The sequence below is a fragment of the Loxodonta africana genome, chromosome 10 (assembly GCF_030014295.1).
Source record: "Loxodonta africana isolate mLoxAfr1 chromosome 10, mLoxAfr1.hap2, whole genome shotgun sequence".
NCBI lineage: Eukaryota > Metazoa > Chordata > Mammalia > Proboscidea > Elephantidae > Loxodonta > Loxodonta africana.
The window spans coordinates 75,335,492-75,623,849 of NC_087351.1; the positions used below are offsets into that span (position 1 = coordinate 75,335,492).

At 38.7% G+C, this 288,358-nt stretch overlaps 3 protein-coding genes across 7 annotated transcripts in view; all 3 read right to left on the reverse strand.

Annotated features, from left to right (window-relative positions):
• Positions 1–3,300: 3,300 nt before the first annotated feature.
• PPP2R5E (protein phosphatase 2 regulatory subunit B'epsilon) lies at positions 3,301–170,026 on the reverse strand. Of its 3 annotated transcripts, none has more exons than XM_010588683.3 (14): positions 169,918–170,026; positions 167,533–167,696; positions 78,715–78,911; positions 48,380–48,481; positions 42,322–42,414; positions 24,001–24,131; positions 23,820–23,879; positions 22,700–22,808; positions 21,180–21,233; positions 21,027–21,077; positions 19,171–19,290; positions 14,689–14,816; positions 12,594–12,680; positions 3,301–7,962 (listed from the first exon to the last, which is right to left on the reverse strand). In XM_010588683.3, exons 2-14 carry the CDS (start codon positions 167,687–167,689, stop codon positions 7,863–7,865), a joined length of 1,389 nt encoding a protein of 462 aa, XP_010586985.1. In that variant the 5' UTR covers positions 167,690–167,696; positions 169,918–170,026; the 3' UTR covers positions 3,301–7,862. The 3 variants fall into 3 exon arrangements, with proteins under 3 accessions (XP_010586985.1, XP_010586984.1, XP_003408746.1); XM_010588682.3 differs by having other exon boundaries at positions 12,579–12,680; XM_003408698.4 differs by having other exon boundaries at positions 12,579–12,680; positions 167,533–167,693; positions 169,918–170,025.
• Positions 170,027–200,165: 30,139 nt separating this feature from the next.
• On the reverse strand, positions 200,166–245,131 carry WDR89 (WD repeat domain 89). Of its 3 annotated transcripts, XM_023546238.2 has the most exons (3): positions 242,007–245,131; positions 231,409–231,562; positions 200,166–212,443 (listed from the first exon to the last, which is right to left on the reverse strand). In XM_023546238.2, exon 3 carries the CDS (start codon positions 212,410–212,412, stop codon positions 211,252–211,254), a length of 1,161 nt encoding a protein of 386 aa, XP_023402006.1. In that variant the 5' UTR covers positions 212,413–212,443; positions 231,409–231,562; positions 242,007–245,131; the 3' UTR covers positions 200,166–211,251. The 3 variants fall into 3 exon arrangements, with proteins under 3 accessions (XP_023402006.1, XP_023402004.1, XP_003408747.1); XM_023546236.2 differs by lacking the exon at positions 231,409–231,562 and having other exon boundaries at positions 242,007–245,129; XM_003408699.4 differs by lacking the exon at positions 242,007–245,131 and having other exon boundaries at positions 231,409–237,785.
• Positions 245,132–285,037: 39,906 nt separating this feature from the next.
• Positions 285,038–288,358, reverse strand: part of SGPP1 (sphingosine-1-phosphate phosphatase 1) — a 42,398-nt gene continuing 39,077 nt past the window's right edge. Inside the window, exon 3 of the mRNA XM_003408702.4 lies at positions 285,038–288,358. This exon is cut by the window's right edge and continues 10,230 nt beyond it. The gene's annotated coding sequence lies outside the window, so the exon portion shown is untranslated.

Consider the following 288,358-nt stretch of genomic DNA (forward strand, 5'->3'; position numbering starts at 1 on the left):
TACTTCTAGATATACACACTAAAGGAACTGCCTCTCAGGACATAAAAGAAAGAAAAAAAAACAAAAAACCCCATTGCCGTCGAGTCAATTCTGACTCTATACATAAGATATATACGAATACGTAGCAACGGGTAAACGTTCATCTAAGGCACAACTTAAAAAAAAAAAAAAGCTATTTGACAATAAAAAGAAATGAAGTACTGATAGAGGCTACAACATGGATGAATCTTGAAAATGTTATGCTAACTCAAAGACGCCAGTCAAAAAAGGATCAGAGTATGTTCCATTTATATGAAAAATCCAGAATAAGCAAATCTATAGAGAAAGACTAACAGTTGCCTAGGACTGGTTGTGGCGCAGAAATGAGAAGTGACTGCTAATGTGTTTGGGTTTTTTTTACGGTGATGAAAAGTATTCTAAAATTAGATAGTGCTGATGGTTTCAAGTAAAGTTGTTTAAAACAAAATTTTAGTAGTGGCTATCCCAGGGGAGAGGCTAATAATTTAAAGAGTAGGTATACTTTTATTTTGTGCCTTTCAATATGTTTATTTTCCATCCCTACAGGACAGAGTAGAACTGCCCTATACAATTTCCAAGGAGGGCCTGGTGGATTCAAACTGCCATAGCAGCCATAGCTCTTAACCGTACCACCGGGGTTTCCACATGATGATATATTTTGTTTTTAAAAACATAGTTTTAAAACAATTGATAGTGTACCAGAGTAGGATGCAAGGCCCTGTGTGGACATGTTGGTTGGGATTCAACGGGATCTCTTCCCAGGGTATTCTAGAGAGAAGCCTGTGAAGTCAGGTGCTAAAACAGACCATTTATAACAGAATAGGAAATGGAAGTTTGAGGCTGATAATTTACTCAAGTTAAAGTGAGATGGGGACGGGAGAGAGGATTTGAACAGTGATAAAAGTGTGAGGTAGAAATAGGGTTCTCTCTTGCATGCAGGGAGTGAGTTTGGGTCCCTTTTTTTTTTTTTTTTAAATCAGGCATAAAATTTGAAGTATGTGCTCAGGGCTGTCATCCCAATGTACACTGATCATTGTTCAGAGAAGTTTGGAGTCCATTTTTGGTAGTGTGTGACTTAGGCAGATTATTTAACATCTCTGAGCCTCAACTGTCTCAGCCTTATTCACAAAATGGGGACAATAGCACCTATTCCAGAACTGTTGTGATGGATGTAAAATTCTTAGCACAAGGCACATAGCATTTGATATGTGAATAGCTATAATTATTCACTCATACTAAATTCTCTGCTGTAAACAGTAGTAAATAAAAATAAGAAGTATTTATTGTAGGTAATTAGAAAGATGTGGCAGTCTACTTCCATAGAGATTTACAGCTTTGAAAACTCTACGGGGTCGCGAAGAGTTGGAATCGGCTCCATCGCAGGGGGTTTGGAGTTTTGTAGGTAATTAATATTTATTGCAGGTTACTTTGTGCTAATTATTTTACATAATCTGCTGTAATAGAACAATACTGTAAAGTACTATTACTACCTGCGTTTTACAAATGGGGAAACCAAGAATTAGATCAAGAAACTTTCCCAAAGTCACACATCTAATAAATAACAGAAGCCAAACGAAGCCAAGTGCCTGTTATTCACAGTCCACATGCTTCACCTTGGTTGTTGACTGCCAGAGATCTTGCCTGAAGAGCTCTGGTGAGGAGGAGGACCGTAGCTGATATCCTTTCTGGTTCTGAGGCCTCCTGTCATTCAGTTGAAGCAAAGTTTGACCCAAAGTTGTATGATGAATTCTGAATATAATTTCAAAAGGGATAAACTAAATTAAATGAGAGATTAAAGAGAGGAAATTTGAGCATCAGAGAAAGGCTAAGAGCACGGACAAGAGCCACTCAATACACACTGGTCCAATCAATCAATGAATGCACAAACCTTGTAGAAGGAATTTTAGGTATGGGAAACAGTGGTTATCCAACTTTTTTTTTTTAATTCTGCCTTTTCAAGATAAATGTGTATTATATAATGAACATGTATCATAATCAGAAAAAAAATCCAATTTTAATTCCCTTTAACTATCCTGTAGTTCAGGGTCAGTTAAAAAAAAAAAAAACTAATGTGAAATTGCTTGGTAGACGGTCAATGAAAAAGAGGACCCTCAACAAGATGGATTGACACAGTGGCTGCAAAAATGGGCTCAAACTTAGCAACGATTGTGAGGATACCACAAGACTGGCCTACACTTTGTTCTGTTGTACTTAGTGTTGCTGTGAGTCAAACCAACTCAACAGAACCTAACAAGAATGTGAACTTAATCTTATAGAAACCCATATTATATAAAAACCCTGGAAATAGGAATTGGACCATACATCTACTTGGCCGCCATTGTTGTAAATATTTATTCACAGGCAGGAAGCAATTTATGCCAAGGAAATCTCTCTTAAATCTCTTTGGACCCTACAATTCTAAGTTTCTTCTCCATGTAATTTACCAAATGGTCTTTAGATGTTACAAATGGTTTTGAAATACAAAATTACTGAATTTACAATTGCTGACTTCCCCCCGATCTAGATTTTCACTGAATATGAAACATTAACTAGTAAACTCTACATGTACCCAATTTTGATGGGATTCAATTGGTCAAGAGAATAGATCACACTTAATCCAGTGCTTTGAAAGAAACTATCCCATGGTAAAGATGACTGCAAATTATTTGACACTCTTCCCATCATGTAGTGAGGTTATGCCCCCTCCGCTTGAATTTGAACAGATTCTGAGACTGTTTGACCAAAAGAGTATGACAGAAGTAATGCCGTACTGGTTTCTGGGCCCCGGTTCTCAAATACTGGCGGTTCCCACTTCCTGTCTCTTGAAATAATCATTCTTACAATCCATCTGCCATGCTGTGAGGAAGCCAAAGTCCTGCGAAGAGGACACGGTCAACAGGAACCAAGGCCCTGGCTGTGCTCCCAGCCAACAGCCAATACCATGTTGGAAGTAAATTCTTCTGTCCCACTTGAAACACCCCAGCTGATGACTGAGGAACAAAGACAAGCCATCTTGCCAAGTCCTACCCAAATTGCAGATTGGTTAACAAAATAAATGACTATTGTTGTTTTAAGGCACTAAATGTTGGGTTACTTTGTTACACAGCAACAGATACAGGAATGATGCCCAACACTACATATCATTAATCATAAGCTGATTTTCTCAAAACGAAAGCTAGAATATACCAACCCCACTGCCACAAAGTTAATCAACTCTATCATTTGTGTAGCTGAAAAAGACCACAGAGGTCAGAAAAACAAACAAAAACAGCCAGGCACCTGAAAACTCTTCACTGCTTCTTTATTATGATGCACCCACAGTACAGCACCTCTCACACATCTGCGAAAGGGGGAGGTTACATTTCTCTTTGGGAGCACCTTCATTTTTTGTTTCTGTTACCACTTTGAAGAAAGTAAATCAATTCCAAAGAAGGACATTTTAAACTCCAAGTGATTAAGACTCAGCTTGCATTTTTGTTGTGTTTAAAAAGGACGTGGCATATTTTAGCCAGAGCTAGGAGATTGTTTTGAGGCATTTTAACTTTGATGTGGATCAGAAGTCTTCACTCATTGTCTAGTTAAGCCAGTCTATAATTTTCATATGCAACTTTTCATATCAAAAATGTTTCATTTTTACCTCTACCAACAGATGCTGTTTTAAGAAACAAAAACAAATACATACACACACCTAAATTTAAAACCAATCATGGATCACATCATTTCTAAAGGGGAAAATGAACTTTTGCTGCCCTCTCCTGCTAGAACAATGAAATACTAAAATACCAAAAGACTTAGGAAGCTAGAGCAAAATCCTCAAACCAAAAGCAATGGACATGTCATTCTCTTTATACTTCAGTCAAAAATTAGACAATCAGAAAGTGTATTGGTAATATTTATATTTGAAAGTTCCCCATTGATACGTGAGGTCTGGATTACAACTTATTTACAATGAGTGATTTCAAAAAAGGAGTGAGGGAAAGGGAAGAAAAGGAAACCTATATTCACAGACATCATAATATGGCATGTTTATTTCCAAGAGAGATACTACCACTGCTCTTGTGCACAAGCAGCAACACAAATTAACATATTGCTAGATCAAAATTTACTCAACTTTCTCTCAAGATGCACAATCCTTCTTTTAGATTCCCAAAATTAAACACTTGGGAATAGAAAATGCATTGCCAATATACTTACTAGAAAAATCCTTTGAGGCTCATTCCTTCACTCTACTCAGAGAAGCAGCTGAGCCAAAATACAGAAATAAAAATACTGATGTACAAATAAAACATCACTGATCGTGTCTGGTGCCACGTTTTTTGCTATAGGTGGCTGTCACTTTGTGTAACATTGGTAAGAACAACCAAAGAGACAATCTCTTCATTTCCTGGGTCAGGTCAGTGCATCTGATTAAAGAGAAAATGCAAAACAGAAAAACAGGAGGAAAAAAAAAGATTCTAAACACTTAAAAATGCCAGTAACATCCATACATCTTCCCTTCCCCACCCCCACCCCCACAAAAAAATAAAAAAGCTTTTAAAGCTCTAAATATATATTTTTTTCTTTTTCTCTCTCTCTCTTTCCATAGTGTGACTGAGCCTAGGGCCATACTTTTAAGTACAACAGGTGCAATTACAAGCAATTCCTGGCTCTGCACTTCAGACTCTCCCACGCATAGGAGGTACAAAATAAATTAAACCCTTCCACTTAGGCGAGCGGGCCCAAGATGAAGGAGTGTGACCCTGCTTGTGAGTGTCCAGCAGCGGCATCGAGAGTATTATTTCTTTCTTTACTTTTTTATTATCTTATAAAAAACACTCAGATGTTGGTGAGAGCAAAATATAATAAAATTAAGGACAATACCTAAACACCGAGAGAAAACAACCAGGGACGCTTACACAATGAGAAAAGGAATGCATGCTCCATCCGAAGTATGAGATGGGTCAATTCACTCACACACCTGTTCTAGGCCCACTGCCTAAGGCCTCGACATCATTCTAAACCACAGGGTTTTTGCTTTTCTTTTTTCTTCCAAAGACACTCTTAATCGTATCCCTAAAACCAATATGGTAGGGACAAGGTTGGAGTGGTCATCACTCACTAACTACGAATTTGCTATTTTAAAAATATATTTATATATATATAGTTCTGGGGAATTATGAAGCAAACAAAATATAACACAGAGATGCATTTGTCACAATTAACTCGAGTTGCAGCAACAGCAGAATTGTGGGAAGGGACAAGGAGAGAGGGTTGCTACAAACGCAGCAAGTATGTCCTTAAATATGTCACATAGTGCAACAGTCAGATTACCCCAGTTACTCTGTGTCCCTGAACACAACATGACAAATGTCACATTGTCACTTTCAGTTAAAATAGAAAAGACAGTGTTGCTTCTCAGAAGTCGCCCTGTGAATTTTAGACATATGCCTATAATTGCTTCTTTAAATATGTCTAAAATGTGGCTTTATTCTTCTCAGTTTGGAATGATCAACATGAAATTGACATGAAAGATTTCTGTGTATGTAGTTCTCACCTTGAGGACAGGATCCTAGCCTTTCTCATTTCAAACGACTGCATTTCATGCCAACGGGCAGAGATACTTCAGAAACCTATGATCTTAATGTTCTCTATTTAAAAAGATCAATTAACAGCAAACAAAAGTTTAGACTATCAAAAATAAATGGGATGCATAGTCGAAACCAAAGGGCTAAAATCAAAAGAGCTAAAGAAGATGATTTGTTACAAATTTATTTTTTAACTTTAGTATTCAAACTTGCACCTTTGCTCCAGCACGTTTAAAATTGTTTCATCTTTGGCAGCCTGTGCCAACTTTACACAGAATCCCCACTTTCTTTAAAAAAAAAAAAAAAAAACTATTAATACCATTAAACCATGTTGTGTTTGGCGTTGCGTATGATTCTTTTACTGCTGTTTCTTTTCCAGAATTAACAGTACCAAGTTTTTTGTTTTTACAAAGTTACTCAGATGACAATATCCATGATTAGCTGACTTTTACACATAATCTGTGACCTGATAATCCTGAAACACTTAAGAGGGGAGAAAGGTTCAAGGATTTTTTTCCCCCCTTCTTCTTCCCCTTTTTCTTGGAAACAATAAAACTGCATATTCTACTTTCTATTTAAATGGAAGGAAGAAAATTTACAAGCCCATAATTATATTGTATTTCTATTAAGAGCAACAGTTCATATGTTCATGTTTGCTACTATCACAATTCAACACATGAACACAGAATCAGCTCTATACCGTGAATACTGTTGGAAGTGACGTCAGGATTATCAACTCACTGCTGCAGTGTTCAGGACAAGCAAACAGCATCCTGGCAATCAACCCCAAAACATACTTTTTAGTACACAATAATGCAACTGCAGTCGGTACGTACATCCTGTACACAAGTGTCATCAGCGTACCAGCTACCCAAGATGTAAGCTTCCTCTTTTAAATACAAAGCAGAGAGCCAGGAAGATATATCTATAATACAGCCCTAGATTTTGTTTGTTTTTCTTAAACAATTTGGTCAGAATGCACCTTTGATATAAAAGCATTTTTAAACTTTATTATTAATACTCAGGACATTAGGAATTTCCAGATTTTTCAGTAGCATTTGTAGAACCACTTTTGGTAACAAATACAGTAGTTAGGAATATGCATCCAATTCAGAATGCAGTATAATGTGTATCCTGAATCCTTTCCGGCTAAAAACAGGGCTGGCGCTGTGATGAGATATAGAGCAAAAATCTACAAAAAACACTGTAACATGTTTTTGTGTTTTTTTTCCCCCAGAGGTTACATCCTCTTTTGCTGGAATACTTTATAAATACATATTAAAAAGTAAGGCAACAACTCCAAACAGTCCAAGCTGTTTGCTCAACTCTTTTCCCAATTAGATTCACAATCCTTGGCAATCAATTTCATGGTTGTACTGTTTAGTGTTTGTCTTTTTCATTTCAAAATGGTCCAAAAGGATGTTTTACTGACATTTCTAAAACATCTCTCTGGTATGTGTGTTCAATGATGTATGCAACTAATACTGGTCAGGTACTGAAGCCTGTGATGTCCCAGTGCCTGTTTTCAAAGGATTCAAGACACTGATTCAGATTCACCATAAACTGATGCAATGAATCCAAAATTCCCTTTCCTACTATGTTTATCACCTCTTCTCTTTTACTCCTAATTTTAAGACTAAAGGAGTACCGGGACTACCTGGTTACTGGAAAGATGTTCACCCCAGTAAACAAAACTTTTATCAGGGACCTTTATAATCCATGGCCCTGTTCCATGTGGACATTCAGCTCATGAAGATGTGCACAAGGGACAGATGTCAAATTACAGTCAAGTTATCCAGAGGAGGGTGTTATACGAACTTATAAGGAAATGACGGTCTTTTTTTCTTCCATTTACTATAAATACATTTAACAGCTTAGCAGAAAGACAAGCTAAATTTAAGATTGTTCACATTTGAAAATTGTATCATACTCTCTGCTAATGATAAATAAGGAACTCCTGACAATGGAATTTTAACACAGCAATTTCATCAACAGATCTCTGAAGACTGCTTTTTTTTTTTTTTTCCTTTCAAGAGGGTTAGAACAATGATTATGTTTGCAAAGTTCTGAGAAGTCCATCTACTGTCCAAACTTTGGATTGAAGTCCTTATTTTGTTTTTCCTTTACTTAGAGACAGGTAGGTATATACAGTGCTGTTGTAATAATGAAACAAATGTGAAATCTACTGTAAAGTTGCACAATACAGAAAACTGTTGCTCCATCTTCTACTACATAAATGTGTGACTCCACAGGTTAGTAATGTTGTTGTCATTATTTTTGTTAAGTTGGAATTATCCCATCACGTCTAAGACCTCTCTTTAACTCCAGATCCTCCAATTTTTTCCACAATTCTTCACGCTCCTTTTCTTTCTTTTTCTCACTGGGGAAGGAAATAGAATACAATGTAAACAACCAAGAAAGTTTAAAGAGACCATCCAACAATAACTGCTTCTTTAACATACTTTTCCCCATGTATGTTTTAAAAATTCTTCGAAAAGTTTCACATTAATCTTGTGGGTGTTTTTTCTTCTTTTCTCTCTTGCTCTTTTTATTTCTGACACTTAGGCATAAAAGTAGTATTAACGAACAGAGTAGGAGATGATAAGAATATTTTAAGATTTCCTATCAATACTCCTTTTGACTTAGCTTAATACAAAAAATTAACCTCAAAATTCCTGAGGAAAAAATGGGAATTGTTTGTATGTATCAGTTACCCTGAAACCAAGGACACATTAGTGACTTATAGTTGGGTCTTAGTTATAATCTAATTTTTCTCACTGTCTCCAAATACAGTTTCTCAAATGGAATGCTGGAGATGACACTCATTCAGGAAATGCTATATGTCAAGAAAATATATCGTTCCTTTATTTATGTCTATATTTTATATACCATGTATATTTAAACTCTATAGCAGAATCTTACCTCTAACAAGTATTAACGGATCACAAAATCCAAATTATTAACTTATTTTTGCACCAATATATACAATTAAACTAAACATACTTCCTTTGGGGTTTCAGTTTTAATGATCTGGACAGAACTTTGTTAATATTATTATGTATTAAATTTTTAATGTACCAACCTTTCAAATTTGGCAATTCGACTAGTGAGTTTTAGACTTTCAGATTTCATTGTTTGGTAAAATTAACCAAAAAAAGTGGACATCCAAAATAGGGTAGAAATCCAAAAAACTCACTGCCATTGAGTTGATTCTGACTCATAGTGACCCTACAGGACAGAGTGGAAGTGCCCCATAGGGTTCCCAAGGACTGGCTGATGGGTTCGAACTGCCAACCTTTTGGTTAGCTGCCAAGGTCTTAACCAATGTACCACCAGGGCTCCAAAGCAGGGTCAACAAGTTTTATTTTGCCAAGGATGTTTTAAAATCAACATATTTTTAAAAAAGAAAGGGTGTTTTAACAGCAAGCAAGGAGAAAGTACATAATATATAACTATATTGTAAAATAAATAAATTCACCTTTGTTAAGAGAATTCACTATTTTGTCCCTAGTTTTCTCATGTTATGGCAAGCCAGTAAAAAGCAGACCCAGATGACACCTGTGAATCCATGAATTCAGATACTTCCTGAAAATGGAGGCTCTGCCATCTCAGGCATGGAATGTGGACCTTGGCTATCTCACCTAGTAAGGATTTAACTTCAGTCACATGACAATATTTGGGCAGGGAAATCATCGTGGGTTAAGTAAAATTTGTATTTAAATTCTTTTCAGCTAAATTCCAATATCTCATATTTATGTCATCATCAATTTTTTAAAAGTTATTTCAATAGTATCTATAGCAAAAGAAATTAATCTTTGCCCTCCCCCCGCCAAAAAAACCCTCTAGAAATATTCAAGTAATTTTATATTCTCCTTTCCCTAAAGTTTTGAGGGAATATTTAATTATATAATATGGTAATTAATATTTGATAGTTAAATTGGTAATTTAGGCCTTGTTTACTATAATTAATTTCAGCTACCTTAAATACAATCTGCACAATATGAATTTCAGTGGACATACTACTTTTTCAACCAATTACCTATCTGTTAATTTTTAAAAACATATTTACAGGGCAGTAACAGTCACAAGTAGATCATCTCTAATCACTAAGAATTCTAGATAGACTAGAACAACTATAAAGTGAGCTATGTGGCAAAATAACACTTCTGGTTTCTCAGTATAGTTTTGGAGATAATATTAGGTCTAAATAAATCTTACAGAAAACACTGACTTGAGTACATATAAATCAATCCTATAAATACTGTGGAGTTTCAAAGCATAGGACTTTTATTTAAGAAGAGAAAGGAGTGTTATGCAAGGGCTTGGGAATTTTTCTCAAGTGAAAAACAGCTCAAAAGAAATCAGGTTCCTATTGCCCTGATTTGCTATTTAAATTAAGTGCTGACATCATTAAAACACTCATCATCTGCTACTGAAGCATTTCATTCATGTTCTTGATCAAGAGTTTCATGGCATTAGATGCCATTTGTCCAGGGGGTCTTTTCCTCTCATAAATTTTTCACACTGACAAGTTTATATTCAAAAATTCTAAATATTTCTGATACGGTTACTGTCACCCCCATTCTTTCCCACATTTCTTCCTCTCTGTAGGCGGAAATTTTAAAAACTCAACCACAATGTCATGCTAGGGATGTTGTCAAATTCTCTTCCAATTTCAATTTTACACAGCACTAATGCTGGCATATGCATCTAACAGTGTTACTTATTCCACCCACCATTTTCAGGTTTGTAATGCCTAAAAATTGATTTGATCTTAAATGAAACTATTAATGTCTTGCCGTCCTGAAGTGAAAGTCTTCATTCAGTTCTTCTCTGATGATACTACATAAATCTCATTAATCTCTATTCTTGTATCTATGGAGAAACCAATGTTTCCCATGAATCTAGGAAACCCTTCTATTGTTTATTTGACAAAGTATTACTCTTGCTTAAAAAAAAAAAAAAACTTTGTTTCATTAAGAAAGCCCAATCACTATACCAAAAAAAAAAAAAAAAAAAAAAAACACAACAAACCCAGTGCTGTCGAGTCGATTCCGACCCATAGCGACCCACTCACTACAAGTCATTTCAGTGCCAGTGATTAGAATCGACATCACAGTATTGTCTATTCCTGGTCTATGACATGCTAGTAATTTTTCCTTCCCTTAGTTAATTTTTATCTTTTTCCAAGGGTTTGGTTTATCTAATTTAGACATCAAATGATCATAAAACGATTTTATCCTAACCCATTACTGAAGTTCAATAAATATGCACCAATGAATTTGACTCTTTTAGAAATTAGGTCTTTAATAGTCTTGTTCAAATATAATAATGGGCTTTCTGTTGCTATAAAAGAGATGACATTATGCACAAACACTATTTAATGGTACATCACCTTATTAAAATGTGCCCTTGTCTCCATTTTTAAAATTATATTTTTTAAAGATTTTAAGTTTGGGGCAAGGAGGATTATTAGAAAGTTAATAATTTGTAAACACTGCAAACACAGCAAATTAAAAGTTGTTGAAATTCCAAGTACGACACCATCAAAAAAAGAAAAAAAGCATTGCCGGCCAGTCAATTCCAACTCCTAGAAAACCCACAGGATAGAGGAGAACTGCCCCATAGGGTTTCCAAGGCTGTAAACTTACACGGAAGCAGACGACCACATCTTTCTCCTACACAGCGGTTGATGGGTTCAAATTGCTGACCTTTCAGTTAACAGCCAAGTACTTAATCACTGCACTCCCAGAACTCCACATATCCAAAAATTGGTATTTATCCCAACATCGTGGTAAAGATCTCAACCCCTCTGTCTATAGCTAAAAACTTGCTATATTCCCTAATTGAACTGTCTTTCAATAAACCACATCCCAGTAACTAAAAAAGAAAAAAAAATCACCGAAATGGTCCTTTACCCTCTGCCGCCACACCTTTCTCCTTTTTGTTCTTTTTATCAGTAAAATAAAAGTAACATTCAAATTCAGGCTAAGCAAAGAAGCAAGGGAACCACATGTAGCTTTGTTCAGGAGATTCAGCGAGGTCATGGGTATGAACACTTGCACAAACCTTTGGAATTCCCTAAGATCCAAAATTTTATAATACACAAAACCTGACATTTGCTTCCAGGTGGTCAAAGCCAAACCAGAACCCCAACTATTAAGAGCTCTCTAGACTTTCCTTAACCAATTCAAGTACATCTTCCGGGAAGTTTGACATAAAACCCAGTGCCGCCAAGTCGATTCCTAATTCATAGCGATCCTATAAGACAGAGTAGAACTGCCCCATAGAGTTTCCGAGGAGAGCCTGGAGGATTCGAACTGCAGACCCTTTGGTTACCAGCCGTAGCACTTAACCACATGCCACCAGGGTTTCCTAAAGTTTGACACATTGCACAAGAAATAACAAAAATGAAGAATTAAGTGAACGAAATCAAGAAAGGCTTTACTAGGCCACAAGCATTCACTGTTGAGTTCCACTGGGTTTTGTTCCCTTATGGTCTCTTAAACATTTCCAGACTTCTAGAACATCTCATTGTTCACTCCATGTTCTTCTTGCTGCCCTTTGAATTGTAATGAATTTTTTGGGCTCTAGAGAAGAAAGTAAGTTCTGGGCCTCGTACCTCATGCTGCTCGAGTGAAGAACAAGACCAATCCAAATCTAGATCAGATTAAGTTCAGAATGGGGGTGAATCCAGATTGCAAACTACCTTATAGTTCTCCTAAGTGGGCCTGAAATACCAGTTATGTGTCAGCTCTTAGCCCTAAAGCAGAACTAAAATATTATTGTAGAGAAGGAGAAATGCAGGCTTTATCAAAATGACACTGTTACAAGCTTTGTTACCCAGTGGCACGCTTACAAGGACACAGCTAATGAGCATGCAAAAATGAATACATAAATAAATAAAATTGTGCTGCTTATGATTTCAGGCACAACTACGCAAGGAAAGAACAGATAGCTTTGTGCACAGCTGACAAAAAAGCTTTAAAAAGTTACCGCTGACGATCTGACTTGTATGTGGCTGTCAGCTCATCAAACATGGTGCTGTTCATTTCCATAAATGCCTTCAACACATTGTACACTAACGCCACGATAGCCCTGTGAAGCACAAAGAAAAGGGAACATTTCAGTTATCCTTAATCCAAAAAACCAATAGGATGCTGAACAAAGAAAGGGTAGGCACAACTTTTGTTCAAGTGAGCCTCTCGTTTTGCATAGTCTGTGCCATTCCTTTTTGGTTGAACAACTAGAAATGACCTCCATTTCATTTACACATTCAGAGTTTCACATTCTTTATTCAAGGCAAGAGATCTTCCTGCAGGGTTGACAGGATTAAAAAAATGTCTAATTCGGTCCTTCATATTATTGGTACCCAGAATAGTCTTACTGTGGGCACTACATAATTAAAAGGCAAGTATAAAAATAAAGCAACTTCACCCTAAAAAATGAGCACCTGTGGTAGGACTAACCTTAGAGACCTGTATTTGCATAGAGTTTTATTTTTAAAGGAATAACATTCATAATTTATCAAAATCAAAAGCTGTTACACAGAAATACATATTCTATATGTATATATATACACACACACAAATATATACACAAATATATGTATTAATTGCTTATATTCAAGGATATGATACCAAACCCCTGTAAGCTGGGCAGTAACATGAAGTTATTTTTCTAACTATGATTTGCATTGATCCATACACTCCTGCTTGGTCCCCTGCTGACCCAACCCACATGCTGGTAAAATAACCAGCAAGTTGGTGATATCTGCTAGTGGCTGTGGAACATCGAACAGCTAAGTGGCCAAAATGGCAGCCCTTGCTTATCAAGTAAAAGAATAAGCTGTTGGGCAACGTGAGAACTGTGCCACGATGGGCTTGATATTTCACAGGCTGGGTCTAAATAGCATTGACTGTTGTAAAAACATACTTCGCTTCCATTTTGAAACAAATATATTCCTACCACCACAGAAAAAGGTATTGGTAACGATTAAGGCGTATGTTACATAAATGAGTTTGATGTTTGCAAAAACACTTACATGAAAGTGTACTTGTTGTGGAGCTTCTGCCCTGTGCCCACTAAAAGGAAAATTGAAGCTAGCTTTCTTTTGTTGCAAAAGCTGACCTTCAAATGCAATGGGAAGTGTTGGAAAAAGGCATTAAAGACATTCACTAGAACCACTCCAGTTCCTCAAGAGACCAGCTGAATACTGGGACTTAACTGTTTACCAGCTATTTATTTCTACAAGTTTTATTAATAAAATTTGGCAAATTTGAAAAAGAAGAAATAGGACATTTTACAACTAAGTGCAAAACTTTTAAAGACAAACATACTACCAATATACCAAACTGTGACTAATTTTTTTAATGTCACATTAAATTTGTTTTCAATTCCACAGAGGACTAGGTAACACCATAAAAAAATGCAGAATGTGTTACCTTTCGTAGGCCTAGATGTTAACTTACCCTTGAGGATTTTAAACTATTGTTCCTCTAGAAAATATGTATAATGACTGAGTTTGTTGTTAAGAAATGGATCCTGCTAAAATGCAAATCTACTCAGATCATTTCCCTTATCACTCCCTTAGTGAAGGCTCATGTGGACCCCACCCATCTTCCAGCACCCTCTCCCAAAGGCCTTGTGCTTTAGCCCTCCCAAGCTCACAGGTCTCTGAACTCCACAGGTGCTTCTTGCAGGTGTGTGCCTTTTTATGTGGTAGATGGAGCCACTGTCCTTCCCCCATCGTATCCACTGACAAAGTCCTTTAAGATTCATTTCAAGCTCCATCTTCTAATCAATATCCACGAGCCTCCCCTCTCAGCTCCAGAGTGTTCCCAAAATATCCCTGCTATATTCACAGGTCATGGAGCCCCTCAAGTAAACAGGTATTTTAATAAAGTAGCACTTATAATCCTGTTTTATAAAATATCTGTTTACATGTGGGTCTTCTTAAATAGTCAGTGAATTCCTAAAAGGTAGGGTTTTATCTTTTCACATTTCTGTCTCCAACAACAAGCACAGTATCTGGCACATAGCAAGCATTCAAACCATTTTATTAAACAAAAGGAAAGGAGGGAGGAAGGGAGCTGTGAAAACCTACGGATTCCAATGTTCCTTCGAAATCCTATAAAGGCTGGAAAACATGATGGGAAGGATGACATTAGAGTTTTCTTCTATCAAACTCATGATATATTCATTATTCCAATAATAGAGTGCTCTTTCTGCCACCTTTGGAAAAAGAAAAATATATATATTAAGAGAGAAAAATACAAAGATAAAATTATAACCTTTCCAAATAAAAGTATTTTAAGAGAGGCTATTTTTTAATCATTCAATCAAATGTAAAATTAAATATTAATCACATTTTACATCCTTGTGAATTTAAAGTCTCTCAGAAAGTTGCAAAGTGGTTCATCGATTTGGGGAATGAAAAGAAATAAATTTTCCTACCTGCTTATTTATATTTTTCTCTAATGCTGCTCCTCTTATCTGATCCCACATGTTCCCTGCAGAGCTCTCAAGCCCCAGACATCTTTGATACACCATAGTGTTTTCCCCATCGGTTTCACCCATTTTATAGATTTCCCTTACATATCACCTCTTTCATCCCACACACTTCAGATGAGCCATAGGGTGATTCAGTAAACAGCTGCTGAGGGAAAGCCACTTGCCTATCCCTACACAACATCTGCCTTTACTATCTCCTTTGGGCCAAACATGATGCCAGTGTTGCAGGTAAACTGTACCATCCTTACTGCCACCCTAGGAGTAGGCATTATTTTCTTTTTACAGATGAGAACACTAAGGTTCAGAAAAATTGGGTAACATGTCCAAGGTCACCCTGTTAGTAAACGGGAAAAGTCGAGGGACTTGAATCTAGTGTCCAAGCTCTTTCTGGTGTTCATTTCTGATCCTTTCCTTTGAACGGGGTAAGCTAGAAGAAAGCCGTTCAGTTTCTGGACTCAGGGTCACCGAATGGACATACACCCGCTTGCATTCTCAAATCCCTTTTCTCTGCCCACCATGCACTGACTGACACTAATAGTATTTGGTCTGCTGAGCCTGTGCTGCTCATTTTGGATTTTAAGAATTCCTGGAACACCTCAGAAACAAAACTTCACATCTCTAAAAGAGTAGTTACATGGACAATAAACAGCAATTTCCTTTATTCACACAAGTTAAGAAAAGCGTTTTTTGAAGGGAATAAAATGGTACAAAATGCACCCACCAAGAATCTCTGAGAAATTAGAACCTTTCCATTTATATTATTCAAATCAGATCAACAAAGCCCGAGGACTCATTAGGCACTAATCTCAAGAATACAAGGAAAACACTCATGATTGAATGTTTGCTATGTGCCAGGCACTCTGCTAAGTGTTCCACATATGTTATCTCATTTAATCCTCACAACCAACAAACAGAGGATTTGTTGTTGTTGTTGTGAGGTGCCATTGGGTCGATTCCAACTCACAGCAACCCTATGCACAACAGAACAAAACACTGCTCGGTCCTGTGCCATCCTCACAATTGTTGCTATGCTTGACCCATTGCTACAGCTACTGAATCAATCCATCTCGTTGAGGATCTTCCTCTCTTTTGCTGACCCTCTACTTCACCAAGCATGATCGCCTTCTCCAGGGACTGGTCCCCCTGATAACATGTCCAAAGTACATGAGACCAAGTCTCGCCATTCTTGCTTCCAAGGAGCATTCTGGCTATACTTCTTCCAAGACGGATTTGTTCGTTCTTCTGGCAGTCCATGGTACATTCAATATTCTTTACCAACACCATAATCCAAAAGCATCAATTCTTCTTCAGTCTTCCGAATTCACTGTTCAGCTTTTGCAGGCACATGAGGTGACTGAAAATGCCACGGCTTAGAACAGATGCACCTTAGACCTCAAAGTTATACCTCTGACTTTTAACGCTTTAAATAGGTCTTTTGCAGCAGATTTTGCCCAATGCAATAAGTCACTGAATTTCTTGACTGCTGCTTCCATGGGTGTTCATTATGGATCCAAGTAAAATGAAATCCTTGACAGCTTCAATCTTTTCTCCATTTATCATGATGTTGTTTACTGGTCCAGTTGTGAGGATTTCTGTTTTCTTTATTTTGACGTGTAATCCGTACTGAAGGCTATAGTCTTTGATCTTCATCAGTAAGGACTTCAATTCCTCTTTACTTTCAGCAATGGTATCTCTTGTTCCACATCCTCTTCGGAATCAGGCTTGAATTTCTGGCAGTTCCTGACATGTCTTGCTGCAACTGCTTTTGAATTATCTCCAGCAAAATTTTACTTGCATGTGATATTACTGATATTGTTTGATAATTTCCACATTCTGTTGGATCAACTTTCTTTGGAACGGGCACAAATCTGAATCTCTTCCAATTGCTTGGCCAGGTAGCATTATTTCTATTTTAGAAATGAGGAAGCAGAGGCTCAGAGAAGTTATGCCATTGGTTCAAGGTCACATGGCCAGCAAGTGGCAGACTCCAAAGTCTCTGCTCCCAATCTCTTTACTATTACCCCTATGGAGCTGACATTCTGGTGGAGAAAGGGGGTATCTATAAGGCTACTCAGTGTATGCTGTGACAAATGCTGTATCAAATATATAAATAAAGTACCAGAGGAAAGAGTAGAACAGACAATCCAGAAGACCTGGGGAGCAGAGGGGTAGCAGGAATGTATGTAATAGACAAAGTGGTATTTAAGCTCGGTCTTGAAGGATGAAGGAAAGAGGAGAAAAAAGGCATTCCGGACACGGGGAATTACAGAGAAGAGGGTAGTGGCAACCATATGGGTAATGTGTTTGGAAACCATTGAACTGAACAATGTAGCTAAGGAGACAGAGCATGAAAGAAAGAGAGGAAAGAGAGGGGAGAAAAGAAAGAATGGGGGTCAGGTTCTGAAACATGTAATTGGAAGAGGAAATTTTTTAAAGAAATCACAGGAGGGTGTGCAAAGGAGGAGGAACCTAAGACTTTCTTTGCCCAATTATGAGTCAAATATTTACCTGTTACTTAACTTTAACAAGTATCTCAACCTCTTTATTTTTTAATATATAAAATCACTTCCATAATAAAAGTCAGCAACTAGTAAAGCCGCTTAAAGAAGAAAGGTGGTGGTGTTTATACAAAGTAAAAATTACCATATCTGACGTTAGGATGTGGAACCAATATCTTCCTGGGACTTGCTGTCCTGTATACATAGTGGCAGTGTCTCTAACTTGGAGACCTCTGGCCCCAGTGCCACACCTGGGGCAAGGAGTGGTAGGTGTCTGGCTACAGAGCTGGCACTTAATAAATATTTGCTGGATGAACTAATGAACACTTAAACAAGTAAACAAGAATCTCTTTACCCTCCTTCTTTCCTTTTTTCTCAGTTTTACTTCTGTCGAATACTTAAAATTCTTTCTCCCCTTCTCCTTTCTAAGCTTCTGAGCATCGTTTAAGTCTCCCTAGTGATGGTCATTTTAAGAGATGGCTGATCTTTGCCCTCCATAATGCCAAACATCCTGATGAACACTGAAAAATAAGGTAATCAAGCCAGGTGTCTGAGCTCCAAGAGCCTTGTGTAATATGCAAAATATCTACATATCGTCTTGTAATTTTTCTGTTTTACCTAGATACGTATCATCTGAACACTTAATGCAATGGTTTCCACTTTTGTGTGTGTGTCATGATTCTTCAGATCAAAAATTAAAACCACAACAACCATAAAAGGGCCATGTTAGAGGTGTGGTGCTGTGCTATGAACTATAATCTGAACAATCTCTTCAAACTGCTGGCAGTATATAAAGTCTCCAGGTTTGTGAGTTGGGCCTTTGGTGAAACAGCTACAGAATAAAACCTACCGTGTTTTCAGCTCAGATCACCCTTCTTCCATCATGTGCTGGCTCTGTAGCACTGCAGCAGCTGCTCCAGTCAAAGAAAAGCATTGCCCAGGCTCTCCTTCTGGCTCTCCCTGAGTGGCCACAAGGAGGCAGAGTGGTGCCACAAGAAGGTCAGGGGCTTGAGCAAGAAGTTACATCTAAATTCAAAAGTGGACTCAATTCCCTACTAAGTATGACACCTTTTGTATATCATTCTGAGCTTCATTTTTCTGCTTTGAAAAATGGAAAAAGGGCCTCACAGAATAATTTGAGGTCTGGAAATACTGTATGTGAAGCATCTAACACAAAACACTGAGTTCTCTTTTTCTCTTAGACATTGTTTAGCATTCTCTCTTGCATTCTACAGGAGCTCCTCCAGTCTACTCTCATTCAGCGATTTAACCAGAGACCAGCTGCTTATGGCTTTCAGCCTCAGTGTTCATACCTACAAAAGATCTTATGCCATCCCTTTCAGGCTGGTTGTGAGAATTAGAGCTAACAAACAGAAAGCACCCTTACAGTGGCTTCTATGTAGCAGGTGCTCAAGAAAAAGGTGATTACTGTTAACAATTACTGTTAGCATGTGAGAAAAGAGCAAATAAAAGCAACAGCTATCTCATGTTCAACACGTTTCTCCCAATATAAATTAACCAAAATAATTCACCTTGTCTAGGCCACTCTGGCTCATCATGTTCCTTTTATTACTAACCTGAAAATGGGGGCTAGACACACACTTGGCAATTTGTTTAAACAAAGGCTCTTGAATTTTAACAAACTGTGAAGGTTCAATCACATCCAATATTTCCTCCAGCTCCCCAAGGAACATTACCTGCGAACACATGCAAAATACAAAATGTCAGGTGCTTCACTGGAAATCTATTTGAACAATGTGGATTAATGAGAAATTTCCATTGTTTTAAGAAAAGTTTACATATGAAACTAAACAAATAAAAGCAAGGTACTACTTCACATTCGAAGATATTCATTTCACAAAGAATTCACAACAGGGTACTTCTTAGAGGTAAGTTCCCCATAGCACTAAAAATATAGTTCTATTTACTTTTAATAAACACTTTCGGTGCCACCTCTATTACACAGAGGAAGGGATGCTTGCAAGGTGCAGCAGGGTCCCTGGAAAACAGAATTGGCCCTGTGGGGCTCTCCACCTACTGCTGTCACTCCAGTTCTCTCCCTGCCCTTTTTTTTTTTTTTTTTTAAAACGACGGGAGGGTGGCCCTCCAGCATGGATGTGCAAAAGTCCACAGAGGCACACAGTCATTCGTCCAATACTTACTGCCCCTGCTATGTGTGGTGTTCCTCTAGGATATGCCAGTTAACACAACAAACAGGATCCAAGAGACACAAATGAGCAAACTCACCCACACGCAAGCACTACCTTAAATCCATTTGCACAGGCTGACCCACTCTCTACACCTACGCACATGTACACACACACACTCACTATAAAGGACAATGAATCACATGGCCTCAGTGCTAAATACCTTGAGAAACAGAGCTATCAGATCATAAAATAGAGCCAAATCAACAGTATAGTCAACTATTTTGAATATAATGGAAAACACAGAGAAATAAAAGCCAGTTATCTATTTAGCCATGAAAAAATAAGTACCTTAGAAAAATTTAAGTGTACAATATGAAAAATAACCATGTTTTTACATCCTAGGATCATCTGGGTAGCAATGCAGAGTTTAATTTTATCTAGCAGGTATTAAGGAATGGGATGACTTCCTGAAATTGTGTCAGCTAGGGCTTTGAAAAACTGAGCTGATGTAAGAGGTAGAGTGTTTGTTACAAGCAAAATATAGTAGGTAGATCTCACCATGTGTCAAGATGCATACAGAAGTTCTCCCAAAATGTAAAGCTGACAGCTAACCTTTCTTTTCTAGGTCACTGTCCACAAAGAACCATGGTTTCTAACCTTTCAGAAGAGTGGCTGCTGAGCTGGTGCCCAGCTAGGCTTACTGCCAAGCTAAGAGACTCACTCACCCAAAACAACCTCGCACAGCACATGTCTGGTTAGGTCTCGGCAACAGTACCAATGACTGTATGTCACAGACCTCCGGAGTCACTTGCGAACTGCTGAGACGAAAGGCCTGTTCCATATTTTAAGATTACGCACAGGAAGATCCCGTCTACATCACGTGGCTGTTGAAGAAGCATGCTCTAGCTTCTGTTTACGATGACAGCAAAACCTCCAGACCACAAAGGCAGTCACTGGGAAGGTGACATGAACAGAGATAGACAACACGATTGGGCCTGGGCTGTGCTTACCGGGGGCTGAGCACCATAGTGGTTAAAAGCCCAGGGGTTCCAGGAGTCAGAAGGTGGGTTCTGGCCTAGTCACCTATACCTAGTGGACTTGGACAGGTTCAATTTCAAAGGCTCAAGGTCTTCATTAGTGAAAAAGAGTATTTAAAGTCCTGCATTACAGAGCCAGATGAGGACTAGATGAGATAAAGCATTTTCACATGTGCTTAGCCCGGTGCCTGGCACTCAGTAAAGCCCTCAATAAGCTATTTACACACCCTAACATGAATCACTTACCTCTTTTTGACTACATGTTTTGGGCCAAAATTTCATTAATCCCCTAATAACCTAAAATGAGAAAGAGAAAAACAAATGGCGTTTCATTTCATATACACTTCCAAGAAAAGTGGTCTTTCTGAGATTTTATGAAATTATGGAGATAATACTTACTGGTTCTGTGAGTGAAGGATCTTTCTCCAGAAACTGTACTATGCAATATGCCAGCTGAAGAAGCAAACAAAAAAAGAAAGACAAAATTATAAATTCCATATAATAGGAGTTCAAACGATATATTAAAATTTCCTAAAAAGCTGCCAGACTCTGGTTTCAATAACCTCACATTCATTTCAACTACCATAGAAATAAAACACATATAAAGCAAAATAAAAAGCTACATTTTCAAGCCAAAGATTGACGCTAATAAAGCTCCAGGGGAATTTTAAAAAGCAGAGAAAAAGACTGTACTGCAATATGAAGTATCCAGCTAATGAAAAGCAGACGTGAAATATCACAGTCAGTATACTTTAAAAGTATCTCATGGTTTGAGCTACATCTCTGAGTGAAGAATCCAAACAGTTTGTCTTCCCCTTATCCCCATTCCCCCACCATAAGCTTCCTTTCTCTCTTTGCTAACACTGACAGTATTGGGTCTTATTGTAGCTCCAGAAGAGTTTGAGACATGGGTAGGCACTTCTCAAAACCTTGCTGAATGCCTGAATGGCACATGCGAACTAAAGTGCAGTTTCATCAAGAGATAAAAGGTTGTGTCTACTGCAGTTAGAACCTGGAAAAATGTAAAAAGAGTTATACATCGGATGCTAACTCATCTAGGTAAGAATTCTTTTAAAAGATGACTAAATGTGATATCTCGTTTCAAAGACAAAATGCAAGATTTGTAAAAAGGCTCATAAAAATTCTTGGACCAGAAATCCACCCTTGTGAAACAGCATTTTGATGGTGCTCTGTATTAGAAACATACGGGCTACTTTTCCTCGAAACACAGCATTTCACATTTAAACAGGAACACTGCTTAGGAAAGTGTGTTACACTTTTAGGCAAACTCAAAACATTCCTAGTGAGGGGAGGAGGGAGTCAGAGGTTGGAAATACTAAAATTAAAAATGCGAACGGATCATTTATCTGCCCACTAGTGACATGCTTACCATGCAAGGCAGTGTTAGCAAGGAAATTAGAGCGGGGACAAGAGCAGGATATGCTTTTTGAAATAACGAAGACTGAAAAAACAATGGACAAATATTGACTCCTTTACTTTTCAGAGTGTTTAACTGTGTGTATAACATGAATGAACTAGAAGGGGGGGAGGGCAAATAACAGATGAATGCAGAGTGAGGATGGGACTAAAATATTCAAAAACATTATAAACTGGTTACATGTGCCCAAAGATCTAAATCTAAAATGCCCACATTTTATTATGGATAAACTTGCTCAATATACAATTGTGTGATCTTGGGCAAGTCATCAAAGTTCTCTATAAAATGAGATGGATGACCAAAGATATCCTCTCACTTTAAAAATATTCCCATAATTCTACTGCACAATTTTTATTTCCCTCATGAAGTATTTTAACCCTTACCAAGTCTTTTTTAAATAGAAAACTTTTCCAATATCAAAGAAATCCTTGCATTTGCAAACGTTTTATTTTGCTCCAAAAACAGTTGTATAAAATTCTACCTGAGCATGGAAGAGTGATAAGCTCCTGACAGTGTGTAAAGGGATCAACACTTTCACCAGAAACTGTTTGTGTTCTGCCTTAAGAGGTAAAGCAAAGCCATTGATAATACTAGGAAAAAGAAGAGAGACATGAATTAGCAATGTTACCACAACAGGGTAAACTGAGACAAACTGTCAGTGTGAGATTGGTTAAATCTTAATCAGTTTATATTGGTCAATAACAACCCAAAACCCACCCCGGTGGCATTCAAGATTTCTTCAAGTCACCTCGAAGGAAGGAAATTTAAGAGAAGAAAATTTGCTTATCATCACTCAGCAAAGGCTCTGCGCTTTTCTTAAACTGAGATGGTTCCCAAAAGCTTTGGTATCAAAAGCCCTTTATTTTTCCTTCCTTTTTTTTCTCCCACAAGTATACCTTTTTCTCCCACAAGTAACTGCCTGCCTTGCTCACTTCCTCTTTAAATATGACTCCTTCCATTTCCAGACAGCATTCTCTTCCCCTTCCTGAAATCTATGCCCAGACCAAAAATACCCATGGTTGGGAAGTTGCTGAGAGAAACTCGCAAGCCTTCACCCTTCTTCTTCGCCTCAAGTTAGGAAGAAAGAGAAAGTAATCACACCGTCCAGCTATATTAGCCTCCCTTGTGTGTAGAAAGCTACACAACAGCTATATCTTTCGAATTCATTCCACTATTCCAGGCAGCAGCTGTTTAAGAACTACACCAGGGCACACAGTTCCTTTGAAAATGGCAATCTTTTCAAATGTATTATAAACTTGACTTTCAACAGATACGACAAAGAACAGGTAGTCTAGAAATTAATGAGAATAAGCTGTTTGGTAAGAATTGGGCTGACCACTATTAGATATATTGGCTCTGCCGTAACGAATGGACTGAGAGCTCTTTCAGTCACTCCAGTGGAATTAGCAATGTATCCCTGTTGAATAAGGGGAACAGGGACACGTCTCATAAAGTCAGTTGGGAAACACGGTAGGCACAAAGGAGAAAATCAAACGTATATACAGCAAGAATTCTAGGTCAGCAGCTCCATTGTGCCATATGAACCTAATTTTCAGAATGATATTCACCTGAAATTAGCAATTAGATTAAAATGTGCTTACCTTCCTAATATTTCCAGCAGTTCAGCTACACCATTGAAATGTTCCGTTTCATAAACAAACCTGTAAAAAAAAAAAAAAAAAAGAGTAGAGTCAGTACATTAAGTTCAAATATTTGTGTTTACCTAATACTTCTATAAAAACACCAATTTTTCTTCTCTCTCTCTCCCCACCCTCCACTTACCTTAGAAAAATATTGTTAATCTGTTTTCGGATAAATGCTCTAAGACCAAGAAACTTGCCATAAATTCTGTGTAAGACTGTTTTTAAATAGTCCCGTTCCCGGGGGTCTTCGCTGTCAAATAGCTCCAAAAGCTGTTGTAAATAAAAGACAGTATAGCTGTCAAAGGTGGTTTCAGGAAAGGATTTAGGAATTCTGTCACTCATTATTTAAAATCCCTCCCTTTCTTCCTGGAAAATTTATTCAATATCTATCATGTACCAGGCACAATTTTCTTAGTCTCCGGGAATACAGTGATAAATAACTCTGACAAGGTCTTCCTTCAAGGGGTTTATATTTCAGTGAAGAGATACACAACAATAACAATAACCATAACAACAACAAGTTAACACATATAGAGTACTTACTGGGATTGTCAGGCACTAGTGAAAGCAATTTACATTAATCCTCTCTATAAGCTAGTTTTATCCTTATTTTACAGGTGAGGACACAGTCACAGAGAAGTTAGGGCAGGTCACTTGCCCACAGTCTCACGGCTAATAAATGGTAGAGCTGGGATTTATACCCAGGCAGCCTAGGCTCTAGAATCCATGATTCCAACCACTAGACAATGCTATGTCTCTGAGCTGACATTCCAAATACACAGCCAAGACAAGCCCTTGGCTCTACGAGAATATACAGATAAATGAATCAATCTAAACCAAAGTAAACTCAAAAGTCCCTGATGATATAAGCAACGTTCTGTCTCTGAATCTGGGTTCTTGTTACACAGGCGTACTCACTTTGTAAATATTCATCAAGGTGAATACTTATGATTTCTGTATGTATGTTATGCTGCAATAACATTTTCCCTAAATTCCCAGTCATCTGTGATCTAAAGTCAATAACAAATCCCAATAAGATCCCATCTACATATTTTATAAGGAGCCCATGCAACCAGCCCAAAAGAGCTAAGCCAAAGTCTCAGGCCAAATGACAATAAACACTATATATAGACTCAATGCAATCACTATTCAGAATTCCAGCTGCCTTTTTTTTTTTGCCTTGCAGAAATTGACAAGCTGATCCTAAAATTCATACAGAAATGCAAGGGACCCAGGACAGCCAAGACAATCTTGAAAAAAGAAGAACTTCCTGATTTCAAAGCTTACTATAAAGCTACAATAACCAAGACAGTGTAATACTGGCATAAGGATAGATATATAGATCAATGGAATGCAATTCAGAGTCAAAAAAAAAAAAAAAAGCTCTCACATTTATGGACAACTGATTTTTTACAAGAGTGCAAAGACAATTCAATGGGGAAAGAATAATCTTTTTCAACTGGATATCCACAAGCAAAAGATGGAAGGTGGAGCTTTAATTCATAGCATATAAAAAACGAACTCAAAATGGATCATTGGCCTAAACTCCTATAAAATAGGAGTAAATTTTCTTGACCCGGGATTAAATGACCAGCATAAACAGCAAAAGAAAATAGGTAAACTGAATTTCATAAAAATTTAAAAACGCTTCAAAGACACACCATCAAGAAACTCAAAATATATCACACAGAATGGGAAAAAGTATTTGCAACCACTCATAAGGAACTTGGATCAAGAATACTTAAGCAACTTTTATAACTCAATAATAAAAATAGAAAATAAACCAATTTAAAAATGCATACACGATATGAATAGATATGTCTTCAAAGAAAACATACAAATGGACAATAAATACATCAAAAAATGTGCAACAGCACTAATCACTAGAGAAATATAAACCAAAATCACAATGAGAGACCACTTCGCATCCACTAGGATGGCTATATCAAAAAGTAGAAGAATAACAAGCGTTGTCAGGGATGTGGAAAAATTAGAACGCTTACACATTGCTGGTAGTAATGTAGAACAGCGCAGCCCTTTAGAAAACAGTCTGGCAGTTTAATGTGGCTGCTAATGAATATTCCTCAACAATAAACACAGAGTTACCATATTACCCTGCAATTCTACTAAGTGGAATTTCAATTTCCAAGAGAATTAAAAATGTGTCTATGCAAGCATTTGTACACAAATATTCAAATAGTAACATTATTCATAGTAGCCAAAAAGTAGGAACAATCCAAATATCCATCAATTGATCGATGGATAAACAGGTTATGATAGACATACAATGAAATATTATTTGGTCATAAAAAAGAATGAAATACTGATACTTGCTAGAACGCAAATAAACCTTTCAAACATTATGATAAGTGAAAGAAGCCTGACATAAATAGCCACATATTATGATTCTATTTAAATGAAATGTCCAGAATTCAAATGTCCAAATCAGAGAAATCCATAGAGACAGAAGCAGAATAGGTAGTGACTGCTAATGGATATTTGGATTTCTTTTGGGATGGTGAAAATGTGCTGAAATTACATAGTGGTGATAGCTGCACAACTGTATGAATATACTATAAAACACTGAATTGTAAACTTTAATAGGATGAATTTTATGGCATTTGAATAGTATCCCAATAAAGTAGTTACTTTTTAAAACTGACAATGGACAAGTTCTTCTGGCTGAAGAAAAATAGCTGAAGATTGGTCTGAATTTAACTATGTTCCTAATAATCGAAATAAAGCAAAACTCATAGTTCTAATGTCTTTATAGAAAAGCATTTCAGGAACATACAGACAACATATGAATGAAAAGAGGCTGCCCTAATTACAAAAAACAGTTATCAAGGCATACGTCAGCACGACTTCAGGTGACTGAGGTATGCAACTGAAGCTGGGAGAAAAGAATAACTCAGCAGCAATACCAAATCTGCTTCTGTCTAGTGGTTTTGTTTCAACAAAAGCCAGAATTATGGACAAAAAATGGCTCCTTGATAACAGTATGAAGCACAAACTGACGAACTGTCTTCAAAAACAGGCAGAGAGACAAAACAATTTTTGGCTACATAATGCCATTCATTCCTTCATTCATTCAACAAATGAGTATTTCACGCAAATATTTACTAAATACCTATCAAGGGCTGTGAGGAGCCCTGGTGGCCCAGTGATTTGGGCGTTCTGCTGCCAACTGAAAGGTGAGCAATTCAAAGTCACCAGCCACTCCATGGGAGAAAGATGCGGCAATCTGCTTCTGTAAAGATTACAGCCTTGGAAAACGCAATGGGGCAGTTCCACTCTGTCCTATAGGGTCACTATGAGTTGAATCAAAATCAATAGCAGTGGGTTTAGTTTTACTAAGGACCAAGCACTGGGCAAGGTGCCAGGGATACAACGATGAGTAAGACAGACACAATTTGTGCTTTCACAGAGCCTATTCTAACAGGCGATACAGGGAAGTAAGTGGTATGTTAAGTGCTTCAGGATGCAGGCTTATCTACCCTGTTTGGAAGAAGTGGGGTGATCAGGGAAGGCTTCCAGAGGAAGTGACAACCAGGCTGACCCTTGCAGAAATAAGGAGTCAGCCAGGTACAGAGGTGAGGGAAGAGTGTTCATGGGTGATTCAAGAGCATTTGCCCTCACCATCAGCCTAGAAAAGAAGATGCTATTAAAGCATCTGCCATCTCTCTGCCCATTTAGCCATCCAATAAATAAACATGCACTGAGGTTCTTCCGTTTGCCAGGGATTGTCCTTGTTGCTGGACATACACTGTGGTGAACCAACTTCCCGCCCAGTAGGATAGGCAATGGGCAAGTCAGCAATGCATTCCATGAGAAAACATTCTCCCTAGGCAAAAAAGGCAAGTGGCCCCAACAGGCCCATGGAGTCAGTATCTCCTATCTCTTACGTGCTCAAACTGATGTAAAATCTCTAATCCACCCATCCCATTCCTTGTTAATGCAACAGTCAACCTTTTGAGTTCTATTTTTAAATTTGGTTTCTACTTTTAATTGTTTCAAAAGGGCTTAATGAGTAATTTACAATGAACTTATGAAAAGATCTGAGGGGGTGAAATGTTAGCAAAACTTGAATCAATCGTGCTTACGTATTGTTAATCTTAGGAGAGCTTAATAAAAACATAATAATTAAACAAAAATTACTTAACTAATATTTTTATTAGTCCCTCAATGCATTGCCAGGCACTTAACTTGAGTCATTTACAAAGCCATAGTTATTAAACATACCATGTTCTATGAGGGAAAAAAAAAAAGATGAATCACAGTATATAAACTACTTTTCTGATGCGCTATAGGACACATCTTTGGCTATTTTATGACCCATGAGACAAAAAAAAGGAAGCATGATAATACATGGGCAAAAAAAGGGGAGGGAAAGAAAGACGAGCTCTGATTTCCAAAACAAAATAATATGTGAGTGTTTAGTCACATACACACCTCACAAAAAAAGCAACAGGAAACACAGCTCAGCATCTACAAATGCCTACGTGGACTGTGCCCGCTACCATGTAACAGGCAGCTTGTTGTCAAGGAAAAGAAGCTGGAGACTTTCCAAGGTGATTACAGAGCAAAGACAGACCTGTCAACATGCTGACTTCAAGTTTACAAAAACCAGTCTTCCTGAAGCTACAAACGGGGATGAACTGCTTTGTGATTTAGCCAAAGAACCCTTCTTTGAACCTTGTAATAAATCTGCAGTGAAAGGAGAACACCAAAAGGAAAAAGGCAATAAGGGACTTCCAGCTAGACATGGAGGACTAAACCTCCCTCCTCTAGAAACCTCCCTGAAATGAGTGAAGAAATTAAAAAAAAAAAAAAAAGGGAAAGGTGGAGCCCCCAGGGCAGAGAGAATTGGAGAGGAGATCAGAAATATTTGCACACTTTTCAAAGATGGAAAGTAGATGGCAAGGGGGATGTATCTTAGGTTTCCTCTTTCTCCACTCTGCTAAGTGTTTTTCCATTCTGCCAGCAGGGAAAAAAGCCAACAAAAAATAAGCCAATTCATACCAGAGAACCCTTAGAAGGCTTAAGAATTGATGGTGCTAGGTATCTCTGATTGCAAGGGTGTGGGAAGAGATTAACATCAGGAGGATTGGTTGAAAGTCTGCAGAAGGAGTAACAAAACCTCCCAGCTCCCCCCAGATCCCCGTCCTAGGCAAGTATACTCAAATGTGCAGTCTAGGTCTGAAACACTAACTGAAAATAACAGGATTAAAGTAAAAGTCTGCATGCTGAAGAGTGGGACCCTGGCCAGGCCCTTTCCCTGAGCTCCCAATCCAGGACAAGGCAGAAGATGAGAAGATCCCTCTTTGGGGAAACTGACAGCCTCAAGAGGAAAGACTTACATAGATAAACTAATAGCTGAGGGTTTCCAAATAAACAGCAAGGACCCCACTCAATGATCCTATAGTAAGGCCCCAGTTGCCAAATGTCCCTCACACAAGTGCACATGTGCACCCACCGGTTCTAAGTGGTTTTTTGGTGACTCATGTAACTATGAATATAAAGTCAAGGATCATCATTCTAATATAAAAGACAGAGGCCAAAAAAAGAAACAGGAAGAACACAGAGGAAAACAGGAGTAATGCAAAGAGTAAAAAAAAAAAAAAACACCAAAAAAGCCTCTAACATCCTCAAAGATAAATATACTGAACTGTGAAACAAAATCAGAATGCTATTACAGATGAATATCCAGAAAACAAAAAAAGGAGCTTTTTGAAATTCAAAATTTAAGAAATAAAAATTTCAGTACAAGGACTGGATTATTAAAACGAGCAAATCTCCCCAGTAAGTATGAAGATGGTATACAGAAAATAAGAAAACTAGAGGCTCAATCAGAAGGTCCAACTCCTGACAAACAGGCATTCCAGAGAGACACAGAGAAAATGAGGAGGAAGTTAATTAAGAAATAATTCAATACAATTTTCCAGAAATAAGGACATGAGTTTCCATACAGATATGGCCCACTAGGTGTGCTACACAATAAAAGAACAAAGACCCACATCAAGGCATATCAATGACTTTGAAGTTTCTAGACACTGGGAAGATCTCAAAAGTTCAGAGAGAAAAAAAGTTACTAAAAAGGATAAAGAGTTCGGCTGGCACCAGCCTTCTCAACACCAACACTGGAAACCAGATGACAGTGGAATAATTCCTTAAAATATCTGAGGGAGTATGGGTTTCAACCTGTATATCTATACCTAGCCAAAATGTCAATCAAGTATATGGGTAAAATAAAGATGCTTGCAGATAAGCAAGTCTCAAAAAATTTACATCCCATTCATGCTTTCTCAGGAAGTATCTTGAGGATGTGTTCCACCAAAGTGAGAAAGGGAAGCTAAGCAAGCAAAGACACGGTCCAGAAGAGTAGCAAAGGGAACTCCCAGGATGATCACTGCAAATGAAGCCTAGAAAAACCCCAATGCCCTCAAGTTGATTCCGACCCACAGCAACCCTATAGGACAGAGTAGAACTGCCCCAGAGAGTTTCCAAGGGCGTCTCGTGGATCTGAACTGCTGACCTCTTGGTTAGCAGCCAAACCCTTAACTACTACACCACCAGGATTTCCATGAGGCCTAAAGAGGGTACAAACGCCAATTAGAGCAAGATGACTGGGCTCCAGAAAGGAGGACTTGAAGGAAGGGAAAAAATAAAGGAACTGATACTCTTGTGTAAGCCACACTGAGAAGAAGTGTATGGTGCTCTCAGAGAACTAAAGAATGAACTTCGGACTGACAGGGAGGAAGCCAAACAAAGGAAAAATAAGGCAACCAATTACTCCCAAGGCTTAAAAAAACACTCTACGAGAAAAGAAATGTAATTATAGTATTGGTATAATACATGCCTTGGCTATGAAGAACATGAATATAGTCCAAAGCCAAAGAGCCAAACCCGTTGCCATCGAGTCAATTCCAACTCATAGCGATCCTATAGGGCACCGCAGAACTGCCCCATAGAGTTTCCAAGGAGCTCCTGGTGGATTCGAACTGCTGACCTTTTGGTTAGCAGCCATAGCTCTTAACCACTATGACACCAGGGTTTCCTGAATAGTCATACTAATGTAAACACTACAAATTGATTTCATTGAAATCTGACATAACTGCATTGGAAAGATGTGGAGGGAGGGAGACATAGGAGGAGATATATGATGTTTTATAGTAGAAAACCAACAGACAAAATCTAAAAAGAAAAAAATCCAGAACTAGCAGTAGAAGAGGGGTTCCTGGGTGGCACAAATGGTTAAGTGCTCAACTACTAACGAAAAGGTTGGCAGTTTGAGCCCACCCAGAGATGCCTCGGACAAAAGGCCTAGCAATCTGCTTCCAAAAGGTCTAAGCCTTATACACCCTTCAGAGAGCAGTTCTACTCTACAACACATGGGTCATCATGAGTCAAAACAGACGCAATGGCAACTGGTTTTGTTTTTTTGTTTTAGAAATATGAAGATAAATATAAGGAAACAGAAGACTTGAATGTAGTTACCCCAAGAGAATGGAATTCTGAGTTGGGGAAGGATGAGGCAGGGGATTGCTATTTTTCATTATCCAGAAACCAGCTGCCGTCAAGTTGATTCCAATTCATGGTCAACCTCATGTATGTCAAACTAGAACTGTGCATCATGGGGTTTTCAATGGATGACTTTTCATTATACACCATATACATATATTTGAATTTTTTAAGTAGAAAACTACTTTGTTTACAATTAAAATTACTATTTTTTCAAATCATTAAGAACAAAAAAAATTCAAGCAAAAACCCAACTGCCCTCTACTACAAACAATGAAGTAACTGCCCTGCGCTACTGCATGCAAAGTAAGATTTTAGAGAATATCAGAAATCCTCCAACAGATAATTAATGAAATGGGTATTATACTCTTTTTTTTTTTTTATCCCAACTGTCACAGGACACTCAAATCAAATTCCCCCATTTCCGGCTTTGTTTAACTTCTTTAATTGTATTAAGGAAAAAATTATATCCTCGTTAATACCTTCATCTTGATCAACTAACGCACACTGAGAGCAGAGTCCAGGACCAAGAAACAGGAGCCAATGGCAGCATGACTGATGAATCAGAACGTCTCAAGGCAACCATTACACTATATAAGCCAAACTATAGACAACCACTGGGAAATCACAGTGGGGACTAAGGACCAAAAGATGGCACATCATATGCTTCTAGCAATTTTGACTTCAAGACCCCTATGGAAATTCAGTATAAAATTTCAAAGGTATAAGTTCTACAAATATGAACAAATCTGCCAAGTCACACGCGTTTATTTTCCTTCTAATTTCAGGCATTCCCTCCCACAAACTAGAGAAGTCCTTCCCCGCCCCCAAGCATTCTGATTCAAGAAAACCTTGTGATTAAAATTTTTAAGAACCAATTTGGTCAGCTCTTCAAGAAAGGCAAAGAAAGTGCTATTGTGCTAAATAATGATGCACTAATGGGATGCAGGCAGGAACTGGCTACATAATTTGCAGGGCCCAGTGCAAAATGAAAATGCAGTGCTTCTTTTTCAAGGACTGTTAAGTATTTCAAGGCAACAAACAACAGAGCATTACACCAAGCACTGGGCCCTTCTACAAGTGGGGCCCCATACAACTGCACAGGTCGCTCCCTCTTGAAACAGGTCATGGATGCAGGAGTCGCTGGTCACTGAGAGTTAGCTAGCTAGCTATTTATTTACTTATGGGGGGTGGGGGAGCTGTATTTGAGTTACAGATTAGATAGGATGGACTAAGGTGATTTATGGTTAAGTGGTAAAAACTATAATAAAATTCCTGGTGGAAATAAATTCTCCGAAGTTTTATTTGCTATAGAAAAAAGAAAGGGCTCTGAGAGAGAAATGTAAACATTTTGACATATTCAAGGAACTTGTTTGGAAAATAGTACCTTATATTAAAACTGAGATTCGAAGCCTCTTGGAATTTATTTCAATTTAGAACTTTAAATTTTTTACTATGTTGGTTTGTGTCCTGTCCAATTTGTCTTGAGTTTTTAAAAGCACAATAACAAAAGGTCACTTTTAAGGACTGGATGAATGATCTGCATCACTGGCATGATAATTCCGCTACCTTTCAGCTAAATGTAACTGCAAACGTGAAGTACAAATTACTAAACAGCAATCTCCAGCAGTACATATGTTTATGGGGATACTTGAATAGTATGTCTCTTAGCAACCACTGGCTGCTTTTCAGATTTGCAGTGGTTAAAAGCAGTCTTTAGAAATATGCTGCTAAACTCTTGCCACAATAATCCACCCAATGAAATAATTCAAGGTTTGGCATTCATTTTTGCTCAAAAGCGGGAGGAGGTCATAAAGAAACTATTTTCCCAACAGTCCTAACAGATGAAAATTGTCTTTTGGGGGGAATACAAAAAGCTGTTCCATAAGCATAGGTAAGTCTACACATTTACAGCTATAGGTGGCAGTTGACAAGTTACTTAAACCTAAAATCAACATTACCACAGACCCAAGTGCACCGTGTAATGAATTAACTATCTTTGATAAATCTCTGACAGCTTTCTTGTATACAGACTTAGATAAGCTCATAAAAAAGGTTATATAAATCTACATTTACTGAAATTCACACAAGCCATAGTCACACCATTCTTGAATTAAAAAATGGCAAACCCTTCAAAGGTACAACTTACAGACTATCTTGTCTGGCCCATATAAAAATCTGGATTTTCAGCTTCTCTTGAAAAATTTGAAGATCTAGAAACACTTGGTCCACTTACCTAGAGGCCAACAGTTAATGGGAGTGGACTGACAGCAGGGCACAAGCTTTTTAAGTCACCAGTTTCCCTCATTCCCATCTGTCACATACAAATCACTTCATTATGTACCACTTCTCTGGCTTCCATAAAGATTTGAATGTGCTATCCCTTTTTTTCACATACTAAAAATTACACGCTCCTGGTGCTGATAAATATTCCCTTCCAGCACTGATTGGAAGACATCAGTTGGTGAAGTGAAATTAATGGGAATCCCAGGGGCAAAAGAAACCATGTGTAACATCTTAAGAGATCTTGAGCGCCAGAGAAGAACCATGCAAGTGGAGTCCAAAGGGTACCACTGACTTTTAGAAAGTCAGATTTCAAAAAATTCTTAACACATTAAATAAGACGTGGTACTAACACTATCTGACTTCACAGTCTGGGGTTATAAAAGAAAATATGGCTAAAGAAGGCTCTCAAAACAAGAAATAATCCTAATAAGAACAGTAGTGACAGCAGCAGCTTAACATTTTCTGATTGCTTACTATGTGCCAGGAATTGTTCTAAATGCTTGTACACGTATATTCGCCTAGTTAAATCTCCACAGTGACCTTCTGATGTAATTACTATTATAGTATGGGTATTTTACATCTATTTTCAAGATGCAAAAACAAGGAAACTGAGGCATAGTGGTTATGTAACTTACCCAAGGTTACACAACTAATAAATGGCAGAGCCTGAATTTAAACCACTGTATATACTAAACCACCAATCTATCTGCTTCCTGAAGAAGAAAATGGGAGGTATTGAAAGGGGCTCTTGAAGCAACACAGGAAGCTTCAAGATTTTAAAAGGACATGTACAAAGGATGAAAGGAAGGAAACACTACAAATGTTGGGTGTAAAAGAATGGTGCACCTCTGCAAAAATTGTCTCAGGAGGGCATTAGCACAGAATCAGCTGAGATTCATGAAAAACGCAGGACAATACAATGAGAATGTACTTGCAAATGACTGTTTTTGCTGATTATAACATATAGGCTCATTATTGTTGAAATGCAAAAAATAGAGAAATACAGAAATAAGAAAGAGTGATGGTTATCACATATAATTACATTTTCCAGGCAATCAACAACACTTTGGTTTATCTCCTTCCAAACTTTTTTTTTTAACTTTTATTGAGCTTCAAGTGAACGTTTACAAATCAAGTCAGTTTGTCACATATAAGTTTACTTACATCTTACTCCGTACTCCCACTTGCTCTCCCCCTAATGAGTCAGCCCTTCCAGTCTCTCCTTTCGTGACAATTTTGCCAGCTTCCCACTCTCTCTATCCTCCCATCCCCCCTCCAGACAGGAGATGCCAACACAATCTCAAGTGTCCACCTGATATAACTGGCTCACTCTTCATCAGCATCTCTCTCCCACCCACTGTCCAGTGCCTTTCATGTCTGATGAGTTGTCTTCGGGGATGGTTCCTGTCCTGTGCCAACAGAAGGTCTGGGGACCATGGCCGCCGGGATTCCTCTAGTCTCAGTCAGACCATTAAGTATGGTCTTTTTATGAGAATTTGGGGTCTGCATCCCACTGATCTCCTGCTCCCTCAGGGGTTCTCTGTTGTGCTCCCTGTCAGGGCAGTCATCGGTTGTGGCCGGGCACCAACTAGTTCTTCTGGTCTCAGGATGATGTAGGTCTCTGGTTCATGTGGCCCTTTCTGTCTCTTGGGCTCTTAGTTGTCGTGTGACCTTGGTGTTCATCGTTCTCCTTTGCTCCAGGTGGGTTGAGACCAATTGATGCATCTTAGATGGCCGCTTGTTAGCATTTAAGACCCCAGATGCCACATTTCAAAGTGGGATACAGAATGTTTTCATAACAGAATTATTTTGCCAATTGACTTAGAAGTCCCCTTAAACCATGGTCCCCAAACCCCTGCCCTTGCTCCGCTGACCTTTGAGGCATTCATTTTATCCCGGAAACTTCTTTGCTTCTTCCAAACTTTTTGATGTATAATACATATGAGCTTAAAAAATTATACTGTCCTATATGTTTCACTTAAAAATAGATCATGTGTGGCTCCACCTCTTTCTTTTTATTAGTTTACGAATATTCCACTAATGGATGTACACAGTTTATTTAACCAACCCCCAAATGAAAAACTGTATATTGTTTCTAATTTTTTAATCATGACTAACAATGATGCAGTCAATATTCTTGTACACATATCTTTGTATACATATTTGTCTATTTTCAGTGGAAATGCTAGGTCAAAATTTAAGTCAATAGAATACTATCAGATTTCCTCTCCAGAACAGTTACACCAATTCAAACTTCCACTAAGTATTTAAGACTGTGTATTTCTCTTTTCCTTCACCAATGCTGTCCACTATAAATTGTTTTGCTACTTGCAATTAAGTATTATTTTATTTCAATTCATTTTGGATTATTAAGGATGAACACATTTACGTGTGTTTACATCCCATTTATACAGGGAAGTACCCATTAGCGATCTGTATGCACTGGGATAACTGTCCTTTTCTATTTGATTTTAAAAAGCATTTTATGTATTAAATATATTCACTCTTTTTCTCTAATACATATTGTACATACTTTTCCAAGTTTGACGTTTTTCTTTTATCTTAGTTAATGGAGGGGCTGTGTGTATTTACACTGTTTTTGTTTTTCATTCATTCATTCATTTGGTACCATCTTCTCAAGGGTCACGCAAAGGACAGTCTTCTCCACTCAAGTCTCCATTATGTTCCAGTCTTCTGTACCAATATCATACTATTTTAGTTAATGTGCCTTTATAGTACGTTTTGATATCTAGCAGGGAAAGCACCATCTCATTAGTCTTTTTTTTTTTTAATTTCCTGTATTTCACCAACTCGGAAAATTTCAAGTTACTCCTGGGCTTTTAGCTATAATTGCATAAGGGTACAAATTAATTTGGAGATTGTATGGATATCTTTATGATGGCAAGTCTTCCCATCTGAGAATATGATACACTTCTACATATACTTAAGCCTTCTTTACATATCAATTTTTCAAATTTGTCTTGGAAGGTGATGATTTTAAAATTAATATTGGAATCAAGAAAAATAAGATTATTCAACTAATGTGGGCAGATAATGTGAGGGTGTGATAATAGGAACTAATATTTAACAAGCAACTACTACGCGCCATGCCGATACCTCATATCTTTACAAGTCATCTCATTTTATCCTCATAACAAGCCTACAAAGTGACTATCACCCCATTTTACAGGAGAAGACACTGGGGCTCAAAGTAGTTCGGTAATCTGCCCAAGGTTTTCAATATTTATTTAAAATTGAAGGTAGGAATACTGTCTTTGTATCCCTGGTGCCAACTGAACTGAGCAGATTTAACAAATGTCAATCTTGGGGTGTCTCTTACTTGGAGTCCCTGAGTGGTGTTAATGGTTAATATGTTCAGCTGCTAAACCAAAAGGCTGGAGGTTCAAATTTAGCCAGAAGTGCCTGGGAGAAAGGCCTGGCAATCTGCCTCTGAAAAATCAGCCACTGAAGACCCCATGAAGCACAGTTCTGCTCTGACACACATTGGGCTGCCATAAGTTAGAATCAACTCAATGGCAGCTGATCCTACTCCTTTAGCAAAATATCTTTTATAAAGTTATCCCCACTAATGCAGCATCTCAGGCTTGGGCAGCAAGTGAATAAACTTGCTGAAAGTCATAATGGAAGCAGCTAGAAAAGTCAAGATTCGAAATCAGTTTCTTCTCACCCCAGAGTCCATGTGCTCAGCTCCTACAATGTGCTTACACTACATAGTGGAGTCAGGATTCAAATCCAGAGCTTTGTAAGTTTCTTTTTACTCTATCATGTTAAGACAATTCAATTCTTATCTAACTTGTGTCTTCACTGATCGGGGAATGAGATTGAGGAAAGATCATAAAGAATACATTTAGCTGCTATAGACAATAAGCTTAAATTTCCTCACTAAATATAAAAATAATTATATCCAATTGAATAAAAAGAACTTGTAAATTGAGATCACCAAAACTGTTTTTGAGATCTTTGAGAATCCACATAGAATAAGAAGTCTGCCCAAAGAAAGAGGACAAAGTATGTGTTATCTTGATTTGCAAAAAGAAAAAGTATGAGGTTTCCGATGTCATGAGATAATCAGGCTTAGGTTAAAACATATTAAGACACGTGACACCATGGGACTTTGAGAAATAAAGAAACTAGCAAGGAAAAACAAAGGTGTGAAAAATGACCTGACTATAGGATACAGGAGCATGAAGTACCTGCCAGCTAAAAGGCAGTCAGTGGGGAAGGAAGGGGTCATGAAACGGAATATCGCCAATGTCTTAAGATCCAAGGGACCCACCCATTCCCAGCAGGGCTTAATTCAGGACCAAATCACCCAGGAAGCGGGCTTGGGAAAACTAGGCAGGGCGTTAAGGCCCCGTTCCTGGAAGGTGTTAGAATCCCTAGGAAGTCATCCATAGACTAGGGTGGGGAAAGGGGCAGGAAGCCAATCTTATAGGCTACCAACGTGAAAGAACAAGGAGTTCTGGAAAATGGCTGCTAACAGGCACCCAAGGCTCATTCCCAATATGACAGCTAGTACACTGGTGGGTCAATTGATTTCATTCAAGTACTACTCAGTGGTAGTGCTAAATCTGCCAATATTCTGTCCATCCCTTTTATGACTGACTCAGGAACTGGAGTGGGCCTGGTTTGAAGGTTGAGTTCATCAACAGATCCAGCATAGGGGATATAAACAAAACAAAGGTTGGAAAAATAAGGCAGGGGCTGAAAATATGACGTATAAATAGATAGCTTCACTATTAATACTTTATTTCATGTCTCTGGTGAAACTCTACGACAGATGATCAACCCCATGATCTGCAGGCACTGTGAACAGCATCACCAACAAATAGTAGTAGCCAGCATAAGTTCACTAATGCCACACAGTAGACCAACGACATTTATTTTTATAATAAAATTACAAGGCCAAAAAATGAGTGGAATGCTATAAGCCCAGAGCCCTGGCTTTTACCATAGCATCTGACAAAGTCTGTACGCTCTTCCTATGAGCAAAATAAAGAACTTGGGAAAGGATGACATCCTGGAGCGAATTTCTAACTGGATCAAGGACAGAATTCAAAGATTGTTGATGAATGAATCTGTGCTAAAATGAAGTTTCTAAAGCCATGAAACAGGCCTCTCTCCTTTAAAAACACAAAAACATTGCCATTGAGTCAATTCCAACTCATAGTGACCTTATAGGACAGAAGAGAACTGCTCTGGACAGGGAACGGGTATGGAACACAGTTTCTATGGCTGTAATCTTTACGGAAGCAGACTGCCACATCTTTCTCCCACAGAACGGGGGAAGAGTTCGAACCACCAATCTTTTGGTTAGCAGCCAAGCTCTTACCCGTAGCACCATCAGAGTCCTTCTCTGTCCTTAGCCCTGGCTAATTTAACAATTTAAATCAATGACTTTAATGAGGCCAATAGCTAGCATATTCAAGAAGGCTACAGATGTCATAAAAATAGAAGACAGTGAATAACATACATAATAGAATAAAAATTCAAAAAGACTTCAAAAGACTAGAGAGAAATGATACCCCATACGAATATATGCCAAGTACTACACTTAGATTTTGGAAGGCGCCCTGGTGGCACAATGGTTAAGTGCTCAGCTGCTAACCAAAAAGCAATCTGCTCCCGTAAAGATTACAGCCTAGAAAACCCTATGGGGCAGTTCTACTCGGCTACAGAGGGTCCCTATGAGTCAAAACTCAACTGGATGACACCTAACGACACTTACATTTTTTTTAAAAAAAGCAAACTGCATGAGAAACAGGAACAAAGGAAAACACGGCTTTACAGCAACAGTGTAAATCTAAATTACGAGTCCATTAAGACCAGAATCTCAATATAAATTGGCAATGTCATCTGACAGCAAGAGCTAATGAGACCATCTCTTTAAAAAGCCTAGTGTCCAGATAAGGGAATGAAAAACCAACTCTAAAATGTACTGGACTGACAGGCTCGAGGTATTGAAGACAAATGGACACATCCAGAAGATGCTGATAGCTTCAGAAACAAATGAGAAACAGTTCTGTTGACAGAACTGAGGACTCAGTCTAGAGCAGCGGACATACACTGACAAGTGGTAGGCTAGATTCAGAAGGCGCCCGGGTTTAGTTAGTCTGGCAATAACTGAATGAAGGTGAAGACAAAGCCTCCCTCAATAGGAGCCATTCTACCTTATATTGGCTGACATCTGGCTATCACACTTATTCTGAATGTGCCTATCAGCATTTGAGTTGCAACCACTGTTCTAGAGAAAAAGCCAAGGTGTGAACACAAAAGCTATGTTCTAAGACCTGAAAGGTTATGTTTGGGCTGGTGATATACTAATGGATTAATCTGAAGAGAATAATGCCAAAATATACAAGGTATAGGGAGCTTCAACATAAGAACTCTGTAACAAAAATTAAGCAAGCTGCCTGTGGACGTGGCCCTTCCTCACTGAAACAGGGTAAGCAGGGACCACCTCTTATCAAAGTCTCAGAGGAGACAGATTCACTGGTAAAGAACTAGACTCAAATTGTCCCTTCCATGTCTGAGTGTCCCTGATGCTTTAATATTATGGATTTTATCGTCTACAGTGCCCCTCTACAACAGAGGGCACACTGGGCTGGGCCTTGCATGCTTTTTTCCACTGGCTTCATGGTAAAATTATAGGATTTACTGTTACCATGTAAACTAAACACAGGCTTTACAATAGAATTGTCATCTGATCCTCTCAGGCACTTTAATTCATCATAAATATAAGAGAACATTGTTATTTCATTAGTATTGAAACACAGGCTACTCCTGCCTTGACGTTATTCCAAGTTATAGCGAGAAGATCAAAAGGAGGCATCATGGCATAATGAACAGAAAGCTGGACTAGGAAGTATACTTGGGAAACTTGATAATCTCTCTAGACCTCAGTTTATCCATGTATAAAAATGGACACAAAAATACAGCCTATATTCTATAAGGTTTCTGCACAAATCAAACAATGCATGTAAGGTCCTCTGAAAGCTATACATAAAAACATGTTACCGTTGAGGTGATTCCAACCCACAGTGACCCTAGAGGACAGAAGAGAACTGCCCCACAAGGTTTCCAAGCAGCAGCTGGTGGATTTGAATTGCTTACCTTTTGGTTAGCAGCCTGAGCTCTTAACCTCTATACCACCAGGACTCCTGAAATCTATACAGTGCTGTAAAAATGCAAGGTCCTCTCCACCACAAAATGTGAGCCTATATATAACATATTGTTTTTATTTTATCTGATAGGCATTTTGCCTCTTTAGTGTAAGGATCTGGATCAATCTACCTGAAAATATAACCAATCTACCTACTTACCCATTAATCCATGTACCTACCCACATCTCTATCTAGGTCTCAAATCTCATTCTTCCAAAGCCTCCCATGTTAAGGTCTAAGACATGGTTTATTAGTGTGGCACCAATATACCCTAAATGTGAAATATAGCTCAGTGATCTGCCCCCACGTACCTAATGGGATAATGGTATATGGGTGCTAACAAGCCCCACAGGCAAGGCAGCAAAGCTCCCTTTCAGCTCTGAGCAGACAGGTGAACTTGGGATTTGATTCCTCTCAGCCACATTACCCAGGGCACATCAAGGCCCTCCAAGGCACTCAGCTTTCTGGAGCTAGCCTGCCCTTAGCATTCTATTAGACTTAACCATATGGAACTACTATTTTTAAAGTGTCAAAAACAGTCAAAATATTGGTTATCATTCAACCTAATATATCCACAATTCTGAATTTATAAATTTAATTAGGAAGGGGGGATGAAGTCAACATGAAGGTTATCAGCCTTCAGCCAGGTAAGACACAGGAGGTCAATTTCCTTCCAAATTAATGTTTAAATGTGAAATTCTGCTCATTGGCTCACTAGGAGAAAGAAAGCTATTCTTTACTAGATGAGGTGGAGGTGTCCCATTCTACAACATTCTATACACTTGGATGGCTCAAGTACCCATTTTTATAGATATATGACAACAACATGAACAAGGATATGTTACCTAAAAATTCAGTGCCACGAAGGTTCTCAAGTCCCTGATAAAAAGGATGATGTGATATATGGTTCTAAAATGTGAAATGAGAAATCAGGAAAAATACACACCCTGAGACCTCCCAAAGGGGTAAATGGGAGTTAAGCCCTTTAGGGAAATGTGAAAGTATTAAGCTATGCTATTTCTTAAGCAGTGAAAGCTCATCAGTACCATGACTGAATATTTGTTAAAGGTTATCTATGTACTACAGTCTGAGTTTGCCTGCTAGGCTTTAATAGGCTATGCAAGAGCTCCTTAAAAATCCTTAGACAAATATAAGTTTTCAAGATATGTAAAGATCCACACATTTATATAAATGAAATTCTCTTATAATTAACTTTAAGAAAGAAAACCACAAGGATTTAGGCATTAGCATTCCTTGCTATTTAAAATGTAATTAATTTCCACCACAGTAAATTAAAGAGGTACCTCTCATCTTTAGCGGGAAGTAATAGAAACTCACTTATGTATACATAATATTTATTTACTAAGGTGATATAACTGTCATTGCATGATGTTTTAACATTTTGTTTCAAGAGAAAGAGAGGTAACAACTGAGTAACAAACACACACAACTACAAGAAATTTTCTTACCTGTAATACAAATTTCTGATCTATGTATTTTTTGGCAATGCTGGGCTGGAATTCTTGGCTTTCCAAAAATCGTATGAAAAATTCATATACAAGCTGTAACAAACAGATTACAGTTAATTTCAACACATGATTCATTGAGAATAGTATTAATAATCATGAAAAGCCTAAACACTATAACTATCATTAGGGCTTCAGAAAACTAGATTTTAATATCAACCTACAAACCATGCTAGCCTTTCTTATGGTTCACATTTGCTGTTATGTTTTTTAACCTTCTAAACTGAAAACTAGAAAATATAGCCAAACAAAACAAATAAAAATCCTCCATCTTCTCACCATTCTAAGATAAACACTGTTAACATTTTAATGTATGTACTTCCACATTTTTCTCTGTATTTCTGTATGTAGTATGTAGTACAACATACCAGTGTACTACAAATATATTTTACATAGTTTTGCAAACTACTTTTATCATTTAAATAATATATTGTAAATGTTTTATGTCAACAATATCTAAACCATCATTCTTAGTAGCTATGAGTAGCCTACTATACATACTTCACAATGAACAATTCTATTATTCACAATTAATTTAACCAATCTCTTATGCTTTTAAGTTGTTTCTAAATTACTTCTGTATCATATTATTTTGCAATGTGCATCATACAGTGCATCAGTGTGCACTTGTTCAATTATCTCATGAGAAAATATTTCTAAAGGTAGAACTGCCTGATCAAAAGACATCTAACCAATTCAGGTTTTTGATACTCAACTTTCCTCACAGAAAATTTATGGTAATTTATACTCCTCCTAGCAATATATGATGGTTGGCACAATGTTCTCACTTGCGAAAGTAAGAAAACGGGCAACTTCAAATAACTTCTGATAAACAGAGAGGGATCACTGCTTATGCTCCCCACATAATAAATCTATGTTATTTGCTACATTAGATCCTGGTATAGTATACAATAGGGGTCGAGACCAGAACTTCTAAGAAACAGACTGATGTTGGGTCAGAAGCCTACCTCTACCCCTCAACAACTGTGTAACCCCTGGCAAGATCTCTTAGTAACTGTATAAACCCTGACTAAATTACTTAACTTCTCTGAACCTCTGTTCCTTCATCTATATAATGGGGATGACAATGCCTAGGATTAAATGCGATAACACGTGTAAAGCCCTCTGCACAGCGACTAGAACATATTGCCACTGTGGTCACTGCTTATAACTGCATTTTCAAACTCTTTGGTCTCATACCTCTACACTTAAAAATTACTGAGGACTTAGAGTTTTTGTTTAGATAGATTTCAAAAATATGCACTTTATTATTTTAAAACAATAAAATATACAACATAAATGATACATTTTTGTGAAAAATCCCTTTATTTTCCAAAAACATACTGAGAAGAGAGGTACTATGGCATTTTTGTAAATTCCTTTAATATTAGTCTCACTTAATAGAGGACAGCTAGATTCTCATCTGCTTCTGTACTCCATTTGTTGTGATATATTGTTTTAGGTGAAGTATATGAAGAAAATTCAGCCTCACACAGATCTAATAATTGGAAAAGGGGACAGTATTTAATAGTCTTTCCAAATAACTGTGGACATTCTTATTCAATGCTACACTAAAACTCAACAAACAGCAGCTTCTTAAAGGTAGCTGCAATGTGGAATCTGAAACCACAGTCATAGGCTTTTCATCCTCTTACAATAAAATCCAATCATCTGCCTTGCATTGTGAATGGATCTTTTTACCTGTACACAGTTTTCTAAATACCATTCACTGGCCAATTGGAAAATACTGGTTCACTGAGTTATGCAGATCTTTTTAGACACTGACACATTTAATTATACAGCATTTAAAAAAAAAAAAAACACATTCTTTAAAATCATCTATAACTTTATCCAAAAAGTCTAAGCTTGTGGGAAGTGTCAAGCTCAAGCTGACAGATAAGTTTTCCAAGATTCTAATTCTAAATTCTGCTTGAAATCTCTAATTTTATCAGGAAAACAAAAGTACATCAATTGTTTTCCTTGTTCATTTTATAGAAAATATCCTTCAAATACCCAATTAGAAAAGCCATAGTTTGTCTGTCAGTTGTTGTTTCAAGTAAAAATAGTATTTTATGAAAAAGCAGCTAGTTTAGCTTGCAACTCAAAACAACCACACAAATGCTTTTCCACAAGACAACCATCACACTTTATTTGGTATGCAACATATATAATTTATACGTAATTCCCATTTTGTAATACAGAATACTAAAAAGAAATGTGTACTCAAAGGTCAAGATTTAATAAAATTAATAATCCTTACCTCTTCTTCAAAGACATTCTTAAGTGACATTGGCTTTTTTTTTTTTTTTTTTTTAAGTGCATGGCAGTGAAGAATGCAATGACTAACTAGACTAAATTGGTACAACTGCCTTGATGTGTGCAGTTTTTTACCCACAACAGTTTTTTACCCACCATTGCTTTTACAACTGTTAGGGCAAATGTCAACAAAGTGAAAAGAGCAGATAATGTGGTATTATTATAAAAGTAGTTTTGATATCACAAGCTAGTGAAAATCAAGTCTCAGGACCCCCCAGTGGTCCGCACATCCCACTGGTCTAAATGCTTCCTATAATACTCCTGTGACTTCAAGCTCTAAGTTAATACTTAAATTAGATATTCACCTCACGGTGTTTTACTACTTTATGAAACTACATTTTTCTCTTTGAAACTATCTGAATTCAGAAAGACTTCTTTCCCAGTGGTCTGAATGTTGTCAAGTTTTACATGTTGTTCTTCCAGTCCAAAAAAAAAAAAAAAAACCCAGAGTTCAAACACCTTGTAGAAGAGCTTTTTCTTCAATATATTAATCTTTCCACTTTTTGCTTTACGAACAGAATGTCAGCTTTATTCAAATGATCCTATAAAAGAAGGTTTCGTCCCTGCTTAATTCCCACAAAGTGGAGAGATTCTCATCTTCCAAGTCTGACTTGTGGGCTGGCAGGGCTTTCCAGCGGGATTGGCAAAGTGCTCTCTCTTCCCTTTCTGGTCACTTGAAAGCAGTTATATTAAAATGGCTTGGTGGAAACACTTCAGACATGTTTATTAATAAGTGTAAACGTTCTCTGCACTTAAGGGATAGAGTTTACCTCAGAATCAAAAATCTCCCCTGAGTTTCTGTACAGAAAGACTGGGGATTGGAGAAAAATTACTTTTCAAGGTCACATAAGTGAATTTTCCCAAGGAACATGAATAAAGAGATTTCAGCATTCCTGTGTTTCATTCTCAAGTGCAAAGTATTAAAAAAAACAATCCTTTAATTGTAAATGAAAAAAAGGCCTAAAAAATCCTATTATACCTGAAAGATAAATCCAATTTCAAGAAATACACAAACAATAACCATGTTGATTGTGTGACACCAGTTTAAAAGGTACCAGTACAGATAACAGAAAAGATCAAATAATACACATATAGTAGACCCTTTGACATATTTTGAATTAAAATTCTGTGGACTTAAAAAGCACTTTTTTCTTTATTTCAAACATTCTCTAAAGATTCATGACTTGTTAGGGTAAGTGCCAGGACTTGTTATAACAGCAACTTTGTGTATGCCGCAAATTTAAATCAAACAAAAGATGCACAGGAACAGTCAATTAGCTGGGCAATAAACCTAGCGAACCACCCAATGACTAAATCTCAATGCAACTTTGTTATTCTCCATATTGTCAGATATTTGGTAATAAACGCTTTATTTCCTTGGGATATATGGTCCAAGAAAGCAAGCAAATTGCTAATGGTGGAGTTAAGAAATAGTTTTAAAAAAAAAAAGTCTAAGAAAGTGCTGTGCTGGGTCAGAAAAATAGATGATTGGATCAATTAAAAAGTAAAATGTTGAATTTACTGAATGATTCATCACGAACAGAAAAAGATTTCTTACATGTTTAAAGAATGATGTAGTCAGTATAAAAACTATCAATGAAAATGCAAAGGTGACTCATTTGTGGAATGAGAATATACAAAGGAAACATAAGATGGTTGAGAAAGTCAGGAAACTGTACAGACTTCCATAAAGCAACAGATGGTGAAGGTACCAGTGCACCTATTACCTAAGTTTTACCATGAGTAAACGCTGATTTTTGTATTTCAAGAGTGGATTTCCTTCACCTGATCCAGTACTAATTAGCTTATTGTATTTTCCCCAAAGCTGAAGAAGGAATGAGAGGGTTATAGGCTGGAACACACTATCAGCACAGATGAAACCAGCCCATTTTGGAATACAGTTTGTGACTTCATATCCAAAAGGGTACAGGTCTCATTATCATTACGCACTGTTGCTTTGGCTTTAGAGTTTCAGATGAGCAAATGATTAATGTTACTGCAGCGATGACAGTATAACCTAGAGTATTTTTGGTGGCAGAATTTAGAATTTAATAGGTTCAGAAATTAATTTAGTCCTATATTTTATAGTCATTAACTATAGGAAGGGTTAACTGAAATACCGCGTTCAACTTTACTGTACTTCAGTGGAAATTTATATGCTTCAGTGATCATGATTTGGAGCATTCAAAAGCTCTTGAAAACTGCGAGAATGGTCTACTGTCTCTTCTCTGGGATTCAGAGAAAACAAGTCAAAACTTTCAAGACCTTTCTCTCCCTGTTTTCTCAACAATATGTGGGCTTTCCTGAGCTTATCTTTTTTTTTTAAGTTTCTCCCAGGCTAAACTCCAGTTCTTTGAACTGGTACCAAGCAATAATAGTAAGACATTACAAGAATTCACCTAATCCAAAAGAGTAATGGGGGGGAAGGGGGAGTTTCTGTCACAATCTAGGATGTACCTATAAAAAGCACAGTTTTCCAAATTTCTTAGATTGCAAATAGTACATCTAGCACCTAAAAAAAAAAAATCTAGATAGTAAATCAACTATAGTGTTTTAATGAATTTACCCTAACTTGGCATTGTTAGCAAGAAATACATATGTACAACATGCCTGGCTAAGGAGATGAGAAAACAGAGCCCTCCCCTACAGCTCTCTCCATAACTAGGGAAATGGCATACTTATGTATCTGCAGCAACCTTGAGTTGCCAAAATGGTACAAGCAAAGTTGTAAATTTATGTCAAAAATTCTGAAGTGAGGAAAAAAATAAATTCTTAGAATATCTCTAGGCCTCAACTCCTTGCTGCAGTTTTCTGCCATTCAAAAGGCCAACTAGTAACCGCAAGTACACTTCTACTAAGATACACTGGCTTCTGCCTGGGAGTGAGGATGTACAAGGTTATTTGTTATCCTGCCTCCAAGGACATTCTGACTCAATGGAAAGATGCCTTTGGGGTTTGTTACATTCAACTTTCCATGTTTTACTCCTTTGAGAAATGCCACTCTTGAGAGCAGACAGCCAGGAAAGAAAGAGGTTGGAAATGACCAGTATGTATAAGTAAATACAATACGGATGGGCCTAGTGCTGGGAAAGGAGACACAGGGATGCCCCTGATCGTTCCTGGCACATGAGTATGACTGAAAACATGCCTTCTCAGTGCAGGAGAGCAAAATTGGCCTTCCCACAAGCTTTCCCTCAGCTATTGCTCTTCTTTGCTACATTGTCAAAGAAATAGCTATTGCAATTTGCTTTTGCCCTTCCAGGCTCAAGGAAACACATTTGTGGTTATCACGAAGACAAGCATAAAAAGTCCCCAGGGTAGCTGCTAAAAATGAGATATGTACTCTGTGACCTAATCACATCCAACTAACAATAATGTGAAACAGTCCTGTTCTTGTTTGAGGCTCTAGTAGGCAAGATCACACAGAAGCTACAGTACAAGAATGAGCAAGGCTGGCTGGGCCTCCAACATGGGAAAAGCCACACTAAAGCATTACATTCAAACTTACTATTTCATTCTTTTGGCATCCTAATTATCAAGAGTAAGAAACAGGAAAAACAAGCTCCAGCCTTCCATTAATATACTTTAATTTGATTTATTGGTGAAGGCCTTAAAGAAATTCCCATGCTAATCATCTAATGAGTTAACAGACTTCTCTTTTATAACAAATGGTAGTTCAAAGTACCTGTAAGTGTGGCCACGATGCCTCAAGGGTAGGTTCATCTTCTTCTGGATCAAATTCATTGCTGTCACTAGGAGGGAGAGTTCTGAATATATTGCAAGATACCTAAAAATAAACAAGCAGCAGCGTTAGCTGGAACCACCTTCTAGCTGGCCTTACATAAGGTCCTTACAGCCAACTAAAGGGAACCCAGATGACAGTGCACAGGAAGTACCACCGAACTGGAATCAGAACCTCTTTCTATAGGGTCTGGGGCCAGGACCACCTCTGGGCAAAGCTGGAAATGGTTAAGTAGCTCCTTTCTACCTTCTCCACTAGTACTCCTCCCTACCTGGCCAACCCTATTCCAGGTCCCAGTGACATTATACTCTCCACCAAAGCCTGCTCTGGTTGCTTACCAGTCAAGCAAGCTTCTAATTAACCAATTTACATTAAGATATAAATAACTGCTAATGGGCTTCACATACTTGTCTCAAGTTTATGTGCAATTTGCGAATTACCTGTTAAACTAATGGTGAAATTTCAGGCATTCACAAAAAGTAAATCAGAAAAGATATTTCAGAACCTTTCTAACTTCCTTCTAACCAGTTCAACCATCTGTTGAGAATATGCATTTCCACCCGATATACTAAATCAGAACCTACGTTTTAACAAGACCCTCAAGTAATTCTTACATATACGTAAATATCACTTGGGACTCTTGTTAAAATATTGATTCTGATTCAGTATATCTGGGGTGGAAATACAAATTCTCAACAGGGATTCAAACTGGGCTGAACCAGTTCAAAGCCCTGCCTTAAAATGATACCTAGTCTGTCCTCCTTTGGTTTACAAAATAGTAACAATGCTCAGCATAAGACAGATCCGTGGTACAAATTTCCATAAACGAGACCATCCATTCTCATAGACAATTTCCAACTTAAATGCTGACTGTTCAAAGAAAGGTCATAACTGATAACTGTTGAAACAGCACAATGAAAACCTGAGGATTCATTTTACTATTCCATATATTCTGTGTTTTCTATAGTAAAAAGTTTTTAACGCTCTTGTTACTATTCTCAGGGTGCCTTTTCAATTTTCTACTTCTTGTCCTATTTACTCAGCTATCATCTCCTAATGACCCAAATATATCTGCAGATTCAAATAAAGCAGGACAGAAGGGAAATACATGTAGAAGGCAAGAAGAGAGAGGGAAAAAAAAGGAGGGATTGCACCAGAAGCCTTTGCTAGACTTTCTATATAATGCAGAAAATATTGAGCTAGAATAAGCTGCTCCAAAAGGGGAACGAGAAAAGGCTTTTGCAGGCCCATATATTTTGAGTGTGTTTATTCATTCAGTAAAATATTTAAGTCCCTATTATTTGCACACATTGTTCTGAGCACTGGGAAAACAGTAGTGAAACCAAGCAGATAAAAATCCCTGCCCTCATGGAGCTTATATTCTAGTTAAAGTCACTATTATCCCCATTTCATAACTATAAAAACTGAACCCAGAGTCGTACCATTGATAAGCAGAAGAGTCTGTATGAACCCAGGCAGTCTGATTCCCAGTCACTGTGCCAAACAAGCAGAGACCTCAGAAACACTCTACTCTGAACAACTACAAAAGTCTTCCGTTGGGCTTCCCAAGGCTCTAGTCCTATCCCCTTCCTACCCATCCTCTACATGCCCTCAGCCAGAATGGTCTCTAAAAAGTAAATCTGAGCATGTTAACACACCTGGGTATATACCACAAGAGTTCTCTGCCTTGAGTAGCATCACAAATACCGCGGGTGCTTGTTAAGAGCAGTACCCCAAGACTCAAGGCAGACAGTCTGATCCTGTGTCTGCTCAGTGGTGCCCCTGGTAATCTCCTTTTGTAGCAAGTACCTCAGAGAACAGATGTCCTTGGTCCTCAACCACACTTAGAGAAACACTGGCCACAGTATCATGTCCATCTTCCTTAAACATGGCCCATATGGTCTGCCCAAGCCTATCTCTTCAGTCTTTTCTCCTGTCCCACCCTCTCCTCTTCAAATTAGGGCTTCACAAACTGATACATTCCATTTTGAACCCCTGCTGAGAATTTGCATTGCCATTCCCAGATACACTGAATTAGAATCTACATTTTTACAAGACCCTAGGAATCTGTAAGAATCACCTAGGTATTTTGTTAAAACGTACATTCTGATTCAGTATATTTGAGGTAGAAATGTGAATTCTCAACAGGGGTCAAACCAAAACTAACCAGTTCAAAGCTCTGCTTCAAACTCCCCAGCTCTCCCTGTCACAGTGTTCCTCCTTCCCAGAACTTGCCATGGTTCCCCCGTCCGGTGTAGACTCTGCTCCTTCAGCTGGAATTTGCTTCCACATCTCCCCCGTAATCCACTTAACTTCCCAAGCTTTGCTCAAATGTCATCTCCTTTATGGAATCCTACCAATTGATTAAGTACTATGGCTGCTAACCAAAAGGTCAGCAGTTCGAATCTACCTGGCGCTCTCTGGAAACTCTAAAGGGCAGTTCTACTGCCTATAGGGTCGCTATGAGTCAGAACCAACTTGATGGCAATGGGTTTGGTTTTTTTTTTTAATTATTATTACTGCTTTATGCTCCCATTATACCCAGAAGTCTTTTTTGTCATAGCATGTATGCTCTTCGAAGGCCATAACCTTTGTTTTTTAATTGTATCCTCAGTACCCACCCAGTTGGTTTATTCATTCATTCAACATTTACTAGGCATTTCAACACACCAGGCACTGAAGATAAATTGGTTAAAAAAAAAAAAAAAAAAAATCAGGCCAGGGCCTACTCTCATGAAGCTCACATTCTAATATGGAAAAAGAAATAATAAACAGGCAAATAAACAAAATTATTTCACACTGGGACATACGCTATAAAGAAATAAACTGGAAGATGTGTCAAGGGTGACTTGGTGGTAGAGGAAAGGATAACTAGACACAGTAGACAGAACATCCTCCCTAAGAAGATGATGTGAGCTGAAAACTGAGGCATGATAAAGAACTAGTCATTGAAAGTGTCAAAATCCCAGGCAGGGGCAGGTATAATTGTAAAGGCACCAAGACAAGAACCATCCTGGTGAATAAAATGGATAGCAGAGTGGCTAAAGAAGCAGGGAGAGGGGAGGGTGGTGATGTGTAAGTTGTGGAAAGGAGATTCAGTTTTAAGTGCAATGGGAAGCCATTAGAGAATCTTAAACAGGGAAGTGACATGATCTGATTTTTGTTTAAGAAAGAAATCACTCTGGTAGCTATGTACAGAATAGGGAAGGGGACTACTTAGAAGGCTGTAAATGGCAAGAGATAAGGTTGGCTTGCACTAGGATGGCGGCAGAGAAGACAAAATAGATTGATTCAAAATACATTTAAGAAGCAGTACTTGCTGCTAGATGGATGGGGTAAAGGAAAGAAAAAAACTAAGGGTAAGCGATAGGTTTCGGGACGTTTACCCAAGATAGAGATGACTAGTAAAAAGGATTCTTTGTTTTCTTGTTTTGGGGATTCAGAGATCCAGTTTGACATATGTTATAGGGGCAATATTAAAAAGGTAATTGAACATATGAATCTGGACCTTAGGCCAGGTCAAGACTGGAGCTATATAGAGAGTCATCAGCAAAGAGATGATACTTACAGCCTTGCGGGGAATGGATCATCTCGGAAGAGAGTGTGTAAAGAGAAGTGAAGGGGCCCTTGGGCACCCAACATATAGAAATCAGATAGAAGAAGAAGAATCAAGGGCCAATAAAGGAAAGCGAAAAAGAGCAGGAGATAGGAAGAAAAGCACTCGAGTTTGAGGGTTCCAGGAGCTAAAGGCAGAGAATGTTTTAAGAAGGAAGAAAACAGCTGCAAATGCTGCTCAAAGATTGACTAAGATGAGCACAGAACAGTCCCTACCAGACTTGGCAACAGGAAGGTCTTTTGAGATCTAATAAGAAGAGGAGAGGTAGAGACAAAAGTCAGATGGACTGTGAGATAAAGAGTAAATGACAAATTACAGAGTGTGAGCAAGTATAGACATCTCGGAGAGAATGGCAAAGCATATGAAGCATCATTCAACTAGCCAAGCCTCTGACCCAGCCTGGCACATGGTAGGTGCTTAATAAAAATGTCATGAATGAGCGAACAGACCATTGCTCCCATCCTTGAGAATCTACCCTTAGAAACTAATGCAAGCCAAAACTAAAAAAGCTACTTAAAGCTGATACTTGGAAAATTATCCAAAAAGTGTAAAATTGGAAATAACATTCATGCCCAACCATCAACTCAGTGGAATATTACACAGCATTAAAGATGATGACTATGTGGAAGCATAAAAATGTTTATAAATAAAGATTTAAGTGAAAAAGGTGACTGAAAATTGTGTGACTATATAAAGGTAAGAATGTACATGAATAACTAAATGGAAATAAGAAAAGATGTATTAAAGTGAGAGAAATATGGATGACGATTTTTTAGGGTGATAAAGAATTAAACTAAACTAGTGTTTGTTGTTTGTAGGTAGTTAAAGCTATCCGCCTTGGAACACACCAAATAAATCCTAACTTTGCAAAAAGTATAAGTAAGAGGCATGAAGTATGTGTGCTATAACTTTAATTTCAAGATGAAAATGGGCTTTTGAAGTTGGTTTTGAACAAGACTTTGTCAGGAGAGAATTAAAAATCAGTGCCTCACATAACGCCTTAGAGCCCAGCTCATGACTGAATGATGGAAGGACTGAATGAACGGACCATAGTTTAAGTGTACAAAGCTTAGCTCCAAAATCATGGGTTTAAAACTAGGTCACCCATGGATAAATCCACCGATTTATCTGCAACATTTTGTATGTGTAAGTGTAATTTGGATCACTGTCTTCATCAGCTTCTCAAGACTTCCAAGATCTAAAAATGGTTAAAAACGACTGTCCTAAATGGTAAATTTGCTTCCATTAAATCTTCCTTTATCACTGGCAGCCACTTCTGATTTACAGTCCAGGGTTAAATGGACTACTAAATAGGTAACAGCAGTTGCATACTTATTATAAACATGAGTAACCGCCAGCATCATGCCTCACCATACAGCAGTTTTGTAGAGACTATGTGCCCCAGATTAAAATGCATCCAGTCTATGAAGCCAGCATAACCCTGATACCAAAACCAGGTAAGGCCACCACAAAAAAAGAAAATTACAGACCAATATCTCTCATGAACATAGACCCAGAAATCCTCAAAGAAATTATAGGCAATAGAATTCAACAACATATCAAAAAAACAATTCACCATGACCAAGTGGGATTCATACCAGCTATGCAGGGATGGTTCAACATTAGAAAAACAATGTAATCCATCATATGAATAAAACAAGAGACAAGAACCACATGATCTTATCAACTGACACAGAAAAGGCATTTGACAAAGTTCAACACCCATTCATGATTAAAAAAAAAAAAAAACCTCTCAGCAAAATAGGAATAGAAATTCTTCAGCATAATAAAGGGCATTTATATAAAGCCAACAGCCAACATCATCCTAAATGGAGAGAGTCTGAAAACACTCCCCTTGAGTAAACGGGAACCAGACAAGGACGCCCTTTATCACCACTCTTATTCAACAATGTGCTGGAGGTCCTAGCCAGAGCAATTAGGCTAGAAAAAGATATAAAGTGTATCCCAATTGGTAAGGAAGAGGCAAAACTATCTCTACTTGCAAATGATATGATCTTAAACAGAGAGAACCCCCAAAGAATCCACAAGAAAACTACTCAAACTAAAGATTTCAGCAAAGTATCAGGATACAAGATAAACAGACAAAAACCAGTTGGATTCCTCTACACCAACAAAGAGAAGGTCGAAGAGGAAATCACCAAATCAATACCGTTTACAATAGCCCCCAAGGAGATAAAATACTTTGGAATAAATCTAACCAGAGACGTAAAAGACCTATACAAAGAAAACTACAAGACACCACTGTAAGAAACCAAGAGTAGTACGTAAGTGGAAAAACATGCTTTGTTCACGGATAGGAAGACTCAACATTATGAAAATGTCTATTCTATCCAAGTGATCTACAGATACAATGAAATCCTGGTCCAAATTTCAATGGCATTTTTTAATGAGATGAAGAAACAAATCACCAACTTCATATGGAAAGGGAAGAGGCCCTGGATAAGTAAAGCATTACTAAAGAAAAAGAACCAAGCGGGAGGCCTCGTACTACCTGATTTAAAACCTACTATACCACCACGGAGGAAACCCTGGTGGTGTAGTGGTTAAGTGCTAAGGCTGCCAACCAAAGGGTTGGCAGTTCAAATCCGCCAGGAGCTCCTTGGAAACTCTATGGCGCAGTTCTACTCTGTCCTATAGGGTCACTATGAGTCGGCATCGACTTGACAGCACTGGGTTTGGTTTTTTGTTTGTCTGTTTCTTTGTTTGTTTGTTTATACCATCACGGTAGTAAAAACAGCCTGGTACTGTTTGACTACCGTACAACAACAGATACACTGAGCAGTGAAGCAGAAGTCAAAATCCAGATGTAAATTCATCCACCCATGAGCAGGTGATATTTGACGAAGGCCCAAAGTCCATTAATTGGGGAAAAGACCGTCTCTTTAAGAAATGGTGCTGGCATAACTAGATATCCACTGGCAAAAAAATGAAACAAGACCCGTACCTCACACTATGCACAAAACCTAACTCAAAATGGATCAAAGACCTAAATATAAAATCTAAAATAATAAAGATCATGGCAGAAAAAATAGGGACAATGCTAGGAGCCCTAATACGTGGCATAAACAGAATACAAAAATGACTAACAATGCACAAACACCAGAAGAGAAACTAGACAACTGGGAACTCCTAAAAATCAAACACTTATGCTCATCAAAGAGTAAAAAGACAACCTACGGACTGGAAAAAATTTTTTGGTTACAACAAATCCAATCAGTGTCTAATCTCCAAAATCTACAAGATACTGCAAAACCTCAACAACAACAAAAAAACAAGTAACTCTATTAAAAATGGGCAAAGGATATGAACAGGAATTTCACCAAAGAAGACATTCAGGTAGCTAACAGATACATGAGGAAATGCTCACCATCTTTAACCATTAGAGAAATGCAAATCAAAACTACAATGAGATACCATCTCACCCCAACAAGGCTAGCATTAATCTAAAAAACACAAAATAATAAATGTTGGAGAGGTTGTGGAGAGACTGGAACAATTACACACTGCTGGTGGGAATGTAAAATGGTACAACCACTTTGGAAATCGATTTGATGCTTCCTTAAAAAGCTAGAAGTACCATAACCGAGTACCCGCATACGATCCGGCAATCCCACGCCTTGGAATATATCCTAGAGAAATAAGAGCCATCACACAAATAGATATATGTGCACCCATGTTCACTGCAGCACTGTTCACAATAGCAAAAAGATGGGAACAACCTAGGTGCCCATCAATGGATGAATGGATAAACAAATTACGGTATATTCACACAATGGAATACTACTCAACGAAAAAGAACAACAATGAATCTGCAAAACATCTCATAACATGAATGAATCTGGAAGGCATTATGCTGGGTGAAATCAGTCAGTCACAAAAGGACAAATATGTATGAGACCACTATGATAAGAACTCAAGAAAAGGTTTAAACACAGAAGAAAACATTCTTTGATGATTACGAGGGGTGGGTGGGAGGGAGGGAGGTTTGAAAGAGAGGCAGGGAGGGAGAGAGGGAGGAGGGTATTCACTAACTAGATAGTAGACAAGAATTATCTTAGGTGAAAAGAAGGACAACACCCAATACAGGGGAATTCAGCACAACTAGACTAAACCCAAAGTTAAGAAGTTTTCTGGATTCAACCACTTTGAGGGACAGAGTAGCAGGGGCAGGAGTCTGGCGACTATGGTTTCAGGGGACCTCCAGGTCAACTGGCATAACAAATTTATTAAGAAATGTTCTACATCCCACTTTGGTGAGTGACATCTGGGGTCTTAAAAGCTAGCATTCGGCCATCTAAGATGCATGAATTGCTCTCAACCCACCTGGAGGAAAGGAGAATGAAGAACACCAAAGACACAAGGAAAATATAAGCCCAAGAGACAAAAAGGGTCACATAAACCAGAGATGACACCAGAAGAACTAGATGGTGCCCAGCTACCACCAATGACCACCCTGACAGGGAACACAACAGAGAGTCCTTGATGGAGCAGGAGAGAAGTGGGGTGCACAATTCAAACTCTAGTAAAAAGACCAGACTTAATGGTCTGACTGAGACTGGAGGGTCCCCGGAAGACATGGCCCCTGGACTCTCTGTTAGCTCAGAACTAAAACCATTCACAAGGCCAACTCTTCAGACAAAGATTAGATTGGACTATAAGACATAAAATGATACTTGTGAAGACTGTGCTTCTTAGCTCAAGTAGATACGTGAGACTAAATGTGCAGCTCCCATCCGGAGCTGAGATGAGAAGGCAAAAAGGGACAGGAGCTGTTTGAACAGACACGGGAAATCTGGGGTGGAAAGGAGGAGTGTGCTGTCATATTACAGGGAGAGCATCTAGGTTCACATGACAATTTGTGTATAAATTTTTGTATGAGAGACTAACTTGAACTTTAAACTTTCACTTAAAGCACAATTAAATAAATAAGTAAAAATAAAATGCATCCAGGTACTTCTGAAGTCACCAACTGTCTCTATATTTAAATATCTAAGACTCTAGCCCTAAACCTTAAAGTTTAAAAGTATATTGCAAGGATTTACTTTTCAACCTTTTTTTTTTTTTAAATCTATACTGGTGTCAGTGCAAAGAAAAAAAGCTTACAAAATAAATTTCTTAAGAGGTAGCCTAATTAATTTTCATTCTAAGGACATTTTAATAAACACTGAATGTTGGAATCAAACTAAAGACTTACAGGATTGACCTGGCCTCTAAAAGGTGGCTATAAGGACAGAGAGCAAGGCTGAAAAGATGGAAGGAAAAAGTGTTTAAACTTGCATAGGCCCTCCTCACAGATAGAAAACCTATGATTAGGGGTTCTGCTGAGTAGTTGCTAGAATCAGATCATGTTAGAATCCATTACACCCAGTACCTTCATCTTACAAATAAGGACACTGAGGATCAAAGAGCTTGTGAGTTAGTTAAGGTAACACAGCACTAAAACAAGAGCCGAGGGTTCTCATGGTTCTTTCCCTGATAAACTACTACTTCCAGCAACTCCACCCCCTGACCTGACTGAGACCATGTATGCACTTGACTTCCTTATTTCTCTCTGTTTTTCCTCTGATTCTCCCCGTCCCGTGTCTTTTTATCATTTTTATTACTGTTTTGTTTTCCCATTGCTCCTCTCCAACCATCTCCTTCTTAGGTTTTTGGCCTGCCAGTAGCACACAATGGCACCTACAGGCACTGTGTATCTACCTGTGGACATTCAGGTCTAAGTAAGCTGTGAGTCTTGCTCAGCTTTAACAAGAAAATATAACCACCTCTTTATCTCCATTGCCTGGTTCATACCCCCGTTATTAAACATCTTGATTATTGCAATGGTTTCCTTTCTGGTGTTCTTGCTTCTAAATCTCTTCCTTGCCTCCCCTTTTCTCATCTTCCCCCAATTAGATTTTGAGTCCTTCAATGATTTGCTACTCAGCTCTGAATGCCTGGCACCTAATATACGATAAATGGAAATAACTAGGGTTGCCAGATAAAACACAGGACCCCCAGTTAAATTTGAATTTCAGATAAACAATGAATAATTTTTAGCAAGTATATATATATACAGCATAGTAAAAAAAAAAAAAAAATTTTTTTATATACACTATGCCAAATATACAAAAAAAATTTTGTTTATCTGAAATTCAAATTTAATTGGGTGCCCTGTATTTTTAATTGCTAAATCTAACAACCCTAAAAAAAGATTAAACTAATATTAATTAAGAACCCGTACTGATTACATGGATCCCTGTGGCATAGTGGTTAAGAGATACGGCTGCTAACTAAAAGCTCAGCAGCTCAAATCCACCAGTGGCTTCTTGGAAGCCCTATGGGGCAGCTCTACTCTGTCCTAAAGAGTCACTATGAGTCGGAATCAACTTGATGGCAACGGGTTTTGGTTTTGGTACTGCTCACAACTCAGCTGTTATTCAGAACTACCACTGTAGGATACTGGGGGGAGAGGAGAAGGGCATGTGACAGTGCTGCAGGGAAGGTCTAGGACCTAATGGAACTATGATGCAAAAAAAAAAAAAAAAAAAAAAGTTGAAATTCTTGGCCAAAAGAGGCAAATTACTGCAGAAAAAAATAACTCACCATTCCCAGTCTCTTTATATCCATAGAAACTACTAATTTTACAGCTTGGCTTTTGTAGACATTTTAATAGCACATTAAAAAAGAACAGTGTGCAGCTAGCACCTAATAGGCACTTATTAAACATCTGCCAAGAAAATTAACACTGAACAAAACAGAAGGTAAGGGCAATGCAGTTGAGAGTTATTTAAAAGAAACAAACAAAAACACCTAATGAATGCTTTCAATTTCCTTTAAGTGTGTATTTGTTATCATTATTAATATTTATTCAAAAATTTTAAAACCCTATCAATAATAAATTCTCTAAGAACAGCACTAGCCATTAGTAAAATCAGAAAAGTCAACTTCTATGTATAAAAGGCTCCAGTAAACCAGACACGTAATGTGATCTGGGGCCACTGGCACTATAGGGGTACAAGTCAACTTAAGTCCTCTTCTCTTTGCTTTATAATATACATTCCAGAAGGATTTGGGTATCATCTTTCTCGGATAAAAGCAGGTGAGCTAGTTGGTCTCAAGAATGCTTTTCCTCCTTTTATCTGTGAAACTATAATTTCATACAATTACATAATACTTCGAGCAGATCAACTGTGAATACTAAAATAGTAACCTCATAAATATAAAATGAATTTTCTTAAGGTAATATCTAAAATGTAAATTTCCAACAAAGAGCTATATGACTGGCATTAAATACAGAACATCTTGCAAATTGAAAGGTGCCATTATTCCTTTAGTACTATTCATATTAATACCTCATACAAGTAATAATTTCAGTGATATCCCTGAATTTTCATTCAGTTTATTCATTCATTCAGTAATCCATCATGTAATTGGAAAAAAATACCAAAATGATTTAATAAAACACTTAGGACCATAAAAGGACCACTAAACGCAATGCTGATGCTAGGTGATCAAGCATTATTCTCATACATTTTGTGTTAACACAAAAGATGAATCTAAATAGATACAGTAAAACTGGATCTTGCAAGAAAATAGGAAAATCTCATAGCAGTAGTTCACAACATCTACCATAGATGCAATGTTTAAAACTATCAGATATGAAACCAAAAATGTAAACATAAACAATACTTATTTAAAACCTCTAAAATAGACTTATGAACACAGAAGACTATTTCCAAACTTACTAGAAATTCGCACTAAATATTCAAACTCTAAGAATAAGGACTAAAATTCTTACAAAATTTGCCTACTTTGCTTACACAGAAATAAAAATAATAATAGGATGGTAATAGATCATAAAACACATACATATGACATAACACCAAATTAAAAAATTCTTAATAGTCCTGATGATAAAGAACCTCTCAAACAAATTTAATGACCTTACCCTCAGTCCCTCTGAGAACTAATTATAGATAAACAACTATTAATAAATTTTAAAAAGGAAAAAGATCCCAAAGCATTTATTATTATACTCAAGGGACTTAGAATCAAACTTTGACTTTGATTCTAAGTCCCTTGAGCCAATAAATATCTTTTAATCTGATGCTTAATTAGGAAACAAATAGCAAAATTTTTAAACTTTCAGTTAACACTTAATTCACTGGCAATTTGTTCAATCAATAATTCATCTCTAAAGCCAAACTATGTCCTTTAATTACCACAATAAACCCACTGTAGTTTCCAGCTCAGTCTAAATATAAAGTCTGTTTTCAAGTCTCACCATCTATGTGACTAAACATGACTGTTTACAAGTTATCTGGACTTATGTGAACATTATAATCCCTTATTCTAGTGCAAAGGCAATACCTTAGCACTTAACTTCTTAAAAGCAAAAATTTAAATCAGTACAACATCTTAGATTATGGGCCATACAATACAGGTCTAAATTTATCCTCTAATATATTAAATATGTAACTATCACTGCTACATAATATTATCAATAAAATTATAATTTTCAGATAAGAATTTTCAGTAGTTATTATTCCAAACATATTCACTTAAGTTAAATATGATCCCTTGACCCAAACAATATCCACAATGTCCTTGATTATCACAAGGGGAGGTCTCAGGGGCACAATGGGAACTATTTGAAAAAGCTATCAAATGTCGGTGAGGTCAAGCCACTCCAGCAAGGATATCTACATTTTAATCATAAAACCAAATTTGTGGACAAAGGTCTATACCTTTGAGAAAACATTCACTGAACCAAAAACAAAGCGTGTTGTTTACACAGGCATAAGAAGCATGCACTTGTGAGAGTGTGAGATTTGTAACAACCAGGGCTTTGAACCAGTTGGTTCTGGTTCGAACCCCTGCTGAGAATTTGCATTTCCACCCCAGATATACTGAATCAGAATCTACATGTTTAACAAGCTTCCCAGGTGATTCTTATGTACAATAAATTTTGAGAACCACTGCTCTACTAGTGGAGCCTGGTTGCATAGTGGTTGAGAGCTATGGCTGCTAACCAAAAGGCTGGCAGTTTGAATCTACCAGCTGCTCCTTGGAAACCCTATGGGGCAGTTCTACGCTGACCTATAGGGTCGCTATGAGTCGGGACAGGCTCTACTAGTGGTCCGCAGAACTGGTCCCAGAGCATTAACATCGGCTGGGAATTTGTTAGAAAAGAACATTCTCGGCAGGGGTTCAAACCTGAACTAACCAAAGCCCTGGTTACAACTGAAATTCTAAAAGAGGACTTAAAAGGAGATTTCTGAAGTCAGTGATTACAACACTGTTACACATTCACTGTCATACTTTAAATCTGGGCTTTACTTTAAAGCAGGGCTTTCTATAGCAGCTATTCTGTTCAAATGAGGCAGAAAGAACATCTTAAAATGATAAAAGGAGCTTAATAGGCAGGTGAAGAAAGAAGGACTAAAAAAACAAATGAAGCAACGTTTAGAAAATTGTATGGCTCAATCATAACTTTTAAATATGTAAAAAGACAAGATTTAAGTAATAGAAATTTTGGGCATGTGCAAACAGTTAAGCCAAAAGGCTGGCAGTATGAACCTACTCAGAGGCACCTCAGAAGATAGGCCTGGCAATCTGCTTTCTAAAGGTCAGTCCTGAAAACCCTTTGAAGCAGTTCTACTTTACATACATGAGGTCACCATGAGCTGGAACTGACTCGATGGCAACTAACAACAACAACGACGATGACGATTTTCCTAACTCACATTTCCTTTAAGAGGTATTTCTTTTTTAATCTACTAGGTACCTACAACGTACAGATTTATACAGACTGAGGAAAAAATCTGTTTTTATTATTGCTATTGCTGCTGCTGCTGTTGGTAGTTGTGTTTAGTTGATATCTGTTTTGATGAAATGGTATAATTGGAGTTATAATATACTGATTATTCCTACAACTTTAGATACTGAGTTTCTGGAAGGATCAGAATGTTGCCCACTGTAAGGAAGAAAGGAATCTGTCACAAGAGATCACGAACAGAGAATCAACACAATTTGAATACAGATCAAATATAAATACAAGGTACAATTTTGATGAATACATCAATAATTATGAGGGGGAAACAGGAGGAAATGGGGGAGGAAAAATATGGGAGAAATATCTTTTGTTCCACTCCCTTTGACCTGTGTCACATGATCATCAAATGAGAGAGATGTCACAAAGACAAGAAAAAAGATTAAGAAAAAAAGAAGCAAAAAAAGGGAAAACATTTGGGCTGGGAACTCTCCATGTACAGTGATCATCAAGGTCAAACTAGTATAAGAAAGTTTACAGAGGTTGTATTTGTTAATAGCCCAAACTGGAAAGAACCTAAATGTTCTCCAACAGAATAGATAAACAAATTATAATATATGCATACAATGGGATACTAAATAGTCATGAAAATGAATAAACAACTATTCATAACAACATGGATGCACCTCTCACAGTTAATATTGAGTGAAAGAAGATCCAAAAGAAAACATACTGTATGATTCCATTTATATAAAGTTCAAAACCCGGCAAAATTAACCAATGGTATTAATGTCAGTATAGTGGCAGGAGAGAGAATGCAAATCTAGAAAGCCTGTGCTCTTAACACCTACATCATGCGATCTTTAGCTGCCCAGTCATATCTAAAATGGGAGCTCTGTATGAGAAAGTGGCACTAATTGACTAGTGGGATTGTCTGAAGTGAGACTGGGTGGCCTATTTCTTTACCACCATCACCCTTTCGCCCTCCTAATGCCTCCCCTTCAATTCATGTATTTAGGCCTCTTCTCTTGAGCTTATCTGATTCTCCCGAGAAGAATCATCTATCCCTTGACAAGAGAACGTAAGTGATCTGGAAGTTCAGTAGGAAAGAAGGTTGAGGATCTTCCCATTGTATGTGGTCCCCTACTTTCAGAAAGGTACCACTGCTCTCAGCTGCGCTTAATGTCCCCAAGATCAGATTTCCTCCATTTTAGCCTCTCCAGGGCGTACACCTTCAGTCTTTTGCTGGGATTTGGGACAGTCAAGTAGCTGCCTGGTTTTGGAGGGACAGGGTAGAATCAGTAGTTCCAACTTCTTTTTATACAGATATTCCAACAAATCTCTTTTTGCCTTCATATACTCTTGCTTAGAGAGGTATCCTTCTGGTTCTTCCTGGAGGTAATGTGATGTGAGCTGCCTACTTCCAGACTTCCCTTGCTGCTGCTTAGGGTTCAGCTTTCTCTGATCGGCCAAGGTAGTGACCACCATTGCTTTCTAGCTTCCAAAATGTTGATTCTAAGATCTCTTTTCCATTTGGCATTGTTCTTGTAGGTTTTACTTCTTTTCAGTAATTTTAGTGACATTTCAAGAGATAAAGGAAATAAACATATACGTGTTTAATCCATCATATTGTAAGAACGTGGAATCGGGACTGGAGGAAGACTAATTAATAACCTGCAATATGCACATAACACAACTTTGCTTGTTGGAAGTGAAGAGGACTTGAAGCACTTACTAATGAAGATCAAAGACTACACCCTTCAGTATGGATTGCACCACAACATAAAGAAAACAAAGATTCTCGCAACTGGACCGGTAAGCAACATCACGATAAACAGAGAAAAGAGTGATACTGTCAAGGATTTCATTTTACTTGCATCCACAAGCAACACCCATGGAAGCAGCAGTCAAAAAATCAAATGACATACTGCACTGGACCAATCTGCTATAAAATGCCTCTTTGAAGTGTTGAAAAGCAAAGATTTCACTTTGAGAACTAAGGTGCACCTGTCCCAAGCCATGGTATTTTCAATTGTTTCATTTGAATGCAAAAACTGGACAGCGAATAAGGAAGACCGAAGAAGAATTGATGCCTTTGAATTACGGTACTGGTGAAGAACACTGAATATACCATGGATTGCCAGAAGAACAAACAAGTCTGTCTTGGTAGAAATACAGCCAGAGTGCTCTTTGGAAGTGAGGATGGAGAGCCTTCGCCTCATGTACTTTGGACATGTTATCAGGAGGGACCAGTCCCTGAAGAAGGACATCATGCTTGGTAAAGTGGAGGGTCAGTGAAAAAGAGGAAGACGTTGATGAGATGGACTGAGACAGTGGCTGCAACAATGAGCTCTAACATGGCAATGATTATTAAGATGGCACAGGACCAGGCAGTGTTTCGTTCTGTCATACACAGAGTCGCTACAAGTCAGAACCAACTGGACGGCACCTAACAACGACAACAATCCACCATATTTACTCAAAAGTTAGCAGTACTTCCTATTAAATTGTTCCTTCATTCTCCAGTACCTTCTGCTAATTCCAGGAATTTAACTTTCTTCTGCAAATATGTCAATCCCTTTTTGGTTGGAAAGAGTCCAGTAGAGCAGTAAGAAAGCCAAATGGCAGCTGCTCCGACTTTATATACCCATTGCCGTCAAGTCGATTCGGACTCATTGACATCCCTATAGGACAGAGTAGAACTGCCTCACAGGGTTTTCCAAGGCTGTATGTAATCTTTATGGAAGTGGACCGCCACATCTTTCTCCCACGGAGCAGCTGGTGGGTTCAAACCGCAGACCTTTTGGTTAACAGTTGAACACTTAACCACTGCACCACCAAACTTCAGCCAAAGTAAAATGAAAGATCTCCAAATCAATTTTCTTTCTCAGAATTAGCACCAATCACTTAGTAGGTCTTAGTGTGAAGCAAAATAAAAAAGTAAAACACATTCTGTTTATGAAGAAACTGAATACAGAATTCAAATGAATATCTCAAAGTCATCATTTCATCCAATGAACAACTACATGAACCTCAAAAGAAAAAAAATCAGGACTAGAACTGAAGACAGAGAAAAAGCATGCTGCTCTTCTCTCAACACTCAGTTTTCTATCACTTTTTCCACTATGAGATCTGTCACTGGTGTCCTTCATTCCTTTTTCCAGTTATAGACAGAGTAGCTCAGACATCTCACTACCAACTCAAATTCAGTCCAGTCAAAACCAATCGATGAATACTGGTCCTCCCTTCCCCTTAAAGGCAAATTCCTTTCCCACCTTATTCATTCTGTCATTCTTCTTCTAACACTTTGGGTTTTTTTTTTTTTTTAACTCTTCCTCTCTGTTACACGCTATTTGTAAACAAGTCCGTTTATTCTTCTAAAATGTCTCTTTGATATTCATGGGGGTATTACTTTTAACAGTGGAAATTTGGAAACAATTCAAATGTTCCAAGATGAAATGACAATTAAGTAAACAATGGTACATACACATAATGGAAGATTAGAGAGCCATTAAAATGATGTTTAAAAAAGATAGTTACATGAAAGCAAGTTTATATCATGGTGCTACAGAAATAAAAAAAGCAGAATCCAAAATTATGTATATACTAAAGTTAAAATTATGTTTTTGTTTGTTTGTTTTTTAAAGGAAAAACAGGAAAGGAGCACAAGAAAATTTTCTGCCGTAACAGCAATGTTTTAGATCTTGTTTAGAGTGATGGTTACAAAGTACATATCATTGTTAAATTCACTGAACATTCAATGCCTAAGACTTGTTCGTAAAATTTTACTGCATGTGAAGTATATCTAATTTTTTTTTAAGGGAAAAAGCTCATTAAAAAAAAAAAAAAACTAGCAGTCACAAAAGGACAAATATTATATGATTCCACTTACATGAAATATCTAGAAGTAGAACAGGCAAATGTATACAGACCTAAGGTTATTAGTGGTTACCAGTGGGGGAATGGGGACTCAATGCTTAGAAGACACTGAGCTTCCGTTGAGAGTGATCAAAAAAGTTGGAAAAGGATAATGGTGATGACTGTACAACATGATAAATACAACTAGTGTCACTAAATTGTGTATGTAAAGGATGTTGAAATGACAAATGTTTTGTTACATACATATTTACCCCAACAACAACAAAAACATAGGCTAGGAGGAAATTGGCCAAAAGATTGAATTTAAATAATGAAACGATGCATAATTTTTTTTTTTTCTATTTTCAAATTTTCTTTTAAGAACATGGGAGAAAAATACAGGAGACAGGGAGTTCCTTTACATGTTCTTCTTAATTTCCTCTCCCTTTGCCACTATCTGACAAGATTGGGACACCAGCCCTCTGGCTAGACTCCAAGAGTTCATTTTTCCTCCCCCCCTCAGGCCATCCTGGGTTAAGTCTGGTAGCCTAATTTTCAAAAGAGCTGGCAGAGCGCACAGGCTTTCTTTGTAGGCGCTGGAGGAAGAAAAATCAGAGTATCATTTATATTTCACCTCCCTGTTCAAAAATCCTTAGCAACTCTGCTGTCTACGAGTTTAGGTTAAACCTTCTCTGTTTACCCTGCCAAATCCTCCATAATCTAGACCTATCCCCGCCTCCCCACCTTATTACCCACAAACTCCACCCATAAACCCTCTACTCCCGTTCGATTTCTACTTCAAGATTAAGCTTTGCTCAAAATAAGAGGCAATTTTTGGTCTGCAAAATGGTGAAAGTAATGTTAAATTATCTCTAGACTGTTATCCCTACACAAAACCATCACAGGGAAATTATATTTCATACACAGAGACAACTGTATCGTGTACTCTCTCCAAAATTGGAATTGCAGCAGTGAATCCGAAAGTGAAGATTGTTGATATTAAATCTTGGAATCCAAAAATAGAGGTGTAAACACTGCAATAGTCATAGTGCTTACGGTGTATAAATACAGCACAGGCCCTCGTATTGCTGGCATTCGAAGTCAAGTACTCATGCCCCACACACGGGCTAGCCACGTGATACCAGGTCTTTGCTACATTTCATTCATTGTCTGTGGACTGTGGGTCCTAAATCCCAGAAAGTTACTAAAACCAGTGAATTAGGTGACTTTTGTAAGAGCCAAAGTTCACAGTTTGATAAAATAGTATCAACACAGGGCTTTTCAGAGAGGACATATTCTAACATCTGGCTTAAGCACTTTTATGGTTCAAAATCAGCTAATGCTAAAAAGAAAAGTGAAACCTCTTGGATTTTGAATTGAAAAAACAAAATACAAAACACTTCCGGCTCCAGATGCAAGTTTCTGGTTATTGGTGGGTATGCATTCTTATTTGAAATCCCTAAAAATAAACAGGAAACTAAATGGCCAAAGCTAATGATCTCTCTTCTCCTCTCCCTCTTCCTCTCCGTCTCTCTCTCTCGTGTGTGTGTGTGTGTGTGTGTGTGTGTGTGTGTGTGTGTATGTGTTCTGTCTGTCTGTCTGTCTGTCTGTCTGTCTGTCTCTGTGACATTTCATTAGTAAAACAAAGCCATGAGCTAGCTGGTAACCAATTAAAACAAAAACACACCCGAACTACATTGGAACTGAGTTCTTTCCATAGCGTAAAAGTACTCCTCACGAATTGGGTAAGATATATCACACAAAGGGAAGACAGGGAAACCTCCCTCATGGGCCTCACTGAGGTGTGCTGGCCTTGTCTTGGGAAGAGGCAGAAGGGTGGATGTAAGTTCCTCTGAAGGAAACTGCATGTGAGGGCTCTAGGTGCAAGAACTGATCACTGACCCTGTTAGCTTACATTTTAAACAAGCATTCAAAGTGTACTGCCTTCCACAACTTGACTAAACCAGATGCTAAGAAGTTTCCTGAAAAAAGTGAACGCTTCCAAGGCCAGCGTAGTAGTGGCAGGGGTTTGGGGACGACGGTTTCGGGGGACATCTAAGTCGATTGGGATAATAAAATCTATTAAGAAAACATTCTGCAACCCACTTTGGAGAGTGGCATCTGGGGTCTTAAACGCTGGCAAGCAGCCATCTAAGATGCATCAATTGGTCTCAACCCACCTGGACCAAAGGAGAATGAAGAACACCAAAGACACAAAGTAATTATGAGCCCAGGAGACAGAGAGGGCCACATAAACCAGAGACTACATCAGCCTGAGGCTAGAAGAACTAGATGGTGCCCAGCTACAACCGATGACTGCCCTGACGGGAAACACAACAGAGAACCCCTGAGCGAGCAAGAGAGCAGTGGGATGTAGACCTCAAATTCTCATAAAAAGACCAGACTTAATGGTCTGACTGAGACTAGAAAGAACCCGGAGGTCATGGTCCCCAGACCTTCTGTTACCCCAAGACTGGAACCATTCCCAGAGCCAACTCTTCAGACAGGGATTGGACTGGACTATGGGAAAGAAAATCACACCGGTGAGGAGTGAGCTTCTTGGCTCAAGTAGACACATGAGACTATGTGAGCAGCTCCTGTCTGGAGGCAAGGGGCAAGAGCTGGTTGAATGGACATGGGGAATACAGGGTGTAGACAAGGAGTGTACTGTCTCACTAGGGGGAGAGCTACTAGGAGTACATAGCAAGGTGTATATAAGTTTTTGTATGAGAGACTGACTTGATTTGTAAACTTCCACTTAAAGCACAATTAAGATTAAAAAAAAAAACAAAGTGTACTGCTTTCTCATTATTTTTACCCCTCAAATAACTATTCTTACTTTCCAGAGTAAGATTTAAGAGACTCCCTACTCCATTACTCAGGGCAACACAAATGCAAATTTAATTTTTCAGCATCTACTCTATTTTTTTTTTCACTCTATAGTCTAAGATTAAAAAATCTAACTTTTCTAAGAGAAAAATCCCCCAGAAGGAAGGGGTCTGCATTATCCCAGAGTGTCCTGCCCTATTCTCATAAAGGACTTAACTACTTTAGTAAAGGAAATTCCACAGTATTTCAAAGAAGCCCATTAATTACCTATGTGCCCAGCCACCGCCTACATTTCTGAAAACTCAGGAAACAGCATATTCTCCAATACAGTTTGCTTATCTGTTTTGTTAAAAAAATTAATTTGCTCTCCAACTTACCAAATAGTTATTGCCGGTCCTATTTTTATTCAGAAACATCCTCTCTTACATGCGTCACCCTCCTAGCAATGCTCCTCCTTACCCAGGACTGGCTCCCAGATGCAAGCTTTAGTCCTTCCATTTCCCTTTCCACTGCCCCGCTGACCCCAACCTCCCTCTATTCATCAACATAATTACATTTTCACTCTAAAAAAGTCCCTTATCTTATCCCCACTTTCCAAAGGCAACTTCCTCCTCAGAAGTCACTGGATAGCATATTTCTTGTTTTCATCTACAGATCAAGTTTGGCTTTTAATATTGGTCAGCAGCCAGCTACCTCCTGGAAATAACCTGCTCGTTGTTTTCTTGCCAAATTCTTGCCTCCAGCATTACTTACTGTCTCTGAGAATTCCACATTGAGGACACCCATTTTCTCAGCTTTTTCCAGGACTCATAATACAATAATGTGATATAATCAGCTTTCTCCTTAGAGAATTGACCAATAAATCCCTCTCTCATTTCTGTCTCTCCTCAGTAGAGGTAGCCAAACTGTACAAACTAATACCAAGTGCTAAAATTATACAGGAGTCACTTGGATATACCACAGGCAACATGTCCCAACCATTTTTCATCTATTTTCTTGATAGATTTTTCTGGAACCACCCTTTCAGTCCCAAGGTTAAATTAAAAGGTGGGAAAAAAGAGAAACCAAAACTTGAATGCAGTACTGTAACTTACCCTGCAAAATTCTGCTGCCAGCTAGTGCAGGGACCAAAAAACCCCATGCCGGGAAGGGGTGGGGAAAGAGAGGGCGTATTCTCATTACAGTGAGATGATATTGGATATATTAGCAATAGACACGTCACAGCTGTCCAATTTAAGTATACTGACAACTCTGAACAGTCTTTAAAGCAGTTAAATCAGACAGACTATAGCATGTCAATGAAGCAAATAGTAATCACAAGGAGCTCAGCTGCTTCTCAGTAAAAACTCCCTCCTTAGCACATTTATATTAAAACTAAACACATTAAAAACCCCTGTCAGATCCCTTAAGAGACAATTTTTGCAGGAGAGAAATAGTAAATTATTAATACAGTATGGACATGAAGTATATCAGGAAAATTTTTATTTGGGTGATATGAGGGCAGTAAATATACTCATATATATGATTATATACATATGGGTACACACAGATTTACAAGGAGGCCTTCCACCCTCCCCCCAAAAAAACATGAAAATAAGATCTCCCTGGTAGAATTACAGCTTAAAATCAACATATTCAGAGAAAAGATACAGAAAGTCACCTTAGAGAAACATAAAAGTTCTCCTACTAATAGACCTCATTATGATCAAAAAACGTTATTAATCCATCTGAAAAAGTCAGTCCATCGGAGGTGGCAGGTGAGCCATCCATGAATATCGTTACCAATAATGACAATAGCTACTTTATATATCTAGCACTATGCTAAAGAATTTTCATAGTTTTCACAACAATAAGGTTACAGTGGGGTAACAGGTTTGAGTGTTGAGACTCACCCAAAAGCACACAGTAAGTGACCAGGTTGGGCCCAGGTCTGTCTGCAATACCACTGACATGAGAAGGACAACAACAAGGAAAAGCATGCTGTACACATCTAGGTACTTCCAAGGATTAAGGGGTGCATCATGGAGATGGCTAGCTAACTAACTCCCCTTACTCCAAATCCGGCTGACCAAGCAACTTAAGGACTCCTTGGCTGCCCGTAACGCTTGCCTGCAGGGAAAGAACGCAGGGTTCAAACATACCCAGATGGCTACCCACTGAGCAGTGCTTTTCTCACTCTAAATCCATATACTGGCCTTTTGAGTTTCCATATCAGACTTCTGTTAGTCTAAAGAATTCACTGACAGCCAACCTGCAAAGGTGAGGCACCTCTAAGGCTGCAAAGGTAAGGCACTGCTAAGCTAATACCACTACATGAGGAACACATCTGGGCAAAAGGCGCCTCTTCTCTGGAACTTCTAATGGTAGGATAGGAAGGACATGGGGGGAGCATATGAACTTAAGGGATAGAATCATCTCAGGGACTGTATTTTGTATGGGATGGGGAGAGTTTTGAACTACACAGCCCTCCTCCGGAGCCCTTCCTTACCCCGCAATCAATATGCACTATTACATGCTGGGAGGGAGTGGTAGGGCAGGGAAGAAGTCTGAGAAGCACTGTTCTCAACTCAGGAGTAACACAAAAGCAATACAAAGTTATTACACATGCTAGTGGGGCAAAGAGGGTTGTGGGGGAGGGGCTCTTTCTTAAGTAAAAATGAACGTTTAATGCCAGAGTCTACTATTTGATCTGTCCTTGTCAGCAGCAACAAAAGATAACAGTGGTGAACTTACTCAAAGGTCTCATTATCTATTTGGAAGAGCTCAAGGAAAAGGCACAGTACAGCGGCAAGAATCCAATCCTTGGGATTACTGTTCCTCATTCTTATCGGAAAGAATGATCCCAGGGAAGTAGTATGGCACAACAGTTAAGAATACGGACTCTGAAGCCAGACTACCTGGGTTCAAATCTCAGCTCTGTCAGTCACCTGTTAGGTGGCTTTTGGGAAGTTTTTTACCCTCTCTGTTACTTCCTTCACCACATTTATAAAATGATCAGTATAATACTACCTACCTCATGGAGTTGTTAAGAGGACTGAATTAACTCATAGGTTGTAGTTCTTGTTGCAGACCATTATGCTGCTAATAATAGAAGGCGTACATGCTACTGGCAATCTTTGATTAGCACACACCTTTGTGAAGAGGGTCTAAGATAATATATGACGGCAATTCTAAATTGTGTAACCATTATAACCTACCGAAACAACACAGATAAAACAAAATCTGAATGGTCATAGATGTACTGAAGAAACTGACTGCTCTATCAAAAACCTTCCCACAGAGAAAGCTCTGGGTACAGATGGTTTCATTGGTGAAATCATTCTAACAAATTCATTTTTCATCTTCAGTTACTGCCTTAAATGGGAGGACCCTGATCCAACCTCATCTCACCTTTTCCAGTAGAGTAGCATCTAGCACAGCACTGTACAAACAGTAAAATCAATCTTAAACCAGTGTGGAGTCAGACACTTTGGAGAATCTAATAACAAGCTACGTATCCTCTCCCACAAAAATACACAGAAGACACAAAATCTCGCACTTAATATCAAAGGTTCAATGACCCTGTGAAACCAATCTATGGTCCCCCTAAGACACTAAATAAACACTGATAAATGAGCATTAACTGGAGTAGCAGAGTACGAGTTTAAAGCAGTAATTAAGGAAAGGAGAAAGTACCTGCCCAGCGTCCCTACCCTGTTATAAATTACAAATGCTAACAATTTGGTCCTAACCTTGAGCGATGAACTCTTTCTGACCTCATTCTAAAAATGTCTTTTGGTAATCTTTATTATCATAACCCCAAATTCCTAAGTACCAAGGAATTTTTTTTACTGCTAATTTAATTCTTAGGCCCTATCTTTTACACTTTCCCTACGCTCGAAAAATTTTCCCCATAAACTTCTGCCCCTAAATATCTCAGATATTCTATTATTTACATTTCTAATCTTGTAAGCAGCCCACTCTCAAATGGTTGTTTTGCTACTAACTTGCCACCTAGATAGATCTTATCTCCTTTGGGTCTGATGAGTCACCTTCAAAGTAATTTCTAGCCAGGATATATAGTTATATTCCTTATCACATGCAGGAAGATGAGAAATGGAAATTTCTTATTTCCCCTGGTTGTTATCATTCTCAAGGCTGCTTTTAGATAGTTATTTTATGAAAAGAAACCCTCTTTCAGCCAAGTTAACAAAGCACTCCTAAGAATATGTGTAGGCAGATTCAAACCTTTCACTGCAACTTCCGAATTTTCTACAAAACCAAATTATTCTATTAGAAGGCTAACCAGAGTTGTGATTTCCAGTTAAATCAAATAATGTATAAAAGATAAAGCACTTAGATAACCAAGTGACAGGTTGTAATTTTAGAGTTAAGTTAAAAAAAAAAAGCTATTAGGGGCCAAAAAAATACATAAAGGACTCAAGAAAAGATCTTACTAGAAAAAAAGAAAGAAAATGTTCACCATATGTTATCTTAAAACTACATTAGCTTTGGAAGGTTGCATAGTCCACGGTATGAAATATACAGATGTTCAACCACAGATTGGGGGTGCGCAGACTTTGAAACGAGGGAAAGCCAAGCCATAAAGACAAAATATGAAAATAATAGCAGCAAACCACCAGTGCAGTAAGGTTACATACTTTCTGCAGGACAGAGGTAACAGGCTTTTCCTCTAGTGAAGACAGTACACCCAAGATTCCACGACTGTATATGTGATCATTATCGACAATCATCATCCCAACCTCCTCTTATTTTATCTACTCTTCAACTCACTAGTTCCCATCTGTACCACTGCACTGAAACACAATGATTCTCTTGTATTATCTACAACTATCATCGTTCTTTTTCTCCTCTGCCCTACCCCTGTGCTGACAAGTACCAATCTCCATCTCCAACTTTCCACAGCTATATCTCCCATAGAAACCTCGAGGTTAACACATCAAAAATCAATTCCTCAGCTTCCTTCCAAAACCTGCTCTCCCACCTGCTGTTCAAGTAGGAACACCACACACCACCTAATTCTCAAAGCCACCCTAGACTCCTTTCTCTCTCTCGCTCCAAAGATTCACACAAATATTAAGTGGCTTCAATTTTACCTTCTAAGTGAATCTCAAATACCACTCTTTCCTCTCCCCTCTCTACTTCCACGCCTTCGTTTAGGCCTTCCACAATTTCTCTAATCAATGTTCTCTGCCTTCAGTGTCAGCACCCTCCATAGATGGCCCCTCATCTGTCCCACTGCCATCGCAACACAAAGCTGACCATGTCACTCCCCTGCTTAAAACCTTGCAATGGTTATCATCCATTTTCTATAAGGTTCTTTCAGGATGTGGTCCACATCTAGATTTTCAACTGCCTCCATTCACCATCCCTATCCTCCAACATAAACACATGTAACGCAGTAATCATACAGCACTACTTGTATTTTCCTGAACATACCATGTGCTTTGAGGATTCCTTTGCATCACATAATTCTCTTTTTTCATTTCAACACTATTTCAGACACTTGGAAAATACATATTCATCTTTTAAAACCCTACTCAGGTTTTACTCATTCTTTAAAGCCTTCCTTGACTACCTCTACTCTCAATTAATTACCCCTTCTCTCTACTCCCTCCCTGCCTTGAACATACTTCTATGAGTACACATATGACGCTAACTTGTTACTTGTGCACATGAGTATCTTCCCTACGAGATTGTGAGCTCATTGACAGAGCGGGGCCCTGTCGTTTTTATCATCAAAATATAAGAGAGTGCCTCAAAGTCATTCAATAAACATTACTTGGAATTAATTAAAACAATTAATTACCAAGGAGATTTCATCTCACCTTTGACACATCCCCAAAATAGATATTTTTGAAAAGGAAGATGTGCAAATCCAGAATATACAATAAACAGAGTTGAGGTAAATATGAATCAACACAAGATTATTTGAACAGCCAAAAATTCTAAGAAATCTTTCAAATAGATACATGGCAACAGAACCAAAAAAAAAAAAAATTAGCATAATGTGGTAAAAATACTGTCTGAAGGACAGAAGCCTGACACTTGAGATGATGCAAAGCAGAATGTACCAAAGCCTCATGAACAAGAAGTCCAGATTCTCATTTTTCCATCAGATAAGAGCCTGTGAGAAATGCAAGTAACAAACCACCTACCTTAGCAGACACTTTGGACAATGGTTTGTAAATATTAAGAATGGTATAATCTATTCTAAATTTCTTAGACTACGTTAATCGAAAAATTGGTATTTTTCAGAGTTGGAAGAATGTGAGAGATTATCAACAATTCCCTCCATTTATAACAGGAGAAACTGAGGCTTAGGGAAGAAATGACTTACTTACCCAATATCCCACCACTGGGTTAAGTGGAAAATGAGAAATTAGTACAGTGGCTTCTACATTCTCTGTCTGAGGCTCTTTCCACTCCCCAACACTACTCTTCTACAGGTAACTTACATGCTATACTGTTTCATTTGGTTTACTTTGGTTTGGTTTATACATAAAGGGTTGTTTTTCTTAATCCTAGAAGTCTGTAGGTGGTATCCAGACTTCAATTAAATGTTAGAAATGATTTCCACAACTCATAGATTACATTCATCTATCATTCTTTTCTTCCTCTAATAGGACCAGCAATACTCAAAGTATATGTCCCATCAGGTTGGATCACAGGCTTTTGGTAATAATGTTGCTACCATAACATGCCATACTAAGTCATCATTCATCCTGGTTTTTAAAAGCCTGCTATCATTTCATTGATATTTCATTAAAAGCACTACCATTTCCCTCAGTAATCCTAGGGAGATGGTTCTGTTTTACAGTGACAAGAAAGAAGAGTACGTGGGGACAGTGACTAGTCAATAGGCAGAATCGTCTTGGAATTACAGAACCTAAGAACTACTGAAGGAGAAGAATACTAACATCTAGCCGATAGAATATTTTAAGTCCACAAATATGAACTGTGGGTTCTACCAATGATAGTAAACTCAAGTATCTGATAAAAAAAATCATTAAAACATAACAACAGTATTGTTTATTTAATGCTTAATACTATTATTTATAGAGTGCTTACCATAGCTAGGGAAACCCTGGTGGCATAGTGGTTAAGTGCTATACCTGCTAACCAAAGGGTCAGCATTTCGAATCCACCAGGTGCTCCTTGGAAACTCTATGGGGCAATTCTCCTCTGTCCTATAGGGTCGCTACGAGTCGGAATCGACTCAACAGCACTGGGTTTGGTTTTTTTTTTTTAACCATGGCTAGGGATTGTTCTAAGAATCATACAAACATTTTCACCAATCCTCACAAAATCCCCAAAAGGCAAGTATGATACAGATAAGGAAAGTGAGAAAAAGCAATCCAGAGCTTTTATATACAAGGGGCTTAGTTAGAGGTGGCAAAATGGAGGGAGAAAGAGGCACCAAGGGAGGACCTGTTTCCAACTCTTCCTACACGGCAGAAGCACTATTTACTAGACTGCATGTTTGCTTGAGGTGGTTAGAACCCAGAATTGTAACTAATTACAACAATTTTACTTAGGTAGAATATTTATGGCGGGAGGTGGGAGGGGCTAGGGCCACTCTTCCCCAGGCCTGATAGATCTCTCAGCATCCTGCCTAAGATGATGCAGCAAATAAGTGACCAGAGCTGACACTTGAACCCAGGCCCATCGAATTTCAAAGTCCTTTCTCTTTCTCCTCTATCACACTACCTCCTCTGTAAATGCCCCCAGACTATCTACGTAGCATGTAAAATTAGTGGCTAACAATTTCACAAATTATCAGTTAAGAACCCTAAACTACCATCTAGAAAGTAAATCTCCTAATACCCTAGAATAGCACACATTCTATAGAGTCAACACCTCCTAGGGTAGGGTTCAAGTATGTTTTAAAACACACATTCACACATAAATGATGGGAGTCTTTCTTGGGGAAAGAAGAGGAGTATCAGAGAGAAGAGAAAAGGTCTCCTACAGGAGAAGCTGGTTTGTAAGAATGAAAGAGTTTTTGTATTATGTTAAATACTGGGTCTAAAACTAAATATAGCCCAATGACATCAATATCTTTATCATAATTTGGGAGTGCACATTTTAAGAGGGAATGCATTCACTCATTGAACAAATTCCAGTGCAGCAGACTCGCAGGTAGCACGGGGCTAAGGGGCGACAGATGTGTAGGGCACAGTCCCTGCCTAAGATTGCTTACAATCTAGTTAGAAAAATCAGGTGTATGTGTGAAAGGATAAAAAGCACCAAATGAACATACTCCAAAAGGGTGGGCTGCAAAGAAGCAGAGAAACTGAAGGAATGAGAAAGCAAAGGGGCTATTCAAGGTGGGGGCACTTTACACTACATATTGAAGGAAGGGTGAGAATTAGAATTAGAGGTCGGGGGGACAGGGAATACATAAAGATCCAGAAATGGGGGGGGTGGGGGAGGGGGAGTATTAAAAAAAAAATCAACAAATATATACAGATGCTGTCCCACAGGGCAAGCTGATGTGTACAAAAATATTCATAGAGTACTAGTGAAATAAATTACAGTTCATCTTTACAGTAAAACAGTACACAAGCATAAAAATGAATGAGGCAGCACTATATGTACTGATACATATTGCACATTGCTAAGTGAAAAAAGCAAAGTACAGACAGTGTGAACAGTATGCCATCATTTGTGTATTTAAGAAAAAACAGGATTTATACTTATATGCTTGTATATGCTTACATATTCATGGGCTCTCCATGGAAGAATACAGAAGAAAGATAAACAGTGGATGCCTCTGGAGAAAGGACATAGTTGGCTAAGGAAAGAGATAGACTGAAACAAGGGGACATGCTGCTCTGCAGAGGCAGGTGAATTACAGAAGATCCTGAGTGTCCAGTTAAAAGGGTCAGATAGCATACAAACTCTTGAGCAGGTTTTTCAACAGCAGCACTACGGACATTTGTGGCTGCATAAGTCTTCATTGTAGGGGGTCGTCCTGTGCATTGTAGGAGGTATAGTGGTATCCCTGTTCTACCCACTAGATGCCAGCAGCACTACCCCCAAATATTTTCCCACCAAAAAAATGTCTCTAGACATTGACAAATGTCCTCTGGGAGGCAGAATCACTTCTGGTTGAAAAACACTGCTCATGACCCATAATGTTAACAGTTAGCCTCAAATATTCTAGCACAACATCCCTGTATATTAACAGCAAATGCAACATTCCAATATGGGTCTAAGGAATATATGTTTTGAAATGACCGCCATACATCTGTCATAGCTTTTCAAGTTGTGGCAATTCAAGTCTCTTCCTAAATCTGAATGGTATCTTCTTAACCATATCTACTCTATCATAGATGTCCCTTTTAAAGATTTGTTGAGTACAAATGGTAAGGGCAAAAAAGAAAAGCTAGATATTTTCAGCAGTACACAGAGAATGGGCCAGATTCCCCAGTGGGCTTCCCAATGATGCACTGACCCTTTTGGGCCAGAACAGCATGCACTCTCTAGATCCAAGACCTTCTAGGATGCCAAGGAAGGCAACCCTTCCACAGAAATCTAACAGAAAGATTATATTGTGGCTCAGCTGCTGAAAAAGTAATATAATTGTTGACCCAGTAAGAACATAACTACTTGCATTACGCTAATATTTCTTCTCGTAACTCCTAATGACCATACAAAGTGCAAGACACTGTTCAAAAATCATAAAAGACTTTGCCCCTGATTTCAAGCAGATTATAAAATGAAGGATTAGTTATAATGCCAAGGGAGGCCTTAACTAGATTCTACAAATCACAATTTTATAAAGCTTAAAGCTATTTCTAACATACCACAATGAACAGAAGGGGGGAGGGGGGAGTCAAGACATCCAACAGGCTTGAATATTTTTCAAATACAGATCTAAAACTTTTGTTGATTCTCCTTTGTCTTTTTCTTTTCCCAAAGCCAGAAATCCAACTATACCCTGGCAATCTTGATTTCATATTTTCAAGTCATTGATTCCTTCAATACTGCTGCAGTTGAAAAGTTCTGGATTTCATTCTCATGAAACCATTCTCTTCAAATTCTAGTATTGTGCCGACTACTTTTGCTTAGCTCTCAGAAGGTTGGCTCTCATTTGTGAAGGTGACCTCCAGTGACCTCACTCTGCAATAAATACACCTGTAAGTCGCTATGGAAGATGCTTAAAAGTGTCCGCGGCGAAAAAAAGAAACTCACCATTCTAACTACTTCAGGGTAAGTCTGCTCTGTCAAACAGCCTCTGCTTATTGTAATGTAGTCCACCAGTTCATTAAGAGTGGAGCGCTTGTATTCTTTCATTTTAAGATCAGATAGCGTGTCCATGAAGTCAAAAATGACACAGCACTGCTGAAGTTTCTTTAGGAACAGTTCAGGCTGCTCTGAGGATGGAACGTCTAAGAAAAAAAAAGGAAATGGTGTAAGTCTGTCATCAATTTCTAGGTAACAGGAATTCTCTGTGAAATTTACTTCAAAAGCAAGCTCAAAAAAATAAGAATTCATATGACATCAGTGTTCTTTTTAACAGTTACACATGGGGAGGAAGGGACACCATATCCACTGCTTTAGAGACTTTGTCTTTGAAAACTACATTGTACCAATACAATTGACAGCATTTGCTATTTCACAACCAAATATTAACCAAAATCCTAAGAGCCAATAAAGAGATGAGGCAAATTTCAACCAAAAATATCCCAAGGTCAACACCTGTAAGTCCAAAAACACTGAAAAAGGTCAAACTTCCCATTATAAAGTGAAACCAGAAGTTTTCACTGTTAGTTTAAATTAGTTTACTAAAAAATTTCAAAGCAGAAATGTCAGTCTATACATTTTAATTTCAGGCTGACATCCTTGATATTTACAGCAATTATTTGTGTACATGTGCTTATGTTTTTTGTTATGCTTTTGTCTTGTTTTGGCTTCACCTCAATGATGTTTCTCTGTCAAAAAACTTGAAAAATCAATAAAATGAAGCAACATCAACTCTCTCAAAAAGAGCATATCGGTAGTGGGAAAATAAGAGCAAACTCCACTTAAATCTACACTCTCTTTTGACCCATCTTCTTCCCTTAGAATAGGAGAAAACTACTGACATCTTTATTAATATGTTCTCAGAATAGACATCTGTTCTTTTCCCATGAACAGCAGGTCAGACATTTGGCTTGGTGTTATTTCTATGTTAAAAAAATATACATATACATATGCAGAAATTTCAGGTTAGTTGAAATTCCCCAGCTAGCAAGGAAACCTAAAGTCTGCACTTGAAATACACCAACTAAGTTGCATACAACTCAATTCTATCTTCTTTTCCCTATTTTATGCCCACCTACAGCCCCAAACTGCAGCTTCCAAGGAGAGGCAATACAATTATGACCAGGGTAGGCTGCTGCCTTCATCTAAGGCGACTAACTCATTAATCCTCAGAACACCCTTACAGGTAAGCAGGTAGCACTATTATTCTCCACTTTTCAGAAAGAAAATAAGAGACAATCACTAAGGTCCCACAATAAATGAGTTATGGAGCTGGGCACAAAGCCCAGGTCTCTAACCACACTCCCACGCACCCTGTGTACTACACAAGGAGGACTTTGCCAGCCTTCCGGAAAATGCTTTACAGCAGCCTCACAGCATGAGCTACCTGTTCACTGGAGGTGAGTGCAACAGCTAACAGCACCTACCTTCCTACCACTAGCAGCCCCAGCAGAGAGGACTAAGGGTCACGCTCCCATTCACAGAATCCACATGGCTCCTCTCCACAACCCCCCTCCCCTCCTCATATCCCACAATCCAAATGCCAGCCCAAGTACCTGGGACCTTATGGGTAATTTTCCCAAAACACTGGCTACTGACATCCACATCAGGATAATCCTGAAATAGGTAGGAAACCTGAAAACGTAGGACTTCTCTACAACATATAATAAGGACACAAGAAGTAGACAATATTTTTGAAGGTATATAGTATCATTGTTACTCTAAGCAAAAACACATTGTGAATTTAAAAAATTAGTCCTATCCCTGTGACTTTTCCCTTACGCTGCCATCTCCATGGGTCCCCAAAGGCCTAGTGTATCTATCTTACAGTCAAAGTCCTTGGAATTTTTTTTATAGGTTAAGGCATGAACTGTGTCTTGTTCTATGCCCTTAGACTTAATCAGTTTCAAAACATCTAGCCTTAGGCTAAAGAACTACGTTTAGTCAGACCAAACCTTCTTTTTAATTGCCACCTAATTAAGGCATTTAATTAAGAAAAAAAGAAAAAGGACACTTATGAACATAACTTTATCTTCTCAACCAAAGTCTAATTACATGTGCAAGACCACCACGGTTAATAACCGAAATCTTCTGAGTTCTACCTCAGGCCCCATACCTCAAAGCTGAACGGGAGTTTTGTCACTGCAAAGGGAACAAAAAAAAGCTTATTAACGTAACACTAGTTAAAACCTTCAGGAGAATTTTTTGATATATTAACTTTAATAAAGCCTAATAACCAGACTACCTACATGGACAGCTCCCTGACCCGGCACATATGAATTATGAAGACATCTATAAATGATAGCTTTTCCTCCAAAATGCAAACCATCATTTAAACAGTGACAACAACAATTAATCTTTGTGGTCACTGCAATAATACTCAAGAGACTCACAGATTTGGATACTTTAAAAATTTAGGCAGTTAACATTTAGTTCTTTTCTTTTTAATATTAAACAGCTGAAATTTATTTTTTATTTATCCAAATTGATATAATGTCATAGACAAATATGAAGCAGACTGCCCACCTGCCCAATGGAATAATGACAATAACCTACATTTACAGGCACTATTGCGTGTGTTTGTATTGCGTGTATCTGTAGTCCCTGGGTGGTGCAAACTATTAGTGTGCTCGCCTGCTAACTAAAAATTGGAGCTTCAAGTCCACCCAGAGAGTCCCTGGAAGAAAGACCTTGGTGATCTACTTCCAAAAAGTCTGCCATTGAAAACCCTATGGAGCACAGTTCCACTCTGACACACATGGGGTTGCCATGAGTCAGAGGTGACTCAATGGCAACTGGTATTTATTGGTATATTTATTGGATACCCTTTTAAACACCTTACACATATCTCATTTAATCCTGACAACAACCTACGCAGCAGGTACTACTTCCAGATAAGAAAACCAAGACACAGAAAGATTCAGTGACTTGCCCAGAGTCATTCAGCTAATGGATACAAGCCCAGGCAGACTAGCTCCGGAACATGGACTCTTCACCAAAGTGCTACACTCAATCTCCATGAATGGCAGGAGTAACACATTCCAGAGAGCAGGGTGTGTGCAAACAAAGAAGAGGAAGAACACAGAAAGAAAGAAATTCATTTCCACCATGCACTCATTCATAAAGTACTGAAACCTTTCTCTATCTCACCTCCAGCCCATTCCCCAGAAATTAAGACATATAGAAACAAGCTTTATCATTTACCACAGACAAATTCTTCTAAAATGACTCCCTTACACAGAACTTAAGTAATCCCAACTAACAGAAAGAAAAAAAGAGGAAAAAGCCTTCCTCAAAGAGCCAATCCCTTAAAGTAACAATTAAAAATCACCTGTGACAAAGGATGATATAACTAGCAATATTCCAAGGAAGGGCCTTTCCTGTCATGTTTGGTACAGTACTACTCTACCAGCCAAGCCAAGCTCCTTGCCCTTATTTCTTATTTCCCTAGACCCAGTAGGATGGAAAAAGGTAGGATGAGCCAGGATCAGAGATGAAACATTCTCTAAGTTTTCCACAATACAAGAAAAGTTTAGTGTCTATGGAGCCCGTCCCAGAAGCAGATACAAACATTCTTTTTAAAGAAACACCTGTAAAAAGGATCAAGTACTAGGCCACAAGGAAAATCTCATAAATGACAAAAAGAAGAAATCATACGGTCAGTACATTCTGACCACAATGCAGTAACACTACATTTAACAACTCAAAGCTACCCACCTCCCAAATCCAAACCATGTGGAAATTTAAACACTACTGAAGTCACTTAGATTGAAGAATAAAACAAATACATTTAGAAATAAGCATAAATGAGGAAAATTAAAGGTCATCTTCACATCTCAAATCAGAACAGGCAGTGAATGTTTCTGCCAGGCTATCTTCCTGGGCAGCCCAATGGAACCATCTGGCCTGCACAGGCCATCCCTGCCCCCTAAAAAAAAAAGGATATTCACCTCCCAAAACCATAACCATAAATAATGAGGAATCAATAAGTGGTTATGCAATACCCTGAAGGTCATTAGTACAACTACCCATCTAGCCAGTATTAGCATTTGCTTATCACAACTTGAGAAGATCCCATAAGGCCAGATTCCACTGCACTAGGAGAACTCTTAAATCTAAGCTGATTTCCAGAATGTTTTCCACCCAAGAATAAAATCATAAGTGATCAAGCCACTCAGTAGTTATATTTCTCATTGTGTTGTCCCCCTCTTTCCTTTTGAGTATGTCATTTTTCCCATATGCCTTTTCTATCACCATCTCACAGCATCCTCCTAACAATTTTCATCAATAAGCTTAGGAAAATGGCTACTCCCTGACCTCACCTTTAAAGTGTTTATACCCAAATACCTTTGAAATTTACAAGTATGACTTGTAATGGAAAAGGACCACAGAATGCAACAGTCAAGGGAGGCTGTAAGTTCAGGTTAAAAGACAAACATTCTCCTTGTGTCTAAAGAAGAGGATCTGCTACACACATTTTGGGTCCCTTCCCTCTCCACACACACACAGAACTCCCTTCACCCTCATTATATGATTTCAAGGGCTGGTCGTGTTTGTTTGTTTGTTTGTTTGTTTGTTTGTTTGTTTGTTTGTTTGTTTACAATTTGCAGAAGCTGTTCATTCCTCCCTAGTTAACAGCTTCCCTTATTCTAGCCTATCTAGTGTTTGGGGCACAGGATCATGGATCCCTTTTCTTAGGGCCTGTCTTAATTATCTAGTGCTGCTACAACAGAAATACCAAGTGGGCGGCTTTAATAAACAGAAATTTATTCTCTCACAGCTTAGGAGGCTAGAAAACTGGATTCAGGGCACTAGCTCCAGGGGAAGGCTTTTCTCTCTCTGTCAGCTCTGGGGTTAGGTCCTTGTCATCAATCTTCCCCTGGTCTAGGAGCTTCTCAGCACAGAGACCCCAGGTCCAAAGGATGTGCCCCGTTCCTGGCTCTTCTTGCTTGGTGGTAATAAGGTCCCTCTCCTTTCTTCTCACTTCTATATCTCAAAAACCCACTGCTGCCGAGTAGACCCCGAACTCATAGGGACTCTATAGGACAGAGTAGAACTGCCCAACAGAGGTTCCAAGGAGCAGCTAGTGGGTTTGAACTCCCAACCTTTATGGTTAGAAGCCAAGCTCTTAACAGGGCTCCAAGGTGATGCTTAGTACTAAAATAGTAAGTAGATAAAACCTTGTAGGACTGACGTGAGATCCACTAGCACATGTATGTGATAAATGCCTAATTGCCTGTCCATGTGGTCTGTTCAATGCATTGCCACCAACTTGACTTCTAAACACAGATAAAGGCATCATTTCCTTTTTGAAGCACAAAATTCAGGACACCTAAAAAGAATCCTATTATTAGTGGATCTATGCTTCATTAGGAGTTGCTTTTGAAAGCCAATAAATCACAGATATGACCCACAATATTTCATCAAAACAAAGAAACAATTATAAATCTTTATAATGAGTCAAACAGTAAAATTAGGCTTCATGTCCTATGAAATGGACCCAAGTACGGCATGTTGATTACACAAGATACTTGGATGTACATAACCAAATAAGAAACTAATCCAAAATGAATGTGTTTCCTAAAATAGCTATTAAACCCCTGATTATTCCAATTACTTTATTACTGTCATTCTCAACCTTGGCTACACATCAGAATGTGTGCGGTGGGGGCAGGGAGGGGGAGCGTGAGGGTACTTTTTAAAAAAATACCAGTGCCTGGATTCCATCCCCAGAGAGTCTAATTTAATTGGTGTGGGTGGGGCCTGGGCATTTATAGTTTATAAAATTGCCTCTGGCGATTTCAATGTGTGGCAAGAGTTGAAAACCACTGTTTTAAAGCAAGAACTTTAAAATTCTTGTTTCGACCTTTCACCTTTCAAATTATTTCTTTCTCTCTCTCATCAATACAAACCCCACCCACACCCCCAGGGTTTACTTCAAGCTAGCGGTAAAAACTTTCCATGTCCAAACAAAAGAAAACCAAAACCAAACCAAACCCAGTGCCCTCGAGTTGATTCGGACTCATTGCGACCCTACAGAACAGGGTAGAACTGCCCCATAGTTTCCAAGGAGCACCTGGTGGATTTGAACTGCCAACGTTTTGGTTAGCAGCCATAGCACTTAACCACTACGCCACCAGGGTTTCCAAAAAGAAGGTTCCTTGAAACATGGACAACAGTGAAAGTATCTCTTGTTGGCCTTGCTTATAATTAAGTAAACGTAGGGCCAGCTGCTTTTAGAACTCTTCCCACTCTATTAGCCCGTAAAAAGCTCTGCCAATTATGGCATACACTTCTTTTAAATGCTTAAAATGTGTCCCATAGAATGGCTAGCACAGATAAAATAGTATCAAAATAAGACCAAGGTGTGCATATTAATTAAACAACAAAAACTGAAAGGCAGAAAAGGCCAGAATTAATATTTCAAGGTAAAAAGAAAAACAGTGTCAATGACAATGAACATTCACTACTACAAAGGACCGTATTAAGCTCCTGACATACATTATCCTCTCTGATCCTCAGAATACTTTATGAGTCCAAAAAAACCAAACCCAGTGCCATCGAGTCAATTCTGACTCATAGAGACCCTATAAGACAGGGTAGAACTGCCCCCATAGAGCTTCCAAGGAGCGCCTGGCGGATTCGAACTGCTGACCCTCTGGTTTGCAGCCATAGCATTTAACCACTGTGCCACCACGGTTTCCATTTTATGAGTGGTCACTATTAATATCACTATTAATATCCCAATTTTTCAGATGAAGAAACTGGGGCCTAGAGCAGTTAAGTCACTTGGCCAACATCACAGGCTAGTAAGGGCTGCAGCTGGTGTCAGAACCCAGGCAGTCTGACTCCAGAATCCACACCAGTAACAAAAACGATGATGATGATGATGACTGTAATGATAACAGCAACTAACAATTCCCACCACCCCTACTGGAGCAATAGCTATACTTCCATTGGCAAGGTTAATCATTTAAGGAAAACTGTAACCCAAAAAGTAAAAGAAAACTTGTTTGACTTTTCTGCAAGTATTACATATTTATATATTTTAAAATGTCAACAGTATCATTTAAAAAAAAAAAAGGCATAAAATCAGAATTACAGTAATGAATTATCATAGGTGGGTAAAATAAGTGCTTAAAAAGTAATAGCATATTGTTTTTCCCAGCTTGGACAATCACCAGATGTTTATTATTATTCTTTCACAGAGCTCTCCAATATCTCCCAAAATTTGTCAGCTCTCCCAAAAGCTGACAAATATGTACTTTTTAATTTATAAGCAAAACCCAAAGGTCCACTGATGTGGACAGAGTGGCTTCAAAAAAGCAAAATTACATGATTCAGGGCTTTCACATTATTTTGACCCTATGTTCCAACCAGGATAAACAGACAGGAAACACACACACACACACAACCTCCTAATAAATGTTTCTGTTTCCAGCTTGTCATTAGCTAGCCTTCACTCTTTATCGTCATATGCCAAGGCAGTCATTCAAACTTGTCAAAGCAAGAAATAAAAAATTTTAAAAACTGACCAACTCCTAATTATACATGTAGATTTCTTTCATGCCACCAAACTCACCCACAGTACAGAAGCCATAAAAGCCTCTATCACACGGCCAATATTTATGTCTTTAATTCATTACTAAAGGCCTATTGCCAGGGATGTAGACCTCTGGAAGACAGGGGACCAAGGCCTTTTAAGTACAAGGAATTACTAGAGCTTCCTGGGCTATACCAAGAAACAGTTGTAAAAATTATACAGTGTTCTACAGTATCCATGTCAGTGCATCCCTCTTTTGGCATCTTGGCTGAAAGCAGAGAATACCTAGAAAGATGTTTACCTGTATTTTGTTGACTATGCAAAGGCATTAGACTGTGTGGCTTATAACAAATTATGGATAACACTGTGAAGAATGGGAATTCCAGAAGACTTAATTCTGCTCCTGAAGAACCTGTACACAGACCAAGAGGCAGTTGTTCGAAGTGAACAAGGGGATACTGTGTGGTTTAAAATCAAGAAAGGTGTGTGTCACAGTTGTATCCTTCCACCATACATATTCAATCTCTACGCTGAGCAAATAATCCAAGAAGCTGGGCTATATGAAGAAGAACGGGGCATCAGGATTGGAAGAAGACTAATTGACCTTGATATGAAGATGACACAACCTTGCCTGCTGAAGGTGAGGACGACTTGAAGCACTTCCTGATGAAGATGAGAGACTACAGCCTTCAATATGGATTACACCTCAACACAAAGAAAACAAAGATCCTCACAACTGGACCAATAAGCAATATCATGATAAATGGAGAAAATATTTATGCTGCCAAGGACTTCATTTTACTTGGATCCACAATCAACAACCATGGAAGCACCAGTCAAGAAATCAAACGACATGTTACACTGGGCAAATCTGGTGCAAAAGATCTCTTTAGAGTGTTCAAAAGCAAAATGTGACTTTGAGGACTGAGGTGTGCCTGACCCAAACCACAGTATTTTCAACTGTCTCATATGCATATGAAAATTGGAAAAGAATAAGGAAGACTGAAGAAGAACTGATGCCTTTGGTGAAGAATACTGAATATACTGTGGACTGCCAGAAGAACAAACAAACCTGTCTTACAAGTAGTATAGCCAGAATACCCTTCAGAAGGGGGGATGGAGAGACTTCTTCTCAGGAACTTTGGATGTTATCAAGAGGGACCAGTCCCTGGAGAAGGACATCATGTTTGGTAAAGTAGAGGGCCAGCAAAAAGAGGAAAATCCTCAATGAGATGGACTGACACAGTGCTGCAACAATGGGTTCAAACATAGCAGTAATTGTGAGGATGGCACAGGACTGGGGGCAGTGTTTAATTCTGTTGTACACAGGGTTGCTATGAATCGGAACCACTGAATGGCACCTAACAACAACAACAACCAGCCAGTAAAATCACACACACAAAAAAAGATCAGGTTGTCTTTTTTTTTTTTTTCCAGGTGAAGACATTAAAAAGATAATAGCAAAGAAATATATTCTCTTCCTCTATCTTTCCTTCTCTTCCCCTTATTTTTCATATTGCCCAGAGCCAGTAACAACTTTTTCATGGGACAGTATTTGGGAACTCTTGAGCCACAAAACTCTTTCTTTCAACTTTCTTCTGCTAGGATGAATAACAAGAGGTCTAATTGTAATGACAATTTCAATTGTGTTTAGACCACCGCAGAAGCTGAGAAGATAATAATATGCTTTGCAATAGCACAGGAATGATACCTTGCTTTATGACAGCTAGGGAGTCCTTAAAAAATCTGTAAGACAAAATTCCCATAAAGCTGTTTGCATTACTTCCATTCAAGCACCTGCCAAATTACACTGTAACTTGTTTTAAACCAATCAGGTGTCTTGTTCACCTTTTAAAGCCCATCTTTTGAAGTCCTAATAGGAGTTTCCAGAATATGGTCAGTACATAATAAATGTTAATTAAATCAGTAAATTCTACATATTGAGTACTATTTTCCCAGTGGTTTTCAATTTTAAATCAGAACTTTATTTCTCTGGAAATAAAATAATACTGAAGGCGAGGTATTTAACATAACATTTAATAGGATAAATTATCATTTCCTAATGTATTAATAACACCAAGGCATAAAATATAAATTTTGAATACTAGAGTGGTTTTTATTGATACAATGCTTATAAACGTAAAAACAAAGCAAAACAAAAACAAAAAAAAGGCCAGTTTACTCGAAAAAAAATTTTAACCAAAAATACTGTTCCTTGAACAGAGAATTGTTTGAACTCTCTGCCCCCATAACACCCAGTAAGATAATGCCTTATATTCTAACACTTTGTTTTAAAAAAAAAAAATTTTTAAGTACTGACTTTTAAAAATGAACAGACTGGTTTAAGTTCAAGGATGAGACAAAAATGCAACAGAGAAAAATTCCAAATGCAGATGAGTATACAATTATAATAGGGTAGTATAAGCCATTCCTCACTTATCAACATAATTCAATTCGAAAGACCAGGTTGTTATGTGAAAGTGGAGGATGACCACATCAGATCACAAAATATTACATGGGATATGCATGTCCCTCTGGACCTGAGAGACTGAAAACGTAGGCAGGTGCTGTACGTCCTACTCGTCACGAAAGCGTTACTGCCAGACATAAGTCGTTAAATGTGCAGAACAGTTGGATACTAGATTTTTTACTCTTGTCCTAAATGCAAAATGTCAGATAACAAGATAGTCAATAAGTGAGGAATGCACTCTATGTTTGGGAATGCACTCTATAGCAAAAATTTAACCTGAAAAGTCTATCAAGTTTATAAAGCTTTTCAGTAAATGAAAAGCAAGAAGGTTTAGTGCAAAGGGCATGAGCTATGCACTCACTCACTCATTCATTCACCAAATATTTATTGAACATCCACTAAGGGTTAGACACTACGCGTATACCACAATGAAGAAAAGAGTCAAAATTCCCTTCTCTGATGGAGCTTTACATTCTAGCATGAAAAGACAAATAATAGCAACTAACCATAGTAAGGAAACCCTGGTGGCATACTGGTTAAGTGCGGCTAACCAAGAGGTCAGCAGTTGAAGTCCACCAGGTGCTCCTTAGAAACTCTATGCAGCAGTTCTACTCAGTCCTATACGGTCGCTATGAATCCGAATCAATTCAACGGCACTGGGTTTGGGTTTCTGTTTTTTGTTTTGTTTTGTTTGCTAACCATAATAAATAAACACATTATATAGTCTGTGCTACGAGAAAAAATAGTGCACAGGGTAAGAGGGACTAGGCATGCTGATTGGTTGGGGGGTACAATTTAAAACAGAATGTTCACCTGGAAGATGTCATTTGAGTAAAGACTTGAAGGAGGTAAAGGAGCCAGGCAAATGGGTGTTTAGAGAGGAAAGTATCCAGAGCAGAGGCATAGCAAGTGCAAAGTGAAAAGTAGTCGGGAGCATGCTGGTGAACCTAAGGATCAACAAAGAAGCTAACGTGGCTGGAGCTAGAGTGGAAAGCGGCAGGAGATATGGTCAGAAGAGTAAGGGGTGAGTGGCTACAGCCGATGACCATCATTTGGGCCTGGTAAGACACTGCAAAGACTTTGGCTTCGTCATTCACAATAGGAATACAACTTCTACTGTTTACTAGGTGACCCTGGACAAATCACTTAACAGATTCCCTATTGTTATGCAAATAACACACACCTTCTATATTTGTTTGCCAATTGCTCCCTCCCCACTACAAGGTGCTTACAGCAAAGAAAATACCTCACAGCAGAAGGGAGCAGCTGGCAAACAAACACAAAAAAAGGCGTGTGTTATTTGCGTAAAAATACGGTAAATGAGAAAGCCCTTTAAAAAGCTTAAAAGCTGGAAAATGCTTTTCTCAAAAAGTTATCATTCATTTAACATTTACCAAATATCTACAACATACAGATCCGAATCAATTCTCTGATTTGCAATTCTTATTAAAACTCAAAAAAAAAAAAAAAAAACAAAAACAAGCTTGTTGCCATCTAGTGATTCCAACTCATAGCGACCCTATAGGACAGAAAAGAACTGCTCCACAGGGTTTGTAAGGAGTGGCTGGTGGATTTGATTGGCTGACCTGTTGGTTAGCAGCTGAGCTCTTAACCACTGGGCCACCAGGGCTCCTATTAAAACCAGTACTATTGTAAGTATAGAAATATTAATACTTACTATTTTTGCACATCTTCAAAACCACTTTAATGAAAAAGGATATGTACTGCCATTTAAAAAATAATTTTTGAACTGTTTCTGGAAACATTAAGTTTTTGTTAAAATTTTATGCTGGCATCTAAAACTTTAATTACACAAAGGTTATCTATTCAGAACCTCAAATGATCATAACTTGTCTTCTCTTCTGCACTTAGCTTCTAAAACAAGGAGCTAATCATAAAACAAAAATGTGATAAAAGGGAATTCATAGAACTTCCAGAATATGCCCAAGAGTTGGCATCTTTGAAGCTCAATTTTCTAAGTTTCTAAATCTACACTGTCAGCTGGGTTCAAATGCATAAGCAACAAAAATCTTCAAAAAGGGGAGCTGGAGCCAAGACGGCCAGACAGACAGATGCTTCCCATGAGCCCTCTTTACAACAAAGACCCGAAAAAACAAGTGAAACGAGTGTATCTGTGACAAGCTGGGAGCCCTGAGCATCAAAGGCAAGCTTAGACAACGAACTGAGGGGCAGGGGGAGGAAGAGGCCATTGAGAAGTGGAGAGGAGTCACCGGACCTGAATTGCAGGGACTCCTCAGGCACTATTCCCAGAGCAGCAGCAGCACGGTGGGCTGGTCCTAGCATTCGGCCACAGTTTCCTCAGGGAGAAGCAACCAGCCACACAGCCTACTCACACCTCAGGAACCTGAGGAGAACAGTGCTCTCGGCAAAAGCTAAATACTTGCCTATATTTTACTGCACCTCCCCCCCGCAACTCCCAAGCCAGCTTCAGCAGCTGTTGATTTCCCTGGGCATGAGACAGACCCTGGTGAGCACCTAGAGCCATCCTCTCGGCCTTGGGGAAGGAAAAAATTTGCAATTGTGGGGAAAAGATAATTTGCTAGCTACATTAACCAGGGGAGCTCAGGACAGAAGCGGCTCCTGTCCAGGCATAAACTGTCCATAGACCTTGAGCACCTTTTCCTTCTGCATGGACCTGTGTGGGCCTGTTTCAGGAGGATAGGCCCTTGTTGGCAAACTCCAACCATTTCAGCTATGCGGTGGAGAGGTGGATGTTTGATGTTTCACATTGCTTTGCCTGTTAAACAAGGTCCTCACCGACCCACATCAGGGACCTAAGGACTGGTAGCTCCACTCAGGTCACCCAGCCACCCACAAAAGGGTTCCAGGGATAACTGGTACCTCCCAATTCTTACAACCCAAAACTTTGAGTGCCCATGGTCCCTCTGCAGAACCCACCCACCAGCACACCCTAGGGAACAAAGATGTGTTTTCCTCAGAGACACTTGGGAGGGTCTGTTTTCAGCCCCCTGCCTTGTTCAGAGTGTGAACCCCTGCTGCAATCAGATACCGGTATATACGCCAATCATCCCTGCCCCTCTAAGACTGTAGGACAGAGCCTGTACCACACACTTGATGATCAGCTACCTGGTAACCTGAGCTGAATTCATACAAGAAACTGAATGGACTCCTAGACTGATATGCCTGATAACAGCTCTAGCCAGCTGGGGACAGGACACCAGTGCTCCAAAGGTGAAAATAATCAAGCTAGCTCACTCAAGCAACCCATAGGGGTATACCAAAACAAAGCAAGCAGCTACAACACAGTAAGCAAGCATAAACTAATACAATAACTTATAGATGGCTCACAGACAACAGTCAATATCAAGTCACATAAAGAAACAGGCCATGATCACCTCAACAGGCTCTCAAAACAAAGAATCCAGGGATCTTTTAGATGAAACTCCATTCCTGGAATTACCAGATGCAGAATACAAAAATTGAATATACAGAACCCTTCAAGACATCAGGAAGAAAATGAGGCAATACGGAGAACAAGCCAAGGAACACACAGATAAAGCAACTGAAGAAATTAGAAAGATTATTCAGGAACATAATGAAAAGTTTAATAAGCTGGAAAAATCCATAGACAGGCAGCAATCAGAAATTCAAAAGATTAACAATAAAATTACAGAATTAGATAACCCAATAGAAAGTCAGAGGAGCAGAATTGAGCAAGTAGAGGCTAGAATTTCTGAACTCAAAGATAAACCACTTGGCACTAATTGAAGAAAAATCAGATAAAAGAATTAAAAAGAATGAAGAAACCTTAAGAATCATGTGGGACTCTATCAAGAGAAATAACCTATGAGTGATTGGAGTACCAGAACAGGGAGGGATAACAGAAAATACAGTGAAAATTGTTAAGCATTTGTTGGCAGAAAACTTCCCTGATATTGTGAAAGATGAGAAGATATCTATCCAAGATGCTCATCGAACTCCACATAAGGTAGATCTTAAAAGAAAGTCACCAAGACATATTATAATCAAGCTGCCAAAACCAAAGATAAAGAGACAGTGAGGGATAAAAGAAAAGTCACCTACAAAGGAGAACCAATAAGAATAAGCTCGGACTATTTGGCAGAAACCATGCAGGCAAGAAGGCAATGGGATGACATATTTAAAAAACTGAAGTAAAAAACTTGCCTGCCAAGAATCATATATCCAGCAAAACTGTCTCTTAAATATGAAGGTGAAATTAAGACATTTCCAGATAAACACAAGTTGGGGGAATTCATAAAAACCAAACCAAAACTACAAGAAATACTAAAGGGAGTTCTTTGGTTAGAAAATCAATAATATCAGGTATCAACCCTAGACTAGAACACTGGGCAGAGCAACCAGAAGTCAACCCAGACAGGGATATCCAAAAAAACAAAGATTATAAAAGAAAAAAAAAAAAAGCCCAAAACAGGGTAACAGCGATGTTATTATATAAAACAAGGTAACATTAAAATAATAAAGAGGGACTAAGAAATGTAATTATATACCTTCCATATGGAGAGGAAGATACGGTGATACAAAGAAATAAAAGTTAGTTTTAAATTTAGAAAAATACGGTTAAATAATACGGTAACCACAAAGAAGACAAACTATCCTACTCATCAAAATAATACAAGGGAAAAATACAGACTCAGCAGAAACAAAATCAACAACAACAAATATGAGGAAAGGACAATATATAAAGATAATCTACTCAGCACATAAAATCAAGTGGGAAAAAGAACTGTCAACACACAAAAAAAGGCATCAAAATGATAGCATTAAATTCAAACCTATCCATAACTACCCTGAATGTAAATGGACTAAATGCACCAATAAAGAGACAGAGAGTAGCAGAATGGATTAAAAAACAAGATCGTTTATATGCTGCCTACAACAGGCACACCTTAGACTTAAGAGACACAAACTAAAACTCAAAGGATGGAAAAAAATATATCAAGCAAACAACAATCAAAAAAGAGCAGGAGTGGCAATATTAATTTCTGACAAAATAGACTTGAAAGTTAAATCCATCAGAAAGGATAAGGAAGGACATTATATAATGATTAAAGGGACACTACACCAAGAAGATATAACCATATTAAATATTTACGCACCCAATGACAGAGCTGCAAGATACATAAAACAAACTCTATCAGCACTGAAAAGTGAGATAGACAGCTCCACAATAATAGTAGGAGACTTCAACACACCACTTCCGGTGAAGGACAGGACATCCAGAAAGAAGCTCAATAAAGACACTGAAGATCTAAATGCCACAATCAACCAACCTGACCTCGTAGACATATACAGAACACTCCACCCAACAGCAACCAAGTCTACTTTCTTTTCCAGTGCACATGGAACATTCTCTAGAATAGACCACATATTAGCTCATAAAACAAGCCTTAGCAGAATCCAAAACATCGAAATATTACAAAGCATCTTCTTTGACCATAAGGCCATAAAAGTGGAAATCAATAAGAGGAAAAGAAATCAAACGCTTGGAAACTGAACAAAACCTTGCTTAAAAAAGGCTGGATTATAGAAGACATTAAGGCTGGAATAAAGAAATTCAGAGAATCCAATGAGAATGAAAACACTTCCTATCACAACCTTTGGGACACGGCAAAGTAGCTCTCAGAGGCCAATTTATATCAATAAATGTACACATCCAAAAAGAAGAAAGGGCCAAAATCAAAGAATTATCCCTACAACTTGAACAAACAGAAAGAGAGCAACAGAAGAGACCCACAGGCACCCGAAGAAAACAAATAATAAAAATTAGAGCTGAACTAAATGAAATAGAAAACAGAAAAACAATTGATAAAATTAACAATACCAAAACCTGGTTTTTTTTTTTAAAAAATCAACAAAATTGATAAGCCACTGGCCAAACTGACAAAAGAAAAACAGGAGAGGAAGCAAATAACCCCAAATAAGAAATGAGAGGGGCAATATTACAACAGACCCAACTGAAATTAAATGAATCGTATCAGATTACTATGAAAAACCATACTCAAACAAATTTGAAAACCTACAAGAAATGGATGAATTCCTAGGAACACACTACCTACCTAAACTAACACAAACAGAGGTAGAACAACTAAATAGACCCATAACAAAAGAAGACATTGAAAAGGTAATCAAAAAACTCCCAACAAAAAAAAAGCCCTGGCCCAGACGGCTTCACTGCAGAGTTCTACCAAACTTACAGAGAAGAGTTAACACCACTACTACTAAAGGTATTTCAGAGCACAGAAAAGGACGGAATACTACCAAACTCATTCTATGAAGCCACCATATCCCTGATAACAAAACCAGGTAAAGACACCACAAGAAAAGAAAAGTATATACCTATATCCCTCATGAATATAGATGCAAAAATCCTCAACAAAATTCTAGCTGATAGAATTCAACAACATATCAAAAAAGTAATTCACCATGACCAACTGGGATTCATACCAGGAATGCAGGGATGGTTCAACATTAGAAAAACAATTAATGTAATCCACCACATAAATAAAAGACAAGAATCACATGATTTTATCAATTGATGCAGAAAAGGCATTTGACAAAGTTTAACATTCAATCATGATAAAAACTCTCAGCAAAACAGGAATTGAAGGAAAATTCCTCAATATAATGCAGGGTATTTATACAAAGCCAACAGCCAACATCACCCTAAATGGAGAGAGCCTGAAAGCATTCCCACTGAGATCGGGAACCAGACAAGGATGCCCTTTATCACCACTCTTATTCAACATTGTGCTGAAGTCCTAGCCAGAGCAATTAGGCTAGATAAAGAAATAAAGCGCACCCAGGTTGGCAAGGAAGAAGTCAAAGTATCTCTATTTGCAGATGACATGATCTTATACACAGAAGACCCTAAGGAATCCTCCAGAAAACTACTGAAACTAATAGAAGAGTTCAGCAGAGTATTGGGATACAAGATAAACATACAAAAATCAGTTGGATTCCTCTACACCAACAAAAAGAACATCAAAGAGAATATCACCAAATCAATGCCATTTACAGTAGGACCCAAGAAGATAAAATACTCAGGAATAAATCTTACCAGAGATGTAAAAGACTTATACAAAGAAAACTACAGTACACTTCTACAAGAAACCAAGAGACTTACATAAGTGGAAGAACATACCTTGCTCATAGATAGGAAGACTTAACATTATAATAATGTCTATTCTACCAAAAGCAATCTATACATTGAATGCAATTCCAATCCAAATCCCAATGACATTCTTTAATGAGATGGAGAAACAAATCACCAACTTCATATGGAAGGGAAAGAGGACCCGGACAAATAAGGCATTACTGAAAAAGAAGAACAAAGTGGGAGGCCTTACTTTACCTGATTTTAGAACCTATTATACTGCCACAGTAGTCAAAACAGCCTGGTACTGGTACAGTAACAGATACATAGACCAAAGGAACAAAGCTGAGAATCCAGACATAAATCCATCTACATATGAGCAGTTGATATTTGACAAAGGCCCCAAAACAGTTAAATGGGGAAAAGACAGTCTTTTTAACAAATGGTGCTGGCATAACTGGATATCCATCTCCAAAAAAATGAAACAAGACCCATACCTCATTCCATGCACAAAAACTAACTCAAAATGGATCAAAGACCTAAATATAAAATCTAAAATGATAAAGATCATGGAAGAAAAAACAGGGACATTAGGAGCCCTAATACATGGCATAAACAGTATACAAAACATTACTAACAATACAGAAGAAAAACTTGGTAACTGGGAGCTCCTAAAAATCAAACACCTATGCTCATCCAAAGACTTCACCAAAAGAGTAAAAAGACTACCTACAGACTGGGAAAAAGTTTTTAGCTATGACATTTCTGATTAGCATCTGATCTCTAAAATCTACACGATACTGCAAAAACTCCACTGCAAAAAGACAAATAACCCAATTAAAAAATGGGCAAAGATATGAATAGACACTTCACTAAAGAAGACATTCAGGTAGCTAACAGATATATGAGGAAATGTTCATGATCGTTAGCCATTAGAGAAATGCAGATCAAAACTACAATGAGATTTCATCTCACTCCAAGGCTGGCATTAATCCAAAAAACACAAAATAATAAATGTTGGAGAGGCTGTGGAGAGACTGGAACACTTCTACACTGCTGGTGGGAATGTCAAATGGCACAACCACTTTGGAAATCGATTTGGAGGGTTTTTTTTTTTTTTTTTAAACCTAGAAATAGAACTACTAACTATACGATCCAGCAATCCCACTCCTTGGAATATATCCTAGAAAATAAGAGCCTTTACACGAATAGATATATGCACATCCATGTTTACTGCTTACAATAGCAAAAAGATGGAAGCAACGAAGGTGCCCATCAATGGATGAATGGATAACTAAATTATGGTATATTCACACAATGGAATACCACCCATTGATAAAGAACAGTGAGGAATCTGTGAAACATTTCATAACATGGAGGAACCTGGAAGGCATTATGCTGAGTGAAATTAGTTAGCTGCAAAAGGACAAATATTTTATAAGATCACTATTATAAGATCTTGAGAAACAGTTTAAACTGAGAAGAAAACATTCTTTTGTGGTTACGAGAGGGGGGAGGGAGGGAGGGTGAAAGAGGGGCATTCACTAATTAGATAGTAGATAAGAACTACTTTAGGTGAAGAGAAAGACAGCACACAATACAGGGGAGGTCAACATAATTGGACTAAACCAAAAGCAAAGACATTTCCTGAATAAACTGAATGCTTCGAAGGCCAGTGTAGCAGGGGCAGGGGTCTGGGGACGATGGCTTCAGGGGACATCTAAGTCAACTGACATAATAAAATCTATGAAGAAAACATGCTGCATCCCACTTTGAAGAGTGGCATCTGGGGTCTTAAACGCTAGCAAGCAGCCATCTAAGATGCATCAATTGATCTCAACCCACCTGGAGCAAAGGAGAATGAAGAATGTCAAGGACACAAGGCGATTATGAGCCCAACAGACAGAAAGGGCCACATGAACCAGGGACTACATCATCCTGAGACCAGAAGAACTAGATGGTGCCCGGCTACAACCGATGGCTGCCCTGACAGGGAACACAACAGAGAACCCCTGAGCGAGCAGAAGAGCAGTGGGATGCAGACCCCAAATTCTCATAAGACCAGACTTAATGGCCTGACTGAGACTAAAAGGACCCCGGCGGTCATGGCCCTCAGACCTTCTGTTGGGCCAGGACAGAAACCATTCCCGAAGCCAACTCTTCAGACATGGATTGGACTGGACAATGGGTTGGAGAGGGATGCTGGTGAGGAGTGAGCTTCTTGGATCAGGTGGACACTTGAGACTGTGTTGGCATCTCCTGCCTGGAGGGGAGATGAGAGTGTGGAGGGGATTAGAAGCTGGCGAAATGGACACGAAAAAAGAGAGTGGAGGGAGAGAGCGGGCTGTCTCATTAGGGGGAGAGTAACTGGGAGTGTGTAGCAAGGAGTTATATGTGTTTTTGTGTGAGAGACTGACTTGATTTGTAAACTTTCACTTAAAGCATAATAAAAATAAAAAAAAAGAAGTGCCCAACACTGGCTTCCATCATATGCAGGTAGTCTCCAACTTGGTATTCAAGTTACCATGAAAGGCACTTACAATGTACCGTAGTACAAGCAGAATGCAGAGACTGGATATTGAAGCAGTTTGTGGTTGGATTGCAAAAAGCTGTTAAGATTTAAAAAAAAAAAAAAAAAAGAACTACTTTTACTAGTAAGGTAAAATTGAAGATTTTCAGCAAATATTTACCTTTCAGTTAACCCTCCCCTACCAAGAATATCACACACACACACAAAAAAAAAATCACAGTATTTTCAAGCATTTCAATGAACTGAGAGTTTTTTGCCCCAAGAGATTACTTCTACGAGGGATAAAAATGACCTATCTACTACTTTCCATTTGTTTTGAGGATTAACATCAGTGCAAAGCCAGTTCAAAATAAGATAGACCTGCACTATTTTAACAGTATGAGGTTTAAAAACAAAAAATTATATATATATATATATATATAAATTTATCTTTAACATTAAACCCATAGCCTTATTTTACAACTTAAGAGTTGACACCAAAGTCATCATTAAACCTAAAAAAAATTTTTTTCATTAAAAAAAAAGAGTCAATCCAATGAAGCAATGCCAGCTTAGAGATGCTATTTCTGAACCTCAGTCAGGAGTTTTAAACATGAGACATTAAGCTCCTGAGATCAACACAGGACTAAGTAAATACAGCGGAATGGCCTCTAATTCTATGAGGAAGAAAGAGTGTATATTTATAATGAAAGGCATAATCTGGGCAATAAAATCCAGTGATGGCATGTACTACACCCCCTTCATTGTGAAGCCCTCCCACAAATCATAAAAAGGACATTATTTAATTTATATAAATTAAATACAAATACAAGCCCACATATATTATAGGGGTTACCAAACTTTCCAATACAAAGGCAATCCAAAATTCTAATCTGAAACACCACACTAAGAAAAAGGAAATCTGTTTCCTAGTACTGTGTCCCAGGTCAAGCATAAAACAAAAAAGAAAAACTCACATGTGTGCACTTATGTATGTATACAGGTATGCATAATTTTGAGTGTACGGATATTAATTCCAAAATCAAAGCTTGAAGGACAGTAACATAAAGGCTGAAAAGGAACAAAGAATGTGTCTGGGAAACAACGCTTTCACAGCAGAGAAACTTTTTAAAACACTGAATAGTAAGATCTGATCATAGCTCAAGCTAGAGTGTTTACAACATAACCCCTTCTCTGCTACTCTTTTCTTGGCCACAAAACATCTGTGTCTCCAAGGGTATGAAGAGTCACTGAAACCTAATGATATGCACACTAATGACACAATTCTAAGCACAAGCTTTTTTTCTGAATTTTTATATAATTCAGCTGTCTATACGCAATATGGAAACCCTGGTGGTGTAGTGGTTAAGTGCTTCGGCTGCTAACCAAGAGGTCAGCAGTTCAAATCCGCCAGGCGCTCCTTAGAAACTTTATGGGGCAGTTCTACTCTGTCCTACAGGGTCGCTATGAGTCCAAATCTACTCAATGGCAGCAGGTTTGGTTTGGGTTTGGTTATACCCAATATGTTACCCTAGGGCTTGGTTAAACATGCCACTGGGTAGTACAAATATTTCTTTCCAGGTAACACTGAAAATGACTTTCCATTTCAAAAACGTATTATATAACTGTATCTTCCACTTAAGAAGCAAGACCAAATATGAGAAATAAGATTTGGCCTTAATAAGTGTAATAAAATTAAAACTAAACCAGGCAACTACGTCTACCATCTCAAAAGTCTGTCAGTTGTAATTCTGGAGGAATATAACAGAAACATTTACAATGCCAAATTTATTAGATTTCTTTCAGCATAATTGGGGATCTAAAAAAATGTAAACCCATTCTGCATTCTTCCAGATGCCTGAGGTTGTCACTGGGGGCATGTGCACCCAGACTTTGCAGTCAGAGAAGCCTGGCTTCTACCCAGGTTCCACGGTGTACCAGCTTGGCAATCTGGGACAGTATAGCAGTATGGCAGTGAAGACAATAGGCTACAGAGTCAGACTGCCTGGATCCACGTCTGGTGTTGCCACTTCCTAGCTGGGAAACCTCAGATGAATTCCGGTGCCTCAGTTCCTTCATATGTAATTCAGGGTATAATAATAGACCTACCATATAGGGTTGACTTAACGGTTAAGTGAGTGAATAAAAATTTTAAAATGCAGAGCAGTGTCTGGAACACAATGGGAGCACAATAAATTGTAGCCGCTAAATTGCTGTTGTTAAAAAGAACCACTGCAGCTTAGCGACATTTACAAAATGAATCTAAGAATAGTACCTACAACACAGTGATAGCTTATTTCATAAATGTTTCACATAGTGCCTGGCACATGGAAAATGTTCTCAAAAAAATGTCATCTTTAAAAAAAAAAATTAACAGATGAACGGAGCCCTGGTGGTACAATGGTTAAGAAACCTTATGGGGCAATTCTACTCTGTCCTTCGGTGTCACTAATGAGTCTGAATCGACTCAACAGCAATGGGTTTGGTTTAGTTTTTTGTTTGTTTAACGAATGAATACCAGAAATTGATGATACATACAGGGTTTTTTCCTCTCCCTTTTTTGTGTGTGTCCATCTAGTTGTATAAGCCATATTTGAAGAAAATAATACTGAACTTGGGCTGCTAATATCCAGTGAGATTACTTCACGATAAAATTGTAATGTGATTAACATGTCAAAATCCTGGAGGTGAAGAGAGGTAGCATTTGAATGAATGAATGACAGAACAATCGAGCATTTGGACAAGAAGCTAGGATTTATGAAGGGTTAAACAATCTGTACCAGGACTCACTCAGCTCTAACACATCCCCAAAGCTTCCTTCCCATACAGGTTTCTGCAAAGTTTGCAAAAGATGGAAATAAGCAAGGAATGTTTGATAGCTTTGTCTTTTGAGTCTAAATTTTAAATTAATATCAGTATTTGCAAACGTTAATACTTATAAATACTAACAGTAATTTATACTTAGAGTTCTTTACAACAACATACTCATAACAAACATTATTAACCTACCACTAAAATAACATTAAGTACTGAATTACTTCAAACTATATTGTAAGCTCTTTTTTTTTCTTTCCCACACGCCCTTAAAGATCTAAGGTCTTTGCTTAAATTCTGCAAACTACTTACAGCCTCCTACTAGGTTTCAGGCTAAGTCTGGAAAAAATATGATAGGTAGTTTCAGCCTTCCCAGGACAAGTATGCATTTAGAATCTACTATGGTTAACTTAGTAATCATTTACTCATCCTCCATTCATTCAACAAATATTTACTGAGCAGTTTTTACAAGCCAGGCACTGATCTAGGCCCAAAAGATACATTACTGAACAAAACCAAGCAAATTCTAGCCTTCATGAAGCTTATAAACTACAAGGGAAGAAAATTTAATTAAATGGCCATATAGATAAACACAAGAAATAAAACGGCAATAAGCACTACAGAGAAAAGACACAAGGTATTATACAAGCATGTACTATGGTGGATGAAAAAGAAATGGTACGTATCTCAAAAAAAAAAAAAAAACAGTCTGGCAGGAAGTCAGATCAACAAAGATAATTAAAAGCAAAAAAATATAAGGAGAAATGCAATGAAGTACCTAAATTTCATGTTCCAAGTATAATAGAAAGTTGAGACAGGAAAGAAAAAAGAACTGGCTAGGACCTACAATATTTCAGCGAGGGTCCTTCCATGTGATCTCTCACTGAATCCCTTCAAAAATTCTACAAGATAGGAATATTCACATTTTACAAATAAAAAAACTGAGGCTCCAAGATACTTCGTTTTATTATTATAGGTCAATAGTTAGGGTGTAGTAACAGCTTCATTACTTAGAACCAGAAGGTGGAATAATTTTACACTAAAATGGAATCATTCCTAGACATTAATTTGGACAGATTTTTTTACGTGGCAGCCCACCCTGAACACGCCAAGGCACACAGTATTTTCATCACAATCATGCCCTGTGCTCATGACCTTGCCACACCTAAGAAAATGGCCTTGCTCTCTGATAATGTGATGGTTGGTTACCCTGGCTGCTAAAGGGTTAATGGTTACCTCTACTGAGAAACGTATTTATAGTACTGCAAGGGCTTCACAGAGACATAACAAAATGGCTTCACCCAATGGCCTAATTTTAACAATAGAAATTTCAGCTATAAAATGGGCTAATTATTGAAGTCTCTCCAATCACATCTATTCTACTTTCACAGGACCAAAAAGCAACCCTTTATCAACAACAGATCTAAGAAAAAAGGTACTTTTATAAAAAGAACAAATATACTGAAGTTTTAACGATTTTTACTGCTCACTTGCACCACTCATATACTCTGATATCACAAAGTTGATATCACAAAGTTGACCAAGCAATAGTTTCTGAACCACTTTCTGCCCCTGCCTGAAGTTCAAAGACTCCAGAGTTGTCAAGGATTGCTCGTAGACGACAATGTCTCTTTAAAAAGGGTACAGTATAGCAAGATCAGGAGAGATAGTACAGAATTCCATTCATCTAGATCTCAGAAATTCTCATGTAACTCTAGAAAAACATGCACCAGGCTCTCTGTGACAATGGAGAATACATGCAAAAATGTGCATATTTCAAACTTCCGATGAAATCAGGTGTTTTATCTATGGATTGTTCACAATCCAGATGGGCCAGGAGAACCTCATTCACAGTACACCACCCTCACTATTTTTCAGAATTTGTCCTCTACTGAAAATACCATGGTCTCCTACAGAAAATCTGCCTTTTAGAATCTGCAACCCTAAAACAATGTCAAAGGATATTTGTTAATGAATGAATGACCCAAGATAAACAAGAGACACCAAGGATAGGTCTGGTGTTTTTTGTTTTGTTTTGTTTTGTTTTTTTCAAAAAAAAAAAAAAGATACACATTCTAAATAGCCACGTCCCATTCACAATAAATAGTTCTTTGTGAAAATCTTGGATGAGTCATCCTTTCCCAGTCATATCTATGTATACATAATAATAGTAAAAACTTAGTAAGTGCTTACTCTGTGGCAGTCACTACTCTAAGTACTTAACATGCATTAACTCATATAACCCTGTCTACAATGCTATGAGGCAGATATTATTATCATTATTTTACATATAGGAAATGGAGTCTCAGAGGTTTCATAATTTGCCCACTGTCACACATTAGAAAGGGTCTCCACTAGGCTACAGACCCAGGCAATCTGGCACCTGTACACTACACAGATATGTGAGTTGGCTTATTATCAACCGCTTTTGTTTTTTCATTTAATACCTACAACATGCACTAGAGGGACAATCTGGAAGGGTTAATCTTCCTAATGGATTCCTTAACTGAGGCAAGACATGCATTCATCCACCTATCTCCTTTTCGTACCAAGCAAAATGCAACTATCAGGGGTTACAAAGATTTTCTAGCTCATTACTTCTAATATTTAAAGGACCCCTTTAGGTTAGTGTTAAGTCTCTCGAGAGATGATTTCAAGGTTTTTCTGGCCTTCTAACATCCTCTTTTGCACCTAAGCTGTCTTAGTTCAAAGACTTCAACATTCTTTGTGCTTGGATTTCATTTACTTTTATGGAAATGTAAAGACACGAGGTTTAGGGGTTTCCTTTTTTTCTGAATACTTGACATTTTCTGATCCCTCAAATATCACCATGAGTCTAATGTGTGCTCAACCTGGTGCTATCACTAGTACAGCCTAAGGTCAAGAAGACACGCAGGTATGTTGAATACCTTCCAGGTGATGATGGGACTTGAGAGAAATACGAATAGACAACGAATAAGCAAAGGAAAGGTGAGAAGACATTTTAGGCAGGAACAGTATGGAGGTGGCCTACCCCAGTGTAAACCCCAGTGCCTTCGATCAGTGAGCACTTTATAGAGAAGTGTGAGAAGTTTTATGCGTGACTAGGGCAGAGGAGATAGCTGACAGGGAGTAGTGAAGATCCAAAGTAAAAAATCAGAACAAACCAGACCAAGAAGGACCTTGGAGATTATGCAGGGTAATCTGGGCAGGTGTAAGTATTTCCAGGTTTGGAGAATGATGGTAAAGTTGGTAAAAATGGAATCACCAGAAAGAGAAGATAATCAAGAAAGCTCATGAATTTTAAGTGGAGTGTGAGGTAGCTCCAGGGCACCTGATGGAGGAGAGGTTCAAACGAGGACTGGAAATATGGGGCTAAACTAGAAAATAAAGATTTCAGAATTATTCCTTAGCGATGAAAACTGAAGTTATAGGAACAGATAAAGATAACCTCAACGTCCAAGCAAATGGAAAACTAAGAACAGACGGTTGTAGATGGAACCATGGAACAGCTAGAGACAAGACAAAGAAAACTCAACAATGAAGCAGAAAGCACAGAACTAAGACAATGAAATATCGCCAAAAATATGAGGTAAAGTTTCTATGCCACTTCCAATGCTAAAAGTATATGACAGATACACAACGATAAAAGACGGCACTGGGTTACAACCTTAAAGAAATTTCCCAGATGCTAATGAAACAACCCAAACAGTTCTTCCCGAAGAGGTCTGAGAGATGTCTAATGAAATCAGACCTGGGGGATTGGAATAGGGCTAGTTGTGATTTGGTTCTGGTACAGTTTTTATTAAGTTAAGAGAAGGAGTAAGAAGAAACAGGGGCAAGATGAAGGGGAAAAAAATCAAATCTCCATTCAAGTTTACAGAAGACTCAAGTGTTTTAATACACATAATTTGATTTTAATATTAAAATTTAATTAGTAATGTCAGAAAATTGTGTGATAAAAACCAAGGTGAAGAAAACAGCAAAAAGTAAAGGTAAGAAGTTTGGATTTAATTCTAGGTGCCAGGAGAAACCATGGCACTGTTAAAATCCAAGAGGGAGACACAACATATGATTTATATTTTTAAAAATATCACTCTGGTCACTATGAGTGGGATGAATAGAAAAAAGGCAAGAGAAGAAGCAGGGAGACCAGTTAGGATACTACTGCTATTATAAGAGGCTATTGCTATAGAGAGAATGGCTTGCAGATAAAGTAGACAAATTAGAGATACACATTGGAGGTGGAATCAACAGTACTCGCTGATAGGAACTGTTTTACGGGAAGGTATGAAAGTAAATGGTGAGTGAGTGGCAGAGAGGAATCAAAGATGACTATCACTTGCCTGGTTTGAACAGCTAGGCGAATCAAGGAGTCATTCAGTAAAAAAGGGAAGAAACAGTTTGGTGGGGCAATCAATTGTTCCACTGAGAGCAAGTTAAGTTAGAGATGTTTGAGAGATATATACATGGAGATGTCCAGCCATCAACTGTATATACAGGACTAAAGTTAGAAGAAAAGGCAGGGCTGGAGATAGAAATGTGGGAGTCATCAGAATATGAATATTCTTAAAGCCAAGGGGATAGAGAGACACCTATGGCAAGAGTAGAGAAAGTGAAGCACAAGGAGCACTGAAGAAACCCAAGAACTTACAAACTGAGTAGAGGAAGAAGAGCCAGCCAAGAGAATTTAAAAAAAAAAAAAAAAAAGCAGCCAAAAAGGTAGGAAGAATACCTGAGTAGTGTTCTTAAGGAGAATGTAGTCAAGTGTCAAATGCTGCTGACAGACATGTGTCCATCAGATTTGGAGGTAGCCTCGACAAGAGTGATTTAAGTGAAGCAGTGATAAAGGCAGAACCTCATAATAGCAAGAATTTAAGGAACCTTCCCTATGTGGCCTTACCATTATTAACACAGTTACTTCTTTGCTTCTCCTTCTGTGTCTTTCAGCTTCTGTTTCTTCCTCCAGCCGCTTTGTGTCAAGTTCAAACTTCACTAATGAAAGGTTCTGACTGGTACACCTAGTCACTCCTATCACTCTTGGGTAGACCCTTTGGACCAGATAACTTCCTAGGCAAAAAGCCTGCCATAGATTGGATCTTCTTGGGTCAAGTGGCCACCCAATCCAGTCACTGCAGACCAGAGTGGTGGAAACACATGGTATCACGTGACATGCATAGAAGAGAGTCTATGGGTATGGGTGGAATTCTAAGTCTTGACCCATCTCTAACTCACTTTACTAATATTTAAAACAAAAACACTTTTACTGATGGAGGTATAAGGAACCTGATAAATTATAAGCAGCTTTCTTTTTCTAGACCAGGGATGGGTATCCAGATATTCAATAAATCATTGTTCTTTATACCTTATAATAAATTTATAAGAATTATTTGGTACCCATTCAACACTTAAAACTTTTTTTTTTTTTTTAATTTCGGTAATATATTGAAGACACTGATAATTTTAAGAAGAGAAAACTACAACACCAAAGGAAAATTCTTTACGAGTATGGAGACAGGCCATATGACACATTTTTTAATCAACAAAAAAATACATATAAGCAGCTTTCAAAACTTTTAGGATAAACTTTATGAAATGTAAGAAAAGGAGAGTCACACAACTTTGAATAGTATGTATTCATTCCCTATTGAAAAGGAAAAAAAAAAAAAAGTTTCCATCCAAAAACATTCAGGCCCTATAATTTTATCCCACAGAAAAGCTAAGCTAAAAAAAAAAATCCAAAGGGAAGTAAGTTTACAGTGGAAACTCTGACAGATGTTTAACTACAGTGTTATGAACAGCACTGCTGTCACATGCATACAGCTATATATCCAGACACAAATACATATATTCTTCCTTTCAATTAGTGGTCAAAATGAAAGAGAATTATGATATTTAAAGCTTACACTTGCCAATGATGAACTTATACAAAAAAGTAAAACCATAATCACAAGCTAGAATCAGAACATTCCCCAAACAATGGCCGTGTATTTGAAAATAGAACCGATGCTAATTTACATTTATACAGCACTCAGAAGTTTTTCAAGGAATTTTTAAGATATATTATTTCATTTAATGATCCCAACAACCCTGTAAGGCAGGCTGGCTAGGTTTGGTGTTCATTTTGCAACTGATGAAATTGAACTGCCCCCAAAGATATATCACCTGTTTGAAATTATACACACACTGACAGAGGCACATTCAATTCCATATCTTGTAGTTCACTGCTCCTCCCACTGAAGTTTATATTAACAGAGCTTTTAGTAAGGAGATTTCAAAATCCCTGCTGGAACTGGACCATATATCACATACCATACGGTGACTTCTAAACCAGACTCAACTATTCACCCAAGCAGTATGAATATTAATGATTCTATGATTTTCAGTTCTGAGGTATTCAATGCTCCATTATACTGGTTTATTACCAGAGAGCCAATTTTGACCATTCATTATGTTACTGTATATTTCTTTTTATAAAAAAAGACACACGGAACTAATCATAGACCAATGATGGTCACTGTGTTTCTTTTCTTTCTTAGAAGCTCCAGTGCTTTCAAACCCATTAACAATTAGTAGTCACAATATAATCTATAAATAATTTATTCATGACATTCATGTATAAGTTCATGTTTTTAAGTGATTAAGAAGCTACTTTATCTGACCAGTGTCCACTAATAGCTAAAAATTAAGAATGGGGTGAATCACTTAGCCTGTAAGATATTAGAAGGTGTTTTATGACTTTACTACCAAAAGAAAATTCCAATACATCTCCATTTAAAATTCTTAGTTACGAGCATCGAATTTTCTCCCCACTTCTCATTTATATAACGGGTTATTCCTCAGGGATACCTTTTGTAAAAGATACAATAACTAAATATTTGGATCATTGCCACGGAATATCAGCATCAGCACCATTTCATAAAGAAAAAAAATTCTCATTTAGAAATTAGGACAGCAACGAATACTACCACAGACAGTCCCTGGGTTACAAATGTCCAACTTACGGACAACTTGTACTTAAGAACGAGCTGCCACAAAGCCTATTATATTAAAAATTTGAGTTAAATAGAATGGTTTGTAATAACGAATGCACGCACTATTTTTGACGCTCATGAAAACACTGCACGGTTTGGAAGTGTTTCTTAGGTGTTTTATATGCATACCCGTTGCCACTGAGTCAATTCTGACTCACAGCAACCCGACAGGACAGAGTAAAACGGCCCCTGTCATGGACTGAATTGCGTCCCCTAAAAATGTGTGTCGATTTGGCTAGGCTGTGATTCCCAGTACGGTGTGACTGTCCATCATTCTGTCATCTGCTGTGATTTTCCTATGTGTTGCAAATCCTATGGCTATGAGGTTAATGAGGCAGGATTAGAGGCAGTTATGTTAAAGAGGCAGGACTCAATCTACAAGATCAGGTTTGTCTCAAATCAATCTCTTTAGAGATACAAAAGACAGAAGCTGGCAGAGAGACTGGAGGACCCCATCATCACCAAGAAAGCAGCACCAGGAGTAGAGCACATTCTTTGGATCCAGCATCCGCGCACCTAAGAAGCTCCTAGACTAGGGTAAGACTGATGACAAGGACCTTCCTCCAGAGCCTACAGAGAGAGAAAGCCTTCCCCCTGGAGCTGGTACCTGAATTCAGCCTTCTAGCCTCCTAGACTGTAAAAGAATAAATTTCTCTTTGTTAAAGCCATCCACTTGTGGTATTTCTATTATAGCAGCACTAATAACTAAGACAGCCCCCACAGAGTTTCCAAGGAGGAGCTGGTAGATTTGAACTGCTGAACTTTTCGTTAGCAGCCGAGCTCTTAGCCACCGTGCCACCAAACGAAACCTTTTGCCGTCAAGTCAATTCCGACTCACAGAGACCCTACAGGACAGAATAGAACCATCCCATAGAGTGTCCAAGGAGCGCCTGCTAAACTCGAACTGCCGACCTTTCGGTTAGCAGCCATAGCTCTTAATCACTACACCACCAGGGTTTCCATCCAGAGTTTCTTTTATATGCACAGAAAGGTAAAATATATACAACAAACCAAGAGAAACATTTGACTAACTGACGTTAACTAAGAACCTTATGTACTGTTCCAACTTACCTAGAAATTCAACTTAAAGACAGATTTAGGAACAGATCTCATTCGTAACCCAAGGGCTGCCTGTGCTTCACATGCCAAATTTAATATGTCATCTAAAAGCAAATATGCAGTGCAGTAATATTAAGTAATATGAATAACTACCCTTTATTGAGCACTCAATAAATTCCAGAAACTGACAAGTTGCTTTAATGATAACAAACATAAAATAGCAGCTAACATTTATTGAGCCATCAGAGTGTGCCAGGTAATATTCTATGTGCTTTACAGAAATTATCTCACAACAACATATTTTACAAATGGGGAAACTAAGACACATAGAGACTGTTCTGCCCAAGGTCACTCTGGCAGTCAGGGAGGAACCATGCACCAGGTCCCAGCTCTTTCTTCATGGTGTGTGGGTGAAATGGGCTAATTTAAGTAAATACTTAGAACCATGTCTGTCACATGATAAACACTTGATAAATGCCAGTGTTATTCAATCTTCACAACAACCAAGTAAAACGAAAACAGTGGAAAAAAAGAATGAGAAAAGCAAAAGAAAATTGGGAAGAGAGAAGGAAGTAAATCAATAGGTAAGACTCTCAGAATAAAATAAACACAGAATTTTAAAAAAGAACAACCAAGTTAAATGATGTCTGCCCAAAGATGTGTTTGTTTGTTTTAATCTCCGGATTAAAATGTCTTTTTCTATCATTTCACTGATTCATTTTTGTATAAAAAAAAAAAAAAATGCCGTGACAGAGGAGATAGAAGAAAAGACAGGGAACAGAGGAGGGAAAAAAGGAAGAGATTAGACATATTATCTGTGAAAATTAACTGCCAAATAAATGCAAATACTCATTTCAAGGCAGGACCTTTCAAAGAAATTAATATAGCGTAGCCATAAAGTGAAGGGTCTCTAATCTCCCCAATGCCAGATATTACTAAAGAAGCTCTAAGGAAAAATGTACTGGAATGACAAACCCAGAAATCCACATAAGAGAAACAATGAGTTCCAACTGATACTGCTCTTAAGCAAAACATGGGCAAATGAATCAACATGATTTGGCTTTGGCATCCTTCAAATATTCACTTGAGGTTGCTTTCCTGTCTCAAATGCGGCAACAGCAAGAACAGAAAAAAGCATAGCACAGTTTCATTTAATACTTGGTCATCTGCTGAAACTACTAATAAGGAAGCCAAAGAAAGGCAAATGGAATACAGGTTTTTATAAACTGAACACTGAGGCTACTGTTTTCAAACGACTTGCTAAACATCAAATGACAACTTCTGGTCCTTGGCAAGCTAATATCTAACCCCTTCTTTTTAAGAATGAAGAAACTAAGATCCAGAGTTCAACAGGGAAGCAGAATGGTGGAGTGTAAAATGAACACACACTAAAATCAGGCACACTTCGAATAAACTCCTGGTTCCTTCACTGACTAAACATTCCTTTTGGTGAGAATTAAAGAAAACAATGTACAGCTCTTAGCAAGTAATAGATACTCAGTGAGTGGTAGCTATTTGGTAATAATACTAATATAATCTCCCCCTAGGTGGATCAGTAAGTGACAGCTATCACTGTTATGATGGACACAATCTTCTTGAGGGCAGGGACTGCATCTGCCTTAGGCATTCAGTACATGGCCTAGCACAGGGAAACCCTTAATAAGTATTAGATTCAAGAAGAAAAGAAAGATCGCACTAGTCAATTACTGAGGGCCCTAAAGAGCCTTCTTTTTATGTGGGATTCTTATCTGTCACAATTTTACCATGTTAGAAATTAAAACTGAGAATTTTTTTAAATACTTATCAATTCACTTAAATAGAGCAATTGTAAAGGGACTGTATTTTCAAAAAAAATAAGTGAGACAAGCGGCACTGTTTTACATTTTTGCAACTCCCTCTAATGGCTGGCTTAACAGAAGGTAGCAAGATTCTCATACCTGCTTCCGCTTTAATTTCTTGCACTATCACACATTATGAAGCTTCTGGAAAACTCCACAGTACACTCAAAAAGGGAACAAAAAAGGCAAATAATGTCTCAATATTATTATGACAGCATCCCTGGGTGATGCAAATGGTTAAGTATTCGGCTACTAACCAAAAGGTTGGCAGTTCAAATCGACCCAGAGGCACCTTGGAAGAAAGGCCTAGCAATCTGCTTTGGAAAAGTCATTGTCGCTGCTGTTTTAGGTGCCATCGGGTCAGTTCCGACTCATAGCAACCCTATGCAAAATAAAACGAAACACTGCCCCATCTTGCACCATCCTCACAACTGTTGCTATGCTTGAGTCTACTGTTGCAGCCACTGTGTCAATCCATCTCACTGAGGGTCTTCCTCTTCTCCACTGACCTTCTACTTTACCAAGCATGATGTCCTTCTTCAGGGGCTGATCCCTCCTGTTCGATGGACGTGGGATGTAGTCTCGCCATCCTTGCTTCTAAGGAGCATCTTGGTTGTACTTCTTCCAAGACAGATTTGTTTGTTCTTCCGGCAGTCCATGGTTTATTATATATTCTTCACCAACACCAGAATTCAAAGGCACCAATTCTTCTTTGGTCCTCCTTATTCATTGTCCAGCTTTTGCATGCATATGAGGCGACTGAAAACACCATAGCTTGGGTTAGGCACATCTTAGTCCTCAAGGTGACATCTTTGCTTTTTAACACTTTATAAAGAGATCTTGTGCAGCCAATTTGCTCAAGGAAATGCATCTTTTGATTTCTTGACTGGGTAGTGATTGTGGATCCAAGTAAAATAAAATCCTTGACAACTTCAATCTTTTCTCCATTTATCATGATGTTGCTTGTCGGTCCAGTTGTGAGGATTTTTGTTGTCTTTATGTCGAGGTGTAATCCATTCTGAAGACTGCAGTCTTTGATCCTCATCAGTAAGTACTTCAAGTCCTCTTCACTTTCAGCAAGCAACACTGTGTCATCTGCGTAACACAAGCTGTTAATGAGTCTTCCTCCAATCCTGATACCCTGTTCTTCTTCATATAGTCCAACTTCTAGGATTATTGAATAGGTATGGTGAGAGGATACAACCCCGATGCACACCTTTCCTGACTTTAAACCATGTAGGACCCCCTTGTTCTGTTCGAACAACTGCCTCTTGATCCATGTACAGATTCCTCACGAGCACAATTAAATGTTCTGGAACTACCATTATCCCGTAACGTTATCCATAATTTGTTACGATCTACACATTTGAATGTCTTACCATAGTCAATAAAACACAGGTAAACATCTTTCTGGTATTCTCTGCTTTCAGCCATGATCCATCTGACATCAGCAATGATATCCCTGATTCCACATCCTCTTCTAAATCTGGCTTCAATTTCTGGCAGTTCCCTGTGGATATATGCTGCTGCAGCCACTTTTGAAGTTATCTTCAGCAAAATTTTGCTTGCATGTGATAGTAACGATATTGTTCAATGATTTCCGCATTCGGTTGGATCACGTTTCTTGGGAATAGATATAAATATGGATCTCTTATTCCCTGGTGGTACAGGGTTTAAGAGCTACGGCTGCCAACCAAAAGGTAATCAGTTCAAATCCACCAGGTGCTCCTTGGAAAACCTATGGGGCAGTTCTACTCTGTCCTATAGGGTTTCTATGAGTTGGAATTGACTCAAAGACAACAGGGGCTTCCCCCCCCCCCCAGAAAAATTATAGCCATTGAAAATTCTATGCAGTGCAGTTCCACTCTGAAACAGTTGGGGTCCTCATGAGTCTAAATCAACCTGTTGGCAACTAGCTTAAGAGTGATTAAGAGCTCAGCTACTAAACAAAAGGTTGGCAGTTCAAATCCACCAGCCACTCCTTGGAAACCCTATGGGGCAGTTCTACTCTGTCCTATAAGGTTGCTATAAGTCGCAATTAACTCGATGGCAATGGGTTGGTTTGTTTGTTTTAGCTTGAGTTTTATAATTATTATGAAAAGAGCTTTGACCTCACAGATCCCTGAAAGAGTCCTGGGAACCTTCAGGGATCCACAGAGCACAGTTTGAAAATGACTGGTCAAGATCATGGAGTACATGTGAGAACCTAACTCTACTGCTGACTTACCATGACAACAGATTAAACCACTAACTTCTCTAAATCACAATCTTTCTCACTGAAGAATGTATTAAACAGTATCTGTCTCCAGTCTGTTATTCCCAGACTTTATAAAAAAAAAAAAGACAAAAATTACACAGATACACACTGTGAGCTCTCTGGAAGACTAACGTCTCTATAAAATCAGTGTCTCAGGTATTCAGGTGACAACTCCACCTGTCCATCCCTGAATATTCTTTTTTGTTCACTGACCACCTCGCTAAATGAACGGGCCCGTTCGCTTGCCCACACTTGGGAATAAACAGACTTTCATGGGCACTGGGAAACATATGTCCCTGTTACATCTTCTGCTCCTGGAAGTTTATTGGCAGGAATTTGAGCCACTTTAGTACATTCTGGTGTCACAGCAGGTACTGGTACAACTGCCTAAAAACACAAGGAAGTTGGTCTGCACCACATTTGAGTGTTGACAACTATTAGTATGAGGGACGCTTTCCAGAAGAATGATTGTGTGAAACTTTCTTTTGGTTTCTGTACAGCGAGACATGGCTTGCAAGTATGTTTACTATTTCCTCTGTATTATTGGGAAGGTACAGTTACCAGCATTCAGAAACATTCAAGTAACTGAGTTCTTTTTAGGGTGAAAACAGTTTGTGATGCACTTCCTGGGCCACAGGACCAATACATACTACATGTATGATGTGCTTCATGGAACGTGGCACACTTGCATTAGCCCCCTTCCTGAAGAGATCTTTTATAAAGTGCTGGCCTTCTTGATGACATCTGATATGATGAAATTACCTCCATGATTAGGTCTGCTATGAACAGTCAAATAGTTGAAAGGGGAGTTACCTTGCAGTTGTGGCCTGCCTCCAGTATATAGGTGGATGTTTCAGCAAGGGTGACTCACTCTGGCTCCTATATCCAGTTCATCAGCATATGACCTCCTGTTCTTGGGACATGAGCTAGCAGCCTATCATATGACCTGCCTATTCTGGGATTCACCAGCTTCCTCAGCCCTGTAAGCCAACAGCCTGTCGTCTGTCCTGCCAACTGTGAGTCAGGAAAGGCCTCCAGCCTGACGCCTGACTCACAGATTTGGGACTTGCTGGCCTTCACAAGTGTGTGAACCATTTCCTTGAGATAAATCTCTCTTTTCTCTCTCTCTCTTTGTATGTGTATCCTCACAACTGGACCAATGAGCAACATCATGATAAACAGAGAAAAGACTGATGTTGTCAAGGACTTCATTTTACTTGGATCCACAATCAACAGCTATGGAAGCAGCAGTCAAGAAATCAAAAGATGCATTGCATTGGGTAAATCTGCTGCAGAGGACCTCTTTAAAGTGTTGAAGAACAAAGATGTCACCTTGAAGACTAAGGTGCTCCTGACCTAAGCCATGGTATTTTCAATTGCATGATATGCATGTGAAAGCTGGACAATGAATAAAGAAGACCGAAGAAGAACTGACACCTTTGAATTGTGGTGTTGGCAAAGAATATTGAATATACCATGGATTGCCAAAAGAACGAACAAATCTGTCTTAGAAGAAGTACAACCAGAACGCTCCTTAGAAGCAAGGATGGCAAGGCTGCGTCTTACATACTTTGGACGTGTTGTCAGGAGGGATCAGTCCCTGCAGAAGGACATCATGCTTGGCATAGTACAGGGGCAGTGAAAAAGAGGAAGACCCTCAACGAGGCAGATTGACACAGTGGCTGCAACAATGAGCTCAAGCATAACAACGATTGTAAGGATGGCTCAGGACCGGGCAGTATTTCGTTCTGTTGTGGATAGGGTCACTGTGAGTCGGAACCAACTCGACGGCACCTAACAACAACATATATATATACACATACACATACGTGTGTGTGTGCATGTGCGTGTACGTCATACGTATATATGTATGTATAATCTTCACCGGTTTTGCTTCTCTGGAGAACCCAGCCTAAGACATTTGGTGCCGCTTTCATTTGCCACCAGGGAAGCTGCAGGCTTTTTTGCTGGCCCTGTTATCTTTTACTGACCCACTCTTCTTTTTCAGAAATAGACTCTTACAGGCATACAGTCACTCCTGAAGAAATTCTAGAGCAATTATTTTCTCCATCAAGCGATGCTAGTGATTCTGAGGATCCTGGTGATGAAAGTGTCTCAGAGGACCATGGGGATGATTCTGAGATGCAGTGTGAACAAGGTGCCTCGGAGGAGATTACCCCTCCTGGGGACCCTGAAGCTTGTTATGATGATATCAACAATGACAGTGAAATTGTATCAGAGGCTAATGAGTCGGTCGATGACGTACAAGAAAGGGATCATCAAGAAGAAAATGAAGGGGAATGGTGTGAAGATGTCTCCTATTTTGAACAGATAACAAGCTCACTTGAACAAGATCCCAAAGTTCAGAAGGAATTAACACACGAAGAAACCGAAGTAGATTATTTCTTGCCTATCTTTACAGAAGAGATGCTGGAAGTCAAAAAGGCACAAACGAATATTTACGTGACCCAGGAGAAAAGTAAAGGCGGGAATCCTACAACTGTAGAGGAGATAAAGACATTCATTGCTGAGCATATAACTATGGGTATGTGCATCTTGCTGCAGAATGAACTGTACTGGTCCAGTTAGTACTGGTCCCCTTTGTTAGTATTCGTATTCCAGGATTGATGCCTAATGCACAATTCAAGAAGCTGATCAAGAAATATACACTGCAATCACAATTCAATAGCTGTTCCCAAAGGAGAGCCTGGCTAGGACCAGCTTCACAAACTGCACCCTATTGTCCGTGCTCTCAACAGATGTCTAAAGAAAGTGTTATGTCCCATCAAGTACCACGGCAGTTGATGAAAGCATGGTGCCATTCATGCTTTCATCAACACGCCAAAGAAGTCCATCGAGAGAGGATATGAAGTTTGGTGTTTGGCTGACCCAAAGGCTGGTTTTGTAAGTAACTCTGAAATCTATTCTGGGAAAAAAGTCGTGGGCAATGACTCATCGCTCTCCCTCGGCGAGACTATCGTTCTTGGACTATGCAACCCATACAACCATTCCCATAGGCTCATTGCCTTCAACAATTTCTTTACCTCCTCTAGATTGATGAAAACCATGCACAATAGGGGACTGTTTGCTGTGGGCACAGTGCAGACAACTGAAAAGGGTCTGCCAGAAATGCTAAGGAGTAAACATAAATTACAGCAGGGAGAATCTAAATTTCATACGAAGGGATGAGTGTCAGCATTAAAGTGGCGGGACAATAAACCTGTGACTGCTGTATTTCCTTCCTGACATGGCCACTGTATACAGTTTTGTAACGTAGAAATGTAACCAAAACAAACCAAACCGACTGCTGCTGAGTCAATTCCGACTCATAGCAACCCTACAGGACAAAGTAGAACTGTCCCATAGAGTTTCCAAGGAGCACCTGGTGGATTCGAACTGCCGACCTTTTGGTTAGCAGCTGTAGCACTTAACCACTACACCACCAGGGAAATGTAATGAGATGCAAATGTGACCAACTGCCCTTCAGGACTGCTCTCATGAGAGAGCTTGCTGTACCCCAGGAAAGCAAAAGCAGAGAAAGACCTACCCATGTTCCCAGGAGAAAGCCTGGAGCCAGGTAGTGTTGGAGAACATCTCCCAGTCCATGCAACCAGAAGGCGATGCAGGGAACGCAGCACTCAGAAAAAGAAAACGCAAACAACATTTATGTGCAGAAAGTGCAAAGTGCCTCTATGCGTCACTTCATGTTTTGTGAACTTTCAATCAAAATCAAACTGGTAACAACTATGTGCAGCAAATGCAATGTTTATTTAGTATTTCGTGTGTAATTCTGGAAAGCTGAAGAAGCTATTTTATGACTCAGGGTAACTAGGAACTGTGATGCACTTTCTGGGCCATGGGACCGATAAAGTACCACATTTGTGATGCACTTCATGGAACACGGGACCGATATGGCCCACTTGCAACTGGCACTTCATTTTTTCAAATAATAAAAAACTACCAACAAACAAGGATTCAGCAGCCATTCCATTAGTGAAAAAAACATGGCATCATCAAAAAATTCCAAAAAGAAAAAAAATTCATCCTTTAAGGAGTTAAGTCTTTGGTACTATAAGATAAGAAGTGACTGCCTGTTTAACTCTGTCTATACAGCACCTAGCACCACAGTGACAGTAAATTAAATTCCTTTTGACAAACAGTAACTAAAAAGAATAGTCTCTGAGAATTAAAGAGCCTGAAAAACTTCTCCTTAAGCCATCAAACTCTCTTTGGACTAGTGAAATGAAACTGATGGAGAGGGAAAATCAATACATACATCAGATATTATTAGGCTGAACTGAATAAAACTGCCATCTTTGTAGGTCAAGAATGGCCAAGTATTGGCAATTTCATATGGTTCGACCTTATAGATTGCCTTATTTTGTTAATGGCACTAAAACTAGTGGTGTCAGTAGCACCAAAGGACAGTGATCCTCAAATCAGAATACACTTAAACACATTCCCTAGAGAGACTTTGTTTTTACTTTTTATTATGTTAATACTAAAATATACTCAAAAGTAGAAAGGACACTATAATAAATCCCCATACACACATCACTCAGCTTCAACAATATCAATCTGTTTCCAATCTTGCTCCACAGGTAATTTTAAGGGAAATCTAGCAACTGAAGAACAAATTCTTTTGCAAATCCAATGGTTTCTTTGTTTTCAGTAATATTAAAAGAGGATCTAATCAAGTCATTCTCAAAAATAATGTTTGGTGCTAGACTGGTTTTTGACCATACAACTCAGAAAGAGCTCAGAGCATTGAGTGTCACTGCAATGATGGATCTCTTTCCATTCTTGTCTATTTATATGAACAGGATTTGTCAGTGCTTTTTCACATTAAAAAAGAAGACAAAAAATAGAATGCTGAATCCTCTCATTCTAGCAATAGTAATATTTATCCATATATCAAGAATTAGGAGAGCCTTGGTGGCGCAAATGGTCAAGTACTAGACTACTAACTGAAAAGTTGGTGGTTCAAAACCATCCAGAAACACCTTGGAAGTAAGGCCTGGCAATCTGGTCCCAAAAGGTCACAGCCTTGAAAACCCTATGGAGGGTTCTACTCTGCATACATGGGGTCACAATTAAGCCAAAATCAACTCAATGGCAACTAACAACAACATAAAGAACTAATTTTTTTAAAAAGCACAGCCCTATCCATCTCATTAAGAGATGCATTTCTAGTAAAATTTTAATATTTATGCTTAACAATTATTTACCGAAATGTTTAATAGTTTTATATTAGTTTGAAACAAACAAACAACAAAAAAAACCAAACTCACTGCCATCAAGTCCATTCTAATGACAACGATAATCAAGAAGAAAACAAGGCAAGGTCATGGTAGCTCCAAACTCCCTGAGGGACTGAACTGCTGGGCTGATGGCTGTGGGGGACATGATCTCGGGGAATATCTAGCTCAACTGGCATAACATAGCTTATAAAGAATATGTTGTACATTCTACTTTGGTAAGTAGCATCCAGGGTCTTAAAAGCCTGTGTGCGGCCATCTTGGATGCTCCACTGGTCTCACCCCTTCAGGTGCAAGGAAGAATGAAGAAAACTTGTTAAGAGGGAAAGATTAGTTCAAAGGACTAATGGACCACATCTACCACGGCCTCCACCAGACTGAGTTCAGTACAATGAGATGGTGCCCAGCTACCACCACTGACTGCTCTGACAGGGATCACAATACACGGTACCAGACAGCGGGAGAAAAATGCAGAACAAAATTCTAACTCAAAAAGAAAGACCAGACTTGCTGGCCTGACAGAGACTGGAGAAACTTAAGAGTATGACCCCCAGACACCCTTTCAGCTCAGTAATGAGGTCACTGCTGAGGTCCACCCTTCAGCCAAAGACTGAACAAGCCCATGGAACAAAATAAGACTAAAGGGGTGCACCAGCCCTGAGGCAGGGACTCGAAGGCAGGAGGCGACAGGAAAGCTGGTAATAGGGAACCCAGGGTTGAGAAGGGAGAGTGTCGATATGTCATGGGGTTGTTAACCAAAGTCAAACAACAATGTCTGCACTAACTGTTTGACGAGAAACTAGTTTGTTCTGTAAACCTTCATCTGAAGTACAATAAAAAAAAAGAAGAAAACAAAAATTAACACTTAAGAGCCTTATGATCACAAGACATTTAAAACGTTTTAACTTAAATTGATATGTATTTTTAAGAGAAGTCTGAAAGATTACTGGTAAGACTTTCAAGCATAAATATATCTTATTTTGATAAAATTCTGTGGGATGAGTGAAATGGACATACACGTTCAATAAGGAAAGGGAATAATATTAAATTCCCAAATGTTAAAAGAGAACATATTCATTTTTGTTAGTTTTTTTTTTTTTTTTAAGATGATGGCGGGTAACACATCGCTTTCCTATGTGGATTCCATTAGATACTTTGTTATATAACAGTTTAATTTTTAAATGTCAATATTTACAATATCCTGGAAATTGCATGCTATTCAATTATCCAAATATACAAGGAAAACTTTTCCATAACAAATTAAAAGTGTGCAAAAAATACATTGTTTACAAAATTCTGTAGGTATGAAAACTGCTGCCACAGAGCATTTGTGATTTTGAACACTACTAATGTAAAGGTATTCTGAAAGCATGGTCTTTAGTGAAATGCTCTCTCTTAGCTATTGGGTAGAGGGGCTGGTTTTGATTTATACAAGAAAGGGGGGTAATATGAGTGGGCATGAAGCACTAGGACATCCGAAACTGGCTGACTCGGACATCTGAAACTAATAAATAAGCCAGATTTTCACAAAAGGAAAAATTTATTTGAATGCATTTTAAAATCATGCAAAGTATTTAATTATAACTACTTTTAAGTAACAGACAAGGGTACTGGCAGACACACCCTAGAAAGTCTAACGGAATAAATCATTCATCAACAAACTAATTTATCCAATGCCTACTGTGAGCTGGGCCCTGGGCACATAAGTATGCATTCATTCAACAAATATTTCTGAGCATTTTCTATGTATGAGACACTGTTCTAGGCACTGATGACATGCCAGTGAACAGAGCCCAAACAGATGTGGCTCTGGCCACAAAGGAGATGATGGTGCCATTCTCCAAAATAGGGAAAACCGAAAAAAGAGTTCTAGAGAGATTTGGGTCATGCTGAACTTGAGATGCCTGTGAAAGGGACCAAGTGGCAGCTAGAAACGCAGGTCTGGATCAGAGAAAATTCTAAGCTGGAGAAATAGACTGAAGAGTCTGAGAGGGAGAGCTGAAGGTATGACAATGTCTGAGATATCTCTATCTGTCTGTCTGTCTCACTGCCTGTCTCTCTCACGCACACTCACAGAGGACTATATCAAATATAAAGACCAAGAACTTCTAATCATTCCTTATGCAAAGAGAATTTGCCTGCCTCGACACTACTATTAATATTGTTTCATCTTTCCTAAACATGCACTACATCAAATATCCACAAATACCCAAATGCAAAAAGCAGCTTCTTAAGGAGGCAATGACAAGAATGAGACTATTATAGATCATTTCCAGAACCACAAGAAGCAATGCTATAATTCAAACCAAAGAGAAGTACAGAAACTATTCAAAAGATCAGGAAAGCCAGACACAACAGGTCCTAAATTTATCTTCTAACCTCTTAGAAATTTTCTCAGGCTCATAAAAGATGCAGAGAGGTTTAAAATACTATCAGAGCATCACAAACTTCAAATTTTATGGCCTAATATTTCAATAATCAACAATAAAGACAGATATGCCAGTAATTTATTTTAAATTTGTAGGAATCCTAAGCAGCAAAGAGCTACCCATAGCAAACTTGGCAAGTTCGCTCAGCTTGCCTCACAAACTATACTTTTAACAATATCCCTGTAGTAAGGAATGATGCAAACAGCACTTCTTGTTTTAAAAATAAGTAATAACTTTTCAGCACTTTAAGAAAGGGGAAAAAAAAAATCCTTTCCCCTGAAATAGCTCACAAGGGGCTATTGAGCACTTGACATATGACTAGTCCTAACTGAGATGTGCTGGAAATATAAACCACACATGAAATTTCAAAGACTTAGTATGAAAAATAGAATGCAAAATACGCATTAATATCTTTATATTGGTTGCATATTGAAATGATAAATTTTAGATACACTGGATTAAAGAAAATATATTACTAAATTAATCTTCTGCTGCTTCTTACTTTTTTAATGTGGCTACTAGAAGTTTTTAAATTACGTATGTGGCTCATACTTGTGGCTTACACCGTAGAGAAGGCTAAACTCAAAAGACAGCAAAAACCAATGGGAAAACTTCCTGCTCGTTTGCACCTGGAGCAGCCCAGAGCCTTACTACTCTGCAGTCATAAAAGAAACCACATCATTCTCTGTTCTTCACTAATGAGACTTACAGCTTAGAACATCTGAACAAGAACTACAGGATATCTTCAGTAAATAGCACACTGAACTGTTACACCTTCATACACACTTCACATGCTTAGCCTAAACTTAGTACTGTCATGGCAAAGGAAAAAGAAAAATATGCCTTATTTTCTAATGGGAGTTCCTTCTTATGCAAAAGAAACTCACTTCATGAGAATCTCTGCCCAAAGCAGCTTAACTTCTTTCCAGTTAAGGACCCCAAAATTACTGTTTTTCTCTTACATGATGTTGTTACTATAAGAAATGTGGCCAAATATAATGGTGCCTTTTGGAAAGACTTCCACTAAACAAGCAGTATTCCACATTATTATGGCTCTGAGGCCTCTTGTGAAGACTTTTAAAGGGTCACAACAGGTTTAAATTAACTCCATGGAAAGAATTTGGCATTTTAAAGGGATGTGATGACTCAAAACATTCTTTTGGACTCCCTCAGCCTCTTCACTGGAAAATGCACTCAGGACAGTCCTACCAGTTAGGTTTCTTTTATGACAGTTCAGGTCAAGTACAAACTTGAAAGGTAGATTAAGGATAATTACTCTCCTTGATCACTGGGTGTTTTTAGGTTGATTTTTAATTTTTTTTTTTCAGTGGTTGGAGGGGAGTTGCTTGTTGGTTTGTTTTACTTCTGCATCTGAGCATTTACTAGCAAAATAAATTAATAAATTTCTAGCCCAGAAATTACCAGAAGTCTTCCTTACCAGAACTCAGGAATTTAGTTTTTAGACAACTTTTGTGGGCTCAGAGAAGGTACCAGGCTTCACTTTACCAAATTCTGCCTGCTTGTACTGCTGATCAAAAGATGGGGGGGGGGGGGGGTGGCGGCGAGAGCTAGAAACAGCAATAACAAAATCTTAGTGGAAAACCTGAGGGCAGTCAAGGGCAGCCAGTCACCTGCCAGCCACGCTAGGTAAGGAATCCTGGTACACTAAAGGTCAGTCTGGCACGTAGCTACAAGAAATGGGGTGGCATCAGTTTAAGTAAAGGAATCAGATAGTTGTAAGGCAAAATGTTTCTCTGTATACAGCAAGATGTCTCAACCTCAGCACCACTGATATTTTAGGCTGGATAACTGTTTGGGAGGTGGGGGCTATCCTGTGCATTATATTTAGCAGCATCCCTGGCTTCTCTACCCACTAGATGCCAGTAATAACCCCCAATCCTGAACATGACAACCAAAAATGTTTCCAGAAATTGCCAAATATCCCCTGAGGGGCAAAAGTGCCCTCAACTGAAAGCCACTGGTATTGGAGCCCTGGTGGCGCAGTGGTTAAGTGTTTGACTGCTAACCAAAAGGTCAACACTTCGAATCCACCAGCCATTCTTTGGAAACTCTGTGTGACAGTTCTACTCTGTCCTGTAGGGTTGTTATGAGTCAGAATCAACTTGACAGCAACAGGCTTTCTGGTGTTGGTATGGCAAAAGAGCCTGAAAACGGCTGCAGCAGCAACCAAATCAAAGGCAGCTTACTCAGTACTCACAGCGGCAAGCTGTACTCAAACAGTTGATCTTGCACATGTTACCAAACATGATGGATGACAATATAATGAAGTACTCAAGGGATATTAGCCAGGCGAGCTTCAAATGACACAGGATTCTTCAACTACAGTGGAAATGAAGCTTCCTGCCTCAGGTACTAATTTAATTTATAAGCATTTTTCTTTATCAGATTAGCCAAAAATGATGGCCAACTATTCAGAAGAGATGGTGTTCCAACTCCTAAGTTCAGATTATTTGTTCTTTTTAAAAAATATACTTTTAAGATAAAAACACTTTTGGATCCACCCAATTAGGAAAACCTAACAAGACTGAGATCATTCAGTACTAGTCAGACTGTGGGGATAAGGTATTCTCAGATAACCCTGGTAGGAATGTAAACTGCACCTTGCAAGACAATTTGGCAGAATCTACCAACTTTTTATTTTTCACTCAAAGTTCTACTTCTAGGAATCTATCCTACAGAAACACTCATCTATGCACACAGAAAAAACATGTACTAAGAAGTTCCCCCCACCCCCGAGTTGTTTACAACAGCAATGAACTGGAACTACCCCAAATGTTACGAACAAGGACATGGTTTTAAAAAAGTTATTACATATTCACATCTTGGAAGACTATACAGGCATTAAAAACAAAAAAAAAGGCAACGTTACAACAAACTGTAAAGTGGTTAACATGTGCAAGATCAACTGTTTGAGTACAGCTTAATACACATTTAAGAATAATATATACATACATAAAGAGAATGAGCCCATTTTCGTACAAATAAACATACACATGTTTCTGTGTGTACAGTCTAAAAGAATATACACCAATTTTTCATTTTTTTCAACAAGCATGTATTTTTCTAAACCATTAACATTTTCTAAGACAGACAAAATTAGACTTAGGTTCTCTTTCCAAATTTGAGGCTTAAAAACTTTTTTGGAACTATCATTTCACCTGTAAATCACACTTTGTGGATTATCTTATCTCATACATTGTACACACTAGCGTTATACCATTTATGTACTAACTTTATGCTGACACTGCTAAGCCTTCAAAGAGTGAGCCACTTAAGACTTAATTCAATCTGACAAGCCAGCTTTAAAGAGTTAACAAACGTCACCCAGCTCCCTATTTGAACCATAACTAATCAACAACTAAGAACATACTCAGTGTCAGAAGCTGGCCGAATGGACGTGAAAATATAGAGTGGAGGGAAGGAGTGTGCTGTCTCATTAGAGGCAGAGCAACTAGGAGTATATAGCAAGCTGTATATAAATTTTTGTATGAGAGACCAGCTTGGTTTGCAAACTTTCACTTAAAGCACAATAAGAATTAAAAAAAAAAAAAAAATACTCAGAGAGATGTCTCTTAAATGTTTAATTTAGTAGGATCTGATCATATGCAGTCAAATTCAAATGATTCTAATTTTCCTTTTCAACTTATTGATCTAAATGCTCAAAATTTACATGGCTTTTTCTTTACTTAAATCTTGAATGAATAAGCATAAGAAGCCGAATATCTGACTCACAGATCTAACAATAAAAATTAAAATTTCAATTCTAGATTTAGAATAACAAACTCTTCTAAGTATACAATTTAAAAAAAAAAAGCCGTTTTCCAAGAATTTTTTTCTGGTTCTAAAATACACAGGCAGACATACTTCAAAACAAAATGTCGGCATTCACCATAATAGCTATGGCCTTTAAACAACCCCAGCACCCCAACCCCTTCAGAGGCATAGCAGTTTAACTGCTTTTAAATGGAGCATTCTAAATTGTTAAAGATAAACTGTATCTGTGTCCCCCTGCTTAATTTTTCCCATGACATTTTAACCTTCATTCAGGCAGTTATCATCACACACAATACCCATATAATAGCCATACTGTTTCTAAACATTTTACACAGAGATGCATAACTGTGAGTGTGATGGTATTTCCTTTCCTTTGAAAAAACAGTATGACAAAAGAACCTTGAAGGTCTTTATTTAAGAACTCTGGACCTGAAAATTGGCTCAGTAGGATTCCATAAAACTTGGCCCCACATCAAAAGGCAATAATTCTTTTCTTTTTTGACTACAAGCAACATCCCTGTAATAACCACACTCTCCCCCTCCAAAGGTAACTAACAACGTCGTCAGGGTGAGTAACTGGGTGTAAACACGTGACCCTTACCAAAGTTTACCCAGCAATCACTGAAAGCCTATCATAGAACACTACTCCATTCATAACCAGAAACACAGTAATGTTGGTGGCATCACCTGATATCACACTTCCCTACTATCCAATATTTGTTTGTCACAAATACCAATAAATCTCACTTTCTTACTTAGGAGAAGATAACACATTTGGTGAACTTTTGGCAATAACTGTATCCTGTTTTGATAGCTCATGTCTTCCTTCAAACATGATGCGATCAGTCAACAAAACTAACCACCTTATCAGAAATGAAGTTAACATCTTTTCCTCATAAGTTAGATAACTTTCTCAGTAAGGATCAACAAAATCTTTAGGACTTTTCATGTTTGTATGTCATTTTTGTCATAAGAACTAAAACCCTATACCCATTAAAGAGGCAAAAAATATGGTTTTTATTAAATGAAAAGACAAAGATTCTTAAATTCTTTAAAATAACATATGAATGTTTCTAAGCCAATGTATACTGGGTCCCTGTGTGGTACAAAGGATTAATGCACTTGGCTGCTAACCTAAAGGTTAGAGGATCGAGTCCACCCAGATGATCTTCGAAAGAAATGCCTGGTGATCTTCAGGAAAAAAAATAGCCACTGAAAACCCAATGGAGCACAGTTTGACTCTGACACACAAGGCGTCCATGAATCGGAAGTGACTTGATGACAACCGGTTAAACGAACATATAATATCAAGTGGCTTCTACAACAATTTCACTAAGTTCCTAACATGGTTTTAGAGAAAAACATGTATATGAACTCTTGCTTTTGAATGATCTTTAGCAAAATTTTACTTGTGTGTGATATTAATGATATTGTTCAAAAATTTCCATGTTCTGTTGGATCACCTTTCTTTGGAATGGGTACAGGTATGGATCTCTTCCATTTGGTTGGCCAGTTAACTATCTTCCAAATTTCTTGGCACAGATGAGTGAGCACTTCCAGCACTGCAACCCTTTGTTGAAATATCTCAATTAAAATTCCGTCAATTCCTGGAGCCTTGTTTTTCTCCAATGCCTTCAGCACATCTTGGACTTCTTCCTTTAGTACTATCAGTTCTTGATCATATTCTACCTCCTAAAATGGCTGAATGTTGACCAACTCTTTTTGGTGCAGTAACTCTGTGTGCTCCTTCCATCATGTTTTGATGCTTCCTGTTTTAGTATTTTCCCCATAGAATCCTTCAACATTGTAACTCTAGACTGGAAATTTTTCTTCAGATCGTTCACCTTAAGAGACGCCAAGTGTTTTCTATCTCCAGGTCTTTGCACATTTCATTGTAATATTTTACTTTGACTTCTCGAGCCACCATTTGAAATCTTTTGTTCAGCTCTTCTACTTTACTTCTTCCTTTCTCTTTAGCTATTCTATGCTCAAGAGCAAGTTTCAGAGTCTCTTCTGACATCCAATTTGGTTTTTACTTGCTTTCCTGCCTTTCTAATGATCTCTTGCTTTCTTCAAATATGATGTCCTTTCACAACTCGTCTGGTCTTCGATCATTAGTATTCAATGTGTGAAATCTATTGAGATGGTCTCTAAAATTCAGGTGGGATATACTGAAGGTCACACTTTGGATCTCATGGACTCGTTCCAATTTTCTTTCAACTTGAAATCAAACTTGCATACAAGCAACTGACAGTCTGTTCCACAGTAGGCCCCTGGCCTTGTTCTGACTGATGATATTCAGACTTGACATCGTCTCTTTCCACACATGTAGCAGATTTGATTCCTGTGTATTCCATCTGGCGAGGTCCATGTGTATAGTCGCTGCTAATTTTGTTGAAAAAAGGTATTCCTAATTAAGAAGTAATTGGTCTTGCAAAATTCTATCATGCAATCTCCAGCCATGGCCATATTTTCCAACTACCAATTCTTTGTTTCCAACTTTTGCATTCCAATCACCACTAATTATCAATGCATCTTGACAGCATGTTTGATCAATTTTGGACTGCCGAAGTTGGTAAAAACTCTTCAATTTCTTCATCTTTGGCCTTGGTGGCTCATGCGTAAATTTGAATAATAGTCAAATTAACTGGTCTCCCTTGTAAGCATATGGATATTATCCTATCACTGACAACGCTGTACTTCAGGATACATCTCGAAATGTTCTTTTTAATGATGAATGCAACGTCATTCCTCTTCAAGTTGGCATTCCCATCCACATGACTGTCTGATTCAAAATGGCCAATACCAGTCCCTTTCAGCTCACTAATGCCTACGATATCAATATTTATGCATTCCATTTCATTTCTGACAATTTCCAAATTTCCTAGGTTCATACTTCGCACATTCCACGTTTTGATTATTAATGGATATTAGCAGCTGTTTCTTCTCATTTTGAGTCTTGCCACATCAGCAAATGAAGGTCCTGAAACCTTGGCTCCACCCAAATCGTTAAGGCTGACTCTACTTTGAGGAGGCAGCTCTTCCCCAGTCAACTTCTGAGTGCCTTCCAACCTGAGGGGCTCATCTTCTGGCACTATATCAGACATTGTTCTGCTGCTATTCATAAGGTTTTCACTGGCTAATTCTTTTCAGAAGTAGACCACCGGGTCCTTCTTCCTAATCTGTCTTAGTTTGGAAGCTCAGCTAAAACTTGTCCGCAATAGGTGACCCTGCGGATATTTGAATACTGGTGGCACAGTCGCAGCATCACAGCAACATGCAAGCCACCACAGTATGACAAACTGACAGACATGTGGGGACACGTGCACATGCAATGATTGAAAATACCATGGCTTGGGTCAAGTGCACCTAACTCCCCAAAGCAACATTTTTGCTTCTTAACACTTTAAAGGGACCTTTTGTAACAGACTTCCTCAATGCAACACGTTGTTTGACTTCCTGACTGCTGCTTCCAAGGGCATTGATTGTGGATCCAAGAAAAACGAAATCCTTTACCTCGGCACATCCAAATACCTTGAGGGACCAAGTTACTGGAGTTGAGGGCTGGAGACCATGGTCTTGGAGGACATCAGGGTCAACTGGCATAACATAGTGTGTAAGTCAATGTTCTACATCTTACTTTGGTGAGTACCATCTGGGGTCTTAAAAGCTGAAAGCGCTGGATTCACCCTGCCCACACTGGTCAGCTTCCTGAGTGCCATTTGTCTGTTGCTGATATTGCTTTTTTCCATTTCTTTTGGTTCTTTCCGTGCCTCTCGCCACCTCCCCTCCTTTCTCTTGACCACCTGGCTCCACGTACCATCTTTCCTTCCCCTAGGAAGGCTGTGAAGCGCTGCTTGACTGGGGAAACACTCCCCCAGCCCCTGACACCACACTGGTATGGTCCCTGGGTTTTTTGTTTTGTTTTTTTTTTTTTTGCTTTGTTATGTTTATTTGTTTTCTTTTTGTGGCTTGGGAGTGCCTTCTAGCAGGGCTGCACTGCACGGCTTAGGAGCCACTCCCCATTCTGTGCTGCCACATAGGTGGGAACCCTGGAGGCATTTCTTTTTTCTTTCTTTCTTTTTCTCCTTTTTCCTTTCTGTCTTTCTTCATTTTTCAGTTCTCGTCTCTCTATACTTATCTTCTTTCCCTGTCTCCTGAATGCCTGGCACTATGTGACATATATATCCCCTCTAGCCAGGTTACACTGCACAGTCTGGGAGAAACTTCCCCAGTCTTTGCAGCCATACCAGTGGGACTCCTGAGGGCTTTTCTTTCTTTTGTCCTTTTATCTCTTCCCAATTTTTATCTAGTAATTTTTTTCTTTCTTTTTCCCTTTTTTTTATTTTTGTTTTTCTCCATTCCTCAGTTTCTCATCTCTCCACTCCAACGGCAAGCTCCCTTAGCACTCTTTTTTTATTTGTTTGTTTTTGGCTCCTGTTTCCCTCTCCTCTTTTCCATACCCATATTAGCTCAACACATCACAAACTCCCACCTCTTTCCTGCCTACCTGCACCATACGCTGAACACCCCCGAGCAGCACAGGCATAGACTACCAGAACCTGCCCAGCGCTAATTCCCAGCCTGCCGTATTGGCCCTAGTACGTGCCGCAAACAACCCATCCCAGCCCCTCCCCTTAAGCATGACCTGCCCTACTGCACCATAGCTGAGCAACTGGCCCTACCCATTGGGCATGGAAGTGAAAAGCATCAGGACCACAGATGAATAAACTACAAAGAACACACAGCCCACCTGCTCAGAAAAAAACCAAATAAAACAAAAAAGCAGGGTGAAACATATATACAATCACTAAATGACAAAAATAACTACCGACTGCCCAGAAGACAGCAGACAATATCAAAACATATTTAAAAAAAAAAAAAAAAAGGATGATTCCAGGAGGCATCCAAAGTAAAACACCAGACGACTTTCAAGGAGAAGAAAAAGCACTAGAACCACCTGATAGGAAATTCAAATCTCTGATATTCAGAGCTATCCAAGAGTTGAAATAAAAAAGCAGATAAAAATGAAGAAAAAAATAGACAAATTCATGGAAAATACAGGCCAAAAAATGGAAGAATTCAGGAGAATAATAAAGGAACAAAATACCAAAATGAATTCACAACTAGAAATTATACAAAAACAACAATCAGAAATCCAAAAAATAAACAACAAGATTTCAGAAATGGACAGTGTCACAGAATGGCTGAGGAGCAGGTCTGAAATGACAGAAGACAGGATCAGCTAAATTGAAGACGAACACTTGATTACAACTCTGTTGGAAGAAAAATGAGAAAAAGAAGAAAAATGAAGAAACCCTGAGAATTATGTGGGATACAATCACAAGCAAAAATGTGCGAGTAAACAGAGTTCCAGAACAAGGGAGAAAATAGAAAACGCAGAACTGCTAACAGAAAACTTCCCTGATATTATGAAAGATGAAAAGCTGACCATCCAAGAAGCTCAACAAACCCCATATAGAATAGACCTCAAAAGAAAATGACCAAGGTGTATCATAATCACACTCGTTTAAACCAAAGACAAGGAAAGAATCCTGAGAGCAGCTCAAGAAAAACAAAAAGTCACATACACAGGAGAAACAGTAAGACTAAGCTCTGATTATTCAACAGAAACCATGCAGGAAAGAAGGCAATGGGATGATATATATAAAACCTTTAAAGAAAAAAACTGGCAACCAAGAATGATATATCTTGCAAAACTCTCATTCAAATATGATGGAGATTAGGGAACTGCAAATTAAAACTACAGTGAGATTCCATCTTACTCCAACAAGGCTGGCATTAATTCAAAAAAACACAAAATAATAAATGTTGGAGAGGATGTCACGAGATTGGAACACTTATACACTGCTGGTGGGAATGTAAAATGGTACAACCACTTTGGAAATCAATTTGGCATGTCCTTAAAAAGCTAGAAATAGAACTACCATATGACCCAGCAATCCCACTCCTCAGAATATATCCTAGAGAAATAAGAGCCTTTACACGAACAGATATATGCACACCCATGTTCACTGCAGCAAACAGCAAAAAGATGGAAGCAACCAAGGTGTCCATCAACAGATGAATGTATAAATGAATTACGGTATATTCACACAATGGAATACTACGCATCGATAAAGAACAGCAATGAATCTGTGAAACATCTCATAACATGGAGGAATCTGGAAGGCATTATGCTGAGTGAAATTAGTCAGTTGCAAAAGGACAAATATTGTGTAAGACCCCTATTATAAGATAAAAAGAACAGCGATGAATCTGTGAAACATTTCATAACATGGAGGAACCTGGAAGGCATTATGCTGAGTGAAATCAGTCAGTTGCAAAAGGACAAATATTGTATAAGACCCCTATTATAAGATCTTGAGAAACACTTTAAACTGAGAAGAACACATTCTTTTGTGGTTATGAGGGGGGGAGGGAAGGAGGGTGGGAAAGGGTTATTTACTGATTAGATAGTAGATAAGAACTACTTTAGGTGAAGGGAAGGACAACACTCAATACAGGGCAGCTCAGCACAACTGGACTAAACCAAAAACAAAGAAGTTTCCTGAATAAACAGAATCCTTTGAAGGTCGGCAAAGCAGGGGCAGAGGTTTGGGGACTATGGCTTCAGAGGACATCTAGGTCAATGGGCAAAATAAAATCTATTAAGATAACATTCTGCATCCCACTTTGTATTGTGGCGTCTGGGGTCTTAAACGCTAGCAAGCGGCCATCTAAGATGCATCAATGAGTCTCAACCCTCCTGGATCAAAGGAGGATGAAGAACATCAAGCTCACAAGGTTAATTATGAGCCCAAGAGACAGAAAGGGCTACACGAACTAGAGACTATATCATTCTGAGACCAGAAGAACTAAATGGTGCCCTGCCACAACCAATGACTGCCCTGACCGGGAACACAACAGAGAACCCCTGAGGGAGCAGGAGAACAGTGGGATGCAGACCCCAAATTCTCATAAAAAGACCAGACTTGATGGTCTGACTGAGACTAGAAGGACCCCCAGCGGTCATGGTCCCCAAACCTTTTGTTGGCCCAGGACAGGAACCATTCCCAAAGCCAACTCATCAGACATGGATTGGACTGGACAGTGGGTTGGAGAGAGATGCCGATGAGGAGTGAGCTACTTGAATCAGGCAGACACTTGAGACTATGTTGGCATCTCCTGTCTGGAGGGGAGATGGGAGGGTAAAGGGGGTTAGAAACTGGCAAAATGGTCACAAAAGGAGAGACTGGAAGGAGGAAGCAGACTGACTCATTAGGGGGAGAGTAAATGCGAGTATGTAGTAAGGTGTAAAACCCAGTAAACCTAGTGCCGTCGAGTTGACTCCGACTCATAGCGACCCTATAGGACAGAGTAGAACTGCCCCATAGAGTTTCCAAGGAGGTCCAAACCACTACACCACCAGAGTTTCCCGTACTAAGGTATATGTAAGTTTATATGTGAGAGACTGACTTGGTCTGTAAGCTTTCACTTAAAGCACCATAAAAATTATTAAAAAATGATGGTGATATTAGGACATTTCCAGATAAACAGAAATTAAGGGAATATGTAAAAACCAAACCAAACTTACAAAAATTATAAAGGGAGTCCTTCAGTCTGAGAACAAACAACATTAGACCACAGCCTGAATCCAGGATGCAAAATTGTACCATCCAGTTACCAGCTTAGGAAATGAACTCTGAAGGACAATTCAAAATGAAAAGAATCACAACAGGGAACCAGAGAGGCTAATCTGTAAATGACAACAACATCAAAACAATAAAAGAGGGAATAAATGATACAAGTATATAACTTTCTAATGGAGAGGAAGGCAAGGCAATATCAAGCAGTAACAGACTGGTTCAAACCTTGGAAGATAAGGGTAAATTTCAAGGTAACCACAAAGAAAGTTAACAAACCTACTCATCAAAATAAAGAAGAAAAACATAAGGTCTCAATAAAAACAAAATCTAAAAAAAAAAAAAAAAGGAAAGGAAAAAGAGATCCACAAACGAAGGAATACAGCACATGAGAGTAAGAGGAACAAAGAAAATGTTAGCACCACAAAAAAAAAAAAAGAAAACACTACAAAATGAGAGCACTAAACTTACACCTATCAATAATTACACTGATTGTAAATGGCCTAAATGCACCCATAAACAGACAGTGAGTGACACAATGGATAAAAAAACAGGATCCATCAATACGCTGTCTACAAAAGAAACACCTTAAAAACAAACATGTAAATTTATTAAAAATCGAAGGATGGAAAAAAATACATCAAGCAAGTAACTTCCAAAAAAGAGCAGAGTGGCAATACTAATCTCAGATTAAACAGACTTTAAAACAAAATCCACCATAAAAGACAAAGAAGGGCACAATATAATGATTAAAAAGACGACACATCATGAAGACTTAACCATAATAAACATCTATGCACCCAATGACTGGGCTCCAAAATACATAAAACAAACTCTAAAAGAGAAATCAACAGTTCCACAGTAATAGCAGGAGACTTCAACACAGCACTCTCAATAAAGGACGCAACATCTAGAAAGAAACTTAACAAAGATACAGAAGAACCAAAGGGCATGATCAGCCAGCTTGACCTCATAGACATATATAGAACACTCCACCGAACAGCTGCAAAGTACACATTCTTTTCCAACGAATGTGGAACGTTCTCCAGAATAGAACGCATCTTAGACTACAGAGAGACCCTCAGCAAAATCCAAAACATTAGGATAATACAACGTATCTTCTCTGACCACAATGCCATCAAAGAATAAAGGAAAAAAACCAAAACATGGAAACTGAATAACACTTTGCTTAAAAACCACCGGGTAATAGTAAGAAATCAAAAATGGAATCAAAAAAGTCCTAGAATCAAACGAGAATGAAAACACTTCATACCAAAGCATTTGGGACACAGCAAATGCGGTGTTCAGGGGTCAATTTATACCAATAGATGCACACATCAAAAAAAGAAGAAAGGATTTGAGGGAGAGCAACTAGGAGTTCATAGCAAAAAAAATATAGCAAGGTGTATATAAATTTTTCTATGAGAAACTGACTTGATTTGAAAATTTTCACTTAAAGCACAATAAAAAAATTTTTTAAAAGGGACAAAATTAAAACATTAGCTACCCAACTTGAACAAGCAGAGAACAGCAAAGGAAGCCCATAGCCACCAGAAGAAAGGAAATAATAAAGATCAGAGCAGAAATAAATGAAATAGAGAACAGAAAAACAACAGAAAGAATCAACAAAACCAAAAGGTGGTTCTTTGAAAATATCAACAAAATTGACAAACCACTGGCCAAACTGACAAAAGAAAAACAGGAGAGGACACAAATAACCCAAATAACAAATGAAATATGGGACATTTCAACAGACCCAACTGAAATAAAAAGGATCATAACAAAGTATTATGAAAAACTATACTCCAACAAATTTGAAAACCTAGAGGATATGGACAAATTTCTACAAACACGCCACCTACTCAAACTAATACAAGATGATGTTCAAAATCTGAACAGCCCCACAACAAGACAAGAGACTGAAAAGGTAATTTTAAAAACTCCCAACAACAACAACAACAAAAAAAAACCCCGGCCCAGATGGCTTCACTGGAGAATTCTACCAAACACTCAGAGATGAGATTATGCCAGTACTACTCAAACTATTTCCAAACACAGACAAGGAAGCGATTCTTCCGAACTCATTTCATGAAGCCAGCATAACCCCGATACCAAAACCAGGCAAAGATACCACAGAAAAAGAAAATTACAGACCAATATCTCTCATGAATAGATGCAAAAATCCTCAACAAAATTCTAGCCAACAGAATTCCGCATCACATCAAAAAAAATACACCACAACCAAGTGGGACTGATACCAGGTATGCAGGGATGGTTCAACATTATTAAATCAATAAACATAATCCACCACATAAGTAAAAGGAAAGAAAAGTATCACACAATCATCTCAATCAACGCAGAAAAGGCATTCAACAAAGTCTAACACCCATTCCTGATAAAAATTCTCAATAAAATAGGTATAGGAGAGAAATTTCTCAACACAATAAAGGGCATCTATGTAAAACCAACCACCAACATCATTTTTAATGGAGAATGGGAGAAAACATTCCCCTTGAGAACAGGAACAAGACAAGGATGGCCTTTATCACCACTCCTATTTAACACTGTGCTGGAAGTTCTAGCTTGAGCAATGAGGCAAGAAAAAGAAATAAAGGGCATCCAAATTGGTAATGAAGAAGTTAAACGGTCCCTATTTGCGGATGATATGATACTATACGTAGGAAACCCAAAAGACTCCACAAAAAAACTACTGGAACAAATAGATTCAACAGAGTAGCAAGATACAAGATAAACATACAAAAATCAGTTGGGTTCCTCTATACCAATAAAGAGAGTGATGAAAAGGAAATCAGGAAAACAATATGACTTATAATAGCCCCTAACAAAAGAAAATACTTGGGAATAAATCTAACCAGGGATGTAAAAGACCTATACAAAAAAAAAAAAAACTATAAAACACTACTGCAAGAAAGCAAATGTGATCTACATAAATGGAAAAACATACCATGCTCATGGTTAGGTAGGCTCAACATTGTGAAAATGACAATTCTATCTGAAGCAATTTGCAAATCCAATGCCAACAACATTCTTTAAAGAGATGGAAAAACTTATCAATAACTTTATATGGACAGGGAAGAAGACCCTGATAAGTAAAGCACTACTGAAGAAGAATAAAGTAAGGCCCACACTACGTGACCTCAGCGTACTATACAGCTACAGTAGTCAAAACAGCCTGGTACTGGTACAACAACAGATACATTGATCAATGGAAAAGAACTGAGAACCCAGATGTAAATCCATCCACCTACAGCCACCTGATCTTTGACAAGGGCCTGAAGTCCATCAAATGGAGAAAAAACAGTGTTTTTAATAAATGGTGCAGGCAAAACTGGATGTCCATCTGCAAAAAAATGAAACAGGACCCATACCTCACACCATATACAAAAACTAATTCAAAATGGATCAAAGACCTCAATATAAAGCCAAAAACTATGAAGTTCGTAGAAGAAAAAATAGGATCAACACTAACCCAGTACGAGGCCCTAATTCACGGCATTAACAGGATACAAGCCACAATCAACAACACATAAACTCCAGAAGATAAGCTAGATAACTGGGGTCATCTAAAAATTAAACACTTATGCTCATCAAAAGACTTCACCAAAAGAGTAAAAAGAGAACCTACAGACTGGGAAAAAATATTTGGCTATTACAAATCAGACAGAGATCTAATCTCTAAAATCTACAAGAAAATCCAACACCTCTACAAGAAAAAGACAAATAATCCAATTAAAAAATGGGCAAAGGCAATGAACAGATGCTTCACCAAAGAAGACATTCAAGCGGCCAACAGACAGACACATAAGGAAATGCTCCCAGTCACTAGCCATTAGAGAAATGCAAATCAAAACCACAATGAAATACCATGTCACCTGAGCATTACTGGCATGAATCAAAAATACAGGAAATAACAAATGTTGGAGAGGCTGCAGGGAGATTAGAACTCTTATGCACTGCTGGTGGGAATGCAAAATGATACAACCATTTTGGAAAACAATACGGTGCTTCCTTAGAAAGCTAGAAATAGCAATACCACAGGATCCAGCAGTTCCACTTCTAGGAATATACCTAGAGAAACAAGTCGTCACATAACTAGATGTATGCACACCCATGTTCATTGCAGCACTGTTCACAACAGTAAAAAGATGGAAACAACCTAGATTCCCATCAACAGATGAATGGTTAAACAAACTGTGGTACATACGCACAATGGAGTATTATGCAACAATAAAGAACTGATGAATCTGTGAAGCATCTCATAACATGGATGAATCTGGAGGGCATTATGCTGAATGAAATAAGTCAATCACAAAAGAACGAATATTGTATGAGACCTCATGAAAATGTTTACACACAAAAAGAAACAATCTTTAATGGTTACGAGGGACGGGAGTGGTGGGGACAGAAAAACACTAAATAGACAAGTGGTAACTTTGGTGAAGGGTACAACAGTACACAATACTGGGGAAGCTAGCACAACTTGATAAAGGCAAGGTCATGGAAGCTCCATAGAAACATCCAAACTCCCTGAGGGACCGAATTGCTGGGCTCAGGGCTGTGGGGACCAGGGTCTCAGGAAACATCCAGATCAACTGGCATAACATAGTTTATAAAGAAAATGTTCTACATTCTAATTTGGTGAGTAGTAGCTGGGCTCTTAAAAGCCTGTAAGTGGCCATCTAGGATATTCCACTGGTCTCACCCCCTCAGGAGCAAGGAAGAATGAAGAGAACTAAAAATACAAAGGAAAGATTAGTCCAAAGGACTAACAGACCACATCTACCAGAGCCTCCACCAGACTGGATCCAGTACAACTGGATGGTGCCCAGCTACCACCACTGACTGCTTTGATAAGGATCACAATAGAGGGTCCCAAAAGGAGCTGGAGAAAAATGTAGAACAAAATTCTGACTCAAAAAGAAAGACCAGACTTACTGGCCTGGCAGAGACTGGAGAATACCCTGAGAGTATGGCTCCCAGACACCTTTTCAGCTCTGTAATAAAGTTCCTCCTGAGGTTCACCCTTCAGCCAAAGATTAGACAGGCTCACAAAACAAAACAAGACTAAAGGGGCACACCAGCTCAGGGGCAAGGACTAGAAGGCAGGAGGGAATAGGAAAGTTGGTAATAGGGAACCCAAGGTCGAGAAGAGTGTTGACAATGTGTACTAACTGTTTAATGGGAACTAGTTTGTTCTGTTAAACTTCATCTAAAGTACAATTTTAAAAAGAAGTTGCAAACAGCCATCTAAGATACATCTATTGGTCCTGTTCCATCCAGAGCAAAGGAGAATGAAGAAAACCGAAGACACAGGGAAAACATTAGTCCAAAGGACTAAGGCACTGCGTGAATCACAGTCTCCGTCAGCCTGGGCCCAAAAGAACTAGATGGTGCTTGGTTACAACCACCAACTGCTGACAGGGATCACAACAGAGGATCCCAGACAGGGTGGCTGAAAAATGTAGAACGAAATTCAAGCTCACAAAAAAGACCCAGCTTACTGGTCTAAGAGAGATTGGAGGAACCCCTGAGACTACGGCCCCGGACACCCTGCTGAGAACTGAAGCCACTCTTGAAGTTCACCTTTCAGCCAAAGATTAGACAGGCTCATAAAACAAACAGCAACACACATGAGGAGTATACTTGTTAGATCAATCAAGTATAGGAGACCAAATGGGCAACACCTGCCCAAAAGCAAAGACCAGAAGGCAGGAAGGAACAGGAAAACTGGACAAATGGGAACAGGGAAGACAGGGTGGAAAGAAGGAGAGTGCTGACACATTGCAGGCACTGCAACCAATGTCACAAGACAATCTGTGTATGAATTTTTTATTGAGATACTAACTTGCTCTGTAAACTTTCACCTAAACCACAAAAAAATTTAAAAAATGAAATCCTTGACAACTTCAATATTTTCTGTTTACCATGATGTTGCTTATTGGTCTGGCTGTGAGGATTTTCGTTTTCCTTATGTTGAGGCTGTAGTCTTTAATCATCGATTAAGTGCTTCAAGTCCTCTTCACTTTCAGCAACTAAGTTGTATCATCTGTGTATGGCAGGTTGTTAATAAGTCTTCCTCCAATCCTGATGCTGCATCCTTCTTCATATAGTCCAACTTCCAGAATTATTTGTTCAGCATACATATTGAATAGGTATGGTAAAAAAAAGGTGAAAGGATACAAATGTGACGCAAACCTTTCCTGATTTTGAACCACGCAGTATCCCCTTATTCTGTTTGAACAACTGCCTCTTGGTCTATTTACAGGTTCCTCATGAGCCCAGTTAAGTGTTCAACAATTTCCATTCTTTGCAATGTTATCTATAATTTGTCATGATCCACACAGTCCAGTGGCTTTCCATAGTCGATAAAACACAGGTAAACATCTTTCCAGTATTCTCTGCCTAAGAGCACATCTCTGTGAACTCAAGAGGTATGGCGCCAGAGTCCATGATCTTAAATTAACCCACTTTGGATAACTGTCTCTAAAGCAAGACCGGTTAACATTTTTTGAGAGCAATTCATTCACAAAGGACCCCTGGTGGTGTGGCAGTTAAAGCAAAAGGTCAGCGATCAGAATCCATCAGGTGTTCTGCGGGAGAAAGATGTAGCAGTCTGCTTCTGCGCAGATTAACAGCCTTGGAAACCCTCCGGGGCAGTTCTACTCTGCGCTATAGGGTCGCTGAGTCGAAATCAAGTCAACGGCATTAGGTTTGATTTTTTTTGGTTATTCAATCACTATTCATTACAGTTATTCTACTTATTCACTTAAACATCTACTGAGCATCTACCTCATACTTGGTCCTACAGAAAATAAACATAATACAGTCTTAGCCCTTAAGGAACTTACCCCATAGTGGGGAAACCAGGCTAATAAACCCCACATACCATGGTGAAAAAGGTGCTATAAGAGCGTTGGAGATGCTGTGATAGAGTACACAGGAGGGGGCACCTCCAAGAGGCCAGGGAAATCACAGGAGGCTTCCTGGAGGTGATGTCTGAGCTGTAACTTCTAAGATCATTAAGAGCTCACCAAGAAGAAAAGGAGGAGAGAGGGAAGCCCAGAATGACAGAAGAGATGACCAATGGAACAAAGCAGAGGCAGCAGATATAAATTCAGGGCACAGATGGAAAAAAGAACTTATGGAACACCTTCTCCACTAAAATAAGACAAGAGAGACGAGACAGAAAGCTCAGGAAAATTCATACTTGTTTGCCACAACAAAGGAGGTTAGTTCACTGTTCAGGAAGGAAACGTGCCATGAAAAAGGCAAATTGAGGAGAAAGTCATTATCTCATTCACACTTCAAATCAATCTTTTGTGTTTAGGGTTTATTCTCATTTATGTCATATATGGTCGCTGTTTTTTTTTTTTTTTTTTGTGAGTCTGAATCAACTTGATGGCATCGGGTTTTTTTTTGTTTTATAGATGAGCTAACTGTTTTTTAAAGAAAAAGGCCAAAAGTCACAATCAACTATTCACATATAGACGATTTGCATTATTTTTTTTTTCCAAAATTCAGAAAAATTTACTTCAAGGCTTCTAATTACAATCTTTACATTGAAATCTCCTTTAACAAGTGTATAAACTCACAAGGTATAGTTTAAGGTCTTCCTAACAGTCACACAGAGGTAGAAAGCAGCAAGTCTCCAAGGCCTGTTCTCTTCCACTACAGCCTACTCCTCCTATGAACACAAGAAATCTGTGTATTGGCACCAGTCAGCAGTTACTTGGATTCTCACCTGCCTGTGAAGATGGGAACAATGAGAAGGAAATGGAGAAACATAAACCTTATATTCTAAATCATCATTCTCCAAATTGCAAAGAAGCTGAACATGAACACTATCCTTCCTCAAACTATAAGCAATAATGTTCTGGCATAGTTTTCAACATATTTAAAAAAAAAAAAAAAACTCAGTGGTTCCCAAAATGGATATACAATTTATTAACACAGAGGATACACTACACAATATTACAGTTTTTTTTTAGCACTGCTTTATATTCAGAAGTTTCCATTCTTGTGAATCCGTTAGGCACTGATCTGACCAGAACATGTACTACTAACTGGATATGTCTAGTTACCTAATTTGACTTGATAAATAGATAAATCAGTATAAACTGTTTTTAGAAAAACAGAGTGATAACTTATTAAAAAAAACCTTTACCAGACTAGTTACTGTAATGGGAATTGGCCTCTCTAGGAAAAAAAAGGGGGGGGGGGCGTTTATTTAAAAATAAATTCAGAATTATTTTCAAGATCATAAACATAATAATATAGGCCCAAAAAAGCTTGAAGAATGCACATCAAAATGTTTAAAATAATGTAATCTCTGGAGCTGAGTGTAGGGATGACTTTTATGTCCTTCTATAATGCTCATCTGAATTTTCCACAATAATAAATGCATGACTTTTATAACTTAATGAAGCCCTGTTGACACAGTGGTTAAGCATCTGGGTGCTAACCAAAAGGTTGGCAGTTTGAATCCACCAGCCACTCCCTGGAAACCCGATGGAGCAATTCCACTCTGTCCTATAGGGTCGCTACGAGTCGGAATTGATTTCACGGCAACAAGTTTTTTGTAACTTAAAAGTGTTTGTTTTTTAAAGAAAAAGGCCAAAAGTCACATTCAACTATTCACATATAGAAAATTTGTACCATTTTTTTTTTCTAGATTCAGAAAAATTTAGCTCAAGGCTTCTAATTAGAATCTTTACATTGAAATCTCCTTTATCAACTATATATTTCATGAGGCAATATTCAATTAATAGTGCTTTCTTTACTTGCAGTGGTTCTTAAAACATTACTTGTCACATTCTTAGATGTAATGGAAATGAAACACTGGTAGGAAAAGAACTCTATGAGTTAAAATATAAAATAATACCACCATATTTTTATACCATTTGAAATTGATTAAAATATTAAAAGAAACAAGTTGAATATAGTTACTGGGTGCTATAGGGGATACAAAAATCTAAGATTATTTCAACTTTCAAGGCACTTATTTACAATCTTATTGAGAGAAATCGGCTATTTTTTACATTAAAAGACAGAAGACCAGTGCATTTAACATTATGCAGTATACAACCTGTGAAGCTATACGTGGGAGTCCTGAAATATATATACGGGAATGGTTCAGTGGGCAATACAGCCCATAAACCAAGAATTATCAACTTAATACTCTAAGACCTAAGCAGGCAAAAATATATGAGTAAAGCCAGCTCAAAGAACAACATAAGATAGCAATACAAACGTGAACATAAACAACAAATGACCCTTGGCCAGAATCAAGGAAATAAACAGGAATGGTTGAAAGACTTGCAAACCAGAGTGATAAACACTGTTAATCAGCTCCAACTGAAAACTGTCATGAGAGAATACTGGCCCAGTTTATTAGAAATCTGGATTTTTACCAGAAACCTCCTGATATTTTAAATGTTGGCAAATCACTTTTTAAATTTAATTACCATAAATACAGAGGAGTTTGAAGGAAGGCACCATCAGGGTGAGCTAGACTAGACAGAGAAAGCTTGTCAGGCAGACCAGGTCTTATTCAAGAGAGGTGAATTTCCAACTTGGAGAAGCAAGCTGAGCAAACGCACTGAGGCCATGGAAGAAGAAGGGGTGTAGGGCAGCAGGTTGGGAACAGGCCAGCTGGAAGTGCTAAGAAAAGAGGTTAGAAAAGAACACTCTGAGGTTCCAGTCAATGTCTGGTCTGTGACTAACGGCATCTGAACCATCTGGCCTGCACATCACCAGCTTAGATCGACTGAATCAGAGGCATTGGGGAGTACAGATGAGACTCAACAATTTGAACCAATCACTTAGGTGATTCTTCTCCACACTGAAGTTTGAAAACAACTGTTTCAGAATAAGAAAGTAGCATAGCAAAAGTAGTAAGGGCAAAAACAGTACATTTAAATCACATTTTAAATGCTGTAAACAAGACAGTAGTTTTAAACGATGTTCTATTTTAGTCCTCCTTACTACTATCCTTCTCCAAAGTATTTGTTATATACTGCACATTTTAATGTGTGTCACATCTAGAAATCATAAAAAGTCTGTCTCCTCTTAGGTATAATGAAACTATGAGAACTGTGTGAGGGCCTTGAAAGACCTTGTGAAAAAGGTTCGAATGGCAGAACATAAGGGAAACCATTTGGGAAAAAAACCCAATCAACTCAAACCAAGAAAAAAAAAAAGACCTGCTTTGCTAAGAAATGCAGAGCCCTGGTTTTAAAAGCAAAGCAAAACAGAACAGAAAAACTCTTTTAAGTTCTGATTAAGCATTCAGTACTCTAATCACATGCCAATGTCCTGAGTCTAAAATTTGAATACGTAAGTTTATTATTCAGAAATAAAATCTGTGTAAAGGGCTAGGGAGTAAGAGAAGTTCGAGATAACTCACCAAGCTACTTCCAAATGAAAACCCAGCCACAGATAAGACTACTCCCACCACGCTACCTGAGTAGCCACTTGGAAGACCTGTGCACACTGGAGAGATTATACATTTCAAAGCTCTTACTTTTCCAAAAAGCCCTCATGTTTTCTTTGCAATCAAACCAGTCTTGCCCAAGAAGTCAATCAAGAAATTCTCGAGAAGTATTTATTCAGCAGATTAGTTGACTGGGGGAATGAAATACAAAACATAGTTTAGAGTCTAGTTGGGAAGAGAAAACCAACACCCATGCAAAGCAACAACATGTAGAATGCAGGTGTCTTGTCCATCTTACTCACTTTATCTCTGGCAATAGCATAAAATATGTGTTCAATAAACACTGTTAAATAAATGCTGTCTTAGTCATCTTTGTCACTCCAGCACCTACCAAGCTCCTAGTATAATGTTTGCTAAATGAATGAAACCATGTTGCACACAAAGTCTTGAGCCATGAAGTTTTAGACCAGGAAGAAATCTTAGGGTGCTCCTAAAATCATCTAATTGTTAACTCCCAAGGAAGCTTCCAAAGTAGCCAAAAACAGCTTTATACCTCTAAGGTTAAGAAGAGAATTAAACATAGTAGTAACTACTCTAAAATGAGACGATTGATATAAACAGTGGTTATAAGGGTATAAATAATAGCAACAACGGGCTACCATGACGAACTTACCATTCACTGTGCTCTCCTCACCCCTTTCCCACACTCAAGTGACCAGGCAGACAAGGCTGTGTCTTGAAACAAACTGTAGCACTGTGGCTGGGTAACTCTCTTATGCTCAAGGACACTTCTGCAGATAAATTTGCGAAGCATCACCCTAGAGATGTGTGGTACACCAGCAGCATGAACTCCGTTCTTCCAGAACCTGAGTTTGCATTCCTCCTTGAAGAGACCTAGCTTGAACGGCTCCTAATTGCCTTTGGAATCAAATGTAATTGTGTGATCCAAGCATGCAAGCCCTCACTCCACTCCCCCACCACACACAGCCATGCATGCATGCATTCCCTCTCATATCCACACCAGTGTTCTCTTCCTGCCCCTTTAGCTCTCTGCCTCCATTACCAGGTATGTGCTTTTCCCTTCTCACAAAACAAGTTACCCTCTCTTTGGAGCCACTGTACACACATGAAATGCCCTGCCCAATCCTCGCCAGACCACCCCCACTAACTACTCCCACCAGCTGCAGGCCTTGTGAACACTATGGCAACCCCCTTCAGTCATCCTTCACCCTGTCCCTCTCACAAACTATATGCATGTATTCAATACATTCGTAGGAACCAAAACATCACATAAAACTATATACTACAGGTGTCCGTTTAAGCCCTTTTGGTATCGTTTTTCTGATTTCTTGAGAAAATATGCCTTTCCTATGTATTAGTTAACATTTCCTGAGCATTGACTATGTGCTTTTTATAGTTCTAAGCCTTTTACATACGTCACTTCATTTAATCCTCTCAACAACCCTAAGAAATCAGCCCTGTCAGCACCTCCTTTTTTACCACCAAAGAACTGAGACTGAGACTTGCTGCTGTTGTTAGCTGCTGTCAAGTCAGCCCCCAAATCATGCAGACTCTGTGCACAATGCAACAAAATGCTGCCCAGTCCTGCATCATCCTCATAATTAGTTGTGGTTTAGACCATTATGATCCCTAGGGTTTTCACTGGCTGGTTTTTGGAAGTAGATCACCAGGTCTTTCGTCCTAGTCCGTCTCAGTCTGAAAGCTCTGCTGAAACCTGTTTGGCATCAGAGCAACACCCAAGTCTTCACTGACAGACAGGTGGTGGCTGCACGTGAGGTGCACTGCCCAGGAATTGAACCTGGATCTCTTGGATGGAAGGCGAGAATTCTACCACTAAATAATCGCTGCCCCCATAACTGAGACTTCTTCTTGTTATGTGCCATTGAGTCAATTTCGACTCATAGTGACCCCATATGACAGGGTAGAACTGATCCATAGGGTTTCCTAAGCTATAATCTTTACGGGAACAGATCACTAGGCCTTTCTCCTACAGAGCCACCAAAAAAAAAAAAAAAAACAACCCCACTGCCATCAAGATGATTCTGGCTCATAGCGACCCTACAGAACAGAGTAGAAGTGCCCCATAGAGTTTCCAAGGAACACTTGGTGGATTCCAGCTGCCGACCTTTTGGTTAGCAGCTGTAGCACTTTACTACACCACCAGGGTTTCCACAGAGCCACTGGGAAACCGAATGCCAGAAGGAAGGAAGCCAGGACAGTGAAACCTTCTGTCCTAGCTCTTCTTCTTTCAAATTTACAACATAGAATGTGATTCTAATCAAGTACAAATTAACCTTCACTGCACATTTTCAGGTCCATACAAATGAGAATTTAATTACAAAAATCAATAAATTTCCCAAATCAAGGCTTTTGAGAAATTAATGATTCCTAAGGTTTAATGGATTGGTTTTCAAATTGTGAGTCAAATAATTCTTATCTAGACATCACTGCTTAAAATCCTTAGGATATTCTGCAGACCTATTATGAATTACAAATATTTCCATTACTGTTGCTTACATGGCTCATTATGTCCCAGTTATATCTTAGTCTATAACATGCACTATAATTTTAAAATCATATAATTGCCTTTATTTTTAAATATTCTGTGATTCAGATATTTCACTAAGTCAGACTGCCCTTCCTCCTACTCATTCCCATCCTATCTCATTATTCCAAAAAAGAGGTCTGACTATACATTATAAACACACACCTGCAACTAACAGAACTCAGATTCAAAGCCTGAGCTATGGGAAAGCCAATCAAGAGGCAAATTGTACTTGAAGGACAACAGCTCTATTCCTGGGTTAGTCGGAGCTCAGAGGAAGCCTTGCCCAGTGGTGCCTGAGCAATTTCATATATATGGTCCGAGTAAAAAAGGCTTGAGGGTTTGAAGGACTTTCAAGAGTACATGAAGGCAGTATTACCACCTCAACAATGACCTCAACCCTAGCCTAACTTAATGTGTTTCCTCTATCTACATGACACCCTCCTCAAAAAACATGCATATATATATTCATTTACATAAATCGTAAGCAGATAACATAGTGATCATATTCCTCGATCCATGAAGTTAAGTACTTTTAAATAAAAATCATCAAAGAGCTATCAAATTAAAAATGTGTTAATTTTTGTAAAGGGGAGATAGGATGAACTCTTTGTTAAATCATTACGCCAGTGCAGCCAAGCATGAGGCAAGGGGAGGGAAGAGGCTGCCTATATCCCAGCAATGATGTGAGAGACTTCACCAACTCAAGGGAAGACCCACCACTAAGGCCAGGTAATGAATTTCACTTAAGAGTCATTCCGCTGAGGTTCAGGGAACATATACCCTGGGCCAGGCACTGTTCAAGGCACTGGGGAAGCAAACAAAACACTCAAAGTCACTGCCCTCAGGGAGCTTACATTCTAACTAGAGGAATCAGAGAATAAACAAATGTTAGTGCTAGCCAGAGACTGGTAGGAAAGAATGCTATTTTATATAGGAATATCAGTGAAGGCCTCTCTGGGAAGGTGATATATAAACAGAGACCTAAAAGAAGTGAAGGAGGGAGCTAGGTGGAATACCTGGCAGAGAAACAGCAAATGCAGAGCTCTGAGGCAGGAGCATGCACCGTGTGTTTACAGAATAGCAAAAAAGGGAAGTATGGCTGGAATAGGATGAGTGAGGAGGAAAGTGATAAAAGGAAGAAGGGGTCAGAGAAGGGGTCAGATAGGATTAAGTCATGGAGCCTCAGTAGGGAATTTAAATTTTATGCTGAATGAGATGGGAAGCCAGTGGAAGGCTCTGAACAGACGACTGACATGATCTGACTTCTATTTTTAAAGATTTGTTCTGGCTGCTGTGTGGAGCACTGTGGGCAAGGTGAAAGCAGGGAGCCACTGGGAAGTAAAAGATGACAGTAGTTTAGACAAGGATGGTAGCAGAGAAAGTAGTGAGAAGTGCTTGGTAAAGACAATATCCATTAAACCAAGATTTTGAATCCTCAGAATATCTGTGCCAGATTATAAAAATGGCCATAAATTCTTTCCCTCTCGTATTCACGCCATTGTAATATAACTTTACAGCTCCTCACACAAAGAGGTGGAGCCCTTCCCCATCCTAGGAATTTCAGCTGGCCTTGTGACGTGACTATGGGATAACAGCAAACATGCATGAAAGGTGTTTAAGCATTTGCGCTTGCCCTCTCTTACTGCTCTAGAGAACCGCACAATCGGCAGCATGTGGAAAAGCCCAAACTAACCTGTTGGATGATACGACTCACAAAGCCCTGGCACCTCTGTTGCCCCAACCACCCAACAGTCAACTGCCAGATATATGAGTGAGACCATTAACCACCAGTTAACTGCAGGTGCATGAGTGAGCCCAGCGGAGACAAGAACCACCATGCAGCTGACCCCAGCCAAATTGCCAAACCACAGAATAGTGACATAAATAAATGGCTTATACCTCCAAGCTTTGAAGTGGTAGGCAATGAAAGCTGATTTAATATCTATTTATCCCCTAAAATGAATGCAAACCAGCAAGCTCTCTTGGCTTCTCTAACGACATTACACAAAAACAAAATTTCAATTCTAAAGTAAGCTGATACAGAATGGGCATGATGTTGATGAGCTGATTAGAAAAGGAGACAGCACAAGTCACAAATTACTGTGTAGATCATTAAAGTACGGTATGACAGTCAGGGAGATGAGTGGATGGAGAACAGAAGGTTGGAAGGACAAATATACATACTATTAAGTAATACTTGGAGTTGCTGTTGCTGTTAGGTGCTGTCGTGTTGGTTCCTACTCATAGCAAAGCTATGTACAACAGAACAAAACAATGCCCAGTCCCGTGCCAGCCTCATAGTCATTGCTATGCTTGAGCCCACTGTTGCAGCCACAGTCATTCCATCTCACTGGGGCCTTCCTCTTTTTCACTCACTCTCTAATTTAACAAGCATGATGTTCTTCTCCAGTGACTGGTCCTTCCTGATAACATGTCCAAAGTACATAAGACAAAGTCTCACCATCCTTGCTTCTAAGGAGCATTCTTGCTGTACTTCTTCCAAGATAGGATTTGTTCATTCTTCTGGCAGCCCACAGTATATTCAATATTCTTCTCCAACACCATAATTCAAAGGCATCAATTCTTCTTCAGTATTCCTTATTCATTGCCCAGGTTTCATATGCATATGAGGCAACTGAAAACAAATATCACGGCTTGAGTCAGGCGCATCTTAGTCCTTAAAGTGCCATCTTTGCTTTTTAACGCTTCAAGAAGGTCTTTTGCAGCTGATATGCCCAATGCAATATGTTGTTTGATTTCTTCACTGCTGCTTCTACAGGCATTGATTGTGGATCCAAGTAAAGTGAAATCCTTGACAACTTCAATCTTTTCTTCATTTATCATGATGTTGCTTATTGGTTCAGTTATGAGGATTTTGGTTTTATGTTGAGGTGCAATCCATACTGGAGGCTGTAGTCTTTGATCTTCATCAGTAAGTGCCTGAAGTCGTCCTCACTTCTGGCAAGCAAGGTCGTCTCATCTGCATATCACAGATTGTTAATGAGTCTTCCTCTAATACTGATGCTACATACTTCTTCATATAGCCCAGCTTCTGGGATTATCTGCTCAGCATACAGACTGAATAGATATGGTGAAAGGATACAACCTTGATACATACCTTTCCTGACTTTAAGCCATGTAGCATCCCCTTGTTCTGTTCAAATGACTGCCTCTTGGTCTATGTACAGGTTCCGCATGAGCACAATTAAGTACTCTGGAATTCCTATTCTTTGTACTGTTACCTATAATTTGTTATGATCGACACACTCGAATGCCTTTGCATAGTCAATAAAACACAGGTAAACATCTTCCTGGTATTCTCTGCTTTCAGCAAGGATCCATCTGACATCAGCAATGATACCTCTGGTTCCACATCCTCTTCTGAACCCAGCTTGCATTTCTAGCAGTTCCCAGTCAATGTATTGCTGCAACCACTTCTTGAATGATCTTCAGCAAAATTTTACTTGCATGTGATATTAATGATACTGTTTGATAATTTCTGCATTCTGTTGGATCACCTTTCTTTGGAATGGGCACAAATATGGATCTCTTCCAGTTCGTTGGCCAGGTAGCTGTCTTCCAAATTTATTGGCACAGATGACTGAGCACCTCCAGCATTGCATCCTTTTGTTGAAACATCTCAATTGGTATTCCATCAATTTCTGGAGCCTTGTTTTCTGCCAATGCCTTCAGCACAGCTTGGACTTCTTCACTGCAGTACCAATGGATCTTGATCATATGCTACCTCCTGAAATGGCTGGATGTCAACGAATTCTTTTGGTACAGTGACTCTGTGTGCTCCTTACATCCTCTTCTGATGCTTTCTGCGTCATGTAATATCTTCCCTGTAGAATCTTTCGCTATTGCAGCTCAAGGCTTGAATTTTTTCTTCAGTTCTTGAAGCTTGAGAAATGCTGAGTATGTTCTTCCCTTTTGGTTTTCTGACTCCAGGTCTTTGCACATTTCATTGTAACACTTTACTTTGTCTTCTCTAGCTGCCCTTTGAAATATTCTGTTCAACCCAAAATACTGAGAGTATCACATATATATGTTCTGTTGAAAGACGCCTGTAGACATTTCCTCATGTTACAACTGATTATACAAAGGTTTAATCTAGTGATCCCCAATGTTCTACCTTCTATTAATTTGTAAACCAGAGATCTAAGACACATGTCTACCCTTCTGGTTTTTAGTTAATTTTTCTTAATGTCAAGGTAATTCCCCAAAGATAACTACTATTAACAGTTATTTTGTATCTCCTTCTAAATTATTTCTCATTCAGAAGTTATTTGTCTGACTCCGCAATTTTTAAAATAAAATATTAATATATATCATTCTTTCCAGCTACCCCTGTGAGTCAAGGAGGATACTCCCTACACATAAGTGTTCTGTTATCAGAGACTTCCAATCCCTAAAAATCTAACATTAGTATCATACAATGGATTTAAAACGACTAGTATTAAAATGGATTGGTTTCTAAAAGTGTTCATCTATTGTCACACACACGCACACAAAAAAAACCAATAGCAATGAAGGACCCTACGACCCTTTTAAAAGGCGGGGGGGAGAACAGTAACTATTTAATGGATGGGGGAAAATTACCTTTTTTGGAACTAAAACAGAAACCGTTTGGATGGTTAAATAAAAGTGTTCAGCAGAGTTTATGGGCCTAGTTTATATTTGAGTGTGGAAATGAGTCTTCAGGAAGAAAGAAAATTCCTGGAGATAGATCTTGATTATCTCTGTTTCTGAAGATACATTCACCAAAGAAAGGCCTCCCGGGGTCACACGATGGTTTATTCAGAATATACACTGCATCACCTTCAAGCACAAAGGACAAGGATAGAGTCTTATCAAATTATACATAACAAAATGAGAGCCTGGAAATGAAGTTTCCAGTAAAAGAAACCCAGTGCCGTCTATCCCCAAATATTGTATAATCTTTCAAAAATATGAACCATTAAGTGTGTTTCTCATTTTAATCAAAAATTGAGAAAACCACATCAAATTCTGCCACCTCTTAATTTTGCTCACTAATGAAGGGAGGAGACACAGAAAACCTAAAATTCACCTTCATAACTGCTGCAGATGAGAGGCAGGGTGAGGGATGGAGAGTGAGGAATTTCTGCAACAGCAAAGAGAAACATTCCTTTTTAACTGCATTTGCTTAGGCTAGAATTAAAATAAGCTTTTTACATTTCCTGAAAACATATCAAACGAAAGTAAAAACAGTTTGGGTGAAAAAAGTCCATCTGAGAAACTACGCAGAGGAACTGAGCAGTAACTTTTATAGGGCTTATCTTTCATTAATCACAAAGAGCCAGAAGTGGTGTGTTTGACATAAATCCGTATTAGGCGAGAAGGGCCAGAGCAAGGGCAACCACTAGAATAACACACTCTCTCCCACAGCTCAGTCCTCCACTTACACATCCCTGGTATATCTATCCAGAGAAGACTATATATAAAGGTAGCACTGTCCAGGTCCTGGGTTCCAACCCCGGGGTTTTCTATGGTACATTTCAAGAACAGCTGCAAAGTACCAGGTTAGTGCCAGCAGCAATTCTTGTGAACCAGCAAATCTCCGACTAGGCTAAATCCAAGATGTGACAGGAAACTGGATTGGTTTTACTGTGAAGGCTGCACTAAAATTCACTGAATATTTGTACGCTAGTCCTGTGCTTCAAAGTTGATCAAATAAACTGTTATCAGCTGCTGTCAAGTTGGCCCCAAACACATGGTGACCTATGCACAACAGAACAAAACGCTGCCAGTCCAGTACCATCCCCATCAATGGATGCAGATCGGGCCATTGTGACCATAGGGTTTTCACTGGCTGATTTTTGGAAGTAGACTGCCAGGCCTTTCTTCTTAGTCCGTCTTAGTCTAGAAGCTCCGGTAAAAGTTGTTCAGCATCCTAGTAACACACAAGCCTCCACTGACAGACGGATCCTGGCTGTGCATGATGTGTGCTGGCTGAGAATTAAACCCAGATCTCCTGCATGGAAGGTAAGAATTCTACCACTAAACCACCAATGCCCCCAATCAAATACATACTACCCAATAAAGACCTCGGAAACCTTGGTAGTATACTGGTTAAGAGCAGTGGCTGCTAACCAAAAGGCCAGCAGTTCGAATCCACCAGGTGCTCCCTGGAAACTATATGGGGCAGTTCTACTCTGTCCCATAGGGACGCTATGAGTTGGAATCGACTCAACAACAATGGGTTTGGATAAAGATCCCACTAAATCTTAATATCTGAACAATCACCACGTTCATGTATTCATTCATTCAAAAAACAAACATGTCTCCTACAGACCAAAGACTGCCAACACTCAATCATGGCTGGAGAGACTGAGGATAAAACCAGAAGAGGAAAAATATGCATACAGCCCTTCGAAGTGCTTGTACCCTTCAATATTCAGAGTCTTTCAGAGGCTGTACACTGTCCAAAGCAGCACCTTTCCCACTAACCAGAGCAGGACATAATCATAAACCTTTGTCTATAAAACGATGCCTAGTTTATCATACAACTACATTACATAAAAGTTGTCTTCATTTTTCAAAAAAAAAAAAAAACTTAAGCTTTAGAAGAATATTTTAGATACAAACCAGAAAAGAAAAAGGAATGAGTAAGAAATGATATTATAAAAAGAAGAGTCAGCACTGTTTTATACAAATAAAGAATTTCTTTCCTGCCTGAAAGGACGGTTTCACTCAACAAGTATTCATTGAGCAGTGAAGATGCCAGGAGTCACTATCCCAGACACTGTGAATACAGTCATGAACAAAATGGTCCCCGACCTCAAAGATGTAAATAATACCACAGCTGTGCCTTCCATGTGTCAGGTACTGTTCTAGGCATTTCCATTACGCTACCTCCAAACTAATCCTGCAAGGCAGATGATATTATCACCCCCTTATAGGTGAGCAAACTGAGGCTCTGAGGAGGTAATTTGTCCAAGGTCACCGAGCTTAGGAGGAAAATTAGCTGGAATTCTAGACCCCTTGTCAGTCTGGCTCACAAATCTACCCTCTTTCCAAAACTCTGCCCTGATGAACATTTGTACCTTGACCATCAGTCTCTCCTAGCTTCTCCTACTACTTCTGTATTTCTGACCTGGCCATAGAGCTCCAGGGCCCTTAGCAAACTCACCTGCAAAACACCTCTAAGGGAGGTGAAAATACAAAGAGAAGGAAAGAAATAAATATCAAAAAAAAATTTTTAAAGAGATGGGAGAACAACAACAACCACAGGGAACAAAGTCTCCAGCTTATAATAAAGCTGAAGTTAAACAGTTTATATACTTCCTTAAAGTACCGTTTCTTAACTGAAGCTTTGGTTTTTCAGTCTTTGAGTCTTTTTTTTAAATCTGTACTGTAAAAAATAAGACCTCAAAGTAGAGCAGGAATATCAGTGCTTACCAGTTAAAGAAGACAACTGGGAAGAGGCTATTTTAATTCACATTCCAGTTCAGTTACAACTTACAGAACTCAAACTGCCAGTGACTTCTTGGAGCCCAGGTCGACCTCATTACTTCAAATACATGTGCATATTGCTTTTTGAAAATTATCGACCACAGTCACTTATTTTATTTGAATTCATTATGAAAGGAAAAAAAAACCACTAGGGTGAATACATTTTCATGTCAGTGATGATACCTATTATCTTAAATATAAGAAATGGGTGGTTTGAACACTGTAAAAACCATAGCTTCCCATGAGGGGGAAGTAAGGGGAAAACTTTTAAAGTCTGAATATAGACCAAATACAGGTTTTATTACAAATCAGAATTACACATGAACAACAAATCCATAATTTCAGTTCATAAAAATAGCTCTAAGTAAAAACACAGATGAAGGAAAAACGTGTAACACACGAAATTCATTTTCTAAGCCACCTACTCTGAAGACACATTTGCAGAACCTGCAGCAACCTCCTTAGAATTTTTTAAGACTTTTCGATTCTCCCACTTAATGGAAAAAGTTAGATTAATAGCTATTTCCTATTTGTCCAGATAGCATCCACTAACCTCTTAACTACACTTAGCAACCACCGACAGCCCCTCCTATATTTCACAGTAATGATGTCCGGTATCTTCACACATGTCCAACCGTCCCACCCACCCTGCCCCACACACACACACACGTTCCCTCTAACTCACCGCATACACCAGCTGGGGAAGACAGGTGAACAAAAAGCTTTAACATCTGTCATAAAGCAATGCAGTTCACACTTGGCAAGGTAGTCCTTGGGTTCGGTGATATACTGACTTTGACAGCTTCCAAATGTTACTTCCCTCAAAAATTCTTTTTAAAGTTCATTAGCAAATGTAATATATACAGTGAAGAATACAGTGATAAACTGTCTTACTTGAGAAATAACACAGTCTATGAATGGATTAAATAAATTTTAAAAAACACCCACTTCCCTAAATATAAGTGCACAAAAAGAGATCGTCTTTGTAAGATCCACTTGAAATCCAAGCCCTAAGACTCAATTAATAAACAGTATTTATAAGTAAATAATAACAACAACAATAATGCCAAAGAAAGCTAACATTTATATGACACTTTCCATGAGCTGAGCCCCGTTCTAACCCTGAAATATATTAACTCATTCAATCCTCACAACAACCCTATGGGAAGGTTCTCGATCTCTCATCTGATACCCATACTACTTCTCCAAATGCATCAAGTGTAACTTCCTGGCTGTCACACTAAGAAAAGAAGTGAATTCCTCAATTATCCTTGTATTTATGGAGAGAAATGAGTATCAATCATTAAATACTATACCCTGATATAAAGAAATTATTCTCTTAAGGAATAGTACACAATTCTAAACAGCCCTGCTCAAAAAACACGGGATACCCTTCTGGCCAAGAAATGTAGGTAAGTGTTCTACATTAACACACACACATACAAAAAGACTATCTCATTAAGTAAAATTACGAAGAAATATAACTGCACCTAGATTGTTTTAATATTATAGATGTACATTTACAGAAATGCACATTGTTTAACCATGAAATTCTTCTAAAATAATTCTGAAATTCATTAATCATTTAGGTAGTAAGAGTAGTCATTTCAAGCACTGACTGTTAGAAGTCTAGAGTCATTTCTTTATTCTGTTGTAGTCTTCCATAGGTCCGAGTCTGAGATACTCACAGATGTTTTTCTCCTGATATAAACCGTCACAAATCTAGTTCCATTTCAAATGCTGGTACTAAAAAGCACTCCACACAATTCTCACTACCCGCAGAATGCAACAAAGATAACCCTCAATAATTTAAATCATAATAGCTCAGGAAATTTTTAAATAAGCAAGTGGCAAGGAGGTGGATTCAATTTTTAATTTCATTCAATTTGTCAAATTTGAAATACTCTCAATTATTTATTTTTCCAATCTTTGCAGTAACCAAAACACTTCCAATGTTAACTGCTTTACCTAACTGTGGTTTTACAATTGGTGCTAACAGTAATTCTAGCTCTAATCTTCCAAACTTTTATTGTCTTAATGAATTAAAGCTATTGTACTATGTCTCCCACTATTCCAAGCAGTAGTTTGTTCATTAAACTGAGAATTAAAACACGTAAAAACTTAAAATCATGGACTTTAATAATACGATGTTATCTATAGAACATACAGCTGGACCTACAGATGGATTTCATTCACAATTTTGAAGAGGCTTGATATTTTTTACATGTACATTTCATGTTTGTACAGGTAGTCCCCAACTTAGGATGTATTCAAGTTACGATGAACCACACTTACAAACATCCAGTTTTTTTTTCCATACGTTTTGTCATTAGTAACATGTACTACATACAATGTTGCAGCTTGTCATTTGCTGATGTTATCATTCTCCTGCCAACCCCTAAAGACATACAAAGATCAAATTTATACAGATATTGATAACAAAAGGCAATAATAATGAAAAAAAAATTTTTTTAAGTGAGGTATTCAACTTACAACAGAGTCATCAGAAGAGAACCCCATCGTAAGTCGGGGACTACCTGTAGCCTAAAAGCAAATTGGTAATATAAAAACAAAAGCAAGCAATGACAAAGTGATTTATTTTCAAAGAAACCTCCGTATCATAAACTATGACGAACAGCAATTTACCAGGCTAAATGAACTTTTTTTAATTCCAGCTTCTGCAATAAGACTATCATAAAATAATCTTCCACTATAATGTCATCAATCATCAAACTCATTGTCATCAAACCAATTTCGACTCATAGTGACCCTACAAGACAGAGTAGGTCTGCCCCATAAAGTTTCCAAGGAATGGCTGGTGAATTCGAACTGCCAACCTTTTGGTTAGCAGCTGAGCTCTTAACCACCGCGCCAAAATGTAGCACAACAATATATAAACAGAGGAGAAATATTATTCTTTACGATTGGGTAGGGGTGATTTATGAGTGATTTATATATTCTGTGGTTATATATTTGTGGGTGTGTACAAATGTCCTTAGGATCAAGGACAAACTCCTTGGCCATTCTGAACAATGTGCCCCCACCCTCCCCCCAAAACACACACATAACCTAAACAGCCCCATCCAGTATCTTGCCAGGTACAATAGCCTTTCTGAGAAGAACGTCATCAGCCTTCCGGCGAGCCTTTAGATCTCAGCTTAAACATCACTTCCTCAGAGAAGCTTCCCCTGAATGGCCACCCCTTCTCTCCAATAGCACTTATCACAGTTGGAATTATATTGTTGTCTCCTTGATTAATATCTATCTCTCCGAAAGAAAACAGAAACCAATTCTCTGTTGCTTATCACTGTGTTCCCAGGGCAGTGTCTGGTGCAACATACAACAGAAATTTGTTCAATGAATATGAATGAAGGAATGAATGGACGAATGAATGAATTGGACTGGACTGCCAACCCAATGGAACAATTATAAAAAATGACAATTTCAGGTCCTTGGAGGAGACTAGAAACAGCCCTGGTGGCATAGTGGTTGAGTGCTCAGCTGCTAACTGAAAGGCTGGCGGTTCAAATCTACTAGCCGCTCTGCTCTGCAAGAGAAAGGTGTGGCAGTCTGCTTCTGTAAAGATCATAGCCTTGGAAACCCTATGGCACAATTCTGCTCTGTCCTATAGGGTTACTATGAGTCAGAGTTGACTCAATGGCAACGGGTTTGGTTTTATTTTCTGGTTGGAAGAGACTGATTTAGCCAGATCACTTCCAGGCTCCTTTCATAGCCGTTTGCTTCACACTTTGAAAAGCACTTATACACAATTTATTTCATTTAAGCCTCGCCATAATTCAAAAATATGAGTACTCTCTTAAACCCAGATGTGTCTAAAATATATACCATTTATCAAACATCCCATTAAACCAAAAAACCCTAAATAAACTCCACAATTGATTGAAATGCCTTTCACAATGTTAAGACATACATTTCAATACAATAATATACTACCAGACATCCTTAAGAAATGCCTGACTCTGGGTAGTGTCCTGCAAAGTCTTCTGAGCAGCCAGAGGTTAACTTTTTATGTCATGGTTCCTCAAATCTGAAAAACTTATAGGCAAATCTCCTCCCAAGATCCAGCCACATTCCAGATCAGCCACACCCCAGACTGGGACTACTGAGTTCTAGAACATCTTAACCGTTTATTAAAATATCTTCAAGCTTTCTTAAGGTGAAATGAACATTATTTCTAGATGATTCCAGTCACCGCTAAAAACACCAGTTAGTTCTGTTAGTTGTAGACAGAGTCAAAGAGGCAAATGTAGATGGCTATATGGGAACTGGGCAGAAAAGGAGGGCCTGAAATTTCCTTTTACTTTAAGAAGTCCCCTGTGTCAATTTGCTTTAAAGTCATTTTGACTTTTGCTCACAAATTAGGGGAAAATGCTGATCTTCTTCAATAGTGATACATGGCTATCTTTCTGAAAAATTAGTAAGACAGAGGTTGGAGTAGCCTTCTTATCCTTAAAAATCTCTTCACTTTTGCTATAAATGTTCTTGATTTCAAAATACTCATTCAAAAAATAATAAGTACTGTGTGCCCATAGTGTACAGGACATGCAATAGCTGTGATTTCTAGTATAAGGAGTCCCTGGGTGGCACAAATGGTTAAATGCTAACCAAAAGATTGGCAGTTTGAAACCGTGCAGAAGCACCTTGGAAGAAAGCCCTGGCAATATGCTTCCAAAAGGTCCCAGCTATGAAAATCCAATGGCGCAAAGTTCTACTCTGAAATACATGGGATCACCATGAGTCGGAATCAACAGGATAGCACCTGGCTTGGTTTTCTGTTTGGGGGTTTTTTTCCTTATAATATAAAATAGTTCATTAGGAGTCTAAACCCACTCTGAATTCTCACTATATTTGCTGATGGGGAGTATCCCCTGTCATTTCCAGATATTGTCTTCTGGGGGCATCTCAGTGAAAGGCTAATTCCAAAGCCAGTATCTTCTTTATTAGAAGGCAGTACTTTTCCTGAAATAGTATTAAGTCCCAATTTTCTCCACGTTCTTTTTAATGTTTTAACATTTTACTTTGAACAGTGCTCCAGGCACAAGCAACTCTGAATTAATTACATTAAAATTTAACATTGCTGTAAGATGAAAGTCTCTCCTGGTGCCTACATAACAGATGAACTTTTGCCAGGTATGTTCCCTCACAACATTGTGTATTCTGAAACAAGATCTGAGTTCACAGGGCTGACTCTATGAAAGATCAATGGCAAACAGACAGATAAGGGGATAAATATTTATTAAGCAACCCACCACACATCAGGTAGTTTACCCACACTATCCTACTTAGTTCTCACAACCACCATGGGAGTTATGAGTCTCATTTTACAAAAGTGAAAACTGAAGCCTCAAAGAAGTTAAATAACTGACTTCAGTTCACAAAGTTAGGATTGTAGTCTAGATTTGAACCCATAACCTTTTAACTATTTCCCCCCAAAAATGGAAAGATGAGCATTAAGGTCTCCATTGCAGGAATGCTACAACATTCACCAAACCCTAAATACCCGCGGCTATTTAAAACCCTAAATGCATACCTTTATCATGACAGTGTTGAGTCCTAAAGGGGTACAGAGAGGTGCCTTCTCCCTCCCCAACATCATGAGGTACCCAGCTATTCTTCTTGTCCTGTCCCGCCTCATGGCTGCACCGGCTGATGATCTCAAGGAGCCCAGCATCCAAGGTCAGTGTCACGACCCACAGTGCTGCTGCTGACCTGGTTGCTCCCTTTGCTTTCCTTTCCTCCACTTTTTTTTCTCTTCTCTAGCATCTCCTCACAAGTTTCAGGGTTCTTGCAAAGAGGCAGTAAGATGATTCACTCAGCAAATCATGCAAGCATAGCCTGAGCGAACTCGCCGTTAGCTCCAGTTCACACCTGTGTTCAGTTATTGCTAACATATGTAATGGAGAAGACACATGCTTTGGAGCCAGACAGACCGGGGCTCCAACCCTGGCTCTCTCTGCAGGACTAGGCAAGTTACTTGTCTCTAGACAAGAGCAAACATCCTTTGCTCTTTGCGTTGCTGGAAGGTTTAAATGAGATACCACGTGGAACGTTGCCTGGCACATGGCAGAACCAACAGATATTGCTTCTCTTCTTCACTGGTTACTGAACTATTCCTTCACTAGCAAAGACAACCTGAAGGGCTTCTCCTCCCAACTTCCTCCAGATCCACAGCTGTTCCAGAAAAAAAACACTTTTTCAAAGATACACTCAATTTTACCATTGGTAGTCCTATTCACTCATATTCACACATCTTAATTTTTCAAATGGCACTGATCAAAAATTTTAAAACCACCACACTGGAGTAATGTGGTAACTTCTAATTTCAAACATCTTTTAAAATTCTGTTTGGTGTCAAAGAGAATTAAACATCAGGAGAGAAAAGCAGGAGAAGAAACGTCTTGTCATGAGATCTCCCTCCCACAGGGAGGCATTACATGACAAATTCTTCCTCTCTGCTCTGAGTAAGGAAACTGACGCCCACCACCCAGAGCACTGGTTCCTAACCTTTGGGGAAACTTCTCTGAGAGTCAGATGAATGCTATAAACACTTCACTCAAGAAAATATCAATCTGCAGAAAGACATAAAACACTGTCTAGAATTTCAGGAGGGTCAAGGGCCCTCTGAAACCCACCCAAAGACCACATGGTAAGAGCCATTGACGAAGAACCACCTGTGATACTCCTTAAACTGGCAAAATTCTCAATTCACATTTTTCTTTCTTTATGGTACAATAAATTCAAAACCCTGCACGAGAATCTTAAGATGGCAAACTAAAAAATAAGTTTTCTCATTCAAATCTTCAACAAATACAGCTCAAACCTAAAGAGAAACTCGTATTCATGGTTCAGCTCTTTGAAGGAAAATCTCAAAATAAATCTCTGCTCTGTGCCAGTGCAAATTGTTGGGGAACTGGTGGGGGGAAATTAAGTATTAGAACATCTATACATATTATTTTTCAATATCATCCTTTTAAATTTTCTATGTTTGTGTATGTTTTTAACATACATATTTGTATAATAGCACATGTATATAATGTATAAACACGAATGTATCCATATAAGGGGCATACTCAAGTTATTGAATTCTGGGTCCACCATTCACAGCTATGTGATTTCTAAGCCATGATTTTCTCATCTCTAAAATTGGACAGTAATAGAATCTACTTCATAGAGTCAGTGTGAGGATTAAATGTCATAGAGCAGGTAAAATATTTAGCCCAGTGTTGGGTATATTGTAGGAGTTGAAGAATATTAAACTGTTATAATTACAGGGAAAACTACAATGGGAAATGCTTACAAGTGGTTTTAGTTGATCTTTGTTCCTTTAATATATCACATGGATTATTTACATTTAAAATATGCCAGTTTCTCTTAAACCATACAAAGAAAGAAAGTCTGGTAACCTGATTAGCCTATAATTCAGTCCCCAAACACCAGTGGAAAAAAGGGATTTCACTGTACTTAACATCTTAACGCTTGCAAAAAACAGAAGTGATAAATCCCCAAAGTAAAAGGAGTCATTCTTAGCATTTCAACATAAAATCTACTCCATCCTCTCGCCATAAGACAGCACTTCTGTTTTGTAACCTGAAATATGCAAAGTTACCAGGGCACAAGGCCACTCAGCAATTTGATTCTTTAAAAATAAAAAATGTTCAGTAGAAAAGTTTATAATTTTGTGTAAGTTACAAGTTGAAATATAGTTTACAGAGACTGGATTCTGGAAAAAATTTCTTAAACATTTATAAATGAAAAATAAGTGCCTATACTACTTATATGGAGTGCCTGCTTGTTGCAAATGGTTAACTGTGCTCAGCTGCTAACCGAAAGGTTGTAGGTTCATTCGAGTCTACCCAGAGGTGTCTCAGAAGAAAGGTCTGACAATTTACTTCCAAAAAATCAGCTACAGAAAATCCTATGGAGCACAGTTCTACTCTGATACACATGGGATTGCCATGAATCAGGTAACTGGTGTACTAGTATTTGTGTGCTAGATGTCAAAGCACAATGCTCATTCATTTACTAACAAATACTTATTGAATGCCAACTATGCAGCAAGCACTGATCTAAGCTCTAGAGATAAAAGGGACAAGATGTCTACACCCAAAAAAGATCATATTCTAATGGGAGAGGGGAGATGGATAACATACAAGTGACCAAACATGCAGAGGTAAAATAATTTCAGATTATAAGTACAATAAAAGAAACAATAGGGTAACAGAAACTTCAAAGAAGACTATTTTTAAGAGTCATTGGGGAAGGTCCCTAAGGAGGTTCCATGTGAGCTAAAACTTGAATGAGTCAGGGGAAGAAAGTGATAGGTAGAAAAGGACCACCTCACCTTATGAGGAGACTCATCTGGCTTGATTACATCCTGGAGGGACTCATATTATGATGAATTCAGTTTACAGCTTACAATGTTTTATGGCAGAGGCTCAATGCATATATATGTGTATACACAACAGCTAACAGGGTACTGAGAAAATACTAATAGTAACAATAACTTCCAATCTTTCAGTCTAAGCCAAAAGCTCTTAACTATGGAGAGAAGAGCAAGAATGGGAGCGTTGGATCTCTGAGGATCTAATGAATGCAACAAACTCTCTCCTCCAAAAACATGCACATACATAGAAACATTGCATATCGTTTGAGGAGGTTCTTGGATCCCTGAGTCCGTCCATGATGCATGTTCCCAACCAGAAATCCATGAACCTCAGGTTAAGAACTAGGCAGTGATTATCAAACGGAATGGAATATAAATGCAAGCTGTTGCCCTACTTCCAAGTGATAAGTCAGGGATGCTTACTCTTCATTTCTGTTGGCCCACATACGACACTGTATGGGATTTTTCTCTACGCTACAGAAGCAAACTATTAGGATATATAAATAAAAAATATTCCCGCCTAAAAGTGAATGAATACTTCTCAACTAGAACTGAGTGTAAAATTTCACACATGAAAATGTTGTACGGTGGCACTTAGTTTTTTACCAGATCAAGAAAGATATCACCACACTGCTTCAAAGGTTAACTTTTAACACCTTTTAACTTGAAGATGTTCTTCCAGATCAAATGTAAAGTTTATAGTTATTTTTAAAAACTATACACATACAGAGTGGCCATCTAAGATACTCCACTGGAGCAAGGGAGAATGAAGAAAACTAAAAATACAGGGAAAGATTAGTTCAGAAGGACTAATGGACCACAACTACCAGGGCCTCCACCAGACTGAGGCCAGTAAAACTAGATGGTGCTGGCTACCACCACTGTACAATAGACAGTCCCGAACAGAGCTGGAGAAAAATTTAGAACAAAATTCTAACTCACAAAAAAAGACCAGACTTACTGGCCTGACAGAGACCAGAGAAACCCTGAGAGTATGGCCCCCAGACACCCTTTTAGCTCAGTAATGAAGTCACTCCCGAGGTTTACTCTTCAGCCAAAGATCAGACAGGCCCATAAAACAAAAACGAGACTAAAGGGGCACACCAGCCCAGGGGTAAGGACTAGAAGGCAAGCTGGTAATAGAGAACTGAAGGTCAAGAAGGGAGAGTGTTGACATGTCGTGGGGCTGTTAACCAGTGTTATAAAACAATATGTGTACTATTTAACGAGAAGCTAGTTTGTTCTGTAAACCTTCATCTAAAGTACAATTAAAAAAGATAATAAAAAAGAAAAAATTTAAAAACCCTACAGAAAAAAATTATGAATTAAAAAAAAAAAAAACCATACACACACATATTTCGTTGCCTAAAGAACATCCTTCATGTATCCAAGGTAAAAATTGTATCAATAATTCTTAATCTGTTTTGTGTCTGATACACCTTTAAAAATCTGCAAAATGCTACAGAATTCTTCCCGTAAGATATGGATATACACGTGCCAAATGTGCACATAATTTTGACCTGTTTGCTTCATTTCAAAATTCAATCCTGGATTTAAGAATCTCTACATGGAGCCTTGGTGGTGCAGTGGTTAAGTGATATGGCTGCTAACCAAAAGGTCGGCAGTTCAAATCCAACAGCCTCTCCTTGAAAACTCTATGGGGCAGGTCTACTCTGTCCTCCAGGGCCACTATGGGTCAGAACCACCTCGACAGCAACGAGCTTGGTTTTTACGCTTAATACACAAGGAAATTATGACTGGTTACTTCTGGTGAAGGGAGCAGGGAACTAGAACAGGGTTGGGAGGAAGATTTTTCACTATACATCCTTTTGTACCTTTTGAAATCTGAACGATGTGACAGTGTTACTGATTCAAAAAAATGAGTAAGTTTGAAGAAAAAAGGCATCACGCTAAATAATGTAGCAGGATACCACAGCAGTAGGTGAAAATCTCCAGATAAAGATGGTTAGACTAGCTATTCTACTAAATTCAATATGTCTGCCAACTGTTTCTTTGATTTTAGGGTTGCAAAAGGTTCATGACTGCAAAACTATTCTCTTATTTCATAATTTTCAAAGAGGTTTCCATTTTCAACTTTTTGCCAGGAAAATATAAAAAGTCAAGTAATACTTCAACAGTATTCATATTCTAACTTTTAAAAATCTCAGTTAAGCTAGTATTTGTTGAATGTGACACCACCACATCTATTTTTTATTATTATTATTATTACCCTGTTTTATAAACAAGGAAACCAAGGTTCTCAGGAGTTAATTCACTTGCCCAAAACTACACAACTATTAAGGAGAAAACCAGGAATTTTGCAGGCAACAAAGCTCACGAACATTTCCCCATGAGACACTGTATCACAAAGTAACAAGGAGGGTGGTAAACACTAAAATAGACAACATTATTCCTCTGAAAGACTATTTTTATTGTGAATACACTTGAGAGCATTCGCTGATCATAAGAATTTGGAATTATACTGCACGTTCCTGCTTTACATTTCCCAAGACAGATCTAGATGAACCAGAAGAATTATCCCACTCAATAAATAGAAAAAAGGCACAAATATCATTTCAAATTAGAATTTTTATATCCTTACCAACTGTCACCCTAAAAAGAAATAAAAAATGTAAGCTGAATCTTAAGCCTATGGTTAAAAATTTTACAAAAAAAAAAGTGCTCTCATTAGAGAAGGAGTGTTATAGAAACACAATGCTAGTAGCAGTCTGAAGATTCCAACACCAAGAGGCAAAGACTGGTGCCTCCAGTCATCATAAAACCCATTGCCATCGAGTCAATTTCGACTCACAGGGACTCTACAGGACAGAGTAGAACTGCCCCACAGGGTTTCCAAGAAGCAGCTGATGGATTCAAACTGTTGTCCTTTTGGTTAGCAGCCGAGCCCCTAACCACTGTGCCACCAGTCATCATAGCTTTTGGAATATCTAATATTGGATGCCCAAACTATCTGCAAAACACCTCAGAAATCTGGAATGAATTGTGAGGCTAGAAACAATGACATCACCTTCATGATAATTCTATCTTCAAAGAATTGGTATTTTTCAAAAAATTTTTACCCAAATCTAAACTTATAATTTCACTCAAATCTAACTTTAAAGAGTCTTTTTTAAAGTCAAAGAGAAAAGAAAATACAGCATGGGAGGATGGGTGGAGAGAGAACATAAATCATCTAACCAGATACTACCACTACTTACAATTATTGTAAATGCGTATGTGTGTGAGAGCATGTGTGTCTGCCTAAGTGTTTAGTTTGTCATTATTAAGTGACAGCCAGATAACTGTCAAAGCTGACTTCATGTCCTGCTGTGTAGGCACAAGCAAGGCATCCAAGTCTTCACTTTTCTTATCAAGCACATAAGGCTCTAAGCCTCAACTGGGTTTTCCTTATCAGTAAAGTGAGTAAGAGCCCTTCAGGCTCAAAGATTTTAGGACTCTTAAAGCATTTTCAAAGTAAATAAAGGCGGAGAAAATTCAAATGTCTATATTTGCCAAGTTCATCCTACATTTTCATTACACATAGCTGGGGAAAAGGCAGGTCACTACATACTTCTACAGAACTGCATACTAGTGCTTTCTGTAGAAGATAACATAATTAATACAAACATCAAAATCCCACCCCACCCATTAGAAAAAAAGGCAAATGGATGAAATTTTCACTTTGTGTTACAGTTCTGCAAGTAAAGAGACTTTTAAAATGATAAGAATTCACAAGTCTTGTCAAATATTATGATATATTCAATAAACACTTAGATAACACACACCCAAGAGGGATCATTACTAAATACCTAATTTCTGCACTGTCAAAAGTTACATATGAAAAAGATGAGTTATACAATTACTATGTTTACACAATTTCCATTTTCAAACTTACCTGAAAAAAAGACACGGAGAGCGTTTTTTTTACCTTTTTCTTTAAGCAACTTTAATTACAATTTATAGTGTACCCCAAATAAAATTAACCCAAATCTTCTAATTTAGTCAAAGAAATACTACAGAAAAATTAAATCAATAACTGTCCTTCAGCAGGTACATACAATTTATTCTGGCAATTAATGCTAAGGCAATGGGAGGGAAAAAATCTTGGGAAAGAAATTCTTCCTATATTTTCTTTATATTCCAAAAGTAATTTCCTAAAGTTGGTGAGAAGGCAGCATACAAGCAAAAGTTAATCTACTGTAAGAAAAACAAATGTCATTTAACAAACTCTGCATTCACTATAAAAACCAAGAGAGCAAATATACATTTCTGAAGTCTATATCTGATTGTACTTCTCTATAGACAGATATGGAAATCTGTGGAGTGATTTCCAAAATATTTACCTAGAATCTGCTTACTACACAAGAATCTTTCTTAGCTATTCTGAAATTAGGGTTGTGGATATATCTAGTTTTATACAGTCCTGTTGCTCTCCAAATCTCCCATGCTGGCACAATATTTAAGTTCACAAAAATTACATTCTTGGAAAGCAGAATTCTTGGAAAATTTTCAATACAACTTGACTTCACTTAAGAAATGAAAAAAAAGGATAACAAAAATATTAAGACATGTGCCCAAATTCTGCTCATGCGTGCCTGTTTCACAACCACAAAACAAATACTCTAGCAATGACTGGTCAGTTAAGTTCTAATTTAAACATTTACTCTGCATGCCAGGAAATTAAGGTAGCAATAAAGTTTAAAATTCCATATAATCCTAAAAATCTTAATCTGCTTCCTCAGAATAAAGTTCTTTACCAGATATAGATGCCAATACCTATTAGATGTCTACTTCAGATCAAATAAATTACTAAAGAAGTCAATATGCCCCCAATTTTGTAGGTCAAACGTGGTTAGTTTCATCTCTAGAGTTTTTCCTTCCTTTTTCTTCCAAAATCTCATAAACAGTATTTTCATTTTCAACCAACGAAATCTTCAGCCAAAATTTTCTCCCCAAAACTCATAAGAGCTCATCTTTACAAACTGGTACATATATCATCTTTACAGTATCCAATGTTCATTTAGTTTCCACCAATTTCAGGTATAAACACTGAAATATTATTTATGAGTCTCCCTCCCTTTACCAAAAAAAAAAAGTTCACATGGGAAAAAAAAGAAGTTTGAAATATCCTAGGCTAAATTTTGAAGACCTTTTCCAATCAAGCTCCAGTTTTTCTTGGAACACCTTATGATTTCACAAAACTGTTACAGAAATCAATGTGCATTAACAAACTAGCAAACCAGGTTGTCCAATTTCCTCCCAGCAACTAAAGTACACTGTGCAGTTCGTGTCCCCTCTCTCCCCACTCTTTACATATTCGGCAGACAAAAATCCACCTTAAACATGGATAGTTTTATAGTCTGCACAATATAAAAGCTGTGTTCTGATACATTTCAAACAATGCCTATTCATAAACGTAAAGCACACAGAAGAAAACCAAAAGGGACAGAAAGTATACACACATGCATACAAAACTTAAAAGGTCTAATTTAAGGAGAAACAGTTCTCAAAAGATCCCTTTCCACATTAAAAACTTGCCCTTAACTCATTCCAAAGAAAAGAGAAAAGAGGTGTTAAACAAGTGTGATCATCATTTATCTTTTCTATTTGAACTCTCAGAAAGAACGCATGTGACTGATTATAAACTGACCATTTTTTCTCAGTTTTTAAAAACGAATTCTTTCAAACACCATATTCTAAATATGTTATCGTATCATCTCCTCTACTAGGTCTACTTCTTGTGACTAAGATTGTACAATTTTAGTTGTCATTCCATACAATGTATCTACTTAAATGTCCACAGAAGAAAAAAATGAAAAACACAAACCCCAGCATCTTAAATTATTTCTGGCACTCAGTTTTTCTACCTATCAGTGTGAGAGATGCTCCTGGTAAGAAGTTTCTTGTCACTTGTCCACAGCTATTTAGATTACATTGAGTTGCTTAAAAAGGAGAGTGGATATCGAGTCACATAACAAGTAATTTCAATGCATCTGAAGCCTCCCCTACCCTCAATCTGCAATACAGAATTTTAACAGATATGAAACTCTACAAAAAAGGAAAATACAGAGAGAGATCAACTGATAAGGGAATCTATCACCTGGTCGTAAGCCTTACCTTTTAGCAGAGGCAGAGGTGTTAACTCAATAGGTTTGCCTTGAGACCTAAACTGTGAGGAGCTTTGCGACCTCTTCTGTCTGGCTTTTCTGACGGACTTCCGAGAAAATCCGTCTACTTTATCCACTGATGGAGGAGTAGTTGGTGCTGAGGACATATCCCTACTGGAGAGAAAAAGGTACCATGAGCACATTCCCAAGGAAGCATACATGAGATTTATACAAATTCTAAAACTCCCATATACAATATTCATGAAAATGGAAATGTACAATAAAGAAAATATATAAGAAATGTCATGTCAATGGAAAAAACATGTCAATCTGGTGAAAAATGGAAGACCATAGCTACCATGTAAGCAATATACATAACGCTAACGTACTGTGCTACTTCTGTTATTTGAAGCATTAAAGATGCTCATTTAGACTTGAATACTCCTCTAAGCCTTTTGCCCATGTTTTCTAACTGCAAAGTTCTTATCTTGCGATTCCTGAAGTAATTTTGGAGCTCTTCTGAAGCTGGAAAACTTCCATCAATACATTTTCCTAAGATATTTAATATTATGAATGGGCTCTGGAGTGGAAAATTTCATTGCACTTCAAGGATCTATACAAGTGCATCATCGTTGGCAAGGTGAAATTGATAATTCCTGAAACTATCTCGGCACGACTTTTAATGCAATGTGCTCTTAGCTGTGATAAACTGCACCACAATGCAAAATGAGGACAGGCTAGATTACTTTATAACACATAAAAGGCATAATTAAAATCATTTCAAAGAAGTCTTCTTTTTGAATGAAGCCATCTTAAGTTATTAAAGCTTCACAAATAAAACTATGATGAAATCATGTGCCAAAGTTGACCTGAAAACATAAATTCACAGCCTATTTAGACAACCAAGTTGAATTCCCTTGAGGTTTAGACCTTTAAGTTCATCACCAAACACCAATTTTCATTCTCTTGAACTGAACAGGTCTTTTGGGTTTTTAACCCTCTCTAATAATTAAAATGAAGGTTATTTCCTAAAAGTAACAGGCATTGAGCTCAATTTCATTTACCAATTTAAACAGATGCCATCATTTCCACAGCACTGAGGCGCCATGCAAGATTAATGGCAGACTTGGATAGAAATAATTTATATGGGGGAAATGGTGAAATCCAATTACTCACCTATCATTCCAATGCATAATTTTTTTTAAAACTTCTAAATTAAAGAGTAAGGGAGTTCTTCCTGAACATGTAAGAATAAAGTTACTTCTATTACCTAGATTCTAACAAAGTAAAAAGAACAAAAACATAAACGAAAAGAACACATGATGTTGAGGTTTGGAGTGCTGAAGTCTCGTTTGGTTCTATTTAAAAAAAAAAAAAAAAAAACACTACCGAATTTAGCCTTACATATAATGCCACATATCCAAACTGGAATTGCAAACTATGAATGGCTATAGAAAATGTAAAATCACTTCAAAATTTCATAATTACTGCATCAGCAAGAAGCTCCACATCACATTTGTATGCCGTAAATTTAGGGGCCGCTTTTCTCCTACCTGCTATGTGAATTATTTAGATTTCATTCTAACCCTAACAACACAAGATTTCAGTACATCTTGTTCCTCCATCAATTTTATCTTTCTTCTTTATTTCTTATCTCTAAAGACTCTAAACACGGCACTGGGTTTGGGTTTTTTTTTTTTTTTTGAAGACTATATATACGATGGCACTGGGATATATACGTAGCTTTTTTTTTTTTTTTTTAATCATTGCCCCTATGCCCGCGGCCCAGAATAAACGTCAAGGATCTCAACCCTAAGGCGCTGCAGAACTGAACGTGCAATAGCAGCGGGTCCGTGCAAAGCCTGGGGAAACAGGTTTCGCCCTGGACCAGGGCTCCCGAAGCTTTATCATCCTCTAAGCAGCCGGCACCGGGCATTTACGCGGCTCAGGATAATCCAAAGGGGAAAAGAGGGTGAGGGGAGGAGAAAGACAGGGAAAGGGTTTGTCTGTAGGGATGCTTACACATTCTCTTTGCTCCCACCCTCCACCCAAAGCCCTATAGAAGAGAAGCTGCTACAGAATCCTCCCCAAGATAAGCCCCGCTTTCTCCCCCGCCCCCGACAGTGGATAAAGGGAGACAAGAATACGCCTCCAAACCGGAAGGTGGAGAAAAGGGGTGGGGGGGGTGAGGACAGAGTGAAACGGGAGGCATCAGAAGCATTTCCAGGTAAATCAGACAAGTGGCACGGGCGCTCCCTCCACCGCACTCCACCCCACCGCACCCCTCGCCTGCCCGGGTCAGGCCTCCCAGGGGCCGGTGCCCCTCAGGTTCCACATGCGGTTGGAGAGGAGGAAAGGAAGCGGGCGAGCCGCGGCGCTGAAGGCTCGAAGTTACCTTGAAGCTTCTGGGAAGAATCCGAAGATGATCTGTGGTTTCGAGGAGTGGGAGTCGGGCGAAAGGGCCGCAGCGGGGGCGGGCGACGGGACCAAGACGTGCAGGGGGAGGTCGGGACAGCGGCGGGGAACCCCGGACGACGGCTGTCCGGCGCGGCGTCCCTCCGGTTCCGCGGCGGTGGCGCCTCTAGGCCTCACGACCGGACCTGAATCTCAGCTCTCCGGCGGCAGCGGCGGCGGCCTCACGATCCTCCCCCGCGGACCCGTCCCATCAAATCGGCACCGACCCCGTTGCGGCTCCGCCGGTGGCTCCTCGTTCACATTCCCGGCGGGCGGCGCCTCTACTCGTTGCCCCGGACCCGGCGGCGGCGGCGGTGGCGGCGACGTGGGGAGGGGGTGAGGGAGGGAAGAAGACTGGATCCGCAGCGGCAGCAGAAGGAAGAAGAAGGAGAAGGAGGAGGAGCCGCTGCCAGAGCCGCCGTTTGGTACCCGCGGTGGGTCCCAGTCAATGCCCCTTTCTCTCTCCTATTGTCAATATCACCGGGCGGCTGAGTCCATGGCACACGCGCAACCGAACCTTCTGGCCAGCAGCGCCCGCCTCCGGCGCCCGCCCACTGGAGGCTTCAAACGGGAAGCGAGGCTTCATTGGCCGACGTCCGCCTTCACTCCCATGCCAGCAGGTTCGGCTGAGAACTGATCAGGGATTGGAGGCCGCGGGCGGGGGGGCCGAGGGTCGGGAAGGTGGGAAGAGAGGAGGCCGAGGATTGGGCCGAGGCCTGAGGGACCCGGATGAAGCCGCGGTCCTCCGTGCGCTGCTGTTGCTTCCGCCAGGCTGTTGAGTAGGTTGAGGGGGGGGTCATCGCAGCAGCCGCTAGGCCTGAGAGGAGTTCCTTAAACCCGGGAGGTGTGTGACTGGCACGTCAGTGAGATAGGTTTCCGCGCAATGCGGAGCCTTTGGGCGGCTCCGAGGGCAAGGGTCGGTTAAGGGTGGAGGAGCCCCCTGGGCCTTGATTACGCCCCCTTCCCCGAGCGGTGTGACCCCTATAGGGTCGGGGAGATCCACTCAGAATAGGACCCAGCGCTGCATAAGAAGAAATAAAATTCCCCCGCACCTTTGCTTTCGTATAAATGGTTCCCTGCAGCTGTGAAACCCCCCAGCAATCACTCTCCGCTAAATCTTGTGGGAAGCCTGGCACCGAAATCTGAACCTCTATGCCCTAGCCAAGGGTTGAGTAACGCTTCACATTCCCCCTCACCGCGCCTACATCTCTCCAAACCTCAATTTTGTATGTAAGCTCCCTGGAGCTCCTGCAAGCACTGGCGATGCCAGCGCTAGTGTAGATATGCAAATGAAACGCAGTCGCCACGCTCTGCAATCGTTTCTTCACAGCAACTCGAAGAGACCCAACTCCAAACCAGGAATTTGCAGGATCTTAATTGGCAACGTGAATCAGAAAGAGTTCATGAAGAAACCTCACTTTAGCTAGAACAAGTGATAAAGTAGAGAAGTGTCTGCATCCTTGGTGAGGCGTAGGCCAAATAATGCATTTCCCGAGAATGCTCTTGAACTGTTACTCTACTGAATGCAGGCTATGTACGGTTTTTGAGAGAGAAAAAAATACTAACTACAGAGTACCAATTGTTCAGAACTTAGAAAACGGAAAAAGGAAAAAACATTATTCGTAATCTTTCAACCCGGAGATAATCACTGTTAATATTTTGGTGTATTTCCTTCCACTATTTTTTCTTTTGATATTAATATATATTGTGTGTATGTGTGTCTCATTCTGTAGCCTAGTTTTTTTTTTTTTTAATCTCAGCGTTGTATCGTTTTTTATGCAGTTAGGTAATTTAAAAAAAAACAAACTTGGTGCCATAGAATCGACTCCAACTCGTAGCAGCCTTGTAGGACAGAGTAGAACTGCCCCATAGAGTTTCCGAGGAGTGCTTGGTGGACTCGAACTGCTAACGTTCTGGTTAGCAGCCGTAGCTCTTAACCACTATCCCACCAGGGTTTCCAGTTAGGTAACAGAACTATATAAAAATAAAACTACCATATGTACAATTGGCAAGAAAAAATGCGTTGTGACATTGTAGGGATTGCAACCAATGTGAAAAAAAACAATTTGTATAAATTTTTTAATGAGAAACTAATTTGTGTTGTAAATTTTCACCTAAAACAATAATGTAACACAGGTTTAAAAAAATGCATCGTGTTTCTCTTGTTTGTATTGTTTAACACTCATGTGTTGGAAATTTCCGTGTACACACTCAGAAATGGCTCTTGCGCAAAAAAATAATTTTGTGCTAAGAAAGAATAATATTCCAGCACTGAACAAAAATAGGAAAGATGGCTCTTGTAGATGGAAGCAGGCTTCCCTTACTCATTACAAATGATTGGGCACTGTATGAATACCGCCCGTTTTTGCTCTGATAAAGTTCACCTCTAAAAAACCAAACCAGTTGCTGTCCAGTTGACTCCAATTCATGGCGACCCCATGTGTGTAAGAGTAAAACTGTGCTCTATAGGGTTTTCAATGGCTGATTTTTTCAGAAGTAGATTGCAAGGCCTTGTTTCGGAGGCACCTCTGGGGTGGACTCAAACCTCCAACCTTTTGTTTAGTACCATGGCATGTTAACCTTTTGCACCACCCAGGGACTCCTCATCACCTCTAGGCTCTTAAAACTGTGTAGAAAAAAACACCAGTCTAGTTACTACCTTCAAGAAACTTATATTTCCACATCTCTCGATTTCCTGTTCCATTCTTCACAAAAGTTAAATGTCCTGGCCAAGCAGAAATCTGACTGAGGGTAAGTGCAGAATTAAAACCAAGAAGATTTTGAAGCCAACTCAATTTCCCTTGGCAGCAGTAGAGCCGTTAAGGAGTAGTGCACGTTTGAAATGCTCACAGCTGTTGCTTAGAACGTTTCACATTTAGTAAAGTGGCGACTTTGCTTGCAAATTATGGATCTCTATGAAGACAATTCATTTCAAAATCATTTCAATTTCTATAAAATGGCTGAGTAACTGAAATGAGCCAAAACGAAAACTAACCCCATTGCTAGCAAGACAACTCTGACTCATAGCCACCCTATAGGGCAGAGTGGATCTGCTCCATATGGTTTCCAAGGCTGTCAATCTTTAAGAATGCAAAGTGCCACATCTTTCTCCCAGAGTGGCTGGTGCGTTCAAACTGCCGACCTTTTGGCTAGCAGCCAAGTGCTTAACCACTGTGCCACCAGGGCTCCTCTGAAATGAGCAGGTCTTTTTTAAGGGAAACATCTTCCTCTATTCAAGAAATTGTTCTGTAGGCCAATGGTCTCTAAAAGAGTCCATGCATCCCATGGGCTGTGTGCACTCCAGGCATTGTGCAAGACAATCCATTTGGGATGCAGGGGAAGAAAATAGGAAGACAGCTATTTATGCTTAATTCTAATCTAAAAAGAAAGACATTAAGCTTGACTAATAATTTACATACAGAATGAGTGGCCCTGCACTCAGTCCACGGGCTAATAGTCAAGTGGCATATAATGGCATAGAGGTAACATCAGCGAAAAGTTTAAGTTACCCTTTCCCAGGGGTTGGCAGTTGTGGTCCCACCCACTCAGTCCCTATCAACATGTCGTGACTTATTGCAGTTTTCTGGGTTCTGTTAAGTGGATTTACTGATATTATCTAATTAAACTAACTCTCACAAAACAGACAAGTGACTTTACAAGGGTCCTTTGCAAAGAAACCAAAGGAAAATAAGCAAATTGCAGAACAGACAGTTCTCCTAGTATAAGGTCTTTGCCAGCCACATTTCAAAGTTAAAATGACAATCTAATAAACTCCAAACAAAATCTGACCAAAAATATCAAAATCATCTAGAAGGTTATTTGAAATGTGGGTTTACATCCACTATCATTAACAATGAATGTCACCCTAATTGTAGTTTGTGGTTGAGTTATTAGCTAATGATAGAAGCACATGAATATACTTTATAAATAGATATTTTTTGAAGAATAGTCTCAAAAAAAATCATAGGGATGCATTATCGAAAAAGTTTGGAGACTGCTACTCTAGATAATACAAAAAGAAATACATTATAGCCATCTGGGAGGCCATTATCAAGTGATGAAACACAGTATATTGTTATCAGATGAAAGTGTTCACTTCCCAGATATCAAAGCTGAGCTTATCATGAATCTCTTGGAGGGCTGGCCATGTGTTGAGACTAGAAGACACAGACTATCAAATAGTGGCTGACTGGTGAACTAAAGGAGAGCTTAATAAGCAGAAGCATGGTCAAATTTTATCAATCAGTAAAGAGAGGCAGAAAAGACTCATGCTGATAAAATATCGTCAAAAATATAATAGCCTAATTTGGTGAGTGTGTGATGAGGTAGCAGGATATGAAGCTGGTTGTGGGCTAAGAAGAAAGAATCAAAACAAAACAGAAATCCTGAGTCAACAGCTTTTGTCTTAGGAAAAACAAAAGGAGTATACACACAGCTTGTATAGACAAGGGACCTTTGGTGTCCTATCGGTGCTCTGAGCCACATTCATCCACATAGGAAACACCCTCAGCATTGACTTTTTCTTGGGTCACAACTTACACTTTTGTTTTCAGATGTGCTTCAAGGGTTGTAGTTTTTTCATGGCTTTTCACGTGATTGATGTGCATAGTTATTGCTTCAGATTTAAAATGTTTAGGTGCTGTAGTTCCCTACATAGCAGCTAGAGCTGCAGTCCAGAAATGGCTACCAGAGGACCTTTGCACTGTCCCTAGTGAGAGGCTGTATGTCACTGATGGATCAAGGCAGGGAGGCAGGGAGAAGCTGGGACTTTTGGGAAAGAGTTGGAAAAACGAAACGAAGAAAGAGAAAGCCCGCTTTAGTGCACTACACTTCACACAGGATGAAACACATAATAAAAAAAACCGGTTGCCGTCTAGTCAATTCCAACTCATAGTGACCCTATTAATAGGACAGAGTAGAACTGCCCCATGGAGTTTCCAAGGAGCACCTGGTGGATTTGAACTGCTGACCTTTTGGTTAGGAGCTGTAGCACTTAACCACTGTGCCACCAGTGTTTCCAAAACACGTAATAGTGTACCACAAATAATTTCGCTTGTGAAATAGTCAATTACACAATTAAATGAACTTAAAGGTATACCTAATTGTAAGCATAATGCTGAGAACAGGGGCACAGGAATCAGACATACCCAGGTAATCCCAACTCGGACAGTCAGGAGCTGAGGCAAATTACTCCTCAGAGTCCTGGTTTCTTCGCCTGTAAATAAGTAGGCTCACAGGATAGTCAGTAGATTTATCAGAAACCCTGGTGGCATAGTGATTAAGTGCTACGGCTGCTAACCAAGAGGTCGGCAGTTCAAATCTGCCGGGCACTCCTTGGAAACTCCATTGGGCAGTTCTACTCTGTCCTATAGGGTGGCTATGAGTCAGAATGGATTCGACAGCAGTGGGTTTGGTTTGGTTTGTTACCAAAATCATCTACTTTCTCCCCGTTTTTAATAATTCTTAAACTTTTCAATTAAAAGTTTTCTGTCTTTTTTTTTCTTCGAGATTTTATTCTAGCATACCCCACTGTGACAGGAAGAAAACAAGTAGCAGAGAAATCAGAGGCATGTCTTTCAATCCACTTCCATAGAAAGTGTGTGGAAGCATTCATTAGCAATAGCAGGGATTTGCATTTTACAGTATCCATATACTTCTGAAAGTAAAATAGTTATTTGACTTATCATTTTAGAGCTTTCTGTTCATTTCTAATTTATATTACTTAATTTATTTTGTTCTAAGCTTACTTATTTCTCTTTCCCATTGTAACCTCTAGGACAAGAAAAAGAACTGCACTGGGACTAAAATTTTGGTTTCTCGTTCTAACTCCGCCTTTAATCATGGTCTAGCCTTGGCGTAGAGTCCCTGAGTGGTGGGAATGGTTAACACACTTGGCTGCTAACCAAAAGGTTGGAGTTTCAAGTCCACCTAGAGGTGCCTTGGAAGAAAGGCCTGGAAATCTACTTCCAAAAACTCAGCCATTGAAAATCCTATGGAGCACAGTTCCATTCTGACACTCATGGAGTCAGAATTGACTCCATGGCAACTGATACTGGTAGCCTTAGAGCAATGGGTATCTCCCTGTAAAAATGTAATGGTGGCGGCGGCATCTGACCTTCTCTAGCCTCACAAGGAGGAAGGAGAATCAAGATCAACAGCCCAAGGCTGATTACTATGAGGTAGAGGTCAGATATATGCCTCCTCTCTCTGCCATCTTTACCAAGTCTGACATTAACCGTCCCTCCCATGGCACTCTCTACTTCTCTGCTGAATTCACTAGTTTGTTGCAATGACCACACAGAACTTACAGACTATACTCATAGTTATGGGGTTTATTAGGGAAGCAACAGGTTACAGTTCAGGTTCAGGAACACTCAGGATACAGTTCTTCCATCACAAGAGCCTCTTCTTAGCATGCCTGTAGGCATGCCTCCTTCTGGTCTTCACTTCTGCTCTGTTCCAGCTAGTGTTATAAAGCACTTTCAGTTCTGCTGATAAGTGCCCAGGGGCACCCCATTCCGTCAGCAAGCTTCGGCCCAAAGACACTCAGCTCTAACTCTGTGGGTCAACAAACCTAGTTCCACCAGGTGCCTGGAGGCATTCTACTCCACTGGCAAGCCTCCTGCCAGAAGGCACACAGCTTTCTCACTCCATGGGCCAAGCTGTCTCCTGCCTGTCTCCTGGTTCTGCTGCTGCCATTTCTTTGCCACTGCTTTTCACCATCTTCAGTGTTACAGCTCTCTCTTGGTCTCGGTGTTACAGCTCTCTCTCGGTCTCCTTAGTTCCAGGAGCTTCTCAGCGCAGGGATCCCAGATCCAAAAGAAGAATTCCACTTCTGGCTCTTTTTTTTTTTTTTTTGGTGGTGGTGAGATCCTCTTCTCCCGCCCCAGGGATGGCTCATTTTAAGCCTAACGGAACGACAAAACTGACCAATCCCCTCATTAGGCTTCCATATACCTTATTAGCATGGTCCCACACAATCATTTGGTGGGGGTTATAAAGACTATGGCTAAGAGGCCCGTAATGTGTAATTCATTGCACCACATTCCCCACACACATACCTTTTTCTTTTAAGAGCCACACCTCTCCCTCACTTCCTGTAATCTTGGTAGGGCTGTTAATCCTGGTGCTTCCCTCTTCCTTCCTCCTGGAGGGGTGGGTACGAGAGCTAAGTGGATCATTGGATCTTCCCCAGGATGTTCTCTTTGAATGCCGGGAGAGGGGTGCCTCTCTTCCTCTTAGGGCATAAGCCATAAAAATGATGTAAGCTGGAGCTGTGTAGGACCATTCCCCTTCTCCCTTTCCCACCCTGAAGGAAGCCAATACTGTGGGAGAAACAGTGACTAATGCCCAGTTCCCACAACATAATTGGAACTGCTGAATTCAGCTATGCCTGAAACTAGTTTCAGTGATACGAGCCAGTAAATTCCCATTTTTTTGTTTAAGCTATTTTGGAGTTGGATTTCTAAAACTGACACCCAGCAGAATCCTGAGTAATGATGCACAAGCAAGTTACTTAACCTTTCTCAGCCTCGGTTTACACTTAGGCCCTGAATCTGAGGTATTCTGAGGGTTAAACTAAATGGAATCTTTAGATGAAATCTTAAACCTTAAGAATGAAAGAAAATCATTTAAAGTGACCCTGCCAAAAATTCTTTCTGAATACAATTCATCAAGCAGTCTAATTTATATATATTTTTTAAGTTCAGACTCAAAACAAATATTCTTAAGGATTAAACTTGCAGAATTGTTGAAGTCCTCCTTGAACACAGCTTTGTGAGGAAGGAACAGTGCAGTGACCTACCAAACATGAAAATAAGCCTTCTTCTTCAGCAAACTAGCTGCTGCTTTTAATGTAGTTTATTTTTACTGTGTCCCTTAAGACACCAAGTCCACATTTTTAGAAAATCCAGCCTATAGTTAAATGTTACATCTTGGGTTCTCAGTCTATCATAGAGAGAGAACACTGTCGTTAAGATATCAATAAAGTTGGATGATAGCTGTGAATTAGGATAAAACACTGCTAAAATGTTCTAAAAAGACAAGACAATAAAAGAGGGAACAAACTTTTAAGTTGGAGCACAGCGTTATTAAAACAAGATAAACCAATAAGGACAAAACATGCAGTCTTGTGTGGGACTAGAAAAAATAACAGCAAACATGCACAGCAGTTTAGTTCACTTTCATACGCATTGTTTAAATTGAGCCTTAACTCTATAAATTATTTCCATTTTATAAATAAAAGAAGTGAGGGTCTGGGAGGTTGTCCAATGTCAAATAACTAGTAACTAGAACCACAATTTAAACCCAGTTCTTGCAAGAGCCAGGCCTCTTCACACTTTATTAAAGTTACCTCTATTTTTAAATCATTGTTTGCTAATGATATGTCCAAGAAATTGAATACAGGGCTTGTATATTTTCTCCACTTCACCAATGGAAAGACTAATAAGATACAGAAGTTAAATGTCTTATACAAAGTCATAATGTAGAGAAAGTAGAAACCATGAACCAAGTCTTTCATCATCATCAAGATGAACTCTCATTCATCGAACACTTGTATGGCAGACCCTTTACATTTATTATCTTTGTTAATCCTCAGATTAACCTATGGATGTAGGTACTATTATCCCATGTTACAGATGCAGAAACTGAGGTACAGAAAACTTAAGTTTCTTTTCCAAGGTCATATATCTAGTAAGTGGCAGACCTTGGGCAAGATTAGGAATAGAAGATAGGCATTGATTTTCTAAACAATTTCACTGTCTTTTTCCCCTGGAAGTCCTCTATACAATCTGGTTTGTAAACAGTGCAGTATAGAATACATTAAAAACCTGATACTTAAGTCTCTTTCCAAATACACAAAGAACCTCTCCCCATTCTGTCTTTAGTGAGAATTTTGCTAGTAAAGTTTCGTATGGATCTAAATCAACCTTATTCTTAATCAAGAGTACATTTGTGGAGAACTTAGATTTAAAGAACTTTGAAAACAAGGATAGAGACAGCAGTGATCGCCAGTATTTCAAAATGTTCTGTTTAATGGTTTTTCTAAGTCAAGAAAGCTTATATCAACAGATTTGAAAGGTTGGTGACCCAGTTAGCAAACCAGTTGGCAACTGGAACAAAGTATTTATGAGAAAGTATTTTTGAAAAATAAGTATTGGAAGAGAAAAAAAAAATCATTCAAAAGAAAAAAATCCTAGCTTTCTTGACTCTTTAAAGGAAAAATGTTACAATCAGCTAAGAATCAATAGATTTATAGTTAAACTACGTATGGCAAATACTCAGCTTGAAAGAAAATTACCATCATCAAACAGTCAGGACATTTTGATAAACCTTAAACGTTTGTATAAGAGAACTTTCCTAACAACAGTTTTATGATTTTCTTTAATCATTTCTTCCCTCATTCATTCCAAATATTTAGTACCTACTCTGTGCTCTGGGGAATTTAAAATATAACTAAGACATAGTAAGGATTATGACTATAGTGATCAAGATGTTATGGTCAAGGGCTAACATTATGGGTACCCAGAGCCCAGTGCAATATCTGTGACTAGGAGAGAAAAATGGAAAGAAAAAAACCCAAAAAAACAAGGTGAGAAGGAGGAGGTGGTATTTCGTCTACAACTCGACACTCAGGACTCTTGTTCACTCCTGGCTTGGCACAATTTTTTTTTTTTTTTTTAAGGTATGCTTTACTGTTTTACTATGGGCCAGGAACTATTCAAAGTACTTCACATAGATAATTTCTTTCCATTTTACTAATAAGTGCTCAAATAGTATTAAGTTTTTCTCTCCACTACTTCTCTTTCTCCACGGTAGACCTTGAGAGTTGGAAATGAAAATATTCACTTCGTTGACACTCTGTGTGCTGGGATTTGCGGGCACTGGGAAGAATCTGAGATTCTCTTTCTCGAGTTGGAGCAACAGGAATCTTGTTGTTAGGCATCATCCAGTTAATTTTGACTCATAGCAACCCCATGTAACAAAGTAGAACTGCTCCATGTGGTTTTCTAGGCTGTAATTATTATGGGGAAGATCACCAGGTCTTTCTCCCGTGGAGCTAGGGGATCAGTTCAAACCACCAACCTTTTGGTTAATGGCTGAGTGCTTAACTGATGGGCCACCAGGATTCTAGCAGGAACCTTATTGTTATTTCTTGTTAGGTGCCACCAAGTTGGTTCCGACTCATAGTGACCCTATGTACAATAGAATGAAACACTTCCCAGTCCTGTGCTATCCCCGCAATTATTTCTATGTTTCAGCCAGTTGTTCCACTCACTGTGTGAATCCATCTCATTGAGGGTCTTCCTCTTTTTCACTGATCCTCTACTTTACCAAGCATGATGTGCTTCTCCAGGGACGGGTCCTTCCTGATAACATGTCCAAAGTATGTGAGATGAAATCTCGCCATCTTCACTTCTATGGAGCATTTTGGCTGTACTTTTCACAACAGATTTTTTCATTCTTCTGGCAGTCCATGGTACATTCAATATTCTTCACCCACACCATAATTCAAAAGCATCAATTCTTTTTCTGTCTTCCTTAGTTATTGTCCAGCTTTCACATGCATATGAGGCGACTGAAAATACCACGACTTGGGTCAGGAGCACCTTAGTCCTCAAAGTGACATCTGCTTTTTAACACTTTAAAGAGTCTTTTGCAACAGATTTACCCAATGCCATAACACATTGTATGATTTCTTGACTGCTGTTTCCATGGCATTGATTGTGGATTTGTGTAAAATGAAATCCTTGATCTAGATACATCCAAACACCTTGAGGGACCAAGTTATTAGGGTTGAGGGCTGGGGACCACGGTCTTGGCAGACATCTAGGTCAGTTGGCATAACATAGCTCATAAAGTCAAGGTACTACATCCTACTTTCATGAGCAGCATCTGGGGTGTTAAAAACTTGAGAGCAACCATCTAAGACACATCTATTGGTCCCATCCCATCCAGAGCAAAGGAGAATGAAGATAACCAAAGGCACAAGGAAAATATTAGTCCAGACGACTAATGGACCATATGAACCACAGCCTCCACCAGCCTGAGCCCAGAAGAACAAGATGGTGCCATGCTACCATGACCTACCACTCTGACAAGGGTCCTGAACAGAACAGGAGAAAAACATAGAACAAAATTCAAATTTACAAAAAAGATCAGACTTACTGGTCTGACAGAGACTAGAGGAACCCCGGAGACTATGGCCTCGGACATCCTGCTAACTCAGAACTGAAGCCACCCCTGAAGTTCACCTCTCAGCCAAAGATTAGACAGGCCTATAAAATAAACAGTAACACATGTGAGGAAAGTTCTTAGATCAATCAAGTATACGAGTCTAAATGAACAACGCCTGCCCGAAAGCAAATACGAGAAGGTAGGAAGGGACAGGAAAACTGGATGAATAGAAACAGCGAACATGCAGTAGAAAGGGGGAGAGTGCTGACATATAGTAGGGATTGCAACCAATGTCCCGAAACAATTTTTGCATAAATTTCTGAATGAGAAACTAATTTGCTCTAAAGGGCAGTAAAGTAAAATAAAATAAAAATCCTTGACAGCTTCAACATTTTCTCTGTTTATCATGATGTTGCTCATTGGTTCAGTTGTAAAGATTTTGGTTTCTTTATGTTGAGGTGTCATCCATACTGAAGGTTGTAGTCTTTCATCTTCATCAGTAAGTGCTTCAAGTCCTCTTCGCTTTCAGCAAGCAAGGTTGTGTCGTCTGTATATCGCGGGTTCTTAATGAGGCTTCCTCCAATCCTTATGCTGCGTTCTTCTTCATATAGCCCAGCTTCTTGGGTTATTTGCTCAGCATACAGATTGAATAAGTATGGTGAAGGATGCAACCCTGACGCATGCTTTTCCTGATTTTAAACCACGCAATATCCCCTTGTCCTGTTGGAATGACTGCATAAGTACAGGTTAACTCTTGAGCACAATTACCAAAAAAAAAAAAAAAAAAACAGTAGAGCACAATTAAGTGTTCTGGAATTCCCATTCTTTGCAATGTTATCCGTAATTTGTTATGATCCACACAGTCGAATGCCTTTGCATAGTCAATAAAACACAGTTAAACATCTTTCTGGTATTCCCTGCTTTCAGCCAAGATCCATCTAACATCAGCAATGATATCCCTTGTTCCATGTCCTCTTCTGAATCTGGCTTGAATTTCTGGCAATTCCCTCTTGATATACTGCTGCAACTGTTTTGAATTATCTTCAGCACAATTTTACTTGCATGTGATATTAATGATATTGTTCGATAATTTCTGCATTCAGTTGGATCACCTCTCTTTGGAATGGGCAAAAATATGTATCTCTTCCAGTTGGTTGGCCAGGTAAGCTGTCTTCCAAATTCTTGGCATAGATGGGTGAGTGCTTCCAGCGTAGCATCCATTTGTTGAAATATCTCAATTGGCATTCTGTCAGTTCCTGGAGCCTTGTCTTTCACCAATGTCTTTAGTGCAGCTTGGACTTCTTCCTTCAGTACCAATGATTCTTGATCACATGCTACCTTCTGAAATGGTTGGACATTGACCAATTCTTTTTGGTTCTTCCATCTTCTTTTGATGCTTCTGCATTGTTCAATATTGGCATAAGCCCAAGGAAGGAATTGTTATTAGAATTCTGGGCAGGGATGTACTCAGCCTGAGCTAGCAGGGACTAGCATAGCACTGGAAAGGCCCAGCCCAGTACCCAGTGCCCCAAGTCCTTTTCTTTTTTTTTTTGTCTCTGTCCTTTGCTGTGATTGTGCTTCATTCTTTTCTCCCACTGAAGAGGGGCTTCCTCTCAAATGGAGCAAAATGGTAGGCCAAACTCTCATGTTTGCATTGTCTCCATTCAAAAGACCAGCCAGAACTTAGGCTAGAACACCTTAACTTCCATTCAAAGTTCCTGGGAAAAGGAGCCTGGCCCAGCTTAGGTGGATAACCACTACTGGTCCAAGCAACTCCTGTCAGGTTATCGTCATATGGCACCAAATGGATGGTGGGGGCCCTCTGCTGTTTTCATGTGTGGTGGGGGAGAAAAAATGAGAAGCAGTGATTACCCCAAAATGCACCCAATGTTTTCTACTTATTTTGATTATTTCCTCAAAATTAGTTTATAATAGTGGAATTAATGGTCTAAGGATATGAACATTTGTAAGTTTTTTTTTGTGTGTGCTTTAAGTGAAAGTTTACAAATCAAGTCAGTCTCATACAAAAACATATACACACCTGCTTTGTAACCCCAGCTGCTCTCTCCCTAATGTGACAGCACACTCCTCACCACCCTGTATTCCCCATGTCCATTCAACCAGCTCCTGTCCTTCTCATCTTGCCTCTAGACAGGAGCTGCCCACATAGTCTCATGTGTCTGCTTCAGCCAAGAAGCTCACTCCTCATCAATATCATTTTCTGTCTTATACTTGGCTTCAGGAATGGTTCCAGGCTTGGGCTAACAGAAGGTCAAGGGGCCATGACCTCTGGGGTCCCTCTAGTCTCAGTCAGATCATTAAGTCTGATTGTTTTACAAGAATTTGGGGTCTGTACCCCACTGTTCTCCCGATCCATCAGTGATTTTCTGTTGTGTTCCCTGTCAGGGCAGTGATCGGTGGTAGCTGGGTACCATCTAGTTCTTCTGGTCTCAGGCTGATGGAGTTCTGGGTTATGTGGCCTTTTCTGTCTCTCAGGCTTATATTTACCTTGTGTCTTTGGTGTTCTTCATTTTCCTTCACTCCAGGAGGGTTGAGACCAATTGATGCATCTTAGATGGCCGCTTGCTAGCATTTAAGACCCCAGATACCATTCACCAAAGTGGGATGCTCAGCGTTTTCTTAACATACTTTGTTATGCCAATTGATCTGGATGTCCCCTGAAACCATGGTCCCCAAACCCCCATCCCTGCTACTCTGGCCTTCAAAGTGTTTGGTTATATTCAGGAAACTTCTTTGCTTTTGGTTTAGTCCAGTTGCGCTGACCTCCCTGTATTGTGTGTTGTCTTTCCCTTCACCTAAAATAGTTCTTGTCTGCTATTCAATTAGTGAATACCCCATTCCCTCCCTCCCCACCCTTATAACCATCAAAGAATATTTCCTTCTGTGTTTAAAGTTTTTCTTGAGTTCTTATAATAGTGGTCTCACACAATACTTGCCCTTTTGCAGCTGACTAAATTTCACTCGGCGTAATGCCTTCCAGATTCCTCCATGTTATGAGATGTTTCACAGATTCATCATTGTTCTTTATCATTGCATAGTATTCCACTGTGTGAATATACCATAACTTGTCTATCCATTCATCCGTTGATGGGCACCTTGGTTGTTTCCATCTTTTTGCCATTGTAAACAGTGCTGCAATGAATATGGGTGTGCATACATCTATTCATGCGAAGGCTCTTATTTCTCTAGGATATATTCCAAGGAGTGGGCTTCCTGGATCATATGGTAGTTCTATTTCCAGCTTTTTAAGGAAGTGCCAAATCGATTTCCGAAGTTGTTATCCCATTTTACACTCCCACTCACAGTGTATAAGTGTTCCAGTCTCTCCACAGCCTCTCCAACATTTATTATTTTGTGTTTTTTGGATTAATGCCAGTACATTTGTAAGTTCTTGATAACGTTCTGCCATGTTGCCAACATTATTACCCACTTTCTCATATTGATTAAATTAATACACCAAAAAATTGAAACTAATTATAACTTTTTTCTCTTTAATTACAAAGCTAAAATAGTTACAATATTTTCCATGTGTTGTTTAACAGTCATTTTATTTCTTTTTCTACAAATAGTCTATTATCATTCAATACTTATTTCATTTCTTTTAGGGTTTTAGTGCTTTTGTAATTTATTTATAAGAAGGTATTAGGTATTGATTTTACATAGAGTAATGTATCATATTTCCTTCAGGACTTCTTTCATTGTTAAGCACAAATTCTTAGAAAGTCTTTCCCTTAAAAATTCCTTTCCCTCTAAATCTTTCATATGGAAATAATCCTAATGTTCACCAGGGATATTCATTATAGCATTGTAATAACACAAAGTAGAAACAACCTAAGTATGCATCATTTGGGGGAGGGTGAAATAAATTATGACACATCCATACTATGGAATACTATGCAGCCATTAAATATGAGAGATGTTTATGTACTCACATGGAAAGGTGTCTATAATAAAGTATTAAGTGAAAAAAAGCAAGTCACAGAATGATAAAGTATTACCTACCCTATTTATATTAGGAAAAAACTGATTATGAAATACATACAGGTATATCTGCACATGTATACAGATACACACATACCAAAAAAAAAAATCTCTTTGCCATCAAGTCCATTCTGACTCATAGCAACCCTACGGGACAGAGCAGAACTGCCCTATAGGATTTTCAAGGAGCAGCTGGTGGATTCAAACTGCTGACCTTTTGGTTAGTAGCCAAGCTCTTAACCACTGCACACCAGGTATACTTTGAACTGTTAATAGTGAATACTTCTGGGAATAGGCATGGGTTGGAGATAAGTGGCAAAGATAAAATTATATACTTAGGTGTTGTTTTTAATTTTTTAAGGAATATGTATTACCTTTAAATTTTATTTCATGAAACATTTTTGACTTACGAAGAACCACAATGAATAATATAACACATACTCGTGTCGCCACCACACAGCTTTAAAATGAAACATAACCAACATAGCCGAAGCCACTTGTGTGACCTACTCCTATCATAGTCCCTTCTTTCTCCCATAGAGGTTGCCATTACCCTGAATCTCGTGTTTTTTTATCCTCATACATGTCATACTTGTACTATGTACATATTTCTAAACAATATGTAGTACTTTTTTTCATAGTTGCTATTACTCTATGTACCTTCTGTAACTTTCTTTTTTCACTCAACAGTATGTTTTTTAAATTTAACCACATTGACACAGATACTTTAGATCATTCCCTTTCACTGCTGTATAGCATTCCATTTATGAGTGTTCAGCAATTTATTTACTCATTCTCTTGTTTTTAGAGGTTTGGAATTTTTCCTGTGTTTTACTACTTCAAACAATGGCCTTGTGAAATTCCCATACGCATATCCTTACAGACGGAGAGGCAGTTTCCCTAGAGTGTATATCTAGAAATGAAATCAGTTCACAGAGTATGTGCTTCTTCAACTTCACAAGATAGGAAGAAATTGTTTTCCTAAATGATTGTACCAAACTACAGCCCCCCCAGTAGTACACGAGAGATTCTGTTGCTCTAAGAAATCTTTTCGTGGATGATGGAAAAATTCGTGAACGGGTAACGGTGATGGTTAAGCAACATGATGAACATAAGTGATGTCACTGAGCTGTATACATGAAGATGTTGAAATGCCAAGTGTTTTGTTACCTATATATTTGCTACACACAAACACACAAAAAAAAATCCTCTCCCACCTAGAAAGTAGCCATTTATATGTATTATCTTCTAATTTTATGTTTTATTTTTCTTTTATACTAAACTCTTTAATCACACTTGAATTAATGTTAGTATATGGTGTGAGATGAGAACCTAAATTGATTTTTTTCTAAACAACCAGTTTTCCCTCCACCATTTATTGACAAGTCCTTCTTCATTACACATTTTTAAATCTTTTTCTTACTTCTTCTCACCCAATGATACTTCTAGCTGAATCTCTGTATCATTTTTTTTAATTTTTAGTGTTCTTTAAGTGAAAGTTTACAAATCAAGTCAGTTTCTCACACAAAAACTTACATACACCTTGCTACATACTCCCAATTACTCTCCCCCTAATGAGACAGCCTGCTCCCTCCCTCCACTCTCTCTTTTCGTGTCCATTTCACCAGCTTCTAACCCCCTCCACCCTCTCATCTCCCCTCTAGGCAGGAGTTGCCAACATAGTCTCAAGTGTCCACCTGATCCAAGAAGCTCACTCCTCACCAGCATCCCTCTCCATCCCATTGTCCAGTCCAATCCCTGTCTGAAGAGTTGGCTTTGGGAATGGTTCCTGTCCTGGGCCAACAGAAGGTCTGAGGGCCATGACTACTGGGGTCCTTCTAGTCCCAGTCAGACCATTAAGTCTTGTCTTTTTATGAGAATTTGGGGTCTGCATCCCACTGCTCTCCTGCTTCCTCATCTGTATCATTTTTTTAAGTTTCCCAAAATAACCCATTGGGATTTTATGGTAATTGCATTAAGCCCATGAATTATTTTGATCTAAAACCCACATTCAAAAGATTATTCTCCAACTTTCAATTTAAATAACCGAACCCCTCACTGCATAACATCCAGTCCCTCAGCCTGCTACTGACGTCCCACAGTCTGTCTCCCCTTCTACCCTTCAAACTGTTCATTTCAAGCCAGTGTCCTCCGTGTCCCCTAAGCATGCCTTATTTATTTTTTCCTCCAAACTTTTGCTCATGAAATTCCCTCCCACCAGAAATGCCAACCCTTCCTTCAACTTTTGCTTGTCTTGTTTATTCAGATCTTTTCCTTCCTTCAAGGGCCAGCTGGAGTCCTATTTACTTTAAGTGTCCTCCTCCCTGGTGGCACAATGGTTAAGCACTCAACTGCTAACCAAAACATAGGTGGATTGAACTCACCCAGCGGCTCCACAGGGGAAATACCTGGTAATCCACATCCATAAAGATTATAGCCAAGAAAACTCTATGGGCCAGTTTCACTCTGTCACGACAACAAGAAGGCCAGCAATGATCTCATTAACTGCCTTGTATTGCTATTCATCTTTCTCGAATGTCTGTGTTTAACCTCTCCAATTCTCTGATTGAATTTGATTAAAATAATAAAAGGGAGACAAGTGGAATTTCCCTGGAAAGAATTCAGTAAGTATGGCTGCTGGTAAGAGGACCAGTAGCCAGGCTAGGCATGCCACTTTTAACATCTGTAGCCCTGAAGTAGCAGGGCAAATGGAAGAAGCTGGTGCTATTGCCTCAACACCCCCACCATGCCCTGACGTGGCCAAACACAACAGTTGTGAAGCCAAGTAATAGAGCAATCCATCATCATCATTATCAAAATGACTTACATTTGAATAGAGCTTTAAAAACCCATTGCCATCGAGTCAATTCTGACTCACAGTGACCCTACAGGACAGAGTAGAACTGCCCCATCTGGTTTCCAAGGAGTGCCCGGTGGATTTGAACTGCTGACCTTTTGGTTAGCAGCCGTAGCACTTAATCACTACACCACCAGGGTTTTGCACACATATAATGTCAGTCATTTAACCCTTGCGACAATTCTTTGAAATAGGTGACTTGATCATTTTACCAGTGAGGACGTTAAGGCTTAGAGAGCTTAATTGGCAAGACCAAGGTCACACAGCTGGGAATTGGCAGTGCCAGATTTGCAACCCAGCCTTCTAATTGACCCCAGTTCACTGCTGTCTCTACCATACCCACAGCTGCTTCCATATTAACTGTGTTAACTTTTAAACAAATAGCCCTGCTCTCACTGACTCTACTGCAATATGTTGTCGTTGTTGTTAGGGCCGTTGAGTTGATTCGGACTTCTTGCAACCCCACGTAACAGAGTAGAACTGCCTCAGAAGGTTTCCTGGCCTGTAATCTTTACAGGAGCAGATTGCCAGGTCTTTCCCTCGCAGAGCCACTGGTGGGTTCCAACTGCCAGCCTTTCAGTTAGCAGCCGAGCACTTAACCGTTGTGCCACCAAGGCTCCTTCTGCAATATGTTAAGAGGCAGCATATTGCCTTCCCTCTAATTACATTGAAAATAGCAATCATGCTCATATATAACCATTAAAATATGTTTAAACTTCTTATTTAAGATGTATCAATTATAACGTTGGCAACTGTAGACGCTTCCATTTCCTCTCCAGCCTCAGTTAACAAGCTGTTCTTCACTTTTGATGCCCCTCCCCCTAGTATCAAGGTCAGTAGAAGATACACAAGGGAAGAGCCCAGCTGTTTTGTTCAATAGTGTGCTCTAGGTGCCTAGCACAGTCTCTGGGATATAAGCACTCAAAATAGTGTTAAATGTATGAGTGACTGCATAAAGAAAAAACCATGTTGCTGGGTATGGTTTAAAAATTTTAATTTAACCTCAGAAGTAGGTATGGTCATGGGGGTGGGGGTGGTTTAGCACCTCTTGGTCTAAAAATCAGGAAGTAGAAAAATGGCAAAGAGACATTCGATGATAAGAATTTTGTTAGAACAGTGATACCATCCCTATAACGAATTCAGATTAAAGCTCTGCTGGCAACACAGAAGCATACCAGCCATGAGGATTTGGGGAGTTTGGAAAACCTGTGGCAATTTAATGATCAAGTCCTGCCAGATTAACGGGATTGTACTCTGGGTAGGAAAAGTCAAGAGTAGATGTTGTTGATGGCGCAGGACATTATTTCCCTTTTTTTCTGCCAGATAGCATGGACTCTGGCTAGGCAACATCTGGAAGCAAAAGCCTTGTCCCAGGTGGAAGATTCCCTGCTGGCCAACTCACAGCACATTAGGGTAACTGATGCCTTCTGATGGGGACAAGGGCGTCTTGGCAAAGAAAGGATTAAACACAATGAGGAAAGGTATTTTCTCATGGAGAAAGCAAGCTTTCCAGCTAAAGGCTGCTGTCCATAACATCTTTTGACTTGATCATTTAATCTTATGAAAATAACTGGAAGGAATGATATGACACTCTATCCAGAAAAAAGAAATGAATTTGGACTTAATAAAAACTATGTGAATTAATAAATGAGAAAGGACCCTGGGTGGCCCAAATGGTTTGTGCTTGTCTACTAACTTAATAGCTGGCAGTTGGAACCTACCCAGCAGTGTCATCGAAGAAAGGCCTGGCAATTTGCTTCTGTAAAGATTACAGCCAAGAAAATCCCATGGAGGACAGCTGTACTCTATAACAACACGTGGGGTCATCACGAGTCAAAATCAACTCAACGGCAAAGGGTTTGTTTGGTATAGACCCTGGAACAAACTGCTGAGTGGAAATTATGCTTTGCAAATATCTGAAGGATGAATGAATTATAAAATCTTTTCCATGCAAATGTAGAGCTGAGATTCAAGAGAAAAGTATCTTTTAATAGGCATACCCCAAACAGGAATAAAAGACAAAGCTAGGTTGCCTAGTGATAATGTGAAGTTTTTTCCCATTCTCTGAGTCAAAAATTTAAATTCACACTACCAAATCAATACAGTAAATAGTGGTACCTTTTACATATTGCACTAAAGAGGAGTCAGCATGATTTGATGGAACACCCGCTAAGCATAGGGTCCGTAGATTTGAGTTCAGTTATTGGCATTGCTCTGATTGCTTTGGCCTTTTAGAGAATTATCAGTTCCTGTACGATCACTATGAAACCCTCGTGGTATAGTAGTTAAGAGCTACGGCTGCTAATCAGAAGGTCGGCAGTTCGAACCCACCAGGCGTTCCTTTGAAACTCTGTGGGGCAGTTCAACTCCATCCTATAGGGTCACCATGAGTCAGAATCGACTTGACAGCAATCAGTCAGTCAGTCAGTCAGTAGGGTCACTAGGAGTCGGAATTGACTCAAAGGCAATGGGTTTGTTTGTTTTTTATCATTCACATTACCAACAGAATATGCAAATCTGATTGAGTTACTCCCAAACAGAAAATTCTTCAAAGGGCACCTATCATCTGTAGGGCAAATTATCTGACTACTGCTTACCTAAGGGTCAGCTAAAAAGAGGAAGACCTTCAGTGAGATGGATTGACACAGTTACTGCAACAATGGGCTCAAATGTAACAGTGATTGTGAGGGTGGCACAGGACCAGGCAGTGTTTCCTTCTGTTGTACGTAGGGTCACTATGAGTCGGAACCAACTCAACGGCACCTAACAACAACAACAACAGCTTCACTAACCAGTCTTAACTTACATCATTTACCCCTCACTTCACATCCAGCAACACTGAACGACATGTAGTTCCCTCAAAATATACCAGGCACTCTCATGCAGCCTCTGCTAGAACTGCCTTCTCCCTTCATTAACTTGGCACAATTCTACTCAACACTCCTGTCTCAACTTAAATGCCACATCTCTGACTTTCCCCCCAGGACTCCTATATGTCCATTGACTTTGTCTAGGACTTCATAATGACAATTACAGCATAATTGGTTATTTGCATGCCTGCCTCCCCATTAGACTCTTTACCCCACATTTTCTTTTCTGACCGAAAAAATGATACACTTTTTATCATATAATTTCAAACCACGTGTAGCAAGTAAAATGTCCCCTTTACAGCTCACTCCCAAAGGCATTCCTCATTAACATACGGCAGGAACCTTTGAGTTTCTATCTTTGAATTCTCAGAACATACTGTAGCAGTGCCTGGCACATCAAAGGCCTCAATAAATAGTGCCAAAGGAACGAATCTTTATAATGGAGATGGTATGATTGGCTGCAGTGGCCAAGAGTGTGTTGTAGTGATGGAATCACACAGGGTAATGAATCTAAAAGTTTTTTGAACACTGTGCAAGTGCACCCCCATGTGTCTATCAATTCGTCGTACTGTGGGGGCTTGCATGTTGCTGTGATGCTGGAAGCTATGCCATTGGCATTCAGATACCAGCAGGGTCACCCATGGTGGACAGGTTTCAGCCAAGCTTCCAGATTAAGACAGAGTGGGAAGAAGGACCCTGAAGTTGGAAGGCACCCAAAGACAACTGGGGAAGAGCTGCCTCCCCAAAGTAGAGTTGACCTTTATGACACGGATGAAGTCAAGGTTTCAGGACCTTCATTTGCTGATGTGGTATGACTCAAAATGAGAAGAAACAGCTACAAACATCCATTAATAATCAGAACATGGAATGTACAAAGTATGAATCTAGGAAAATTGGAAATCGTCAAAAATAAAATGGAACAAATAAACATCAACATCCTAGGCATTAGTGAGCTGAAATGGACTGGTATGGCCCATTTTGAGTCAGGAAATCATGTGGTCTACCATGCGAGGAATGACAACTTGAAGAGGGATGGTGTTGCATTCATCATCAAATGCTCCTTGGAAGCAAGGATGGTAAGACTACCTCTTTACATACTTTGCACATGTTTTCAGGAGGGATCTGACCCTGGAGAAGGACATCATGCTTGATAAAGTACAAGGTCAGTGAAAAAGAAGAAGGTCCTCAATGAGATGGATTGACACAGTGGCTGCAACAGTGGGCTCAAGCATAACAACGATTGTGAGCATGGCACAAGACCGGGCACTGTTTCGGTCCATAGTACATACAGTCACTATGAGTCAGAACTGATTCGACAGCACCTAACAACAATAACAACAACATGGAAGTACAAAATTGTGTGACTGGTGACTAACACCCTTGGGCCTCATTTTATTTGGCTTTTACTGGCCTGGCAAACTTGGTTACAATGACGATGATGATGGTAGCAGCTAACACATACTGAGTGCTTTTTACGTCCCAAGCACTATTCTAAGTGTTTCACCTGTATTAACTCATTTAATCCTCAGAACAACCTAAGGGATAACCAAAACTAAACCCATTGCCGTGGAGTGGATTCCGACTCATAGTGACCCTATAGGACAGAGTAGAACAGCCCCATAGAGTTTCCGAGGAGCAGCTGGTGAGTTTGAACTGCCAGCCTTTTGGTTAACAGCCTTAGCTCACCATGGCTCTCAACCACTGTGCCACCAGAGCTCTACCTAATGGATTAAAAAAAAAGAATCAGAACCCACTGCGGTCGAGTTGATTCTGACTCATAGCGACCCTATAGGAGAAAGTAGAACTGCTCCATACGGTTTCCAAGGAGCACCGGGTGGATTCAAACTGCCAACCTTCTGGTTAGCAGCTATAGCTCTTAACCACTACGCCACCAGGGTTTCCCACCCAAGGGATAAGGGCTATTAATTTCCTCATTTTTTTCTGATGAGTGAATCAAGGCACATAGAAGTTATGTAACTTGCCCCTAAAATCACAGAGATGGTAAATAATACAGCCAGGATTTAAACCCAGGTAATCTGGCATCAAGGAGCCCTGGTGGTACAGTGGTTAAAGCAGACAGCTGCTAACTAAAACGTCAGCAGTTCATGAACCCACCAACCACTCAGAGGGAGAAAGATGTAGCAGTCTGCTTCCGGAGAAGTTTACAGCCTTGGAAATCCTATTGGATTGCTATGAGTTGGAATCAACTCGATGGAAATAGGTTTTGTTTTGTTTTTTTTAATCTTACTGAGTCCATATTCTTTCTTTAAATTTTTTTGTACTTTGGATGAAGGTTTACAGAACAAACTAGTTTTTCATTAAACAGTTAGTATACATGTTATTTTATGACATTGGCTAACAACCCCACAACATGTCAACACTCTCCCTTCTCAACCTTTTACCAGCTTTCCTGTCCCCTCCTGCCTTCTAGTTCTTGCCCCCAGGCTAATGTGCCCCTTTAGTCTCGTTTTGTTTTATGTGCCTGTCCAATCTTTGGCTGAAGGTTGAACCTCAGGAGTGACTTCATTACTGAGCTGAGAGGGTGTCCGGGGGCCATACTCTTGGAGTTTCTCTAGTCTCTATCAGGCTAGTAAGTCTGGTCTTTTTTTATGAGTTAGAATTTTGTTCTACATTTTTCTCCAGCTCCTTCCAGGATCCTTTATTGTGATCCCTGTCAGAGCAGTCAGTGGTGGTAGCCGGGCACCATCTAGTTGTACTGGTGAGTCCATATTCTTAACCATTCCATGTTACTGTGTCCTATGCACTACCCTGAGAATAAGCCCAGGTCATAACAGTAGCCAATTACTTCCCATTCATACTGTTGTTTCTTGCTCCATTCTGGGAGTCATAAATAGCTTTACCTGGGTAAGCCTCCATTTCCTCATCTGTAAAATGGGAATATTAGTAGTCCCTATCTCATAAAGTTGTTTGTGAAGATTATCTCTAACATTGCCTCAAGTAGCAATGCCAGGAAGGGGATCAAACCCAGAGCCCCAGAGTCAGCGATGAACTGGATTAAAACAGACGTAGGAGTAAAGAGAAGCAAAAGAACCACATGGCTGCCAAGAGCTAGTAATCCAAATTGAAGAGGAGCTAAGCATCTATTAAGCACATTTGCACAGCCAGGTTGATACCAAAGACCAGCACGCTAACTCAGGCCTCATCAGTCAAAGCCTTCCTGGCCAACCAAGCAGACTCCTGTGAAGACAATGAGCTGCACAAGGTGGGCCGCTCACTACTTATTAACTCAATTATTTGGCTTTGGCCAATACTAATGATGGTAATGGGTGACGGCTGTATACACTGAGTGGGGCAGTCAGAAATGGAAACAAAAAACAAGAGCAGATCCTACATGCAACCACAGAGGTGTGTGAGTAAAATACAGTGAGGCAGAGAGAAACCAGCACTGGCAGGTGGGTCCTTAAAGATGTCACGCAGATCGGGAACAGCCTTCAAGACTTGTAGAAAACTGAATCCAATTTTATAAGGAGTTGCCAGGCAGACAGCGTCACAGCTATATCCTGTCAGGGGACAGTAAAATCACACCAAGCCCAGGGCTCTGTGGGAGTCATAGCTCCTGAGGGTCTCCAGGGAAAGAGATTCAGTTAAACTGCATATTGGGATCCCACTCAACTTGTGGACCAACCTACATTATTTGGAAAGCCCTTAAGGAAATACAGAGTCTTTAACCTCTCCTGGTGAAGAGAAGAGCAGCTTCACATATACAGTCTTGTTTAATGAACAAGAAGGCTATTGGAACCAAAAAGAAGACTTGGGCTAAATTAATGATCATTGTCCCTAGGCGAGGACTAAAGGCAGAAGGCAGAAAACTGATGAACCTACTGTTAACTGGAAAACAGTAGCTAAAAAGTAACCAGGAAGTTTTGCAAGCCAATGTTCGGAATGCTCTGAAAGGCAGAGAGCCTTAGAAGGAAGAGCTCCTGAATGTACACAACTTCAGGATGAGTCAACAGTGGGCCTTGAACTGGCACAAGGAACATTTTTCCAGGAATAGCAATATTAACTACTTCACTCATTACTAGCAATATGAATCCAGGGAACAGACGCAGGGAAATGTTCTCAGAATTAAAACAGTGAAAAATCAAGACATAATAGATGAGATGAGCCATCTGCAGAGGTAACTCACCCTAAGAAATGTTTTGTGAATATGTTTGCCGAGGAACTTGAGAAAAGCCTGAGTCCAATGCTCATGACTAAAATTAAACACGTATTTTATGCCTCCACGCCTTTGCACGTGTTGTTCCGTCTGCCCATTTTATCAGCTGCTGCCCCTCTCTCCCCCTTCCCCAGTCTTTTGGGTGAATTATTTTTCTTTCAAAACTCAGTCCATGCACCATCTTTTCTCAACCTGTGCCTGAGAACAGAATGAGTAATTTCTACATGGTCCTACTTCTGTATTATGCATGCCCTTTTATTATTATTTGAGAATCTACCTCACCTAGCACACTGCAGGCTCTGTGAGGGCTCTTTGAGAATCAGATCTGTTTCTCCAGCATCACCTATCTGGCTCAATCCGTATTTATCTCAACTGATTGACTGAGGGGGCCAGGAGAGTGGAGGAGGATATGCCTCCCCTAGAAGGATGCATCAGAGTCATTGGGCGGGTGAGGGGTGGTGTTCAGGATTGGCATATTGACTATCGTAATAGGCTTGGGAAAGTATCAGAATCTCAATAAACCAGGAGATTTTTATGCTTATTGAAAAAGAATGGGAAAAAAAAATTTTTTTTCATGAGAAAGGGTAGTTTAGTAGGGAGAGACATATATAAACAAAGATGTGCAATTTTCCATAAAAGTATCCACAAGATTAGCAACTAGTATAGAACAAAGAAAAGATTAGTTTCTCAGGTAAGGACCAGAAAAAGCTTCACAGAGAAGAAAATGATTAATATGGGTGTGGAAGGAGAAACAGGAGTTTGCAAGCAAACTGCCAGGCAGAGGGAAGAGAATTGCCAAAGCATGGAAATATTATAACAGTAGTTAACATTTACTCAGAGTCCTTGGGTTGTGCAAACAGCGTGCTTGGCTGCTAACTGAAAGGTTAGAGGCTCAAGTCCACCCAGAATCTCACTGGAAGAAAGTCTGGCAATCTACTTCCAAAAAAGTAGCCATTGAAAACCCTGTGGAGCACAGTTTTACTCTGACACACATGTGGTCACCATGACTTGGAATCAACATCACAGCAACTGGTTTTTTTTTTTTTTTTTTCTTTAGCATTTACTCTGTGCTTAGTCTATGTTCAGACCTTGTTCTTAGAGCTTTAACATGTATCCTCTAAGTACTGTTGCTGACCATCTTTAAAAGTTTATGCAATATATCATTTAGGTTCAATTTCTTGCAACCTGTGGATGTCTAGTTGATTCTGACTCATGGTTACCCTACAGGACACAGTAGAACTGCACCATAGTTGTAATTTTTACGGAAGCAGACTGCCACATCTTTCTACCTATGTGTTAGCAGCTGAGCATTTTAACCACTGCACCACAAGGGCTTCTTCTTCTTTTAACAGAGACCTAAAATGGCAGTGGCTTAAGCAACAGAGCAGTTTATTTCTCTCTCCATAAAGACCTCTTTTAGCTGGCTGCTCTGGTGTGGCCTTTACCTGCATGGGCCAACATGTTAGTTAGAGCTCCAGCCATCACATCCACATTCCAGATAGCAGAAAAGGGGTCAAAGAGCATTCAACTACTATCATTATATGTAGGTTCTCAGAAGCTTCTACTTACATTACCCAGATGTAGTCTTATAACCACAACCAGCTGCAAAGTAGTTTGGTAAATACAGTCTTTATTTTGGGTGCCACGTACTCAGCTAAAAATTGGGGATTCTGTAACTATGGAAGAGAACACGTATTGGGAGACACTAGCGATTTATGTCACATACACTTATTTCCAATTGTTAGAGGAGACTGAGGCAAAGGAGGACTTATTTTCATGGTCCATTCAGGGAATCACAAGGAGCTTCTTTTGGCTTACACATAAGTTGTGAAGTGAGAAGAATAAACGGAGATAGAGTTCAAAGATAATCAAGAGATCAGATTACTGTATACTATTGCCTTGTATACTACTAGGTTTGTTAATGAATCAGTAATTTGATCGTTCTATAAATTTAGTTTCTGGATCTTCAAAAATTGAAAAGAAGACCTTGAATAGCAATGACTTTAACACAGTATTACCCACCCTGGGAGAAACAGCCTGTCTTTTCACTTCTCCTCCTTTCTCTCTTTAATGCAAAGAAGCAACAGCAAGAAGAGGGAGGGAAAAAGGTCTTGTCAGGATGCTTTTGGAAAGAGAATCTTAGAGAAGATGACTGCAAATTTAATAAAAATTCAGTGAAATAAATTTTCACTAAGCACCTCCTATAGGTATGTAGTTCAACTCCAGTCCAGGTAACCATAAAAGCCTGTCAAAACAGTGGTGTTATTGGGCTAGTAAAGAAAGCTTTTGTTAAAAAAAAAAAAAAAAAAATGGAATGGGAAGCAGAATATATTTCTTTGAACACTGGAGGAGAGTGGAGCTAGCTCTAATAGGAGCTAGGATGAGATGTGCAGCACCCTCTCCCTCTTTTCATACACATTCATCTTAAACTCTTGGTCACACTAATTCAGTAGGTCTTAACAGTAAGTTTCAGCAAGAAATTATCATTTACATTGGGAGCTAAGTTGGGAAACTTACCAAAAACACATGACCTCCCTAGTTTTCTTATCTCCTAAATGAGAAGGCAGGACCAGTTGAGTTCTCAGGTACTTTCCCGTTTAAACATTCTGGAAAGGAAAAGTTGGAGATAACTAATGACATCAATGACAATATAACAGTCTCTTCCCAAATACATCCCCATGGTTTTTGTAACTTATTCTTTTAGTAAGAATTCTATAAGCTGGCAGGTGAGCTGGCAAGTGACTGAGCAGATGGCAATAAGATCTTACAGGCTTTGAGATAGCAGGTAAATTTTATTTTAAGAAATTGGTTCTGAAATGTATCTATTTCTTGGTAATCCTCCGTAAGCGATTTTGGCATGTAAAGGATGATAAAGTCATTTTTAAAAATCTAAGTACCATTATCAGGTTTTCCCCATAAAAATGGCCATAACTTAGTAAGCTTAGTCTCTGTGGTATCCACTCTATTAGTAAAGATATGTTAAGGGCTTTGGAGAAGATATACATAATGGAAATATAAAAGTTATTAGAAATAGAAGTTATATGATGAAGTTCAATTTTCTGCTATATGCAATCACTTGAGGGGTAAATGGGCATTTTAAGATCATGATTTCAGGAAAGAAATAGAGTAAGTTTTTGGAAATGGGTACAAGGTCCTCATAGCCTCTTCTTAGCCTTCCTATTTATCCATTCCCTAATCCCTTTTGCCTAATTATCTCAGGTCAGGTCAGGTAAAAAGATGCTTATTGTAAAATGTGGCAGTTACTTTCAGAGTACTTAAAGGAATATAAAACATGACAGTTATTTTGGAGAATTTAAAATATTTAGGGGAAGATACAGACAATGCAAAATTCTCTTACCTTCCATTGGTTTCTTGCCATCATTATTTTGTCACCCACCTTGCTCTTTGGCTGCAGTGGAATCTCTCTCCAACTTCTCTCGGGGCTCCTGCATGTCGCATATGTGCAGATTTGGGAGTTACAGTTTTCAGAATTCATCCTCTCCCACATAGTCATGTCATCCTACTCTTCCTTTCCTTGGTAATGATTGTGATGATGATGTTGGTGATGATGACCTAAGTGTGAATCTCTTTGAGGTTATTCTAGCTGGAGTTTGATGAGCTTCTCAAATGCGTAGGTAATGTTTTTCATCAAATTTGGGACATTTGTGGTCATTATTTCTTCAAATATTCTCTTTGTCCCTTTCTCTCTCTCTTTTCTTTCTGGGACTTCCATTGCACATATGTTGGTACTCTGGACAATATCTCAACAGTCAGAGACTCTGTTCATTTTTCTTTATTCTTTCTTTTCTTCAGACCGGATAATCTTTTTTTTTATTATTATTATTATACTTTAGATGAAGGTTTACAGAGCAAATTAGTTTCTCATTAAACAATGCACATATTGTTTTGTGACGTTTGCCAACCCCACAACATGTCAACACTCTCCCCTTCTCAACCTGGGGTTCCCCATTACTAGCCTTCCTGTCCCCTCCTGCCTTCTAGTCCTTGCCCCTGGGTTGGCGTGTCCATTTAGTCTCTATTTTTTTTTTTTATGGGCCTGCCTAATCTCTGGCTGAAGGATGAACCTCAGGAGTGACTTCAGTACCGAGTTAAAAGAGTGACCGGGGGCCGTACTCTTGGAGTTTCTCCAGCCTCTGTTAGACCAGTAGGTCTGGTCTTTTTTTGTGAGTTAGAATTTTGTTCTACATTTTTCCTCAGCTCTGTCCAGGACCCTCTATTGTGATCCCTGTCAGAGCAGTCGGTGGGGGTAGCCAGACACCATCTAATTGTGCTGGACTTCAGACTGGATAATCTTAACCTATCTTCATGTTCACTGATTTTTTTCCTTCTGCCTGCTCAAATCTGCTGTTGAGCCCCTCTAGTGAACTAGGTACTTTTCAACTCCATAATTTCTAACCCGTTTAAAAATAATTTTTATTTCTTTATAGATTTTCTCTATTTGGTGAGACATCATTCTCATACTTTCCTCTAATTCTTTAGATGTGGGTTCATTTGGCTTTTTGAAAATGTTTAAAGTAACTGATTTAAAGTCTTTGGTTAGTAAGTCTAATGTCTGGGTTTCCTTAGAGACAGTTTCTATTGACTACTTTTTTTCTCTTGTGTATACATACTTTCATGTTCTTTGCATGTCTTAAAATTTTTTTGTTGAAAATTAGACATTTAAAAATATATAACAACTCTGGCAATCATATCACCTTCCCCCAAGGGTTCGTTGTTGCTGTTTGTTTGTTGAATGATGTTCCTAACTAGTTCTATAAAGTCTGTATTCTTTGTTGTATGTGGCCACTGAAGTTTCTGCTCAGTTAACTTAGTGGTCAGCTAATAATTGGGCAGAGATTTCTCCTAGTCTTTACCAAGGGACTCTGCCTGCCTTCAATACGCAGGCAGGAAGTTTAGAACTCTGCCTTAGCCTTTGTTTCCTGCTTCCAAACAGCCTCAAGGTAGTCAGAGGTGAGATCTGAAGACCTACTCAAGTTTTTCTGTTTTTGTTTTTTGGAGGAGCATATGCACAGCCTTGCACATTTGTGTGGCCCTCTAGATTCCAAGGAATATGTTGCAGGCATTCAAAGCCTCCTGAGCACATCTTATTTCCCAGGTTTTTTTTTTTTTTCTTTTCAAGTTTCTTAGTCAGCTTCTTGTTTGCCCCAAGCAGCTGCAATGTTAAATAATTGCCACTGATTATTTTCAACAAATACCTTCAAGGAAAAGGTTTTTTGTATGCATTCTGCATCAAGTTACATAAAGACAAAACCCGTGAGTGGAGGTTTTCAGGGTCACATATGACAGCTTTCTGGGAATAGTGCTTTTAGGCAACTCCAAACCCATCTTGCTCCTTCCAGTAGCTGCTAGTTTGCTCATTTTTGCTGTGATGTAGGGCTGCTGGTTTTCAAAGTTACTGCAGAGGCGAAGAGAAGGGAATGAGAATTGGACAATTTAAAACACCACAAAGTTTACTGTTCTTACAGAGATTTAGCCTTTTTTCTTGAATAACCACTTCTGATTATTGCATGTCTTTGGTTGATTTCCAGAGTTCTGAAAAAGTTAATTTTGACAATTGTTTGCCAGTGCTCTCATTGCTTTAATGGAGGAGATGTTCAGATGTCCTTATTCTGTCATTCCCACTGATGTCACTCCAGAACCTAAAAAACAGATGCATCCAGTGGTTTCAATATGCTTTGAGTGGCTTTTAGATTCATTACAATCCTAGAGACAAACATGTAAATATTTTCTCATCTTTTTCATATTAGTGGTTTTTTTTTTTTTTAAAGTTACTATATATTTTGCATTAGGAAGTCCTGGGTATCATTTTTACTATTTGAAAAGCTTCTCAAGTTTCATAATACATTCCACTTATTAGTTGAAACTCAACACTCCATCTAATTTCTCCCTGGGTAAGGAAATGGATCTGGTGGTGTTATAGTGAAAGAAAGGACAGGCGTTCTAGAATCACATCTAATTTCAAATCCTCATGTATGATTCAGAAAAATCACTTTATCTCTCAAAGTCTCAGTTTTCTCACTTGTAAATAATATTAACACCTACTTCCTGGGGGATTATTGGAAGAACTCTTTAAGAGCCTAGCATGACCGCACAGGGTAGGTGCTTAGTTATTACCTACCTTTCTTTCCATTCCCTTTTCCGCCACCTTTACTAAATAACGGACTTAGTATCTCAAAAGTAAGTTATAGTTTAGGCAAATAGAAAAAAGAAAATGACATACCTAGCCCAGTAAAAAGGAGAATCTGAACAATGCATCACATGATTTTCTCCATCCTTTTGGCAATTTTATATAATCTTCTGCCACTACAATCAGCAATGTCATGTTGAGTCAATTTGCTATTTAATTACTGACACATTAGTAAATCCATCTTTCAGATTCACCAACCAGCTCTCAATTATCTAGCTCAGAGATTACACATACATCATGTCTTCTTCACTTTATGCTGCCTAGGTTTTGTGCATTCCACTGCCCATTAGCTTCTCGATCACATTAAGGGTCAGAATTCAAATCATACAACTTTGTTATTTGTCAATATATTAGGAAATAAAACAACGTATTCTGAAATTAGAGACCAAAATTATTTTAAGAGCACCTTAGATTATTAGGAATTGGACAAAAGCTTAAACTGATGCTCTTTGCTGAGTGCACTTTGATTGACTTGAAGGGACAAGGATTGATTGACTAGTTTAATCAAGCCTTCTTAGTAAAGAAAGATGACGTATATAGTAACCACCTTCACCCTCACTTTTTCTCTGAGAGGCAAAACAATATTAGCTACTGGGTCATGTTTTTGATATTGTATTATTAAACTTTAATCTACTTTTCTCTTTTAAGGGATTAAACATTTAAATTCCTACTTATTCTGGCTAGTTTATTAAGTTTAACTGCTAAAATCTATCTTTGTTTCTCCTTTGGGCCCCTCGTCACAATATCACTGTTTAATTTACAGTGGCAATTTCTTCTGGAGGAGCCCTGATGGTGCAGTGGTTAAGAGCTCAGCGACTAACCAAAAGGTTGGCAGTTTCATCCCACCAACCACTCCTTTGAAATCTTATGGGGCAGTTCTACTCTGTCCCATAGGGTCGCTATGAGTCAGAATTGACTTGAAGGCAATGGGTTTGGTTTAAGTTTTCTTCTGGAGCATGGTAAATACAAATATCCAGACTATCCTTGCCATTCAGTCTGCTAATTTCCAATCTGAAAAAATAACATGTAAGAGTCAGTCAACTTACAAATATTCGTTAAGTGCCTACTATGTGGTATGTGTGTGCTGTATATATATATTCATATGTATAAAACAAAGCACATGGGGGCACAGTTACAGGTACTTCTTAGACATAACCAAACACCATGGGGGATTGATTCACTGGGTTTGAACACCATAGTCTTGTGGGACAAATAGGTCAATTGGCATAATATAGTACATAAAATTTATGTTCTACATCCTGGGTTCTTAAAAGCTTGTGAGTGGCTATCTAAGATACTACTGTTGGTCTCTACTTGTCTGGAGCGAGAGAGAAGGAAGGAAACCAAAGGCTCAAATAAGGAATAGCATACAGGGCTAAAAGCCTACACAAACGATGGCTTCCTGTATCCTGAGACCAGAAGAACTGGTTGGTACTCAGCCACCACTACCGACTCTTCTGATCAGGGACACAATAGATGGGCCCTGACAGAATAGGAGAAAAATGTAGAACAAAACTCAAATTCTTAGAAAGTCCAGACTTGGACCAGTTGAGACTGGAGGAACCTTCAAGACTATCACCCTAAAATATCCTTTAAACTTTGAACTGAATTTACTCACACAGGTAACCTTTCAGATAAGTAACAGATTGATTCATAAAATAAAAAATATCACCCGTGAGTACTGTGCTCCTTTTAAAATCATCTGTATGAGACCAAGTGGTCAACATTTACTCTAAAGCAGAGATGAGAAGGTAAGGTGGGTCAGGGAAACTAGATTACTGGAAACAGAACAACCAGAATGGAAACAAAGAGAATGCTGACACGCTGTGAAAAAGGTAACCAATGTCACCTTTCTGCATATATGTATGGAAACCCTGGTGGCATAGCGGTAAAGTGCTATGGCTGCTAACCAAAAAGTCAGCAGTTTGAATCCACCAGGCGCTCCTTGGAAACCCTGTGGGGCAGTTCTACTCTGTCCTGTAGGGTCACTATGAGTCATGAGTGACTCGATGACAATGGATTTGCGTTTTTTGGTTTTATATATAAAGCATCTGTACCGAATAACCATAATTGTTGAATCGGAGGCGGGGGGGTGGATACACAGTGCACTATTGTTTTAATGTTTGTATATTTGAAATTGTTCATAATAAAAATTTTAAATTAAAACTAAAAATAAAGGAAGGAATGCATTTCCCTCAACTTTTCACATGGCTGGCGCCTTCTTGTCCTTCAGATGTCAGCTCAAATGTCATCTGCTCAGGAAGGCTTTCCAAGAAGCTGGCAAGTTTTCTATGTACCATGTTACAATTTGTTTCCTGTTTAACCCACCTGGTTTATTGCCCTTTTTCTCTTTTCACATCTTTTGAAAAAGTAATCAAATATTTGTTTATTATTCTGTTTTCTGTTGTTACACATTCTTTTAGTGGTAACTTAGAGATTACAACATGCATCCTTAACTTATTACAGTCTAAAATAAATAATTATTTTTACAGATTCTTAACAATCCTAGTCTCTTAAAACACCTACTTCTTTTTATCTGCTTTCTGCCTTTTTCATTACTTTCATTCATTTCAATTCTACATATATTTTTACTTCCACAACACCTTACTAGTATTGCTTTGTGGAGTCAATATCAATTTATTTGGGGGGCTCTTTTTCTTTCTTGAAGGAGTCCTGATGGTGCAGTGGTTAACCACTCGGCTGCTTACTGAAAGGTCGGTGATTTGAACCCACAAGCCACTCCATGGGAGAAAGATGTGGCAGTCTGCTTTCATAAAGATTACAGCCTTGGGGAAAGATTAGTCCAAAGGACTAATGGACCACACCTACCATGGCCTCCACCAGACTGAGTCCAGTACAACTAGATGGTGCCCGGCTACCACCACTGACTGGTCTGACAGTGATCACAATAGAGGGTCCTGGACAGAGCTGGAGAAAAATGCAGAACAAGATTTTAACTTAAAAAGAAAGACTAGACTTGCTGACCTGACAGAGATTGGAGAAACCCTGAGAGTATGGCCCCCAGATACCCTTTCAACTCAGTAATGAAGTCATTCCTGAGGTTCACCCTTCAGCCAAAGATAGGACAGGCCCATAAAACAGAACAAGACTAAAGGGGCACACCAGCCCCGGGGCAAGAACTAGAAGGCAGGAGGGGACAGGAACGCTGGTAATAGGGGACTGAAGGTTGAGAAGGGAGAGCGTCGACATGTCGTGGGGCTGTTAACCGACGTCATAAAACAATATATGTACTAACTGTTTAATGAGAAACTAGTTTGTTCTGTAAACCTTCATCTAAAGTACTATTAAAAAAAAAAAAAAAAGATTACAGCTTTGGAAACCCTGTGGCGCAGTTGTGCTCTGTCCTATAGGGTCGTTGTGAGCCAGAATTTGACTCCATGGCAATGGGTTTGGGTTTTTGTTGTTGTTGTTGTTTTTTCTAGGTTTCTCTCTGGAGTCGTTTTCTTTCTACCTGAAGAACTCCCTTCAGAATTTCTGTTAATGCAGGCCTCTGATGATTAATTCTGTCATTCTTGGCCCCATAGGTGTTGAATCATGATTGGGCTAATTTGGAGGTGATTCCACTCCTCTTGCTAGTGACTGTTTTAGGCACGGGCACATGACAGTCTAGCCAATAACACTTGCTGGGAGGCTTCTGAAAAAGTTGTGCTGTTTGTTAATAATTAATAAAAAGAATCACATGTGAAAAAAGTCCCCCTTCTGTTGGATGTTGTTGAGTGTGGCTGTGATCACTGGCGCCTTTGTAGTCATATTTCAAGTATACTTTTCCCATTCTCTCATTTGTCTACTAACTTTATGTCTACTGGCCTTATGTTGAGCACAGATGCTTAATTGTGATGTAACCAAATTTATCTTTTGTTTTTTACCTTATGCTTCATACTTTTGAAGTTTTATTTAAGAGGCCATTTTTTCACCTCTAGGTCACAGACATATTCTCCTACATTTTCTTTCATTAAATTTATAGCTTTAACCTTATATCATTGAAGTCTTTAATATATCCAGAGTATACCTTTGTGATAAGTAGAAATCTAGCTTCATTTTTCCTTTATATAGTGAGCTGGTATTCCCAACATCATCTAATAAAAAATTCTGCTCTTCTCATTTTGTCATCTTTATAAATATTAATTTGCCATAGATCCATCATCTATTATTTGCACTGTTCTACTGTTTGTTCTTAGGTCACATCAGTCTTTACCAGTATGATTTCTTTTTTTTAAATTTAGTTAGCTATCACAGACCTTATTCTTCCATACAATTTTTAAAGTAAGTTTGAGGTCCTTAAAAAAATCCAGTTGAAATTTTTATTGCGATTACATTGCATTTTCAGATTAAATTAAGAATGTTCGCCGTTATATTGTCATCTCATTGGAGCATGTCTTTTTTTTTTTCAATTGTTGTAAAATGTAACAGAACATTTGCCAATTCAACATTTTTCATATGTACAATTCAGTGACACTAATTTCATCAATCATGTTGTGCAACCATCAGCAGTAGGAGCATGGAATGTTTCTTACATCACTTTCTGTCTTTAACAAAGTTTAACAGAGTTTTCAAGTTTTCCTCAAATAGATCATGTATATTCTTGGTTCATTCTTTGATACTTTGTAATTTTTGTTGCTGTTGTGAAATGATACGCTTTGGATTTTCATAGACTGATTTTACACTGGCAAGCTCTTAATCTAAATCTCTCTCTTTAATAGTTTGAATAATTTGTTGATTGTTGGATTTTCTATGTAGCTATTATTTACAAAGAAGAGGCTTTCTTTCTTTCTTCCAATCCTTACTCATTTATATATTTTTTCTTTCCTTATATTAGCTAGGATCCATAGTACTGTGATAGTAGACTACCTGAGTCTTGATCTTAAAAGGTGATCATGCATTCAATCTAAAATTCCTCCACTAAATATGTTTACTGTAGGTTTTTGACATATAAACCTTCACCAGGTTACAAAAATTATTCTGTTGCTAACTTGATATTCATATTCTTCATAAACAGGTGTGAAACCTTACCACATGATCTTCTGTACCACTTAAGATAATTATGATTTTTTTCTCTTTTGTCCATTACTAATACAGATTTTCTGGTGTTGAATCATCTTGGCATTCCTGAAATAAACTCTACAACGCATCATTACATTTAGTTAGCAAATCATTTTAGCTGTGAATATACATTCTTAAGCAAAATGGGCCTAAACAAAAAAAATTTTTTTTCATTTTCATCTGGTTTTGGAATCAACATTATATTAGCCTTAACTTCCATTTTGTAGGCTATTAGATTGATACCCCAGCTTTTTGTTGTATTTGTCTGCTATGCCTTTTTTTTTTTTGGTAACAGATTAAGGTAAAATTCACATACCATACAACCCATCCACTTAAAGTGTACAATGATTTTTAGTATATTCACAGGGCTTTGCAAAAACCACTACAATAAATTTTAGAACATTTTCATTGTCCCCCCGCCCCCAATTGCAATGCCCTTTAGCTGTCATTCCTCACCCTCAATGCTCCCATTCTCCCAGCCCTAGGAAACCACTACTTTGTCTCTATAGATTTAACTTTTCTGGGCATTTCATATAAATGGAATCATATAATATGTGATCTTTTGTGACTAGTTATTTTCAGTTAGCATGTTTTCAAGATTCATCCATGATATAACATGCATTAGTACTCCATTCCTTTTTATGTCAGAATAACAGTCCACGGTACGGACATACTTTATTTTGCTTATCCATCACTTGATGGACATTTGAGTTGTTTCCACCTCTTGGCTATTATGAATAATGCTGCTATACCATTCATGTACAAGTTTTTGTGTAGATATGTTTTCAATTCTCTTGGGTATATACCTAGGAGTGAAATCGTTGGGTCAGGTGGTTAACTTCATGGTTAACTTTGAGGAACTCCCTGTTTTCCAAAGTGACTACACCATTTTACATTCCCACCAGCAGTGTATGAGGGATTCAGTGGCCCCACATCCTCATCATCTATCTTTTTTATTATCGCCATCCTAGTGGGTGTGAAGTAGTATCTCATTGTGATTATGATTTGCATTTCCCTGATGACTAGTGGGTGTGAAGTAGTATCTCATTGTGATTATGATTTGCATTCCCCTGATGACTAACAACGGGGAGCCTCATTTCATGTGTTTATTGGCCATTTGTATATCTTTTTTGGAGAAATGTCTACTCAGATCCTTTGCCCATGTTTTCAATTGAATTGTCTTGAGTTATAAGAGTTTTTTTATATGTTCTGGATACAAGTTCCTTATCGGATACATGATTTGCAAATGTTATCTCCCATTCTTTGGGATGGTATATCTTTTTTCATCCATTTAACATGTCTTTAATTAGATCTTGTTTTTTTTTTAATTCAATACAAGAATCTCTAAATTGGTGAATTTAATCCACTTGTACTATTTTCCACATGGTCAAACGCTTGGATAACCTATTGATTCATTTTCCCCCCTGGAGCTCCCTCTCCTGGTATCTCTTATTCTCCTGTTGCAATCTGAACTGAACGAATGGACTCTGGTCCTGTTATTAGGCCCTGATTCCTGTTCTCTTGTCTTCCTTGGTTTATTCCCTTTATTTTTGTGGAGTACATCTTCCTCCAATAGTCTTTGACAAAAAAGCTGCATGGGAAGTGAAGTTTGAGATCCTGTATGAGTGAAATGTTTTTAGCTTCACACTTGAGGAATTTGGTCATGGAATTATAGGCAGAGCTTTGAACCTGCTCGTTTGGGTTCAAATCCCTGCTGATTAATTTGCATTTCCACCCCAGATATACTGAATCAGAATCTAGTTTAATGAGATTCCCAGGTGATTCTGATGTATAATAAATTTTGAGAACCACTGCTGTATTAATGGTTCTGAGTTGTTCCCTAACCAGTAGCATTAGCATTGCCTGGAAACTTGTTAGAAATGCAAATTCTCAACAGGGGTTTGAACCTGGACAAACCTGAATTTCAAATCTTTCCTGGATTCAGTTAATAAGAGTTTAGGCTAGCAAGGTGACATCAGTTAGCTGAATCAATTTGGTTCCTGAGATTCAGAGACTAAGTAGGGAGCATTCGACTTAGCAAAGGATATGTCAAAAATTTTTTCCTAATAAACTTGGTTCCCAGGTTTGAAGAGCAAAGTTTAAACAGGCAGGAATTTGTCCTAAGAACTTGATCCATCACCTTTTGGCATCCAGATTTGCTAATGAGAAGTTGTGATGGCTGATTTTATGTGTCAACTTGGTAGGCTATGGTGCCCAATTGTTTGGTCAAATACTAGTCTTGATGTTGCTATGAAGTCTGTGATTAGCATTTAAATCAGTTATCTTAAATTAGCAGATTACCCTCCTTAATGAGGGCAGGCCTCATCCAATCAGTTGAATGGCCTTAAGAGCAAAAACTGAGGTTTCCTGAGGAAGGATCCTGTTTTAAGATTAAACAGTCAAGGCTGCAGGAACTTCCAGTCTGTTTCCTGACTTGCAGGGCTCCACAACTGAGTGGGCCAATTCCTCAAAATAAATCTCTCTATATATTTCTGGTTCTGTTTCTCTAGAGAACCCTAAGACAGAAGTCTAATGCAAATCTAATTCTTGTTCCTATGTGATTTCCTCCCTCTCTTTGGGGCCATTTAGTCCCCGGGTGGTGCAAATGGTTAAGTACTCAGCTATTAACCAAAACCTTGGCAGTTCGAATCCACCCTTAGGCACCTCGGAAGAAAGCTTAGTGTCCTACTTTCAAGAGATCACAGCAACTGAAAACTCTAGGGAACACAGTTCTACTCTGAAACATGAGTTACCATCAGTCAGAATCGACTTGATGGCAATAAGTTTTTGCGGGGGGAGATGATGAGGGGACTTCTAAGATTTTGTATTTACGTTTAAGGTTCTGAAACTTCGCAATGCTATGTCTTAGCGTAGGTATTTTTCATTCACTACACTTGACTGTTTGATCTCTTAATCTGAAGAGTGAAGTTCTGGGATAGTTTCCTGTTATTTCATTTAGTAATCCACCACTTCACCTCTTTTTTTTTTTTTTTTTACAACTTTCACTTTTAAAACTGTTAGTCTGATGTTAGACCCCTGTATTGATCTTCTGTGGCTTTTTTTTTCTTTTCTCACTTTGTCTCTTTTAATTCTTTCAAGGAGATTTCTTCACCTGCCATCTTAACCAGTTGCTGTCAAGCTGACTCCAACTCATGGTGACCCGTTTGTGTCGAGAGTAGAAGTGTGCTCCATGCGGTTTTCAATGGCTGTTTCAGGAGATTGATTGCCAGGACTGTCTTCTGCGGCACCACTGGGTGGACTCAAACGGCCAATCTTTTGGTTAGTAACCAAGCACATTAATAATTTGCATTACCCGGGGATTCCAACCTATACCTTACAACCGTTTTTTATTTTCAGTATTTTTAATTTTTAAAAGTTCTCATTTTGATAAACTCTCATTTTCTATTGTTTTATGAACGTAATGTCTCCAGAACTTTTTAGCCAGTTTTCACTTATAGCATTGTCTTATAGCCTAGAGATCTTGAATAACATGGTTTTTAATGTTTATCTAGTGTTCCATCAAAATATCAAAATGTACCAAAGATTTTTAGCACTATGAGGCATGGACAGATCTGTTTTCAATGACCTGCCTAGTAGTAGCGGGAAGGACGAATTAGAGCACAGATTAGAGACAGTGGGAAATGATGAAAGCCTTAGATGAGGCAGTGGTGTGTTTGGGGAGGGATGGGTGGGTAAAGGCAAAATGACTTGGTGAAAGAAAGGGAAGAGAGAAGTTCGAAATGATTCTCAGGTTTCTGGTTTGAACAACTATAAGACCTGATGGTTTAACTTCTCCAAATACATGTCTGAACACATTAAACAATTACTTATCTACTGTGGAGTCTCAGGTAAGTTAAGCTAGATCACAGCCTAAAGATAAGTTGCATTATTGTGTATAAAAATAATTCTTTTCCCCAGCATTACAGCTTCAAAGATTAGTCATTATTAACATTTAAAGAGAAGTGTGAAAGGTTCTAATGCAACATTTGTGTTTTCCAGGACAATATTTCTAATTTAAAAGGTATTTTAATTTTTAATGAAGTATAAATAAAGATGCCCAATCTTTATAGAGATCAATTTCTTTTATTAAGACTAGTTAGAGAAACACTCAAAAGGAAAGATGAAACATCAGCAATGAACAAAAATTCAAGTTTCAAAATCACAGATGAAACACTGTGGAAGAGAGTTTTGTCAAAAAATATTATCAAAAGAATATTTTGAAATAAAAAGTCGGCCCACTATTATGTTTTAATTTTTGTATATTCTTTGAGTCTCAAAATGAATTTTACAAGCTAATTTCCTTTTCATCAGCTAAACGCCTATTTAGTTTTTAACCAGTATTAAAATATAGATGTAATATTTACTAAATATATTATTTTAGATAGATACCAGTTTATTTCTAAAAAAAATTTTTTTTTTATTTCGAGTCATTAAGATATTCACATTTAAATATTTCAGTGTAATCTATGTATATTAAGCAAGCAGAAACTGCTCAAATGAAGAAAAAAGCGTGATCTGGCTTCATAAACAATGAAGGAAATTTAACTTGTAAAAAACTGAGCTTAAGAAACAGCCAAAACCATATCTTACTACATCTTACCAGCCATCTACTTCTAAAGAGTCCTTACCAAAGCTATTTCTTTAAACCTGACATTTACTAACTCAACAGATACGTTTTAAAAATGAAGAACATAATTTTTCCTCCAAATCGCTGCTTTTATACTCAACTGATTGCTTTAACGAAATAATTTTAAAATAGGTGATGACCTGAATTAAATCATTCTCAACATTCCTTCCAGGACAGTTTGCTAACTGGCTTGTTTTTACATACATAAGTTTTAAACATGTATACCATAGGTAGTAGACAGAAATAATTACTTGAAACTATAAAACATATCAAGTAAACTCCCAATTTAACATCACTACTTTTTTCTTCTCTTGTAAGAATCATTACTGTGAACTCGCACGCGCTGGTGCACAGAGGACGTTATTTTCATGCTGTCTTTCTTTGTGAAGGTCTTCTCTATAGCCCCAGGTTTCCAAAGCAGCAACTGTGCATCTTCTCCCCCAGTCAGCAAAGACTCGTCCTGCGTATTCCAACAGAAAGAACGGACTGTAGCAGCATGCCCTCCCTGAAGGCTCATCACATGGTTCAATCCTGATGTGGTACAGCTCAGTAAGTGGATCCTTCCCGTGTTTGTTCCTCCAATGACAAACAATTTGTCCATCTTTTCATGATATAGGCCACCAACCAAATAGTCCAAAATACTTTCTTTCACCTTAATTACTTCTCTGACATCCTGGACGTTCAAAAGTGTAATTGGTTCATCAGTATCCAGGTGATTCAGATCCCACCAACAAAATCCTTCATCATGTGTCATGCAGTAAATCTGTCTATAATCTTTCCCGGACCAACCAATATAGCTTACTGATGAAATGGAATTGCAGGTTGTAACCACTGCATCCTCTTCATTATCAGCACTAATATCATATACATTCACCAGGCCATCAGTTGAACCCGAGACTACCGTGTTAGGGTTGCTGGGATGGAAACGTACTTGAGTGATATCATCACTATGTGTCTCTGAATATGTGCCAAGTGGGTCTCTCATAGTAGACAAATCCTGAGAATTAATTCTTGCATCCCAAAATACTAACAATGCATCATCATCAAGTTTTTCTGTACCAGCACAAATGACATGATCATTACAGCTGATATCAAAACTGATAAAAATATTGGAAGGGTAACCCTTGAACAGCTGGACAGGTTTTTCACTGGTTAATCGAGCATCCCAACATTTTATAGTGCCATCAGTACATGCTGAATATACACTGCCACAGGAGTTTGCAAATCTGACTCCGTTAAGAAGTCCAGGATGTCCACTAAATTCTCGTACCACGTTTAACCTTTCCTTATCATATATTCTGATTGATCCATTAGAACACAAAACAGCAACCAAGTTTCCTTTTTCTGCCTGTACAGTCTTTGATGTGTCTATACCAAGCAGATAAGTGGGCTCTTTATTTTCTGAAGAACGTTTAACAATGTGCAAATTAGCAAATTCTTCCTCAATCTTCTCCATATCAAGAGTAGCATCCAAAGGTAGTAAAAATCTGTTAAAAAAATAAAATTTAAATTAAACTCCAAGGTTCTCTAAAATTGTAATTATATCAAGAAAAAAATAGTAATTATATAAAGAAAATTTTCCTGGGAGCTGGCATAATACACAAGAAATAAAATCTGTTCTAGTATTTTAATTATTTCTCTGTTACGTTTTAACTAAAACTGAATTGCCTCCTTTTAGTTCACTCTTTAGTACTCAGTTTACCATATACATTTTATGCCAGTAAGATCATCAAAAAACACAAACATATACCTCTTAGCAATTCCTTTTAGCTAAAAACCAATTATTGGTCCTAACCATAGTCCTTGGCATTGACTAGGATCTCCACTTGGAATACAGTCTTCTCCTGGCCCCAGCTGCCTATGCAATTTTCAATCTTAAACATAGCTGTGGTGGGCAGAAAAACGGCCTCCCAAAGATGCCCACGTTCTAATTCCTGTAATCTGTGCATATGTCTGGTTACGTGGCAAAGGGCAATTAAGGATGCAGATAGAATTAAGGCTGCTAATCAACTGACCTTCGAATAGGATTGTCTTAGGCAGTTCAAAAATCCACCAGGTGCTCCTTGGAAGCCCTGTGGGGCAGTTCTACTCTGTCTTATACGGTCGCTATGAGTGCAGAATCCACTCGATGGCAATGGATTTGGTTTGTTTTTTTTTTTAAGCTCCCCAGCTGATTCCTTTATTTTTTTTTTAAATCAAGTGCAGTTTGTTGTTAACTGGAAATGCAAACTGGGGACTACCTGTACTAACTTAAGAGCTGATACAAGGATTAACTGAAATAATGTATACAATGCACTCAGCACAATGTCTGGTATATCATGCTCCATATTCAACAAATATTAGGTAAAATTACCAGTATCATCACTCCAATACCACTAATACAATGTAGGGGCGGTTTTAGATTTATTCAGAGAGGCTCCAAACAGCATAATTACACCAATGGGCAAAAATATAAAAAGGTGGATTTGGGTTCAATATAGGGGTAAGTACCTTTTTAATTCTGAATATTTAAAAACATTTTTAAAAGTTAGTAATACAAGGAACACACACACACAGCCCTTCACCTCCTAGACTCATCAACTGTTAACTTCTTGCCATATGTGCTTTCTGTCTCTCGCTACACAGACACATATGCACGCACGCACTTATTTTTTGATGAACCATTTGAAAGCTAGTTGTAGATACAGTATCTCTTCATTTTTAAATACATGAGCACAAAAGCACCTCCTTAAACTTGCCAGTTGCCTCATAAATTGTTCCACATTCTGGATTCGTCTGAGTGTTTCCTCGTGATAAGATTACTGTGGATTACCTCTCAACAGAAAGAAAACAAAAATCCACACAACTGGAGCAATAAGCAACATCATGATAAACAGAGAAAAACTGAAGTTGTCAAGGAGTTCATTTTACTTGGATCCACGATCAATGCCCAAGGAAGTGGCAGTCAAGAAATCAAACGACATATTGCACTGGACCAATCTGCTGCAAAAGACCTCTTGAAAGTGTTAAAAAGCAAAGATATCACTTTAAGGACTAAGGTGCACCTGACCCAAGCCACAGTGTTTTCAACCACCTGATAGGCATGCAAAACCTGGACAATGAATAAGGAAGACGGAAGAATTGATGCCTTCGAATTATGGTGTTGGCAAAGAATACTGAATATACCATGAACTGCCAAAAGAACAAAAAGATCTTTCTTGGAAGAAATACAGCCAGAACGTTCCTTAGAAGAAAGGATGGTGAGACTTCATCTCACATACTTTGGACATGTCGTCAGGAGGGACCAGTCCTTGGAGAAGGACATCATGCTGGGTAATGTAGAGGGTCAGCAAAAAAGAGAAAGATCCTCAATGAGATCGATTGACACAGTGGCTGCAACAACGGGCTCAAGCGTAACAACCACTAATAGGATGAAGCAGGACCAGACAGTGTTTCGTTCTGTTGTACACAGGGTCGCTATGAGTCAGAACTGACTCGATGGCACCTAATAACAGTCTTTAAGCCTCACATGGAAAAATTTTGTGTAAGAATCAGGTAAGTCTGAAAGTGGTGAGCTTCCTTCACCATTAGTATTTAAAGAGTAAATTACTACTTACCAGGTATGCTGGGGGTAGTTACCACCACAGCATAACTGTTGGTTCTCCAACTGAGACAGGCAAGAGATTGGACTGGCTATAATTAAATAACCTTTGATTCACTATTCTTGGAATCTAAACCTAAGTGCAGACCACCATATAACTTTTACTGCTAGCACTCAAGAACTACTTGTGATTAACAAACTAGGTGCTCAGACAAGATAAGAGGCTACATTCCAACACCCTGTGTGCTTGGCCAGCTATAATTAAAAACCTCTGATTCAGTATTCTTGGAATCTAAATTTAAGTGCAGGCCACTGTATAACTTTTACTGCTGGCACCCGAGGACTACTTGTAACTAACAAACTAGGTGCTTAGACAAGATAAGGGGCCATATTTTCTAACCCTACAAAAAACATGCTCTACCAGCTATAAATTACTGATAATCCTCCTGAGTTGTTTTTCAAGTCCCCCACCAGGTGCAGAACACGTGCAGTAAAAATCAAAGTAACCTATGAATGACCTTCCACATGAGATAATCATGAACAAAGATCCCGTGCCAAGACTTGAACCAAGATCCAGAGATATCACGCATGTGCAACATCCCAGAATAAGTCCTGTTCGACATCCCAGCAGCTTTTGTGACAGACTCCATCTTAGTTCCAGCAACCTCTGCGAGGAAATCCATCTTGAATTCCAACTGCGCATGATTTGATTTACATAATCCCTCCCCTTCTCCTGAAAATCTCCACCCATCTAATGAATAAAGATAATACCTTTTTATAAGCCCTAAGAAATCCTTCGTTCAGAGAGAGGCTGGAGGCTAGCATAGGTGAAAACCCCTCTCCATCTCTCCCTCACAAGCCTTTTCCTAATGAACTTTCGTTCGTGTGGAGCCTCTGCGCCTCTCTGGTCATTCTTGATCAGAAGAAGGTAAGAACCTAAGCAGAGCTTAGTCCTGAGGTGGGAAGCCCTGCCCTGTAACACAACCAAGACAGGCTAATGTGGCCTTCTTTCCTTGTACATGTCAACGCTGCACCTGCCTCAGCACCATCACAATAGCAGTTTCTCTCCCTGGAATATTCTTTCTCTGTATTTTTGCATGAGTAATTCCCCCCGTTGGTCAGGTCTCAGTCTATACCACCTCCTCAGAGACCGTCTCTAATCAGTCAACACATATAGCCCTTGTCACACTGGTCTGCTTTGTTTATTTAAAAACAGAAAATGTTTGAAAGAAAATGTTTACTTATGAAATATTTCAAATGTATAAAATATAGAAAAAAGCATAACAGATACCCCATACTTGTACCCAGATTTAACAGATGTTAATACTTTGCCATTTGTTTCAGTGTTAAAGAAATGAAACACCACAGACACAACTAGAAGTTTACGCCTATGACTATGTATTTATTAAAACGGCATCATATTATATCTTTTTTAAAATTTGTTTTACTCAGTATTTTTTTAAAACCCCATTTTACTGTTAAACTTATTACCTAGCCCTTTCCTGCTTATTTATTTGTTATCAATAAACTTGCTGAATAAGTGAATGAGTCACTGATTCAACTTCCATGCATCAAGAGCTCAAGAGTTCTAGGAACAACAGAATAAACCCAAAAGGATGCTGTGTGTGTCTGTGTGTTTAGTCTTGTCTACTTGAGTGGTCTAAGAACGTTCCTCGCATGTGTTGTTTGTTTTATAGGCCTGGCTAATCTGGCTGATCATGAAAATTACTAAAATAATGGCATTTTTTAAAACTGTACTTTAAACAAAGCACAAAAGGACATATAGAGGAATATTTTATATTTGTGAAGAAAAATACATTATTTAATGCATTTTTTTTTACCACAAACTATTCAACTATACCATACAATGTTTATTTATTTAAGAATATACTGCCGATATACACCAATGAAGAAAACCTTTTAAATTTCACATGGAGGAAAAAAAAAAAAAAAAGCCCATTCTTGAAATATACAAAATGTTAACAGGAGCTTATAAAAGAAAAAGTTCTTTGCTATTGCTTCATATTGATGTCTACATATGAAAGATCAGATTGGTGCCAATTTTAAACAAGAAGGACATTTAATGTGGCTTTTAAGCTAATAGAAATTACAGGGCTATGAGTTCCCACTGCTACCCCTAGGCCAGGCAGCAGTAGTGTACACCTTCCCTCCATATACTGCTGGAGAGTCTGCTTCACATTGCAGCAGTCCTCTGCAAAGCTTCAATTCAAAGATTCTGGGGACCGGAATAAGGAGGCAGGCCCAGTGGGCCCCAGATGGAATGCTGTAGGAAATAACTCTTTAAGACTGTAGCAATGATAACAATGGCAATGGACAGCCACTTAGCACAGTGTTTAAATGCAGTACAGTACTTCAAAAAAATATGATAGAAGAAAGATATTAGAAGTAAGGTAGGTATACCTGACAATATTCTGAAGATACGGGCCTTTAATTCATCTACATATAAACAGTAAGACAGCTTAATTTTTTGGAGAAAAACATGAAAACTCCTAAACATAATGGAGTTTATGTTTTAACACCTTAACATGCAATTGAGTCATATATGAAATATAAACTCCCAAGACTATAGAGTTAATTCTTAATTTTGCATACTAATGAATTATTCCAAAATAATGAATATATATTCTTTTACTTCCCTGTATACCCCATCTGGAAACCCTGGTGGCATAGTGGTTAGTTACTATGGCTGCTAACCAAAAGGTCAGCAGTTCAAATCCGCCAGGTGCTCCTTGGAAACTCTATGGGGCAGTTCTGCTCTGTCCTGTAGGGTCGCTATGAGTCGGAATCGACTCAACGGCAACAGGTTTTATACCCCCATCTGAGTTTCCTTTGCCTAAGCCTCTTTCCAGTCTTACAGAGAAGGCATAGGCTCTCTTTTCTTCTTACTGTACACTCTCACAGGGAGACCTCATTCACATTCATACTTTCAAGGGCTACCTATTTGTTAATGATCCCATTTATCTATTTACCAATCTGCATTTACAACCCCCTACTGGGGATTTCTTTTTTACTGGCGATTTCTCCTTGAATATGTCCCCCATGCCCTAAAACAAAACTGTTCATTTATGCTCCCCTATCCCAACCCTTCCCCTTAAAAAAAAAAAACAAAAAAACACTTTATACTTCTCAATTTTAAATAATGGTATTGGCACCACGAGTACTGGCGCCACAACAGCACTCTGATCTACCTGGTTATCCAAACCAGACACCCTGGGAAATATCTAGCTCTCCTTATACTCAGGGCTCTCATCCAATCAATTTTCAAATCCATTTTTTGGGCTATAGGCTATACTATTAGGTTAAACCTTAAGATATTACTATTTCTATGAATCAAAGAAATATTGGCAGTTTCATATGGTCAACCTAACAAAAACATATGAAGCAAGCAAATAATCAAGATTAACACATTTTTAATCTTTCCTCTGTTAGATTCATAAAAGGAAGGTTTACCTTAGCATTCTAGATCTCAACAGGCTAAGGAATATTATAGTGACAGCTGGGGAAGTGAATCAAGCCTTTCTTATGTAGCTATCAAAAAGCAAATGAAAAAAAGGAGGGGTACAATAGAGCACCAAAGCAAAAAATCGGGGAGAGGAATGAAGGTAAGTCAGAAGAGAATAGTAAAGAGAAGAGAGAAAGGAAGGGATGAAGGGAAGTTACTGCTGCTACCTCTTGAATCATACACTGCAGTCCTCACCTTTCCCAAGACAGAGATGTGACAAAAAGGGGTCTAGATAAAGGGAAAGTTTAGTAAAGTATTTGGCTAAAAAGAATTTTTCTTCATTAAAAAAATAAAAAGTTTTACCGTTGAGTTAGAGGATGTAGCAAGCCACCACTGTAATACTGGGTCTAACAGTTCTGGAAATGGAGGGAGAACAAGTACTAATATCCTTCAATGAGCCACCTAGTTCAGAACAGGAAATAGCAGAATTGTGGAGCCATCACTGTTGTTGCACCTCTTGAGACACAGAATTCTCATGGCTGAACATAATGTAGTAGCTGGAAGCTATTTTTACAAAGATACCCCAACAGGACAGTAGTCCTCAAGTGAGGTCAGAATATTAAATTCTGATGAACTGCCATCCTGTAACACCTTAGATGGGAAAAGCTGACGAATCTTTGCTCTGGACAGTCTGTACTTAGATAATTAAGAGTTGCCTACTTAATGAAAAGCCACTAAGCTTAAGTATGAACTTGCCTTGTGGCTTTTAGAGATTGAAATGCAGAGGCCCAGCCAATGTCCCAAGCGACAGGAGAAACATAATGGGAAAGGTCACTCAGAAATGGGCTCTTATAACTTCGCAATCCACACTTATAATTTAACTACAATAATGCTACCACATCTATCAAATTGGGCTAGGAAAATTGAGCCTCACAGACAAGATAATCGTAATTTGAGTTCAACAAATGCTAGGCTATGTGTTAGAGATGTACATCTAGTTTTTTTGTGTGTGTGCGTGTGCTTTAAGTCAAAGTTTACAAATCAAGTCAATCTCTCATACAAAAATTTACACACACACCTTGCCAGTACACTCATTCCCTCCGTTCTCTCTTTTCTAGTCCCTTTGGCCAGCTTCTGACCCCCTCCACCTTCCCATCTCCCCTCCAGATAGGAGATGCCAACAGTCTCTTGTGTCTACTTGACACAAGAAGCTCACTCTTCACCAGGATCATTTTCTATCCCATTGTCCAGTCCAAACCCTGTCTGAAGAGTTGGCTTTGGGAATGGTTCCTGTTTTGGGCTAACAGGGCCTGGGGACCATGACCACCAGGGTCCTTCTAGTCTTAGTCAGACCATTAAGTCTGGTCTTTTTATGAGAATTTGGGGTCTGCATCCCACGCATCCCACTGCTCTCCTGCTCCCTCAGGGGTTCTCTGTTGTGTTCCCTGTCAGGGTGGTCATCGGTTATAGCCGGGCACCATCTAGTTCTTCTGGTCTCAGGCTGATGTAGTCTAGTTTATGTGGCCCTTTCTGTCTCTTGGGCTCATAATTACCTTGCGTCCTTGGCGTTCTTCATTGTTTGTTCCAGGTGGGTTGAGACCAAGTGATGCAACATAGATGGCTGCTTGCTAGCGTTTAAGACCCCAGACCCCACTCTCCAAAGTGTGATGCAGAATGTTATCTTAATAGATTTTATTATGCCAATTGACTTAGATGTCCCCTGAAACCATGGACCTCAAAGCCCTGCCCCTGCTACGCTGGCCTTTGAAGTGTTCGGTTTATTCAGGAGGCTTCTTTGCTTTTGGTTTAGTCCAGTTGTGCTGACCTTGCCTGTACTGTGTGTTGTCCTTCCCTTCACCTAAAATTGTTCTTATCCACTATCTAATTAGTGAAAACCCTTCTCCCTCTCCCTTCTTGTAACCATCAAAGAATATTTTCTTCTCTGTCTGAACTATATCTCGAGCTCTTATAATAGTAGTCTTACACGATACTTGTCCTTTTCCAACTGACTAATTTCACTCAGGTCAATGCCTTCCAGATTCCCCCACATTATGACATGTTTCATGGATTCATCACTGTTCACTGATGTGTAGTATTCCATTGTGTGAATATACCATAATTTATTTATCCATTCACCCGTGGATGGCCACCTTCGTTGCTTCCATCTTATTGGTATTGTAAACAGTGCTGCAATGAACATGGGTGTGCATTTGTCTGTTTGTGTAACGGCTCTTATTTCTCTGGGATATATTCCAAGGAGTGGGATTGCTGGATTGTATGGTAGTTCTATTTCTAGCTTTTTAGAAAGCGCCAAATCAATTTCCACAGCGGTTGTACCATTTTACATTCCCACCAGCAGTGTATAAGTGTTCCAATCTCTCCACAACCTCTCTAACATTTATTATTTTGTATTTTTTGGATTAATGCCAGCCTTGCTGGAGTGAGATGGAATCTCATTGTAGTTTTGATTTGCATTTCTCTAATGGCTAATGATCGTGAACATGTCCTCATATATCTGTTTGCTACCTGAATGTCTTTAGTGAAGTGTCTGTTCATATCCTTTGCCCATTTTTTAATTGGGTTATTTGTCTTTTTGTAGTTGAGTTTTTGCAGTATTATGTAGATTTTAGAGATCAGCCACTGATAGTAAATGTCACAGCTAAAACTTTTTCCCAGTCTGTAGGTAGTCTTTTTACTCTTTTGGTGAAGTCTTTGGATGAGCATAGGTGTTTGATTTTTAGGAGCTCCCAGTTATCAAGTTTGTCTTCTGTATTGTTAGGAATGTTTCGTATACTGTTTATGCCATGTATTAGGGCTCCTAGCGTTGTCCCTATTTTTTCTTCCAGGAGCTTTACCATTTTAGATCTAGGTCTTCAATCCATTTTGGTTAGTTTTTGTGAATGGTGTGAGGTATGGTTCTTGTTTCATTTTTTTTGCAGATGGATATCCAGTTATGCCAGCACCATTTGTTAAAAAGACTGTCTTTTCCCCATTTAACTGATTTTGGGCCTTTGTCAAATATCAGCTGCTCATATGTGGATGGATTTATGTCTGGATTCTCAATTCTGTTCTTTTGGTCTATGTATCTGTTTTTGTACTAGTACCAGGCCATTTGGACTACTGTGGCAGTACAATAGGTTCTAAAATCAGGTAGAGTGAGGCCTCCCACTTTGTTCTTCTTTTTCAGTAATGCTTTATTCAAGGCCTCTTTCCGTTCCATATGAAGTTGGCCATTTGTTTCTCCAACTCATTAAAAACTGTCATTGGAATTTGGATCAGAATTGCACTGTATCTATAGATGGCTTTTGGTAGAACAGACATTTTTACAATGTTAAGTCTTCCTATCCATGAACAAGGTATGTTTTTCCACATATGTAGGTCTCTTTTGGTTACATCTAGTCTTTTAACCCCTAATTATCTAACCTTATAAGATAGGCACTATTATCCCCCACTTTACAGAGGAAATTGAGCTCTGAAATACTAACTTGTCCAAGCTCTCAAAGCTACTAAATGAGAGAACAGATAAAGTTCGACTTGAAATCCAAGTGGTAGTTCAATACTATGCTAACTGTTCTTCTCTACAAGTACTGCAGTATCAACTTTAATTAAGGAATATGCCTATTAGCTCCAAGGGGAGGAATTACATATTAATTCTACATGTTAGCAGAAGAGAACGGGAGCAATATGATTGAAAAACCACACCAACCTACAAAAACATTACAGTAAGCAACCATCATTTACCTTTTTTTTTTTAAGTACTCAGTTGCTAATTAAAATGTTGGTGGTTCAAACATACCCAGTGGCTCCGTGAGAGAAAGACCTGGCAATCTGCTTTCCTGTGATGGTTATGGTTGTGTGTCAGCTTGGCTGGGCCATGATCCTCAGTGGTTTGGCAGGTGTAATGACACAGTTTGGCAGTTATGTAATGATGCAGTCAACCTCCATGATGTGATCTGATGCGATCAGCCAATCAGTTTTAAGGGGCGTTTTCTCAGAGGTGTGGCCTGTATCCAATATATATATGGATGTTCTGGCAAAGCTCACCCACTTGCTCTGGATCCTGCATCTGGCTTGTCATCATCTGAAGTCTGGTTCTTGGGACTTGAGCCAGAGGCCTACCACATTACCCGCCAATCTTGGGTTCATCAGCCCCTGCAGCTACATGAGTCAGGAGAAGCCTCCAGCCCAACACCTGACCCAAGCATGAACTTAGGACTTGCCAGCCTCTACAATCTGTGAGCCATTTCCTTAAGGATAAACCTCTCTCTCTCTCTTTCGCTCTCTCTATATATGCATATGTTCACTGGTTTTCCTTCTCTAGAGAACCCACCCTAAGATTTCCCCATAAAGAATACAGCCTAGAAAACCTATGGGGCAGTTTTACTCTGTCATATGGGGTTGCTATGAGTCAAAATCAACATGTCAGTACCCAACAACAACAAAAGAGAACTGTAAAAGAAATCCCCATGTACCAACCAATCATCCAGTGTGAACATTACATTCCCCAAAAGTTATTCATAGGGACATAGGGGTCAGTTATACATCGTATTTTATTTGAAAGGCAATTAAAAAACTATAGTGGACAGTGTGACTGAACCCCTCAAAGTCATCCCCCTGCCACCAGCCCTGTGTGGCATCAACCTGGGTTCAGGGCTTGACCCCAGTTCCACGGGTGAATCCTGATTAGTCTAAATCAACACGGTAATCCTAACCGTTTTACTAGTAATTGGCTTAGGAACCTAAAATTTTACCAATCTGTGCTTGTATTCCCCTGCCAACTGTAATTGTCCAGATGTGGAACACTAGCCCTGAAGTGGATTCAACTCAACTGAGGGGAAAAACTATTATAAGGTTTTACATTCCCTGATTTTTAGTCAGTTTGCAGTATAACTTTTGTTACATGCAGCCAGAAGCCTCCTTACTAATTAAAAACGATCAAACAAAGCTCTGGCTGTCAGAGGCCCCTAAAAAGAAAGATTTAGGAAACATAGCTTAAAAAGTCATATTTCACTCATATTAAAGAGAGAGACTTTTGTTGTTCTCCCCTCCCTATCTTTTAAGCTGTTTTTGTTTAAAAATAAAAGGGAAAAATGAGATACACATAGGAATTCTGAGAAGGCTTTGTAAAAAATCTGTGCTCGGTAATAATGGTAGGATACGTGATTCTAAAGTCATCAACAAAATAAAAAAAAAACAACCAACCAATCACTGGGAAGAAACAATATTTAAAAACTTATATCTAACTCCATCTGGGAAGTTTCTGTGTATTTTAAAAAACGTATTTATATTTTTGAATATCTAATATTGTCATAGTTCAAAATTCAAAAAGATTCCAAAACTACTGTCTTGGAACATCCCTCCCCTTAGGTCCCTGGCCTCTCCTAGGAGGCAACAAATGTCACCAGTTTCTTGTGTATACTTTCAAACACTGCCAATTTGGAGTTTAAGGTAAATAATGAAGTGAAGTATTTTCCAGTTATCAAAAAACTGCCAGTGTGGTACAATAAAAAAAGCAATAGGCTTAAGAAGCAAAAACCCTAATTTCAAACCCCTGTTCTACCACTAACTAGCAAAGTCATCGTGGTATGTATAACCTAACTGCTCTAAGCCCCAGCTTCCTCACCTATAAAAAGGGAATTAAAAAAAAAAAAAAAAAAAGATGCACGCAACTTCGAGTGCCTACTATGTTAAGTGCTGGAGATTCTGATGTAAAACTGGCTTTTTGTCTTCCAAAAACTGAAACAGGCAAGTAAACAATTACAATATAGGGCAACAGGTGCCAGAACAGAGTTAATCACAGGAACACAGAGCAGAAATGTGTAGAAGACACAATTCTTGCCACAAAGAAAATAAGCAATAAATACTAACTTCCTTTCTTACCAATTTCTATTTCTTTTGCCTTATTAACACAAATATTAAAACATAACTCTCAAATCTAAGTAAACTAATAATGAATTGAGCTAGTACTTTCTTTAGATTTTATTTTTCATTTTATGAGTACACCACTAAAAAGCACACGAACTTCAATGTTTTAAAAGATGATATTCTAAAATGTGTATGTAGATACTCTTCCCTCAGTAGGTGGAGCTTAATTCTCCTCCCCTTGAATGTGAGCTGGATTTAGCAACCGGCCTTTGAAGAATAGGATATGGAAAGGGTAAAAAATAGTAACTTGGAAGTGCAGTAATCTGAAAGACAACAGCTTAACCAAGTGATAAAGGTTAACACTAGCAGTAATAAATCATGTTTATACCATCTGCCCGCTGGTGTGACATAATGAGAAAGGCACCTCACCTTCTCATTTGGTATTCTTTCCAAAAATCTATAGGCCCAGTTTAATCACTGAAGGTCATTCCACAAAATACCTGGCCAGTACTCTTCAAAAGTTTCAAGGTCATGAAAAACAAGGCCAGAGTGAGAAGCTCTCACAAATTAGAAGAGACTTAGTGGCATTAGTGGTTAAGAGCTACAGCTGCTAACCAAAAGGCTGGCAGTTTGAATCCACCAAATGCTCCTTGGAAACCCTATGGGGCAGTTGTACTCTGTCCTACAGGGTCTTTATGAGTCGAAGTGACTCGACAGCAATGGGTTTTTTTAAGGAGAAACGATAATTAAATGCAACGTGGTATCCTGGAACAGAAAAGTAACATTAGTAGAAAAACTGTTCAAACCTGAATAAACTCTGTAGTTTGGTTAACAGTATCGTAGCGATGTTAATTTCTTAGTTTTGACAAATTGATAAACATACCACCATTAGGTTAACATTAGGGTTGTTGTTGTTAGGTGCCGATAAGTCAACTGCGACTCATAGCGACCCTATGTACAACAGAACACAACACTGCCTGGTCCTGTGTCATCCTCACAATCCTTATTATGTTTGAGCTCACTGTTGCAGCCACTGTGTCAGTCCATCTCATTGAGGGTCTTCCTCTTCTTCACTGGCCCTCTATTTCACCAACCATGATGTCCTTCTCCAAAGTACCTCAGAGGAAGCTCACCATTCTTGCTTCTAAGGAGCATTCTGGCTGTACTTCTTCCAAGGCAGACTTGTTTGGACTTCTGGCAAACCATGGTATATTCTACATTCTTTTTAAACACCATACTTTAAAGGCATCAATTCTTCAGTCTTCCTCTTTCACTGTCCAGCTTTCACATGCACAGGAGGTCACTGAAAATACCATAGCTTGGGTCAGGCATACCTTAGTCCTCAAAGTGACATTTTTGCTTTTGAACATTTTAAAGAGGTCTTTTGCAGCAAATTTGCCCAATGCAATGCGTCATTTGATTTCCTGACTGCTGCTACCAAGGGTGTTGATTGTGGATCCAAGTAAAATGAAAATTCTTGTGACTTCAATATATTCTCCATTTATCATGATGTTGCACACTGGTCCAGTTGTGAGGATTTTTGTTTTATGTTTAGGTGTAATCCACATTAAAAGCTACAGTCTTCTATCTTCATCAGTAAGTGCTTCAAATCTTCTTCACTTTCAGCAAGCAATGTTGTGTCATCTCGTATCTCACATTGTTAATGAGTCTTCCTTCAATCCTGATGCCCTGTCCTTCTTTATATAGTCCAGCATCTCAGATTATCTCTCAGCATACAGACTGAATAAATATGGTAAAAGTATACAACCCTGACATACACCTTTCCTGACTTTAAATCCCCTTGTTCTCTTCAAATGATTGCCTCTTGGTCTATATACAGGTTCTTCATGAGCACGATTAAGTGTTCTGGAATTCCCATTCTTCACAATGTTTTCCATAATTTGATATGATCCACACAGTCGAATGGCTGTGCATAATCAATAAAACACAGGTAAACATCTTTCTGGTATTCTCTGCTTTCAGCCAAAATCCATCTGACATTACCAATGATATCCCTTGTTCCACGTTCTCTTCTATTTTCGGCTAGAATTTCTGGCAGCTCCCTGTCCACGAACTGCAGCAACCACTTTTGAATGATCTTCAGCAAAATTTTACTTGTGTGTGATATTAATGATATTAATATTAATGATACTGTTCAATAATTTCCTCATTCTGTTGGATCACCTTTCTTTGGAATAGGCACAAATATGGATCTCTTCCAGTTGGTTGGCCAGGTAGCTGTCATCCAAGTTTATTGGCATAGACAAAATGAGCACCTCCAGTGCTGCATCTGTTTGTTGAAACATCTCAATTGGTATTCTGTCAATTCCTGGAGCCTTGTTTTTCGCCAATGCCTTGAGTGCAGCTTGGGCTTCTCTGCTTCAGTACCAACGATCCTTGATAATATGCTATCTCCTGAAATGGTTGAACACTGTCCAATTCCATCCGTTTAGTACAGTGACTCTGTGTATTCCTGCCATCTTCTTTTGATATTTCCTGCGTCATTCAACATTTTGCCTATAGAATCCTTCAATAATGCAACTCGAGGCTTCAATTATTTCTTTTTTAGCTTGAGAAATGCCAAGCGTGTTCTTCCCTTTTGGTTTCCCAGCTCTTTGTTCATTTCATTATAATACTTTACTTATAATACTTATGATTTTACTACAACACTTTACATTAGGGTATGCTGGGTGAAGGGTACACACGAACTCTGTACTACCTTTGACAACTTTTCTGTAAATCTAACATTATTTCAAAATAAAAAATTGAAACAAAAAAGTCCCTTGGTACATAACATAGATGTTTGGAGGTTCCAGACAGAAGAGGATTTCAAGTACTTATACCCCAGAGGCGTTCTTATGCTGAAAAGCCCTTAAGTCAATCTCAATTCCAGACCTGAAATGGCTATGGCAGGGCAATCTTGACTACCACCAAGCTCTACCGTGGTCAACTCCCTGATCCATTTTCATTATAAACTGGACATTATAAAGCAGAGCCAGACAGACTCTCCTTCATCACTACGTTTTTACTTCTTAATTTTGTTTTTGGATGACACGTCTTCAGTATTAGGATGCATGTTTACTAATTGAGTGTGTTTAAATTTTTGGTTCATAATGTGGATTTTGAGAAATATGATCTGGTAATACGAGCCACCAATGAGGTAAGTGGCACTCCGGCGCCACTGATCTGTGGTATGGCAATGTACCAATGAGAGCTAGAAAAGTAATTTATTGTGGGCACTTTTCCGATAGGTTACATAAAGAACCTCTGGTTTTCCAAATATGACACAGAAAAAACAAAACAAACCCATCAGGGCTCCCCGTCTATCACACAGGAAAGTCATAATTATGCTTGCAAGCCTTATCTCACAGAAATAAAGGGAAAAAATTTACAAAACTAACACATCCGGGAAGCATCACCTAATAAAATGCTCAACCTACACAATGGTGAAGCTCCAACTCCATCTGCTGAGTTTCACGCATTTCAAAATGGACCCACCTTGACGCTAAATGCATTAGAACCAGAATAACACCTTACCTCTGACATACGGAGACATAAAAAGTAAACATAAGATACAAACACCTCCTTCTCTGAAGCAGTACTGAGGAAACGTGAAAATAAAAATCTCAAGAACTCTCACTAATATTCCCAAATTCGGAGAGAAGCCAACCGAAGGAGTAGGCAGACAACCTCAGAAAAACTCTCGGAAGTAAACATTCCTATTTGCTACTATAGGAGCTCAGTAAAGGCAACAAGGGCTGAAAGAGCTTGGTTTTTTTTTTTTTTTTTTTAAAGATCTCCAAGCTGTTTGGGAAATGGGAAACAGCCCACATGAGTGAGATACATCTTTGGCTTGATGGAGTGGGACTTGATATAGGACATTTAATGGCATCTGAGAAAAGCATCCAGGTCTCCCAGCAAGGATTGCCTCAGTCGAGCATATGGCTATTCTTGCTACATGTCATACATCTGATGCATGTCACATTTGGACCAAAGGATTAAGAGGTGGTGGGTTTTCTCTACCTTCTCTTCACCTGTCTGCTGGCTGGATCCAGAGGACTGCAAGACCCTACAGAATGGTGGAGTCCTAAGATGAATGGAGTTTGAGTCCTCACTCATCATATGAAAGGCTAAGTGCTGCCCAGCTAAACCTACATTTGACTCCATCAATCAGCTGTGCATATATCTGAAACACTTATTTTAAAAATCCCCAAAACATAATGGCTCCAAACTCGTCCATTTTTTAAAAAATTAACTTCAAAAGGAATTTTCAAGAACCTGAATCTCTTGTGCCTGAGGAATCACTTGAATTTCACTAATTTTTCACTTTATTTATTTTTCTTTTATTAAATCTAAGTTCAGTTGGCAGAGCACCTGGAAGCAGTAGCTGCTAATATTCCAGGAGAAAATCTGAAAAATCTAATGGCAGCCCTAAAAGCTCTGTGGTGTTGTTAGCGGCAGCTGAGTGTACCCCCAACTTATGGCACCACATGCACAATGGAACTAAGTGCTGCCCTGTCCTCGTGATCATACCACTATGATTCACAGGGTTTTCTTTGGCTGATTTTCAGAACATCACCAAGCTTTTCTTTCTAGTCCGTCTTAGTCTGGAAGCTCCGCTGTTCAGTATCATAGCAACATGCAAGAATTCACTGATAGATGGATGGTACAAAGGCTCTATACTGGACATAAAATTGGCTTATTATTTATCAAGCATATCTAACAGCTCATGTGAAACAAAACTGAGCAGATGAAACTTAGGAATCTTGTTATTAATATTTCACAAAAACTTGAAAGAATAATGTAGAAACAGTTGCTCATTTGCATTATCAGTATGTCCTAGAGGTAACAACATCTTGGGATAAAAGCAATCAATGGTTTATCTTCAGCAGAACCTCTCCCAGGAAACTTTTATAACAATAATGTAGGGAAATTTGTGTGTATGTTTTAAAATAACACAGAATTGGCTTCACAACAATTTGCCACAGAACCATTTGTTTTAAATTGGGAAGAAGTGCTGAATATTCAGTAGAAGATATGCTAAAGTGTCATCTGCTACAATGCCAATGTAATTTTAAATATCATATTCATTAATGACTGAAACTTAATGTCTTTGTAAATTAACCCTGCTTAGTGAGCCTGAATACGCTATTCTTATTCACATGAATGTTCGAGATACTAGTTACAGCAACATATGGCATTCCATGCATTAAATACACTAAAATTCTGAGGGAAAGCACAATTTTTAAAGTGCAGGAATCTGTTACCAAGGAAAAAGGAAGGGGGGGGAGGAGGGAATGACAAACATTTTCTCATGCAGTATGAGGTTCCAGATATAACATTCAAAGCATCTTTTAAAAAACAAAGCCATTTTCCTCATTAACATCCTGAAATGTCTAGTTTCTCAAGAAATCTTCCACCCAAAAGTCACCCTTTACAGTAAGCCTGTGAATACCCAGCTTTCTTTAACAAGAACATGAACAATTAACTGCCTTTTCCTTTCCAGAGCAACCAGCTGGTTAACCAACCACAGAGAGAAACCAAGCTTCCCGAGTCACCAGATGTCTTAATTTGGAGCAGCTAGTAGCAATTTTTTTTTTTTTTTAAAGTAGCAATGTGGAATAATCCAATGCTCAAATTGGTACTATATGTTTACTATTTCTTCTTTTTCTAATTCTGAAAGGATGTGTCTAAAAATTAAACCAAATGCTCTCTTCTCTTTAATAACTGAAAAAAAGGGAAAATTAAAAAGAACCACGGCTGCTAACAGAATGTTGGCATCATCAAAGAACTAGCTACTTGAGTATTATGTATGCTATAGTTAGAAATTGATAAGCTGTAACAACATTAAATCTACTCGAAAGTCCTACAGAATTACCCTATTCAATAATTCAAAAGCAATTCTTAAAGGGCTCTGACTCATGGTGACCCTATATGTGCAGAGAACTGTACTCCATAGGGTTTTCAGGTTCTGACCTTTCAGAAGCAGATCACCAGGCCTATCTTCTGAGGTATCTCTGGGTGGATTTGAACCGTCAACCTTTCAGCTAGTAGTTGAGCCCTTAACTACTTGCGCCACCCAGGGAAGGTTTCCAAGGAGCGGCTGGTGGATTCCAACTTCCAATCCTTTGGTTAGCAGCCGAGTTCTTAATCACTGTGCCACCAGGGCAGAAACATGGTTACATTTCCATTACTGGGGATATTTTAGTTGGAAACCCTGGTGGCGCAGTGGTTACGTGCTACGGCTGCTAACCAAAGGGTCAGCAGTTCAAATCTGCCTGGCGCTCCTTGGAAACTCTATGGGTCAGTTCTACTCTGTCCTATAGAGTCACTATGAGTCGGAAACAACTCGATGGCACTGGGTTGCGTTTGGTTTTTTGGTGCCACCAGGGCTCCATTCTATATATATATACTATATACACAGAGAGTAGATATTTCTAAGTCGAATACACAATGTGAAATTTTCCTCTAAAATGCTCCCTAAAACAGTCTGCAAACAGAAAGATGCTTAAATATATTAATAATTCTTTCAATTTCCACCGTCAACCAGTGGCTGAAATTAGATTAACCCAGACCCTGGACAGCTTATAATCATGTTAACATCTCTTACAATAAAGCAATATTTCATAAATATTTACAAATTACCAGGTAGAAACATTTTCTTTTAAATTCTGAGGTAGGTTCACCATTCATTCAAAAAGGAATGTGCTGCAATGGAAACCAAAGAGTGACAAAACTTATAAATATTTGCAGCTTGTATAATACTCATGTCAAGATACAGTAGGACAGACTAGCTCTCTTAACCACTTTGAGCCATATCATGGGAAGATCTGAATCTAGTAAGTTCTAAATTCATTTCCTCTTTTCTGAACACAGTAAAAGATCCTGGTTATCAGAGAAACAACAAACAAAAGACACAATTCTTGAACCGCCCTGCAAAAGCCGGATATTAAGAGAGAAAAAAAGCTTAGACTTCTTTATAGATCTGATATGAAGGATAACAAGGACTGAAATGAATGTACTATCAATTGTAACTTTACTAAACTTACGAGTTAAACTTAAGCTATCAAACTAATATTTGCCTTCCTTGCCTTTGGCATTGATTACTACTGCCATCTAGCAGCAGGTCCAAAAATTAAAGGAAGACAAAAAATCATTCAGGACATAACTCCAAAGTCTCCAACTCGAAAGATGCTTTAACATATTAATAATTATTTCAATTACCACTCTTAGCCATAACAACAGAGACCGAACTGAATTTTTCTTAGCTCTTTACCTCTCTTCCCCAGGCAATGCAAACCATTACCTCTACGTGAACACCTGGGTTTTATCCTCAACCCTGACCTCGGTTCCAATTCTATAATTCTAATGTCTGCCTACACCCCTACCCCTGGCTGTGACACCAAAACTTCAAATTAAACTCACATACACCTTTATCACCTACTTCTGTTAACTGTGCAATCTTTTCAGTTATCTAGGTTCAAAATCTCAGAATTATCTTTGATTATGGAAGGGATAAACATTACCTGGCTAATAAATCCTACCTTGAAAAGAGCTCTTCACACCTATCTCCTCAGTGCTTGCCCTGCCACCATCCGCCTTCGGTGTCTAAATATCTCTCATCTGCAACTGCAATAATGTCCTAGGTGCCGGCCACACAACAGGGCAGGAAACACTTGATTTAACCACAAGTGGCTCCTGGACAAAGATGACAAGAACAGGACAAATTCTTGCACTCCATAAAAAGAAACATTTTAAGAAAGAGTTTTGTTCTTAGAAAACTAATTTCACATTGCACACACACACAAAAAAAAACAAAATTCAGCATGACACTAAATGGGAAATAAAAACAAATACACGATTTTTCACAAACATTTCTTAAGTATACAAAACTAAATAATTAATAAAAAAGGTGTCATACATTCTTCTGTTGTTTCTGCATGGGCGTAGATGATAAATCAAAGTTTGAACAAGTGAATTACATAATGGATTTCATAGCAATACCAAACTCATCGATATTCTAATAGGTAAAATGTGTTACTTTAGTTGATAAAACATTTTTTTTCCTATAACAGAACTACACAAAGGGTTGCTACTCTTGCTAAGACTCCATATCCTATCCTTGAGTTATCCAGATCCTACTCATGCTTCAAGATCCCTCTGAAATTCTACCAGTACTACAAAATCTTTAATCCAGCCTAAAGTGAGTTTCTAGGTCCTTAGGTGGAGCAAATGGTTCACATCCGACTTACCACCTTAAAGGCACCCAGCAGTCAAAGGGGTTTTTTGGTTTAAAGTAAGTTTCTACTTCCTCTGAATGTCAAAGTATTGCCTGTATTGCTCAATTAGCAATATTTATATACTAAATACAATGCTGTTACATTTGTTATTTATCTGTTATGTTAGTTTTACATACTTCTGTTTCTCCCCACTATACACTTCTTAAGAATAGGGGCCTTGTTTTCTGATTCTTTAATATCACTCCTCTACCAGCCTAGTGCTAACTCCACAGGCTGCCCAAGTAAATTCTACTTCCTGTGGGAGGAGCGTAACCATACAGAAACACACAAAATACACCCAGCGGAGGAAGGCAAGGAGGCAAAGATATGGAACTACACATATATGCAAAACGATGACAGTCTAAACAGGAAAAGACTGAAATCTCAGAAAATAAAACAAAAATCCTCCCAACAATGCCAGCCTTGGAGGCAGCTGTTCCTTTTCCAGAGAAAGCAAGGCTCCTAAATAAGAAATAAATCTTGAGTAATGACAATACCAATAAAACATCCACAATCACAGCTTGGAGAGGGTTAATTCTCCCCAACCTCCTAAGTCACAGGATGCACCCAAAAGCGTAGCTGAAGCTAAGGGAAGGGTTAAGGTTTGGGAACATTATCTTACAACCAGTCTTACGTGGTGCCCCCTATTCAGAAAGGACTCAATAAATACCTGCTTGTTTGACTGTAATTGAACAGCTACTCCTATAAATCCAAATTTTGGAATTAAATGATACATTCAAAATGCTATTCTCTCACAAAATATAAGAGCAAACCATCTCACAATTCCAGAATACTGCAATAATTACTATGTGCTTTGCTTACATGATATAAACTTGGTTTGATGCCCCTAAAAAAGAAAAAACAAAGTGATTCTATTTACTGAAGATTTAAAAAAAAGCAAATGATTCACAAATTGTATTCTGCCTATTTTTAGAGTGGCTCAGGGGATTTGTGTGATTCTCAAACTCCTTTCTTAGTTCCTAAAAAAAACCTTTGAGTCTATAAGCTCAGGGGAAAAGAAGAAAGTTCAGAGAATAAAAAGTATTCATAAAAATAACTCAGTACTGCATTAAACACAAATAATAGGCTAAAAAAAAATTTTTTTTTCTAATAGAATCACACGAGGAAAAAAAAAACAACCCATATAAAAAAATTAGCTTCAATACCTATCCTTCTTTCTTGTTTTTTGAAAATAGATGCCCGCCACGCTTACTAACAACTTTGGGGGTGAGCAGTACACAACTGGAGGATCCATGAAGAAAGGGAAGGGCTCTAACAGAATCAGAGCCAAGATAGAAATACTCTGACAGTAGCCAAGAACTGGAAACACAATGGGAAATGAAGGAACCTATCTCTGGGCTGGGCCTAGTCAATATGAGTGAGTTGAAGAGCTGCTGCAGTACAAAGGGCAGCAGTGTTTTGTGGGAAAAGATCTGCATGAGGAGTCAAGGGGCTTACTCTTTTACCTTCCATAAATCACAGATCTCATCTGAACCTTGGTTTCCCCATATTACCACCAGAATTTACTGGCTGTTTTGTGTGCACCAATGACTCAACAGTAATTACGATGTGCTGAACTCTCGTTATATGCCAGGCACTATTCTAAGTGCTTTATATGTATTATATCACATTTAACCTTCTGGGTAGCCCTATGAGATACTTACTTCCCCCATTTTATAAATAAAGAAAGTACCGTGTAGAAAGGGTAGGAGATTTGCCAGAAGTCACCTGGCTCACAAACTGCAGAGCAGCGACTAGAATACAGTCTGATTCTAGAGCCCACACTTTTAAATGCTTCTTACACTGCTTCTCAAGTAATATAAATGAGGCATTGGTGGTTCAGGGGTAGAATTCTCACCCTCATGCAGAGACCTGGATTCAATTCTTGTCCAACGCACCTCATGCTCAGCCATCATCTGTCTATCACTGGAGGCTTAAGTGTTGCTATGATGCTGAACGGGTTTCAGCAGAGCTTCCAGACTAAGACTAGGAAGGAAGGCCTAGCAATCTTCCAAAAATCGGCCAATGAAAACCCGATTGATCGAATTGGTGTATGTTTTGCTGTGTATATACTCAACAACAAAATTAAAAAAAAAAAATTAAACAAGACAAAAAACCCAATGGATCGCAATGGTCCGATCTGCAACCAATCATGGGGACAGCACAGTATTTCCTTCTGTTGTACATGGGGTCACCATGAGTTGGGAGCTGACTCAAGGGTAGCTAACAAGTGATAAGGGGCCTATTTTACAAAGCATTTTGAATGGCTGTTCAAATGTAAGGTGGTGTTATTAGAATTCTTATTTGCACTAACTGAAATTAATCATCATAATTAAACAGTCAAGCAACCTACAGTTAAAATATTTAAAGCATACACATGTGGAACGCCTTGATACTAATAAGAGTGCTTTGTTTTTGACATAATGGTGATAACAATGATGTGAAATTCAATGCAAATTATGGTTGCCTGGGGCAAATGTGCAAATTTCCAAGCATTTAGAGGTTTAAATACTTCAAATAATACCAGTTTAAGATGTAATAAATTAAAAATGTAAGCCATTGCCGGCTGCTTTTTTCTAACCACTATTTCACACTAACGATGAATATTTCATACTGTTGAAAGATACCGAATAAAATCAGTGAGGAAGGATTTTAATAGTCTTTGTCAGGCATTATTTTAAGCACTTTATAAATATTCACTCATTTAATCCTCATAACAATCCTATGAAGTAGCTTCTGTTATTATCCTATTTCACTGATGGGGAACCGTAGCACAAAAAGGTTACAAATAAACAGCCCAAAACTACACAGGAGCAGGATTCAATCCAGGCAGTTTGGTTTAAGAATCTATGATCTCAACCTGTAGCTCTGTTACAAAATAAAGAATGAATAAATTAAAAAAAAAAATTTTTTTTAAGCCAGTAAGTAAACCCTAAGAGTATGGGCCCCGGACACTCTTTTCACAGTACTGAAGTCACTCCTCAGAGTCACCTTTCAGCCAAAGACCAGACAGGCCCACAAAACAAAAATGAGACTAAAGGGGCACACCAGCCCAGGGCAAGGACAAGAAGCCAGGAGGGGACAGGAACACCGGTAATGGGGAACCCAAGGTTGAGAAGGGGAGAGTGTTAACATGTTGGGTTGGCAAGCAATGTCACAAAACAATACGTGTATTAATTGTAAACTTTGTAAACCTTCATCTAAAGTACAATTAAAAAAAAAAAAGCCAATAAGAAGTAATAATGATCAGGAAGAATGTCCACAAAGACAGTAACACAGCCATCACTTATCTCAGTATATACATACCACTAAAGAACATATAAAACAAATAACTAATACAATAACCCATTAAGACCCATTGCCATCAAGTAGATTTTGACTCAGAGCAACCCTGTAGGTCAGAGTAGAACTGCCCCTTAGGGTTTCCAAAGCTGTAAATCTTTATGGAAGCAGACTGCCACATCTTTCTCCCACAAAACAGCTGGTGGGTTCGAACTGCCAACCTTTCAGTTAACAGTTGAACGCTTAATCACTGTGCTACCAGGGCTCCTACTAACATAATAGACTAATTATCAGTAAAATATTTTTAATTCTAAGTGGCATACCAAGCTTATTACTTCTCAGAAGAAAAGGTTTCTTTTAATTTTCATATGAAATAGTAGTGTTAGGAAAGCAAAATGAAATTTGGAGGCATATTAAGTCAAAAGACTATAGAATTATCATCATCTTTTAGTCCAGTCGACTTAGGAAGAGGCGAAAATTACACCAGGGCTCTAAAAAAAAAATCACAAGAACGAGGGGAATTCACAACAGACAATACTAAACTGGAATCCTTTTAAAGTACAATGGATACTTGATACAACCTTACATTTTGTTTATAAACAAATTTCATATTTTACAAAGGATGACAGTATTTATCATTTCATCTGATTCTCACAACTATGTGAGTTAAGTAGGACAGGTTCTAATATTCTTAATTTACAAGTAATGAAGCTAAAATTCAGAAAAGTTAAATATTTTGCAAGGTCTAGATACATCTGACTCCAAGTGCTCCTTCTAACACACCATGCTGCCAAGAATTTTATGCTTTATACTTTTCAAGTTGTTGCATAACGAATACTACTTAGCCAAGAAAATTTGGACAATAATACACTAGAACACGTAATGGAGTTTTATGATCTTTAAAATGTTAACAGTGTGATGGTTAAGATTGTGTCAACTTGGCTGGCTCACGATTCTTAGTGCTTGTATGTGATCACCCACATGACGGGATCTGCTGTGAGCGGCCAATCACTTAAATGGGAGTTTCCTTGGGCATGTGGTCTGCATCTGAATATAAGTCGCCGTTCTGGCTTTTGCCTGCTCTGGATCCTGCAGCTGGCTCCTGTTCATCTGACCTCCAGTTCTTGGGACTTGAGCTAACAGCTTACCTGCCGATCTTGGGATTCATCAATCTCCACAGCCTGTGAGCAAGAGCCCTGCTTTCTGACCTGCTGATCTTGAGTTCACCAGCCCCTGTGGCTAAGTGAATCAGGAGAAGCCTCTACTCTGATCCATGGACTTGGGATGTTCTAGCCTCTACAATCGTGAGCTCTTTCCTTGATATGAATCTCTCTCTCTACATATTTATATGCTTTACTGGTTTTGCTTCTCTAGAGAACCCAGCCTAAGACACAGAAGACACAGAGCTTTGCTAAAAATCATATTATCATGTGATGTCCAATTTATCTAGCTGGAATCATGAAGAACCAAGTCAACTCTGCCAAAATGAACTTGGAACACAAGAAAAATCTGCATTTAAAGCTAAGTGAATCCAGTTTTAAATGCCTAAACATAAAATAACGTGGCCCTACTAACCAAAAGGTCAGCAGTTCAAATCCACCAGCCACTCCTTCTACTCTGTCCTATAGGGTCACTATCAGTCGGAATCGACTCAACGGCAATGGGCTTGGATTTGGCCATAACAGTAATATTTTCAAACAGTTTTAAAAAATTATTTCTAACAACTATTTACCTCAATCGCTGGTTTATTCTAAAGCAAAGAGCCAACCTGCTAGATCAAATGATTACACTTGATGGTTGAGAAACTGGGGAAAGTTGCTGTTGGTTGCCTTCAAGTTGACTCTGACTCATGGCAACCCCATCTGTGCAGAGTAGAACTGCTGCATAGAGTTTTCAAGGATGTGACCTTCTGGAAGCAGATCACCTGTCTTCTGAGGTGCCTCTGGGTAGGTATGAACCACCAACCTTCTGGTTAGTAGTCCAGCACTTAACCATTTGAGTTACTCAGGGACTACTCAGTCTCTCAGAAATGTTTGCTTCCCCGAGATTATCTGCTTCTAAGATAGTTTTACAACCATTCTGCAGAATAAAACACATGGCAATCTGCTCCCATAAAGATTACAGCCTAGGAACCCTATGGGGAAGTTCTACTCTGTCACATGGGGTCATAATGACTCAGAATTGACTCAATGGCACACAAAATAGTGTTTAAAACATGCTCATGCCTCTATATTTACTTCACCCAGATTATCAGCCAACCAAAAAACAAAGAGCTGATGAACCAAATGAGAACACTAAACAAATAAGTCAAAGAGCTTAGGTGTGGATTGCTGGGGAGAAATACATTAAAAAAAAAAAAAAAAACAGTTACGTAATTAGATAATCAAGAACCTCCCTTGGGGGGAAAAAAAAACCGTACTTCACATGCATAAAAATTCTGTGGCCTATAAACTGCATACTATACTCTCACATCCCAAAGTTAGGCTCCAGAGCACCCACGCTGGACTTGCAAAGATGTCCCCAAATCAGTTTCACAATCGCTCATTTTGAGTATGTAAAAGCACCAGAATGAAGAAGCTGAAAAAGAATTTCTTTGGGAAAAGTTGTTGGAGCAATGTGGAATTTTTTTTCCTTGTCTCTGCTTCACCATGCATGACCTAGTAAGAGAAGGCTTGACCTGATCTCCTGAAGACTGCTGATACAAGCCTAGAAAAGTCTACGAGACCATGGGCTGGTTACCTGCTCACAGAAAGAGGAGAAACAAACACACTGAATTGTTACTGGCCTTTATACTCAAACTTTATCAGGGCAAAAGATGTGAGGCTTTTTCCTGTGGATCTGATAATAGCAGAGGTCTGGAGACAGCTTAAAAAGGACTATCCAACAGGGCTGCCTAGAGAGGCATCAGGATGCCAATTGATAGTGTACGGGCTAAAGAAACTAAAGGCTAAGTGCAAGCTGTAAGCAGCCAGCTAAAGGCACCTTCCATTGTATCATCCTTTGTGGCAGAGATTGCTAGCTCATCAGCAGATCACTAACTGGGCACATGACTAAGTGTGGCTATATGACAGAGTTCTGGACAAAGGATTCTGAGAAAAAGTGATGTATGTCACCTCCAGGCCTGGTCCATAAAAATCTCTCACATGTGATTCCCCTAGTTCTTTCTCCTTCTAACTTCATGCAAAGAGCAGAGAGGACTTTACTGAATAACTAGTATATACTGAATGCTTACTTGTTGCTGGGTTCTTTTTCATAAGTTATCTTACTCCGAGCTACCCATATTGAATGGTAACAAACCCAATCCAATAGATCCCATCTCCTGGGAATTATGAATTCCAGCTACCAAGACAATAGAGAGCAAGAGATGACTGACTTCAGAATCTGAAGATCTGACAAAACACCAAAGTCATCAGAGCTACTGTCTTCTTGCTGGAGGGATAGAGTGGATCAGTGAGGCAGTTCTTGTATCCTCAATGATCAGAGACCATCGATCCATTTCTCCATTAAGCCTACTGCACATTCTAGTCTTGGGAGCAATGGGACCCAGTCATTTGGTTGCCTAAATGGTTTCCTTATAATGAACCTCCATTACATTAGGTCATGCTTCTCAAACTGGTGAACACATACCTGTAACTACAGTAAACAGGGAATTATAAGAAGCCACAGAATAAACAGTTTATCTCCCTGAAACAGTAATGTCATGATGTGGTAAATAATTTCAAACATTATCAACCATGAACATGTTATAAAGCTGAATGCGAAAGTCAGGTGAATCTTTAAGACAGAGGAGAATTCAAATAAATTTTACTCTTCTGAGGGGTTGATTTGCAGGCTGTGTTAATTCAGGGTGTGTCCAGATATCACAGCAATATACATTTACCTATGCTGTTGATATTTCAGTGGAAAAGGTGAGGAGGCATCAATTTAAGGCAACTTGAAAGGGTTTTCCAGAGCAATCTGAAAAAGTTTAAGCAACCAGTAATTTAATGTGAATTTTTTTCTCTTAGAGCTCCTCCTAGACTTTAAACTGCAGTAGGGTGAGACCTATTTTACCTTCTGAATAATGGCTCCCTCCCAAAGATATACAGATCCTAATCCCTGGAACCTGTGGTTATTTCCTTATATGGCAAAAGAGAATTTACAGACGTAGTTAAATTTAGGATCTTGAGATGGTGGGGTTGTTCTGTATTATCCTGGTGGGCCCTAAGCGTAATCACAAGTGTCCTCGTAAGAGGAAGGCAAAGGGAGACTTGACTGGAGGAGAAGGTGATGATGGAAGCAGAGATTAGAGTGATATGCTTCAAAGGTTAAGGGAAGAGCCACAAGCCAAGGAATACAGGTAGCCACCAGAGGTCAAAAGGTTCTCCTCAGAACCTTCAGAAGGGACCGGGCCTGCCAACTGATTTTAGACCCCTGACCTCCAGAACCATAAGAGAGTAAATCTGTGTTGCTTTAAGCCACTAAACTTGTGGTAATTTGTTATAGAAGCCATAAACCAAAAAAATAAAAATACACCTGTTGCCATTGAGTCAATTTCAACTCATAGCAACCCTACAGGACAGAGCGGAACTGCCCCATAGGGTTTCCAGGGAGCAGCTGATGGATTCAAACTGCCGACCTTTTTTGGTCAGCAGCTCAAGCTCTTAACCACTGCGCCACAAGGGCTCCATTAGGAAAAAACCTTCAATAATTTAGCACAGTGATTTACACAATAAACCAAAAAATATGTTACAAAATATTGGCCTTAAAATATTGAGACTGCCTCAATATGAAGAGCATTCCAGTTCAGAAATGTAGAGATTCTACTGTTTTCAACTATGATCTTTGCTATCAAGTAAATGAAAATATATACATAAAGCACTAAAAATGTAGTTCTTCAACGCATTATAAGCAAAAAGCAGAAAAGCAATATCTTTAGTTCTATTTGTAGCCGATAACAGAAGTTGCAGAAAAAGTAGTCATGATTTTAGGTTAAAACAAAGATAAGTCAATAATTACATGGATAACAAGGTGAAAGAAAATAGCTCAGAAAAGCTGATCTACTTTTGCTTTGTTACCTACAGCAGTCCAAAGAACACAATCCAGACAAGTAACACTTCTGCCCTCAGAGGAAATGCTGTCCTGAACGATGAGCAAGCAGATAAATGGTCCACATAGGCTGAAAAGGTATTTCACCTTTAAGTGGCACAAGGCTGCTAACCAAAGAGGTTGGCAGTTTGAATCCACCAGGTGCTCCCTGAAAACCACATGGGGCAGTTCTACTCTGTCCTATAGGGTCACTATGAGTTGGAATCGACTCAATAGCAATGGGTTCGGTTTTCTTTTTTTTTAAGGCTGCATGTAAAACCAGTTGACCAATTGACAGGCCCCATGTGTTGTTCCATTAGGGTTTTCAAGGCTGTGATCTCTTGGAATCAAATCGCCAGGCCTTTCTTAATACGGTACTCTGGGTGGATGCGAAGTGCCAATCCTTTGGTTAGTAGTTGAGTGCTTAACTGTGCCACCCAGGGACTCCAGGCTGCATGTTAGCCTCTGTTTTATTCTGTGCACTAGGTTCAAACGACAGTCTAGGAATGACTGCCAAAGGAAAAGATCTGAATACTAGGAAGTCATATGTAGTCAACATTTGTAATTTATAGTTTATATCTACTATTTTTTTTATCTCATTTGAGCCTCACAACTCTAGGAAGTAGACATGTCTTGTATTGATTTCTGCAGCTGAAGGAGCTGACTTGCGTGGTCAAAGGTTGGGAAACAGCTCCTACTTGGGTGCTTTTCTACTAGATGACTTTACTTAGATAACAAAGTAAATCCGTTAATTCACTCCCAGGTACACTGTATTAACTTTTAAACTAATTTCAATGTAGGAAGGAAAAGAGGAGCAACATTTTGGAAGTAATACCATCTTTTAATTTCATATCCATGGAGACCGAATGCCAAAGTTGTCAGAGACACATTTTGCAACAGAATAATACGGTAGGATAAGAAGATAAGGACAAGCAATTTAATATGTCCAAGCCTGTTTCTTCCCGTGAAAATGATAACAGTACTTACCACTTTTAGATTGCTGTGTGGATTAAATGAGTTAATAAGCCTAAGTGCTTAACTGAGTACCTGGTATACTAGTGCTATACTACATGACATCTATTGCCCAGTGAATATTTGCTTTGTGACCTCGAAAAACACCAAACCCTGGTAGTGGGTAAGGAAGGAGTGGCAGTGCCAGCGGGAGAACGTGTCCTGAGTACCTTTCCCAGAACACTTGGCGAAGAGGACTTCGCTCCTTCTGTACAGTAACCTACGGGAAGTGCTGGCGGCCGGGTGGGCGCCACCAATCTCACCCGTAGAAGGCCCTGCGGGGCGGGGACAGAGCGGGTTTATCATAGGAGTTCCTTGTGGTCCGAGCCCGAGCCATAAGCCCGCGTGGTTTCCTCCTCCCAGCACGTCCCCAACTCCCTCCGCACCCCTGGCGCTAGAGATTCAGCGACTCAAGCTCTCAAGACTCGCCTAACACTCTTGCCTTCCGTCTAGAGAGCTGCCCATCCAGGGGATCCCATCCCGCCCAGCCATGCGACAGGTACCTTAACAGCGAGCCCACGACTGGCGCGGGCGACAGCGTGAGTTCAGCCGCGGCTCCAAACGGATGTCCGGAACTCCGCCCTCTACCTCTCTGATTGGGTAAACGAGCAAAGCGCAATGAAGACGATTTGGTCAGCAGCCCAGAGGCGGGCCAAAACCAAGAGGAAGCGAATGAGGCGGGGCGTGGAGGCGCGAAGTAGTGGCCTGTGTCGCGAGCTCCCGATTGGACGAAAACAGGACGTCTGCGCCTGCGTAGACGCACCTTGCGTGCAGCGCCGCACAGCGTCGCCTCTTACGTTACGTTGTCGGAAGTTTCCGCTACCCGTTTAGTTGGGATGAAGTTTAGGCTTGCCAGCTCTGTGGCCAATAAAGGGAAAAAATTAAGCGGGTCCCGCCTCTTCTCGTGCAATAGAATCCTTAGTGAATAGTAGAGGAAGTGGATTTCTTTCAGCATTTACACGCTAGAGTTCCCACCTAGCCAAACTCGGGTAGAAAGAAAAGTGACTAGGAAACCTCTGACTGCGGATGAAAAAATATCTGATAGTTTAGATTCGGGCCCTGGAACACCCACATCTGATCTGAAAGCCTAAGGAAGACCTGCTCTTTGATACGAATGTGGTCTTTCTAATCCTTATTGGTGTGGCTTAGGTGATGTCTGGCTGTGTCATTGGCTGAAAATGTTATCAATATGAAGACGACGCTGCCTCGGCCACAGGGAACTCTGGGGTTTGTAGTCCTACAGCTCTGACCGTGGTTACTGCTGAGTTCTCATTAGTAACACTCGCCGATATTTGCTGAGGTTTTTGCTGTGTTTCGTTGTTTTTTACCCTCTCATTTATCAGCAAAGGCATTTAAAGGCAGAGGTACTTCAGAAAACTGGAACGATTTCATGTATGTTTATAAAAGATAAATGTTAGAGTAGTACTCTACGACTCCATCGGGCAGTCCTGTTCGATGTTCGTAATTACCTCACTAAGTGGATGATAGAGTTTTTCTTTTGTAAGATTTTTGTTATGAGCAAAAATAGTCTTTGATTGTCATAGTATAGCGTCCGAGAATATGTGAAAAGTACCGTAAGTTTAGCAGTTGTGTATACTTCTATTATGTAGCAACTGGTTACATAAATAAAATGTGGATATGAAATGCAGAACTGGCTGCTGTCTTGACAAAAGTACGGCTGTAATTAAAATGTCAAACGTGACCAACATCAGCAGGTACACAAATGATGTATTATTAAAGATTGCCTTATAAAGTCCTTTTTCAGCTTTTGTTGAATCATTATTTAGTTTAGGGCAGAGTTTCCTAAAACCTTTCTAAAATAGGATTTATCGAATCGTAAATTCTTTTCACTTCTGTGAGCTCATTTAGGGCTATCTTTTTTTTTCCCCCATCATTTTTGTGTCTAGCAAAAGTAGAAATCAATCTATAAACACCAAAAACTTTTCCCAAGTATACTTTTCACTTTTAACAAATTGTACATTTTTCCTATTTAACATATGATACAGACTCCTTCATTTGTGTAAGATAAAACATGATTTATGATGTATAATCTGTTTCTAGATTGAAAATTAAGTACTACATTTTATAGGATTAATAGGATTAAGGCTAAGCAAAAACTGCTTTCATGACCTGATGCTTGAAAGTATTACATTTTTACTCAAAAAATCTAAATATTTTTATAATTTTTTGTCATGTTTCTAAATAATAAAATTTCAGGCTGTTATTTGTGAATAAAATATTGTAGATTTAGCTCCTTTCTATTCTCAGTAAGAGCCAAGTTGGATATGTGTTGTTGTTGAGTGCCCTCTAGTCAATTCTGACTCAAACCAAACAAGATCTACTGCCACCAAGTTCATTCTGACTCACAGCCACCCTATAGGACAGAGTAGAAATACCCCAGAGGGTTTCCAAGGCTGTAATCTTTACCGGAGCAGATTAAAGGGTCTTTTCTCCCACAGACAGGCTGGTGGGTTTGAACTGCTGAGTGGGTATATGGGGTTGAACTACATGTGTTACTGTTTGTTTTATAAACCAAAAAAACCCGTTGCCCTCAAGTCGATTCCAACTCATGGTGACCCTGTAGGACAGAGTAGAACTGCCCCATAAGGTTTCCAAAGAGTGGCTGGTGGATTCGAACTGCTGACCTTTTAGTTAGCAGCCTGAGCTCTTAACCACTGTACTACCAGGCCTCCCATTTATCACTAAAGGCAACAATTCTTTTTCTACTGTGAAGACAATTTTAAGAAATAGTCTTAAATTGCAATACAAAGTATTTAAGTACTATTTAAGAAACTATTTACATTAAAAATGGCACATATGTATTTTCATATATACCGACACACTCTCGCATACATATACACACACAAAATATTTTTGTTTTCTATTATTAAGGTATACCATAAAGTCCAAACTGTACATAATACTTGCAAGCACTCAAACTCAATCACTGTATCAGTCAGAGTCTAACCAGAAAAATAGAGCCAGCAGGACATATGCATTAAGGGAATTATTGCAAGAAATTTACTTCTGCAATTGTGGAGAATGGCTAGGTAAGTCCCAAATCTGTAGGGCAGACTGTCAGGAAAGGCCCACTGGAACTCTGGGGCATGAGTTGAAGCTGTGGTATAGGCAGAATTTCATCATCCAGGAAACCTCAGTTCTGCCATTTGGCCTCTCAACTGATTGAGTCAGGCCCACCCAAAAGATTTAGGTTAATTTTCTTAAAGTTCACTGTTGATGAACATTAATCACATCTACAAAATACCTTCACAGCAACGCTTAGATTAATATTTGAGTAACTGGTGACTATAGCCTAGCCAAGCTTACACATAAAACTGACCGCAATCGCCTATGTACAACTTTAGATTGTTCATTTGAGATGGAGGTTTGTAAATCATTCCAGAGAACCATGTTTGATATTTTGTATTTATTGGAGTGAGTTAGTAAAAGCATACAAGATGTACAAACCAATCCTATTTTCCCCTCTCTAGAAAAATACATCAAAAATGAACAGTCCTAGCCTCAAACTCCATTTCAGCCTGCCTCTGTAACTCCCTGCCTAATTTGGCTGGTTAGTCCTAGAGACCTATATGAAGCCTCTGGCTTCGGTCCTAAGCACCACACATGTCTCTACTATGTAAGGAATACTTCCTGGCAGGCTACCAACTCCGGAACTTCTGAAAATGTCAGCAAAACTGCTTTTGAAACCAGAAGGTGGTGGTGGTGAGAACATCCTGTGACAAGTTTATACCAGTCATCATACCAAACTGGTTTGGTTGGCAGTGTTTTAACACCTTCACTTTTAAGATGAATTTTAGAATTAGCCTTTTAGTTCAGGCATACAAAGTTGGGGAAGACGCAGGGCTAGTACTGAAACTCATAAACATGTCAAAAACACCACCTGTCTCCAGAAAATCTTTTCACAGAACTGCTCAAAAGTGGTGAATTCACTGATATAAGTATTATGTTCTCTTCCTGCCACTTTGAAGTTAAAAGAATGAACAAATAGTACAACAGCTAGACTAAAAGGAGTTGAGAAAAGAAGAAGAAGGCCAGAGTGTTTGGCAAATTAAATAACCAGACTCTGAATCTTCTATTTAATATGAATTACAACCATAGTTTATTTTAAACAGAGAAACATGGTTAGGGCCAAAAGGAGCAGTTTAGGATCTTAATAATTGCTACAAAAACAAATTAGCTTCTTTCTTAAATCACATACGAGAATGCCTGTTTGCCCATGCACATCAAGTTTGTTTAGGGCAAATGCAAGAAGATTGACTCTAGATATACATAAATGGAAGAGCTGAAAGAGTTACTGAATTGTGGAGGTGAATGCCACTGCACACTTACACCCTCTTTTTTTTTTTTTCTCCTCTCCTTATACCTATTTCGTCCTAATTCCACTTTTTAAGTTACTGTCTTAGCCTGAGCTCTCTAGAGGAGCAAAACTAGTGACGCGTATATAAATATATAGAGAGAAATTTACTTTAAGGAAACAACTCATGCAGTTGTGGGAGCTGGGAGGTCCCAAATCCGTGGGCTAGGTGACAGGCTGGAGGCTTCTGGTGGTTCACAGAGTTGTGGAGCTTGTCAAATTCTGCAGGCTTAAGTCCCAAGAACCAGAGATCAGGTGACAAGAAGAGAGAAGGTTGGAGAAAAACAGGGAGCCTTGCCACGCCCCCAAGGAAACTGCTCTTTCAACTAATTGGCTACTCACATCAGCTCACAAAATGGAAGGTGATTTACCTAGTGTCTGCCAAACCACTGAGAATCATAGCCTAGCCAAGTTGACACATAAAGTGAACCATTGCAATTACTTTTTTTTTTGTAGACTCCACTAATCACCCTCTACTTTAAGAACATGCTTCGATTGTCTTTTCTTAGTAGCTCTTTGTGACACCTGTGACCTCTGTGTAGTCTAGTATGCCTCATTCTTCTATGGTAAAGAAGTTGCCACCAACACGGGATAGTTCAGCTTGAATCACTCTTAAGCATGCTCTCTGGGATCCCTCCTCCAATCAGCTTGCTGGCCCTGTAGTTCTGCATGGTTGAGGTTGTTTCTGTCACATGGTAAAGTGCCTCAGATGCAAGTTTTGGGAACAGAACACTTTTGGTGACACCATTAGGGCTTCAGGGAGTTGGACTGCTCTGGCATAGGGAAACCACTTTCCATTTTTTTTGACATAGTTTCTCATATGCTTCCTTGAACTTCGGAATTTCCTCTATCACACCGAGTATAATGATCAGGCTTGAGTCAAATTCCTTAAGAAATACATCGAGGGCATTAAGAGTGGTCATTTGTGACTCCCGCACCACCATGTGCACTTGTATCATCATCTGCCTCACAGGTGCTCCAAGGTCAGTACTTAAGATTCCAAGTTGCACTCTATGGCACTAGGGCTGAACAGCTACATAGATGATGTATGTGGATACATCAATGACTAGATTTGGTGCTTGAATGACTACAATGTTGTTAGCGGCCTTGAGTGCATTAAACCTGTCTTCTGCAGGCCGAATGTGGCTAATGTCTCACGAGTGTTTAAACAATGTAATCAGAATGTTCAAAGTCACACAGCATAAGCGAAGCTGGTGCAGTAGATCAAGAACCACAAGCATGGGAACTGAGGAGTACTATATTACCATGGCAACCAAAAAATTGCTTGTCCATCTGCACCATTATATAAGGTTGGACCTTAGTGAAGACGTCTCCTAAAGCTGGACACAGCACATGCCAGTGGTGCACAGGGTAAGAACAGTATGCCTTCACCTTAATTCTGGAAAGCATAACAACACTAATGCAGACAGACGTCCATCACTGATAGGTGGAGCAACTAACTCTTGGGTCTCCCTCCGAAGAGCTAGAGACCCTTGAACAAGTGTTGAAGCGGCCCCTTCACTGGATGCCATCCTCTCAGTAGAACTGAATATGTAGTGGGGATGACAGAAGCTCAGTGTCCCCTAAGCGGTATGTCTTCCTTTCCCTTCTCTCCCTTCCGCCCCTGGTAATCACTAATCTTTGATCTTTATACACTTGGCTATTCTAGATATTTCATAAGTGAGATCATAAAATTTTTGCCCTTTTGTGACTGACTTATTTCACTCAGTATGATATTTTCAAGGTTCATCCATGTTGTAGCATGTGTCAGGACTTCCATTTGTCTTTACTGTGGAGTAATATGGAAACCCTGGTGGGTAGGAAACCCTGGTGGGTAGGAAACCCTGGTGGCATAGTGGTCAAGTGCTACGGCTGCTAACCAAAGGGCCAGCAGTTCAGATCCCCCAGGCGCTCCTTGGAAACTCTAGGGGGCAGTTCTACACTGTCCCATAGTGTCGTTACGAGTCGTAATCGACTCGACGGCACTGGGTTTCTGGGTAGAATAATATTCATTGTATGTATGTACCACATTTTGTTTATCCTTTCTTCTGCTAATGGACATTTAGGTTGTTTTCACCTTTTGGCTTTTGTGAATAGTGCTGCAAAGAATATGGGTGTACAAGTATCTGCTTGCATTCTTGCTTTTAATCCTTTCAAGTATATACTGCCATGGATTGAATTGTGTCTCTCAAAAATATGCATCAACTTGGTTAGGCATGATTGTGTGGTTGTCATCCATTTTGTGATTGATGTAATTTTCCTGTGTTGTAAATCCTAATCTCTGCCTGTGGTTAATGAAGCAAGATAAGATTATGTTAAAGAGGATTAGGGTGGGATGTAACACCCTTGCTCAGGTCACATCCCTGATCCAATGTAAAGGGAGTTTCCCTGAGGTGTGGCCTGCATCACCTTTTATCTTACAAGAGATAAAAGGAAAGAGAAGTGAGCAGAGTTGGGGACCTCATACCACCAAGAAAGCAGCACCGGGAGCAGAGCGCGTCCTTTGGACCCAGGATTCCTGCGTGGAGAAGCTCCTTGACAAGGGAAGATTGATGAGAAGGAGCTTCCCCCAGAGCCAACGGACAGAGAAAGCCTTCCCTGGAGCTGGCAATCTGAATTCAGACTTCTAGCCTCCTAGACTGTGAGAGAATAAACTTCTGTTTGTTAAAGCCATCCACTTGTATTTCTGTTATGGCAACCCTAGATAACTAAGACATATACTTGTGAGTAGAATTGTTGGATCATATTATAACTCTCTGTTTAACTTTTTAAGGAACTATCAGACTGTTTTCCATAACAGCTGTACCATTTGACAGTCCCACCAACAATGGATAAAGGTTCCGGTTTCTCTACATCCTCACCAAGACCTCTTTTGTTCCATTTTTTTAAATCATAGCCATCCTACTGGATATGAAGTGACGCCTCATTGTGGTTTTGATTTGCATTTCCCTAATGACTAATGGCATTGAGCATCTTGTGCTTGTTGGCCATTTAAATTTCTTCTTTGGTGAAATATCTATTCAAGTCCTTTGACCATTTTTTGACTGGGTTGTTTGTCTCTTCGTTGTTGAGAGCTCTTTATATATTCTGAATGTTAAATCTTATCTAATATATGGTTTTCAATAATTTTTTCCCAGTTTTTAAGTTGTGACTTTACTTTCTTGGTAAAGTCCTTTGATGAACAAAAAAAAATTTTTTTAAATTTCAGTGAGGTTCCATTTATTTATTTTCTCTTTTGTTGCTTATGCTTTTGGGGTCATATCTAAGACTCCATTTTTTTAAATTAGGTCCTGAAGCATTATCCCTACATTTTCTTCTAAGAGTTTTATGGTTTCAGCTCTTACACTTAGGTATTTGATCCATTTTAAGCTCGTTTTCATATATGTTGTAAGGTCTGGGTCATTTCTTTATTTTTGCTTGTGGGTATCCAGTTTTCACAGCACCATTTATTAAAAAGACTCTTCTTTCCTCATCGGATGCACCTAGTGCCTTGGTTGAAAATCAATTGACCATAGATGTGTGGGTTTATTCCTGGACTCTCAATTCTATTTCATTGGTCTATATGTCTATCATTATAGCAGTGGGAGATGGTTTGATAACTGTAGCTTTATGTTTTGATATCAGGAAGTGTGGTTCTTCCTACTTTGTTCTTTTTCAGACTACTCAGGGCTCCTTGTGGTTTCATATAAATTTGAGGATTAGTTTTTCCATTCCAACAGTAAAGAAGGCTGTTGGAATTCTGATGGGTAGTGCATTGAATCTATAGATTGCTTTAAGCAGTAATGACATCTTAACATTAAGTCTTCCGATCCATGAGCATGGAATAGCCTTCCATTTATTTAGGTCTTCTTTTTTTTTTTAATTTCTTTCAGTAATGTTTTATAGTTTTCAGTGTACAAGTCTCTCACCTCTCTGGTTAAATTTATTCCCAGGTATTTTATTCTTTTAGCTGTTATAAATGGAATCGTTTTCTTAATTTCCTTTTCAGCTTGTTCATTGCTGAAGTATAACAACCCATCTGATTTTTGTGTGTTGACCTTGTATCCTGCCATTTGCTGAATTCACTTACTAGCTTTAATCACTTTCTTGTGGATTCTTTGGGGTCTTTGATATATAGGATCGTATCATCAGCAAAAAGGGATAAGCTTTTTATTATGGAAAAGTTTCATGATACACAAAAGTTAAAAAAAAAAAAAAAAGATATAATGAACCTTTCTGTAAATGGCCCCATCACCGGATTCAACTCATGGCTAATCTTCTTAATCCATACCATCACCTATATTCTCACCAGATTATCTAGAAGCAAGCAAATCTCAGGCATTATTTTATTTGTAAATATTTATGTTTGTGTCCCTAAATGATAAGAACTTAAAAAAAATATGTAAGCACAAGAAGTAGGTATTTTAATAGGGACTATACTCAAAGCTAGGTGAATGACTTTGAGAAGTTATTTATCTTATCTCTCTATACGTCAAATTACTTGCTAGGTGACAGTATTTCCTTCTCAAGGGTTTTATGAGGATTAAATAATGTAATGTAAATAAAATACCTAGCACAGTGCTTGCCACATTGTAGGCACTCAGGAATTGTTGGTTCAAGTTCTAACACTTGCTCTACAAACCACCCGCCCCCACACACACACATTGCAAAGTTACTGGAACGATGACAAAAACGGTGTTTGCTGAGCCCTTTAATTGTTGAAAATGATCCCTGTAAAACAAACTTGAAATAACAGTGCTAGGAATACACAGCAAGTTAAATTCATAGGTAGATAAAAGTAGAGTAAAACCCAGCAATAAAGAGGAAATGAGGTGAATTTATGTGACATACAGAATACCTGTATGCTTAGGATTTTCCCTTTTTTCATGTGACCTCCAACTGATGTATGTGGTAGTATAATACAAAACTATCTCAGCTGTAAAAGTAACATGAAAGCTTTCCTAATTTCTTTTGTAGGATTTCTAAAAATTTTGTTCCCCAGACTCAAATGCCAATGATTTCCCTACTTAAACCCATCGTCATTGAGTCAATTCCACCTTACAGTGACACTATAGGGCAGAGTAGAACTGCCTCATAGGTTCCCAAGGGTGTAATCTTTATGAAAGCAGACTGCCACTTCTTTCTCCCACAGAGTAGCTGGTAGGTTTGAACCGCCAACCTTTTGGTTAGCAGATGTGTGCTTAACCATTGCACTATCAGGGCTCCTTTATCCCTACTTAGTTGTCTACATATTTTTGCATTTATATGTTGTTTGACTCTCTCTGATTTCCTATTGTGGAAAAGTATTTAGGAGGGGGCTGGATTTAATTTTCTAAGTATTATATTAAACACATTTCCTTGCCAAATATGATGATATCTTAAGCTGTGTCAAGCTTTATAAAGATGGATCTTATCATGATTGCCAGAGTCCTAGTACCTGAACAGCAATAATTGTGATGATGGAGATAAAACAGAGTCGTAGTGAGAATTAGCAGCTTGAATAAACTGGAATTAGTTGATTAAAAACGAGTACAGATAATTACTGTCAGGCTGATGAAGTGAAACTTGCATATAAATTTACGAATAGAAGATAAAAGAAACGTTAAATAGATTACAGTCTCAATTATGAATATATTAATCTAATTAATTAGAGCTTTTCACCTTAAAATTCAAATATTAAAAACTAACACATGATGGCTTACAGTTTATGCTTTAAAATTTACTACTTTTAACCATCATTTCCCACTCAAACTTGTAGCATTTAATAACTTTTGCACAAATCTTCCTCACAATTAAAAAAAAAAATTCCTCTCAAAAAACCTATCTACTTCTTAGAACACCATGAAAAGAAGAAAACTTTCTTTAAAAAAGTAAAATTATAAATACCAAGTGCAAGTGGAATATATTATACCCCTGACCCCTAACCCCTGAAAGGGAGAAAAACCAATCTTCTCCTTTTCTCTGCTTTGCCTACCTATTTGATTGGCTAAGACATGGAAAAGCAAGGATTTCAAAGCTTTGCGGGTCTTTGAAGTTGACACATGGTAGCCCTAGAGGTAGACGGCTCTGTAACTTGAAATGGTCACCATTATGATCCTAGTCCTCTGCGCACGATTAAGAAACTGGAGGATAAAGAATGAGGAATAGAAACCACTCTGCAAAAATAACACAAAGTACTGTATCTATTGTGGGCAGGAATTTACATTAAAAGTGCTTTAGCTAGAGAAATGTTTCTTCTTCCTTAATATGAATTCATTCATTCAACAAATACTACTAAACACCTATTACATGCCAAGTATATCCTAGGTTCTGAGGATATAGCGTTAAACAAAAGTCCCTGCCCTCAGGAAGCTTTCAGCTAATGGTAAGTATTATATATTCTAAATATTTACTACTGATTTAGGCAGCTTTGTATAACACTCCCTTGGACTCCTTTGTATTTGCTTCACTTCCTTCCCTGTCTCACTTCCCTTTCCCACTACTGCAACTTCCTTGACATTGAATTTTCCAATAAAGTGTTAGCATATAAGCTTTTGCTTGTGACTCCGTCCCCATATACCTCCTCCCTACTCCCAAGAGATCCCAGTCAGAGTACAGGCTAGTCTTAGCCTTCCTGTGACTGGAGTTAGGTCAGGGAGATGCTGGGATAGCAAGGGCAGGGAATGCACCAGGATCTGGAGCAGTATCTATTTACTTACCAGCATGGAAGTAGAGTGTTTCACTATTACGGCAATTGATAAAAAAAAAAAAAAAATTGATAGAACCATGTTAAAATATATTGGATGAAAATCAATCCAGGACTATAAATACAGTAGGCTAAGAGGATGGAGATTGGTGGGGATGACTCCATGCTTTCTCTGAGAAGTATAGCTGTCCTTGGGAAGGCTGGGGGTGGGGGGGAGGTGTGCGTGCATGTGTGTGTGCATGTGTACATATGCACACATATACTTACCCGTGCACACACGTACATATTGGATTCATCAGTTATCTGTTGGATGATGACAAGAAAGCATGAGAGACATGTTTACCCCACACTGATGGAGAGCTTTTGGTGGGGAATAGAACGGGGAGTGCCAAAGCCAACCTTAGACTCTTCTGATGAAACACTTTTTCATGTTGTTCTGCACTGAATAATTCATATTTGCGGATATATATTATGATGAGTTATTGTTTCTTAAAGATTGAACTGGTGTGATGAAGAAACAGAGCCTAGTGTAAGACCAAAACCTTGTGTGTGTGTGTGTGTGTGTGTGTGTGTGTGTGTGCACGCGCATTATTAAGGGGAGCAGAAAATTGCTAGAAGAAACCTTAGGAACCTCAGAAGTGTCCTATTTTCTCAGGTTGGTCTCAACCCATATGCTTGATCCCATGTTCTCTCAGGCCTTGAATCGTCATCAATTGTATCCCCACTTTATTTTCAAGCTCTTCTTCAGGTCTAGCTTATTTCCTTCTTCCTACAAATATGCCTAAATCCCTTCCATTCTATAAGAAACTTTCCTGTGACCCTGACAAACCCTTGATTTACTAAATCCATTTTCTACGAAATCTCATATGCTGCCCCTCTCGCATCATCTCTTCTTCATTCTTCGATATGCTAGAATATTGCTTTAGTCTCTAGACCTCTAAGGAAACTTTTCTCTCATAGGTCACGAATCAACTCCTAATTGCCAAACCTCTACTTTTGTCTGACTTGACCTACCTACATTTGAAAATATTGACCCCTTCTTTTCTCCCTATTATTTGTGAAACACTATTTTTTTTTGTTGTTGTTGTTGTTTTTGGTTTTCTTTCACCCAGTCCTCTCTCAGTTCCTTTTCCTCCCCCTAAATGTAAACCAGTTCCCACTGAGTCGATTCTGACTCCTGGTGAGTAGAACTGCACTCCATAGGGTTTTTGATGGCTGTGATCTTTCAGAAGTAGATTACCAGCCTGTCTTCCCAGGCACCTCCGGGTGGTTGTAAACTGCCAACCTTTAGGTCAGCAGCCAAGCTCTTACCTGTTTGTACCACCCAGAGATCCTCCTAAATGCAAATGTCCCCAAAGCTGCACAAAGACTTTGCTCCCCTTCCTTCTGTGTTCCATATCTCAGTGGCTTCACCACCCTAGTCAACAACACTAAAAGCCTGAACATCACTTTTGATCCTCAACCTAACCCTCTGCATTCACTCACACATTGATAGAACCTGGGGGAAAAACATTTTATGCACCCTTGCTTTTTTCACTACCTTAATTCAGCCCTTCATATGGTTTGCTTGGACTTTGCAATAAATAGTTTTAAACCAGTTTTGTCTGCCTCCGTTTTCTCCCTCCTCCAGTCTCTTCTTCATAAAGTCACCAACGTCTTTTAAAAAGACAGAGAGGCAGTGCAGAAGACGGTTCTCATGGGAGCAGGCGTTGGAGCCAGGCCGGACTGGGCTTTCTTCTACTTGTGGGGCGCTCACTGGGTCCTGGAGGAGGCGGCGGGGGCCCTGGGCCTGGGGGATGGCCCATCAGGGAGCTTGATTCTCCCGGGCCCCAACCAGGTAAACGCGGCCGCTCGGGGCCTGCCTTCTGCGGACCGCCTTCAGGAGGCAACGCCGAAGCCCCAGATCACCCCCCTGGGGACATGGGGCGCAGAAAGTCAAATGGAAGCCACCCCCCGAGAAGATGATTAGAGGCACCCTGGAGACCCAGATGGCGTAGTGGTTAAGTGTTATGGCTGCTAACCAAAGGGTCAGCAGTTCGAATCCGCCAGGCACTCCTTGGAAACTCCATGGGACAGTTCTACTCTGTCCTATAGGGTCACTATGAGTCGGAATCGGCTCGAATGCACTGGGTGTGGTTTGGTTTTGGTTTTAGAGACCCAGTTCACCTGCCCCTCCTGCAACCACGAGAAGTCTTGTGACACGAAGATGGGCAGTGCCCACAACACCTGAGTCATCTCTTGTACCTTGTGCCTAGAGGAATTCCAGACGCCCATCACACAGCTCTCAGAACCAGGGGACGTATAGAGAGATTAGATAGATGCCTGTGAGGCGGCCAACCAATAGCAGTGCAGAGGACCCACCCCTCGCACCCACCCACTGGGTACCAAACCAGAGACGTTCCAGGGGTCCAGGGTGTGGGTCCGGGGTGTGGGTCCAGGGCTGTCACAGGCCGCTGTGAATGTGGGTGTCAGTGTGTGTGGCTGCAGGCATGTGTGAGGGTGATCATGAGTGTGTGTGTGCTGGTGGACATAGGGTGAAGTTGAGTGGTTGTGGGGCCGAGGGGCCTGAACTGGCCTCACTTGGCTTAAAAGCCTTTGACTTGCCGTCTTCTCCCAGTCCCAGACCCTTCCTGGCTTTGGGGCGTTGGCTCCTCCTTCCTGACATCCTTAAAAGAGTGCAGACAAATCCCCCAGAGGCTGTGGCTAAGACCGTTCCAGTCTCTCCTGCCCACCTCAAAGCACTGTGCCCATTTTAACTGGACTTTCCGCCCTCTTTCTTTGCCCTCCAGTGCCTGAGGCCTGGGATTTGAAGCCACAGTCCCACAGGCCCCTTGGCTTCTCCCTGGCAGAAGTCTGGCTTCCCGTGTTAACCCAGAGGCCCTGTTTCATGTTTAGTTGCTTTTGTAGAGAAGGAAGTAGCTGATGCCAGGAAGAAAACAAAACAAAACAAAAAGACAGAGAAAATTCTGAACTCTACTAAAACTTTCAGTGGACTTTTGCTTTAAAATGGTGGAGTAAGGCAAGAGTTTTTCTCTTTTTTTTTTTCCATTTTCTAAAATGACAGTAAAGGAAGTTTTAAAAAGCTAATAATCTAAAAGGACAAAGCAAACAGAGAAGAAAAGAGAGATTTTAATGAATTTTTAGAAGCTAGAAATTCAATGGAAGAGTGATAATTGATTCAGTAGGGTTGAGGAAGTGACAAGAAACAGAAAATGGAAATGCTAGTGAAAAGCAAGGCAATTAAACCTGGGGAGTCTACAGAGGCTCAGTGCTTACAGGCACCAAGTCTGCAAGTTGTCATTAGACGTAGGAATAAAGGTCTTTACACCAAGTAATTGGACTGCCAATTCCTCTCTCCCATCCCATAGGTCCTCACTTCTAGGTATGTGGAAGAATCAGACAAATAAAAAGAAAAACCATTATTAACTCCAGGAAAAAACAAGGGTCATAGTGCAAGGTTTAGCTCACAATGAAATAAGTTTGCATATAGTTATAATAACGTAAATGCTAATTATTGATTTAACAAAAGTTGTGATATATAATCAGGGAGAGAAGAGAAATGCTTTTGCATTTGTGTGCATGAGACTACAGCAGAGAAAAGTCCTCATCCACTATGATGGAAAGTTAATGTCTAAAATTAATAAATCAAAAAATAACCCTACAAGACCTTTTTTTGAAATATGGTCATACATTTGGATAAACAGCTAGAAGAGTTAAGGACAGTTGCCTGCTGAACAGGACTGGGGAACGAGGATGGGTAGAACAGGGAATTGCTGGTTTTAATTTTAAGGCTTTTAGCATATGACATTTTAAAAGGATAAACAGTTGTTACTTTGGAAAAAAGTAAATATTATTAACAAAAAATCTTTCTAGCTTCCCTGCTGTCTTTGCCTACATGTTGTTGTTGTTGTCGTCATTGTTGTTGTTAGGTGTCATTGAGTCGGTTCTGACTCATAGCCACCCTAGGTAAAACAGAACGAAACACTCTCTCAGTCCTGCAATATCCTTACAATTATTTATATGTTTGAGCCCATTGTTGTGACTGCTGTGTCAGTCCATCTCGTCCAGGGTCTTCTTCTTTTTCTCTAATCCTCTACTTTACCAAGCATGTGTCCTTCTCCATGGACTGGTCACTCCTAATGACATGTCCAAAGTATGTAAGACAAAGTCTTGCAGTCCTTCTTCTAAGGAGCATGCTGTCTGTACTTCTTCCAAGACAGATTAGTTTGTTCTTCTTGCAGTCCATGGTATATTCAATATTCTTCACCCAAACCGTACATCGATTCTTCTTCAGTCTTCCTTATTCACAGTCCAGCTTTTGCATGCATATGAGGCAATTGAAAATACTATGGCTTGGGTCAGGCACACCTTAGTGCTCAAAGTAACATCTTTGCTTTTTTAACACTTTAAAGAGGTCTTTTGCAGCAGATTTGCCCAATGCAATACATCTTTTGATTTCTTGACTACTGCTTCCATGGGTGTTGATTGTGGATCCAAGCAAAAGGAAACCCTTGACAACTTCAGTTTTTCTCTGTTTATCATGATGTTGCTTATTGGTCCAGTTGTGAGGATTTTTGTTTTCTTTATTTTAAGGTATAATCCATACTGAAGGCTGTCGTCTTTGATCTTTGTCAATAAGGTTGTGTCATCTGCATACCAACGGTTGTTAATGAGCCTTCCTCCAATCCTGATGCTGTGTTCTTCTTCGTGTAGTCCAGCTACTTGGATTATTTGCTCAGCATACAAGTATGGTGAAAGGATACAACCCTGACACACACCTTTCCTGACTTTAAATCACCTCATTCTGTTCGAACGACTGCTTCTTGGTCTATGAACCGGTTTCTCATAAGCACAACTAAGTGTTCTGAAATTCCCACTCTTCACAATATTATCCATAATTTGTTATGATCCACACAGTCGAATGCCTTTGCATAATCAATAAAACACAGGTGAGCATCTTTCTGGTATTTTCTGCTTTCATCCGAGATCCATCTGACATCAGCAATGATATCCATCGTTCCGTGTCTTCTTCTCAATCTGGCTTGAATTTCTGGTAGTTTCCTGTTGACACACTGCTGCAACCATTTTTGAATGATCTTCAGCAAAATTTTAATTTTGTGTGATATTAATGATATTTTTCGGTAATTTCTGCATTCTGTTAGATCATCTTTCTTTGGAATAGGCACAAATATGGATTGCTTCCAGTTGGTTGGCCAGCTAGCTGTCTTCCAAATTTATTGGCATAGATGAGTGAGTGCTTCCAGTGTTACATCCATTTGTTGAAACATTTCAATTGGTATTCCATCAACTTCTACAGCCTTGTTTTTCTCCAATGTCTTTAGTGCTGCTTGGACTTCTTCCTTCAATACCATTGATTCTTGATTAGATGTTACCACCCAAAATGGTTGAATGTCAACCAATTCTTTTTTGGTACAATGACTCTGTGTCTTCCTTCCTTTTTTTTTTTTTTAATTCATTTTATTTTTTATTGTGCTTTAAGTGAGCGTTTACAGAGCAAATTAGTTTCTCATTAAACAATTAATACACGTATTGTTTTGTCACATTGGTTGCCAACCCCACGACGTGTCAATAATCTCCCATTCTTGACCTTGGCCTTCCAACTTCCTTTGATGCTTCCTGCCCCATTCAATATTTTGCCCATGGAATCCTTCCAAATTGCAAGTGGAGGCTCGAATTTTTTCTTCAGCTCTTTCAGCTTGAGAAATGCTGAGCATGTTTTTCCCTTTTGGTTTTCTAACTCCGGGTCTTTCCATATTTCATTATAATACTTTACTTTGTCTTCTTGAGCTGCCCTTTGAAATCTTCTGTTCAATTCTTTTACTTGATCTTTTCTTCTGTTTGCTTTAACTACTTTATGCTTAAGAGCAAGTTTCAGAGTCTGTTCTGACACCCATCTTGGTCTTTTCTGTCTTTCCCGTTGTTTTAATGGTCTTTTGCTTTCTTCATGTATGATGTCCTTGATGTCATTCCACAACTCTTCTGGTCTTTGATCATTAGTGTTCAACATGTCAAATCTATTCTTGAGATAGTTTCTAAATTCAGGTGAAATATGCTCAAGGTCATACTTTGGCTCTCAAGGACTTGTTCTAATTTTCTTCAGTTTCGACTTGAACTTGCATATGAGCAGTTGATGATCTGTTTCACAGGTGGCTCCTGGCCTTGTTCTGACTGATGATACTGAGCTTTTCTGTCATCTCTTTCCACAGATGTACTTGATTTGATTCCTGTGTATTCCATCTGGCAAGGTCCATGTATATAGTCATCACTTATGTTGTTGAAAATAAGTATTTCCAATGAATAGGTTGTTGGTCTTTCCAAATTCTATCATGCAATCTCCAGCATCATTTCTATCGCTACGGCCATATTTTCCAACTACTGATCCTTCTTCTTTGTGTCCAACTTTTGCATACCAGTTGTCTGTCAGTTTGTCAAACCGTGGTGACTTGTGTGTTGCTGTGATGCTGGAAGCTATGCCACCAGTATTTCAAATGCAAGCAGGGTCACCCATGGTGGACCGGTTTCAGCACAGCTTCCAGACTAAGACAGGCTGGGAAGAAGGACCTGATGATCTACTTCTGAAAAAATTGGCCTGTGAAAACCTTATGAATAGCAATGGAACATTGTCTCATATAGTGCTGGGAGATGAGCACTATTGAAAAGCACTCGGATTGGAAGGCCCTCAAAATAAAACTTTGGAAAGACTGCCTCCTCAAAGTAGAGTCCACCTCAACAACATGGGTGGAGTAAAGCTTTCGGGACCTTCACTTGCTCATTTGGTGTGACTAAAAATGAGAAGAAACAGCTACAAACATCCACTAATAATCAGAACATGAAATGTACGAAGTATGAATGTAGGAAAATTGGAAGTTATCAAAAATGAAATGGAACGCTTGAAGATAGATATTCTAGGCATTTGTGAGCCAAAATGGACTGGTATTGGCCATTTCGAACTGGACAATCATATAAGAGCTTGGCTGCTAACCAAAATGTCATCAGTTCGAATCTACCGGCCACCCCTTGGAAACCCTGTGAGGCAGTTCACTTTGTCCTATAGGTTTGCTACGAGTTGGAATTGACTTGATGGCAATGGGTTTGGTTTTTGGTTTACTATGCCAAGAATGACATATTGAAGAGGAATGACATCACATTGATTGTAGAAAAGAACATTTCAAGATGTATCTTGAAGTACAACACTGTCAGTGATAGGATAATATCCATATGCCTACAAGCAAGACCAGTTAATACGACCATTATTAAAATTTATGCAACAAAAACCAATGCCAAAGATGGAGAAATTGAAGATTTTTACCAACCTCTGTAGTCTAAAATTGATCAAACACGTAATCAAGATGCATTGATAATTACTGGTGATTTGCCTACATAATAAGGCTTAAATTTCCACAGCACACTCTTGTGTTGTTGTCGTTAGCTGCTGTCAAGTTGATTTCAACTTATGGAAACTCCATGTGTTACAGAGTAGAACTATTACATCGAGTTTTCTTGGTAAGTAGCCCTGGTGGTACAGTGGTTAAAGCAATCGACTGCTAACTGAAAAGTTGGCAATTTGAAACCACTGGAGGCTCTGTGGGAGAAAGATGTAGTGGCCTGCTTCGTTAGAGATTTACAGCCTCAGAAACCCTATGAGGTTGCTATGAGTCAGAATCGACTCTACGGCAGTGGGTTTTTTATTGTTAACAGAAGTAGATCATCACGACTTTTCTTCTTCAGTACTGCTGGTGGGTTTGAACTGCGAGCCTTTTGGTTAGCAGTCAAGTGCAAACTGTTTGAGCCACTTATGGACCTCAGCATGCTATTAGGGCTCTTTAAAACCATGCATCACCCAGCCTTCTGATCTCATCACCAGTCCTCTCTTCCCAGCTCACACATCCTGCATGTCAATTGTTCATTCCTTTAAGAACATGCATTAAGCCCCTACTAGCTAGTGGGTATACCCTCCCCATCCTCAACAAACTGTCTAATAGCAGAAATAGACGCATAAAAGATTAATATACTTCAGTGTATTTCATGCTTAAATGAGGGTAGGGATAATGATCTATTCTAGGGGAATACAAAAGAAAAAGCAACATGTTGCCCTCAAATTTGTCTCTCACTTTCATAGCTCCATGCCCTTGATAATGCTGGTTTGTTTGGTTGGTTTTTTTGAGGTTGGACAGAAGTACAACATGAAAGTTACTCTTACTAGCTCTGGCCTCTCCCTCCCCCCAGAAACAAAGGCTTTTTTTCTTCCTTGCTCCCCAATCATTTTGCCCATTATGGGCTGTGATTCTATTTCAGTCAGGAAGCATTATGAGACAGTAATGAAGAACTGTGGCTTGGAGTCATAAAGACTTGGTACTTCCTAGATAATGACAGAACAGGCTATATATCTGCTTAGCATTCAGTTGCTTCATTTCTTAGACAACGGCAATAGTACCGCCTATCTAACAGGGTTATTTTAAGGATTATGTGAGATAATACATTTCAAATGCTTGAAACATAATATTTATTATGGTCATATCTGTCTCCCCCACTGGATACATTCCTGAAGAGGACAGGAACTGTGTATGATCGTGCTTTTTTATCACCAGTCTCTAGCTTACGGCCTGACACAAGCCACGTCCATGTTTGCTATGATTACATGAGAAGAAAGAAAAGGTAGTCCAAGAACGTGCAGTGAAGACTATTGGACCTGAACTGAAGTTAAAGGGTGGATAACAACTAGCCAGGTGGAGGGAGCAGCCAGTGCAAAAAGTATGTCATTGGGAAAGAGCATGTGGGAGCCAGTGAAGGGACCAGCCTGACTGAAGTGTGGGTGTGTGCTGGGTCAATGGGAGATAAGGTTGGTAAGTGGGATGAAGTTGTGATCATGAACTCAGGCAGAAGTGTTTACTTCTGAGGTGGTGAGCAGGGACTCTGCAGGCTGAGTAAGAACAACAAAATGATAGCAACACTTGAGAAAGATTATATCATAAGTTAGAAGGAGGCAAGACTGAATTCCTGACCTGTTTCCTACAGTCACCACATTTAGTCACTATACTTGATATGGAGCTAAAACTATGCATCTGAGAAGCTTTAGCAACGAAAGTAAAAAGAGAGATTAGGCTACCTGTAATGAGCACCAGAGTCAAACAAAGATCCAACTTGAAAAGGAGAGAAGATTTAGAAGAGAACTGGGAGAGAAACATTCAATTTTTTCATTCAGTAAACACTTACTGAGCCTCTATAACATGCAAAGTAATGACTAAGTACTGTGGGGAATGCAAAGAGTCCCCTCTCTTCAAGTAGAGAAAATAATACAGGTATACAAATCTTTGTGCCACAAGATGAAACACAATAATTCTGGAAGGGAAAAGGGCAAGAATATTAATAAGGAAGAGAGTTATAGACAATAATTCTCAAACTTTTTGGTCTCAGGGCCCTTACACACTCTTTAAAATTACAGAGGACCCCAAAGACTTTTGTTCATGTGGGTTAGGCCTATCAATATTTACTATATTAGAAATTGAAACAAAATTTTAAATTATTTATTCATTTTAAAATAACACTATTAAACCCATTACATGTTAACACAAATAACATATTTTATGAAAAATAATTGTAGTTTCAGCAAAAAAGTAGTAAGAAGAATTGCTCTGTTTTTTATCTTTGCACATCTTTTTAATGTATGGCATATAGAAGACGACTGGATTCTCATACCTGCTTCTACATTCAGTTTATTGTGATATGTTGTTTTGATTTAAGTATTTGAAGAAAATATGGCCTCAAACAGACGTGGAGTTGAAAAAATAAGGAAGTTACAGACCACTCGAATGTGTCTTGGGGACCCTAGGGGTCTTTGGGTTACATTATGAGAACTGCCTTTGGAGATCACAATCAGTTACTTAATCCTCAGGTTAGGATCTGTTTGTTAGGTAATTACCCCTATCCCCAACACCAGGGTGAAAGTTAATAGAAGGGGAATTTAACACTTGTCAATTATTAAAAAAATTTTTTAATACTTACTAAAAAAATTTTTAAAACAAGTGGTACAACCATATGGTACAAAGTTCAAAATGTGTACATGAAAAGATAATCTCCTTTCCATCTTAGTCCCTCAGCCACCAAGATTCCCTTGCAGGAGGCAAACAGCATTACCAGTTTCTTGTCCATATTGCCAGAAATATTCTATACCTATAACTATACAGGATACCCTGGTGGCCTAGTGGTTAAGTGCTATGGCTGCTAACCAAAGGGTTGGCAGTTCGAATCTGCCAGGCGCTCCTTGGGAACTCTATGGGGCAGTTCTACTCTGTCCTATAGGGTCACTATGAGTCAGAATCGACTCGACAGCACTGGGTTTTGGTTTTTTTGGTGGTTATAGCTATATTTGTATGTGCCATACAAAACAGCCTGTTTTTGTTTTTCTTCAATTTAACAATATAACTTACAGATTTGTTCACGTACATATACAAAACATACACTCTTTTATAATTCTGTATAGTGGTATGTAAGGTTATTGTTCAGTCTTGTGTTATTACAAACAATGCTGCAGTAAATACCCTTGTTCATGCATCTTTACGCACATATAAAAGTATATCTTTTGCATAAATTTTTAGAAACAGAATTGTTGGGTTAATGGGTATGAATTTTACAATTGGATAAACCAAAAAAACCAAACCCACTGCCGTCGAGTCGATTCCGACTCATAGCGACCCTAGAGGACAGAGTAGAACTGCACATAGAGTTTCCAAGGAGCGCCTGGTGGATTCGAACTGCCGACCTCTTAGTTAGCAGCCATAGCACTTAACCACTACGCCACCAGGGTTTCCAAAAAGCAGCTCCCATAAGGTTTTTAAGGAGCTCCTGATGGATTCAAACTGCCAACCTCTTGGTTAGTAACCATAGCTCTTAAGCACTACACCACCAGGGTTTCCCATACAATTTGATAGCTGCTGCCAAATTTGTAAAATGCCCATTTCCCCAACCGTCTCCTGTACAATGTATTGTGAAAATATTTTAATTTCATCTGGTAAGTGAAAAAAAAATGTTATTGCATTATAGTTTAAATCTGCTTTTCTATCATTATGAGTGTTTTTTCTTTCCAGTGAACTAGTTGTTGCTCATTACTCTATTGGATTATGATTTTACTGACTTGTAGAAAACTTTTATATAAGAAGGAAAGCTCTTTGTGATGATATATATTGCAAATGTTTTTCCTAGTTTATTGTCTGATTATGGTGTTTTGTTTTGTTTTTACATGTAGAACAAATTCCTTTTTTATATTTATATATTAACACGATTTGGAATTTATTTGGGGAAAGGAGTAATTTAAGAACATAAATTTACTTTAAAAATTTATTGTGGTGAAGATATACACAACAAAACACATTCACCAATTCAACAATTCAACAATTTCTGCATGTATTATTCAGTGACATTGATCAAAAAGAACATAAATTTACTTCTGCCATTTGCCCACTTATTTAATCTACATTTTGCACACTCGTATAAATGCTGTCTTCATCATATATAAAATTCTCATATGTATCAGCAGGGATGGATTACCCAGTAAGCAAGGCAAGCACTTGCTGAGGGCATCAACAAAATAGGGGCACCAGCTGTCCAAAACAAAGACCTATAGATGGCAAGCTGACAGGACACAAGGGAAAGTGAGTGCCTCAGTAGAAAGGAATAGGCAATTTTATCAAAATGAAGCTGATACCATTTTATAAATTTTGTATACAATAACAATTAAATTTTCCTTTTTGTTTTAGACTTATTGGGTATAACCTTACATTTAGTTCTCTGTTGTTGACCACATAAGAATGCCCCAGTGGCACTATAATCATGTGGCTCGTGACATAACTGGTCCTGCACAAAGGGAATCAAAACACGCCTTCAGATTGAGCATACCCTTGTATTTGTTTCATTCGCTTTGTGATTGTTCTCACCCCAGTAGGGTATCAGCAGTAGTCCAATGAACTGTGAAGATGCAGTATCAAAGGACAGAAAGTGAGTGTGCAAGTTTGTAAGTATTATTTCAAGACGAAAAACACTCAAGGAGATCTGTGAGAGGCCCGCCGACAAACATCGTATGACGAATGAAATTATTTCTAGCTACCTTGTAAGTACTATTTCTTTTGACTATCTTAGGCCTGAAGAACAAAATCACATGTTCCAAATCAATTTTTTTACTTACTAGTTTTCAAGTATAAATTTTTGTGTTAGCATCCAAATTTAAATGTAAATTTTATTATATCAGTTTTATTTGTTTTATAAATATTTACTTACTTTCAATTATTTACATTTATTTGCTATGGTAGAACCAAATTTAAAAATGACATAATTTTATATCCAGATAAAATGAGATGGCAACAACTAAATGGAGTGCAAAAATGAAAGCTCACAGAAGACAAAAAGAAAAGAACTTGCGAACCCCTAACGGCAATTCCAAGATTAACTTTCTTTTAAAAACATAATGAATCAGAAGAGACTTCTTCCATTGAACGTTGGAGTTTAGTAAGGACAAATTGTTGTACTAGCTCCCCTACTGCTGAAATGACTAATAGCAATGCAAATATAACAAAATTCATTCCAAATTCTGCAACCATTCCTTGCTGTAGTAAAAAAAAAAAAAATTATTAATGGTGTAGAAAGGAAACTATTTTAGAATCTGAAATTGCCACATCTGCAGACCTCATAAATAACAGAAATAGAGATCCTGCATTGTGGAATATTTTTTCTTCTAATGAGCTAAATTATTGGATCTAAAGAGGGCCAAGTGACTGTCAACATCACAGAGGACCATTTGAAAATTTGCTTCAAAAATTTCTAGATGGTAAACAAACAAGGCTTTGTAGCTAGAACATATTTGTAGGGTGCAAAACTAACAGTGAAAATTATAAAAGAGTATGACTACTGTATTCTCCATCAGTTAGCTCTGTATGTTGCTTTGTTTACAAACTACTCAGTCCTAAATCCCTTAATTCTCATTTCACAGAGATTGTATGTTGTCATATTTAAACCGAAGACATGATTTTGCCTTAACTCATGAACTGGAAACACAAATTAATGAAGAAAGTCAGTACTGGAAAGTTGTTTTGCAATGTTTTATTGCTGTCATTATAACAATTGATGAACATGGACTATCTTTTTGAGGAAGAAATAAAGCATTTGGGTTCCTACAAAAAGGAAATTTTGGAGGTTTACTTAAACTTTTTGCTCGAGTTGATCCATTTTTAGCAGGTCACATCTCAAAATATGGTGACACAAGAAAGGGCAACAATTGTGTATGTCTAAAATAACTAGTAAAGAATTAATAAACTTAATAAGTGATAAAGTTCAATCAACTATTTTCAGTGAAATAAGTATAGCTCATTATTTCGGGTTGTCTGTAGATTCCACTCTTGAGCTTTCTCATACAGATGAGCTAAATATTGTTTTAAGATATGTATCTCCAACAGATGGAAAACCTGTTAAGCGATTTATCACATTTACTAGCTTAAAAACTCATACCAGTGAAGAAATTGCAGATTAACCACCTCACTATTTATGTGAATTTTGCAAAATTGATCTTCTAAGTGCAGCAGCCAGTACTATGACAATGCTGCCAACATGTCAGGGCGTTATAAAGGTGTGCAACAGAAAATTTTAGAACATAATGAATAAGCCATTTTTCAAATCGTGTGCTGTGCAGTCACTTAATCTTACAGGATGTAGTGTAGTAGATTGTTATCCAGAAGCAGTTAATTTTTTTATACTGTTCAGTTACTCTACACATTTTTTTACTGCCTCTACTCACTGATGGGCAGCTCTTAAAACATATTTAGGCAATGATCGAGTATTAAAATGTCTTTCTAATACATATTGGAAAGCACATGCTGTAGCAACGAGTGCAATCCTAGAATCATATGCTCAGATTTTAGATGCCTCAGAAAATATTGTTGAAGACAAGACCAGACAAAAAGGAGATACCAAAAGAGAAGCTGAAAACATTGCCGGCAAAATGCAAACACACTAGCATATGTATTTATATAGAGTTGGTTATGTGGAAAAATATATTGTAGCGTTTTCACTGGACAAGCCAAGCTCTGCAAGACTCAGAAGTAAATTTAAAGACTTGTGCAGATCTCTACCAGTCATTAACAGGGTATTTACGTAATTTAAGAGAAGATTTTGAAAACACAACAGAACAAGTACTGCCAAATACTGATTATCAAGCAGCTCGCCATTGCAGAGCATTAGAAAGAAACAAGTAAATGACGGACCTGCTCCACAGGTATCATTGACCAATTTTGTGTAACCACATACTACACCATCATTGACACACTTGAATCTTCTATGAAGTTCTTTCAAATAGGTATCCCTTCTTAAACAATGTGAATATACCTGATGAAGAATGCGTGAAGGCATCCCAGAAATTAAGGCAGGCTTATCCTGATAAAGAAAACCCTGGTGGTGTAGTGGTTAAGTGCTACAGCTGCTAACCAAAGGGTTGGCAGTTCAAATCCGCCAGGTGCTCCTAGGAAACTCTATGGGGAAACTCTACTCTGGCCTATAGGGTCACTATGAGTCGGAATCGACTCAACAGCACTGGGTTTGGTTTTTGGTTTTTTATCCCGATAAATACAAACATTTATGGAGGAGTGCAACGATTTCATTCTTACATGAGAACTAAGTTTACAGATTCAGGAAAGACAAATTTTACTCAGGTAGGCACGTATATTCCATAGTAGAAGATAAAATACAATGCTTGTTTCCCAACATTGAAATCACATTAATCATATTCCTAATTTTAATGATCACGAACTGCACAACAGAAAGCTCGTTTTCATCCCTAAAGAGACTCAAAAACCCTCAGCATACAACGATGACTCAAGAAAGACTCGATTCATTATCCTTATTATGATTGGAAATAGATATTGTTTGGCAGCTTAATTGTGATAAAATAATTGAAGAATTCGTAAGAACAAAGAATAGAAAGAAATGTTTTTAATTATAACATGTTAGAGATGAAAGAGCTATCTAAAAATAAAATATAGTAATTTGTTGTAATATCTGTTTTCTGATTATTAAAATTTCCTTTATGACATCTTTTCATTTGCTTATTTATAATTATAGCATTTATTTTATGAAACAAGCATCAAAATTGACGTATGAGCCATTACAGCAAAATTGGTGAAAGTCAGTTTTTCATGGGAGATCAGCGGAATTTTACATTGGCCGTTGAAACAACTGAGTTCACTGGCTCATTTTCTTTATCATGGAATACGTGAAATATTCTTTTTGTAGAAAATATGGCTTTTAATAAAAATCTTAGTACCCTGCATCCACTAAAAATTTTACAATTCAGTTCATCTCAATCTACTAAAATGGCATATGCCACTTTTGTGTTCAATCACTAATACTATACCTGCATGTAAAAAGAAGTTACATCATGGAATGGTAGGACACATACACACACACACACACACACATACATAAATAACTCACATATCTTGTTGGAACGTGTGAGTAAGCAGAGGAAGGGGCACCACAGGTTATCTGTGTTTAGGGCCCTCATGTGCCTTAATCCAGCCCTTTGTATCAGCATAAGTATCTATTTCAGGACTGTATTCTGTTCTATTGATGTTAACAAGCAGCCCTGGTGGCATAGTGGTTAAGCACTCAGATGCTAACCAAAGGGTCAGCAGTTCTAACCCACCAGTTGCTCTGAGGGAGAAAGATGCAGAAGTCTGCTTCCATGAAGATGACTGCCTTGGAAACCCTGTGGGGCAATTCTACTCTGTCCTATAGGGTCGCTGTGAGTTGGAATTGACTCAATGACAATATGTTTATATATATATATATGTTTATTACCAGGATAATGTGGTAAATATATCACTGTATATGTATATATATAAATATCACTCCATGTTATGTGACATATTTAAGTGGAAGACAGTGCTGGAAATGTGGGATTCTGGCAAGCCTGAAGGTATAGAGTATGAGGACACCAGGAAAATATGGGTCAGGGTGTCCATATAGGGGAAAAGACACTGAAATGGAGGTGAAAGGATGTGGAAGAACAGCTTTTTCTGTTCCACATGTTTTATAGGCCTGCACTTTCTGGGCACTAATATTGCTGTCAGGTGCAGTGATCTCTAAAATGGGCTTTGCAAGGTGATCCACTGAGGTTCAGGAAGAAAATATTAGAACTACTATTTAAATTTCTTTTTTTTTTTTTTCCTAAAAAGGAAATGAATTTTTGCTAATATTTAATATATGGATTGACACTTGCACCTTCACTCAGTCCGAAGGTCAGATGGTCAGATATGGTAGAGGTTATCCAGGGACAAGAGCAAGGAATTCCATACAAAAAAAGTGTCACTCTCCTTTGGTTGTTCATTTTCAGCACATTTTGATACATTGTACAACAGTTAAGTTGAAGATTTACCAGCTATATATCTAGTTTTAACTAAACTAACCTCACAAAATCGGGGTTGGTGCCCTGCCCAGATCCCATTTACTGGTCATTGCACCCATTCCCCACAGGCTGTGACTCTTGACTGCTAAAGTCCTAGAGATGTACCCTTCTGCTTGGGAGAATTACCTTTAAATGAGGGGAGCTACCTCATTAGGGAAGCTATATACTACCACCTCCCATCAACCCCCACTCTGGATGGCCTATAGCCAATGGCTGAAGGATCAGTACAAAAGTCTTACTGCCTTGACTTAAGATGGGACAACTTTGTGGTTTCATCCACTTTCCAGAGCTCCTTGCAGGATCAGACTGAAGATAAAACCAATTTCCATGGAGTTGACTCAGACTCATGGCAGCTCAGACCCAGGGAGACCCTGATTCATGGCAAACTTACGTGTGTCACAGTAGAACTGTGTACTCTATGGGGTTTTCAGTGGCTGATTTTTTGGAAGTAGATCACCAGGTCTTTTTTTCAGAGGTGCCTCTGGGTGGACTGGAATTTCCAACTTTTTGGTTAGAAGGCAAGCACACTAACCATTGGCAGCACCCAGGGGCTTCTAGCCTGAGAATAGGCTTCAGCTGAACCCACATCTTTGCCTGGCCTCTTCTCCTGTCCAATCCTGTTTCCCTCACTCCCTTACAGGTTTTATCTGAGAGCACTCTCTCAAAAATCACCGGGACAAGAATCTATCTCCATCTCGGGCTCTGCTTCTTGGGAACCTGGCTGAAGGCAATGGGCATATGATTTTAAAAGTCATGCTAAAGAAGCCAAGGATCGAAAAGGTCAACAATAATGCAAAAGCAACAACAAAATGACACCACTAGTTCTTTTCCTACTTCTAGTACGATCTTTTCTTACCCAAAATATGTGATAAGAACGAGAGTTTAATCAGGCCTAACAAGAAGCTAAAGGAATTAGAAATTATAAAGGATACTATTTGAAATATGGATTTCTGACCTCTTTTTCTAGAAAATGAATCTTGCCTCAAGGGACTATATCTGTTATTTAAGATATCTAAAATGGTCGTATGGAAACATCACTATTAGATACTTAAAATCTTCGCATCGAGAACATGAAGCTAAATCTCAACAATCTTGTCAACAATATTTAAAGTTATGTGACAATTCTCAATGCAATACTTTATAAAATTTTACTAAATTAAATGATGTTTAGAATTCTCTCCTGAGATCCTTTTCTTTCTGAGGTTTCTTACTTAATAGTGAAAGACAAAACAAGCAAAAGAATAGCAAGGACTTAAATCAACTTGTACGTCACTGGGGGAATATTTAACTGTCGTAGTTAAAATAGCTAAAATAATTTACAGAATTTTACAAAAGAGACAAACAAAACACGTTCTTTAGTTAGCAGACACGAAAAGGAATATGCATGGTAAGAACTGTGGAAAACTTAAGAAACTAGTATTAGAACAAACTACGCAGTGTGTGAGGCTCCTGTTCAACTGGATGAAAATACAAATGTTTCTAATATTGTATGTCTCAACTATGCTATTTGCTAAATTTTCAGTCAGTAATGAAATACAGGAAGAACTATTTTTGTAAGCCATTAATAGAAAGATACCCCAGAGAAGACATATTTTCAAAAATAAATTACTTTTAATAACTTTACCAATTTTTATGGGAAAATAAAACTAATTTTTTTAGCAGAGCAGCTCCTTTCACCATAATAAATGAATTTTCTGGACTATGGGTATAGCACTAATAACACTTGCAAAATCCAGTCACCAAATTCTTCACTGGCAAGTTATAATAACAAAAAAGCTGAAACTAGAACTGTACAAACTTCTACAGGGTATCATCAATCTAGTTATTTTCATAAAAATAAGACTTTAAAATTTTAGTGTGGATTTTTTGTAGTACTTTTTAATTGCTTGTAGAATGGGCACAAAAACTTTTCACACAACAGAGAGGTGCCTTGGTGGCATAGTGGTTAAGAGCTTGGCTGCTAGCCGAGGTTGGCCATTTGAATCTACCAGCCACTCCCTGGAAACCCTGTGGGGCAGTTCTACTCTGTCCTATAGGGTTGGTATGAGTTGGAATTGACGCAGTGCCAATGGGTACAGAGAGGTTTATCGGTATTTTACGGCAAAATACTTAAAAGAGCTGCCAAAGTAAATATGAGTTACACTTTGACCTTTTACAAAAAATAAGTGCTCCAAACTTGCTGACCTTTCCTGTGCTGTCAAGTGGCTCTCTGTAGTACACAATGTTGGCAGATATTTTGGGGGAAAAAAAGAGAAAAAAAGAATATTTTATCTGTTCCTTCAAGGTAACTATGTCTTTTAACCATGAATTGAAAAGTAACTGCTTATCAAAAGCAAGTATAATTTGTGAAAACAGATGTTTGGAAATGTTTCTATCATTCTGTGATTTTATTGCTGAAAATGATAGGTTTGCCATCCATAAAAATTCCTATCTGTACACTGAAATTTGGAAACAGGATTGTCAAACCTGTTTGAAACTTTTCCAAATGAAGAGTTACAGTGGATTTTTAATCTATGTGTTAAATATGAAAATGCAACATCTTCTGATTAACATTAGATGGACATTTCTAGTGGAATGTCAACAAAAATCTTTCCATACACAGAGCATAGGACTGAAATATTAGTATCTTGATTGTTTACTACTTTCCTTTGAATTTTAGTATCTTTTTGAGGTAGTAATTTTTCAGCTATGATAGACATTAAAATTGAGAATTAAAATAAATTGAAGGTAGAATCAGACCTTCAAACAGCTATACATCTAAGGTGTTAAAACAAGATTTGAAAGAATAATTAAATTATTATTATTAACATTTTTAGTGAGAACAAAATATTTGAGAATCATTAATAAAGGAAATATTATTTTAGAAATCCCTCATTCTGAAAAAAGTCTTATTTTATGTATATTTTATAATAAAAATAACATTAGTATATGTAGATAATTTATTAATCAGAGATTGGGGTAGATATTTAAACATTTTTATGACAAATGCATAATCAACAAAGTTTGTCAACCACTGGTCTACTGAATATTAAATATCAAACTGACAGAATGCTTTTTATTAAAGAATCAAACTCTCTAAGTTGATACAATTAAGTATGTTAATTGCATTCTAAAACAGATGAAAGTTCCAGATATAAGAATGAAAACATGATGTGCAATTTTTCTGGCAAAACAACCTTAAATTTTACATGAGGCAGTGTTGTGTGGGGCGCTCAGACATCCTTGCTATAATGGGAACCAGAGCAAACATGTAACTCAGTGTGCTGCATGGTGGATTGTGGCCTGGCTTACTCACTGACTTCTTGTTGTTTGTTCTTAGGTGCCATGGAATTGGTTCAAAGCAACCCTACGTAAAACAACGCCTGGTCCTGCACCATCCTCACAATTATTGCTGTGTTTCAGCCCATTGTTGCAGTCACTGTATAACACTGTGTAAATCCATTTCATTGAGGGTCTTCCTCTTTTTTGCCCTCTACTTTACCAAGCATGAAGTCCTTCTCCAAGGATTGATCCCTTCTGATAATGTGTCCAAAGTACGTAAGTTTCACCATCTTCACTTATAAGGAGCATTCTGGCTGTACTTCTTCCAAGACAGATTTGTTTGTTCTTCTGGCAGTCAGTCCATGGTATATTTAATATTCTTCACAAACATCATAATTCAAATGCATCAATTTTCTTTGGTCTTCCTTATTCATTGTCCAGTTTTTGCATGCATGTGAGACTATTGAAAATATCATGACTTGGGTCAGGTGAATCTTTGTCCTCAAAGTGACGTCTTGTTGACTACAGGGTCCCATAAGAGACGCACCATGTATGAGCCAAGGCTTTTCATGCGTTAATTCCACCAACAGTATTGGTCCAATCCTGAAGGGGAAACAGGCTTTGCGAGGCTGAACATGAGTGCCCTCATGCGGTCCACTAGTTCGCTAGTGTGTAAGTCATCCTTGTGTAAGTCCCTGGCTTGTAGCCACTATTGTCCACCATTGCTATAAAACCTCTACCCTCCCACTACGGAGTGCGCAGATTTGCTTGGTCCGGTGGCCACCCAGGACTCACCTCATATGTAAGTATCCCTAATAAAGTCCTTTGCTGACACCCTGGAGTTGCCTGCCTTTTACTTTGGTCTATTGGCACCCTCCATTTTTAGAGGAAAATTTACGTTACTGGTCCATGCCTGGACAAATACGGAAAGAGGATTTAATAGATGCCATATTCTCACCATTTCCCCAAGCAGGTAAGTCATTATTCCACTCACAGAAGTAGAGAAAAGATAGCAGCATCTCCCCTAAAACTTCCCAAAGGATGGAAGGCTTGATGGGCATTTCTATCTTGCTGGTAGGAGCAAAAATATACAAGAATGGAGCTCCCCTCAGAAACAATAAGAAAATCCTAAAAGGCAGCTTATTACAAATTTAATATATAAAAACCAATAGCTTTCCCATAAATAAAAGACAGACTTAGAAAATAAAATATAGGCAATTCCACATACTATCATAACCAAAAGAATTACATATTCAGGGACTGTATTAGTTTCCAGACTGTCATAACAAAATACCACGAACTGGGTGACTTAAAACAATGGAAATGTGTTGTTTCACAGTTCCAGAGGCTGGGAGTCCAAATTCAGAGTGTCAGCAGGGCCATGCTAACTCTGAAAACTTTAGAGGAAGATTCCTTGTCTCTTTCACCTTTTGACAGCCCCACGTGTTCGTTGGCTTGTAGATGCATCTTCATGTAGCTACTCTTCCTCGGTCTCTCTGTGTCTCTTCTCAGGTGGTACATCTGTCAAATGGTTGAAAACTTGCGAGACCTGGAAAAAACAAGGCGGTCTTGGTGAGTTTCATCTCTCACAGTTTTATATTTGCAGTGAGACCTGCGAAAGCCAGAATTCGGCAGGACTGCCTTGTTTTTCTGAGTCGCACCAGTTTTCCGCCTCCTCACAGGATGCCGTCTCACCACTTTTCTGTTGCTCTCTATTAGCAGAAAATACTTGAGTTCTCCTTCTCTGACAGGTTTTTGCCTTATACAGGTTCCAACTTTTGTAGGTGTTACTGTATATGCAGTTTCTATATCATATAACAAATTTACACCTTACTGCTGATTAATTTTAAGGCTTCTTTATCAAGGACAGTGGAAGGAAGTTGTTGTTTTTACTTCCTGATTCTGCAAAAGTCCAACATAGTGTTTTGAGTAGCTGCAAAGAAATAGAGAAGTTGTTTCTCTGGAAAAACAAAAAAATAACAACTACAATTCTTCTCTGATGTGTTTATACATATTACTTATTCTTCAAAATAAATGTAATTTTTATTCTACTGAGAGCACTCTATAAGGTAAAGATACTGAGACTGTTACTCTGGAAATACTGTATATAGAAACAGAACAGTATCTTTTAAAAAAAACACCAGCCTGTATCACCAGGGTTGTGTTGAACGCTTATTTGCAAAACATTTATATCTTGAGAGCTTTGAAAGAGGTAAAATAGGTTAAGGGCCCGTCAAAAAATATTACTAATGATAAATTTGTAGATGGATAGTATTAGAAGCTACCAACAAAGCGTTAGTCACTCTCTCTTTAAACAGGGGAGAGAGGAAGACCTGTCGAAGTCTGGCAACAAAGGTCAATTTCCAGTCTGGAAATAATACATTTAGCCTGTTATGGCTTCAACCGGTAGTTAATAATTAACACTGGTGAGTATTTATCCTCTTATTGTTATTACATATGTTCAGACCTGGAGAAATATTCCTGTTCTCTGCTTAGTTTGAGCAGGTGAGCTTCTTCATTGAAGTCATTAGCTCCAGGAGCATAAAAGCGTTTCATATTTCTTTCCGGCTGTTTAACTTTATAATTATTATGGTACTAATCAGGTTTCATTTATTTATTTTCTGCAGTAGAAACGTCTCCAAAGTGAAATATTTCAAGCTCGGGACTTGAAAAGAAAGCTGGCGCAGCAGAAAAGAAAATGCTGCTTTGGAAATCTCATAAATTAAGGCGGAAGTCAGAATTTCAGTTTGCTCAATTTACTCTAGAAGAAATTAATGAGTTTATTAAATACACATTATTGAATGGACTAGATATAGTTTTATATGGGTTTCTGTGAATGTTCTCTCTCCTTTCAAATCAATATAAGGATTTTTCTTTTTTTTTAAGGCAGGAGAAATTATTGTTTTACATTGATGATTTTCCAGTAAAATACTGACAATTTAAATGTTGGCAAATGTTTAGAATATTGTTTGAAATGTGGCAGTTTATGCTGTTGTAGGATTATTAACAACATTAGTGATAAGTGGGTTTTCACTGCATTAATTGAAATATGGATTTTAGAAAGAAAGGGAAGAACAATGCACCCACATTTGACTGGTGGCAAGGAATTCAAAACACGTTAGAAAATACAAAATATTAATTGCAAACATGTTGAAGACATGAATTTATAATGGAATCCTAAACACCCTCAGCCATTTCAAAGCTCTGTGATAATTCTGAAAAAGCACAGGTTATCCAGAGAGTCAAGACAAAGACAAAGTAGTTTAGGAGAAGGAATAAAGATGTCACTCTTAAGGTTATTGTAAAAAAAAAATGCTTTGAAACTAATGGTGAAGATATCCAGTGAACAAATATTATAAATTTTACTATAAATAAAATGTGACTAAAGAGACTTTCGATTTTTTATTAAAAAAAAAAAAAAGCTCTAAAAACCACAGTTCTTTGAAATCACACAGGTGTTGAGCTCAGTGACAGGCTTCTGTCTTAGACCTTTCCTTGCACGCACATGGTTAGCAAATGCTTGGCTGCCACTTCAAGTTCCGTGCCCATAGCACAGAGAGATCAGATGAAATAACCAGGACCAAACCGCAGTCAGCAGAGAAAGCAATAGAGAGCCCTGGGTAGTGAAGACAGGTTAAACAGAGTCAACTCTATGACATGTAATTACTGGCTTTACCAGGTACCAGTTGCCACCAGTCAGCTCCTACTCATGGCAAGCCCGTGTGTTTCTGAGTAGAACTGTGCTCCATAGGGTTTGTGTTCGTTTAATTGTGCTTTAGGTGAAAGTTTACAGAGCAAATTAGTTTCTCACTGAATAATTAATACACAAATTGTTTCGTGACATTGGTTGCCAACCTCTCAATACATCAACACTCTCCCCTTCTCAACCTTGAGTTCCCCATTTCCATTCGTCCAGTTTTCCTGTCCCTTCTGGCTTTCTCATCTTTGTTTTTGGGCTGGTGTACCCATTTAGTCTCATATACATGGTCGAACTACGTGTGTTATTGTTTGTTTTATAAATCAAAAAAACCCATTGCCACTGAGTCAATTCCAACTCATAGTGACCATATAGGACAGAGTAGATTTGAACTAGTGGATTTGAACTGTTTACCCTTTTGGTTAGCAGCCATAGCTCTTAACCTCTGTGCCACCACAGCTCTGTTTGTTTTATAGGTCTGTCTAGTCTTTGGCTGAAGGGGGAACTTCAGGAGTGGCTTCAGTACTGAGTTAAAAGGGTGTCTGGGGGCCATACTCTCAGGGTTTCTCCAGTCTCTGCCAGATCAGTAAGTCTGGTCTTTTTTTGTGAATTTGAATTTTGTCCTACATTTTTCTCCCACTCTGTCCGGGACCCTGTATTGTGATCCCTGTTAGAGCAGTCGGTGGTGGTAGCTGGGCACCATCTAGTTGTTCTGGGCTCAGTATGGTGGAGGCTGTGGTAGTTATGGTCCATTAGTCCTTTGGACTAATCTTTCCCTTGTGTCTTTTGTTTTCTTCAATCTCCTTTGCTCCAGACAGGGTGGGACCAGTAGATGTATCTTAGATGGCCACTCACAAGCTTTTAAGATCCCAGATGCTTACTCACGAAAGTAGAATATAGAACTTTTTCTTTATAAACTATATTACTCCAATTGGGCTAGATGTCCCCTGAGACTGTGGTCCCTAGCCCTCAGCCCAGTAACTCGGTCCCTCAGGGAGTTTGAATATGTCTATGAAGCTTCTATGGCTTTGCCTAAGTCAAGTTATGCTGACTTCCCCTATATCATGTGTTGTCTTTCCCTTCACCAAGGTTAACACTTGTCTACTATCTAGCGATTTTTGCTCTCTATCACTTCTCTTCCTCATAAACTTCAAAGATTGTTTTTGTTTTTTTCTGTGTGTAAACCTTTTCAAGAGCTTTTATAATAGTGGGCTCATACAGTGTTTGTCCTTTTGTGATTGACTCATCTCACTCAGCATAATGCCCTCCAGGTTCATCTACGTTGTAAGATGTTTTGCAGGTTCATCTTCGTTCTTTATTGCAAAAGCCGTGTGGGGGCAGTGTCTGACAGGTGACAGGAGAATCAAGATCAATAGCCCGAGGCTGATTCCTATGAGGCGGAGGTCAGACATGCCTCCTCTCTCTGTCATCTTTACCAATTCTGACACCAACAGTCCCTCCCACAGCACTTTCTACTTCTCTGTTGGGTTCAATAATTCATTGCAGTGGCCACACAGAGCTCACAGACAATACTCCCAATTATGGGGTTTATTAGGGAAGTAACATTTAGAATTCATGCTCAGGAACACTCCAGATACAGTTCTTCCATCAGGATACCCTCTTCCCAGCCACACTTGTAGGCATGCCTCTCCCTGGCCCACAGCCCCTGCCCAAAGGCACTCAGCTTTCTCTCTCCATGGGCTGGGAAGTCCAATACGCCATCTCCTGCCATAGTTTCTCTATCACCACTTCTCCAGCTTTTTCTCTCTGTCTCCTGTTTTCAGGAGCTTCTCAGCACAGGAGAGCATGCTGTCCAGTCCTGGCTGTTGTTCTTTGGTGGTGGTGGGATCTTCTCTCTCCCACCTCTGGGAATGCTCACCTCAAGCCCAGTGTGATGGCAAAACTGACTAATCCCTTTGGTGGGCCACAATTGCCATGTCTGCACAGTCGCACCCAATCACTTGGGTGGGAGTTAGAAGACCATGGCTAGAAAGGCCACACAAAAGCCATCCACTGCAGGGCATATCTCGTTGCATAGCATTCCATTGTGCGTATGTACCGTAGTTTGTTTATCCATTCATCTGTTGATGGGCACTAAAGTTGTTTCCATATTTTGCTGTTGTGAATAATGCTGCAGTGAACATGGGTGTGCATACGTCCATGTACGTGATGGCTCTTATTTCTTTAGGATATATTCCTAGAAGTGGGGATTGCTGGATCGTGTGCTATTTCTATTTCTAGCTTTTGAAGGAAGCGCCATATCGTTTTCCAAAATAGTTGCACCATTTTGCATTCCCACCAGCAGTGCATAAGAATTCCAAACTCCCTGAAGCCTCTCCAACATTTGTTATTTTCTGTTTTTTTTTTTTTTTTTTTTAATTAGTGCCAGTAATGTTAGGAAAAGGTGGTGTCTCCTTGTAGTTTTGATTTGCATTTCTCTAATTGCTAGTGATCATGAGCATTTCCTCATGTGTCTGCTACCCACCTGAATGTCTTCTTTGGTGAACTATCTGTTGTTTGCGTTTGTGAATTATTAGTTATGATTTATATCCTATTTATGCCATGTATTAGAGTCCCTAGCATTGACCCAATTTTTTGTCCATGATCTTTATAGTTTTTGGTTTTATATTCAGGCTCTTGATCCATTTTGAATTAGTTTTTGTGTGTGGTGTGAGGTATGGGTCCTGTCTCATTTTTTTCACCAAAGGACATCCAGTTTTGCCAGCATCATTTGCTAAAAAGACTGCCTTTTCCCCGTTTATGGACTTTGGGCCTTTGTCAAAGATCAGGTGACTGTAGGTGGGTGGATTCTCAATTCCGTTCCATTGGTCAAAGTGTTTGTCATTGTACCAGTACAAGGGTGTTTTGACTATCGTAGCTGTATAGTAGGTTCTGAGGTCAGGTAGTACAAGGCCTCCTACTTGGTTCTTCTTCGTAAGGCTTTACTTATCTGGGCCCTCTTTCCTTTTCGTATAAAGTTAATGATTATTATTTCCATCTCATTAAAGAATGCTGTTGGTAATTGGATCAGGATTGCATTGTATTTGTAGATTGCTTTAGGTCGGATTAACATTTTCACAATGTTGAGTCTACCTATCCATGAGCCCTGATATACTTTTCCGTTTATGTAGTATGTAGGTCTTTTGGCTTCTTACAGTAATGCTTTATAATTTTCTTTGTGTAGGTCTTTTACATCCCTGGTTAGATTTATTCCTAAGTATGTTATTTTTTTAGGAGCTATTATAAATGGTATTTCTTTCCTGATCTCTGTTTCATAGTTTTCTTTATTGGTGTGTAGGAATCCAACTGATTTTTATATGTTTATTTCGTATTGTGCTACTGTGCTGAATCTATTAGTTCCATTAGTTCTCTTGTGGAGTCTTTAGGGTTCTCTATGGATAGTATCATATCATCTGTGAATACTGTCCATAGGATTTTTAATGAGTGATTTTTTGGAAGCAGATTGTCAAGACTTTCTTCCAAGGTGCCTCTAGGTGGACTCGAAACTCCAACCTTCTGGTTAGCAGCTGAGAGCATTAACCGTTTGCACCACCCAGGGACTCCAATTACTGGCTAGATAATCTATTTCCTGAGACTGGGCTGATATTATACAAAGAAACCACATTTTAATTACTTTAGGTCAAAACCTTAACTAATCACAAGGCTGAAAGGGAGAACTTTGCAAGAAAGGCATGTTTTCTAGATGATGATTTAAGGGATTTGATAATTTTTAAATGCAGTATAACATGTAATGGAGCCACGTAATAGGATGTATAAGTAAATTGCTATAGAAAAGTAAAGGATTTTTGCAGAACAGATGTTGCAGGTAGTGAGCCAAAAAATTCAGCAGAAGAATACATACTCAGAGACAAGCATGTCAGAAGTGACTTACGCAGTTTTGATGTGTTTAGGAATTGACTCTGGGTGTCCGATGCTTCTGAGTTCAAATCACGAGGAGTTAGGGAGGCAAGCTCCTCTCACCTGTGGGGATTGCTGACCTCATAAGGGAATTCTTAAGCTCCCAAAGTGGATAATGGCCTTTCTTTCAGCTCAGAGCTTTTTTAATAGATCACAGCTGACCACATATTCCACAATACAATTAAAAGTGGATTTCGAGTCATGGCAACCAAGCAGTTAATGTGCTCTCTGCTACCTGAAAAGTTGGAGATTCCAGTCTACCGAGAGGCACCTCGGAAAAAAGGCCTAGTGATCCACTTATGAAAAATCAGCCATTGGGAAACTTATGGAGCACAGTTCTACTCTGAAACACATTGGGTGTCAACTTGACTGGTTGGTTACTAAATTTAGGTGCTGGGAATAAAGTAGAGAATTGAATAGACATGGTCCTGCCCTCAATGAGCTTACGTGCTAGTGGAGGAAGAATATAATAAACAAGTAAACAAGACAATTTCAGAGCTATGAACAAAATAAAGCAAGATAATGTGATGAAGAAAAACTGGGAGGAGGTTGGAGCTCCTTATATAAGATGACCAAAGAAAGCCTCGTTGTGAAGGTGATATTTAACTGGTATCCAAATAATGGAGGGGGAACTATCCAAATGAAGAGGTAGAAGTAGTGTTCCAAGCAGAAGAAATCATCACTGCTAAGGCTCTGATGCTTGAGTTAGAGAAACAGGCCAGTGTGGCTGGAATGAAGTTAAAGTCAAAGAAGTAGACAAGGGTAAGATTATATAGGGCATTGATGATATTGTTAAGTTTGAATTTATTTTCAAGTAAAATGGGAATACACTAGACGGGTTTTAAGAAGGGAAGAGACATATCCGATTTACATTTTTAAATGTCTCTGTGTGAAGAATGAATCAATTTAGGGATAGGAAAGTTTGTGGACAAATAAACAAATCAAAATAATATCAAATATCAACTTTTCTGTTCAATTCTGACACCTGCTGCCCATTCACCCCTTCCTCCTCTGACCCTAACTATCTGGAGTTAGGTCAGATCTCACAAGTTAAAAGGACGTTGTCCTTCAGACTGCCAAGTAGGTCCAAGACATTAGATGCCAGCCATAAGTTTGGGAGTTCACATGGCATCCTCATTTCTGACCAATTGACTACAAATCTGGGATTTTCCCACTATCCCTTCAGTATGCCAACTGCAAGCTTGCCTCCTGTCTCCCCACCACCCACCCCAACCCCACCCCCACCACCACCACCAGACTCCCTCACTTCTGACCTGGAGGCTGCAAATTTTGGAGTTCCCTCTACCCCGTCACGATACCAGCCATAAGCTCAGGGGTTCCCAGCCCCCTTCACTCCTGACCTGCTGGCTCCCAGTACTCTTTTGAGTTTGAAATTTGCTAGAATGACACCCAGAACTCTCAGTAAGCTCTCTACTTTTGATTACAACTTCCTTATAGCAAAAAAAGGATACAAGCAAAGAGATGCCTAGGGCAAGGTCTGGCAAGGATGTAAAGCAAAAAAGTGCTGCTATTGAGAGTATCAATTGTTATAGCTACTTTGGAGGGCAATTTAGTTGTATCTACTGAATTTCTGTTATAAATGTGCGTAACTCAAAACCAAATCATGTCACTTTGGATATATACCAAAGAGAAACTCTTGCATATGTCTACAAGGAGACTTGTATAAAGTGTTTATAGAATACTGTTTGTGTAATTGTTTTTTAGTGTATATTAAATATTTTAAATTTTGTTTTGGTTTGTTGTTGGTGAGGATATACACAGCAATACATAAACCAATTCAACATTTTCTGCATGTACAATTCAGTGACACTGATTACATTCTTCGAGTTGTGCAACCATTCTCACCCTTATTTTCTGACTTATTTCTTCCCCATTAACATAAACTCACAGCTCCATAAGTTTTCTATCTAATCTTTCGTGTTGTTGTTGTCCCTTTGATTCCATAAAACAGCATAATGCTCAAGCCAGACATTTACTAGTTAAGCTAAACTATTGTTTGGTTTTAAAAAGACTTCAGGGAATATTTTTGGTTTAAGTTTTAGAGATTCCCTCAGGGCACTAGTTTCAGGGGCTCATCCAGCCCCCATGGTTCCAAAAAGCCTGGAGTCCATGAGAATTTGAAATTCTGTTCTGTATTTTCACCCTTTTAATCAGAATTCTTCTATAGAATCTTTGATCAAATTGTTCAGTAGTGGTAGCCAGGCAACAGCCAGTTCTGGTCTCATGGAGACAATTAGACACACTTCCATATCTTTTCCTACTCCTGACTCTCTGTCTTCCTCTGTTGCACCAGGCAAATCGAGACTAATTGTTGTGCCTTGGATGGCCACTTGCAAGCTTTTAAGACCCCAGGCACTACACAACAAACTAGGAGGTAGAACAGAAGCACTCCACACATTGTTAGGTCAATTAACTGGGATTTTTTTTTTTCCTGTGAAACCATGACCCTAAGCCTCCAAAATAAGGAATCAAATTCCATGAGGTGTCTGGTTGTACATAAACAGCCTCAGCAGCTACTCTTAATCTGTTTGAAAGTGTACAATTCAGTGATTTTTAGTATACTCTCAAAATTGTGTAACCATCATCACTATCTATTTCCAGACCACTTTCATTACCCCATTAAGAAACCCCATACCCATTAACATTCACTTCCCTTTCTCTTCTCTCCCCAGCCCTTGGCAACTACTAATATACTTTCTGTGTCTGTAGATTTGCCTATTCTGGACATTTCATATAAATGGAATCATACAATAGCCTTTTGTGTCTGACTTCTTTTATTTAGCATACTGTTTTCAAGATTCATTCATGTAGCATGTTTCAGTACTTCACCCCTTTTATAACTGAATAATATTCCATTGTATGGGTATACTACATTTTGTTTATCCATTCATCAGGAAATTTGGATTGTTTTCATTTTCTGGCTACTATTAATAATGTTCCTATGAATATTTGTATACATGTTTTTATGCAGACATATGTTTTAAATTCTCTTGAGTAAACAGCTAGGAGTGGAATGGTGTAGTCATATGATAACTCCAGATTTAACTTTTGAGGAAGTGCCAAACTGTTTCTTTTAAAGTGGCTGCACCATTTTACATGCCCACTAACACTGTATGAGAGTTTCAATTTCACCTTATCCTTACAAACACTGGTTATTTTTTGTCTTTTTAATTATAGGTATCTTAGTGCATGTGAAGTGATATCTCATGGTGGTTTTGATTTGCATTTCCCTAATTAATAATGATGTGGAGCATCTTTTCCTGTGCTTATTGACCAGTCCCTGGAGAAAGACATCATCCTTGGTAAAGTAGAGAGTCAATGAAAAAGAGGAAGACCACCCCCCTACCCTGGACATTTTTTAACACTGTACAAATGTCACTCCTGAGGTTCACCCCTTTAGCCATGGATTAGACAGGTCTATAGGGCCAAAAAATGCGCCAACAAATGCGAGAAATGTGCTTCAGAGTTCAATCATGTATATGAGACTAATGGGCACATTAGCGCAAAAGCAAAGACGAGAAGGCAGGAAGAGACAGGAAAACTGGGTAAGTGGCAACAGGGAACCCGGGATGGAGAAGGGGAGAGTGTTGACACATTGCAGGGTTGGCAACCAATGTCACAAAACAATTTGTGTATTATCTATTTAATAAGAAAATAATTCGCTCTGTAAAAGACAATTAAAGAACACATACACACACATTTTCAAATCCCATCTGATAATCATATTTTCTATATCAAAATGTCTAGGAGAGAGAAGCGTGAATCATTTTTTCTTTTTCTTCCTTTTTTTTTCTCTCCCCCCCCTTTTTTTTTTCTTTAAATACCTGAGAGAAGAGTCTTCTCCTCAGACAGTTTTGGGGGATACTGTCTCATAAAGAAATATCTTACAATGAAAGATCACAGATTTTTAAGAGCTGCTCCCAGTTTGTTAGGCCAAACAGCAAACATCGCTTTTATGACTTACAGATAGATTCTCTCTCTCATCTCATTCTTTATGACTTCAAATCAAATATATTTTAATAAAATCTTTCATCTACTAAAAAAAAAATAAGAAGACCCTCAACGAGATGGATTGACACAGTGGCTGCAACAGTGAACTCAAACAGCAACGATTGTGCAGGAGCGGGCAGTGTTTTTTTCTGTTGTCCATAAGGTCGCTATGAGGCCGAACCGACTCGAGAACACCTAACAGCAACATTGACCATTTGGATATCTTCCTTGGAGAAATGTCATTTAAATCTTTTGTCTATTTTAAGAACTGAATTCCTTGTCTTTTTATTGTTGAGTTGTAAGAGTTCTTTATACATTTCAGAAACAAATTCCTTACCATATATTTGATTTACAGATTTTTCCTCCCACTCAGTGGGTTGTCTTTTCTATTTTTTTTTTTATTGTGGTAAATATATAACAAAACACTTTCTATTTCAACATTCTTCACATGTACAATTCAGTGACATTAATTATATTTATCACGTTGTTCAACCATCACCATTATCCAGTTTCAATTTTTTTCCATCACCCTTAACAGAAGCTCATTGTCCCCTAAGCAATGCGTTCCCTTTTTCCTCTCCCTCTCACCTGCCCCGGTAACCAAAATATGAACGACAAAAGAAAAAAATAGGTAAATGGGACTTTATCAAAATTAAAAACTTTCGTATAGCAAAGGACTTTATCAACAAAGTGAAGAGACAACCTACAGATTGGGAGAAAATTTTAGGGAATCAAAAATTTTGGTTAAAGTCTTAAAATCCAAAATATATAAAGGCTTAATTTTCGAAATATGTAAAGAACTCCTATAACTTAACAATAAAAAGACAAACAATTCAATTAAAAAATGGGTAAAAGACTTTAACTGACATTTCACCAAGAAGAAATTCAAATGGCCAAACAAGTACATGGAAGGATAATCAAGATCATTAGCTGAGCATCAATTAATCATTAGGGAAATGCAAATCAAAGTCATAATGGGCTATCTCTTCACACCCATTAAGATGGATACAATTTAAAAAAACAGAAAACAAGTGTTGGCAAGGATATGGAGAAATTGGAACCTTTGCCCATTGCTGGTAGGGTTGTATGGTACAGCCACTGTGGAAAATAGTTTGGCAATTCCACAAGAAGTTAAACATAGAATTACCATATGATTCAGCAATTCTCCTCCGAAGTATATGTTATGAATTGAATTGTGTCCCATAAAAATATTTATTATAATCTATACCTGTGGGTGTAATCCCATTAGGGAATAGGGTTTTTCTTTTTTCTGTTAGACTATATCAGCATTGGGTGTGTCTTAAATCAACCACTTCTGAGATATAAAAGAGATTAGTCACACAAGCAAGCAAGTACAGATGGGGAAAGACAGATGCCATGCCACATGAAGATCAGCAACGAACTGAGGAACAGATGCTCAAAAGAGACAAGGACCTTCCCCCAGGGGCCACAGAGACAGAAAACTTTCCACTAGAGCTGGTGGCCTAAATTCATACTTCCACTACCCATTCTAGCTTCCTGAAATATGAGAAAATTAATTTCTAATAGTTAAAGCCACCCTCTTGTCATATTTCTGTAATAGGAACACTAAGAGACTAAGACAGTATACAACCAAAAGTCTTGAAAACAGAAATGCAAATAAACCACCAATATTGATTGCAGCACTATTCAGAAGAGCCAAAAGGTACAAATAGCCTAAATGTCCATCAACAGATGAATGGATAAGTAAAATGTGGTATATGCATGCAATGGAATATTAGTCAAAAAGAGAAATGAAGTCCTGATATGTGCTATAACATGGATGAACCTTGAAAACATTACGCTGAATGAAATAGGTCAGTCACAAAAGGGCAAATATTGTATGATACCACTTTTATGAAAGATGTAGGAAAGGCAATGTATGGAGGCCTTTTTCTTTTAGTATCTTTTGAAGCATAAAAGTTTTTAATTTTCATGAAGTCCAATCTATATTTTTTTCTTTTGACATTTGTGCTTTTACTGTCATATCTAAGAAACTATTGCCCAATTTAAGGTCCCAAAGATTGGTGTCTATGTTTCCTTCTAAAATTTTTATAGTTTTAGCTCTAAAATTTAGTACTTTGATCTATTTTGAGTTAATATTTGTAAGCACATAGTTTTTAATATTTAAGAAATTGGTGAAAATCTAAAGTGTCCATTACAGGTGTTACAGGTTCAACTGTATCTCTGAGAAATATGTGTTGTAAATCCTAACCCCTGCATCTGTGGTTATAATTCCGTTTGGGAATGAGTTTTCTTTGTTATGTTAATGAGACAGTATCAGTTTAGGGTGTGTCTTAAATCAATCTCTTTGTAGATATAAAGGAGATTAAACAAGCAAGCAAGAGAAGCAGAGATGGGGGAAGATAGATGCCAAGCCACATGGAGATCTCCAAGGAACCAGGAAAGAGAAGCTGAAGAGACAAGGACCTTTCCCCAGAACTGACAGAGAAAGCCTTCCCCTAGAGCCTGAATTTGGACTTCCAGCCTCCTAAGCTGTGAGAAAATAAATTTGTTTGTTAAAGTCATCCACCTGTGGTATATCTGTTATAGCAGCACTAGATAACTAAGAGAATAGGAAATAGATAAATAAATATATGATAAAATACTATACAGTAGGCAACAGAAATGAATTGTATCTATAAATTGGAGTGCTGTTGGTGCAGTGGTTAAGTGCTTGGCTGCTAACCAAAAGGTTGGCAATTGCATCTCAAAAACATGATGTTGAGTTAAGAAAAACAATTTGTTGAATGGTATCATTAATGTAAATTAAAACCAGCAACAAAAATACGATATATTGGCTACGGATATATAAATATGTACATAAAAGCATAAAAGATGGACTAGAAGGACTCACGATAATAGTTGCCTCTGCAAAGCAGGAGATGATGATGGGAATGTGGCAGTGATTTAAAGATGCCTCAGCACATCTGTAATGTTTTCTTCTTTAAAAATAAAAAGACTAGAAGCAACTATGACAAAATGCTAAGGATTATTCATTCCAGGTCATGGGAAAATAGATATTTATTACATTCTTTTAACTTTTAGGTAATTCTTAAATTTCTCAGAAAAGACAGGCCCATAAAACAAAGCAAGACTAAAAGGGCATGCCAGCCCAGGGGTAAGGATTAGAAGGCAGGAGGGGACAGGAAAGCTGGTAATAGGTAACCCAAGGTCGAGAAGGGAGAGTGATGACATGTCACGGGGTTGTTAGCCCATGTCATAAAACAATATGTATACTGACTGTTTAATGATAAACTAATTTGCTCCATAAACCTTCAGATAAAGTACAATAAAAGAATTTTTTTTTCCTCCAAAAAAAAAAAAAAAAACCCGAGAGAGTAGGTGGTGAGGAAGTGGACAGAGAAAATACAGACAAATCTCAAGAAATGGAGAACAGAGAAATGGGGCCAAGTTGTGCGCTGTTGAGAATGACTAAGAGGGGAAAACTGATGTTTCAACATAAAGAAGACAACTCCAGCAGAGAAATCCCAGAAGAACTCCAAGATATATCACTAAATGAAAATAAAAAGATGTTTGCAGAACAGTATGTACAACATCTAGTTTTTGCTTTTTAAAAAACTCGACCCTTTAAAGCACAATTATATATTTCAACATATGTAAATACATAAACAAATATACACATATAGAAAAAGGATATACCATAAACTGGTAACAGTGGTTATTTCTGCCAGAGGAGTGCAATTGTCATAAGGGGCAAAAGGAGACTTCTGCTTTTGAATTTTTTTTTTTGTAACAGGAATTTATCATGTTTATCTTGTGTAATTTTAAGAGACAACTAACTTCTCATTTCTGTGAAATAAAATTACCCTATAAAAAAATGGCTGACCAATGAAAATTCAAGAATAATCTCATGTTTTCTAATATAACTTCTTATGAAATACCAAAAAAAAAAAAAAAAAGGCTTTCTGCAGTATTGTTACATTCTGGAAATGTTCTAATAAACAACAGCAGTGGTTTTATGTTGTTTACTTTTATTTGAAAGAAAACACTGTTAACTTGGTAATATGCTCTGTAATTTTAAAATTAGCTTTGAATGAATTACAAGGGTTTTATTTTCAAAAATGCAACCTGAATCTTCAGGGTTCATAAGAGGCTTAGGTGTATAATGAGGTAGTTTTGCATTTTTCATCCATCATTTTCTTCTTTGATTTTTTGTTTTGTTCTCATTGAAATTCCCAAAGGAGAAAATTTCTTTTCTTTCTTTTTTTTATTTACATGCCCATCTCTGTTGCTAGCAAGCTTTGTTGAATGAATTATAAATTACCAAGGTCTTTGGTGTCTGTCCTGTCCCTCTTCCCATTCTTTTTTTTTAAGCAAAGAACTGTTTGAAGTGGTTTCAGCTCAGAACTATTCGGATAGTAGGTTATATTAGGTAACAGCCTGTGGTCACTTCAAATCTTGTGATTCACAAAAAAAGTTATG

Bases quoted from the DNA above. Each gene is read 5' to 3' on its own strand.
- PPP2R5E (XM_010588682.3), bottom strand. From the start codon at position 167,689: ATGTCCTCAGCACCAACTACTCCTCCATCAGTGGATAAAGTAGACGGA. The intron at 21,078-21,179 runs GTAAGTATTATC...TTCTCATTTTAG, and splicing joins ATCCTTCACTCACAGAACCA to GTTATTAGGGGATTAATGAA. The intron at 12,681-14,688 runs GTAGGTTTTCAC...TGTGCTTCACAG, and splicing joins TCGAAGGAACATTGGAATCC to GGCTATCGTGGCGTTAGTGT.
- WDR89 (XM_023546238.2), bottom strand. From the start codon at position 212,412: ATGGAGAAGATTGAGGAAGAATTTGCTAATTTGCACATTGTTAAACGT.